This window comes from Engraulis encrasicolus, chromosome 14 (assembly GCF_034702125.1).
Source record: "Engraulis encrasicolus isolate BLACKSEA-1 chromosome 14, IST_EnEncr_1.0, whole genome shotgun sequence".
Classification (NCBI taxonomy): Eukaryota; Metazoa; Chordata; class Actinopteri; order Clupeiformes; family Engraulidae; genus Engraulis; species Engraulis encrasicolus.
Window position 1 is genome coordinate 53,312,938 of NC_085870.1, and position 243,793 is coordinate 53,556,730.

At 41.9% G+C, this 243,793-nt stretch overlaps 8 protein-coding genes and 1 long non-coding RNA gene across 16 annotated transcripts; 1 reads left to right on the top strand and 8 right to left on the bottom strand.

Moving 5' to 3' along the window:
• Nucleotides 1-43,404: 43,404 nt before the first annotated feature.
• slc2a10 (solute carrier family 2 member 10) lies at nucleotides 43,405-51,832 on the top strand. The gene is made up of 6 exons (XM_063216120.1): nucleotides 43,405-43,579; nucleotides 44,367-44,474; nucleotides 44,917-46,176; nucleotides 47,694-47,816; nucleotides 49,646-49,781; nucleotides 50,100-51,832. Exons 2-6 carry the CDS (start codon nucleotides 44,462-44,464, stop codon nucleotides 50,191-50,193), a joined length of 1,626 nt encoding a protein of 541 aa, XP_063072190.1. The 5' UTR covers nucleotides 43,405-43,579; nucleotides 44,367-44,461; the 3' UTR covers nucleotides 50,194-51,832.
• A 114-nt stretch (nucleotides 51,833-51,946) lies between these two features.
• On the bottom strand, nucleotides 51,947-70,363 carry LOC134462884 (casein kinase II subunit alpha). 2 transcript variants are annotated; one of them, XM_063216122.1, is made up of 13 exons: nucleotides 70,255-70,363; nucleotides 68,405-68,658; nucleotides 67,279-67,390; nucleotides 66,764-66,865; nucleotides 66,231-66,281; nucleotides 63,217-63,276; nucleotides 62,415-62,498; nucleotides 62,007-62,117; nucleotides 60,493-60,594; nucleotides 60,213-60,313; nucleotides 59,944-60,092; nucleotides 59,255-59,344; nucleotides 51,947-53,876 (listed from the first exon to the last, which is right to left on the bottom strand). In XM_063216122.1, exons 2-13 carry the CDS (start codon nucleotides 68,503-68,505, stop codon nucleotides 53,761-53,763), a joined length of 1,179 nt encoding a protein of 392 aa, XP_063072192.1. In that variant the 5' UTR covers nucleotides 68,506-68,658; nucleotides 70,255-70,363; the 3' UTR covers nucleotides 51,947-53,760. The 2 variants fall into 2 exon arrangements, with proteins under 2 accessions (XP_063072192.1, XP_063072191.1); XM_063216121.1 differs by having other exon boundaries at nucleotides 68,405-68,661.
• Nucleotides 70,364-88,573: 18,210 nt separating this feature from the next.
• tcf15 (transcription factor 15) lies at nucleotides 88,574-89,739 on the bottom strand. Its single transcript, XM_063216621.1, has 2 exons — nucleotides 89,171-89,739; nucleotides 88,574-88,907 (listed from the first exon to the last, which is right to left on the bottom strand). The coding sequence occupies exons 1-2, from the start codon at nucleotides 89,609-89,611 to the stop codon at nucleotides 88,848-88,850; spliced, it is 501 nt and encodes a 166-aa protein (XP_063072691.1). The 5' UTR covers nucleotides 89,612-89,739; the 3' UTR covers nucleotides 88,574-88,847.
• A 10,676-nt stretch (nucleotides 89,740-100,415) lies between these two features.
• ube2v1 (ubiquitin-conjugating enzyme E2 variant 1) lies at nucleotides 100,416-105,741 on the bottom strand. Its single transcript, XM_063216123.1, has 4 exons — nucleotides 105,674-105,741; nucleotides 104,316-104,464; nucleotides 103,345-103,470; nucleotides 100,416-101,475 (listed from the first exon to the last, which is right to left on the bottom strand). Exons 1-4 carry the CDS (start codon nucleotides 105,693-105,695, stop codon nucleotides 101,329-101,331), a joined length of 444 nt encoding a protein of 147 aa, XP_063072193.1. The 5' UTR covers nucleotides 105,696-105,741; the 3' UTR covers nucleotides 100,416-101,328.
• A 10,213-nt stretch (nucleotides 105,742-115,954) lies between these two features.
• On the bottom strand, nucleotides 115,955-142,438 carry LOC134462886 (proto-oncogene tyrosine-protein kinase Src-like). Of its 2 annotated transcripts, XM_063216124.1 has the most exons (13): nucleotides 141,502-142,438; nucleotides 137,773-138,039; nucleotides 135,890-135,989; nucleotides 133,987-134,004; nucleotides 132,766-132,864; nucleotides 132,387-132,490; nucleotides 129,705-129,854; nucleotides 126,737-126,892; nucleotides 125,249-125,428; nucleotides 121,658-121,734; nucleotides 120,825-120,978; nucleotides 120,313-120,444; nucleotides 115,955-118,231 (listed from the first exon to the last, which is right to left on the bottom strand). In XM_063216124.1, the coding sequence occupies exons 2-13, from the start codon at nucleotides 138,029-138,031 to the stop codon at nucleotides 118,023-118,025; spliced, it is 1,638 nt and encodes a 545-aa protein (XP_063072194.1). In that variant the 5' UTR covers nucleotides 138,032-138,039; nucleotides 141,502-142,438; the 3' UTR covers nucleotides 115,955-118,022. The 2 variants fall into 2 exon arrangements, with proteins under 2 accessions (XP_063072194.1, XP_063072195.1); XM_063216125.1 differs by lacking the exon at nucleotides 133,987-134,004.
• A 3,791-nt stretch (nucleotides 142,439-146,229) lies between these two features.
• LOC134462888 (protein phosphatase 1 regulatory subunit 12B-like) lies at nucleotides 146,230-156,516 on the bottom strand. Of its 3 annotated transcripts, none has more exons than XM_063216126.1 (7): nucleotides 156,047-156,507; nucleotides 149,688-149,704; nucleotides 149,329-149,446; nucleotides 148,279-148,383; nucleotides 148,103-148,153; nucleotides 147,866-147,916; nucleotides 146,230-146,886 (listed from the first exon to the last, which is right to left on the bottom strand). In XM_063216126.1, exons 1-7 carry the CDS (start codon nucleotides 156,149-156,151, stop codon nucleotides 146,800-146,802), a joined length of 534 nt encoding a protein of 177 aa, XP_063072196.1. In that variant the 5' UTR covers nucleotides 156,152-156,507; the 3' UTR covers nucleotides 146,230-146,799. The 3 variants fall into 3 exon arrangements, with proteins under 3 accessions (XP_063072196.1, XP_063072198.1, XP_063072197.1); XM_063216128.1 differs by lacking the exon at nucleotides 156,047-156,507 and adding an exon at nucleotides 152,085-152,181; XM_063216127.1 differs by lacking the exon at nucleotides 147,866-147,916 and having other exon boundaries at nucleotides 156,047-156,516.
• Nucleotides 156,517-158,426: 1,910 nt separating this feature from the next.
• zgc:66479 (uncharacterized protein LOC327541 homolog) lies at nucleotides 158,427-163,451 on the bottom strand. Its single transcript, XM_063216129.1, has 4 exons — nucleotides 163,071-163,451; nucleotides 161,698-162,194; nucleotides 160,582-160,729; nucleotides 158,427-160,365 (listed from the first exon to the last, which is right to left on the bottom strand). The coding sequence occupies exons 1-4, from the start codon at nucleotides 163,344-163,346 to the stop codon at nucleotides 159,505-159,507; spliced, it is 1,782 nt and encodes a 593-aa protein (XP_063072199.1). The 5' UTR covers nucleotides 163,347-163,451; the 3' UTR covers nucleotides 158,427-159,504.
• An 8,123-nt stretch (nucleotides 163,452-171,574) lies between these two features.
• On the bottom strand, nucleotides 171,575-235,224 carry LOC134462890 (immunoglobulin-like and fibronectin type III domain-containing protein 1). Of its 3 annotated transcripts, XM_063216131.1 has the most exons (25): nucleotides 235,106-235,224; nucleotides 219,587-219,659; nucleotides 217,626-217,652; nucleotides 215,280-215,402; nucleotides 214,761-214,900; nucleotides 207,048-207,147; nucleotides 206,810-206,833; nucleotides 206,555-206,603; nucleotides 205,856-206,048; nucleotides 190,336-190,449; nucleotides 189,901-190,063; nucleotides 188,991-189,263; nucleotides 188,211-188,522; nucleotides 181,734-181,858; nucleotides 179,695-179,836; nucleotides 179,220-179,513; nucleotides 178,521-178,817; nucleotides 177,171-177,350; nucleotides 176,048-176,176; nucleotides 175,122-175,430; nucleotides 174,712-174,797; nucleotides 174,085-174,277; nucleotides 173,038-173,334; nucleotides 172,460-172,786; nucleotides 171,575-171,981 (listed from the first exon to the last, which is right to left on the bottom strand). In XM_063216131.1, exons 2-25 carry the CDS (start codon nucleotides 219,633-219,635, stop codon nucleotides 171,977-171,979), a joined length of 3,951 nt encoding a protein of 1,316 aa, XP_063072201.1. In that variant the 5' UTR covers nucleotides 219,636-219,659; nucleotides 235,106-235,224; the 3' UTR covers nucleotides 171,575-171,976. The 3 variants fall into 3 exon arrangements, with proteins under 3 accessions (XP_063072201.1, XP_063072202.1, XP_063072200.1); XM_063216132.1 differs by lacking the exon at nucleotides 217,626-217,652 and having other exon boundaries at nucleotides 235,106-235,223; XM_063216130.1 differs by lacking the exons at nucleotides 217,626-217,652; nucleotides 219,587-219,659; nucleotides 235,106-235,224 and having other exon boundaries at nucleotides 215,280-217,611.
• On the bottom strand, nucleotides 198,241-201,044 carry LOC134462891 (uncharacterized). 2 transcript variants are annotated; one of them, XR_010037600.1, is made up of 4 exons: nucleotides 200,928-201,044; nucleotides 199,635-199,737; nucleotides 198,650-198,730; nucleotides 198,241-198,520 (listed from the first exon to the last, which is right to left on the bottom strand). It is a non-coding gene; the product is annotated as an uncharacterized LOC134462891 (long non-coding RNA). The 2 variants fall into 2 exon arrangements; XR_010037599.1 differs by lacking the exon at nucleotides 200,928-201,044 and having other exon boundaries at nucleotides 199,635-199,953.
• Nucleotides 235,225-243,793: the final 8,569 nt, after the last annotated feature.

The following is a 243,793-nucleotide window of genomic DNA, read 5'->3' on the forward strand; positions in this document are numbered from 1 at the left end:
AATGTCTCTCAAATAAGTACTACACAGTCTTCCTGTGCATAGTAGGCTAAGTCTTGAAGTTACAAAATTAGGCTATGTTATGATCACTTCCACCAAAATCTTTTTAGCACTATTATTACTGTTTTTGTGTGTGCACTTACTCACGTGAACCCCGGACAATTGGTGCCGTACGCTAGCCTCCAGAGTCGGTGTGTGAATGTGTAAAATGTGTATTATATGTGTATTTTGAGTCAGCTCAAAAGTTGTGATGCTGCGCTATATAAATACATGTTGCATTGTATATCATTCCCCCTTCTGAGATCGAGCTGGCACAGCGAGGGGTCATCTGCCATCACATTGTCTCGTCCAGGCCAGGGCATGGTGGATGGTGAACTGGAATAGCTGCATCAAAGAATCTTCTATTAGAGTGAGATACATCAAGGCAATTATTTTCCTGGATCCATATGACGTCAGGTTAACGCCCCTATAAAGGACCACTCTGGGGCATTTGAAACGAAATCCCATTGCTAGTCTCGTTCCGTTTCTGAAATCATGTGAGAGTTTCGTTGCATGAAGAGGAAAATTCACCATTTCAGAGAAGCGCTAATTATAAAGTTGCAGATTGTGCAATTGATCGGATTACAGTTAAATCACGGTGCTTACAATTGCTATGATACTGCATAATAATTGGCATGCAGTAGCCTACTGCTTTCCAGTCGTGTAGTTTGTCTCACATCTAACTCTCATCTGGCTTTGAAGTCACGTCAGCAGTGTTGCCATATTGGGTGGTTTTCCAATATGTCGGTTAAAAAAAGGCATTGATCAAGTTTTTCCTGTAGATTAATGGGCATAGAAATCAATATAACCTGGTTGAAATTTGGCTGGATTTAGATCCTCCAGACAGGTTTTGGGCATTTTGGGGACTGGAAATAATGAATCACACCTGGCAAGCCTGTACGCGAGGAATTTGCTTTCTCTGGTGGCGACAAGACTGCTTCGCCCATTCTATTTACTGTCATTGGCTTCGTAGGCCTATACCGTTTGGCTGATAGTAGATGAGGTGTGTTACAATAAAAGGATGTTAAGTAGGTGTGATACAATCTCGCTGCGTATCGTGCACCAATCACACTGCAACTAGATTTGTCACCAAAAAATCATGGAAAAGTGTGCGTGCCTAAATATGCACGGCATGGGGTGTGGAGTTTACAAGGACGCATAGGGGGTCAAACATACCAAAGCTGGACGGAACGGTCGCGTGACGAACGTGGTCTTTCTGCTTAGTTTCGGCCGGTGTGTTTTTCTTTGCCTTATACACTGACAGCGCCGGCGTGCGCGGCCAGTCCTGTTCAAAAAACCCCCACAGCCAAAGCTAGCATGCTACTTTGCCATCCATTTGAATGAGACACCGCCGGTCGCCGGCGTGAAAAATACGCTCGAGTTCTATTTTCCAAATGCAGCGCGGCGCGGAGCCGGCTTCCGCGCCGCTGACGCCCGACTACCGCCGGTTGGTGTGTAAGGACAGATATGTTTCAATGTATTTTCACCAACGCCGGGAAAAAAAACGCAGCCGTTCCGCGACGCTTTACCGCCCTAGTGTGTAAGACTCCTAAGGGCCAAAACATACCAAGGCGGAACAGAACGGTCGCAGGACGAACGCGTCTTTCTGCTTAGTTTCGGCCGGCGTATTTTTCTCTGCCTTTCACACTGACAGCATCGGCGTGCGCGGCCAGTCCTGTTCAAAACCCTCCCCACAGCCAAAGCTAGCATGCTACTTTGCCATTCATTTGAATGAGACACCGCCGGTCGCCGGCGTGAAAAATACGCTCGAGTTCTATTTTCCAAATGCAGCGCGGCGCGGAGCCGGCTCCCGCGCCGCTGACGCTCTACTACCGCCGGTTGGTGTGTAAGGACAGATATGTTTCAATGTATTTTCACTGACGCCGGTAAAAAACACAGCCGTTCCGCCGGTAAAAAACGCAGCTGCAGCCGCCCTGGTGTGTAAGACCCCTAACACCACAAAAATCGCCAATGGAGACATGTCTAGAGGTGCAGCATCCACTGCTCATATCTCGCTGTCACTGTAGTAATGTGTCGTTCACGAACGAACCGTTCGTTTTGAACGAGTCTTTGAAGTGAACGAAGCGAACTAGTTCCCCGCCTCTCGTTCACTTCGTTCGTTGGTGAATCACCGGTCTGTCACTAGTCAGTCAGACAGTAGCAGAAGTGGTCATCCAATGAGCATTTTAATCTGCGCAAAGGGGCACCACTTTATCTCTTAATGTGATATCTTAATATTACCAGAGTTTTTACACATACTGGGTATTTAGTTCATAATTTAGAAGTTCACATAGTCCACAGTTCACAGCTCTGAACGAGCTGAGCTCTCGTTCCTGAACGAGGAGCCAGTGAACTGCAGCCAATGGTTTCCATGACCACGAATACACAACTTAACGTGGCAGAGACAAAGGCATACTTCTAGTTGGAAATGCCACTTGTAAATGATATTTTATTCTTTTTTTTAATGGGTGATACTGTTCAATACATAAAATTAATCTGCAAAATAGGTTTCAGGTGATATGTTTAGACTCCGGCGGCCACCTTAGATCTACACAGCACAGCGAGAACGAACTGTATTGAGCCCGCGAACGAGAGACCAGCCTGGGCGCATAGCAACAGTCTCCATGACCACGAATAAACAACTTAACGTGGCAGAGACGAAGGCATACTTTTTGGTTAAAAACAGCTTGTAATTGGGCTTTTTTAAATGTGTGCTGCTGTTAAATAAATAATATAACTAGGCAAAATGAGTTAAGTTGATATGTTTGGACATGAGAAGCACACAGGCAAAGTATGAATGCCCCCCTCCTCCTCTCGTTCACTGAACTAGTTCGCTCGTCATTCACCCCTTGCTCTCCTGCATTGTGGCGTGACGTAATCAAAATGAACGACTGAACGAACTGTGAACGAACGAATTCCTCAGCAGAACTGAACGAAGAGAACGAACTGGCGCGAAAGAATCGCCATGCCCTTCACTAACAGAGAGGCATGAGGACAGCCTCTGTAACTTTTCTACATCGTTCTAATGGTCTCCGTTGGAGATCATCTTGGTTGTTTTTGTTTCAGCCTCGCTAAACAGCTGGCAAGGCAAACAGTTGTCACTTCCTGCAACAATGAGCATGTGACTTCAGAGGTAGAATCACAGACACTCTATAGGAAGACTAGATGCGCCATCCGCGTTCCCGTCATGCAAGTCGAACGTCCGCGCATGGCGGCCATGTTAGCACAGCCTGCTGGCTCAAACAGGTGTAGTGAGTTTTTGGTGATCCATACTCTTCAGATGCCCATTATTCCCTCAAATTTACGCCAATTTTCAAAAGGCTTGGTTTGTTATACAGTATAAAAAAATCCGAACGTAAGTATTATGTTGATAGGCCTACTGCATAGTGATTAATATTCACATTATATTATATTATACTACATTACATTATAATGTACATGGGCCTGCCATCATGTATAATATGGTTTAGTAGGCTTATTCAAGTAATTAAATAGATCCCATAAACAAATGCTCAAAGAATTCTTTTATATTTTGAGTAAAATAACAATGAAATGGTCCCATGTGTGCTACATTCTGCTTTGGGTTCGACAGCCCCACCCTGTGTTGAAAACGTTGCTTAGAATTAAATTGTTGCGATGTAATCTCTCTTTCAGTACCTCATCTGTCGCCTTTAATTCGGTGCAAATGCGATTAATATATCCCTTCCATCAACGTAATGCACAACAACGGTTAAAATGTGTAGGCTATTTGCTCTTGGTCCATCTCTATTTTTGGACAAATAAATAAGTGGGAGCATATTACTCTCCTGTGCGTTTTACCTCAGTCTGCACTTAAGTTTTAAGGAGCCCTACTATTTATATACACGTGTCAATATTTCAGCGAAATAACAGCATACATATTTCAGCATATCAACGTTTCAATTCTTCAGTTAAATTCAGGTGTAACGGAGGCTCTGTGGAGAGTTTATGCTGTGCTAATATGGCCGACCTGTGCGGAAATATGCGATAACGTATCTAGTCTTCCTATAGGATGTCTGTGGGTAGAATGCTGTCAATTGATAAACTGCACGACCGGGAAGTACTGCATGCAAATTATTATGCAGTATCATAACAATTGTTAGCATTGTGAATTAATTCTAATCTGATCAATTGCACAATCTGCAACTTTATAATTAGCTCTACTCTGAAATGGGGAATATTCCTCTTCATGCAACGGAACTCTCACGTGAGAACCGGAACGAGACTTGCACTTGTTTTCAAATCAAAGCGCCAGTGTGATATTCTGCAAGGTTAGCATTACTAAATGCTATTACATGGCTAATAATGTTGTTTATAATGTTTTCAATAGTTTACCACGGCTGTTTTAGAGAAGATTATTGCTTCATATACGGGAATATCGTCCATCGACTGTTATGGGCTTTCACAGGCGCGCGCGTACCATTTTTTTTTTTTTTTTTTTTTTTTTACCTTTATTTAACCAGAGATAAAATCACATTGAGAATAAAATTCTCTTTTACAAGTGAGCCCTGGCCAAGGCAGCAGCACACATCACAAATACATTTACAGACAGGACAGACAAAACAGAACAAATCAATATGGAAGAAGAGATAAAATTACACAACAAAAACCTTAAAATAATAAACATAAAACAAGGTTAAAAGGAGATTACAAGATTAAAAGCAAGCGCAGACAGATTTAAAAGTGTCATTAAGATAGGCTTTAAACTCATTTACAGACATAAAAACAGCAAGTTTAAGAGATTTCTGAAGCTCATTCCAGTGAGTTGGGGCACAATGAATAAAAGCAGTTTTACCAAATTCTGTTTTGACTATGGGGACATTTAAAACAATATAGCTACTTGAGCGTAGGTTGTATCCTTGATTGCTAAAAATTAAAAGGCTCTGTATATACAAGTGGTAAGTGAGAGGCTGCTTATGAAGTTGTTTTGTAACGTTCCAATGCCAATAATGTGTGAACTAGGCATATGGTTTTGATGGTAAGGCTTGTGACTTTGTTGTCGGATGGTTTATAAAGCAGTGTCGCGTTTCTGCAGTGTGCAATTTGTTGTTTTACGTGGAAGGTTTAGAAATTGCCCCTTGGGTACCATGTATTTGGCTAGAATGACAGGCAGCGTTAATAGTGCAACCTTCGCACAGAGAGCGCAGAATTGCACCAATTTTTGCCTACGGTCATTATTTGACCACCTCTAGCAATGGGTTTTCGTTTGAAATGCCCCGAAGTGGTCCTTTAAGAGACCTTCGGCAGAGACTGTCTGTATATGAGAAGACAGAAAACTTCAGAAAGCGTCCATAGGAATAAATTTGTTATGTCAATTAGTGCTGGGAGTAGCGGCGTTAGAGTACAACGGCGTTACTAACGGAGCCTCATTTTGAGTAACGGAATACTTACTTAATTACTGTAACGCCGTTACAGTTACTCGGGAGGTAACGTGACGCGTTATAAGTTTATGAATTGCAGCGCCAGTGTGCACTGGCTGCTAACAAAATCAAAGAGCAAATGGCAATGCGCATAAATCTGTACCAAGCCGGCTTTTAGTATGCTCACATTCACCCTTTGCATGCACAAGAGCAAAATAGCAGAATGTGATTTGCTAAAAAAAAGTGTTGTGGGCGGAGTGTCGGAGTCGTTCACAGGGAGCGCATGTAGAGAATAGAACAGACAACGACAGTAAAGCCGCGAGGTTGCATGTTCCAAAGGTAAATACCGGAATCATTTCACGGCAGTTGCAGTCAACTGCAATACTGTTCAGATCCAAAGTATACTGTGCCTTGGAAACAAAGTTATGTCCTTAACAAGCAAGTCTAATTTCACTAAGCACCTCTCAACATCGCATGGTAGCACGCCCCGTGCAGAGTAGGCCTAGTTTCAGCTTTATCGAAGAGGGAGACAGAGGCAAGCCAAACCTGATTTCTTAGGACACGAGTGAGCTCAACAAAATAATCGCCAGGTATGTGGTTTCCCCTATCCACTGTGGGGTCGGAGTTGCTGAGGGCTCTTGTTGCAAAAAATAAAAAATAAAATAAAAAATCCATCTCGTGGAAGAGAAATGAGCACATCCCTAAAAACGAACTGGATTAACATTCACCATTGATAGGTCATGAAGATATTTGATAGCATCTTAAGCAAAACTAACATCACAGGCAAAATAACATCACAGAACAAGGATGAAACCCCCATTTAACTGTTTCTTTGACATTTTAAGCAACAACAAAAAAAATAACGGAAAAAAATACTTTTCCTGGTAACTAGTTACTTTGAACACAATTACTTTTTGGAGAAGTAACTGGTACTTGTAATTAGTTACTTTTTCAAAGTAACTTTCCCAGCACTGATGCCAATATGGCGCAAGCTTACACATATCCCACCTGTCCGGCAACAAGAGTCAATTTCTTGCTGAGGTGTTCTGTCATTTATCCAGTCATCTCGCTGCCTCGACGCGTAAGCTTTTACGACTGCCGAAATCCAATCGGTATGCCCTCAGAATCTGCTTCCACTGGCCAGTTGCTAATGTCATGTGTGTCTCACATTGGGTAGCTACTCACATGAGGTTGCAACAGAGTCTGTGCCCAGGCCGTGCCCAGGCGCCTGCCGTCAAGCCAGATCCTGGGACGATGCGGTGGCGGTTCTGGCCACGGCACTTCCAATCTTGCTGCAGCCTTCTCGCAGATCTCATAGAATTTGTCCGTCTGTGTGTATGAGCCTTCGCGGACAGTGAATGGCTCGGGAGCCGAACGAGACTCGAGAGGCGTGGGATCCCTTTTGTCGATTCCTATGATGTCCACCACTTCTTCCTCCTCCACGTGCTCGACCTACCAGGGGCCTTGACCTCCGGACGTGGGGGATCGTTGAAGGGGGAGGGCGCCAAGGTGCCCGACCCGCTGTCCTCCCTGCCCTCCAGGTTGTCTGGTTCCTCTGTGTCGTCCGGTTCCTCCTGATCCTCTGGTGCCAGTATATTCTCCAAGTCGTAGCAGTTCCTTCTATTAGCGACTATCATGCGGCTAAGAAAGGCTAGGCGGCTATCCAGGGCATTTTTCATCTAGCCGTCGACACTTACTGCATTCTGCGCCAGTGAGAGCTTCACAAGCGTGGTGCAGGCTGAGGCATACGATGCATAAGGTGTGTGGGTTGTCATGGGGGATAGAGAATCTACAGCATAGATCTAGTCGCATAGTCCCTTATCCTTTTTCTTCGGAGGCGAAGTACAAGTAGCCATTGTAGCCCAGGTCAAAAAAATGTGTACTTAAGTGTACTTTAAATATATTTAATTTTCTGAAAGTATATTTTAAGTACACTCTATTTATCAAGTACTGTACTTAAGTATGGTATTTAAAAATATACTTATAGTTTAGTGTATTTTAAATATATTTTAAAATCATTTGTATTATTAAAGTTATGTACTTAAATATAGTTTTATAAAATGTACTGTTAGTGTATTGTATTTTAAATGTATTTTAAGTATATTTGTATTTTAAAAGTAATGTGCTAAGTAGCCTAGAAATCTAGACGCCCCTAGCGACCGCAAATTGAATTTGCTCCCGGGGGCAGTCTAGCGGACCCCGGTCGTTTTGCGAGACTGAAAGTTATCCGATGACAGGGCCAATCAAATCGCGAGGGGGGCCGGGCTACCTAGTAAACAGGAAACTTTCTAAGCATGGTGTCCGTCCGTGCTACGTACAGCACGAAAGTGTTTACTTAATTTAAAAAGCCTGGATGATAATATATTTCGTGGCTGACATGGATTGATGTAATAATACACCATGAACGTATCGGACACAAATAGATCTCAACACATTACCATTTGATCATTCGATGTTTTAAACTAGCTCGGTAAGCTAAGTTGAGCATTTTACAGAACCAGATAGTCACACGCTGTTATCAGACCACTACTGTAGGTGTAGAATGAAATTGCTGCCCCAATTTCTAATAAGACACATGCCATTAAAAACGAGACATTTGGGAGCTTTGAAAGTCTTAGCTTACTAAATAGATGGGATCGATAGTCTGGCTAGTGGGAGCGAGCTGACCGGGGAGCGTCCTGCGTTGGGAGCGACAATCAGGGAAAGTTATGGGTATACAGCTAGCTAGCTAACACCGAACATGCCATGTTGACAACAATCATAAATATAACCATTTAACAAGCCCCAAATTGCTCGACATTTCGCTGATTGATCAAAGAGGGCCATGTGGTTGAAAACGAGGCATTTTTGAACTGTATAAGTGAAAACACGATTTATTAGGAAACTTGTTTGTGGTTGTGGTCATCACACGCTTTCACTGCTACGACGGCTGGAAGTTGCCGCTTCACCTACAAAGAGGCCCTCGCTAGTGGCTAGCTAACCTGTCGTCAATAACAGAGCTAGGTATCCAGCCTTGTATTATATGCCTGCCCCAAATTCTAATAAGATCCATGTCATTAAAAACGAGACATTTGGGAGCTTTGAAAGTCTGTAAGTCGCTTACTAAATAGATGGGAATGACACCTAGTCTACCCAGCTAGCGGCTAGCCATGTATTAGTTATGGGTATACAGCTAGCTAGCTAACACCGAACATGCCATGTTGACAACAATCATAAATATAACCATTTAACAAGCCCCAAATTGCTCGACATTTCGCTGATTGATCAAGGAGGGCCATGTGGTTGAAAACGATGCATTTTTGAACTGTATAAGTGAAAACACGATTTATTAGGAAACTTGTTTGTGGCTGTGGTCATCGCACGAATTCACTGCTACGACGGCTCGAAGTTGCCGCTGCACCTACAAAGGGGCGTGTCGCGTGTGCGTTGTGAAAGACAGCTGTGACGTTACACAGAAGTGTGTGGGGATTGGTTGTTCCACCATCCTATTGCGTGACGTTGAGTGCTGAAGCAACCGTTTATCCCGCCCACACTGCCGCCCAGCCCTCCTAGACCCTGGTACAGCTTTTTGCTGTACGGGTCTGGCTGCGCTAGGCTATGTGCTAAGTGTAATATGGCCAAATATACTATTAGTGTATTATATTGTAAGTGTATTTCAAGTATATTTGTATTTTAAAAGTAATGTGCTAAAGTGTAGCATTATAAAGTATACTATTAGTGTATTATACTTTAAGTGTATTTTAAGTATCTTTGTATTTTAAAAGTTATATACTTAAGTGTAGTATTATAAAATACACTATTAGTGTATTGTATTTAAATGTACTGTAAGTACATTTATATTTTAAAAGTAATGTGCTAAAGTGTAGTAATGTCAAATATACTATTAGTATATTGTATTTTAAGTCTAATTTAAGTACATTTGTATTTTAAAAGTAATGTGCTAAAGTGTAGCATTATACAGTATACTGTTAGTGTATTATATTTTAAGTGTATTTTAAGTATCTTTGTATTTTAAAAGTCATGTACTTAAGTGTAGTATTATAAAATACACTATTAGTGTATTGTATTTAAATGTATTGTAAGTACATTTGTATTTTTAAAGTAATGTGCTAAAGTGTGGTATTGTTAAATATACTATTAGTATATTCTATTTAAAGTCTATTTTAAGTACATTTGTATTTTAAAAGTAATGTCTTAAAGTGTAGTATTATAAAATACACTATTAGTGTATTGTATTTAAATGTATTGTAAGTACATTTGTATTTTTAAAGTAATGTGCTAAAGTGTGGTTTTAGAAAATACACTATTAGTGTTTTGTATTTAAATGTATTTTAAGTATATTTACAAAATAAATAAACTAATTACTGGCCAAAGTACAGTCATTTTCCTAGCAAAAAAATGTCTATATCTGGAAAATCAAAAAGGCGGAACATGGACAAGAACCCCATTTTATGATGATGATGAATGACTCCCCTTTTTCCAGCATGAATTTTGGAAATAAACTACGAAAAATCTTACACAGTACACCATTATAGTAATGTATGGTATTAGAAAATGTACTGCTGGTTTAATGTATTAAACTTTGCTCTTAAAAAATGTACTCAAACATAGTGTTAGAAAATATACATTATCAGTTATATATACCTAAACCATATTTTACGACCTTTACAAATATGCATTTTTTTTGCATACTTACTATATTGCCTTTTTGGCACTAATATTAATTGTCTTTAATGAAATGTACTCACTTATAAAGATTTTATGTTATTTTTCTTGTTGTCTTGAACCACCATATTTATAATAGATTATTTACATGGCGTCAGAATTGTAGCCCAAAGGTTGCCGGTTCGACTCCCAACCTACCAGGTTGATGGGGGTAGTAATTAACCAGTGCTTTCCCCGACTGAGGTACCCTGAGCATGGTACCGTCCCGCCACACTGCTCCCTTGGGGTGCCATTGGGGGCTTCCCCCTTGCACGGATGAGACATAAAATGCAATGTCGTTGTGTGCAGTGAACAGTTGCATGTCACAATGACAAAAGGAGTTGGAGTTTCCCGGGTGGGCTTTCGGCTTTAACTTGGATATATTGCAAATAAATTGCTATCACGCTTTCACATGTCTGCACATCTATTGGAAACTATTTATTCCAATACTTTTAAAGAAGTGACTGAAATGAGAAAAACAGTGGCCTACTCATTAAAATGTCGTGCTCCATGCATCCACTAACTTTTAATGATGTTTTCGTTCTTGTAGAGTACTTCAACGCATTCAAAGTAGCGTCCCTGTGCACAACCACTGTCCTGGTGCTAGTGATGTGCAGTAAAAGTAATCCAAGTAAAGTACTTGGATTTACTTAAGCATATTTCTTATATGTTCACAAACATCCCAGGTCAAAATTTTTAGTACTTAAGTTTATTATAGATATATTTAATTTTCGATAAGTATATTTTAAGTACACTATGATAAGTATATTTTAAGTACACTATATTTAAATACTTAAATATGTTTTTAAAAATATACTTATAGTTGAGTGTATTTTAATCACATTTTAAATACATTTATATTTTCAAAGTAATGTACTTAAATATAGTTTTAGAAAACATACTATTAGTGTATTGTATTTTAAGTGTATTTTAAATGTGTAGGTATTTTTAAAGTAATGTGCTAAAGTGTGGTATTAGAAAATATACTATTAGTGTATTGCATTTTAAGTGTATTTTAAGTTTATTTGTATTCCTAAAGTAATGTGCTAAAGTGTGGTATTAAAAAATATACTATTAGTGTATTGTAATTTAAGTGTAGTTTAAGTGTTTTTGTATTTTTAAAGTAATGTGCTTAAGTGTGGTATTAGAAAATATGCTGTTAGTGTATTGTATTTCAAGTGTATTTTAAGTGTATTTGTATTTTTAAAGTAATGTGCTTAAGTGTGGTATTTGAAAACATACTATTAGTGTAGTATATTTTAAGTGTATTTTAAGTGTATTTGTATTTTAAAAGTAATGTGCTAAAGTTTGGTATTAGAAAGAATATTTGAAACGTACTTAAAGTTAAGTATGATTTTAGTATATTAAGTACACTTGTACAAAGTTTGTTTTTAGTACCAAAAAGTCAACTTAAAATGTGTTAAAGCTCTACTTCATTATATTTCAAGTGTATTTAAGTATACTATAAGTTGTCCCAAAATAACACAACTTAAGTATGTACTTCTGCAGCATGCTATAAAGTGCTTTCTTATGACCTTGAAATAGATTTGTAGCATACTTCAAATAGTTACACTTAACCACATGTTAAAGTACACATTAAACATCTTTTAAAGTGAATTAGTAAGTATATTTAAAATGTACTTACAGTAAGTATGATTTTAGTATATTAAGTACACTTCTGCAAAGATTGATTTTAGTACCAAAAAGTCAGCTTAAAATGTGTTAAACCTCTACTTAATCATACTTCAAGTGTATTTAAGTATACTATAAGTTGTTGTCCCAAAATAACATTCTTTAAATACACACTTTTGAAGTATATTTTAAATACAAAAATACATACTTTTTAAAGGCCAACTTCCGATAAAACACAGTTTTACTCACTCCTTTTGAAGATCGGACGGTCACCCCAAGTTAAACTCACTTGCAAGGCTCTCATAGCGGTGCGTCTCCTCGCCTGGCTGTGTTTCCCGGTGTTTCCCAATTTACATCAATAATGCAGAGAAACGAGCGAATCACGAAAGCCTTTCTGTGTTTCGTCACGTCGAAAGAAGGCGTTGCCCACAAAGGTTTATGTCGACCCATTTTTCTGCTTGTTTTCAATACAAGCAACGTCTGGTGGCCCGAAATCTAGCTTAGCTTAGCTATCAGTTGGTTGCTACTCTCAGGTACACACACAGCACAAAGCCTCATCCATACAGCAAGCCCACTCTGGTTGCTCCGTGCCTGTAGCTCGCCTAGGGGTCGCTGTCGAAAGAGCACAGCCCTGAATGGAGCATGCACGCCTTCGTTGGCGCCCCTATAGTGCAGTACCACCCGGAGAAGTGGCAACTCTGTTTCCCATTACATTCTATCCAAGAACAGGAGGACTGAGCCAATCAGAGACGCATTTCCACGAGAGCAGGAAGAGTGAGCCAATCAGAGACGCTTTTCCACGAGAAACACGGAACACCCTCGTTTCTCCACAAGCCACATTGCTGGCTTGCAAAAACGGCTTGAAACAAAGTAACCAGAACGTTTTTTAAAACAGGACCAACGCGTAACAAATTCAATAACAATGGGGAACACAGCAATATTAATCAAATGACGTTGAGAGGCCATCTTTAAGTATATTAAGTACACTTTTTTCACCTGGGTACTTTTTTTAACCATCATTTTAGTGTATTTTAACCTAGGCGTATTTATTCATTACGCTTTGTAACATTAAATAACCTTCCACCTTCCATTTTGTTAATGTATTTTCATGGTAAAAACACCATATTGAAGAGCACAAACAGATCTTAAAAAGGCATGTAAGGCCTTACCTATTAAACTTTTAAGCACAATACTGAAGTCTGTACTTAAGTTGTGTTATTAGTGTATTAAGTGCACTTTAAGTGTACTTTTTGGTGCACAAATTAAACATGTAAAAGTGTCTTTAATTCCATAAAAGCATACCACCACCAATGATTTCTAAGTATTATCAATAAGTATATAAAAGTATACTTAAAGTGTACTACTCAAGACTATTACTTCAAGAACGTAATTGTGCCTGATGAAGAACAGGTAGTTGTGGTCTGGTTAGAGTGCAGGTCTGTGGTTCAGTGAATTGTGGGTTCAAATTCTGGTTGAGGCAGTGGTTGTTGTCTGAAGTGAAGGTGAAAGGAAGGTTCATGTGAATGGCTGATGGTTGTGAACAAGACAATGTACAATGGAAATGAGTAATTAGAGATTACATTAATGTTTTTTTCATATACTTTTGAAATACATTTAAAGTGTACTTAAAATATATATATTTGAAATGTGCTTAAAGTAAAATCTACTTGTAGTGTACTTAAAATACATTTAGAGTCAGTACACTTAAAATGTACTTAAAGCGATTTTTGTGAATATATTTGAAATGTACTTAAAGTAAAGTATGCTTTAGTACATTAAGTGCACTTGTACAAAGTTTGATTTTAGTACAAAAAAGTAGTCTTAAAATGTGCTTAAGCTCTACTTAATCATACTTCAAGTGTATTTAAGTGCACTATAAGTTGTCCCAAAATAACACAACTTAAGTATATACTTCTGCAGCATGCTATAAAGTACTTTCTTGTGACCTTGAAATAGATTTGTAGTATACTTAAAATACACTAAACTGCATGCTAAAGTACAAATTAAACATATTTTAAAGTGAATTAGTAAGTATGTTTGAAATGTACTTAAAGTAAAGTATGATTTTAGTATATTAAATACACTTGTACAAAGTTTGATTTTAGTACAAAAAAGTCAACTTAAAATGTGATTAAGCTCTACTTAATTATATTTCAAGTGTATTTAAGTACACTATAAGTTGTCCCAAAACAACACAACCTAAGTATGTACTTCTGCAGTATACTATAAAGTACTTTCTCATGACAATAAAGTAGATTTCTAATGTACTTAAAATGCACTTATCCGCATGCTGAAGTTCACATTAAACACATTTTAAAGTGATTTGGTCAGTATACTTATAATGTACTTAAAGTTAAGTATGTTTTTAGTATATTAAATACACTTGTACAAAGTTTGATTTTAGTACAAAAAAGTCCACTTAAAATGTGATTAAGATCTACTTAATTATGTTTCAAGTGTATTTAAGTATACTATAAGTTGTCCCAAAATAACACAACTTAAGTATGTACTTCTGCAGTATACTATAAAGTACTTTCTCATGACATTGAAATAGATTTCTAATGTACTTAAAATGCACTTATCTGCATGCTAAAGTTCCCATTAAACACATTTTAAAGTGACTTGGTTAGTATACTTATAATGTACTTAAAGTTAAATATATTTTTAGTATATTAAGTACACTTGTACAAAGTTTGATTTTAGTACAAAAAAGTCAACTTAAAATGTGATTAAGCTCTACTTTATTATATTTCAAGTGTATTTAAGTATACTATAAGTTGTCCCAAAATAACACAACTTAAGTATGTACTTCTGCAGTATACTATAAAGTACTTTCTCATGACGTTAAAATAGATTTCTAATGTACTTAAAATGCACTTATCTGCATGCTAAAGTACACATTAAACACATTTTAAAGTGACTTGGTTAGTATACTTATAATGTACTTAAAGTTAAATATATTTTTAGTATATTAAGTACACTTTTACAAAGTTTAATTTTAGTACAAAAAAGTCAACTTAAAATGTGTTTAAACTCTACTTAATTATATTTCAAGTACATTTAAGTATACTATAAGTTGTCCCAAAATAACATTCTTTAAATACACACTTTTGAAGTACACTTTAAATACAATAAAACGTACTTATTAAGTATATATTAAGTACACTTTTTTTTTACTTGGGAGAGCTAGGCAGCATGGCAGGCTAGCTACAAGCTAAGGTTACACGCTAGCAAGACTTAGCAGCTAGTCAGTGACTCGGCATTACCTTGATGATTCCAGCCAATTCTTCGATTGTCGTCGAATGAAGCGGATTAAATATACTCTCGTAGAGTAGAATCCTCCTTCTTCGGTTAAAGAGTCCTGTTTTCAGCCGAGACTGGGCGCCCAGTGAAGATGCACGCACAGCACTTCAAGTTGGACAGTTAAACCTGGTCGGTCGAACAAGTGTCAATCAGCCGAAGCAAAAAGTGTAGTGAGCTTTGCGCCCTTGGACCGCTGTTTTAAGTTAAGTGGGCGTCCCCGCCCTCAGCGCAGCTCGTCCTATCAGGAAGGATTTTAGTGAGTCTTCGTCAGGTCGACAGCCAATGAGCGTCTTGCACAGAGATGGTGACCGAGTCTTACGAAAATAAACCCCTATTACTGTGATTGGCAACTGTCTGGATAGGGAAAAAAGTAGCACTGCAGTCGTGCAGAGGTCTCCTGCCCCGGAAAAAAAGTAGTTCTTAGATGCAATTCCCTGCCTTTTGACGAAATTGTGTCCCGTTTCAGCTCAATATTGAACCGTATTTCAAGAGACGATTGGCAACCCAATCTATTTCAGACAACAGCCCTATTAAATGCTGTAATGACAAAAAACTATATTTTGGTATAGCTATCAGCTCAGAACATGCAACTGACCGCACACCAAGAGGTACATTTAACAGGTCTACTATGTTTAACTTTAAAATGAAAAAAAAAGATGAAAGGGTCAGTATGCACAGAGCCACGGTTGGCAGTGCATATCAGGTTCATTTGAAAATATCCACCCTCACAGCGCTTGCAATGGGAGTGCTGTTAACAGCAATAACACCATCAGTTCACCAGGCATGTCATTTTTATCCGGGTGAAAATAAGTTATTTTAACCATAGGCATGACTGCGTGGGTTGGTAATATTGATGCGCCACCCAACACAGCGGTCAGTCTCTCTATACAGCGCATCTACTCCATCGGGCCAAACCCCAACTCCCCGAAGAACCTTTTATACCCTGTTTCATAGGATCCATGGCAATCGACCTTGAGATAGTATGCGGTTCTCCAGGTTCGTGGAAAAACTGCTTGGGATCGAGTGTTTTGTCGCTTTATTTTCCTCCATACAGTGTGACGCATTTGAAAGAATTTTTAGCAACCCCCTTTTGCAAAGTTCACTGTAGCGCCCTGGTTGGTTTGGCATTGCCTCAAGTGCCCTGTTTTCACAACATTTATCTTGTGTGCTGATACTATAGCACATCTTTTAAGGCTCGGTTGAGAGCTCAGACAATTCCTCCAAGATATTGCACATGCATAAGCGCAGGTGAAGATGCACAGCACGCCGGTTGTATGTTTGCTTCGTGGTGCTATCATGACAAGGATCTTCTTTAAAGTGCTTGTGATCTCATCTGCTGTTTAGACATTCTTTGTTGTTGAAAATGAAACACCATTCATTTCCTCCGACAATTACTCTTCCTTTTTAGGTGTGTTTTGTGGGCGAAGCGAAATCTTAATAAATAACATATGAATATTTATATTTAATTTATATTAAGTTTATATTGTACATTTTAAAACGTTTTCCATATAATATATACATATATTTGTATTCAGGGTATTCAGAGGTGCCGGATCAACCCAAATAAGTCCCAGAATACCGGAGGGTCAAAATCAAGAGGTGCCGGATCCTGCTCCAGCGTGTTCTGGCTCAAATTAACCCCTAGTCTTCCACCATGGCTTTCATCTCAATTAGCATCTTCACACACTATCCACATCACCTTTGCCAGCGCAATGGGCTACACCTCACTGTCTAGGCTCCATACCTTGTGGCTGGGTTAAGGTCTGGTCACTGCTTGCATCCAGGAGCGACTTGGTCCATCTGCCATTTTCTTCTGGTCAGTCCTTCCCAATTCTTCCATTGAGGGCTCAGCACAGCTTCGGGTCAGTCTTCTTTGGGTAGACTAGCATAGCCTTCAATGACGACACAGCTAGCAGCATCTTGAGAAAGGAAGCCTGTTGAAGACAAAAAGGGCGGAAAAAACTGTAGGGGAAAAAAGTCTGTGCTGTCTTGCTGCTGCATCCCACTTCTTGACACCACATGTGAGAGACCAAGCGGCAGGCATGAGAGACACAGTGATTTTAAAGTCCAAATAAATATTTATTTTCTACAGAAATCATTAAGAGTCAAGTTAACATAAATAACTGAAATAAAGGTTAAATTAAGGAAAGAGGTCAAGTAAAAAGAACCAAATACAAAAAATTGATCAAAGGAAAAACTGTGGGGAACATATATACTTCTGATCGGGCCACATGGACACACAAGGGAGACAAGAACTACTATTCACAACATCCAGAAGATGTGGACAGAAGGTCAATTCAAAGTAAAAACAAAAGGTAGCAAAATCATATTTAAGTCAAAATAAATATAAATAATATCAGTGCATAATAATTGTAATCATTTTAACATAATTGGACTAATTGGAGTCTTTAGAAATTGTATGGGCAAATTGAAACAAGAACAATTAGAACGACACTCACTGAATAGCACCGACAACAAAGCATTCACACAAATAACAGTGATGATCAATGTCAACAGAACCTATGTGCGCAAATCAGTTTCTGGCTGACCAACATACCAGTGTAGAGTCACTGCACATGGCTAAATTATTTTGCAGATGGCCTCCAATGCATTGTTTGGAATCGGGTGGCAATCAGAATGACTGAAATATTAAGGAATCAATAAGGTAAATGATGTACCCTGAACCCCTTAAGGTAGTCTGATGTAAACAGGTCCAGTGAGTATGGTATGTCAGTGTGGAAAAACGGGATAAAAGAAGACCCAGAGGACCCAGGTTAATGGGCAACGCATCTCATTAAAACTAAAATAGCCAAAACACTGGCCCACAGCCTGGACACAAGCTCTAGACGTAAAAACAAACGTAGCGCTCGGGACACCTGTTTAAAGGGCACCCCATGAGCTTAATCCTCGTGTGAGTGACACTGCCAGTGCATTCCATTCTCGTGATTAATTATTGTTTTTCATCTGATTTGGCCTGTGATAGCCCGTAGCTATGGGCATTGGTGAGGAGAGGGGTGTACTGATGACTTCCACATCTCATTTAGGATGGTGCTTACCCATTGAAGGTTTCCCTCAGAAGATACTTTCACTCAGGATATTGACCTTGACCTTTGGAGACCTTGAAGTTATAGGTTGCTGTATTGTCTATAAAATGAGGCATGTGGCCCTGGCACCTTCACTGCATTACTCACCATATCCATTATTAAATGGTTTTAGTGAACATTTGGGGCACAGTTTTGTATCTCCCTTGTTTGAGTCAGGGCCAGTGCAGAGCAGAGGAACTTGAATGACCACCTACAGAGGAACGCAGGCACAGAAGCGACGATTGGACCTGGTTTGAGAGTTTCAACACTTGCTCAAACTACTGGTTGTGCATGATATTCTCTTTTTTTTGCATTATAATCTCAAACTGTGCATTCTATTGTACTAAAATGTTGATGGAAAATCATCTGGCGAGTCAGAAAAATGTGCATCTACATGGTTGATTGTGACATTTTATTTTGCTAGAATCGTCCTGTTGATGGAAAACCAAGCGGATACATATTATATCGCTAAAAGATGATGGCTTTACCTGTTTATTTGATTCAGAATCTGATGGCAAAAGCGCTACAGAACCCAGAAAATGTACAGTAGGGAACATAGGGTTGACCTTTCTGTGTATCGTGTCTGCTCCCAGAGGTAATGACTTTTGTGTCTTAGTTGATGTTAGTCAGTGACAATGAAATGACCTCAGGAATGCAACACAGGACATCTGCACGAGAGTTGTTTTTGCCCCAAAAACAGCAAAAACATGACAAAACACTAAACTGTTGAACCCGAGGGCTGGCTGGCCGTGGAAAGAAGAGGACTTCAAGAGGTTTGACCAAAATAGATTTTGGTGACCCTGAGCCAAAGGGAGAAAAACTACCATTTATCCCTCGTTTTGTTACTGTTCGTGTGAAATAAATTGAAGATGACTAGACAGATGGTTCCTGTGGAGAGGCCACAAGACACGAGAGCTGCCGCGGCCTCCTTCAGGCCTCTCCCGATTCCTGGGTCCATCCACGCAAGACACCCCCGTAGGAAAACCCGCCTCAAAAGAATGGCATGTTAATGCCTGCTAAACCATTCTTCTGTGTGCGGCAGGGCCTGGAAGGACAAGCGCTCCCTATAAACATCTCCACAGTTATGGAGAGCGACTCTCAGTCTGTCAGAGGAGCACGCACAAACACACACGCACATGCACATGCCCATGGACCATATACCACAACTAATGGAAGAATACTCTCTAGTGTTCTCCTTCTCTCTCTCTCTCTCTCTCTCTCTCTCTCTCTCTCTCTCTCTCTCTCTCTCTCTCTCTCAAACACACACACACACACACACACACACACCATCTTTCCACAAGTTCCCAGTGAGGCACTTGCTGCATGTGTGCGTGCACAACAGCATGAACTCAGACAGCAGATAAGTTCAGTTTGGCCTGCTCGTCATCCCGAAGCCACCCATTAACAGTGTTTAACAGTGTTTGGGTTTTTTCCCTCGCAAACAAAGGCCAGACGTTAGAACCGCCCTGCATTCTCCCGAGCATCACTCGCTATACCACTGTTTACCCCTTTTCTTCTGCGGTCACAACTGCTGCCCGCTGCAACATTTACGATTACCGTAAGGGACTCCTCACAAGCACTTGCGTGGATGACAGTTCAAGAAAAAAAGAAAGAATGGATGAGGAGGGGGGAAAAAGTCACGGAGTGACCGTTAACTGGAGTTGGTCGCCGAGAAGTAAACCTTCCAGAGAATGGCCTTAATGGCTTTCACATGCAAAGCCAATTAGAGTGGCGGTGTCTCCTCCCGTCCCGGGCCCGGCAGGAGTCATGTGGTGCACGTCTCCCGTCCTCAGAAATACTCTACCACGAAAGTGCCCTACACTCAGGGCAGAGAAATGGAAATGAGATTAGCTTCAAGGTGCCTGCACTTCTCAATGGAAATGTACTCTCTGCCCAGCTTACTTACTTACACACACGCTTCAGGACGGTTCAGGAGGAGAAGTTGAAGAGCACTGACTATCGAGTGCTTATGTGATAATAACGTATCGACTTTCTGTTAAGGATAGGAGAGGATAAGGGAGAGAGAGAGAGAGGGGACAGCCGAGTGAGGCCTAAATACCCCATGTGTTGTGTAACACCTGAATGAATTGTGTAGGGTTCTTTTTTTGGTTTGTTTTTGTTTTTGCTGTCATGTCAACCCAGTTTAACGTCAACCTTTTCTTGCTGTTGGACTCAGTACAGTTTCTCATTATGGACAATTAGCATCTAGGCTGTGTGACTTTTATTTCCTTCATTTATATATCTTTTTTTCATGATTACGTGCCTTGTGCGTTTGTTTAGCTGCCGTGCTTGAGTCAGTGTTTTGAGTAGCCTACGCGTGGCGCTTCGCCGTGTCCCCGACGCCCGTTTGTTTGTCTCACGTCATTTGCATTTGTCCCTGTTACATAAACCGGCCCCATCCCCACTTAGTCACCTCGTCTTGTCCAGGGAGCAGCCCTGCTCTGCTCTGCTCTGCTCTGCTCGGCTCGCCTCAGCGGCCTGGCCAGTTATCTAACAACACAGCCCTGAGCTGAGCTCTGTCTGGGTCTCCATAATCACAACGGCTTTGCTGCTATGCCACCTCCTGCTGCATTATGGGTAGGGGTGGGAGGTGGGGTGGGGTGGGGAGTGGTGGTGTGAGTGTTTTGACCCAGTTCCCGCAAGCATTACCCTTCAACATAATCCTCTTGGGAAAAAAATATTGATCAATCAGCTCTATAAACTGAGGTGTTGCATGGGAGATGGTAGGTGTGCTTGAGGGAAATGGACAGATATATATATATATAGAGAGAGAGAGAGAGGAGAAGTAGGAAGTGCTGGGAGTGATTATCAGACATGCATAGACTACGTCACGCCAAAGCCTTAGCGCCACTCTCAGGTGACCCAGTGAGGGCTGCGTGAGTGTCTCGCCTCTCTGCTGAGTCGCTTAACATGCATGTCTATGTGTACCCGTGTGCGCAGGCCCGCGGAGGGGGTTGGGGTGGGGGCCAATAGATATGTTGTTCCAGGCCCAGGGAGAGAGGGGGCCCAGAATTGGGTCTTCACAGCACTGTATGTCTTGAGAGAGGGGGCCCTTTCACATGATTTTGTCCTGGGCCCATTCAAGGGTGTCAGTGGCCCTGCGTGTGTATGTGTGTGTGTGTGTGTGTGTGTGTGCCACTAAAGGCTTTGAATTACGCCAATGACAACAAACAAGGCCCCTCCCACAAGATAACTTACATAAGAACAGGATGATGCATCACTGCAATGCACCTGACTATTCTGACACCCAATGTCATTCCTGCTAATTCAAATGCCCTTTGTAAGAGATAAATATTGAATATACTGCCCCACAAAGCCAAAGTGCAGTGCATATTTTGTCAAACTTGACTTTAAACTGAAAATTGTATTCATTACATATCCTTTATCTAATGACAAAGCTTTATAGTCCAAATGTGTCCCATGTTAGAGATGTTGCTGTGTCAACTGCTGTAACTACATTATCCAACCTAATACCAAGGCGTTGAAGATATTTTTCTCAGTGTCAATATTGGCATTGCTACTGTACTTTGGGCAGTAAACTCCAGCAGACATTGAATTTAAATCATTTTTTATCAGCCAAGTACACTAAATTTAACTGTGGTCTGGTATGTATAGACATTCAACAAATAACATCAGCATAGATATTGTATAACAAACAATAAACAATAAATACCTAACACATGTAGACACATAGTCTTGTAATGGACATACCAAAAAAATGTAATAATCTCAAGCTGATGTGGTCTTTCTTGACAGTCGCAAAATAAAGACAAAGACACCCCTCGACTAATATTTTGCTTAGTAGGCCTACATTTAAAAAAAGTTTTTACGATAACTGTTTGGTTACTTATTTGTCTTAGATTCCAAATGTGTGCTTTTCCCCTCCTTTTATAAAAATGTTTAACAGCCGAAGAGCAAAAAGGCAAGAAATGAGATTTTTATTTTAAGTAACATAGCTGATGATGAGCGCAGAGCTGCCCGTTCGGCCCCATTTCCCTCCGTTTACTGCTGCGTGACCAATTACAGGCCTGCTACTGGAGCCGGGTTGTGGAAACTTGAAGCAGAGGGATCAAGAAACCCTGTGGAGCGCACATAACCGACAGCAGAGAAAGGAATAGTCACCATTTACGGAACAAAAAGAATATTATACACGTATACATAGGCCTACGGACATTTTTGTTTGCCATTCTTAAAAAATATATGATTCAGGTTAGAAATTCATCCATTCTTCTTAAAAGCGGTATGTATTATTACTCAATTAATGTATCATTATTCAAAAAATTCCACAATAACTTTTGCCTATTTTTGGCAAACATCATCAGAAAAGAGGACATTGGGCAACGGTAGCCTAGAATCCGGTAGGGCAGGCATTTTAGATCACATTGTTCGGACCTCTGGCTACATGAACTGCCCATCTTTGAAGTGTGCTGTTCTGTCGGGTTGCTTCTATCTCTCCCCTCTGCCCCATCTATAGACCTGCTCTACTATGTTGATTATCCAACTGAAGTGGACAAGGAAGGCTTATTGCTACTACTCCCCTCATTGATCCAATGCTTGGAGAGTGATTGGAGAAAGGTGTGGAGACAATTTTAGGATTGCAAAACACAGCCCTTGAGCTTCACTTCTTCTCTTTCGCAGGTGGCGAGCCCAATAGTAATCTACTCCATGTTTTGTTTTTTGTCTCCTCTATCCATTACATTGACTTTAAGCTGTTCAAAATTCTGCTCACAGGCTTCACTTGGATCACATCACTGCTACTTTAGCCTCACTGCGCTGGCTCCCAGTAAGCTTTGAGCTTGTTCTGATTAGTTTTAAAGGCCTCCCATTGCTTCTGTCTGTTACATATCTGATCTCTAAGTACCTGTGAGGCATCTGGTCGTGGTTCCTTTTAAAATTCTACTGTCAATCTCAAAAGGCAATGAGGTAAGGATTTTAGTATTAGGCACCCAGGCTCTGGATCTGCCTGATAACATCAGGTCAGCCAAGTCGGTCTTCTCCATAGAGCCCCTCTTTAAAAGTGATCTGGATCAGAAACATTTCTCTCCTTGATCTTGTTGAATAAATGCATGCCATAGACTCGAAGGTCTAATGTATTCATGGTATTACTTCTTATAGGCCTAAAGCCTAACACGCATTTAACACCATTTGTTTCTGGAAAGCAATGTATAAAAAGTTGTTGTAGATGATGATGACAACGATGATGATGTGTATCATTATTGTTATCATTAGCATAAACAGAACATACCGGTAGCTATGAAACAGCATCAAGACTATTGTAATAATGTAACACTGAAGAGAAACAAACGGTATCCTTGACACCACCCCTTACTCAAAGCACTGGACTGGAAAATATCTCCTTATCTCCGTACTAGCGCTCGTTTATTAAGACCTAGCCTGGTAGGGAGCAGCGCTATGGCCAGGGGCCAATGTTGGGCCTGGTTCCCACACCTGTTTACTTAGACGCCCACGGGCCATCCAAAAACAGGCAGTCAAGCACATGCCCTGCTCTGTTGACCATACTTTAATGGGATATTTGATCCATTGTCCACAGTTCAACAACACGGCAACAGGAAACTCCCTGGCACATGGGAGCTGTAGCCCATTGGACAATTGGAGTTTTGCAAACAATTCATGTGAAAGATTAACTCGGCACAAAGGACATGTCCACTGTCTGCCTGCGACAGGAACACAGCCATCGGAAAAAAATGTTGAGAATTTGTCTAGTATTTTTCATTCAGCCTGCATGCCAAACATGCATGGCTTAACTCACAAACGGCTATTCTGACGACTACTATATTGTTGCATTGTTGATATTCTTAGCCGACCTGTGTGTGTGTGTGTGTGTGTGTGTGTGTGTGTGTGTGTGTGTGTGTGTGTGTGTGTGTGTGTGTGTGTGTGTGTGTGTGTGTGTGTGTGTGTGTGTGTGTGTGTGTGTGTGTGTGTGTGTGTGGACACCGTGTGGCTTCTGTCACTGTAATATATGAGCAGCAGTGTGAACATGAGCCCTGTCCGGATGTCTGAATAGGAGACACTTATGATAGACAGTCCTCGGGAGCCTGCAAAAATGGACTTTTACTCATCAGGTGTGTGTTTGCCTCTCTCTCTCTCTCTCTCTCTCTCTCTCTCTCTCTCTCTCTCTCTCTCTCTCTGTATGTGTGTGTGTGTGTGTGTGCATGTGTGTGTGTTTATCTGTCTGTTTTTTGTAAGAGTGTAAGTATATACTGTACGTTTCATTTACAGTGTGTATACTCTACGTGCAAGTTTCTTCTAGTTCTGTGTGTGCGTCGATGTGTGGTGTATGTGTGTTGTTTGAGGGTGTGTGTGCAATGCATGCATGTCCATGTGCGTGTATGTGTGTGCGTGTGGGACACAATTTGCCAAACTTTTTAAAGACAGGGCAGGGCAGGGCAGGGCAGGGTAGGCCAGAGCAGGGAAGGCCAGAGCAGCCCAGGGAAGCAGGGGAAGCAGCTGTTAGGTGAGCCATGTAGAGTGGGGACAATTGCCCAATCAGGCACATACTGTATATGTGCCGATCCTCAAGCCCTCAGTCTCGCTCTCTCTGTCTCCAGCTCTCTGTCTCTCTGTCTCTCTCTCTCTCTCTCCCTCTCTGTCTGTCACCCAATGAGAGACACGTGTGCTGGTCCGCACACTCTCTGTCTCTCTGTCTTTCTGGCTCAGGACAATCACCCGCTGAGGGACACATATGGCGGTCCTCACATTCTCTTTCTCCCTCTGTCTCTCTGTCTGTCTGTCTGTTTGTCTCTCTCTCTCACACACACACACACACACACACAGGACTCTTGCTCCCGGCTGAGTGTCGTGGGAATCCAGGCATAAATGTGGGAATTATGGCACCTCACTGATATAAAACCGCCCTGCTGTGGCTTCAACCAATACATGCAAGCTTTTTAGTGGGAGCCCACACAGTACGCATGTCCAAAAACAGCATGAGAGTCTTTTTACATGTTCCCGAAATAGCTTCCGTGATATTTCAATAAGTTCAACAATTGTTGTTGTACCTTTTGTAGTCTAATGCTGTTTTAATTTTGCAACAAAAAAATAAGTATTGTTATGCTTCATCTTTTCATTGTCTTTACCCTGGAGGAATACAACCTTTTTTGGCATCTTTGGTACAAAATTTTGAAAATTAATATAGTTAAAAGTAATAATAATTAAATTGCGTTTTCATCAGAAAAAAAAGTTCATTGTTTGTTCGCTCCAGTGACCAAGCCTCCATTCGCAGTTTACACAGAAGAAGACATTGAAATGAGCAAACAAACCAATTACATATCTGTGGCCGGATTTTAATTAGAAAAAAAAGGACTTGAAGCAGGCTTCTCCCTAGTATTTGAATTTTATTGTTGTTTACAGAAATGTTGCGGTGAGTAAACTTGTGTCCTGGCAGTTTGTCGTCTAACCCGAAACCAAAAATGTGTAATATGTCTGGGAAAGTGATGAGCCTCAGATGAAGTGAGCTGGCTCGCGTGGCGCGCGGCGCACTGACCGGAGTGGAGCAGACGCACGGCTCTGGCTCTGGCTTTGGCTTGGCCGCCTGCCTGCCCGCCCAGCAGCGGAATAATCTTGTGGGACACTGTTGTTGTTTTCAACGAGACAGTCTGTAGTAAATTCTTTCGGAATATTATTTTAAATATCCCCAATTTTGTTCAGTTTGGAGACAAAAAAACATAATCCTGGGTAGCAGACCATTTCAGGAATACAAATGAATATTGGATAATGGGGAGGAGAAAAACGCATGAAGGTAGACGCCACAGGGAAGTTTGTCAATGTCTTACTATCAGAAAAGGAAAACACTTTCACCTACAGTAATTCCACAAAACCTGAGTGCTTAGTTTACTTTTCATTTCACTCTAGTGCCTGTTATGTCACATAATAAATGTATCGCATTTGACAGATGATTGACAGATTTGAATGAATTCCTACCCTGCCCTTCAGAAAATGCTAGAGGTGCTCCGATTGCTCGGCTGCCGATCATGACCGGCCGATAATGGCCAAAAATAGCCTGATCGGTGATCGGAAAAACATGCCGATCAAAAAACCGATCGAGAGATATTAAATTCCTCACGCAACCATTTGCCTTTACACCTGGCGCTGCATGTAGGCGCTGGCTCTGCACAGCTGCAACTGCACCAAAAGAAGGCATCTTTGCTTGTCTATAACTTTTCGCCATTCCCCCCTTCATTTCCACCATTCATAACCATATCTGCATCAACAATGATCTGATTTTCCGATCCATGCGCCGTTTACCTGACAATGTAATTTGCGATTGAGTACTCGCCAGTGAGCCATGTTACGTTATAACCTGTGTAGTTGCCTTGGTCAGCACGCGACAACTTCACGTTGTCAGCACAAACATGTCAATTATTGTTTTCAAAGTTGTAATTGGCAGTCAGTCGATTAGTTTGATAGTCGCTGAAACACCAAACGGCGACAGATGTGGTTAAAACTTGAGAGAGAGATTCAGAACGGTAGTGGAGCACTGCAACTGTGAACGGTGACAGAGAGGGGAGGGGCTCTCCTCACGAGGCTGCTCATTTAAAGCGACAGGCTGTTTTTTTCTCGTATGTGGAAGACTATTTGATGTAATGTTTCAGTTTCAATTCAATCTTAAATAGTTTAGTTATTCTATGCAATAACTTATACATTGATTAATACTGTAGACTGTATTACCAACACTAGTCTGAAAGATAATAATAATAATAATAATAATAATAATAATAATAGCCTAATAATAGACATGTGCAAATTAAGATTGAATGGTTTATGGGCAGAAATGGTATTCAATAAGGATAATTAATAGGCTATTAAAAAAATAGGAAATCATTTTTGTGATCGGCAATGATCGGTAATCGGCAGATAAAGATTTTTGGTGATCGGTATCGGTGATCGGACCCAAAAAATGGTGATCGGAGCACCTCTAGAAAATGCTATACAGATATTCAGATAGGACAGACATGGAAAGTAAAAGTTGCATCTAAGTTGTAAGCTGGACTTCTTTTAGATAACACAAGATGAGATAAGACAAGACAAGACAAGACAAGACAACAAAACATAACATAGCATAGCATAGCATAGCATAGCATAACACAACACAACACAACACAACACAACACAACACAACACAACACAACACAACACAACACAACATAACATAGCATAACATAATACAACACAAGATACAACTTTAGAAACTGATGACTCCCCCTCTTCATCCAGGCCCTGCATGCCTATTATGGCTAGGATAAATGAGAATCTTCATTGCCTGGTGTCCACTATGTTACCTGCATTTAAAGTTACAAAGTGTATGTACTCCCCATCTGTCCAAATCGCACCACTTTCATGTAGTCATGATTTTTTTTAATTACCACAATTTCTGAATAAAATCCTGTTTTTGCAGTAGATTTGCCATGCTGGAATTTATACAGCAGCCATTTCTCATTTGTCATCATGAGCGCCACATAACAATTATAGGCCTACGAGTAGCGCCAGAGCTGTGCGCTGATGGCCTTAGCAGAATTAAGATTTCAGGGGACTTTTTATGAGGGATAAAACCATATGGGGAAATAAAATTAATAAAGTCAATATTATTATTTATGTTTTTATGTGTCCTATAAAGAAACTAAGACGAAGCAAAAAACATGAGCCAAGAGGTTAGCGAAAGACGTGGGTAATAAGATACTATGATTTCAGGGCTTAAGAGCCAGACCAATACGGTGACTGATTCCACTAATGTAACATTGTAAATAAGCGTATTACTGAACCAAACCTCAGACATTACACCAAGTCTGGAAGAATTTGAAAACAAGGCTTGTGTGGCCACACATATTTTCTGAAAGGCTTACATAGTCAATGATTAGACAACTTACTCCATGCCGATAGTCTGATATAACTGATATGAATGACTGTTTGTTTGGAATGAAGATTTTCAAGGTCTGCTCAAATCTGCCAGTCAGTATAAAGGAGTTGGGGCTGCTAGCTCTTGTAGTGTAGAGAAATAAAGGTAATAAAGCATTTTCACAGAGTACCTCCACCAGCCCTTTGCATGGCCAATCAGTGCCCTGAAGATCTCCCTTCTTCGCCAGAATCCAACAACACGACACTGTTTATGTTGTCACTGTTTATCCTTAGTTCCAATCAGACATGCATGCTTGACAGCACAGTGTTTCATTAACTCATGTAGATAAAATGTACTGTGCAATGTGTAAATTGGTGTAATTACACAGCACAAAGCACACTATGCATTCGGTTTGTGCATGAGTCAGGTAAATTCTTTATTCATTCTGAAAGTGGCTGTGTTTCGGGAATATTCCGGTTGCCGACCGCTGTTTCACACGTGAAGGCCTAAACGGAATATTCCGAAACTTGTTTTAAACCATATGCTAAGAATCTGGCATTTGAAATTGGAATTCACATGCAGGTAGCGTAACTGTATTATACTCTGCTTTATACAGGCAATACTTTAATTTAAGGTTCACCTAGCCACTTCATTCCTTTGGTGATTACATAGTCCAGATTACAGATGGATAAGACAAGGTTTTAGAAGCAGCATTCTACACACTTCCAAACACAGCAGCATTCAAACACACAGAGACTGATGCAGTACAAACATCCAGCGATCCCTGTTCCCCCCAATCAATCAATTAGTCAAGCTTTGGAAACCACAAAGTTCACACTTACAAATTAGACATCTCTAATTTATACGTGTCAGCACTGACGACTCCTCTGACTGGACTGTAGGAGCAAGACTTTCTGGACGGCCTCTTGAACATACCTCCGGGAGACAGTGAGGACACCCTTGTAAATCTCAATATCAGCAGATGCTTATCGCGACTGGAAACATATTTCCAGTGTTTTATATTTCACTCGTGTGAGTGCTTCCAGTGACGTGGCCAGGGCCTCTGACAGCTTTGGCTGGGCCTGGAGCAAAGTCATCTGAAAGGCCTGCCCTCTCAAATCATACAATGTGATGAGGATCCAATTCTGGGCCGCCCCTCTCCCCTCTGCGTTGGACGACTAACCCATTTGTCCCCCCCTGTTAGTTCGCCTGGACATGGCCTGATGGCAGAGGCTTGGCAGCCTTGTTCAGAGTATATTATTATTAGATAATAACTCTGAAACTGAATCATATCTGCTGTTCTAGGAGGCATAGCAGCAAGGCACAATAGTAATAGGAACCAACCTGGCATACATAGCAAGTCACGCACAGATAGTTTTATGATGATGCCAAGACATTTCCATACACACATTCCCAACAAGCTACCATTACCCAACCCCCTCCCCCATCTTTCTCTTTCTCTCTCACACACTCACTCACACACACACACACACACACACACACACACACACACACACACACACACACACACACACACACACACACACACACACACACACTGAATCACTCTGACACGCACATATATACACAGGCATACTGTACAATTTTAGCCACAAACCCGCAAGCACAGAAAGTGCTTCCCAGAGGCTGTCAGTGCATTAATGTAATGTAATGAGTACATTTTGGCAGGCTGGCTGGCCAAATCCTTGTCGCATGTATAGTATTCACATGCACAGTATTCAGTTGCACGCAGCTGCTGAGGCCATGGTCAACTTACGTAATCTATGTAATGTTCCACAACGCATCTCTCCCATCTAGAACAACTATGCACAAGGGAGAACAATAAAATGTGTGTGTGTGTGTGTGTGTGTGTGTGTGTGTGTGTGTGTGTGTGTGTGTGTGTGTGTGTGTGTGTGTGTGTGTGTGTGTGTGTGTGTGTGTGTGTGTGTGTGTGTTGGGGGCAGGTGGTGTCACAGCACAGACAACCTTGGACAGAAGTCACCTGAGTGAGCCAGTGGATTGGCTTGGGTTCGGTCCACTGTTGTTGAGGCGAAGGCAGAGAGCGTATTCAGGGCAAAGACCATGCTGCACGCACGCTGTGGATGCATGTGACTGGAGGATGCTCCACCTGGAAGCTGGAAGCTTGTCATGAACCTCTTTGGTATCCATTAACATTATAGACCAGGGTTTTTTTTTTTTACATTTACATGAACAGTACCTGTGTTGACACACACACATACTAGACTCAAAGGAGTTTCTGCATGCCAGGACATTTAGGGAGATCATTTAAATAACTTCTAACTTGGATGTGTCTCTATTTTTCTTTTAGCTCAGCAAAGGTTAAGATGGAAAAGAATATGCAATGTCATGTCAAGGTGCAGGACCAAGTCTGATTCAAGTTCTGGTTAAAAGGAGTCACACACTTGTCCTTCTATATTCAAAATGTAGTTCTCCCATTTATTACATGTAATTGTGATATGAGGATTACTTATGTAGGCTGCTAGACAGGCTTCTGTTCTTTTATTTGATAGGCCAGTGTGAGATGGTGGCAGGAAATGTGGAGGACAGAGATGGGAGAGGATCGAGAAATGTCATAAGCTAGGACCTGGATGGTTGGGTCTGCATTGTAAAACTATTGTGCCTTTTGAGTCATGCGAGGCCATATCAGGACTTCAAATGTGTAGACTTGTCTTAATTGCAACTAAGCTCCACAAAAAAGCAGGGACTCCAAGTACCTATTGTTTGTACAGGGCATGTATCATCTAATCAAGAACCTGTTGTTGTTGTCCGAACTTGAGCATTTGAAGGTGTTTTTGTCCCATCAAAGTGCTTACACAGCATACCTGACCACACAAAATCAATGAGGTCTGGAGAAGTATTCCGAACAACTTGGAAATAGCGGCCTGGTGGTGAGACATACCTGAGGTTTGGAAGCCACAAACCACAGATACCTCAAACATCAGCACCCCACCCCACACACACGCTTTCACTCTCTCTCTCTCACATATACAAACACAAACACACACGTTTTCACACACACACACACACACACACACACACACACACACACACACACACACACACACACACACACACACACACACACACACACACACACACACACACACCCTCTCTCTCTCTCTCACACACACACACACACACACACACACACACACACACACACACACACACACACACACACACACACACACACACACACACACACACACAAACACGACAGGCCATTTGAGTGTTACAGCGTCAACTCCAAAGTAATTACTCATGTGTGTAGCATATACCACCAATTACATCAAGATGCAGCCCAGCCTCCACCATCAATACTCTAGCGGCCACAGCAGATCATTCATACACATTCCTCAGGGAACTGTTGTCTCTACATGTGTGTATGCCTTTTGCATGTGTGTGTGTGTGTGTGTGCGTGTGTTTGTGTGTGTGTTTGGATGGGGTCTGCACTGTTTTGGCAGTAGGGCAGAGGTGTGGGAAGAGAACAGTTTTCTAGCGGTTTTGCACAGTGATGTTCACATGCCACATAATAGCTGCGGCTCTGGCCCGGGACCATCCTCGGCTATATTTGGGTCCAAACGGCTCCCATCAGGATATATTTAGGCTGCGCGGAGCCATTTTCTCCTGGATGGATGGATCGGTTCGGCTGAATTCTCATAAATGGGTCTTTATCTGGGGAATTCAGGGATGATGCATGGACATGTCTGGTGGACAGAAGGTTTTTTTTTTTTCAGCCCACGGCAGACGACAACAATTACTGGCATGGATATGCCGGCTGCATCCGTAGGCTTATTTCTCACAGGCACAGATTAAGCTCAGTTGGGGGAGAATTTCTTTGAGGGCGGGATGGGCGAGTGGGATGTGTGTGCATCCCAAGCAGTTCACACAAATCTAGCATTGACAGTGAAACTGCATTAAAACCTCCACATCGCACAATAAAGCTCCTGATCTTTGTTTGTGTGGGTTATAAGGAATTTTATGAATTTTGAACAAAAGTAGTACAAATTGGTACACTGTTTATAATTAGAGTGTGTGCTTTTGAATAGATAAAAAAAAACAATGTAACAAAATATTTGGTGCATCCAGTGATATGTTAAAAAAAACTGCAGACATTTCTCATTTTTATTACAATACTGCCCCCTACTGATTGGGAGAAAGTAAGTAATAGTTAGGTAAAGCATGACACCTGGTGGTTAAACGTGGTATGACTTGTAAGAATTCTACAGTGCCCTTTACCATTGGGTTGATACTTGTGTGTTGATATTGTGTGTATAGTGCGTACCAGGGATGGAAATAAGCACCCCTCCACCTGCCAATGACTTGTGAATTTGGCCTTTGGCAGGTGAAATATTTCAACCCACCCATCACCTTGACGGGTGAAATTTTTCTACAGGCGCCCGGGCTAATGGTGAATTATACGCAACAGCCAACATCAAAGGTTTAAGCAAGTCGGTAATGAAAAGAGTTATTGGCATCACAATAACTGAATTTATGACATCTAAAACAAAAGTATTGATCAGAGAATGATCCTGGCATTGCAATGTTTGGAACAGCTGAATGTGAACTGGTAAAAATGGTGACTGGTAAAAATTGTGAGTGACTGGTAAATTTTAGAATCAACTTGCCACAGTGACTGGTGTAGAAAATGTCGAAGTTCCACCCCTGGTGTGTACCTGTGGCTACCCTGTCATCCTTCCAGAACTAATGCAACCTCTATTGATCATAACATTAATGTTATTAATGTAATTGTTTTTCCAATCAACAGTGATATGTGATTGCCCCTTATCAGGACTCTGACATGCCTGTTTATCATGCAGTGCATAATCCTACGTTACAGCTGTGCATGAGTGGGTTTTAGTGGCTTTGTCATCATACTTGGGCTGATGCAGAAACCGCTCATGCATGTATTCATTTATTGGAAAAGTGTATAATTTTGACATTGAAACTTCCTTGAATGCACCATCCCCTCTCTCCCATCACTGACACTTCTACCCACCACACAACCAAGACGTTAGGATCCTGCCTCCCACCTCAGCATGGGACAGACTCTGGCTCAGGAAGAGCTCCTTTCAAACCAACCCCCAGCATCTCAGTGGAACTCATACCTAGGCTGGGCTTTGACTCAGCTAATATGTTTAAGTTTCAGCCACTCCACGACTCGTTGACCTCCATACAGGGATGCATTTGAGTTCTCTTCCTGGAAGCCTTTGTTTGGTTTATGGCAAATATATCCTGCAGTTCTGTCCAAGTACAGTTGTAATTACATTTTACACTAATCAGTCCAAAGATGCCAGAAGTCCTGACCTCTGTCTACATTCTGTCAAATTTCAGACTGGCTATGATCTTTCTAATTCCAGAGGCAAGCACTTTCACATCAACGGTAGCCAGACCCCAAATTTTGGAGACTTCTTTTAGCAATTTGCGGCCGGACTGTGATTGTGTAACATTGCATTTGCAATGGCACTGGTTCATCCCAGACCAGCGCCAAAACCACATAATTCATTAAAGGCCTTGTTGGCCAATTGATCGAAGGCAAGATTTGGCCTGCTCTCCAGTCCAAACCCCTACAGGGCTTTCCAGACCGCCACTCTCAGGCTGTATTTCAGGGCCGCTTCTAGTCAATTTGATGCCGTAGAGCACTCCCCTTTCCTTTTTATGCATCTAGAAATTGTCATCATTAAACCTAACATTGCGCATCTAATCCAGCACAGCTGATCTAGTACTTACATACACTGTTAAAAAATGATACCATGAGATGAGAGGCAATTACTGGCTAATAATGCATTCTTTTCACAGCAATTTACTGTGATCATATCACAGTATTTCACTGTGGGTGCTATTTGGGGCTATCACTTGCATGTGAGGCATTCAATTTAAGTGTATGCAGTGCTGTGTAACAATGTGATGGGAGTATATTCTCTCTACTCTCTCTGGTATTATGCTACAAGCTAGCTCATATATACAGCAAGCAACAAACAATGCCACAAACTGAGCTCTAAATCAATTGATTAGCATCATTAATTATTTATTTTTTTCTTCACCAGCAAAAACTGGCTAGTGGATGTTAATCTTAATGGCCAAACACACCCTCACTAATGGGTTAAAGTGGCTTGTAAGTGTTTTCTACCAGCCAAACTGAAATTTCACCAGCCTTTGGCTGGTTGGCTGATGTTAATTTAGAGCAAGTAATGACATATGCTCAAAGAGCAGAGGACAAGCAATGCAACAAAGCAACCATTCACAAAGAGAAACATGAGAGATATTAAGCAGTTAGCCCCATTGACTCCTATTCATCACTTGCCTGCAATTATTGTAAACATACAGAATTTCAGTTAACCATTGGGGCTGCAAAACACATTTGGTCACATACATTTTTGAAGGAACACATACTTATTCAATATTTCTATTAGGATGTTAGCTATCCGCCTCTAACCACCGTAACACTAATACTACACTACTACAATAGCTAATGTTGGTGTCTATGTGTTGTCAGAGGCGCATCTTGTCACCAGGCTAGGCAGGCAGCCACTTGGAGCCCCCAAGCCCCTGGATAGAGTGCTTTAAATACCTTGGTGTTCAAATCACAAATGACTTAACATGGACAAACAACACACACAATATCATTAAGAAATCCAGGCAGAGACTGTACTTTCTGTGCCTGTTGAAAAAGTTCAAAGTTTCCACACCCATCCTAAAAGCCTTTTACTTCTCAGCAGTGGAGAGCATCTTAACAGGGTCCATCATCACCTGGTACGGAAACGCCACAGTGCGTGAACAGAAAGAAAGAAAGAACTTTCAGAGGGTCCAAAAACAACTGCCACCACTGACCATCGACGGTGATGCTGTGGAGAGAGTGAGCAGCACCAAGTTCCTTGGAGTGCACATCAGCGACGACCTCTCTTGGACCACCAACACTACATCACTGGCGAAGAAGGCCCATCAGCGTCTCTACTTCTTGCGCAAACTAAAGAAGGCAAGTGCTACACCCTCCATCATGACAACATTCTACAGAGGAACCATAGAGAGCGTCGTGTCCAGCTGCATCACAGTGTGGGGAGGAAGCTGCACGGAGAAAAACAGGAAGACACTCCAGCGTGTTGTGAACACAGCGAAGAAGATCATTGGAGTACCACTCCCCTCCCTGCAGGACATTTACACCGCACGCCTCACCCGAAAAGCACTGATGATCATCAAAGACACAAGCCACCCTGCACACAAACTGTTCAGCCTCCTGCCCTCTGGAAAGAGGTACAGGCGCCTCCGTTCCCGTACCACCAGGCTTACAAGCAGCACGATGCATCAAGCAATCAAGATACTGAACACTCAACCCACTCTCCCTTCACTGTCAGCCTCTAGCCAGCCAGGCCACTGACAACGCTCCCCCCCCTCATCCCCACCACCATATCTGCGACTGAACACTCCACCTGCACTACTACATCTGTGACTGGACTTTCAACCTGCACTAACTCAAAACATACACATGCACACACACACACACACACACACACACACACACACACACACACACACACACACACACACACACACACAACACACACACACCACACACACAAGCACACTGCACTTTCTGCACTAAAACCCAAACATACACACACTGACACCACACACTCATACTCACACACATACACACACACACACACACACACACACACACACACATACACAGGTACACACACACAGACGCACACCGCACTTTCTACCTGCACTAAACACACACACACACACACACACACACACACCACACACACACACACACACACACACACACACACACACGCACACAAAACACATACAAACACACACACACACATACTGCTGCTGGTGTATTTAAAAAAAAAAAACCTTTTTTAATTATTTATTTCTTCAAATGCTACTATTACTATGTCAGAACGCTATAAAGGACTTTTAGGAAAAAGAACAACAAAATACCTCCTCTTAATGTATGTTCTCTACAAGTCTTCTGTTGTCCAGTCTTGCACTTTAAATGTCTGTATGAGCAATGTCTACGTCCATACTGTCTATGTCCATGTATGAGTACTGTCTATGTCTATACTGTCTATGTCCTTACCTAGATTAGTCTATGTCTGCATGGGAGAGCAAGAAACGCAATTTCAAATTCTTTGTATGACCAGTGCATGTAAAGAAATTGACAATAAACTTGACTTGACTTGACTTGACTACAAAGGATAGTGCGCTCTGCTGAGCGCTGTATTCGTCAACCTCTGCCTGCCGTGAAAGACATATACACAAAGAGAGTGCTATCTAGGGCCCATAACATTCTCAAAGACCAGTCACACCCAGGATATGGACTACAGTATTTAAAAAACTGAGATCTGGAAGACGACTGTGCTGTCACAGAGCTAGAACTGAGAGACTGAGAAAGAGCTTTTTTCCTCATGCCATTTGCTTACTGAATTCCTCCTAATTACTTTGAAAACACACACACACACACACACACACACACACACACACACACACACCTTTTATTTTTATTTTTACTTTATTTCTTCTTCACCCTTCTTCTGCACACTTGTTTTGCACCGGCCATGCATTTCATTACAAGTGACACGAAAGTGTCTCTATGTACATGACAAATAAATATCCTTGAATCCTTCAATCCTTGAATCCTTCCTTGGATGGTGAATAACAGCTCACACTTTGCTACAGTAGTGGCGTATTTCTTTCAAATGTTCACTCCTTTGACATTTCCCTTGGGGCCCCAGCTGAACCTAGAGTTGCCTCTGTGTGTTGGGCAGCCACTTACCTCTAGCCATGGGCCTTGGGGAGCCGGTGTTGCATTGAGGAACAGCCCTGCATACAGAGCCTTTCTCCCAGTGGGCTCTGCTCCAGGTGTAAAATAGCAGGGAAAACCCTAAAACAACAAACAAAATCTCAAGACACATCCACTATAGGACATAGCAAAAAAAAATCCACAAGGAGCAGAAAGGTCTACAGAGATTTGACTCAACCACTGACGTAGCCTATATACATGGTCAGCGCTCTTTTATTGTATTCCATCCAACGGCTTTGAAGCATCGGCGATTGATCAGCGAGGATTCTTCTGCCCTAAATGTCTGCATTCTTCCCTAGCAATGATGGGATGGTGGTTGCGTTCGTCTCTCAATTAAGATAATTCTAAAACAATTCTAACTGTTAATCAAGTCATTTAACAATGCTCATTGGGCATTTAAACAATTTAAATAGCTCTCTGAAATAAAGGGTCAGCCCAAAAAGAATATTTGGCTTGTTTGAAATGGACGTGAAACTACTGGTTTGCCGAAATAGAGTAGACTCAGCAAGAATTGGCAAGGAGATACAGCAAAGAAGGTGGATCTTACAAGTAGCGAAGGTCAGGTTCTTTATGGGAAACAGTCAATAGGGGGCGTTTTGAGTCAGTTTTGAGTCAAATTCGCCATTCTGGAGTGAACAGGCAGTCACGTGTGCCACTCTGGAATGTACAGTAGCCATAGGAAAGAACGTGGATCTAATGCTAGGCTAGACATAATATGGCTAGCTGCTTTGGCAACTTTAGCCTTATAGATAACTAACTTCAGCACTGATTGTGCCGAAAAAACACGAGATGGTATAAGCATTCATAAATAAAGAATTTCCTATAGCTACATACATTTATTTTTACCATATCATGTAGAAATCCTGTATACATTCCCAATGCATTCCAATGTAATTTGTCCAATGTTTATTCGAGAATGGCGGCCACGTCAGAAAATCATGGGGCTGAATGTTGCTATGGGATGTTGTATTGGCCTTGGCTTCTTGTTAGATCCACCTTCTTTGGATACAGATGAATGGGAATTGACAATTTTCTTCCGGTTTCTGGGTCTAGTCCCACCCGCCAACGTTGCTTCAGTTCAGAATAAAACAGTCAAATACTGTGAAGATTACACAAAATGCACATTTTGCTAAAAAATCAAGTTTATTCTCCGCGCAACCGTCATTCGTTGGAATTCAGCGCGGAAAGATTGGCAAGCTTCTTCACCCACCTGAATCTCATTGTCCGCTCAGCCATCATTTGGTGTAATTTCAGTGCACTGAAATTTGGAACACCCCTTAAATAACTACACAGCATTTACTCCCTGCTCACCTGTCTCCGGTCAGAAATGTGCTTTCTCATTCACACCCACCACCTCCCCGTTCACCTCCCTTCTGTCGCTATTCACTCGATTCATCAGGGGTCCTGCTCTTGCTTCTTCTCCAGTTCACCTTACTCCTTTGCTCTCTGACCATGCATCATCGGCATGACGGTGTCCGGTCAGATCGTGCACATATCTGTGCAGATACTGCCCGAGCTCTCAGTGGCACTCTGTACTCTACCACTACCACGTAGACATTTCTCGACTGTGGCAGTTTCAGCACCATGGACAGCGATCTTGCCCCATACGCCGCATAATTACAGTACACACTATCTCAGCTTCTCGAGTGCAGTGGTCCGCACGCGGCAGTGGACAGCCGCTTTCCTGCGAGAGCCGTATGATCACGGGAAGTCCGTTCTCCAGCGAGAACGAAGATTTATGCATACATGATTCGAAATTTAAGATAGTGAACTAATGAAAATCTGGTTAAGTAATAATATAGGCTGTGGGCCAGAAAGCATACAGTAGCTGCACTGGAAAACGAGCTTCATTGTTGAGTGGCAACTTCATTTTGCTAAAATAAACTCCTGACAGTATGCAAAGCAATATTCTGGCTGTTGCCACCCTCAAAAACTGCTCTTTGATACGAAACAATAAGCAAAAACACCCTGATGATGACGCCCCTCAATGTAAAGTCTATGGGAAATCCTGCCTACCATACACAGTAATTTGCTGTGAGAGTTTAATTAATTGCTGTGAAACCCTGGATATTATTTAACAGTGAAATGTTTGGGGTCACCACATTTACCTTCCATAATATGTTCTTTCTGATAATGTACCTTATTTCAATTCAATTTAGTGTAATCAGAAAAATCTGTTGTTTTGTTGGGGCATTGTTCTATGAAATTAATGCATACAACAAATACGATATTGATATTAAATGTGGAGTGAATTTATAGACAATACATTACAATAAATTACATGTAGTATTATTCAAAGCTATGCACAGAATAAACCTAAAATAGTTTTTGACTAATCAACATGTAGACACCTTTGGTATTTGGCCAGTTGCAATAGATTCACTCTCACTCTCTTGCACTAGATTCCTCCGCCACAACCCAGTGAGAAAAAAAGCAGAAGTCTGCTCCTGCCAATCCACGCTTTGCTAGAGGTTATATATATCATTTGAAAGAGGAAAATATAAGCTTTCCAACAATGTATGGCACTTGCTTGTATACTGGATGAGACATGAATGAGACAATTGATCGTGAATTCATAATAACAGGTCCCATAAGGTTCATTCTGATGGCTAGAAATGCAAGCAGCTAACTTGACTTGAATTTGTAGCTGAGGTGGTAATGTCATACACCTATCACTGGAAAGGACAGAGACAGAGCTTTCCAATGTTTTCATGAATTCTATAATAAACCAAAGAAATGTGCGGAGAAAAAAATATTAAAATATGTATTCCTATGGAATAAATGTGAAACAGGTTGGCTGTTCAGTAAGCTACTTACATTTGCACCATTTCAAGCCATGTTCAATAGATGTCTACAACTTGGATTGCAAAAAATAAAACAATTAGGGTGACCCCAAACATTTGAAAGGCGGTAGTGTGTATATATTAATTGCCCATGAATAACTATTGTCAATGTTAAGTTTAATGTTTTATTTTGCTCGACATTCTAATTCTGGGGCCCTCATGACGCTTGGGGCCCTTGGCGACAGTCTTGACTGCTGGACTTTCTGTATTTTAGTACGTACCTGTAGGAGGAAATGGTTTCCTGCAGCCTTGATCCTCAGTACTTGCCACTCCTGTCTCAGAGTGGAAACACGGAAGCAATGGCGGGAGGATGGAGGAATCAAGGACCAACACAAGCAGCCAGGCTCGTTCCTACAACATCTTACCTCTCTCCCCCACCCACATACACTCACCTTATTTTGTATTGAGATGTTGCTGGCGATGCCATGCTTCGAGGTATGGCTGGAGGACAGAGGAAATGAGATGCAGCCTACCCTCCTCATTCATCACACCACTGGAGCTCCTGTTCAAGATGAGGGTCCCGTCCAGACAGACTGCTGAAGCCCCCTAGCATGGCTCAAGGGCTCCCCCTTCAGGACACCCAGGTAGATGGCTGTAATGTTTTTTCAAGTCAAGTCAAGTCAAGTCAAGTTTATTGTCAATTTCTTTACATGCACTGGTCATACAAAGAATTTGAAATTGCGTTTCTTGCTCTCCCATGCAGACATAGACTAATCTAGGTAAGGACATAGACAGTATAGACATAGACAGTACTCATACATGGACATAGACAGTATGGACGTAGACATTGCTCATACAGACATTTAAAGTGCAAGACTGGACAACAGAAGACTTGTAGAGAACATACATTAAGAGGAGGTATTTTGTTGTTCTTTTTTCTAAAAGTCCTTTATAGCGTTCTGACATAGTAATAGTAGCATTTGAAGAAATAAATAATTAAAAAAAAGGTTTTTATTAAATACACCAGCAGCAGTATGTGTGTGTGTGTGTGTTTGTATGTGTTTTGTGTGCGTGTGTGTGTGTGTGTGTGTGTGTGTGTGTGTGTGTGTGTGTGTGTGTGTGTGTGTGTGTGTGTGTTTTTTCAAGCAGGGAGATTAGGATAAAGTCTCCATTACACAACGGTAAATATAACTGTAAGTGTCAGCTGTACAACCACTTGCAAATCCAATGTCTCATCTGATGACCATGACAGGGAGACAAGGAAAGTACTCAGAAAGAGTGTTTCTTTCAAGTGAATGGGTTAAAACATAGCCTCTGTTATAAGTTTGTTCTCACCAGAATAGCAACGACTAAGTCCTCATGTATTACTTAAGAGTATAATATCGGAATAGGCTAGTACTGTGATTGTTCAAGCCATTTCAGCGAGAATTACAATGTTCCACTTCCATCCACTAATGCGACTGTGTGCATTACAAGGTCACACAGAGTACTAACAGTATTTCTCATTCATGCCTTTTTGTCCTCTTAATGCCTTTCTGACATCTAGCCTATTGATAGAGACACAATGGGATTTTATGGCTCTTTGACGGCATCCCGATCATAGTGGCTCGTTCCTTACAAAGAGCCGTTCAAAAAACTGGCTCTTTTGTCGCTTTTAAAAATTATTTATTCATTGTTTCTAATGCAACATTTTGACTCCATCACCAGGTAATTTTGTCCAAACTACAGCTGATGATCCTCCTGCTTCTAAATGCCATTTTTGCCACAATTGTGTTTTTCCCCAAATTTAAGTACTCACGTCGAGGTCACATGCTTAAAATTAATGAAAAATGAACGAAAAAATGGAAGAGTGACTCCCCCAGCTGTGATCCGGTTCCCATCGTTCACTTCTGGGAGCCGTTCAAAAGAATTGTCTCGTTCGCGAACGTCACAACACTACACACTACATATGAAGACTATACTATATGAACCATTACACTACTATGACATGACACATAGTCCTTTGTAATACCTTACGACTTGGTCCTCGCCATTGTGGTGACAGTAAAACTTATTTTTCATGATGTAAAAAAGTTTCCACTTGGAGCTCCAACCCACAACCTACCAGTCAACGCTTTATCCATGACTGAGGTACCCTGAGCATGGTACCGTCCCGCCGCACTGCTCCCTTGGTCCACCCTTGGGGACTGCCCCTTTGCACGGGTGAGGCAAAATGCAATTTTGTTGTATGCAGTTTGCAGTGAACACCTGTGTTGTGTGTAGTGCTGAGTCGCAATGCACCACTTACTAGAAGAAATGTAGACACTACTACTACTACTACTACAATGACAATGGGAGTTGAGAGTTGGGCAAAGGGGTCAGCTGTCCCAGGCCCATGGAGATGGGGGGCCCATAATTGGGTCCTCATTACATTTGGTGTATTGGGTGGTGGACCCCTTGAGGTGATTTTGTCCTGGGCCCAGCCAAAGCTGTCATTGGCCCTGCTGCCACCACCAGGCTTCACTCTAGATAGGCTATGCTACATGGGTGGCATGCACAGTTGTTTTTTGCGCCAAACATACCTTTTGAAATTATGTCCATAAAGTTCAACCTTGAATGAATTTTGTAAATGGATCTGAAATATCCCAAATGCATGCATGTGAAAAAATATTATATTCTGTTGTGGCGTGCACAGACATTTTGGGGGGCAGGTGCTGAAGATTGGGGGGTGGGGGCATATATCTGCAACTTCCAACTGCCTTACTAGGCTATAGAGACTATATTACCTTGGGGCTTTTTGTCTCGTGCTTTTGATTGTGAAGCATTTTTGGATTATCTTGGCAATATGGACCACATTTTGTGACCAAAAAACATTTGAAAAATAACTGACTGTCTGACAAAACCAGGTTAAACTTTTTGGGATTTTTTTCTCTCAAATAATTTGTGAAAGTATTTGTCATTTGGACAGGGTTGTGTAGACGTTTTGTATCCACGTTTGTGAAGTATTGGGTGTGATGGTCAACCGATGATATGAAATATGGATTTGGTTGGATTTTCCCCACAAGTCTTGGTGTCAGGTTCAAACAATGTTAGTCTCTTTGTGCAGCCTGTGTAGGCTACTTATTGCTGAAAAGTCTCAAATAGGCCTACATCATGACATTGTGACATTACCAAGAACCTTCAGATTTTGGTTATTACAATGTTGCTGACAGTGAGGTTATAATATAGTATCTCTGTGCAAAGGGGTTAAACCATAAACAAACAGCAAGGCTACTATGTGACTTACAAGAGCCAAGGTAAGTAAAGGTAAGTAAAGGTAAAGACGTAGCCTATACATACAACGTGTATTTTATTTCTTATTCTCTTCATATATAAAACTAGGAATGTGTCCTACTGACCTACTGAAGACCAGTGATAAAACAAAAAAGCCAGATAAATTACATTCCTCCTAATAAAGCCAACTATACGCTCTCTTTCATCGGTGCAAAGTCTAATGTGAGAACTGGAGTTCAGCCATAGCTAGTAAATAGTCACATAGAGTAACTCCACAATGTAACATGCCTGTCGGGCGGCCTTGTAACATTATTCAACAGTACCCTACATTACGCGTAGACTTCAACCACGGAAAAATAAAACAAGTCTACAGGCTTCTCTTACAAAGTAAGCATTTGACAAATGAAAGATAAAGAGGAGAGAATGAACCGTTACCGTTAGCTACATTAAGACTGTCAAGTCTGTGACAAAGTTGATGCAATTTGAGAAGACTCTGCCACGTAAGTACTACTTCCTGTTCTCCAGATGCCGTCGCTCCAACCCGGTGTGACCGCTATACATCACAAGGAAAAGTTCATGCTCTGTTTACAACGATGTTTCCAAGAAAAATGCTGCAGTTCTGCCCGTGCATGTCTTCGATTAAGTTCTCTATTCTTTTGGAAAACTTTGGGAAGAAGTAAAGTCTGAGCAGTCGGGGCTATTGTAGCCACGACAAAACGGTAGGTTCTGACTCATTTTCGATCTTTAATTCGCCTAAAGTGTTGTGATAACATTTCAGCTTGCGAGGTCTTGCAGCAATTAATTAAAATATACCCACGGGTTAGTTCTACCGTAGCCTACCGTGTGCTTTTGCGCATCTCGCGACGTGGAACTGGTGCCAGAAAGGCGCACAGGGTTGTATTCATTTAGACATTGCTTGAGGTTCACTTTAGGAATGCAAATTCGATTTCCGTTATCAGATTAAACTTGCATTACATTTCATCTGTAACTTTGTACACGGTTTGTACGTTTTACGCAGAACATTTGGATAGTGTCTGGATAGAATTTCGCCGATAATGAAACGCTAAATTCCATGATCGCAGTGGTTGTTAAAAAACAAAACAAAAAAAACGCATTTACAATATAATCCAGGTCTGATTTGAAACACAACGAACGGAAACGACAAAATAGTCTTCTTAAATCTGCATTTAATGGGGCACACGCACGTGTACACGCATAGATGACAAATGTCTCTTCTTGGCTCACTTATTGCGCGCGACCATGGCCCTCATGAGTGTCTCTCAAGTGGACATGGCTAATGAAATCAGGAGCACAAACAAACGCATGTCGTCATGGATACAGCCCGCCCTATTTCTCATCCTGGCCTCAGATGCTAGGTTGATCAAATGGAGGTTGACATCAAACAGTGTCGGTTCCTAGTTTGTGACATATTATTTTAAATAGATTGTTTGAAATGTTCATCCATTGCTTGTTTTGATTGCTTCACCTATTGGTCCAATTTGTCAGCTTACAAAGAATGAATTGGCAGCACCTGTGGGATACCCAATGAGGGAATGATGATGATCATTTAGAAGACTCAAGAGGACAGCTGTGCAACCTCCATGTCAACAATGGGTAAAGCTCTGCTTGTATTCTTGGGATATTATGATAAAGCATGCATTAATGTGTATGTATGATTGTGAATATTACGGTACGTAGCAATTCATACTGGAATCATAAAAGCAAAGATTTTGAACCTTTAATCTGCTAAGTGACTAATGAGGCTCAGGATTGCTGTATCATCCAAAGTGTATTGCTTAGGCTTCATTAGCCTTTTACACCCTAATTACATACACCTATACTGTAGCCACTTTATGCAGATGGGACCTTTGTAAGGTCTATTCTCTCTTGATGAAAAAAATATAACTACATCATAACAACATTGCTATGGCATTATGCTTACCATTTAGGTGACAATAAGGTTATAATAGAAGCTCTGCACTTAGGGGTGAAAAGTGTCTGTAGTCTGGGGTGCCAACGTCTTCACCCCGTCTGTTTAATCTTACCTTCCCCTTAGGTTGCCCTACTCCATGGCTGGCAGCATCGGTGTCCATGTTGGGCGGCCTGGTGTTTGGCTATGAGCTGGGCATCATCTCAGGGGCACTCCTCCAGCTCCAGGCCCAATTCCAGCTGGGGTGTGTGGGGCAAGAGACCATGGTGAGTGCCCTGCTGGTGGGCGCCCTCTGCGCCTCGCTGGTGGGCGGCTGGCTGATCGACCACCGTGGGCGCAGGAACTCCATCCTCCTGAGCTGTGTTTTGGTGATCGCCGGCACCAGCCTCCAGTCCACCGGTGGCCTCCTCGCCATTCTGGTGGCCGGTCGCGCCGTCACGGGCTTTGCCATTTGCATCTCCTCCATGTCCTGCTGCATCTTCGTGTCCGAGATGGTGGCCCCCAAGCGCAGGGGTCTGATGGTGACCCTGTACGAGATGGGCATCACCGTGGGCATCCTGACGGCGTATGCCTTCAATTACTTCCTGTCGGACACTCGCGAGGGGTGGCGGTACATGTTTGGGTTTGCCATGGTGCCCGCCATGCTGCAGCTCACACTCATCTGGTTCTTGCCCTCCAAAGCGCCGGCGGAGCACGGCACGCAGAGGGAGAGCCAGAGAGGCCTTGTGGATCTAGCAGATGCGGACGGGCCGGCCGAGGACAGCCAGGCGGACGGCAAGCGGCAGTACAGCAGCATGCGCTGTCTGTTCCAGAGCAAGGACAACATGTGGACGCGGACGCTGATTGGCCTGGGGCTGGTGCTGTTCCAGCAGTTCACGGGCCAGCCCAACGTGCTGCTCTACGCCTCCACCATCTTCCGCTCGCTCGGCTTCCACAGCGCCGACTCAGCCGTGTTGGCCTCGCTGGGGCTGGGGGTCGTCAAGGTCATGGCCACCTTGGCCTCCGTGGTCTGTGCGGACCGTGTAGGCCGCCGGCCGCTGTTGATTGGTGGGAGCGCGGTGATGGCGGCGGGCCTGTTGGTGGTCGGGTGTCTGAGTGGCAGCTCGGCTCTGGACACCCAGAGGCCTTGTAGTTCACCCGCCAACAGCTCTCTCCCGACACAGGGTCCCGGCAATCTGAGGGTGAATTCCTCTGCAAATGGAAGTCTTAGTCTGATCAGGTCTCTGCCTGATGCTTCAGGGACCCTCCTACAGCCCTCTGCCCCCTTCCATGGCATCCCACCATTTACAGATGCTCCTGAAAGGACAGACCATGTGGCAGTGAGCTGGGCGATTTTAATCAGCATGATGGCCATAGTAATTGCTTTCTCTCTAAGCTTTGGACCAAGTAAGTGGTCTATCTATTGTTTGTGAATTTGGTGTTATTCTATGATTGTAGGCCTACTATCAATTGCCAATCTACTTCATGTAACATATCAGTGGAAATGAGGGACACCACATGATTTTTCTATTTGGCCTATATTTCTAGGATGTATTTTCCCAACATCATGGTAATCATCATACAGGTGGCAGAATGCACCCAGATGGGTCACGGCATGTGCTGTAGGTTCATAACAAACAAGCCCGTGTAGAATTGAAACTGTGAAGGAGGAGGCAATCATTGCCAGGGGCTGAGGATCTTGTTTTGCACGTGCATCACTGAAACTGACAGCCAAATGGCTCGTGTCTAAGGAAAACATTGGCAAATAGTTATTTTCATGTCATTATTGAAATTGTTGCCAAAATGCTCATATCATGGACTACAGTTGAATGTTCACATTCGCCCATTAGAAGGCGTTCCAGTTACTTGGTGTTCTTCATTGAACAGAAGTGTGAAAATCCACTAAAAAGAGAGCTGGTTTGTTTTTTCTTAAGAAACTAAGGCTCCATTACATTAATTCATTTCACCATTTCTCCATATCAGTGTATTCCAAACTATTTACGTTTACACACAAAGTGTCTGTCCTCTCATTAAAAACCTACTCTGGCTCTCGGCTGATTCGGTAGTGGGTGGGCAATTATTTTCGCTTAAGGGCCGTATTGGGTTTAGAATATTGACCGAAGGGCCAACTTGCCCATGTCAATAATAGGAAATTGTGTACACTAACATAACATGCCAGCTATGCCATTCCTGCACGTTGTAATTAAATGTATTTAAATGTAGTTTATGTAGTACTTCTAGTAAGTCTATGTAATCTTAAGTAGGCAAAATCCCTGTAGGTTGCAATTTAAAGAATGTTGAGTAACTGGATTTAAAAGTTGTCTTTCTTGATAAGGCTCAGCGGGCCGCATGTGGCCCCCAGTCATGAGTTTGCCCACCTCTGCGCTAGTCTATGCTAGCTGCAGTGAAGCAGGCCTGTTTATCTTCCCAGCACTCAAGTCACATGACCAATGATACCAACCCAGCAAATCAGGGAGGAGCACGTCATAGTGATATTGTCCAACCAGGACGAGTAGCTAGAGCTCAGCTCTGCGGATCCTCCTTTTCTCACCGTTTCTCAATGCCAAATCAGAATCGTATTCAAATGTATACGTGGGCTCTGGCATCTTTGAATACTTTCACCTATGAAGTCGTTTTCCAATATTTTAATGTAAATGGACAGTGCATCCGCGATGGAAACGATAGAAGCACATTAATGTCAACTTAGCCTTAAACAGCCCTAAACTTAGTTAAACAGCAAGATCCTTCCATTCATCAGGATGTTGAACACTTCCAGTAGGCCTACTGTGAGTTACCCTAGCTAGGCTAATGAGTATACCCCTTCTGTAAAAACTAACGTGCAAAAACAAGAAATATCAGTTATGTTCTTTTGGAGAACATCGGCACCATGTCAGTGACCTGGGGATGTCTTGTGTCTTGTGCAGTGACTTGGCTGGTGCTGAGTGAGATATTTCCAGCTGGGGTGCGAGGAAGGGCGTTCGCCTTCACAAACTGCTTCAACTGGGCTGCCAACCTCATCGTGACCTTCTCTTTCCTCAACGTCACCGGTGAGCCTACTTGGAGACCTGTGTCTGTATATCAGCTTTGAAAACGGGATAACCCTCTGATGGCATTCAGACTGTACATCCAGGGCCGGATTAAAATAGCACGGGAGTCGGGACCCCTAGGCCAGTGTTTCCCAACCTTTTTTGTCTTGTGTACCCCCAAGCCTTTTCGTTGTGCCATGAGTACCCCCTAAGTCAAGTTCTATATCGCTTTCTCCATCCCAATGTAACTAAGCTACATATATTTGTTAAAATTTCATTTTTCCAAGTACCCCCTGCAGTGTGCTCGCGTACCCCTAGTGGTACACGTACCCCTGGTTGGGAAACACTGCCCTAGGCTATAGATTGCCACTATGGAGGGAAAATTCTGCCACAAAATGACATAGCAACATGATTGAGACAGCTTCATAATTCTGAGCCAGGAAGGAGGAATAATACGTCTGCCAACTGTGAAGAGCAGTATTAAAATGTTGCCAATCAGGGCCCCCTGGCAGGTGTGGGCCCGGAGGCTGCAGCCATATCTAGCCTGTGCGTTAATCCGACCCTGTGTACATTAAATGTTGAAGAGTTCAAAGTGTCAAGCAACCGCCCAGGCTTCCTTTTGTTGTATGAAGATGAATAATGCTGTTGACATTAACTCGTATTTTTAAAGACGCTGATATTATTTTGAACACAACTGTACTTCTGGAGAGTGGACCTGAGACTGCTATTATTTTGTTGAACACAACTGTAGATACATCTGATTCCCACATCAGAATAAGAACAGAAGTTTGACAGAATAGCAGGCGGAATTAAGACAAAGATCAAAGTCCAGTTGCTTAAAGCTGAACTCATTTGACTAAGATGCCTAGGACCCCGACCAAAGCTGCCCTTCATAGGACAACTGTCACATAAACAATAAATACACAGAATGTAGGCCTGATTTTAATTTGTCACTTATGGAAAGTAATTGAAGATCTACTCTATATCAGACAAAACACAAAAATAGCACCCTCGCTCCTTCCATTCCAATTGGGCCCCATGCTTATATTTCGCCTAGGGCCCCAAAATGACTAGATCCGCCCCTGCTAAAATGAATCAGAATGGTCTCAGACAGGTGTTGAAAGGAATTGGGCTTGCTCAACTTTTAAGATGAAAAAATATGTGGGGTGGATTCTAAAGAATGAGACAATACAATCACAATTCATTGAAAATGTATAATGTGTCTTTTGTGACCAAGGGTTCTGTCCAGAAAAAAGAATTCTCTAATCAGTCACTTGGGATAGCTGCAACATGACACCAAGAATGATGTCCCTATAGGTCCAGAGTTGTGGGACATACTGTATACCAGTGTTTCTCAACAGGGGTGCCGGGGCACCCTGGGGTGCCGCGGGCCCCCCTCAGGGGTGCCACGGAAACCTGACTGATAAATAAATTGTGTAATATAATACATATTTGTCTAAATTGATAAGTTAATGCTAGTCAGTGGAATCTTTCATCTGCCATTTATGCACAATAAAGTAAATATTGCTCGCCCCAGTTAGCTGCAACTTCGAACGTAGGTCGTGTGACATCTCCAAATGTGTTACTTTTCTAAACTTGTGTGGTATCGGATGCGATGTCATGTTACGGCTTGTTGGTTTGGGGTGCCTTGAAATGTTTCATGCATTGAAAGGGTGCCTTGCCTAGAAAAAGGTTGAGAAACACTGCTGTATACCCATGCTATCAAAAGATAATATACAGTTGAGTGTACCTTGGTTTGAGGACTGCTGTTTCATATGATGCTATGATGATGATATGATGATATGAACTATTCTGAGTTATTTGTTGTGAAATGTGTTTTTATTTCCCAGATGCAATAGGCATGTCTGGGATATTTCTTCTGTATGGGGTGGTGGCCTTAGTGGCCACAGTCTTCATCTACTTCATGCTTCCTGAGACCAAAGGAAAGTCACTTCAACAGATCGACCGGGAGTTCTCAGACAAAAGGTTAAAAAAACTTAAAATTTCCACTATCAAATCTGACTTAATGATGCATTTGTGTTTGGCAAAAAGTATCATTAATTACTACAGTGTACCTTGCAAATGCTACTTTTGATTTCTAGTGGTCATTATAGTTAGTAACCTACCTAAAGCATGGATTCTACCTTGCTTAAAGGTATCACCTATAATTATTTATATTTATTATATTATTATATATTTCACCTATTTGCAGTATTTCTACGTAGTACACATGGATGTCTGGATTTTTCTTCTCAGTGTTATGTGTTAAGTACTTAGACTCATTATTGTTGCTTCGGCCTCCAGATTCCATGACCAATCCAGCTGCTTTCGTCAGATGTCCAGAGTCTCCTCTCCAGGCTACCAGAGGGTTTGTAGCATCTCCAATACTGGTGTGTAGCTGCTTCTGTCAGATGTGCAAAGTATTCTCATCACTCACAGGGTACCAGATAGTGTGTGTGTAGCATCAGCACTGCTGTATGGCTCTCTGCAAGCTTGCTGGTCCAATGAGACTGTAGCCTTTTGGTGAATCCGACTGACTGCTTACTTAAAAAATAACCTCAACTACAAAACAGAATTGGGTTGACACTATTGAGTTTCAAGTGAACATATTAAGACTCTGTCACTACCCTTTTTTGGTAACAACATGCATGAAAAGGTTGAAGGTCTACAGCAAGGTTACCACAGCAATGTTAAGATGAAGCTGCTAAACTGTTTAAAACCCACCTGACTTTGCATCATGAGGTAATGAATGGTGCTGAAATTCTGGAAATGGTTTTTGCACATAGCACGACTTAATGGTGGGAACATGAAATGACCAATCCATTAATTGAGTCACCTAATGTACTACTTGTAAATAATGAATGAAACAAGAGATGTATGTGGAGACGTGAGCAATCAATTTTCAAGGAATCCGTCTCTGGTTTGGCAAATGACCATTAAGCCAGCCTGATTTCACAGAATTCTGAGAAATGGACACAAACCCTTGGGGCACGAAGTCTGTGGCAGTTTCACAAATATTGCAAAAATTCTGTCAGGTCACGGAAGTGTTTTCCGTGATGGACTCACGGAAGTGCTTTCGAGCACTATGTTAAGTGATGATACCAAATTATATTAGTAAACAAAAGAATGCCAGAGCAATTCAAAATCGGCCCTGACAAAAACAATCCATAACCCTCCCTAACCTGTTAAGACATGTTTTTGAGAAATGCCTTTCCCACTTGGTTGATGGGCAACAAAATCCTTCTACTGTAAATGAAAGAATGCTAGCAGTATAAGCCGTGTCCATACCAAAACATTCCCTAACCCTAACCTGTCAGTAAGAAGTTTGTGTGTTTTTTTGTTTTTTTGTTAGAAAAAATATCTTTAAAATTCACAGAAAGCACATCCATGACCCCATCACAAAATTTTGGAAAAATCTGTTAAATTGCCACAGATTTTGTCACAATGGTCAGTGTTCAGTTCACGGAATTCGGTTAGATCATGTTGCTTAAACATCTCTTTAAAGGTGCACGGTGTACATTTTTTTGCTTATTTCCAGAATTCATATGCTGCCCATTCAGAAATGTTTTTCACAAATAATTACCACCAGTAGCCTATTCATTATGACAGGAAAAATTGCACTTTTCATACATCTTCTCCATGGTCCGCCATTTCCAGAAATATGTTGATGAAAAGACTAAATTTGCCAATGGGCAGCACGTTTTCATTGCAAAACCTACTCTGGCCACCATCCTACACAGTGCACCTTTAAAAACGTTCCAGGTCTGAAATGTGACAAGTCTGATATCCCATGACAAAGCAAGCTTTAACACTACTTGCTGTAATAGTTACTGTCAACTTTGTTACTAGAGAGGAATGTGCCAACCACTGCAATATTGCATTTGTACATTTAAAAAAACCTCATGCTGCAGCAATCAATGTATTAAAGTGTATGATCCATAACGATACTGTCGGTTGGTCTGTCAGACGCTGTTTCACCTTTAAAAGTGTTTGCATGTGACCTAAGGTCTGCTGCCTCAACTGACTGCTCACTCAACTGCCAATCACTTTTCAGCGACACGGACTTATTAGCTTGCTATGAGTTATCATGCAAGTGTATTATATACATTATGGTTAAGTGCAAAGTACACTGTATAGTGAAAAAGAACCAAAATAAATAAAATGGAATGCTTGTTTAATAAACAAAACACTTGTTTATTTACACAATTGTTCTCAAAGACTACTCTACATTGGAACATAAAAATATATACAGTGATGTTAAGGACTCATAATTCGTTATTTGTGTAGATGTATGCATGTATTCTGTAAGTGTAAAGTTTTAAATGAAAACAAAAAGTATGCATATCTATATGTACATTGAGACTTAAGTTACAGTACCCTCTAGGGCACCATAAATGCAAGGACAAATGTTTCATCCCTTCAAGTTCAGTACGTTCTGAAGTATTCAAGTGTGAGCCACCAGAACCAAGCCCTGACTAAATATTACAAAATGATAACACTTTTTCCAGCTCTCAACAGCAGATGCAACACAAACAGCATTTTTCAAGCTATATCCACCACAGCAAACTTCTAGTTTTGATGTCACTCTCTCCATAACCAAAAAAGAAAATGAAAAAAGTTGACCTGTGAGGATGATCATCTTCAGCAGGAAGAACAGAACAACACCAAAACATTGTTTTACTTACCAAGCATTTGAGTAAACTTTGGTTTTTTCATAAACTACTTGAATGAATTCAAGGAAGTGGAAAAGCAGCAGGTTGAAAACATCTTTCAAACGGAACATTGAGCAGATACCTCCTACTCCTGAATGGCCAAGAGGAAAGCACATGCACTTTGTCTCCGGCAACACCAAGACTCCTCCCAGCAACACCGCTCCCTCCCCACCCATCAGCAAGTCCTGGACCTCGTTTCTCGAAAGCGTTGTTGCTAATCCATTAGCAACTTTGTAGATTGCCAATGGGACATTTTATTTCAACCAAGTAAGTTGCTAACTTAGTTAGCAACAATGCTGTCGAGAAACGCACCCCTGAACTGTTGACTCGTGTGATCAGCAATACAGTTCTCAAGTTGACATTACAAAAACAAGGAGTGAAAAAACAACCAAAAACGAAAACAACATATGAGTATGATGTTTGGTATACAGGCTTTACATACGGCACAGGCAGAAGTATTTGTAAGGTCAAGTATATGTGATCGGGGCTGTGCATCCAGCCCTTCCCATTCAGCACGACAGCACCAAATGAACCAAAGCCTAGAACACTGTGGCATCCACTCCCCCCGGACTCCTCATGCTAATTATTATAATACTGAGCTCAGAGAGCTTCTCAACGTGGCCAAAAGCTCCAGGAAATCAGACGCAACCTGGAGCAGTCACACCCGCACCCACCCCCACCCCATCTTGTGTCTTTTGCAAACATGCTACTTTTGGTCCCAACGGCTTCTCCCTCCACCCCCACACTACACACTAAAACTAAATTGTGATTTTTGACACCTGTGAGTCTGTGTTGATTTCTTTTTTCACTTTTCTCTTGAAAGATTAGGGTGGGGGGGATTACAAAAAAAAGTCTTAACAGCTCATCTGTGAGTGTACAACGTCTCACAGAACCAGAGGACGCACGCACACACACACACACACACACACACACACACACACCCCCATCAGAAGGTATACTGTTAGTCAAGCAACTAAGAACTTGTGGATCACACGCACGCACACACACGGTAAGAGAGAATTTGAGCGTTCCGACTCTCATCCGACCCCCCCTTCTCCCAACATCACACATGTAAAGAGGAGAAGTGTCACACACACATACCCAATATACCCACTCCCAAGCCTGTATGGGCCAACAGCTCCAGGGGGGTGGGGCTTGTTAGGGGTTAGGATGGTGGGATGTGGGGTAGAGCAGGGTAGGGTGAGGGTGAGATGGGCTAAGGACGGGCTGGGACGGGACGGGCAGGTTGGCGCTCACTGAGGGGCACCGGCGGCTGCTGGCACTGGGGCATTCAGGCTGTTGGCAGCAGACAGGACAGGAGAGCCGGCCAGGGGACCCAGGGCGGTGGAGGCTGGCAGTGCAGCAATGCCTGCGAGGAGAGGAGCGGGGGGTGGGTGGGAGTTGAGAGAGAGAGAGAGAGAGAGAGAGAGAGAGAGAGAGAGAGAGAGAGAGAGAGAGAGAGAGAGAGAGAAGTGGCTCAGTCTCAGTTAACCGTGAAAAATACATCAGAGCATTCCGCCACGCTGAGCACATAAAAAACACTCTGCAGTGTTTGTGCTCTCCAGAACTTTCCATGCACTGGTGAAATTCCATAGCGGCTTCAAGGAGCACTTAAACATGAAGTTGTGTACACACTACATACATGATCTTCTCCAGCTTTTAGACAACAGCGTTGGCGTTGAATGTTTCTCTTAAAAAATGTGAACACATCATTTATTTTTGGTTGTTAACCACCATGTTATATGAAACTTGCACAACATAGCGTTTCCGATCATTATGGTTATGCATCTCTGATACTGGCTAACCCATGTTTAGTGTGGTGCATGCTTCATGAATACCGTACCCATATCTGGCATGGTGAAGCTTGTGGTGGCCTGGAACAGAGGTTCCCAAACTTAACCCAGGGTTCATACACTTTTTCACCATTTTTTCCAAAACCTTTTAGTGAATTTCCAGAATTACCAAAAAGCAATGACCAATCGACGGCGCGCGGGGGTGGGGGTATATTATATTATATATTACACAGCCTATATTATAAATATCTAAATATATATTTAAACTACAGGCTATGTTTCACTACAGGCTATACGCTGCTATTATACTATGTTGTATTATATCAATTATATTATACACTATTGTATTCATATTATTCACTTCTGGTGTAGGCCTCGAGTCAGAAATAAAAATTAATAGGCCAATAGGAAATTAGGCTGTGAAATCATGAAGACAAATTTGTATTAAATATCAACATGCCCTCTATGGAGGTAGACGCTCATCCTGCTCAAGTAATTTAGAAAACATTGAGTCTACACCTGCCTAAGCACATCAGTCCAAAGCTTCTGTAAGAATGTTCATGTCTTGTCATTTGTTGTGGTCGTTGATGGAGCCAAAAAAGGGGGAAAGAGTGCACTGCTCGTGGCATAGTGTGACGCCCACGCAACGAGATGCGACAGTGAGCCTCATTTTGTGTTGCAACTCTCTGACTGCTTTGAAATAGAGCCATAACTTTTCAAACTCTTTTGGCGCTGCCGCTTATATTTCAAAACAGTCGCGTCATGCCGACATTGGCAATTGATTAGTTCTAACCTTTCAGCGCAACGGACAAATTCACTCGCAGGTGCCCCTTTGCTTCCCAATATCAATATGTCGGGGCTTACCGAAAGCATAAAAGGTTCACTTGGAGGCGGAGCTATATCTGGCAAATTAGTGCACCAAACATCTCTTAGGGTTGCATTCCTTTTGGCATTAGCTAAGTTTTTGTGGAAACACTAAATATTTTACAATACTTATAATTGCTAACCTGTTAATAGCTGAGGAGGCAACAGACTGGTGTATCTTGCCCTTCATGTGGCTAACAAGTGGCACTTCACCCATATCGGACACATCAAAATATTTGTCCTCCTCTTGTTAGCCATTGTTGATAATCTTTTTAGAAAGCCACGCATTGATGAAGTTACACTTCCCGGGATGCCGTACCATCGTTATTAGAAGTTTACAACTCAGCTCTCACCACGCCTCGAATACTGCATCTAGCTTGTGCGTAGCGAGGAGTACAGTTGCCAGATGTGACAGATTTCCAGCACCAAAAATGCATGAAAACCGCCTAGAGCCACTACAACCTGCCTTATTTGAAAAACACTCAATTTGGCAACACAGGGTTAGGCATGTAGTCAAGTTCATTATGTATTGTTGCTGGATTTTTATGGGGATTTGGAAAACTATACATTTTTGAAAAGTAGATAGTATAAGCAATCAGAAAAACAATGTTTCCATTTGCACAGGTGGCGGCCATCTTGGATTTTTCAAAATGGCGTCCGAAAAACCTATATTTTGTCATTTCTCAGCTTCTGAATAAGTTAGAACATTGATTTTAACTGCTTAACCAACATTTTCAGGGTCACTGAATCTAATGGTGTTAGTTGTATTGTTGTCAGACATTTTGTTACCACACCAATTTATTTGAACTATTGATTTATAGTATTTATGAGTAGATGGCCCACCATTTAAAACATCCCAGCTTGAATGTGCAAAACTGGTACAGTTTACATGTCCACCATTTTGCTGTACATTTACAGGCTTGCCTGTGCAAATCTCACAGCTACATTGTATCCAGTATACAGGAGCAGCGCCACATAGTGAATGTTTTGAGTGTCAACAGGTGTTCAATTTTTTCATTTGGGGGAATCCTTCAGCATGCATGCATTTTCGTATGATAATACTGGAAACTGACTGCAAGACAGAGTGACAAATCAATTGATGTTATTAATATTATTAATGCACATACGAGCATGTCATTAACTGCTGTTGGTGAGTGTGCTTTAGTGTAATAGTGAGGGTTCTGTTTGCTGTTTGTTCTGGTTATATTCATGGGTGAAGAACATCGAGGTGAACAAGAGACATGTCAAGCCCATGACCTCATTAACTGGAAGCTGTGTATTCTATGCCAGTCTGATGATGCCAAGACGGTGGTTCTGGTCCAGAATCCAAGATTAGACGCTAATGGACATGTACGAGAAGTAGTTCAAGAGAGGGTCAGTCTGAGTGATTGGGACCATGTTAAATCCAAAGACGACTGCAGAACTGCACAGCTGAGACACCAGGGACACAGAAAGCAGTCTAGCATCTCTCCTGTCACTCAGGTGCAACCAACAAGGTTCAAATACAGCATGCAAGCAACCAACATGCACATCATTTCTACAGGACGGTGCACAGCCAAGAAGCGTGGCAAGAAGAGAGGATGAACAGAAATGGATGACCCAGGCCCCTCAACATCTAATTCTTCTCCACTCCACTCGTCAAGAAACAAAGCTCCATCTGCCAAAAGGCTGATGGTGAACTACTTTATCTGGTCAGAACTGCAAATTCCGGAAAATCTCCAAAGGCTGCTTTGGAACAGTCCCAGAATCTCACACTCAAAACTAGACTGAACACCCGCATCTCAGCAGATGATGCACATGCAATTGATGTATGATATCACAAAGATTGTGGGACAAAACATGTGTCATGTACGGCGAGACTCAGGCCTGACAGAAATACAACTCTCCAAGAAGCCTTGACGTTAACATGTCTGCTTGAGCTGATCAACCGTATTGATGTGGAAACACATAACAAAGCATGGACATCATTGAAAAAAATGTATGTCAACATGCTTGATTCAGAAGCCTTGGAGAATCATGAACTTGCATTCAGTAGAAAGTGGCCGAAAGAGAGACACACCCTTGCTAGTCTGTTCAATTCAGCTGGGACATCATTGATGTTGCTGGATACTTGTATGGCATCTGTTCCCTGGCCTGTCTTGGTGAAGGTTGCAATGTTTGTCCTTGTCACCTGTGCTGCTTTGTAAATTGCTTTCATGTTATCATATTCATCAGTTGTCATTGCAGCATGAACCATGTCTTCTTCACATGCTTCTGGATAGTAGGGACTTTTGACCTCTTTAGGTCATTTAGAACAGACAGATTTCAGTTATGGCAAGACTGTGAGGATTCTCCTTTTCAGCCACTTTCTACTGAATGCAATCTTTGTGATATTGGACAGCAATTGAATGTGCATCATCTGCTGAGATGCTGGTGGTCATTCTTGTTTTCAGGGTGGGATTCTGGGACTTTACAGCCTTTAGAGTTTTACTGCCATTTGCAGTTTTGACCTGATGAAGCAGTTCACTATCGTCCTTTTGGTAGAAGAAGCATGGTTTCTTATCGAGTGGACTCGTACGAAATCTTGTGGATAGTGGAGAAGAATCAGATGCTGAGGTGCCTGGGTCAGTCATTTTTCAGTCATTTTTCGAGACTTGGTCTGACCAAGTCCATAACAATTAACATTTCCCAAACGGCATGGTTGATCTTTCTCCTTAGGTTTGCTACTGGTTGACTGTTGTCCGACCAAGTGAGTGGAGTTCCCTTTTTTTTTAGATCAGAAACAATATTTACATTTCTCTTGGCCTGCCTAGAAGCAGTGCAGAAGGTGCTGCATCACTGGGAGGTTGTGGCTTGTCTAGTGCAGTTCTGCAGTCGTCTTTTGATTTTAACATAGCCCCCATCACTCAGACTGGCCCCCTCTTGAACTACTTCCAGTACATGTCCATCAGCGTCTAATCTTGGATTCTGGACCAGAACCACCTTTTGGCATCGTCAGACTGGCATAAAACACACAGCTTCCAGTTAATGAGCTCATAATGCTTGATAATGCCTCTTGTTCACCTCGATGCTCTTCACCCATGATTATAACCAGAACAAACAGCAAACAGAACCCTCACCGTTACACTCCACCACCATCACCAACACCAGTTAATGACAGTATGTGCATTAGCAATATTAATAACACCAATTTATTACTTGATTTGTAACTGTGTCTTGCAGTCAGTTTCCAGGATCATCATACAGAAAATACATGCATGCTGAAGGAAGGCAAAAGGCAAAAATTTAACGCCTGTTGACATTCAATATATTCACTACATGGCACTGCTCCTGTTTACTGGATACAATGTAGCTGGTATGAGCTTTGCACAAGCAAGCCTGGATATATACAGCACAATGCTGGACACGTAAACTGTTTTGCACATTCTAGCTGGGATGTTTTGTATGGTGGGCTTGACAGACATGCATCTACTTGTAGATACTATACAGTAAATCACCAGTTCAAATGAATTAGCATGGTAACAAACTGTCTGAGAACATTAAAACTACCACCAGTAGATTCAGTGACCCTGAAAATGTAGGTTTAGCAGTTTGAATCAATGTTTTAGCTCAATCAGAAGCTGAGAAATTGCAAAATTATGGTTTTTCGGAAGCCATTTTGAAAAATCCAAGTTGGCCGCCATGCAGACATTTGTGCAAATGGAAACATTGTTTTTCAGATTGCTTATACAATATACTTTTCAAAAATGTATAGTTTTCCAAATCCCCATAAAAATCCAGCGAAAGGTTCAGATCCAAACGTAATGAACCTGACTAATACGCAGACTGCGCTAGACAACATTTCCACGACAACTCGTGGCTATTTACATTTTACTGAGCGGCATCAAGTTCATAAAGATAATTGATAACACACTAGATAGATTTCCATGACTTTTCCAAAACTTCTGACAAAAAAAAAAAACGTTTTCCATAACTTTTCCAGGCCTGGAAATTTGAATTTTGCATTTCCATAACTTTTCCAGGTTTTCCATGACCGTACGAACCCTGTTAACCATGGCAAGACACCACCCAGTTTGAAAACCCCTGATCTGGAGAGGTGAAGCAGACTCACCAGTCATCATGCTGGCACTGTTGACAGTGGTGTTGGCAGCTGGGACGTTGGTGGACCCACCCATGCGAGACTGATCCTTCACAATGGGATCTGGGAAGAGACAAAAACGCACCACGCACGCACACACGCACACACACACACAATTTCAAACGCCTGTGCAGCTAACCCTGTTCCATACATTTTTGGCAATTAAGTACACTTGACTTGACTACAGAGAGGCAGTCTTCCCTCATCTATCAAAACTACTCAGTACAGGGGTTGAGGGTACCTACTACTACTTTACACTGTGAGTCACACAACTCAATACAATAGTACTCAGAGATGGCAACTGGTCCTCTGGACAATGCAACTTGATGCGTGTTTGGCGTACCCTCTGCAGAGTGCCTACATATACCGCAAGCAGACAAACACACAGCCAGCCAGCCAGCCAGCCAGGATCATTGCAATCCCTGGCCCAAGTCCCACCAGGAGGCCAGGTTTGTTTGTTTGTTTACATTTATGGCCAATTATGCATCTGTGGCTTTCATGGACAGTACAGGTAATAAAATTCACTTCAGATTAAAAATCAACAATGATATAAATAATTGAATAAATGAAATACATTAAAGAGGTTTTGTCCCGGGAGGCCAGGTAATAAATATATTGTCTGCCTTCCAGAAGTAGGGTGTGTGAGTGTGGGGTGGACCTACAGAAGTAGGGGTGCTCCATGGCCTCGCGGGCGGTCAGCCGAGCCTGGTGGTCGTAGCGCAGCAGCTTGTCCAGGAAGTCCAGCGCCTCAGTGCTCACCAGGTGCTGGTTCTCACTGTGCACAAAGCGCTCCCACCGCTTCCGGGAGTGCCTAGGGTAACCAATAGCAGAGCACCAGATAGTGAGGAGTGGACAGCGCTCTTCAAACTCTTTCATTTGCTATACCATGTCCAACTCTAAGATGCTTTATCGTGCAGGGTTGCCAACTCACCTTCCCAAAATGTCATTGAACCGGGGTTCCAGTTCTATGTTGTACTTGTCGATGTAATCGTAGAGGTCCTCTGTACCCAAAACCTTTGCTATTCTCACCAGCTGTAGAAGGAGGGCATACTCATGAAATTACAGTCTGACAGCCACACAGTCCATAATACAAGTGAACAATAACAATTTTGGACTGAATCGCATTTCTAGTCAATGTGAGGATATTGGCAACCAAAAACATGGATTCTGATATATAACCAGTCCCTATGTAAAGAAAAGCGTTTTCCAACCTGATCGTAGTTGTCGTGGCCGTGGAAGAAGGGCTCCTTCCTGAAGACCATACTGGCCAGCATGCAGCCCAGACTCCACATATCCAGGCTGTAGTCATACATCTACACACAACACAGCAAGAGTTCACATGCAAAATCCTCTAAAAGCAATTGCAAAAACCTGTACAAACAACCTGGAAGGCATTTCCCAAAGTTATCTCAATCAAAAAGATACTTGTGCGTTATCAATTGCAACAGCTCAAGACCAAACAAGTGAGATTACCTGATTTTTAAGTAAGCTAAATTCATGGAAATACAGTCCATCTTTTGTAAATCCATCACAAATGCACTTTAGAAGTTTTTGCATCTGAACATTCACATATGGCCACCACAGACAGTTCATTATGCCATTTCTTGATTATGTGTTCTCTCACATCAAGGTCAATGGTTTTCCTTCAACGGAGACATGTAAAAGGATGTCCCCATAATCAACACCCCTGCAATCCTCTGAGATAGAAGTTACCCATCAAAACATACATGGTAAAAAAAAAACATGTTACCTTGAAAACATTAAAACCGTAAGGAGTGACCAATCTCCTTTCATTGATATGACACCAACTATACAACACCACAATCATGGTTCTTCCAGGTCAAATAAAGTCTACATTTGAGATAACATCCCAGTGCAAATAGGGAACAGCTTTGGTAAATCACTGAAAATATTGGACTTTTTTTTTCACTGGACATTTTTTTTCATCCAAAAGTATCTGAGATTACGAGCAAGCTTTGGCATACACTTTCAAATCCATCACTCGTATTGGCCACCCAAGAAAGACATTGATTGGCTCAATTAATGTCATTACAAAGCAGGACCATTTGAAGATCTACCATTTTGCCATTTTGTGTTCTTCTGCACAAAATAAATACAACCACAGCCATAAGCAAATATTGACAAAAATATGAAGACGCTGGGATGGGTGCGTGTCTGTATGTGTTTGTGTACAGTGGCAGTGATACGTCAGTGATGATGACTTCTTGAATAACAAGTTGACAGGTTGATTAAGCAAAGTGCTTTGTTACAGGATTTGTGGAACATATTTTTGTGCATTTGTTTTGTTTTATATACTCCGTGGTAGTAACCTGCAGTCCGAGCTGTCCTACACAAAAGACACACTTCAAGCCACAACTTTACAGCACCACATACAATCCTTGGAGTACACTCACTCCCTTCCTCATCACAAAACTGCGTCATCCCAGACCTGAACTCAACACTTTGCAATACCAGCACGTCAAGCTCAGAGAGGATAGAGTAAAACCAGCACCTAGCAACAATAACACCAACAACAGGCTCCACACCAGTAGGATATGCAATCAGGCCAAAGGCATTTACCAACATGTCGAACATCTATCAACTGGACATTACATACTATTAAGATGGATTAAGTAAGTCAATCTAAATTTCTTAACATGGACAGTCAAAAGGGACATTTCAGCCCTTTTTTGGCTTGAAAATTAAAAAATATATATAAACATACTTGGTAGTCCACCAGCAGTTCTGGTCCTTTGAAGTAGCGAGAGGCAACTCGGACATTGTACTCCTGTCCAGGGTGGTAGAACTCAGCCAGCCCCCAGTCAATCAAACGCAGCTGTTGAAAGATATAACAGGTTTGGGACAAATGCACACAGTCATAATTTAAAAAGTGGCCTGCCCTCTTAATTTGTTGTAGTAACTTAATCCCTGCCCTTTACACCTTGGCACACATCTTGTGGAATGCAAAGAGGGCCTCACGTTCCGTAATGGAGGGCTAACTAAACATGGCCATGATCAGCCCTAAATGTCCTTAATGTGGTTGAAAATGTTAGGGACTGGATTAAAAACGGCAGTGTAAATGTAAAGGCATTGGGGATTACAGCCTCCACGGTAGAACAGATGAGCTCCTTACCTTCCTGTGCTCGTGATCAATCATCACATTGTGCGGCTTGACGTCGCGATGCATAATGCCCATGCTGTGGCAGTAATCCAGCGCCTGCAGAGAAGGGGGCCGACAACGGAACATTATTTACAAGCCAAAAATGCCAGCACTACTACACACACTTGGCACATATCTCAGCAACAACATCACTCAAACCCTGGACATGAATTTGACACTGACTACCCCAAGCAAGCTATCCCACTCACTATTACCCTCGTAGTTCACATGATATTTTCATAGAATCGTGCAATGTTTGGCATGACGCCAATCCTTGGGTAACTGAAGCAAGAGGTTCATTGAGTGGACTCGTTTTCCTAAATGTGCAGAGCACATCTGCATATGGTCCACTGTTGCATTAAACGCTTACTCTGGGTACTTTACACTTTATGCAGCACCTGGGTTAGTCCTTGACTTGGCTCTACAGCAGGGGTGGGCAACTGGAGGCCCCGGGGCCATATGCAGCACCATCCCCTCCCCTCACTCAGTGCGGCCCGTAGATAAAACACAATTAAATATAATAATAATAATAATAATAATAATAGGCAGATTTTTTTAAACACTCTTAATTAATCCATTGTAATTGTACTGTTGGCCGATAGAGAACACTCCATTCCTTTGAAGCCATATCAGCAGTCAGTGAGCAACCAACTGCACCTGAACTCTGCAAGCTGATGGAAGCGAGGAAAAAATGTAATCCTCCTCATCATCCTCAAGTTGCCTATGACTCCTCTTAAGAACACCTTCTGCTTTTAATTCTATAATGCAGACTCACCTTAAGAATCTCATACATGTAGAATCGAATGTCATAGTCGGTCAGGGTCTGGTACAGTTGCTGCAAGTAGAAAATATATTGTGTATTATTATAACTATTTAAGATAAGATAAAACGTTATCATCTGTTACACATGAAACAGAAAAATGTCTTTTGACGTGGCTCCAGTTAGTCTCACAAACATTAAACAAGACAAGACAATACATGTATGCTGAGGCTGGATTAGTGTGGTCACGATACCAATATTTTGGTACCGGTATCGGTATCAACCTGTATTTTGGTACTTTTCGGTACTTAAAAAAAAAAAAAAGCAACGTTTCAATGTCCTGTAATGCAATATTTTTCGAGCTCCCGGTACAAATCATGCCAATCCCAATATAACACTGTCATAATAGTCTACTCTGCACTGAAACAGCAGCATTTTTTAATAATCCCATCATTTTGTTAAAATGACACAAAATACAAGAACATGAGTGGATATTCATTTGGATAACACACATCACATCATAGTAAGTTGCTTTCAATTCAAATGTGATATGGATTGTTAGTGAATGTGCAGCAGTGTTAATTTCGTCAACCACGACGATGACGAAAATATTTCGTCAACGCCCCTTTTTCCCTTGACGATGACGAGACGATGACGCAATAAAAAATGCCTCCAGCAAATAAAAATATGACGAAAAAAAAAAAAAATTTCGTCAAGGAGACTAAGACGAGACGAAATTTACAAGCCATGGACGAATGGACATTAAAAAATTTAATTATTTATAATTAATTTGTAATTTGTAATTGTAATATAGGCCTAAGTGTCTTGAACTTCATAGGTGATTGCGCGCTCACGCTGTGTTGCCTGGCATGTCTCTGCTGGCAGCCAGTGCATGGCGCGGCTCAGTCAGTAGTTCTGTAGCCTAGTAGTTCAGTGAGTCCATTAAGTTGAGTTTAGGTCCTAAAACATTCCCAGAGAAAGAGAAAAAATAGCAGACGTTGAGGGAAGTGTTAATTTTGAAACATGTTCAACAACCCTCTTGTCCATGACGAAGACGTGTTTCTGCAGTAATGACAGTCGCGCCAATCCTCCTCTGATACTGTCATTCTAAACCTCCTCGAGCTTCCACTATTCTCCTTTTCACTTAGGCTGTCTTAACCCGGCGTTCGTTGTCTGTTCTTTTTTTGTAATGTTTGCTATATTTGTTGTTTAACCAAATGTGTAGGCAGTTCGCAAGCAAATCATGAAGGTCGGATTTGTGAATTGATTTAAATCAGTCACCGCGGGAGCGCGCGCCAGCAGGGGGAAAGTTGGCCTGTCTAAACAGAGGCACGGCTACTGTAGCCTAGTTTTGAAAAGAATCAATGGATGGGCGATCGCTGAGGAGTTTAAAACTGTTGAGATTTGAAACTTTGAGATTTGAACTTGCTCTCGTCGAGAGCAACGCTAAAAGACCCGAGGAAGTCGACAGCATCTCCATGCGTCTGCAGCGTCTTCCTAAGTTCCAAAAACTCTTTTCAGGGTCATGCTTATCGAGCCTCGACACCCCCGACAAACAAAACAGCATTATATTTGTATGTACATATTTGTATGTGCATGTCCTTTCTATCGTCCAGTCTGCGTACCCCTGCCTAACTATTTTTCCTGGGACTTCTGCATGGCATACGAAGTGTGCTCGCACAATCTATTTAAGCCTATTCCACGCATACCGCACGAGTCATTATCGTTCTCTGCTCGCATTGCCAATTGAAAACAAAAACCGCTAACTTGCATAGTCTAACATCAGCAATATTTTATCTGACTCGTGGTCATCGGGAAGCCACTATCAGGGAGACTTCTTGGACTTCATGCAGACTTGGGATGTCTGGTCTTCCCACTGCCGGCAATCTGCAGGCTTTAAGTCACGCGGTCAGGTGAAGAAGAGTAGCTTCCTCCGTGATCAAACTCAAAATCAAATAGTAGCCTATGCAGCAGCTTCTAATGCACGAGAGAGAGAGAGAGAGAGAGAGAGAGAGACAGAGAGAGAGAGAGAGACAGAGAGAGAGAGAGAGACAGAGAGAGAGAGAGACAGAGAGAGAGAGAGAGACAGAGAGAGAGAGAGAGAGAGAGAGAGAGAGAGAGAGAAGCTTGCACCTGGAAGTGTGTGTGTGTGTGTGTGTGATGCTCTTTTGCTCTATGATGTTGAAATGACTGATTTGGGTTTTGGTGGAAAATGACCAAGTAACAAGGTGAATATTTGCTGCAATAGGCTATATTAGTATTGAAATAACGATAGCCATTGTAGGTTATTAATTTTACACCACAATATTGACTAAAATGACTAAAATTTGAAATGTTGACTAAAATGGCTAAAATGACTAAAATTTGAAATGTTGACTAAAATGACTAAAATGACTAAAATTTGACTATGACTAAAATTGATTTTCGTCATTTTGACTAAGACTAAGACTAAATTGGGAAGCCAATGACTAAAATATGACTAAGACTAAAATTGATTTTCGTCATTGTGACTAAGACTAAGACTAAATCAAAAAAAGCTGACGAAATTAACACTGATGTGCAGTGAATTAACATGCTTGCTTGTTTTCACTGCTGGTAGATTTTAACCAAAACCCCAACTAACTTGCTACAGACAACTTTAGAGGCAACTTTACAGGATGGATTCCCAAAGCAATCAAAAATAACGTCACTTGTGCAAATTCTGCATACAGTACAGCATGATACTATTCCAACTGTAAGTTAAAGTTACAAATAAAAGTGCTAAGCAATCGCTAACGCTAACCGCTATTCAGTTTGGAGTGTTTGTAAGCAGCAGCTGTTGCCGTTTGCCACATTGTTGCATACCGGTACTTTTCAAATGCAGTATAGTACCGTTTTAAATGCCTTTGTACCGAGGTACTTTTTTTATACCGGTATACCGTGCAACCCTAGGCTGGATAGCTGGCAATATTCATAATCTAGATTTTTAAAAGCGTAGACACTATAGTGTTGAAAAATATAACCCATCTTGGGAACAACAGACTTCTTACCTTGAAGTCAGTGTTGTTGACGTGCTCAAAAACCAAAGCCGGGGTTCGAGACTGTAAATCAGAGTTTAAATGATTCGTTAATTTTTAAAATCAATAAAAGACAAACAATACTTTCAGTTTCATGTCATTTTGACCATTTCAAATGAGCCATAAAAGGGGAATGGAAAACAAGAAGAGACAATCAATTGACAAATGTGAGGTTTTTTTCCCGAAAAACAAAAAAATCAACACTACGTAACAAAAGGAATGTTCACCCTCAAAAACACTACTTTTCATCAATTACTACAATATGTACTGTACAAGAGATGTTCATTATAAACACATAATAAATCACACAACATGATGAAGGCAGAGTTTAGTTCTGACATGTATGCCATGCAAGTCCTCCTGTACACCCACTAGGGCTGGGCAATATGACGACAACTGAATGTGTAATTGTTCTGTTTTAAAATGTGTAAATCTTGCAAAATATTATTGTGATGTATAGAACGTGATGTATATTTTTATCCATATTGCCCAGTACTAATACCCACCACAGGGTCTTTGACGATGTCGATAAGGGAGATGATATTCGGACCACCGCGCAGGTTTTCCAGGATCTTGATCTCTCGCTTGATCTTCTTCTTCTTCACCGGCTGCAAGAAAGAGAGCAAAGGAACCCAGTTCACAACAAACATCTGCTTCACAGAGGTAATTCACTAATGGAAGCTGCAGTCATTCCAAGACCAAGTGCAGTCAGTCAACACTTCTGCATCACATGTCTTCAATCTACATCAGGGTTCATGTGAGGAGAGATGTGTGCAGCAAAATAAGATCAGCACCACATTTTAGGGCAAACACATAGCAGCGAGTGCATATTGATGAGAGAGCTAGGAGGTGGCATGTTTTGGCTCAAATCAACACATGCCAAGCCTAACTGGAGTGACACCTAAAATAACTGAAGCAATCTGCCTCTGGACAAGACCAGTCGAGTGCTGGAAATAAACATGCATAGCTTTCATCGCGCATGTATAGCTTTCATCAGATTTTGATACTGTGTGAGACTTGCCTTGAGGATTTTGACGACCACCTTCTCATTGTTGGTGATGTTGATGGCTTCAAACACTTCACTGTATTTCCCCCTTCCCAGTTTCCGCACCAGCTGAAAGTCATCCTGGTTTCTGCAGATACAAGAGCACTTTTTTGAAATCTACACTCCAATCCAAATCAAAAAGATGAAGCCATTATGCCATCACCTTTGCTTTCACTAATTTACACAATCAACAAATAGATTACTCATCAGGTGGTCTTGCTATCATTAGTGTTAAATCATGCTTTGAAGTATGTTTTTAACTTACTACAAACAAAATAAGAATACAGCAATTATCAAACACACACATATTGAAATGAACAAATCCATGCATGAATGTAGGGCTGCACAATTAATAGAAACGAATCGAAAATCGTGATTTTGGGCGCAACAATTAAAAATCATGATCGCACAGGGGGAAATGTAGCGACCTGCCTTCAGGCTTCCTTGAGGCCTGAACATGTTGACAGGCTGGTATTTCTGGCCAAAAATCTGTATGCACAACTAAGCTTCATGCTATTGCCTTTTACATACAGTAATTATTACAACTCATTTTTATAATGTTGATCCCTTAAATAACACAAAATGTAGTTGCTTATTGTTGTTTAATAATCGTGATTTAAATTTTGACCCAAATAATCTTGATGATCTTTTTTCCATAATCGTGCAGCCCTACATGAATGAATGAATGAATGAATGAATGAATGAATGAATGATTTTAAGAGGTCTTGAAAGTAATTTATGGGTTTATGGGGATGGTACGACCCGATTTGACACGTCACACTACCCATGCACAAATTGCCAGGGCAACACGATTCGCTCTTGAGAGCATCGTCACCTCCACCACAGGTGCACATTTCCAATCCACGTTTTTGTCATCTGTAATTCCAGAAAACAAGTCCGTCGTGTCATACAGTGCGAGCACTCTGGTCGCATCCGACCCTCGGGTCGTATAGTGCGAGGGCTTGGGTTTTGGATATTGTATGGATGGCTTTAGTGGAGATGAACAAATGCATGCCTGACTGAATGAATGCCTGACTGAATGAATGCCTGAATGAATGAATGAATGAATGAATGAATGAATGAAAGAAATGAATATGCCTACCCCCACTCCACCACGTGAGACTCATAGTCCCAGTATTCGCGGGGCCGATGGGTGTTAACCTCCGTGTAGACCCGCGCCCGACTCGGAACTGGGCCCGACATGTCCGACAGCTTGGCAAGGTAAGGGGGGAGGTGTGTGCTCTACTACGGCTGGGTAGGACTGCAGCGTGGAGAAGGGACAGGGTTGAGGAGGAGGAGGAGGAGGAGGAGGAGGGCAGGGGCCACAGGACTCCCAGCTGTGGCACCTCAGAACTGCTACTGAATCACAAGAAGCAAACAGAAGGAATGGGCGGAATGATGAAACATGTCATTGACATTTGGTACAGAAAATGTCTAACATGAGATTTACGCAAAAGGTAAGGACAATTACAGAATTATGCATTGACAAAAAACAGATGATCTTGGTGCATGACTCAAAAACAACTCTTTGTGATCTTTATTTAAACATGAAGACTGTCTTTTGAAGCACAAATGGTTATAACAGACAGTGTAAATAAAGTAGGCCTATCTGGCATATTGCGAGATACATAGTGATGAAGAGGCACAGGAACAACACCTTTCCCAACTATACCACATCTGGTCAATTCTTTCAAATCTATGGCTTAGACTTGCCTTAATGGAAAAGGCACACACTACAATGCAAGTGACCCGTCAAATGACAAATTCCTTATCTCAGACCATAACTGCAGTTTATGCAGAAATGTCTGAGCGTACATGTATTATGTTTAATATCTCAATGTTCAATGTTGTTTGATGTCTTGGATGTCTGTCATGTATGCAAATATGTTGGCTGTGACAAATTTTGTGATGGTGGTGAGAACGAATTTCCCTTTCAGGGACAATTAAAGTCTATCTAGCATCTATCTTTCCAGCTCACCCACACATTGAAGAACATCTAAGATCTACCATGATCCAAAAGCTTAGACCTAAACGTTTATAAACTCAATTCCAGTCTTTCCTAGATTACGAATAACTTCAACCTCTTTCGGAGAATAAAAAGAGAGAGTTCAGGTCAATTCGATGACACCTGCCTCTTGAGACGAAAAACCAGAAGGGTCAAAGTTCAGCTTGCCACAAAGAGGACACCCTCTCTGCCCAGCATCATCATGGCATGCTTACATCAGGATGTGGAGATGCACCCAACTCATCGACAGGTGCATGGGCAATTACTAGAATTACATTAGGCTAAGCTTTAAATACAGGGACGGCTGGTAATACCTACTGTCGGCCTTTAAGAGAGACGCGGTTCATGCTATACAGCACGCGCTTGTAAGTCCATGAGTAAGGAAATAGCCGAAAGATTTACAACAGCCAGGTTATCAGAATAGCCACCGGAGGTTACAGGGAGTTTCTCCCACCACTCAGCTAATATTAATAACTAAAGAGTCCGCATGTTAGCTGCTACCTGACAACCAAACCAAACATGAGCGATCAGTCACCACCAGTGCATCACCACCACCATCGCCACTGCTCGTGTGCTAGCCACTGTTACATCCTGACTTCGGGCTATTTGAATCCAACTGGGTGGATCAGATCAATGGCAGTCTTGGATATATCAAAGTCACCAGCTCACCTTACCACTGGCTACTACCTAAGGCCAGATGTGGGTCAACATATCACCGGTAATCCCCCCACTATGTCTGAGAGGGCTTCCCACCTCGCCCATTGCCTGAGGGCAGCCAACAAGCTAGGTAGCCAGCTAGCCAACAAACCAGTATGCAAAGAGCTGCAACTAGCTAACACTAGCAAGCTGCCTGGAGCCGGTTCCTCGCCACCCGCTACGGATGCCGTGGAAGGCGCTGTTGTAGTCAAATATTCACAAGTAACAATTTGACCAATAATTGTTTATACCTCCAATGAAACCGACGAGGTTAGCCACCCTCCCGGAGAATAGTTGTTGATTTCTTCCTCCTTTTCTTCGGCGTAGTAAAAAATATTCTGCTGTCTCAGGCACAATATGGCCGATGCATTGAATCACTCCCTTGCACCTAGCATCCAATCACATTTCACTTTACGCGAGTTCCCGCCTTGAGATTTCTTTGTTTGTGCTAGGATTGGTTTAAACGCCATCCAGTGAATTCCGCCACCAAGATCCGGAAGAATATGGACAGGAATAGCGGCTCTCGGCTCGGCTGCTCGTGTGTCTCCGTTCCTTTCCGTGAGCTGGCATTAATATAATAGCTGTCGTATTTAATGATTATTATAGGTTATAATATTAATCAGACATTTCCTTGTATTCGTATACAAATGACTCAAAGGAATTAATAGTGCATTCATTCGATGGTGTCTGCGGCCGCTGCTTGCCTCCTCTGTTGTGGTTGTGACTGCATGCTCTGCAGTAGGCTAGTTCCGAGTTCCTCTGACAGAACGGTAGTTGGCCTAGGCCCAGGCCCCAGGACCCCAAGCCCCCATGTGGTGAATAACAGCTCACACGCTCTGCTCACTCGCTGGGGCTCCACCTGACCCTAGAATCACCACCTATGCAGGCTGAGAAACTACATAACCAGGAGGAAGATTGAGAAGTCTTACATTTTATCCCGTCATGTAATAAAACCACTGGCCTAATTCGGAGATATAGAGTTCTTCAGTAACGCGGAAGCATGTAGTAGATTGTAGTCTTTCATGTTAGCATTTAAGGACTTCCTGGTTCGTATCGGCTTCCGGCCTCCATTGGGAATGAATAGGGGCCAGTTTCAAATAAGCTCCGAGTGCAAGCAGGCGCTTAGCGAACCCCCGCAAACTGTCGAGGGTGTTAAAAATAGGCTGTAGGTATGACATGGTTGATCATTTTGTGTCAAACTTCGACATAAATACGATGTTGCGTCCATATGCTAAACCCGGAAACTTTTGGCGACTACAGAAGCGGCGCCTGTATCTAACGTCATGTACGTGCGGAGGGTTGTACCCATGGCAACCAAAGGAAAGCATGTAGTTCGGAAGTTTTAATGATCAGAAAGGGGTTAGCAATATTGAATTAAAATCGTCATGATTTAACATGTGAATACACCAACATGATGATATGATCCGTTCCACTAATGAGAAAGGGATGCGGGGACACGCTAATGTTCGTTGTTGGCGTGCAACTTATATTTTTGCCAAACCTGAATCTCTATGGCGTGTTGCAATGTAAAAAAAAATCGCCATAGAACCGGAAGTCCAAACGCCGCATACAAGTTGACGTCAACGCTGAAGAACTCTATAGATATGGACAAGTGGGGTCCGTGTGTATTTTTTCATTTGCCCAATAGATTCCACTGGGATTTGAAGGGGCCAAGCAATTTCAGGAGCTGTTCCCAATGACATTCTCATCTGATGGGACTTCTCAACCTTCCTGCCAACGTAATAATTTCCTGCCAATGTAATAGCCTATGGCAACAGTTAGTACGCTGGAAATTATTACGTTGGCCGGGCTATTTCATCACATTACATGCACATTTTTATTACGTTGGCAGGGTTAGGCCTATTACGTGGTGGGAATTTATTCCGGTGGGTGTTAGCCTACACACAGCACATTGAAATAGAGGACTGTAGATGGCAGCAGAAAACCTAGATACTGTGATAAGATATAGACAAATACCGTATATTTTGAAGGCCTAGATTAATATGAAGAATTATTTTTTATATTTTAATATATTTTTTTCCCAAGCTTGAATATTCGATAAAGTGCTACTGTACTACATGGGGTCAAGAGAGCGTTCCAGTCATCAAGTGCCCTCATGGTTAATTTGAGGGGGTACTGGAGGGTCATTTTGTTCCAAAGCAGTTCTTGAGTCCCTCCTATTCTGTCATTGGTAACATTTTACTACGGTAGGCCTACAATAACTACTGTGTACTTTCTGCGTGAGAACAGGGTAACAGAGAGAAGTTACGTGGTATTCAAGTTTGTCAGAGGGCGTGCTCAACTTCGTATAACGTACCACGCACTGATGATGGCTTAAGAGCCGAAACGCGTCTGCTTGTGGACATGGTGGTCATAATAATGAGACTCAGCTTGTGAGTGCGGATTTTTCCTCTTCTCAAAGTTATGTGGTATCTAACAGGTAAAAAGGGGGTAATTACAAAGTAGGCTAAATACCATGTAATACACATATCTCAAGAATCACTATGAAACTATTGTGTATTTTCTAACCATTTTGTCATCTAACTTCTCTCTGTTAGGCCTACCCCCTTTTTACCCATTAGATGTAACTTCTCCCTGTTACCCTGTTGTAACCCAGAAAGTATAACTTCAAAAGCATACATAGTTTCCAAGATCTGGAACCCCAACATTTCAAGACTCATCACACTTTTCACAAATGCAGTTTTCAATGCTTAATATAGCCACAAATAATCAAGGTATGCTATTTTTAAGTACACCTGATAGACAGGATCATATTTGGGATATGACGATCTTTAGGCCTGTAACGCCCTTCCAACTAAAATGTGTCCACATCTGTTTACAGTTTGTATTCCATTCACAGGCTTGAAAAGTGGGCGTGGCACCCACACTTTGGAGGGCATCTCTACAACCATTAGATGTAGGATGCTTCTTGGGATTCTTTCAGTTGGTATCAAAATGTACCTGAGAGAAATGAGGCAAATCGGAGAGGGTCACCTGAGATTCTAGGGAATTTACATGAAATGACCCAAAAAGATAATGTATGTATGTAGCCTACACTCACCGGCCACTATATTAGGAACACCTGATACAACTGTTCATTGAGGCAAATTTCTGATCAGTCAACCACATGGTGGCAACTCAATGCATTTGTGCACATGGTCAAGATGATCTGATGCAGTTCAAACAGAGCATCATAATGGGGTAGAGAGGGGTCATTTCACGTGAAATCAGACACTTTGGGACCCGACCGACACAGGTTCCAATCATACTTGGTGTGCCTGTTTAGTAGCAAGGTAGCACCCCAGAACTGCATTTGTGTGAATCTGACACCAATATTAAGGGAGAAACAGACTAGCAAAGGTTTACATATGAGGGTAGTAGGGATGCACCGATACCGATACTGGTATCGGTATCGGCTCCCGATACTGCTCATTATACTCGTACTCGTACTCGTCAAGCACTTGCCGATACCAGCTACGAGTACTACTGTTAAGGAGGGTGTAGGTATCAGGTGGGTAGGTGGGTGGACTGTATAGGTGCTGGTTAGATGGTTTAGTGTCTTCCTGGTGCGTCTGTAAGAACGCGCTGAGTCCAAAATGCAGTTTAAGGGGTTTTAATGAAGTTGCAGGCAGCACAGTAATACACAGGGTAAATCAGGTCTTAATTCTGGCAATTCTTCTTAATTGTTACTAATTTGCATAATATTCAAACTAGGTGTGTGTGGTAGATCTTCAATGACGCACACAAGGTAAAGAAAGTGTCTTTAGAAGATGAATTAAGTGTCTTTTTATGGCGAAATGTCGGGCCAACCGTCCGTGGCAAACTGACTGGCGCAGCTCTCTTCCACTGAACGGCTCCACACTGAAGATGCGTAATCACTGAGCTTCCCGCGCAACGTGAAGACGTAAGCGCGAGCTCAGAATCTTCAGCGCAGCCAATGGTCTTTCTAACACAGCCGCCCCCACATTCAGGACCGGAATGTGCGCCCAGAAAGGCCATGAGGTAGTTAGGGTACGCTGGTGTCGTCGTCGGGGATCTGGGGCAAGGCGATGACACGAACGATGGGTCGGGTGTACACCTTGTCCTTGATCTTCACCTCCACAGTTCTCACTCGACCGTCAGGACCGAAGAACACCTTCACCACCTTCCCGATCTGCCAGAGTGACCGCGGCAGCAGAGGATCCACCACCATGACCACTGAGTCGACGGCGATGTCAGGAGCTGGAGTTGTCCATTTCCCTCTCATCTGCAGGCCAGGTAAGTAGTTCCGGATGAAGGCAGTCCAGAACCGGTCTGCTAGAACTTGTGAATGCCTCCACCTGCGACGTCCAAGCAGCTCTGTTTGTGGGTAGACCACCTGAGGCAGAGCGCTGTCGGGCCGCCCCATTAACAAGGAATTTGGGGTCACTGGATCCAGGTCAGCTATGTTAGCCGAGACATAGCCCAGAGGTTTGGAGTTGAGTATGGACTCAATCTCAATGAGCACTGTTTGGAGTACCTCTTCGCTCACTGTCTGGGATCCAATGATGGTGTACAGCGCAGCTTTCACTGAGCGGATTTCTCGTTCCCATGCACCGCCGAAATGGGGTGCTGCTGGCGGGTTGAAGTGGAACAAGATCTGCTGAGTGGCTAGGTGCTGCTGGACTTCAGGGCTTAGCTTGGAGAAGGCTTCCGCTAACTCTTTTTCTCCTCCTCGGAAGTTGGTTCCTTGGTCCGAGTATAACTCGGCTGGCTTGCCCCGCCGGGCTATGAATCTCCGAAGAGCCATCAAGAAGGAGTCGAGGTCGATTGAGGTGAGCAGATCCACATACACTGCTCTCGTGGTTAGACACTTGAAGAGAAGTCCCCACCTCTTCTCTGTCCGTCGGCCCACCTTGACTGTCAGTGGACCAAAGCAGTCCATGCCGCAAGAGTAAAATGCAGGCTTGAACAGCCGTAGCCGTGGTGGGGGTAGGTCTGCCATCTTCTGGACAGCAGGCTTAGATCTCCATCGGCAGCAATCAAAGCATTTGCGTTGGTGACGCTTAACTGCCTCGCGGCCTCTGAGGATCCAGACTCTGCGTCTCAATTCAGCGAATACTCGCTCAGGTCCAGGATGGCAAAGCTTAGAGTCATACTCCTGAATCAGCAGCCTCGTATAGGGGTGAGCTGGGTCCAGTACAATGGGATGTACTGCCTCCGGATCCAGTCCCTCCACTCTACGGAGCCGCCCTCCCACTCTGATGACTTGATGGGTTGAGTCAAACTCGGGTGAGAGGCAAAGGAGATGGCTAGACGATGTCACAGGCTTTCCTTTCTGGAGGAGCTCGTAGTCTTCTGGAAAACTGTCTTTCTGTGCATTCTGGAATGCAATCATTTCTGCGGCTTGGTAAGTACTAGCAGGAATCAGTTCAGACTGGTTGGCCGCCCCGTGAAGTTCCTGAGCGAGAGACTCCACTAGGTCCTTCCAGGTCTCGAAGGTTGGCCTGTCTGAGTTGGTGGCAGTACTCAGTCCACAGAAGGCAGAGCGTTTCAGCTCAGTTGGGTCTTCAGAGACCAGGTCAGTGGGTGAAGGAAGAGTTGGCCACTTATCTGGAGGCAACTTCAGGAACTCCGGTCCATCACACCACCTGTTAGGTGTTGTCAGCTCTTGAAGCGGTTTACCTCTCGTGAGGTCATCTGCTGGGTTCTCGGAGGACTCAATGTACCGCCAGGCCTTGAGGTCAGTGAGGTCTTGAATCTCTGCCACCCTGGTTCCGACAAATACCTTGAAGCGGCACGACTCTGAGTGAAGCCACGTGAGGACTGTTGTAGAATCACTCCAGAGCACGACGTGTCGGATCTCCAAGGTGAGCTCTGATCTCAGGAGATTGGCTAACTGAGCTCCTGTGACTGCTGCACACAGCTCCAATCGAGGCATCGAAAGCTGTTTCCTGGGTGCGACTCGTGAGCGTGCAAGGAGAAAGGCAACATGTACTCTCCCCTGGACATCTTCGGACCTCAGATAAGTAACAGCTCCGTACGCCCTCTCGGAGTCATCACAAAAGACGTGGATGTCTCTCTTGGTGTCCGGATGGTCCATGTCAGCAGGAGTGTAGCATCTTGACAGCTGAACTTCAGGTAAGTACTCTAGCTCACTTTCCCAGGTGTGCCACGCAGCCAGCAGATCTTCAGGGAGATTGGGATCGTCCCAGCCTCTTTGCTGGTCCCACAGGCGCTGAACCAATATCTTCGCCCGTGTAGTGTAGGGAAGTATGAACCCGAGTGGGTCATATTGGCTGGCTAGCACTCGATACACGTTGCGCATTGTGATTTGGTCGTAGGTGGCAAGCCTGCTCTTGTAACTGAAGGCATCCGCATCACAGTGCCAGGTCAGGCCTAGGGTTGACTCGTGTGCCTCTGACTTGTCATGGGCTAGCCACAGATCCAACTTGTCGGACCTAGCCTCGGCAGGTAGGTGGTTGATGACCTCAGGCTGATTGCTGGCCCATTGGCGGATTTCGAACCCTCCAAAGGCAAGGAGGGATCTGAGGGAGTTGACTAGCTGTTTCGCTTCTGGTGCAGACTGTAGGCTCTGCAAGCAGTTGTCGACGTAGAAGCAGCGGTCTACTGAGAAGCGTTCCACACTGTTGACGTCTGTGTAGTTGTGAACGTGCTGCTGTAGCGCAAACGTAGCGCAACATGGACTACAAGTAGTGCCGAATGGCAGCACTCTCCACTCGTAGGTCTGAGGTGTCTCTTCTCGGTTCATGTCGCGCCAGATGAAGCGCAGAAGGGGTCGATCTTCAGGCAGTAGCATCACTTGGTGAAACATGCCTTTGATGTCACCACTTATACCCACGCTGTGCTCCCTGAACCGCAGAAGGACTCCCAGCAGGGACGGACTCAGTGTGGGACCAGGTAGCAGGGATTGGTTTAGGCTGACTCCTTGGTACTGAAAGGAACAGTCAAACACAATGCGGTGCTTGCCGTTGTGCTGCACGACGTGATGAGGGATGAACCAACTCTCACCACCAGATGGCGCTGCCTGTGCAGGTAACTTGACTACAACGCCAGATGTCTCCAACTTCTTCACCTCGGCTATGTAGACGTCTACGCTCTCCGGATCCTTAGACAGGCGCTTCTCCAATCCTCTAAGCCGTGGCATGACTGCCTCCATCGGAGCCTGAAGTACTGGAAAGTTCTTCTTCCGCAGTAGTGGGGTGGCATATCTGAGCACGCCGTCGACTTCTGTCCTGATGGTCTTGGCCTCCAGAAGGTCGATGGCTTGCTGGTCTTCCCGCGAGCGTGTCACCTGCTTCTCACACCTCAGTGGCAAGGTGTCTAGTTGCCAGAGCTTCTCCACATTCCGACGCAGCTCCACTTCTAACGGACTAAGTGAGGTGAACAGACATTCAGTCCCACCAGGATATCGCGGGCATTTTCTCAAAAAATCGCGGTCGGAATTGCCAGATGGTGCATGAGGATTTCCAGAAAATCGTGATAAAAGTTGCGGAGCTTCTTACTGTGTTGTTGCGATTTTGTTGCGGCATGAAGTGAAAGGTGCGATTTTTGTTGCGATTTTTAATGTGTTTCCCCACGCTTGAAAGTAAAGAACACTGCCACATTCCAGTCCTCTGGTGTTTTTATATTATTTCCATTTTTATATTATAATTTTGGTCCTTAAGCAAAGCAGGGAAGCGGCCAGGGCAAGTTTTGAATGCCGTGAAGAGTTCCATCTCTTTCATGCTGCCATTACGACACCCTTCATTACAATGCTGTTTATGGCCGTTTGACTCTGTTTTAAATGTCATCACCGTTTCAAATTGTAAGCATACAAACTTCGTATCATGTCGATATCCATTCCTGACTTAAACAGTGGATACATAATTAACTATAGGCGGGCGGAATTGGGCATGTCCACCCAGTTGAAAAGGGTAGGCTACGTGGTGACAGGAACTCTTGTGACTGAAATCCTGGTTAATGTGAGTCGTCTGCTACACATAGCCTGCCTGTGTCGGCGTTTAATTTTCAAGCTTGTCAAAAGCAACACAAATAAAAGCAGAGGGAGGGGTCGCTTTCGCTGTTCTCCTGCGCCGTCAGCCGGTGTCCTGTCTATATGAGCGACCCATCGAGATGTGATTCTCTTCGCTACTGAGCATGCGCACGCATGCGCACACCCTCGCGGTGGTTTTCGCGGGTTATTGCCCATCGAATTGTGAGACCGCAAGTTACGATAGGATCCCCTGAGACTGTCAACTTTAGTGACTCAAACGGCAGCGCACGTTACGATAGGATCTCCTGAGACTGTCAACTTTAGTGACTCAAACTGTAGCCTATGTCCTCCTGAGGTTACCACCAGTCATCCATAGTAGTTAGCCTACAGCCTGTCCACCGACTGTCATGGACTGAAAGTTGCGATACCGGTATATCCCCTGGGGGGAAACGGGAAATAGGGTATCATCCAGCAGATCATTGGAAAATCTGCGAAATAGCGTGGCCTCGTACATTTGCTACTTTGTTGCCTAACCGTAATCGCTCACACACTCAGCCTCGAACATGTAACATCGATCAGAAAAGACTATTTATGTAGGCTAGAGGAGGCGTTCTCATTGCAAAATGGAAAAAATCGCCACCTCTGATTGAGCTGTCAAAATGCTCCCTCCACCCTTTTCACTCAAGAATTTGAATCGACTGCATTGTAAAATGCCTCAACATGGTAATAAGAAATGCACTGGTGGGGATGTTATGAAAATATGATTCCGGTCATTAAAAGACAGATATCTGCCAAAACAAAGCCACAATACGCTATCTGCTGGGAATATCTAATATGTTTATCCCCATAGCACATGATTTCATGTAGCAATTTGCCTTGCGAGCCCACGTCGCATTGAAACCAAACCAACAGCAAATGATTGCATTAAACAACCCGTAGCCAGGCCCTGATCCCAAACACTTTCTCCAGTATTTGCGCAAACTCAACTCAGTCTCTTTCATATAACTTTTCTTAACTTGCTCAAACGAGAGGCTCACGGTTGTCAGCAGCCGCATGTTCTTATTAAACTCCGCACGAACGATTGCACACCCCTGTCCGTGAAATAAACGTAATGGTTATTAAAACAGTCCTACGTGGATCGATTGAAACGCCTCCCGCGGAAAGTCAAAGTCGCTCATTTAGATGAGGCATCGCAAATCGATAGAACACCACTATCGAATAGAGCGACCGGTCGCTCATCTCGACGAGGCAACACATCTCGACAGAACACCGGCTTTAAATTAACGACTGATGATCATCATTCCATGTACCGAGGATGGAGTTCACATATTTCCTGTTGTGAAGGGTGCTTGCTGAATAATGTTCAGAAATTATACTAATTCTGGTGCTCTTGTGAATATAAAAGACGAGATTGTTATCTAGGCTATAAAACACCACGTCGCCTGCAGAACGGAGGTCTCAGCTGTCAATCAATACCGTCAATCGCACAAGGAAGAGAGAAGGAGAGGGAGAGACAGAAAGCAGGCCTAGTTTTCCAACTTAGTCCCACAGCTTTCCAACATGTCTGCTCTGGTTTTATTCATGTTCAGTGTTCCTTGCCCGTTTGACCGCGCCAGGTTAAACGAAAGTGATTTGACGACACGGTCACCACGGTCACCAAGTGCTCTTATCCAGCCATAGCCCAATTTGCGCGAAAGAGATTACTATATCGGCCAGGCACGCACGCAGCATTCACAATGAAGGATGGAAATAACTCCTTTGTTGTGGACAAGGCATTTGCGCATCTCAATTCGGAGGGAAAATGTTGCCTTCTGTATGCGCACAAGTCAAACACCAGCAGGTGGACCGCTTTAGAAAAAAGAAAACATCTTGTTGTAGGAGCCCTATACTTGGCGTAATGTAGGCCTAGACGACTGTCATGAAGTGTTCATTATATATTGTAGGCCTAGCACATTTTAAAAATGTAGGCCTATTGGTTATGCCAGACTAGTGGTCATACATTTTCCCTCCTGTCACCATGCGAGCAGACGCGCAATGAGAACGTGGCGTTTCCTACATTCGTATTTATTAGTTTTTTCCCCCTCACCGACAACTTTGTACATGCATAGTAAAGTGCTGGGACTGATTGCTAGGTTACTTTTTTATTGTATTTTTTATTGTATTATCCTTTTTGAAAGGAAGTTTGTCGACGTCAGTGAAGTCAGGAGCGCAACATGGATTGGTTCAAAGTGTTCAAAGTTGCGGGAAATCGCGGTGATTGGTTAAAGCTGCGCTCTCGCGCAGAATTCGCGGGAATTCATTGAAGTTGCGAAAAACGACGCGATCGCAACATCGCGATTTCCTGGGGGGACTGGACACTGCTGGGATGATAACTGCAGCTCGGTAAGCCTGGACGGTCCCCGGAGAGTCCAACCAAGTCTTGTCTTGATCGCAGCTGGGCCGCCAGGGGGTCCAAGACGTACAGGCTCGAGCGGAGTTATCAGGTGAGGGTTGTCTGCTCCTATGAGGAGGGTAGGGCTCACTCTGTCGAAGGCTTGCAGCGGGATGTCCTGGAGATGCTTGTACTTGAGCTTCAGGCTGTCCACTGGGTAGGTGTGATCAGCAAGGCTGAGACGCTCTGCAGTGAAGGCGTCCGTGATCACAAAGGCTCTGTGAGGTTGAGTGATGGGTGACACTCGGAAGGTCACTGTCATGCCAGGTAGGGTCTGCACATCATGTCGAATGGTGCGCAGGGCTAATGTCTCTGAGGGTCCGCGTAGACCAAGTTTCTGCGTAGCAGCAGGTAGCAGGATTGTGCGTTCGGAGCCATCATCTAATACTGCTGAAGGAGGACCCGGACTACTTTCAGGAGGACTCGACTGCACTCACCTGGTCTGTTGAGGTACAGCGTTTCAGTCGCAGAGGTAACCGGAGGTGTCCCATCCTTCACAGGCTTGGTGTTGACGTCGTGCAGTATCTGAAGATGTTTACCTTGGCACTTACTGCAGGGCTTCTTAAGGGTACACTCTGCTGCGGTGTGTCCTCTGCCACACCGCCAACAGCGGCGGTTGCTCTTAATCCACTGAGCGATTTGGGCCTTATCAAAGGACTTAAAGGTGTCGCACTGACTTAAGAAGTGCTCACTTGAGTCACAGTAGGGGCAGTAGGGCTGTGGCTTCTTCTTGCTTGTGCCCTCAGGCTTCTTTGGGGGTTCCCGTTGCTTGGCAGTGGTCTCCTCACTCCCATGGAGAACCGTAGCAGGACGAGTGGATTTAGGATTAGGTTTCTGAGACTGCTTAGCACCTGGCTTGGATTCCCAGAGATTAGGTTGGCCTTCACTGTCCTGGCACCATGCCTCATGCTTCAGCCACTCCGAGAAGTCTACCAGGTTGTAGCGCATCCGTGCCTGCAGGAACATACTCCTACGGAACGCTGAACGCAGGTCTGTGGGGAGTTTGCTTAATAGCCTTTCCACGTGAGATCCACATTGGAGTTCCACGGCTCCTTCCGGCCCCAGTGTCTTCAACATCCCAACTAAGGCGCATACATCTAGGGCAAAGCTCTGGAATGCCTTGGCGTCTCCCTGACGCAGGTCTGCAGCATTCATGACTGTAGCTATCTTCTTCAGCGCCAACTTCTGGGGTCTTCCAAACTTCTCTGTCAAAGCCGCCATTGTATCCGTGTAAGGAGTAAGAGAGTGCAAGTAGGCGTCGGCAACCAGACGAGCTTCGTCTAACTTGAGATGATCCAGCAGAACTTGATAGCAGAACAGCTCTGTAGCATCAGGAGGTAGGAGGTTGCCTAAGGCCTGCTTGAGGCGCGTGAACTGGCTAGGATCAGGCTTTGTCAGGTCTGGAATGGTAGGTATGGGTCCTCTGTAGGTTCTCTCGCTGAGAAACGCTAGAGGTTTCCGATCTGGCCTACCATGGGTGGTAGGACGAAGCGCTTGTGTATGCTGAGTATGTGCATATGTGGGCTGAGGGGGGTTGGTTGGCTGTAACGGACCTGAAGACATTGGCGGATACTGACTAGGCACAGCAGGTTGTGGATAACCGTAGGAGTAGGTTTGGCTACTAGCAGCAGGATACTGGGATTGGTTGCTACCATAGGGATGACTTTGAGACTGAGCAGGTGCAGGCTGATAGCTAGGCATTGCTGACCTGCTTGATTCCTTGATGGCTTGCAGCTCACTCATCATCTTGGTGATGTTGTCCATCAGGAACTGCTCTCTCGTGTCGGCAGGTGAAGACTGCAGCACGGCAGGAGTGACTTGTGGGCGGTAGGCTGGCTGGTTATACGGTGGTTGACTGAGTGGCAACGGTGCTGAGTTAGCCCTCGGAACAGGTGCACTAGCCCTTGGAGGTATGGGCTGAAATGCAGAAGCGGCACGTTGTTGCAGATGAGGATTAGGTGCTGAGGCCTGGGCATCGAGGGGGAGCTGGTGATAGGAGGCTATGCTACCACCATAGGGACTCTGAACTAACTGTTCACGATGCACAGCTTCAGTCTGTCTACTGTAGGCATCTACATGTGCTCTTTGCATGTCAAGGCCCACCAGGGGTCTAGCAGGTCTGTGGTCCGGTCCTGGGGGTATCCCTAGACGGGCTTCGGGCTTGACTAGGTGTTGCAAGTTGTCAGCTGCAGGTGCAGCAGGCCACTCATCAATCGTTGCGTAATCCAACTGGCTACTGGGGCTCACTGAGAGAAATGGCTGAGGCGTCATCCTCATGGCTCCATCCTCCCTCATCTCCTGATGCCTGTCTTCCTGACCCTGTGCATACTGTGCTGCATTAGCGACATCTGACTGTGCTGGCGGTCTCCGGCCTACAAGTTGGACTTCATAGTCCTGGAGGTAAGCAGGCTGATGAGACTGACGCGTGGGACGGACTGCCCCAGGTAAAGGGATGTCTGCAATGCTATGCGCACGCTGCATTTTGTTTATTTAGGTGTCCAAAAAGGCACAAATAACCATCCGGCTCGAAGGACCCTTGTTAAGGAGGGTGTAGGTATCAGGTGGGTAGGTGGGTGGACTGTATAGGTGCTGGTTAGATGGTTTAGTGTCTTCCTGGTGCGTCTGTAAGAACACGCTGAGTCCAAAATGCAGTTTAAGGGGTTTTAATGAAGTTGCAGGCAGCACAGTAATACACAGGGTAAATCAGGTCTTAATTCTGGCAATTCTTCTTAATTGTTACTAATTTGCATAATATTCAAACTAAGTGTGTGTGGTAGATCTTCAATGACGCACACAAGGTAAAGAAAGTGTCTTTAGAAGATGAATTAAGTGTCTTTTTATGGCGAAATGTCGGGCCAACCGTCCGTGGCAAACTGACTGGCGCAGCTCTCTTCCACTGAACGGCTCCACACTGAAGATGCGTAATCACTGAGCTTCCCGCGCAACGTGAAGACGTAAGCGCGAGCTCAGAATCTTCAGCTCAGCCAATGGTCTTTCTAACAACTACTATTACTCAAAACAATGCAAAATCTTGTCATGTGCTGTGGACTTGAAATCAGCATGGAAAAAAGTGCCACCTCATACATTTACTAACATTTAAATCTACATGGAAATGGACAATAAAAATATCACAGGTGGAAAAAAACAAGGCCATGCATTTATTTTCATTGTATTTTGGTGGTAAAAGGTATCGGTATCGGTACTCGGTATCGGCAAGTACACAGTACACACATTAATGTACTCGTACTTGTATCGGTTTCCAAAAAAGTGGTATCGGTGCATCCCTAGAGGGTAGGACACTATACATTCAGCCTTGATTATATCAGTCAGTATAAGACGCCAAAAGATGTCTGTGGTGTAATTTGAAAGCTGTTTTCTGGCTCTACAAATTATACAAACAGCATGGAGTACAACAACCCTCAGAATATGAATTATGATAAATTGAAGAAAAAAAATTTGAATATAAAAAAGCCTTATATTTTAAAATGGCCAGTTCCTTGTCTAAACGTAGCCTGCAATGTCATGAACAACACCTGAAATGCTGGTGTTTGGTTCTTTATTCATTTCAGAGATAATGGGACTCAAAAATATGGCATCATACAGAATACCTAATAATATGGTAATCCTATAGTAATATCACATGACAGCATGTCTATTGGAATATGCGAAGGAAGGAGATGGTCCATGAGGATGCAGGAAGTTCACCTCTCAAGTTTCACCTCTCCAGTGCTCGTCATACATTCCTCAACACATGTTAGCCACCAGTTGCCATCATATACAGCTTATATATATATATTAAATCCTTTACTGGGCTTATTTTTTCAACCCTGCCTTCTCTGAATGCTGAAAATGGTCTAGCTTCCACTGAGTCCATTGACAATGGGCAGAAGGTGTGTAGTTTTTCAGTACCTGGAATAGGGACCGGTGAGGGTGCAGGGCCCACCGGGAAAATGCCTGTTATGCCAGATGACCAGTCCAGCCCTGTCCCTGACACTACTCTATTACTACTTTATTAAAACTCATTTCAACCTTTATGTCCCATTATCTCTGAAATGAATAAAGAATCAAACACCCCAGGTGTTGTTTATGACCTTACAGGCTATGTTTAGACAAGAAACCAGCCATTTTAAAATACACTTTTTTTGATATTCAATTTTTAATTTTTTAATGTATCATAGTTCATATTTTGAAGATTGTTGTATAGCATGCTGTCTGTGTAATATGTAGAGCCAGAAAAGAGCTTTCAAACAACACCTCAGACATCTTTTTGTGACCAACACTGACTGATATAATCAAGGCTGAATGTATAGTGTCCTACCCTCATATGTAAACCTTTGCTCGTCTGTTTCTCCCTTAATATTGGTGTCAGATTCACACAAATGCAGTTCTGGGGTGCTACCTTGCTACTAAACAGGCACACAAAGTATGATTGAAATCTTTGTTGGTCGGGTCCCAAAGTGTCTGATTTCACGTGAAATGACCCAAAGGTTATTTAAATGACTTTGAACATGCTTGGTTGTTGGTGCCGAAGGGCTTGATTTGAGTATTTCAGAAAAGACTGATCTACTGGGATATTCACACACAACCATCTCTAGAGTTTACAAAGAATGGTAAGAAAAAGAGAAAAAAAAACGCAGTGAGCAGCGATTCTGTGGGCAAAAATGGCTTGTTGATGGCAGAGGTCAGAGGAGAATGGCCTGACTGATTTGCGCTAATACAAAGGCAACATTAAATCAAATAACCACTCATTACAACCGAGGTATGCATAAGACGAGAATGCCTGATTACACAGCACATCAAATCTTGAGGCAAATGGGCCACAGCAGCAGAAAACCACATTTGTTGCCACTCCTGTCAGCTAAGAACAAGAAAATGAGGCAACAATTTGGACAGGCTCACCAAAAACGACAGTAGAAGATTGGGAAAATATTGCCTGGTCTTATGAGTCTTGATATCTACTGCAACACTCAGGTGGAATGGTCAGAATTTGGCGTCAACAACGTGAAAACATGGGTCAACCCTGCCTTACACCAACATTTCAGGGTGGAGATATAATGGCATAAGGATATTTTCTTAGCACAATTTGGGCCAATTAGTACCAATTTATCTTTGTTTGAATGCCACAGCCTACCCGAGTATTGTTGCAGGCAGTTCTGAAGGCAAAAGGGGGTCCAATCCAGCAATAGAGAGGTGTTCCTAATGAAGTGGCCGGTGAGTGTATATTGTGAGTCTATTTTCAAATTTTAACCATTAATAAAATCAAATCATATGAAAACAAAAAACAGTGTCACAGCTTGTACTCTAACATCAGAAATATTTGGCAAGGAAATGTATGGATCCTATTTGTCCACATATCAAAATCAAGGCCCGGGGGCACACAAGATCATTTCACATTGCAGCGTGTGGTAGTTGGCCTACATTAATTTATATTACTATGACATGAAAACAAATGTTGGTATTTAGTATTTATGAGAGGGCCCAGACCCAAGGCCCAGTACAGTTAATCAGTGATATATCCCATTCATGAATACAGTGTAACAGAGTATGTTAAGAAGACACATTGAACTACCATATTCATATGATGGGAGTGTTTGTGAAATATGTCCAGCTTTAAGCAGGCTCCTGGTACTATAGATGTAGGCCATTTTTTGAGTTAATATTGAGTTTGGCCAATGATTTAAGGCTGTCTTAATCTGTTTGTCAAATTATTGAGTAACTGCATAACAGCAAAAGGGGAGCATCAGAGGTGTAGATGACAGTGATTCAGTGAATACAAGTAAAAGCAGCGGCAAAATTAGCTCAATCATGCTGGAATAAAAGTAAAACCATGTCAATTTGTGTATCTGTTTTCTCTGTGGTGCAGTACACATTATGGAAATAGCATGATAGATAAAACCATTCAAGCTCAATAATTCCTTTATTAAAACATTCCTTTATTAAAGGTTTGTCATCGGTTTACTTGCCTTTGGATCATGTAAAGTAAAGTGACTGTATAAGAAATCACTGTGAAGGATCCCTCTGTCTAATTTGTCTTGGCAATTTCCCTTCAACTCAGTGACCCTTCCACTCCAAACGGAGAACTAGTGACAATGCTCCTGTTTCCGTTTTTTAGGAAGGTAGGCGCTGCTATCTTCCCATGAGACGTGAACTTGCCCCGGGGTATTGTTTTATTATTTGGACAGAATGGGAGGGATCACCGGATCCAAGAATTTTCACCTCTGGCCCAGCACCTTAGCCTCCAGTGGACCCTACGCAACCTCCCATTCTCACGGAGCAGGGAGCGGGGGAAGTCCAAAAGTGCCCTGCAATCAGACCTCACCACCAGCCTGTTGCTGGCACCAGCTGAAGTGTTAAACAATGACAAACAAGATTTTATTCGGTTGCCACAACAGACGCAATGCAATGTTTTTTTTAACTTTAAAACGAGTCATAAAAAGATTAGGATAGTGGCGAACTGTTTCAGGTCCAGCACACATTTGTTTGAAGTGATGTTGTGAAATGCACCTTTAAGTAGCCAAATGACCCCATGAAACATTAGCATTTGTGGAGTGTCGTCAAAGTGAGGCAGCATGCACCATTGCTCAATAATACGCCCATGCATTGTTAAAAACAGTTGGCTTACATTAAAAAAAGTTTGTTGACTCTTGCTCCCTGTCCGCACATTATGAAAGTGATTTTGATGTGTCGGATCTTACTCTGCTCAGCTGTGTTTGGGCCTGTTTACACCAGACCAGACCATTCCCCAAACTACAATCCTTACCCTGCATGTGTATGGTGCAGGCGTGCAGAGGTGGAGCAGGCTGAATGGGAGGGAGCTCCAAATGATGTCAGAGCTGGCTGAGCCCCAGACACCTCGGCAGGCGTCCCCCCCAGGGCTCGTCCACACAAATGCGTTCCTTCCTGCCTCTCTACAACATCCTCCGGTGCCGGGGCCCACGGGAGCAATTTGCTCTGGGCTGGGGGCCAAGGCGATAGGTTGAGACCCCGACCATCTCTGGCAGCTGCAAAGTCAAATGGCCCATGGAAAGGTGACATGACTTATAGAACCCTTTATCACCTGAAGTAATTGAGCTGGAGACAAACTGCATTCATACGTTTGCAGTTGTAGGCCTATATACACACATACTGTACACAATGCCAGTTTACACTGACCGTGCACTGGACACAGATAAATGCTTAAACTGCACATATGGTCATAGGGTGTTACATGTCTGTGTTGGTGTTTTAATTCATCCAGGATATGGCGAGTTACGTAGACTGCTTTCCTTCGTTTTCAGGCAGCATGATGACAGTGCTACTTTATTCACTGGTCAAAATATAGCAAAATTGGTCCATGGACCTACCGCATAAACAGAACACAGCATGCCCATGGGGGTTACTTAGTTGTGTGTGGTCAACATCTCGTCACAGATTAGGTCTGTAAACACGCAACCACACACTTACACATTCACACAAAACTCACATGTTCCTTTTACTCTCTCTCTCTCTCTCTCTCTCTCTCTCTCTCTCTCTCTCTCTCTCTCTCTCTCTCCCTCTCTGTCTCCTGCTCCACATGTTTCCCCTCAGAGTGTTCTGTGACTCACTCCTTTGACACAACAGCAGCTGTGGGTTCAAGCTGAAAAATACAGGTATTATTGGCTGTGACTAATCTAAAGCAGACCTGCATAAATCTGTCTTGTGACTTCATTGTGACCCATTAAAACCGTTCCTCAAGTTTTCTTGCCCTTGACTTCTGAAAAGTGAAGCATATTACTGTTAGCCGATAAACCTCCATCAGACTCCTTGAACCCTGTTCTTGGTCATCGATAGGCTATCAGAATTCACACACACACACACACACACACACACACACACACACACACACACACACACACACACACACACACACACACACACACACACACACACACACACACACACAACACAGCAATATATATTATACAGAGAAACCACCGGAGATGAACTCACTAAAAAGCAAGGCCAATTTTTTTTCTTCCTCAACATGGGACTCACTGATATCTAGGGTGTAACATCAGCTGTGAATGAGTCATCTTTTGGGGTTGTCTGATTTCTTTACCCTTACAATAAATACATGCAGTTAATAACTAATTAAAGAATACAGCTGAGCTATTAGGGACTCTTGATTTCATGTGCTGACTCACAAATATTTTTTTAAGAGTTTAAATAGTGTAAAAATATAGATTTAATGAAAAATTCACAATTCACAAAGACATGCAATGCACAGAAATGTATCACAAATAGTCCATTGATTTGGCGCACGCCGACCGGCACAGTGGGAAGACTATACATCCAGTGAGTTGTATATTTGTTCAACTCTGAAGAGCTGCTTGATTGCATTGGAATCTGTGGCAGCTACAATAAAATCCTCTGTAAAGTCCAAGAGCTGATGCCAGGTTTCATGCGTACAGTAAACCTCGAAATGTCGCCTCATCTTCGGTCTACCGATGGCTCACACGCGCCTTGCAGTGTAGTTTTTGGCAGTCTTTCCCATCTTTTATCTAGAGGAACAGAAACACAAATAAACAAATGAGCGAAAACGTCACTAAAACTGTCCTGACACATGTCCCTTATTTATTTTATTAGGGGAGGTGTTATATCCGAGCAAGTCAGAGTTATGGGTACCGAGTTTATGACCTCTCCAAATTCCTCCCGTTAAGCGCTGTTGCGCTTGGCTTGTATGCGCGCACCAAATCCCGGGGTGTTTGTTCTTTTCCACATGCTTACATGTGCGCAAAGAGCAATTCGGACGTATCTTACTTACCCCTCTGCGTTGGTTCCTCAGGCAAAATGTGCAGATGGTTCGGGGCTGCTTCCCTTCAACCAGGGGCGCGCTGAGGCACGGCTGTCCCTCCAGATGCCCATTCTCGGTAATGAGAACGTTGGCCAAGTGAGAGATGTAGCTTGATGCTAAACGAAGAGTTTCGATTTTGGAGAGTTTTCTGTCCACAGGCTCGGTTGGGATGAGTGTTCGGAGAGCAGTAAAGGCAGTGTTGACGTTTTGTGTCCGTTCACGTTCCCGCGCGTTAGCAGAGTTGCGCTGCCTCACCACCACTATCCCTCCCCGCTTCGCGCCGTTGCTGCATCCGTAGATTTGCTCCGAACTGCTGTCGCTTCCACTGTGGTTTTCTTCATCCTCCGACATTAAACTTAAATCCGTGTAGGAGTACTGGGACGCAAGAGTCCTCAGCATCGTGAAAGCCATGATCTAAGCAACTATTTGCGTTTTTAAAAGAATTTGGATACGCTACTCTTAAACAGTGTGTCTTGGCATAAGCACCGTCCCGGCCAGTGGTTATCCTACCCATATAAAGAACTTGACCTGCTCCACGTGTCTTGGCACCAGATATGACAACAAGCATCGAGGAGCTGGCTTTTTAATTGCGGTCCTCTCGGGGGAGGAGCCGGTCACTTGCAGACCTCTCGCCCCATGAGGTCTCAACGCAGCCCATGCCCATGATAACACGTTCTAAACTTTCTTTCTGTCTTTGCTTGTTTGTTTATTTGCTTGTTTTTTTAGTTTGTCTGTACCTTTCTTTCTTTCTTTCTTTCTTTCTTTCTTTCTTTCTTTCTTTCTTTCTTTCTTTCTTTCTTTCTTTCTTCATCTATCTAACCCCTCCTGGCAGCCGCACTTGTTGTTCTGTATATTTCCTGTGCACTTTGTATTTGCTTGTGATGTTGGCTTGATTATGTCCTCTTTTGAAAGTCGCTTTGGTTATAAAGCGTCTGCCAAATGCAATGTAATGTAATGTAATGTGATGTAATGTAATCTATCTTTCTATCTATCTATCTATCTATCTATCTATCTATCTATCTATCTATCTATCTATCTATCTATCTATCTATCTATCTATCTATCTATCTATGCAATTTGGAAAAGATTGCAAAAACACTTGTCTCTTGCTGTGAGCTCAGGGAGCCATTGTAGAAAACCATGACTGCACAGTAATATTGTTTACTGCATAGCCAACTGTACTATACTGTATCACAACATATGGGTCACATAAAGAGACGTTCCATCTTCTCACGCACACTCTTCCCAACTGTGAGGATGTTTCAGCTTTAATGGCCAATTAGTACGTCAATGATTACCGTGTCCCGTGTGTCCTCAGTGGGCTCCTTAAAACAAATGTTTAGTCTCACATGGGAGTGTGACTAAAATATCCCCCTGCCCATTTCTCTCTCTCTCTCTCTCTCTCTCTCTCTCTCTCTCTCTCTCTCTCTCTCTCTCTCTCTCTCTCTCTCTCTCTCTCTCTCTCAGTAGCAGTAACTGCCAGTGGTCTACTAAAAGTGTGTTCGATGGGCTAATGGGTTTATCTCAAAGTAAACAGCCTGCAGATGCTGGGTGTGATTGAGTGACACTTTCTGTGGGAAAGCCAAATGGCCAGCACGTTTGCAGAGGCTTCCCAGAGCTGGTGCCATCAAAGCGAAGCAGACACTTTCACAAACACCCCCCCTGACACACCTAAACTCTCCTCAGAGGCTCAGCTGCACTAACAATGCTGACCCGACCTACAGCCTCCAATAAAACTTACAACAACACACCAGGCGCAACACAACACGGCAGAACACAACAGAACATGGCACAAAACACACACACGCACTTTGACATTTTGGCAAACTGGTTTCACTAACTCACACATTTGGAGGTGTCAGTCCAAAAAAAGAGAGAAGAATGCAGGCACAGTTGGGTGTAACTGAGAACCAATCCACGGACAGGGTCACCCGTAATGTCAATTAAAATGTTCATTTAAAAGGTTTCACGACCATGAACTGTATTTTTATGTTTCCACAAAATGATTGGAAACAGTAAGAGATAAGCATGCTGTAGTATCCTCTAAATTACAGATAGAGGTTATCTCCTCTCACCCCAATTACCACCATTACCTCTTTGGAAATACTATATATATTCCACTTGATCCCACATTTTCTCTGCACCTCAGACATTATTGTCTGTTTATGTATCGTCAAGTTGTTTGTTTACTTTTACACCTAATGTGTGTACACCCTGTGTATGTTTTGATGGATGTGTGTGTGTGTGTGTGTGTGTGTGGGGGGGGTGTGGGGGGGGGGGCGCATTATACACATTTGGGAAATGTATTTCTGATAGTTTGATGAGTCATTATGAATATTTTTTTGCTTATTTTATTCCTGCTCTTTTGTTGGTGCATGCACTGCAACACCCAGAAAGACACGATTGTGCAGAAGTATGGTAAAGTATTGAAGAACTTCGGTGCAAAATTACTTATATCCATTTTGAAACATTTTGGGATATTGACATTTTTGCAGTGTTGCATTGCATTGTATTGCAAAATGTATTTTATATGAAAGTATCTTCCCAAAATATTTCAATGGCATGTATTGATACATAGGCTACTAGGCTAAACGAAAGGACATCAGACAAGTCGTTTTGCAATGAAACCCTTCTTTTACTGTACCTCAGCACTAACTCACCACTTCACCAGCTGCATAAGCAAGCATCCATTTCCACATGCATGGCTACTTCAGAAGCACGACAGCCTGTTATCACTAGGCCACATGTTTTGACTTTGAAAGCCTAATAAATGAAGAAGATTAAGCACAAACGCATGTCAAGGGAATCAACAACAAAGCTCCGGGCCGGGGGGAAAGTAGTTATTTAAGGCTGAGTGGTAGTAGAGGTGGTGGTGGTGGCTATGGTGGAAGGTGTATTGTTGCTGTGATGCAGTGTGGAGGAGTGTGGTGCGGATCAGACGTGTAAAGGGGCTCTCCTGGGGCCTGAGGGAGGAAGACGGGCTAATCTCGGCCACAGGAACCAATCACCTGGCTGGGTGAGAGCACCGATAGAGGAGTGCAAGAAGAATGGCTTGCGTGTCAGAAGTCTTCCTGTTGTTTGGGGGGTGGAAAAGGGCCTGAATTGTCTGCGGAAGTACAGTGCAATTACGCCCTCCTCTAAGCATGTGGGAAAATTTGACCCGGTTGTCTGTCATCAAAATAGCTCCATTATCTTAGGCTGCAACACTTCACCCGAATTTTACAATTTCACATCTTTACAGCCAGGCCAAATATACCACGGCAGCATTGCAACAGGATGCCAACGGACAAATGGGCAAATCCGGAGTTGTACGTTTTGGTTCATCTGTAGGCTATCACTATTCCGTCAAAGGGTTACTGTTGATATTATTGGCAGGTTATAGTTGGCCCATAGCCTATACAAACATGCATCAGTCTGTGTGTGTGTGTGTTTTAAATTTCAAGATACTGTTTGTGTGTGTGTGTGTGTGTGTGTGTGTGTGTGTGTGTGTGTGTGTGTGTGTGTGTGTGTGTGTGTGCGTGCGTGCGTGTGAGTTTTATAATTTTAAGACAGATTTTGCACCTGATATGTGGACAAACACGTAATATTGTTATCCCTCTATTTCAAATGGATCATGACTTTAACAATGGCTAATCCACCGACTTGACAAAGCTTTATGTTAGAACTGATACTGCCTGCTTAGATAAATAGAACAGCCTGCCATATAGTACACTGTAACAAATAGCTGTTTATTTACGGCAATTCTGAACAGCATTCTACTGTTTTTCGAAAAAACAGACAACTACTGTGAAAATATTACTTTTTAGTCACATATTGAGCATAAACAGTAAGTACTGCACAATAGCAGTATTCACCGTTGTGGAAAAAACTAGAGATGCACCGGATCCTGATTTTTAGGATCCTGCCGGATACCAGATCCACTGAATAAGATCCTGCCGGATCCGGAACCGGATACCGGATCCTACAAAAGGGTTGAAACATATAGTCTACTCGCACACGTGGGCCCTTTTTATTACGTTGGCGCAAACTATTTTTTAGACTCATTGGCTTATTGCCACACTGCCTGCAATAGCCGCTTCCAAAGGGATTTCACTCCATGCAGTGATTGGGGTTGTGAAAGACTGAAAAGCCTAGGCTAGACATGCACCAGACCCTGATTTTTAGGTAACATGCCGGATACCGGATCCACTGCTTAAGATCCTGCCGGACCCGGACCCTGTGAAAAACTCTATTATCCTGACGGATCCGGAACCGGAACCGGATCCGGTGCATCTCTAGAAAATAACAAGTTATTGTAGGCAGCACCATTGAAACCCATTCATCCTCCACTTGTCCGTGATCACCATCAAACTTCAATACCACCTGAAGAACTGAAGTCATTCTGACTGGTTAAAGATTATCTGATACTATCAAGCATGATGAAACAATTTCTAAGGAAACTACAATACTTAAAAAGTGCTTGATGCAGCAAAGTGTGAGTAGCACATGCATTTTGATAGTGATGAAAGTGTGAATGGCTGAAACATTTTAAGAACTTGTAACACTCTTGCAACAAGCTGCCCCATCTAAACCAATCTGCTAATCAGTGCCTGGCCTCACCTGAGTAGGGCTGTTATGCCATTATTCAATTACGGGCGTCACCTGCCAAGGGCCTGATGACTCTGGTCACATGGTACTCTTGCACCTGTATATAAATCTGGACTATCAACACTTCAGTTGCTTGCCTGCCTGCTGGCTGGCCTGCATGGCACAGCATAGCACTTGTTTGCCTACAATCTTGCCTACAAGCTTGCTTACATGCTTGCACACTTTCCTCTTTGTGAAAGCTTGCTGTATGTGGCATCATTGCATATAATGTGCCTGCTGCAAATTAGGCATTGCTTTGAGAGCTAGCTTGTTTGCTGTGCTACTTGGTACAAAATATTTTTTTAAAGACTGAACAATGCTATATTCATCATTGGCTCATCAAGAGATACAGTAAAAAGCCCACCTTGCACACTATCATTGTAACATAGCACTGCGTACTCTGAAATTTTATTCATGCCCACACTTTCAAAGGACCACCGCAAACCATTTTCTCAATACAGCATTGCGCCATAGTATCATGCTCAAGGCACTCCAGTCATGGTGAACGATGGGAAGGTGGGGTGGTAACATGGCCAGGGTACCACAGTTATGGAGAATGATGGGTGGGGTAGGAAGTTGCCATGGCCATATTCATGAATACAACTATGACCCAGCATTTGTCTGTCATCATACAGTACAATTCAACTTTTTAACTGAAATGTACTGTTATTTTTCTGTAGAGTACTGTTATTTAACAGTTCAATTGCTGCTGAAAAAATGTTATATACTGTGATACATTAAACAGCAATGAGCTGTATTTGATTTTTGGTGTGAAATAACAGTAGAATTACAGGTAAATATAATTGCCAGTAACTGCCGTTATTTTGCAGGGAAATTTTCTTACAGTGTACCAGAAGATACATGATGTCTAGCAAAACAATATTGCATTCTACATTACAAACATAAAACTGGTGACGTATTACTAAACAAATACAGCTATAATAAAAAATGGCAGTCAGCGGAGATCAGCCTCTCGTCAGCAGTAGGCCTACTCCTCATGATACTCTATGATTCAGTCAAATGTCCAGTTGTAACTGAGTATAGTAGCCTACCAGTAGACTGCTCCCATCTGGTGTAAATGTGTTTCAACCACAGCCTCAGTGCATTGGCCGCATCATTTGCAAACTGCATTCCATTTGGCTGTACACAAATGTCTTTGGGATTTGGTCACCTCAGAAGGTCAGATGTCAACTACCCCCAACAGGCCAGACATTCTTATGTCACACAGAGCATTTAGGTTCATTTAAAGTTCAAATTAGGAACATACTTCATCGGTGTGCCTATTTGCACAGACTGAACACGAAGGATTCATTAAGAGCCTGAAGCATGTTATCATCAGGCAATAAAGAGTCTTGAACCGTTTGCTGTTCTATACAATAGCTGTGATTCCATTTTTGTCTACAGGGGTAGTAATGCTATAGATTCCTCGATACAGTACAGGAACACTCCCTTACAATGAATGTAGTATCATCAACACCAAGCACCTCAAGATGTTTATAAAAGTGTAATGGGTAAAACTTTACTTTGCTGTGTCTTTAAGAATGTAACTACATTATATCTAAACCAAGTCCTGGGTACAAGTACATCATGCAACATTGTATTAATTACTTTGTTACACTGTACCTGATTAGTGTAACAGGGAGTACGTTTCCCCTTCCACATTCCTCCAGCTCACTAAGGCTATGGAGTGGCAATATGACACCCTTAGGTGTGGTGACTTCAACACATCATGATGAGTTAAAGAAAGAAAGAAAGAAAGAAAGAAAGAAAGAAAGAAAGAAAGAAAGAAAGAAAGAAAGAAAGAAAGAAAGAAAGAAAGAAAGAAAGAAAGACATTTTGATTGAACCGTATGACCCAGATTAGGTAATGTAGGCTGTAGTTTAAGATGCATTGGTACTGATACCGTATTTCTGTAGAAAGTGAAACAGTAAATGTTAGGGGCTCCTACTAGCCTACACTATTACTAGCAGGCCTACTATTGATACTCACACTACGACTGTTACTACTAAGAATGACAATAACAAGATAATAAATGTAAAACTTTCAAATAACCTACTGCAATAGTACAAACAAAATATTTGCATTACATATCATCTATTCTTTAAATGATGGCATTTTAAAATATAATAGTGATAATTGTTACTGTATTGTTTTTGTTGTACTGTTGTCACATCTGGCCTTTGCTATCAGCACAGCAGAGTGATGTTGCCAGATCAGGTCAGATCAATCAGCTCTGCCATCCCCGTGCCTGCTGCTGCAGTCAGTCACTTTCTCTGCCACCGGCCACCGCCAACATCTGTCACCCTTGTCACAGCCTGTTGCTGCCCACACACTCCCAAACTGCCAATCACTGGAAAAAAATGTCCAAGTCCAGTCCAATCAATCTCAACTGGAAGGTATTTAAGAATAATCTTTTTTGTAGTATATCCTATGTATATGTTATGGGCTTTTTGCCTTTGTTGTGGATAAGCCAGAAGATCATGACATGAAGAGACTGGGAGAGTAGACAAGGTAAGGACCTAAGGTTGGGAAATGACCCAGGCCAGACTCACACCATGGCGATGCGCCACTTCACCACCCCTACCCTCCATTTCACATTTTCCTGAAGTCAGGATATCCAGGCTACTGTGTCAGAAGTGGCCAAATAAAATGGTCTAACTCTGTCACTGTTGTGTAGATGAGATGGGTATTTATGTCTCATGGTCTGGAAACTTTATTCTCTCATAGAAACACATAGTAGCCACATTCGCAAACTGAACGACTGCACATGACTGTTCAAAACATGTACTGATGAGACTGTGGCCAGCAACACTCGTGAAAAACAGAAAACAATTCTCCCCTGTCTCCTCCACTGTTGGGGAAGCAGGATGCTTGGTGAAAAGGGCTGTTGTTGGTATGGAGCTAGGCTCCCTTCATAATCAATGGCAATGATCATTCTTGAATTAACGTCATAATACACAGTGCTAGCCTAAACCTCCAAGCCCACGCTCTTTGCTGAGAACTTTTACCAGACAAGAGCATAGCAGTGTTCAGTGGAAGGTGAAGGGTTTTCTAGGAGGCGCTTCGACCTGAGGCCTATCCAGCGGCACTACCAATACAAGGCCCATGCTCAATGTCTTTACCTGTCGCCTCACGACACCGTCAACAAAGATTGATGTTTTTAAGCCAAAATCATGCAAAGACATAACTCAGAAGTTATTCTCTCATTTGCATTCAGGATATTGAGTGGGGGGAAATCCCCCCAAAAAGCTACTGTATTCTCTGTGCTGCTTTGAGAGTGGGGGGAAAGCTTTTGTTTCCTTCACGGAGGAGCGGTGACACAGAGGCAAAAGAGCAGCGGGTGCAGGAAAGGACGGGAGGAGCTACTTGTAGAGCGAGTGTGGCTCATTCAGCCCCATACCAGCTAAGTTGCAGCAGAGCCATGGAAGTAAGAGTTGGCCTAATCCCACTGACCTCCGTGTTGCATTTTACACAAAGATGGCGGCTCACAGAGCCTTTAACACACAGATCTCCATTGACAATATTTCCATCTCCATTGACATAGTTCTAGGAAGTGCGCGTCCAACACAGAAAGTGCAGTAGAGGTCACAGGTTAGTATAGGTCTGTGCTAGAGGTAAATGTTATTCATTTGACTCAGGTCACTAACTAACAGACTTCCTGTACCCCGGTGGTCACAACTCTGAATTGGCTCTGAGTGGCAGTACAGGAGGTGTTCTTACTTTATCCCTGGAAACATTAAAGGGACACTCCACCCATTTTGCATTAGGCTTTCCATTGATAGACACCCAGTCATACTTTTGAATGGTCTTTCAAGAAACTCTCAATTCCCCCTGAGATAGGAGAAATCCGCATTCATCTCTCAACACTTCCTATGTCAATGATGTAAAAATGGTCATTTTGCATCATCGACATAGGAAGTGTAAGAGAGGTGGATTTCTGTTGAGACTACAAGCCTTTTTCCCACCTTTTCAACCCCGCCCATAGGGGGTTGGACCTAATGCTCTAACAGACCTATCACAGATCAGTGTCCCAGTGCTTTTGAAATCACTGGCATTGAGGCTCCAGTAAGCAGTGTTGCCAGATTGGGCTGTTTCCCACCCAATTGGGCTGCTTGGGATGGCCGTCTGCGGGTAAAAATGGCATTTTACAGGAAAACTCGCCCAATCTTTCCCATCGACATCAATAGAATTGGGCGGGATTTAGTGCTTCCAGGCGGATTTTGAGCATTTTTTGGGCTGGAAATCATCACTGGCATAGCTGGAAAGGAGAAGCTGGAGCACACTGCAGCTTAGTTTTCAAGACTTTATTTTGTGCACACACCCGACCAACGTTTTGGTGTTGCTACACCTTCTTCAGAGTCAAATGATAGCAAGAGAGAGACACACATTTCAAGACTCTCACAGGTGATCCCACTTGGTTTGGCTAAATTGGTCTCATCTCATTGCAGGTAATTGACCCCACCCCCCAACACCAGGACAAGATTGCAGACAATTAGACAGACAGGGTTTGTGGAAAGGCATTTTGGATTCATACTCTAAATTCAGTGGAGCCTCAGGGCATAAATGAGGAACACCATATGTCTTGCTCTCTGTAACAAATTGTTCCAGCATTGCGGCTGTGGTCTTCTAATAATTGTAGCTGTGGTTTTATTGACAATGTTCTTTGTGTATTGTTTTTTTTTCACTTTTTTATTTTGTTTTGGGAAGTTGGCAAGCTGTCTAATTGTCTACAATCTTGTCCTGGTGTTGGGGGGGTGGGGTCAATTACCTGCAATGAGATCAGACCAATTTAGCCAAACCAAGTAGGATCACCTGTGAATGTCAAGTCTTGAAATGTGTGTCTCTCTCTTGCTATCATTTGAGTCTGAGGAAGGTGTAGCAACACAGAAATGTTGGTCGCGTGTGTGCACAAAATAAAGTCTTGAAAACTAAGCTGCAGTGTGCTCCAGCTTCTCCTTTCCAGTGATGTCTGTCCCACTGTGATGCACCTGCAAGCAGGGTTGCCAGATGAGGCTGATGATTTCCAGCCCAAAAAATGCTCAAAACCAGCCTAGAAGCTCAAAATCCGACCCAATTCTATTGATTTCTATGGCTAAAATTGGGCGGGTTTTTCTGCTAAAAGCCATTTTTACCCGCACACGACCATCCTAAGCAGCCCAATTGGGCGGGAAACAGCCCAATCTGGCAACACTGCCTGCAAGCTGAGGGAGGGATGATGCATAGAGTCCCAAATAACTGGGTGTGGCCTGTGGAACTTGAGCATTGCAGTGCATTATGGGGATTGTTGTCACAAATCCACAAGCACTAAAAAGTCATTTTCTGCCTTTTCTTGGCCAAGAAGGCACCACATTAGAAATGTATGTTACTATTCTACTATACATATGACCCATTTTCAGTAACATATTCATGTCTCCACCGGTGGAATGCCCCTTTAACAAAAGCTACTTGCTATAAACGCTTTGGATGTAGCAGTTAAATTAGGACATTCATATTATAATACAGAAGACTGTGTGTGTGTGTGTGTGTGTGTGTGTGTGTGTGTGTGTGTGTGTGTGTGTGTGTTAAGTGCTCTGAACAAAAGAAACAAAAAGATAAAATCACCCAGCCAAAATGTAATTTTGATTCAGACTATGTAGTCATATGGCCTCATAATTAAATGGTCCTTAAGCCGGTACTTATGTGTATTTGTGGCATTGCATTGAGCACAAACATAATTGGGTTCAAAAACATAAAAGGAGCAAATCAGGATTGAGTTTGAGAATTCAAATATCAGTATTGTGAAATTCAATTCCAAACTGCATTTGCAGTTTGTTAACTTTGGTTGAAGGTTGTTAAGTGGACACCTGCATGAAAATGGCATATGCAAGACAAAAAAATAAAATAATAATTTCACTACAGGTTGTCCCAAAAACCTAACATTTGCGTCAGTAGTGCATGGGCCAGAATGAATGTCAGTTTCATTGCAGGTGGTGAGTGACAAACCAATGAAAAAATGTGTCAATTCAGTAACACTTTGGAAGTCATGGTACATACATTTTAGTAAACATTTACCTCACAATGCTTTGGTGTTTTAGAGTCCCAAAGGTGTGCATAGATTTTTGGTACACCCTGCATACACAATCTGCACTCTCCTTTGTTAAGGCCTGCAAATGTCAATTTAATAATAATTTGAGAGTGATACAGTACATGGGCATAGGCCGAAAAAAGTGACTTAATGTTTCGTATCGCAACTGCCTTTTGTGATGACTATGAGCAATAGTGAGCAACCCGTCATGACCTTGGCAATGTAAACCGCCTACTGCTGAAGCATCAACTGTGAAGCAGCTGACTGGTGTTGCGATCCAGGTCTGGGGCCCTAGAAGAGCTGCCAGATTAGGCTAAGAATAGCAAGAAAACTATTAATGTCTCAGCAAATTAATACCCACAGCCAGAAGTGACCAAAGAAATGCTTTTCTTTGAGAGTATGCAAATCCTGAATTCAGTCAGCTGAATGTTTTGACGGTGCACAAATCTCATACCCTTTTCAGCTGCATTAGCCTGTTCAATTGGCAAACCACTACAGCGAAAAATACATTCACACACATATAAGCACACTTAAGATTATTTATGTTATTTTCACATCTGCATGTATAACAAAACAAACAAAAAAAACATTAGCAAGATGTACAGTATTTGCTTCTCATTTCTTTTCCCTCCGTCACGTTGCGGTCTGCTCGGCGGGTGTCACCCCACCTAACGCTGCCATCCCTACCATCAGAAACACAGCATGGCCAATCTCAATAACCATTACTCATGTTATTGTCACAATCTGCAAGTTGAAAACAAAACAAAAAAAGACTTAAAAAAAAAAGATTAGTAAGATGAACAGTATTTTGCTTTGCATTTTCTTTCTTCCCATATAACATATGGTCTGGTCTGCTTTTGGGGGGAGCAAGGTGTCACCCACCCGCCTATGCATCCCATCTCTTGTGTCCAGTGTGGCCTCCGGTATGGGAAGAGCCTACTCTGGCTGCTGCTGTAGAAAGGAAGGAAAGGGCATGGCATGGCATAATAGAATAACATACTGAGGAGGAACACTGGACTGGCTACTGGAAGGATGGAAGGATGGATGGATGGATGGATGGTCTGCTTTCATTATTTCAAGAGTCCTGCAAATTAATTGGAAAAGTCTGTGTAGATATCATTTATGTTCGCAGATAGGAAGGGGGGCTGTCGAGTATCCGTTTATGTGCATGTGTGTGTGTGTGTGTGTGTCGTGCACAAGTGAAATCGTGCAACATGTGTGTGCCTGCATGCATGCGTGTGTGTGTGTGTGGGCGTGTGTGTGTGTGTGTGTGTGTGTGTGTGTGTGTGTGTGTGTGTGTGTGGTGTTGAAGCATGAGATGGGGCGTGGGGTGCGGAGTGGGGTGGGACGGGGCTGGGGGCGGCTCAGTTGCAGTAGAGCTGTCCCTGGAGGGGGTGGGGGATGGGGGGGGGGTTGTCGGGTACTGGGTGGGGTGGGCTCAGTTGCTGTAGAGCTGTCCTTCAGGGGGCTGGGGGAGCTTCATGTTCTCCTTGCACATCATGAGTCTCCGCAGTTCCTGTAGGACCACGCGGATGCTGTAGGAGTTCTGCCATTTGGCCAGGGACGACACCGCACGCATGTCCACCTGGGCCAACACAGCACAGACACCAGTGTTGTAACACCTGTATGCACTGACTGACAAGCTGCACATGCATGTCAATGTAGCAGCACAGCTCAGATGGAAAAGCAAAAAAGCCCTTATAAACCCCTCGATTTTATGCTGCTTTCTAATTGGTTAGGTTGCTAGGCATGCATTAAAACCGTTCACCATGCACGGCTCAACAGTAGTGTCAAAAACGTTTTAAAACCTTAGCACCATTCCACACCAAAACCCAATAGAATGCATCTATAGCCACCATCAACTAATATTCATTTGACATTTTGTTCTAGATACATTCTTACATTTTCTAGTGGCATAGCTGGGTCAAAAATGGGGTAACCTCCCCCAATTAATGCATTAAATGCTTCGCTCGCTCCACTTTGCTGACTTAAAACCATTTATTACAATGACTCGACGTCAATCTGTAGAATGCGCCGTTCACTTGAATGGGGCTCGCCAAAGTTCACATTCCTGTTATTTCTGAAAAACAGACGTGTTGGTCTACAGACCGCTGTCAATGGCAACGGACGGAATGTCTGTTACCTAGTGATGTTAGCTGATTTTGATCATTGGAAATCTGCTTTACTGCACAAATGTCTTTAGGCTATATTTTTTGTCACAACTATGATATGAAATACAGGAAGAAGACGTATGTATTTTAAAGTTACAGGAATCATGCACATGAACTACCGAAAGTGAAATAATCATACCGTCAGCATTTGAAACAAAGATTCTATGTGCGTCCAAGTTAGACGCTTGCGAAAGAGAAGCGTCTAACTTGCTCGCTAGAATCTGTTTCAATTGGGGTAGAGTGAATAGGACATACTCAATCTAAGTATAGCCATGTTATAAGCGCAATAAAATTCAGTGAGGTGGTCTCTGTCAGGTAATTAGCGCACTTCAGAGAGATCAAGACCACTCCGCTTTAAGCCCATCACAAGAAACTATGGAAATATGTGTTTGTCTTTTTTTCCCCATATGATATTGTTTTTTTATTTTACTATTTACCTGTCAGATTGGTGGTGGTGTGGTCTGAAATGTATTCCTATCTTAGTTTCATAGACAGTACACACATTGACAAACGTGTTTTTTACAAGGTATAAAATTGTCCACCAGTCAGTCACACTTATCCGTTGGCCAAATGTTGGAGTAATGATAATGAAGGTAGTGAGGAGCCGTCTAAATCGACTGACAAGAAGGAGCCCTTTGAGTGACATGCAAAGCAACCAACCAGCCACAAAAGGGCCTCTATGCTCCATGTGAAAGGAAGGAGTTTATGACTGGCCATTTTGTAGAGCCGCTCAAGGAGGGAAGGGACTAACTGATTCCCACAGCGCAGCCAAGACAGCAAGCGACACAACAGAAAGTGCAAGAGGGCTAACGGTGGGACAAAGGAGAAGAGATGTCAGACTTGTTATTAAAAGGCAAATGTGTGGCAGCCATGTTTGTCCCAGGTAGTTACATTTCAGAAATGTTCCAAAATACACATATTTCCACAGTTACATGTGATGGGCTAAATTGAGTCAAATGGAGAATGCTGTGTAATTAAATGTATAACCCACAACTCCATTGAAGTTGGGACACACATTGTCTCCATCAAATGAATGAATGGGACATTTTGAGAATTATAGTATTTTTATTTTATTCACAATTTACCAAGTGTCCCAACTTCATTGGAGTTATGCATGTCGTTATGTAGTTACATTTCAGAGATGTAAATAATACATATTTCCATAGTTACATGCGATGGGCTAAAAGCAGAGGTCAAATGGAGAATGCTGTGTAATTACAAGTATGCATGTTGTAATATGTATGTAGTAGTGTAGTGTAATGCACAACACAAGGGCGTCTCACCACTCCATTTGAGTTGTGCACGCCGTTCAGATTGATCTTGGTCAGGAACCGGACGAAAGGAGGCACCTCTGGGTATCTCGGCCCACATTCCACCTTCAAACTGTAAATCCTATTCTCATAAATTGTCTGGAAGAGAACAAAGAAGCAAAAAGACAAATTGTTAAAAAGAAAAGTTGACTCCATGGATGAATACATATTATATCGGCAATAGGCAGAGCAGCAATAAAAATCACATGCCCTCACCAGATGGGCCATATTCAACAGCCCCCATCATTTCTGTTCCAGTAGAACGTGATGTGACTGTACCACCATTCTAAGAAGGTGTAGGGAACCAGAGCAGTTTGCATTTACGGTGGGCATGCCAATTTCCAGTCAAAACAAACAGCCTGCACATTATTTTACTGCTTTACAGCAGGGAGACACTACTGAATAAATCAGTTACATACATTTAATAGAACGGGTGAACTGACCAGGGACAACACGTTACAGGCAGAGGATGAACAGAAATGCATGACGAATACTACATTTCAAGATTCGGGTAAGCGGTTTGTCAGTTTCAACTGAAACAATAAAAGCAATTATTGTGATAAACTTGCATTGTCCCTTTTCTACTGACTACACAGCAGCATCATTGATACAATATATTGTATCTGTAAAGGAATCAAGTTACTTGGTGTCCAATTACCCAACCAAATGACAAACCCATATGGCAATATGTCAACATTGGCCCTACAGATTCTGCTATTACAAAACAGCACCTTTAGTAAAGATGTGGGTGAGACTGTAGTTATAGTAAGAAATCCCAGTATCCACTCGTCATAAAGCAGGGCATTTGCCGCTGGGCCCAGGGCCCTCGCGAGTTGGTGGTGAGGGCCTTATTATGACCTTATTATTACAGCCTGTATAACCATTACCCTATCAATGTTTTGTCCTGGGGCCCTGTGTTTGACTGTTCAGTCACTGGGTCTTACCCTTGGGGGTCCTATAATAGTTCCGTTCCAGCGTGTGAGTGTCATGTCCTCGTCATCCTCCAGACCCCAGCTGACAGTCCCATCACCGATGCCCTTCTGCCCCTCCTCCAGCTCCTCCAGCAGCCGGAAGTTGCGTGGAACTTTAACGCCTAGGTAGAGAGGCATGGAAACACTTCCTGGTCAACTCTGCACTGGACATCTCCATGCTGGAAATAAAATGTCACTACAGAGACAAAATCTCCCCGATTCAAAGTGGAGGTGCTACCTGACCCTTTCTAATGGACAAAGAACGCTTTTGCATGTGCATGTGCATGTGGATAACATTGTGTGGTCCAATATTATTGCAAGATAGAACATTGCAAATAAAATTAGGTAGTCTTGGATAGGTTTTAAGGTTGGACACTCTGGAGTCAGTGGACAATGAAAACCACTTAGTGATACAGTGGTTCTATATTTTTGCCACCAAAGGTGTTTTCCCAGCCCATGTGACTGGCTGGTTGGCTACAGGCTACAGCAATGCATTACAACACAATGCATTCTGTTAAGATGCCATTCAACTGGGCTGGAGGAAATAACACATTAAAACTGGTTTTAAATAATCGCACACAGGGCCTATCCATGTGCTACAGCACTGTAATGGTGTTTACGAAGCTGAAGACAACACTCATGTAAAGTGGTTACTTCAGAAGAGCCTCTGTCAAAAGTGACCATGTCTGCACGACAAGAATTTGTGTAGCTCCAATTACTGGTCTAATTACTACACATAGTCTATTCACTGCACCTGTGTGGGTCATCCATCAGAACAGCGTAACAGTAAAAGCAATGGGGGAAATAATTTATCCAAGGCTGTGGAATAATCTTCTGTTAATGCAATCTATGCATGCTAAGAGAATATGAATTCCCAGGCAACTCGTTTTGCAGGTTGAGATCTGTCATGACGCTGCAGTTGAATAAGCTAACTTGTTAGCAGCTAGCTATTTCATACAGCAGAAGGTGACCAGAATATCTTGAATACAGTGTAATTTCTACAACGATCACAGAATGACAAATCACGGTAAACAACATGCATATAACAATTGGGGGTTCCGCACAGATAGGTGCGTTCTTTGCACACAGCCTGCTTGTTGGTGCCGCAAAACACCCGGCAGGCAGCAAGGCAACTTGAATGGCTGTGTAAAACAACCCACCCACATTTCTGTGTAACGAGTGCCACATATTCTTTGCATTCTTGGGCAAACATGCGTGCGTCCCACATCAATGAACTAAAGGCGAGATTAACCCACACCGGGTCAATTGGAATACGCGGTGGTTCCACTGTCACTAAATAAAAATGTAAGATTTATTTAAGCTTAGCCTACCTGATCCGGCGGCGCCCGCCATCTTGTCGCTGTTGAGCGGGGGCGCGCACGCACATTTAATGATTTGCAAGAGTAGGAAAAAAATGTTCTGGGCCCACTGAAATGCAGCTGCTGCTGCTGCTGCTGTAATCAAAACATTTTAGCATAGGCAGTAGAACTGCAGATGCCCTTACATTAGCGCTACCCTTCTGAAAACAAATGCTGGTGATTCAATTAATGTCCTTATAGGCCTACATGAATTATAGCCTAGGGAACTGTCTTGGGCTTACAATGAAGGGAAAAAAAGACCCAGGGAAGACCCTCTGAGGAAGTGATGAATAAAGGCGACTCCGTTTTTAATTGAGGTATAGATGTTGCATAAAAAAGGCTGTTATCAATGTTGTGTGTCCTTATGAATGGGTAGGCCTATTCAGCATCGTCTCACCTAACAGTCTTCTAAAGGCCTGAGCAAACGGCCTGGAATAGGCCTAGCATAGGAATGGGTCTAACTTCCCCCCATTTAAAGGAAAAGTCCACCCATTTTTGATTTTTCGCATATTTGCAGTATTTCCAAGCATTATTCGTGAATGTGCCTATCATTTTCTTCTCAGTGTTTTCAGTACTTAGATTTATAGAATCAGAATTTTTAGCATAGCTTAGCATAATCACTGGAAGTGAATGGGAACAATAGCGGTTACCAGGGCCGGTTCTGGCTTATTTGGTGCCCTAGGCGAGTTTGAGTTCTGCCCCCCCCCCCCCACCCCCTTACCTTTGAAAGAAAAAAAAAATCTTTCTTATACCTCACAGAACACAAGACTAATATCCTTAGTAAGCTTAACTAAATAGCATCAAGAACAATAACCGTTTTTCATCAAATGGATTTGTGGTTCTTTTTGACAGGCGACCAACACATCAGATTGAGTCGCATGAAAGTAGCTTCACTGTGTGGTGTGTTGGATGTGATGGTGGTGGGGCCCCCAACCCCAGATGAGAGGGAGGTTATCAATGTGTTTGAATTGTAACGTGAAATTGAAATGCCAGGAGAGTGATACAGTACATTTGCATGTAAAATGCATGTGTAGACAATAAGCCTACCAAGGAGGTCTGCATTGATCTACACTATCTACAGCATCACAAAGCATGGCAGCATAACAATTTTAATAAGCTACACATTTGTGCTGTCTTCCAAACCAATTTCATTTCTGGACTGGAAATAGTGGTGCATTTGTGAGTAGGAGAATGAGAAGGGGGCTATCTATGTGTTTGGAGGGACAGGGTGAGAGAAAGGGAGAAGAGCTGTCACGCTATTGAATTTCATAATATACAAAATATAGTAAATAGCCTCACTTGTCTGCTGTGCATGGTTCTGTTACATGATTAATGTAGGCTATGTCATTCTGGTCTGGAAATTAATGTTTTTTTTAAGCTTACAACAAGCAGGTAATTCATGTGGATGGAAGGAGATATGGCAGCTAAAGTTGTTTTAAACATTGCACCAGTCTTACTTTATATTGCTTGTCAACCTAAGCAAGTATTATGATATCAGGTGGGTGTTAGTGAGTAGTGAGTAGGCTACTAACAGCTACTTTACTGGATTTCATTGCTTGGCATACTTGGCTAATGTTAGCATGCTAACTAGCGATTTCTCTGATCAAAAACAAAGCTCTTTTTCTCTCTAATTCCAAATAGTAACCTCATAACTATTAGGCTTTCCATAATCACAAACGGTTGTTGATTAAATCACATAGTTCCAAAACACCCTCTGAAACTCCTGCATCATGCAATGAGTGGTTTAATGAGAACATAATAATCTCCATCCAGCAGAGCAGCACTACTGTTTGCGCTTGCCCCCTCTGTCTCTCCAGTGAGTCTCCAAATTCAAAACAGATCGCACTGCTGTCACTCGTCCCGCCCCCTGTCTCAGAACTGTCTGTTTATTGGTTCACAGACTTCCCAGAGACAGTTGGAAGAGATATTACTATTGGCTGAGGGGCGCTTTGCCGTGAGGAGCGCTTTCGCCACTCTTTGTTGATTGCGACTTCATAAAAAAAACTTCATATCGCAAAATTACGCAGAGGAGAGCGCCATTTCGGCGCTCCTTCTTCACATGGCGCTCTAGGCGACCGCCTAGCCGGCCTATGATAAAAACCGGCCCTGGCGGTTACATACCACCATTCAGACATACCGCCATTCCCAGGGAGCGATTTGTAGGGGGGGGGTTGGGGGGGATTGTCCCCCCTTCTGGTCTTATCGCCACTTTTTCTATATGATTCTATCCCAGTTCAGTGTAATTCCATTGATATTGCTTAAAATCTGTAACATATCCCCCCTTCTGGTTTTCCGACAAATCGCACCCTGGCCATTCCGACAAACACCACCATTCAGACAGTTTTTCATACCGCAATACCAAGACCAAGTTGCTTTTAGGGGAGCGAGCATACACCTTCGGCACGTCCGGAGCTGTCCACGCATGTGGTGCTGAAATATGGTAGGCCTAAATCGTGCTCACTTTTTCCTACCGCCAGAGACAAGTTGATTTTAGGGGAGCGAGCATACACCTGCGCTCTCCACGCATGTGGTGCTGAAATATGCGTAAATCGTGCTTCAAGGGAAGGGTGTTGGAATGGCGGAACGTTTCATGGAAAAAAAGATAGGCCTACCGCCATTCCGACAATCGAACGTCAATGGCGGTATGTCGGAATGGCGGAATGGTGGCCCCCCAACAATAGCATCAAGCCCCAAGTGATCACAGGACGGGATTAAATAGCTGTTTTGCTCTCTGGTGAATTTTACATTAATTTTAGAGTAGTTTATAAGTACATTTGAGGATGTTTTGTTTGTGCCTTAAAGTGATACTGTCCCATTTTTGGAAATAAGCTTATTTTATACCTCTCCTTGAGTTAGATGATTGAGTTGTACCTTTCTCCTGTACCTGCAACCATTCTCTGAGTATGGCAGTGCAAATATTACCTCTAAGCTAGCAGTTAACATTGAGTCCTATGAGATCAGTTAACCGCCAGCTGGTCTCATAGGACTCAATGTTAATCATTTAACTCAAGAGGGGTGTAAAATAAGCTTATTTCAAAAAATGGGACAGTATCACTTTAAGTTGACTATACTGTTAAACTAGGCAATGCAAACACAGACAAAAATGATATGCATATTGATGATTATTGCTGGGAAATACTGCAAATATGTGAACATCAAGAAAGGGTGGACTGTTCCTTTAATTTGCGGTCAAACTGTGGTAGGCCTACCTTTCACTGCAGATGACAGAAAAAAATGGCAGGCTATATTTTTGTTGCATTATTAAGTTAGTCTCTGTGAATAGAAAACATGTTTAATAACACATTGATAGTGCTAATGGTTTTCAACTTGACCCCACCCTTCTTATGACAGCAAATATAATCTGGATCAAGTCTGGCCAAGCATACTATCTCTAGTTTTCAGTGCTCACAGGGCCGGATTAAGATGGTATGGGGCCCTTGCAGTGGACAAAGTACAGTGTAATTCCGAGCCAGGGATGTGTAACAAGATTGAAAACTCAAACTGAACATAGTTTCTCAATTCCATATCTTGTCATCACAATTCTACAATTATTTACACCCACCCCCCTTGCAATGACACAACTGAGCAAGCTCCAATTTCAATTTATGCCGTAAGTGTCAATATGCATAAATTATCACATTCAAAAAACGGAATCACGAGGAGAAATCTATTAAGTTAGTCAAATGTTCTGTTTTGCCATCAGTCTGACTGTAGCGGGGAAGAAGCTATTTAGAAAATTTGCTTTTTTTAGTAGAAATACTGTCCACTCTACTGTGTCTTGGGTTATATGTGTAGTGCATATCAGAGATTTACCTGGATGGAATGGGTTAATGATTATCTCTGCTCTCTTCTGGCTGTGCACATACAGTCCATAGAGGGAAGTGTTGTGCCTAATCTTGATTATTCTTTGCAGACTTCCTCTCAGCCTGTGTGGTGTTGCCATATCAGACAGTGAACATGTTTACATTATCACAATAATCATGTTATTGGAATAAAGTGTTACCGTTTATGGTTGTTCAGATGCATTATAAGAAATCAGATAATGCGTCAGACTGGGTGACCTCACATCACATGTGGTCAGCAGCATCGGAGCTCCACAAGGAACAGTACTCTGTCCGGTTTTGTTCACCCTCTACACAGACTTCAACTACAACTCAGATAGCTGCCACCTGCAAAAGATTTCAGACGACACCGTTGTTGGATGCATCAAAGATGGGCAGGAAGGGGAGTACAGGGGACTGGTGGAGAAATTAGTCAGTTAGACAACCAGCTGCAGCTGAACACCAGCAAAACCAAGGAAATGGTGGTAGACTTCAGGCGAACTACCCCACCCCTGCTGCCTGTCTCAATCGAGGGGGAGACAGAGACAGTCTGCACCTACAGCAAGTACTTAGGGGTACATCTGGACAATAAACTGGACTGGTCAGTCAACGCACTCTTCAGGAAGGGCCAGAGCAGGCTTTACTTTCTGAAGAAGCTGAGATCCTTAATGTGTGCAACAGACTCCTGCAGATGTTCTACCAGTCTGTCATGGCCAGCGTGCCTCCCTATGCTATGACATCTTGGGGTGGGAGCATCAGGAAGAGCGATGCTGGACGCCTTGACAGGCTGGTGAGGAAAGCTGGGTCTGTTGTTGGCACAGAACTGGAGGCTCTCACTACCACTGCTGAAAAGAGAACACTGAACAAACTTGACTCTATAATGGACAACAACATTCAGCCCCTGCACCTAGTATTTGACAAGCAGAGAAGCTTGTTCAGCTACAGATTCCGTGCATGCAAGACAGACAGGCTATGGAGGTCCTCTGTCCCCAGGGCCATCCAGCTGTTCAACACCACAGAGAGGGAAAAAGAAATCATAATTGGTGACTGGACTGCATAATCAACCATCCCAAACTTTGCACACTTTTTGCACTCTTTTTTCCTATGTGGAGGTTGCTGATATGCCAACACCATCCCCTCAACACCAGGGAACTCTTTTTGACTGATGTCACCCGTGTGTGTGCGCAAACTGTGGATTCCCAGCTCTTCAATCGATACTTGACCCTGGATTTCTTCCTGGGACTAGTGACTTTGGCACCTGGACACTTTTTCCAGTTTTTGACCGTGTGTGTGTGTGTGTGTGTGTGTGAGTGTGAGTGTGAGTGTGAGTGTGAGTGTCAGTGTGAGTGTGAGTGTGAGTGTGAGAGAGAGAGAGAGAGAGAGAGAGAGAGAGAGAGAGAGAGAGAGAGAGAGAGAGATCTGACCTTGTGAATATAATGGTGAATATACACTGTATGTGCAATGTTGTGTGTACTGTCTTTGTGTCTTCTTCTGTATTTATGCTATTTGACACCTTAATTTCCCTCAGAATCAATAAATGATACTCTACTCTAATGACAAATCCTATTCACACAGGTAGGTTTTTGACTAATAAACTGATTTCTCAAGACAACTTAAGAAACTTGAGGAACTCAAATAAACAACTTTAACAGGTTATTGGGTTATTGACATTCTAATAATAGTCAATAACAAGCTTTGAATTCCAGTTTAGTGTCGCACACTTGAGTGGAACCCATGCAACCAACAAACTCATTGAGCATGTGTATATGCACATCAACAGTTTATAATCAGGTTTTTGGAGTAGGCCTAACCGTTTTTTTCAATGGTTCATTGAAACTGTAACTGAAACAGTTTATAATTACTAATTTATTGCAGTAATTTATGAAATCCAATGCGCACAGGGAGCTTTTTGGCTAATAAACTGATTTCTCAAGATATGTAAACTGTTTTTTCAGTTAGATGAGCACTTGAACAAACCAGTAAGAGTAACAATAATGTAATAATAATAATAGGCCTAATAATAATAATGTGTATAGCAACTGCAGTAAGATCATTCACGCCAATTGAGCAAATTTCCATGCATTTGTGTCTCAAAAAAACTGAAAACATTACTGGGTGTTCCTTCCACAGACACCCAAGAGAAAGGATTGACATCTCCTTTTAAGTGAAGTGGTATCCTTTCCAAGTTACAGACTGTTTTAGGGGATGGGGGTGCCAACTTTGTTCAGCCATTGGTTTTCTTCAAAGGTCATTATAGTGAGATGGTTGTAGGCTACAATATTTAGAAGGCTTACATTTAGCTTGCTGGTACAGGAATAGGTGGCTTTGTCTGCAACAAAAAGTTTGTTCACCCTGATCCCAATTCTTCACTGATGTCTCTCAAGTTTAATCAACCTTTTATTGCAGTATTATATTGCAGAAGGCCTCTCAAAGTAGCCTACTGGAGTCCACTAAAATAAGCATAAAGTCAGAATTTGGAGCAGGTCACTCAGGCCGCCAAGATAAAGGTTTTAATGGTAATCCATTGATGGATTTTCCAATTTGTGCCAAGTATTGTGCTATTTGAGTGAAGTATTCTCTCATTGTTTCAAACGTCAGAAATTACAATGTAGCTTGCTTTAGAGCCTTGCTGGAAGGTCTAAGAAAGTTCTTCTGTCAAATGATTTGAGCTTAGAAAAATGAAGAAGAAAAATAAGTTGTAGTTTACACCCCTCTAGTGGTTGCAGTGATTAATGTTTTTTAAACACCCAAATTCATGAGTGGGTGCAGGTTCCAAAACAGTAAAACAGATGAATATGACAATATGAACGTCAAAGAATACCCATTAAAACCATTTGGTGTTCTCTGAGGAAGGGCCACAATTAGTGTTTCATTAGTGTTTTCAGTTACTCTGACATTTAAGAATATATCAATATACTAATACTCGTGCAAACTAGAGATGCGCCGGATCCTGATTTTTAGGATCCTGCCGGATACCGGATCCACTGCTTAAGATCCTGCCGGATCCGGAACCGGATACCGGATCCTACGAAAGGGTTGAAACACATATCCTACTCACACACGTGGGCCCTTTTAATCACGTTGTCTCAAACTATTTTGACTGAAAAGCCTCGGCTGCCGGATCCTGGATCCTGGAACCGGATCCGGATCCTGTGAAAAACCCTATTATCCTGCCGGATCCGGAACCGGATCTTGGATCCGGTGCATCTCTAGTGCAAACTCATATAGTCCTTTTGCACAAAGGGCCCATCAATTAAACCAGGTATCCTATAAAGGTACAAAATAGACTTAAGGTAGGTCACACTTTCAACTCCCTTCTTAAAACAAGTGACAATGCAATACCCATTGCAATTGTGAGTTTTGACACAGTGACTTAAAAACAACAACAACAACTATATGAGAAGTGTGCTAAGGCCAGGAAGTGTGCTAAGGCGTCTGATGTAGTAGAAAATATGCCAAGGAGGACCCCCTGATAATCAGAAACTGGGGCCTAAAGTATACAGTTGTTTCTTAAATATGGTCCTACTGCTGTAAAATTGACGTGTATCGCATTGTAACAAACTTTTTCACAGATCAAGAGTCTATAGGCCCCATTTTGAAACCCACTGGGACAGCACCTAAAATGCATTCATATATATAGGCCACATACAATAAGTGCAGGATGGGATTTTCGCCTCCACATATTGTGCACACAAAATGTTGTATAAAGAGATCACTCTTCAAATATAATTTATTGCACATTTACAGATAACAGATCTCCACACTAATTCCTACCACTTTGGGTGCACAAAAAAGATTGTTACAAAAGTCATTCTTTTTCGCATGTTTTTGTCCTCCCAGAGGGGCTACAGAAGGGGAAAGAACAGGAACAGCAGGGCAGAAACTGCATAGGTTTAATAAAATGTTGAAGTTGGATTGTAGCGCTGTACAAAACAAATAAAGAAAAAAATAAAAACATAATATAGGTCCTGTTTCATGTAACTGCTGCAAAAAAACCTGAAAAATAGTACCTCTTTAAACACATTTCCCCTCAGTCACCAGATCTGCTGGGTTTTAATAAAAGACATTAGTACTCCAGTCTCCTCAGAAAACCTGTAAAGACTATCAACAACAATTAGCCAGGGTTTAACTACTTTGTCGAGTCCTTTCCTAAAATTTAAGCATCAAAATTTCAATTCCATATTGGTTCTGAGAAGAAAGACCATTTCCACACTGCTACTTGAATAATTATTTGAAAAACAAATCTACAAGAGATCGTGTCATTTTCACAGAAAAAAAACATTATTGAAGGGTGGGCATCAACGATGAGCTCTATATACAGAGGGAAATGAATGCCGAAATGGCTGTGAAAAGCAACAGCTCATTTCGACATACCGGTAGTTTTGCAAGCTTTTTTGGAACAGCTAAGGAAGAATCTTATTTTGCACTTACAGGCGTATTCTTTTATTGCTTTAGTCAGTCCATGCGGCACTGCAAAGGAATTAAGCCAATTGTTCAAGACGTGTAGCCTACAGAAAAAAAATGAATCATGAATGAATTGTGAATGCTTTTGACCACAGAAATGTCCCAAAATTCAACTAAGTCTCTTAAAAACAGGTAGGCACACATTTCAATAATCTCGCTAAAATGGAACAGAACTTCTTTCTTTTGCTAGCATCTTAATTTTGGCCACTGATCCTTTAATTCATACTTTGAAAAGAAGAGATGCACAGTAATTATGCCCCTTCTCCAACACTGATTTGGGACTAACAAAGCTGTCTCCAGAGGACATGATATCAGCTCAGATGTATTAATGTCATACTTTTAGTCACAAAGACATATAAAAATAGTACACAACATACACACTCCTGACCACTATATATATACCCACATTGAGGCTTACATACAAAGTTCATATAATTTTAATTTGAAGGCATTTAAATTTCCTGATTGTATAATTGGAAAAGCTTTACTAAATTCATGCAGAAAATCCCTTTCATTACTTTGCCAAATCAGTAATGTTCCTGCAATTGATTTACATGCAAAATACAAGACGAATGTATTAAACACAGATATTCTTTTACGCCATCAGAAAAAAGGCACAAATGAGATTTGTGTGCTGGCTGGAATCAGCGTTTCTATGGAGACAGCTGGAGAATTACTTGATAGAAAGGGAAATAATTTTGGTATACCCTTGATTTTAAATACTCCCATGTAGAAAAAAAACACATTTTGTTGGCCATTTAAGATGCTGTGTATGATCTGCATTTGGCACTAGTCTTTTAATCCGTCTTCTCATTTTGATTTAGTATCAGCACATTTGCATCCGCAATCTTTTCAAAATCCTTCTACTCATATTCTGTGAATGTGTGAGGCAAGAGCCCGAGAATTCTAAGGAAGCAAAACATGGCGACCACCTCGCAGATGTTGAGACATGTGGCCGAGGACAGCTAGATGGCACCTGTAACGGGACAAGATTTTCTATTTTGCACCTTTCATGGGAACAGCAGGCACAAGTTGTTCTCAGAAAAAGGCAACGGATTTGGTACCATAAAGAACAGACACTGAAAAGGTCTAAATTATCTGGTTTTGGCATTCGGGAACTCACAGAAAACCTTCCAACCTGTGTAATGCTTAGTCAACAGGGCTTAAAACCAGCAGAAGCAATCATACGCCAATGCCTTGCCTCCTGTCTAGAGATGCCAAAAATGGAAGTATAGAGTGATGATCAGAACATACAGAAATAAATGTAGATTGTACTGAAAAAAAGAGAAATGGGTAAAAGAAAAATGTTACAATGGTAAAAAAACAAAACAAAAGCAAGACACAATTCAGCATCAGACCCAAACACAAAGAGGTAAACCCGACACTTAATCCACAACCCAGGACTATGAAGGACATTAGGCCATGCTTTCCATTATATCTGATCCGAAGTTGAGGGACCCTGACACAATACAGTGGACTCACAACACGTTTAACCACCACAACGTCACCAGAGTGCACTGCTCTCATCATGAAATAATGTGCCATACCAAGGCCGAGGTACAGGTGTACTGAACTCTACATGCGAGGATTGGAGTTAAGCACAAGTAAAAACCAGCAGAGGACTCACTGTGTGTGAGACCACAGCTGGAGTGGACATAGTGGAGACGCCAACAACATTGCAGTAGTGTTCAGTCTTATGCGAGATGAAAACGGTCCAAAGCAATATGCAATTTTATAAGCAAAAAAGGTAGACGGGAGTATACAATATGGATGGCCTTGATTGGCACACTATGGTGCAGGCATTCTTGACTTCTTGGTTTCTTAGGAGGTTAAAACTGGGCCATCGTTTCTCATTTCAATTTCACAGGTGAAATTTGAAGGTAGAGACTGGTGACTTGGCCACAGAGGGGGGCTCTTTGCCAGTGACAAACGACAACACCTGCTGGCTTTTATCTTGTGATCTGCCATGGAGCTGCCACAGCAGATGAAACACTTTACATGCCGACATGGTCTTTATGCTTTTTAACACTATAGCTGGTGAGGGCTGTAGAAAAGGCAAATTATTTTAGCTATAGTCAAATGAATCAGGAGGCACCCCATTGGCCAACAAGGGGTAAAGTACAAAATACCACAAGCCTTCAGCAAACAAGAAAATCTTCATAAGCATCTTGTTTCCTAAACTTCATCTCATGTCTCTGCTTCGATATATGAATAAATGGCACCTTTAAAAAGTCACTGATGACTCAAAATACAGCAGGTTTGGAAAAACACCATATCAAGAGAAGACCAGCTTATTTTGTTACCCCTCTTGTTCCTCTAATGTAAAATTCCAGACAGGTGAATGGGCAGTGAAGGCAAGGAGCAAGGCAGTGAACAGACTTTGGCAGTTCAGCCATTTTGTCTCAGCAACCTTGAGGTAATTGCTAAATGTCCCACTGCTAAGGAGGAGGGGAAAATCAGAGCCTACAAAAACAATGAAATCAGAAACAAACAAAAAAAGAACCAAAAGCTCAATATTTTGGACATATGATCCTTTTCCATTAGTCTTCATATCCAACCCATCATGTGTACATCAATATTTTTCTCTTCCAAGACACTTCAATTCGTTATTCTGTTCCTTCTGAAGACCACATGACACATCTCTTTTAGCTCCCTTAAAGAGACCAAATGTCAAAAAAGAAAAAAAAACACACAACAATGCAATGGCAGCACTAAGCATCCATACATGGTGCTTCAAGTTTTCGTAAAAGTACAAAATACATCCTACAAAAGTTGAAAAGAGGACAGACCACTCCATACCACTCACTCTTTTTTTATGGAGGTGGGAGAACGTGCAAGAAATTGCTGCCCACAGACAGCAAACGGTTGCCGACCATGTCTGTAGGACAGTCAGTCAGCTGCTAGCACAGCCCCTTCATGAAAGAGGTGTATGCCAGGCAACACTTCTCTGGAGGTGACTGCCTGCCCTGCGTATGTGCGATGACCATGTGTAGCCCATGGCACAGCCAGGCAGACAACAGTGAAAAGGGAGAGACAAAGAAGAGGCAAAAAAGAAAGAAAGGAAACGTAACGGCAGCAGCAGCTACGTTGAAGTAAAGATGAAGGAAGCCCCCCCCCCCAAACAAAGACACACACCTTAGGTCAATGTCCACTGTCCATGAAAAAACAAAACAAAAAAGATAAATAAGGTTTAGAGAGAGTCACTCAGTTTGAGTCAAATTGCTGCCTGCTTCTGCAGAGACCCCTGTAGACCCTCAGAGGGGAGAGGAAAGGGGAGAGGAGAGAAAAGGAGAGGTGGAGAGGAAGGGAAAGGAGGAGTGTAGATGAGAGGTAAAGAGAGGTGGAGAGACGTATGGTGGTGTCCAGCGTCAGTACTCCTCAGTCTATTAGCACATCCAGGTGCTGTGTTTTGAGGTGGGTTCCTGCTCCACTCCACAGGGGGGATGATGAGAAGGGGGCGGGGCATGTCATCCGTTCCCCTCTCCTCCCAAACCAATCTGGAGTTGACCACCAAACCAATCCAAACTCCAGGCTTGGTTATTCTCCCCAAGGGTCAGGGGGGGGGGCAAGCTCACTGATTCTCTCACTTGGACACACACACACACCAACGTGCACACAAAACACACCATTCCTTTCAATGGAAGTGCCTTTCTTGTTCTCTGTCCAACTCTCCACATGGTACCATCTGTGTGCAAGCATGTGTGTGTGTGTGTGTCGGTACACAAACACACAGTCCTGCATACATACATAGAATCCCGTCCGCACCCACACCCACACAAGGCCCTACCCTGCCCTGGAGAGGAGAGTGCCCTAGAGCAATGATTCTCAAACTGTGGGCTGGGGCAAACTGGTGGGCCCTGAAGGTATTCCAAGTGGGCCTTGAAATAATTTGTCTAAAAATCGAAATTATTTTTGTTTGTGTTTTCTTGTTCACTGTCTATCTGAGTTGTATTGTTAATTGGGTCAGAGGTGGGCCCAGAACATTAGTGAACGCTTCAAGTGGGGCCCCAAATTGGAAAAGTTGGGGAACCTCTGCCCTAGAGATTGTCTCCCGGCTGGTACTGGGGTTCTGTGGAGGTGAAGTAGTCCTCCAGGAAGCCCTGCAGGTACTCGAAGGTGGGCCGCTCCTCGGGCTCCCGGCGCCAGCAGTTCAGCATGAGGTCGTGCAGGGAGCTGGGGCAGTCCATGGGGCACGGCATGCGGTAGCCACGCTCCACCTGGTCCAGCACCTCCCGATTCACCATGCCTACATAGAAACAGGACACCACAGGATAGGAATGGTCAGGGCAGCTCAGAGGTCCTGGACTAGGGCTGCACAATTCATCGAAATGTATTGCCCTTTACATAATTATTAAAATTCACTTTTATTTTGTTCATCCCTTATATACATATTCTTGGTTACATATCATTGAGTGATTTTAAATATCATTGTGCACAAAATTCAGTTGTTTGCTATTGTTAAACAATAATTGACCCAAATAACCGTGATTATCATTTTTTCTATAATTATGCCGCCCTAATCAGGACCCTTAAAGCTTACGCGTTAACAGCTTAGTATGTTTCTAATGAGAAACTGAATTGCAAACAGGGTCATTTCACGTGAAATCAGACACTTTGGGACCCGACCGGCACAGATTTCAATCATACTTGCTGTGCCTGTTTAGTAGCAAGGTAGCACCCCAGAACTGCATTTGTGTGAATCTGACACCAATATTAAGGGAGAAACAGACTAGCAAAGGTTTACACATGAGGGTAGTACACTATGCATTCAGCCTTGATTATATCAGTCAGTGTAAGTCACAAAAACATGCCTGTGGTGTTATTTGAAAGCTCTTTTCTGGCTTTACAAATTACACAACAGCATAGAATACAACAACCCTCAGATTATGAATTCTCATAAATTGAAAAATTAAAAAATTGAATATCAAAAAAACTTATATTTTACAATGGCCAGTTCCTTGTCTACACATAGCCTGCAATGTCATTAACAACACCTGAAATGCTGGTGTTTGGTTCTTTATTCATTTCAGAGACAATGGGACTCAAAAATATGGCATCATACAAATCACCTAGTAATAATATGGTAATACCATAGTAATATCACATGACAGCATGTCTATCGGAATATGTGAAGGATGGAGATGGTCCATGAGGATGCAGGAAGTTCGGTCTCACCTCTCCAGTGCTCAGCATACAGTCCTCAACACATGCTAGCCACTAGTTGCCATCATATACAGCTACAACATACCCTTTGATGCTTGAACATTTAGAAAATTCCTTTACTGAGCTTATTCTTTCAACCCTGCCTTCTCTGAATGCTGAAAATGGTCTAGCTTCCACTGTGTCCATTGACAATGGGCAGAAGCTGTGTAGTTTTTGAGTACCTGGAATAGGGACCGACGAGGGTGCAGGGCCCACCGGGAAAATGCCTGTTATGCCAGATGGCCAGTGCAGTCCTGTCCCTGACACTACTCTATTACTACTTCATTACAACTCATTTCAACCTTTATGTCCCATTATCTCTGAAATGAATAAAGAACCAAACACCCCATTTTCAGGTGTTGTTTATGAACTTACAGGCCATGTTCAGACAAGAAACCGGCCATTTTAAAATAAGGTTGGTTTTTTTTTATATTTATATTTTTAATTTTTCAATGTATCATAATTCATATTCTGAAGGTTGTTGTATTCCATGCTGTGTGTGTAATGTGTAGAGCTAGAACGGAGCTTCCAAACAAAACCTCAGACATCTTTTTGTGACTTACACTGACTGATAATCAAGGCTGAATGCATAGTGTCCTACCCTCATATGTAAACCTTTGCTAGTCTGTTTCTCCCTTAATATTGGTGTCAGATTCACACAAATGCAGTTCTGGGGTGCTACCTTGCTACTAAACAGGCACAGCAAGTATGATTGAAATCTGTGTCGGTCGGGTCCCAAAGTGTCTGATTTCACGTGAAATAACCCAACAAGTAATGGTGCTAACTGCATATCTGTAAGCCATTTAGTAGCAAGAGAACTCAATCCAGCTACATGTGAAGGCTAGGGCTGTAACGATACACTCAACTCACAATTTGGTTCGTATCACGATTATTGAAAATCGACCGAAAACATGAATATGGTCAATAGAAAATGGGCAGGACAGGGGGCGCCGCTTTCATGCCCATGGGGGAGCGGGTTTGAATCTGGCCTGGGTCATTTCCCAAATCACCCCATATCTCTATACCACTGTTTTGCTGTCTCCATCTTCAACTTTCCTGTCTAAATGAAAGTCTAAAAATGCCCCCCAAAAATGAAAATGGGCAGGAAACGTAAGAACGCTGTACCTGGATATGGGACTCTGCCTTTGGTGGCCAGTTCTGTGAGAAGTATCCCAAATGACCAGACGTCTGACTTGATGGTAAAGCGTCCATAAAGTGCTGCTTCCGGTGCGGTCCACTTGATTGGAAACTTGGCCCCTGAGGGATTGGATGTCATGATGGGTAAATTGAAATTACAATACAAAGTCAAATTGCAGTCCTTATCTTTTGTATCAATGTAGAATGTGAATGTTTCCATTGATTGGATGTGTGCAACCACTACTGAAAACAAAGTCTTTTTTGCAGGTGCCAGAGAAAACAGGTAGGTCTGCACACTGCAACTGTACTCCAAAAATCCAACCTGAACATGTATGATGAAGATCTAGAATGATGAAAACATTGCCTTTTAATTTGTTATAAGTTTATTCCTGGAGCACAATTGCAGTGACCAGACGTTCCCCTTTCTGTTGGCTGTCCAATCATCTCTGAACATAGTGAATGTATTGATTGCATAAAACACAAGCACAGGTGTTTCTCACCTTGTCTGGCTGTGTACTCGTTGTCTTCAATGAGTCGGGCCAGGCCAAAGTCAGCCACTTTACACACCAGGCTGTCCCCAACCAGGATGTTGGCGGCTCGAAGGTCTCTGTGCACGTAGTTCATCCTTTCCACATATGCCATTCCAGCGGCAATCTACCAAACAAAACGTGATCAAAAGACTTCAGTGTAAAAGGATATAAACAACAACAACAACAACTGGGGCATAGCTGCAAATTCAGGGTCTTATTTAAAGGGACACTGTGCAGGAAATGGTCAAAAAAGGTACTGCAACTATGGTGCTCATTGAAACTGGGCTGCCCATTGGCAAAATTGATGTTTACATGAAAGTTTACTGAGTAATAAACAAATATTTTCTAGTATGGTCCAAGCACAGTCATTTTTGCAGCTAAAAATGGCAATTTTTGGAAATTCAAAATGGCATACCATGGAGAAGATCCCCCTTTTCATGTATGAAAAGTGCCATTTTTCCAGTCATAATGAATACTTAGAATTTGATGCTGGTGGTAAGTATTCATGAAAAAGGTAACATTAGTGAATGGGCAGCATGAATTCTGGAAATAAACAACTAAAAATCTCACACAGTGTCCCTTTAAAACCAGCTCCAATGGAATCCACGCCCATCTACATTTATCTGACTCCGTGCACCTAAAACGCTTCCCCGGACCAACTTGGTCCCACCTGGTCCCACTTCGCTCACCCTGGTCCCACTTCATCCCCTCATTATGTCACCACTGGTAACATCACACATCTTTTCCCTTAGCGACTTAGTGCAGATATTTTTCTTGGACAATAGTAGTCATGACGTCCATACCTGTGCTGCCATGTCCACCAGCTGTGGCAAGCGCAGGAGTTTCCCTGCATCACCTTTCAGGAAGTCCAGGAGGCTTCCTGTGAATGGTGAGGGAAGACAAACAGTCCAAACAAAGGACACGAAGAAAGGGAAAAAAGGCAGATTGTTAGTTCAACAGACTAGCATGTTTAAATTAAAATCCATCTATTTGCTACACATTTGTATGCATCGATCCATCTAATCTCTCAATATACAAACCCCAACTCCATAGAAGTTGGGACGCAAGGTTAATTGTGAATAATAACAAAATACTGCCATTTTCAGAAGTCTGGTTCTGACATTAGTTGGAGAACGGTACAAAGAAAACATATCAGCCATCAAAACTGACCAAAATTATTGTTTTGGGGGATATTCATGAATATGTAAATCCAACGTGTCTCAAAAGATTTGAGACGGGTACAACAAAAGGCAGCAAATCTCGAGGAAGACTAAAAACAAAACAAAAGACAACACTTAACAGTTAATAGCATTAACCGATGAGATGATGTACAGCTCCAGGCCACTTTATTAGAATAGCGTGAAAAAGTTTATTTATCTCCATAAGTCCATCAATAATGTTAAACTGTCATGGATTATAGATGATTCATGGCCCAGTTTGTTAACTATTCCAATCATTAAATTGTTTGTTTTTACATATTTTGGTCTTCGAGCTCAAAAAACCCATGAATTGGGGAATTCACATCATTAGAATATTGTAATAAAATCACAATTTTCTTCATCAAAATTTGTTTCACATCAGTGCACATCAAATCAGTTGAAATGTGGTACTTTCTACACAACATGCAATGTTCAATACTTGGTTAGGACTCTCTCGGTCTTAATATTATTAATAATAACGGCCATGATGCGTTTAACATTGAAGTCAATGGCAGAAACAGTGCATGGGAGTAATGGAAGGCCAGATATCCTTGATGCTTTGCCGTCAGCTGTTCTTGTATAGCTGACCTGGTGTCCCACACTTCACTCTTCAATATACCCTGTAGATTTCCATGCCATGTTTTGTCGCTAACTCACCGGTTTAATTCTAAATCACCAGAAATGAAACCCCATTGAAAATGAATGGGGTTTTATTTCTGGTGAGTTAGAATTAAACTGGTGAGTTAACACCAAAACGTAGCATGGGTATCTACGGGTATATTGAAGAGTGAAGTGTGGGTCACCAGGTCAACAAACAAGAACAGCTGACGGCAAAGCATCAAGGATATATGGCCTTCCATTACTCCCATGCACTGTTTTTGCCATTGACTTCAATGTTAAACACATCATGGCCGTTATTAAGACAGAGAATGTCCTAACCAAGTATTGACCATTGCATGTTATGTAGAAAGTACCAAATTTCAACTGATTTAATGTGACCCAAATTTTGATGAAGAAAAAAGTGATTTTATAACAATATTCTAATAATGCGAATTCCCCAATTCATGGGTTTTTTGAGCTGGAAGGCCAACGTATATAAAAAGAAAAAAATAATGATTGGAATAGTTAAAAAACTGGGCCATGAATCTACAATCCATGACAGTTTAACATTATTGATGGAATTATGGAAATAAATCAACTTTTTCATGGTATTCTAATAAAAAGGCCTGGAGCTGTATATAAAAACCTATCTTGGACATGATTTCAACAGCTTAAATGGTAGGTGTATTCCTTGTCATGTTTTGCAATGTTTTCCTTTCTGTAGTGCTTACAATGTGACATGTCTTGACCAAAAGCCTGCCATTTAATGTCCTGCTGGTCCTTATGTTTGAGTTAAACTGTTAAAACATAGTAGAGAATACAATTTGTCCTACTATGTGGCAGTAATCGAAGATCTCCCTTCAAAATATATTGCACGAGTGGCTTTTCATGCTGTTTAAACCCCATTTATTTCATTCAGTACTGTATTCAAGTCAAGTCAAGTCAAGTTGGTTTTATTCTCAATTTCTTTACATGCACTGGTCATACAAAGAATTTGAAATGACGTTTCTTGCTTTCCCATGCAGACATAGACTAATCTAGGTAAGGACATAGACAGTATAGACATAGACAGTACTCATACATGGACATAAGACAGTATGGACATAGACAGTGCTCATACAGACATTTAAAGTGCAAGACTGGACAACAGAAGACTTGTAGAGAACATACATTAAGAGGAGGTATTTTGTTGTGCTTTTTCTAAAAGTCCTTTGTAGCGTTCTGACATAGTAATAGTAGCATTTGAAGAAAAATTAAAATATATTAAAAAAAATAATAATAATCATTCAATTCTACAGGTGAGTTAGAACAGCTTAACCAATGTACTACTGCACCCCCATGCTATCATGGAGGCTGACTTTTGAAGTTAGCACTAACACAAGTTGCATGGTCAATTTTCACTGTAGCACAGGATGTGCAACATTGTATTATTTTCAAAAATAATTGACTTCTGCAACTGCTGCTGACTCCTGTAAGCAAAGGACAGTTTTCCATGTCTTCTGGGTCTATTTCAAGTGAGCTCGGGTGGATAGGGGAATGTTAAACCCCTCTATCATTTGCACACTTGAAGCGTCCTTAATATGGTCAAGTTTTCACCAGCTGTAATTCTCAGAGTGCTAGAGTGAGACTACAGCCAATATATATTTCATGACGTCATGAACCTATACAATGATTTTAATGACAAAAATGTCATATGTCTTATATACACTCAAACACAGTAAATCAAGGGAATTCAAAACTGTATGTAATAACTATGGTAATTGTTCGCTCTGCATCTTTAATTCTGAGTGACTCAGCCTCTCTGTGATTGTCTTATACCTGGACATTCAAATTGTTCATCAGTACAATTCATTTTGAAATGTTCTTCCTTTTTGTTTTATCTTATTTGGATGTTTATAACATTTATCAAATTTATCAAATTAGAAATTAGTACATATTTCCCCTAAAACAATATTTTTTTCTCGGTTTTAACACTTCATATGTTGTCTTTTCACTATTCTCCATCTAAGGAATGTATTGAATGTTTTGAAAATGATAGCATTTTGATTTTATTCTCAGTTTACTAAACGTCCCAACTTCACCGGAGTTGGGGTTTGTAGTAGTAGTAATAGTCGACCAAAGTCTGACAACGGTCAACGGGTAGTGCAGCCCAGGTTAATTGATTATTCCACAATTCCTCTGCATTTCTTGGTTTTACCTCATGAACAGCATTTTTTATGTTAGCCCACAAGTTTTCGATGGGATGAAGGTCTGGGACTGGGTGCTGGCCACTCCATTAGTTGGATGCAGTTTGTCTGGAACCATGACTCTGCTTGCTTGTTGGCGTGTTTGGGGTCATTGTCTTGTTGAAACATCCACTTCAAGGGTATTTTTGCTCATTAAAGTACAATTTAGTTGAAGAATTTTGACATTAACTCATCTTTCTAAAGGCACTGCTATTATTATGAGCACAACTGTGCGTTCTCAAAATATTTGAATCGCAAGAATTCACACAATGATGAAAGGACGTCTGAACAGTCATTTCCAATGATAAAATGCAAAAGTCAAAAGTTTAAAACAAAACCCTTCACATGAACACATGTGCAGTATTCTGACCTTGGCTCATGTACTCTGTGACGATGTAGATGGGTTCCTCTGAGACCACGGCATACAGCATGACCAGCTTCTCGTGCCGCAGCTTCTTCATGACCTGGGCCTCCTCCAGGAAGGCTTCGGGAGACATGGTGCCCGGCTTCAGCGTCTTAATGGCCACCCGCGTCGTGCCATTCCACGTGCCTACAAAAACATAACAGCAATTCCTTTCAGATATCAGTTCTGCCCTACAAAGCAAAAAAGGCAGTAACGGCACTGTGGTTGAAAAGCAGTTATTATACATTTAATTATGTATATATCAAATTATAAAGTTAAATAAAATTATTGATCTGCAAAGAATGTGGTAATGCAGTAACCAAAATGGCTACCTAAATAATTTACCTAAAAATACTTGTAGATAAGGCTGGAAAACAGAATAATTTTTAAGTTTTTAAGTAGGGCAGAGTTCTACTCTACTCTGGTTCTACACTAGGGTGGCTGCATACAGGGTCTTAACGGCCACCTGTGTGGTGTCGTTCCATGTGCCTGGAGGTGGGGATCAAAGGTCAAGTGTGAATGTCACACAGATCATCATAGCCACAAGCAAACAGTCTGAGTCATGTGGAGTACTCATATTGGAAAGGGGCCGAACAAGCATGGAACAAGCACGCATTGCTGTGGCTGGGAAACTAAAAAAAAAGAGTTTATCCCGAAAATAAAATGCTCTGTTGACAATATTAGGGGTTGACTAGGGATTACATTTGAAAAAGCTGGGTTTTCAATGCATCTAGTGGTTAGGAGTTTGACTAGTGGCCTTCTCAATTAAAATCAAGCTTAAATTAATGTCTCTGTCAAAACAATCATTTACAGTCAATACCAAAATGCCATGTACTATATAATCTTCATATATAACGAAAAATACTGTCATACAACACAGGGTAGAGTCTGAATAAAGTCTGCATAAATCTGGTATATATATCCCTTGCAGACTGCCTAAAAGACGCCCTCAGACAAAGACTTACACAGCTTTCCCAGAAAGCTAATCACATTTTAATGAATTGGTTTTGCAAATGAAATTAGCCCTTGACTCTGATGTCCCTGGAAGCAAATTGTTTTAATTAATCCAAAGATAGACAGGTCACAATGAACAGGTCCCAGAACACATAAACACAAGCCATGTAAAACATCTCACTTGAGGGAGCAATCTTTTATGGATTTATTTGGGTAACAGCTCAAATCAGCTTAACTAATTAGATTCCCCATTCATGTCGCTAATTCAGAGAGAAATTGGTCACGCGAGATCAGGTTTTGAAAAGCGTTGCGCTAGCATCAATTCATCTCGCTTACCACAGAGAAAAAGACTTATTAAATCGAACATGTAGATTTTGCAACACTGCAGCAAAACAGCATGTACTTCAATTTTGATTGTGTGGTATACAAGTCACACTCCAATGACATGAGAGGGAAAGTGTGTACAGTACCCCCTGTGTAACCAGATGCTCTGGCACTCACCCATCCAGACTTCACCGAAGCAGCCCTGGCCCAGCTTGACGTCGAGGCGTAGTGACTGTCTGGGGATCTCCCAAGCGTCTCGTGCCAGGCTTTGCGTCTGAGGCTTCATGGTCGGACACACGTCTGTCAGGATGTGGCACAAGCCATCCGCATGCTCTGCAAGCAAGAGAAGTGTTTGGGCGTGTGAGAAATCTCTCATATTCCAATGCCATTATTATCACCTCAGCCAATGATATTTGCAGTTTTTGCAGCAATAAATGCTGTTACTATGTTTGTTTGTTAGCTAGTTGGATTACGGTAAAAGTAAAATATGGATGTGGTTATGAAATGTTCAGGACTGGATCAGATTTGATATATACAGTGCCCTCCATAATTATTGGCACCCCTGGTTGAGATGTGTTTTTTAGCTTCCAATTATTATTTTTTTTTTCTAAATAATATGGGACCTTAATGGAAAAAAAGAGAAAAATCCAACCTTCAATACAAGTGCATTTATTCAGTGGGGAAAAAATCCCACATAAAGAAATAATTATTTGACATCAAATAATGTGTGTCACAATTATTAGCACCCCTGGTGTTAATATTTTGTACAACCCCCTTTTGCCAACAAAACAGCACCTAATCTTCTCCTATAATGTTTCACAAGATGGGAAAAGACAGAAAGAGGGATCTTCAGCCATTCCTCTTTGCAGAATCTCTCTAAATCATCCAGAGACCTGGGTCCTCTCCTCTGTACTCTCCTCTTCAGCTCACCCCACAGGTTCTCAATGGGGTTGAGGTCAGGGGACTGAGATGGCCATGGGAGGAGCTTGATTTTGTGTCTGGTGAACCATTTCTGTGTAGATTTGGCCATATGTTTAGGGTCATTGTCTTGCTGAAAGACCCAGTGACGACCCAGCTTCAGCTTTCGGGCAGAGGGCAACAGATTTTGATTTAAAATGTCCTGGTATGTCAAAGCATTCATGATGCCATGCACCCTAACAAGGTTCCCAGGGCCTTTGGAAGCGAAACAGCCCCACAGCATCACTGACCCACCCCCATACTTCACAGTGGGTATGAGGTGCTTTTCAGCATGCGCATCTTTCGTGGTACGCCAGACCCACTTAGAGTGTTTGTTGCCAAAAAGCTCAATCTTGGTCTCATCTGACCAAAGCACATGGTCCCAGTTGAAGCCCCAATACCGCTTGGCGAACTCCAGACGCTTGCGTTTATGATTGTGAGTGAGGAAAGGTTTTCTCCGTGCATGCCTCCCAAACAGCTTGTTGGCGTGTAGACAGTGCCTGATGGTTGATTTGGAGACTTTGTGACCCCAGGATGCTACCATTTGTTGTAATTCTGTAACAGTGAGCTTTGGAGATCTTTTGATTTCTCTTACCATCCTCCTCACTGTGCGTGGTGGCAAAATAAACTTGGGTCCTCGTCCAGGCTTGTTTACCACTGTTCCAGTTGTTTTGAACTTCTTAATTATTCCTCTCACAGTGGATATGGGCAGCTGCAGTTGAGTGGCAATCTTCTTGTAGCCTCTGCCTGACCTGTGAAGGTTGACGCACATCTGCCTCACTTCTATGCTGTGTTCCTTTGTCTTTCCCATGTTTAAGAGTGGATAAGACAAATGGCCTCGGTGTCACGTCATATTTATACCCCAGGGAAACAGGAAATGATGAATTACTAATTAAATGTTCCTACATACTCTGGTAAACTTTGTAAACTACTGTAGAAATGACAGAAATGCTTCAATTATATTTATTTCCTGGGAATTGTTAAGGGTGCCAATAATTGTGGAACAGGTGATTTAATAAAAAATAATTATTTTTTAGTCAGGGATTTTTTTTATTTTCTTACAATTCATTTGAGTTGAAGGCTACATTTTCCTACAATTTTCAGTGTGACAGTATTCTTCTGCAATAAACACTGAATTTATTTTAAGGCTTTTAACACATCTCAACCAGGGGTGCCAATAATTATGGAGGGCACTGTATATACTGATCAGATTTTGAGACTGATTTAGGACACCTGACTCCAGGGGGCTGATCTATCATGCGTTCCTAAGCACAGAGGTGCTCAGTCCAGCTCAGTACTCTTTTGCTCAGAGATGAGAGAACAAGGTTTTGAATATTGACAATGGTAGTGACCTTGCATTTCTTTGAGGCCAAGGCTCCATCTGAAAGTCCTCACCTCCACCAAGCCATTAACTTTGTGGAACCGGTCGACCTCGAAGGCCGTTATCACGCTTATCTGCCACTAGTGTAGGGTACTTTTTTTAATCGATTACTGTCTGTTAAGTTGTAGGAAACATGCTAACTCCACCAGAATCTGGTGAGCAAGATAGACCCGTTGCGTCAAACATGCGATTAACGTCTAGAATCTTTGTTTATTAATTATTTAGTATTATTAGGTAACACTTTACATTAATGTCTGTCTATAAAGACTTAGTGATCAATTAACTAATGATGAACAAAACATTAACACGTTTTTATTATCAGCTACATTTTGTTCATACTTTAATAATACTGAAAGATTTGTGAAATCGTGAACATACTATTTGTAGATATTTTATAGTCATTTCCAAACGAAGATTCTATGCGCGTTTAACTTAGTCGCACGCTTGACGCCTGACCGGAATTAATGGTCACCCCATTAGCCAATCAGAAAAGAGAATTCCAATGTTAAGGCAGATAACCAGTTATATTTGCAGTAGGCAATGGTGACGTTCGTTGCTGTCCCAGAAGTCCACGGGAGGTCGACAACTGTACTGTCATTGGTCATTAGTGCCATCTGGGGCAGCCCCCCAGCAACAGATCTGGTTCAAAGGGTATGTATACGTGAATGGCGGTGTTAAAGTACATTTGAATTTTGCTTATTGTTGGATGGTTTTCTACATAGAAGCTACTGGTCAGGACACCGAGTGCTAGCTACCGGTAAGGAGGCAGTGCCTACTACAGCATTGGAATAGTCTGCTGGGACTTACTGCGATAGTGCATGACCAGCTGCTGCAGGCTGGTGAACTGCGTGCGGGAGGTGATGTAGAAGCCTCCACTGTCTAGTTTACGGATCTTGTAGTGCTTCACGTTCAGGCCTTTGGTGTTGTCATAGTCCAGGACAGACAGGCAATAAGCCCCTGCAAAAATAAGGAAGGGAGAAAAGTGATAAATAAGCAATCATTATATTAGCAGTGCTATTGGTCTGAGGTCTTGGAAAATAAAGCAAGTGGTCTAAATCACTTTTGTGTCACTTATTTTAGGCACGTTTCAGGTTTCTGCTCTTCTTTAATATGAGAAAGAGGTAACATGTGAATGCAGATATCGGGGGTGATAAAAAGACAAGACACAAAATTTGAATTTTCTTAATTAAGTTTTCAGAAAGGACACATTGGACATGGACACATTGATCAGAAAATGACTGATGGCAGAAAATGACTGGCTAGTGCCTTACGGTCATTGTATTATGTATGATCAAACAAACAACTGCAATGCTCCCATTTAATCATTCTTACACCAATGGAGGCGCAGGACATTTAAAGGAATGTTTGGTATTGGACTGGAGGATTACGTCGACCAGCATTCCAGCTGTCAAGAGAGCAAATGACAGATGGGGACAATAACAGACAAGTTCCTCTTGTTGCCGTGGTATTCGCCAGTTGCTGTGTGGCTGTTCACGGTGGCTGTGGCAGGGCATGCTTGTGCCCAAGAGAAGGAGCCAAAGACAGCCGCCAGATACTATCGTGAGATCCTCTGATGGCAGCGTCACTGCCATTGACCTGTTTGTGAATGGCCCCCCTGTATGCTTGACACACAGTGCGGAAAGTCCCCACACCCCCTCCACCACTCAAACCCTCTCTGGTTATCTGAGCTCCCCTCCCCATCTTGCAGGGCCAAGAGGAGCATGCTCTTACACAATAATGCATTCAAAGAAATCAGCTGTCGATTCATACGCTGGCAGGCTGTTCCAAAAGAGACCCTTCCAACAAGCTGCAAAAAGGCGTTTGCTTTTTACAGTGCTGTACGGCTACCACGGCTGCAAGTGTTTTGGACGGGGAGTACTTCTAAAGGGGCACACATTTCAAGTCAGCCAAGCACCAGAAACGGCAGGAGGGCTGTGGGTGTCCAAAACCCTTGGCCACAACACGTCATCACAGCCCAGCTCCCTCAATCAGAGGCTCGTCGCTGTCTTTGGAGCATAAACCTCAAAAATAAACTCCCTCCAGCGAGAATCAATCTTCTCCTCACGCCATTACAGCTGGCACCATCTGAGAAGCGTTTAAGGAAGCCCTTCCCCTTACATACCAAGGCCGACGAGGGAGAGGGAGGGAGAGAGGGAGGGAGAGAGGGAGAATGTAGGAGAAAGATGGAAAAAAGACAGAAGGGGGGGGAAAGGAGGAGGTGGGGGTGAGGGAGAGCGGAAAAAGAGAAGGAGAGAAAGAAAGAGAGAAAGAAAGAGAGAAGGGGAGATTTATAGCCAGGGGGTAATCCAGCACCCTCATGCTGTGACCTACTTCTTCTGGCGGATGATTCATCCACGCACATATTCACTGGGGGTCTTGCAAGTGATCATAGTCTGTCCGATAAGCACACACCAAACCTACTCCCTGCCCTCCGTTTCACTTCACACCTTCGCAGAGGGTACTTTGGGGTGCCATCACTGTACTCTGTCAACCCCCCTTCCCTCCCCAGGCTCTGCCTGCCTGGGCAGGATGTAATCCAAGTTGTCACTGAACATGCCTTAATTACTTCCTTCTGAATGATTGAAATATGCCTTGCCACCATGGCAGGATGGCCGAAAGGGCACAGCTGCAAAGGCAGGCATGTAAATTCCCACCGCCCAAAGACAGACTTTCAAAGGAGGCTTCAGAGGAAGGCATTACATGGTACATATAGTCGCCTATATTGGGGGCAGAGAGGGGACCAAGTCACTAACTTGCAAGTCACAACAAGTAGGTCTCAAGTTCTTCCAATCAAGTCTGAGTCAAGTCACAAGTTAAAGCACATTTGACCAAGTCAATTTCAAATCCAAGCTGTACCCAAGCCAAGTCAATTCCAAGTCAAAGTATCATCCCCCCCCCCCCCCCCCCCCGTTCGTTGGTGGCTATTAGACTAGATGAGGAGCGGAGCCTTAATCATCTATTCATCAGCACAGACCTCTGGAAATTTAAAAATACAATGAGGTGGAACCCAAGTGGAAAATTGATTTTAAAGAAATAATGATTTTAGAAAAATGACTCTGAAATATACTTTGAATAGAACTGCTAAAATTAAGGCACCGTCATGACACAAGGTGATGGTAGTACAAAATTATTTTGTAGGGCTTCATGGCGCTTCAGTCACCCAAATATGTGGTTTCTTTCATTTTTAATTTGGTCGGTGCATTGCTAAGCAAAACACCTCTCCATCATCCACCTATCATTAAGAGGTATCATTAAAATAAAGAATATTCTAAGAAAGATCTTTAAAAATGCTCTATAAAGGAGGTAAAAAATATTCCAAATATATAGTTTCCAACATGCTGTTCAAGTCAGGGGCTTCATCTTTCATATAGCTCCTTAAACAAAAACAACCCCAAATATTTCAGTGAAATTACTCTCGCGGCTTCCCCTTGACATTCCCCAAACCAAGGCAAGTCTGAAGGCAGAAACCCGTCGCCACAGACGGCTTACCCTTGGTGGTTTCGCTCTCTCTAACCAAGAATGTTCCTTGCCGGTTCTGAACGCTGAGCAGCAGTCTTTCTGAGTCCCGACGAGTGATCTTCCCAAAGAACCACCTGCTTGGAGGGAAGTAGAGAGAGAGAGAGAGAGAGAGAGAGAGAGAGAGAGAGAGAGAGAGAGAGAGAGAGAGAGAGAGAGAGAGAGAGAGAGAGAGAGAGAGAGAGAAAGAAAGAAAGAAAGAAAGAAAGAAAGAAAGAAAGAAAGAAAGAAAGAAACAGAAAGACTGAGGACTGCTCGCAAGAAGCACTGCTGGGTCCATGTCAAAGTAATCATGCCTATGTGCTAGGAGTGTGTGACTGTAGAAGACACGTGACAGCATGGAGAGACTTACTCTTCTGCCTGGATGGAGTCGGAGGGCGCAACATAGTTACTGGGGATGTAGCCGCTCTTCCCCGTCGTCAGAGACCGCGCCAGCCACCAGTCACCCTCCCTGAAAAGCACAACCAACCATGCATATCCACAAATGCACAAGCACACACACACACACACACACACACACACACACACACACACACACACACACACACACACACACACACACACACACACACACACACACACACACACACACACACACACACACACACACACACACACACACACACACACACACACACACACACAAGTGGAACATGTGAAACATTTCTCACACAAGTCTGTAGCAGCCTTCAGACAACAGACCACCTTCAACATGATCTATTCTACGATGACTAGACCACAAATATTAAAGCTTTTAAAAAGCATGGTGACGTTATCTCCCGCCAGGCAGAACAGGCAGGCTATTGGCTCAGCATCACACGACATTTGTATGTTTGTTTGTTTTTCCAGTGTGGTCAGTAGGAAATGGTTTATCAAACTTGAGACCACAATCACAACAGCACATCATCCCAATCCTTGTTGCGGCCTGTCTTTTTGGCACGATGGATGATGATGGAGAAAAGATCTGGCATGAATTGGACACTATAATTGCACCTCCATACAAGTGAGACGCAAGTTTTCAACCAACAACAAAAACTACTGAAAAGTAATTTCTGTTACATAATATAAACACACAGTTGCATACCACCAATTTAACACCCGGACCAATATTCTGCAAGAGTGCAATAAATAGTAAATTGGAAGTGCAACAAATAAGCCAGTGCATGTGTGCTTGTGGTGGGGAAGAGGTGTCTTATTTCACACACGCGAGAAAGGATGGGGAAGCACAGAGCAACGAACTCACATCAGCAGAAGATGAAGACCATGATGGTGCTACATGATAATGTCCCCTTACCACCCTGAATTGTGACAGACTTCACAAGGCTAAGAGAGAGTGGGAGTGAAAGAAAGAAAGAAAGAAAGAAAGAAAGAAAGAAAGAAAGAAAGAAAGAAAGAAAGAGAGAGAAAGAGAGAAAGAAAGAAAGAAAGAGAGAGAAAGAGAGAGAGAGAGAGAGAGAGAGAGAGAGAGAGAGAGAGAGAGAGAGAGAGAGAGAGAGAGAGAGAGAGAGAGAGAGAGAGAGAGAGAGAGAGAGAGAGAGAATATACATGAGGAGGATAGGGGAGTGTTACTGACCTGAAGTTGTACTTTCTCCTAATTTTAAGAAGCAAGAAGCATGAAAGGAAAGAAGCGACACAGAGAACAAGACGGGAGTCAGGAAGGCACTGAGCAGAATTACAGTAGAGTGGCCACACTTTTAGCAGAACAGGGGTGTCTTTAGTGAGGCTTTTAGGGGGGTTGGGGGGATATTGGGATTGGGATATTGGGGTGGAGAGAGGGAAGTAGAGAGTAGGTCAGGAAAGGTATGCATGTACTGTACAGATCTTCTGGAGATGCTTTGGAACGCTGAGTACCAAGTGGAATACTCTGTGAACCATCCAAATCGCCGTTAATCTATACATGTAATGCTGACCATATGCCTTGCGAAATACAGTACTTGAGGTCTTAGGGTGCTCTGATGAACACAGTGTCTTGGGGGGAAGAGGAACAGCTTTTTCTCCAGCAGAAAGATAAAAGCCATGAATCCTTTTAAGTGGGCTTGGTTGCAGCAGTTTCCCCATAGGAATAAAAGTGGTAGTGTCCATGTATAAGCATGGATGATAGGCCTACTCATTAACAGTCATCATCCTAAAACTGTTCGTGCAGTTTCATGTTTCAAGTGTGTAGTTTCATATTTTAAAATTGACACTCTAGTCAAACCTTAACTTAAAAAGACTGAAATAATGGTGGGGCTGATATACAGCTCCAGGCATTTTTATTAGAATACCATGAAAAAGTTGATTTATTTCCATAATTCCATCAATAATGTTAAACTGTCATGGATTGTAGATTCATGGCCCAGTTTTTTAACTATTCCAATCATTAAATTGTTTATTTTTACACATTTTGGTCTTCCAGCTCAAAAAAACCATGAATTGGGGAATTCACATCATTAGAATATTGTAATAAAATCACAATTTTCTTTATCAAAATTTGTTTCACATCAGTGCACATCAAATCAGTTGAACTTTGGTACTTTCTACACAACATGCAATGTTCAATACTTGGTTAGGACTCTCTCTGTCTTAATATTATTAATAATAACGGCCATGATGCGTTTAACATTGAAGTCAATAGCAGAAACACTGCATAGGAGTAATGGAAGGCCAGATATCCTTGATGCTTTGCCGTCAGCTGTTTTTGTATAGCTGACCTGGTGTCCCACACTTCCCTCTTCAATATACCCGAAGATTTCCATGCCACGTTTTGGTGTTAACTCACCAGTTTAATTCTAACTCAACAGAAATTAAACCCCATTCATTTTCAATGGGGATTCATTTCTGGTTATTTAGAATTAAACTGGTGAGTTAGCGCCAAAACGTGGCATGGAAATCTACAGGGTATATTGAAGAGTGAAGTGTGGGGTACCAGGTCAACAAACAAGAACAGCTGACAGCAAAGCATCAAGGATATCTGGGCTTCCATAACTGCCATGCACTGTTTTTCCATTGACTTCAATGTTAAACGCATCATGGCCATTATGAAGACAGAGAATGTCCTAACCAAGTATTGACCATTGCATGTTATGTAGAAAGTACCAAATTTCAACTGATATAATGTGACCTGAATTTTGATGAAGAAAAATGTGATTTTATAACAATATTCTAATAATGCGAATTCCCCAATTCATGGGTTTTTTGAGCTGGAAGGCCAACGTATATAAAAAGAAAAAAAATAATGATTGGAATAGTTAAAAAAACTGGGCCATGAATCTACAATCCATGACAGTTTAACATTATTGATGGAATTATGGAAATAAATCAACTTTTTCATGGTATTCTAATAAAAAGGCCTGGAGCTGTATAGGCTACATTTATTCATCCATCCATGGATCCGTCTGGATATGTACAGATTAATTATTGATTGTTGCATGCAGAGGACACAACAAGATGATGTTAGGTCTGTACTGTGTGGTGATGGTGAGGCATGTTCCCCTTACGTGTTATTGACTATTTGAAGTCTCTCCCCCTTCTGGAAACTCAGGTCAGAGGCTGTGCGCGATTCGTAGTCATATAGCGCCACAAACGTTGTGACACCACCTGCAAGACAAAAGAGAGAGAGAGAGAGAGAGAGAGAGAGAGAGAGAGAGAGAGAGAGAGAGAGAGAGAGAGAGAGGGAGGGAGAGACAGAACGATGGAGAGTGTCCTCAGTGCACCTGGAGAAATGCCAGAGTCCCAGCATTCAAATTCATTAGAGTACAGGCGGCCCGGCCGGCAGCCTCTGGTAGTCCAGTCTTGCTAGGGAGAGCAGCTGGGTATGATCAGACAGCTGGGCAGCAAGAAGACAGCTGACGGGTCCTCTACCCTCCGTGTCCCTCACACATAGGCTGCTAAGACATCTGAAATGACTTCCATATTGAAGAGCTGAGCTGACAGTCTGACTTTCTAACGATAGGAATGATAGGTGTCCTGTCCAGAGCACTAACTGTTGGTGTGTGTATGTGAGTCTTTGTTTGGCAAATTACAATGACCCCCCCCCCCCTCTCCACTATAACCTGTTAATCCTTGATTGCATTAGCTCAGAACAATAACAATCACCCACGTCTGTGCAGTAAAACAGTCTAGCACAGAAGGACACTAATCCTTTAAAAAGAAATGCTACACCACAAACCCTGTCATCGTCTCAGCATAGGTTAATCTCCAGCATGGAGTACATTTCATGGCACTTCCATAATGTTTCCAAATGGCCAGTGTCAGCATACAAAGGGGCTATTAAAAGATTTGAGTTTCCTCTGCCTGAAAAAATGATTAAAGTGAACTGGATTTCACCAAGGAAGTGTTGAAGTATGCAGTGATGGACTCGTTAAGCTAAACTTAATGAAATATTGTGCATGAAGGTAGAGAAAATTGCAGGGCGAGACAAAGTTCACCTCAAGCAACAGAAGGCACTGAGTGGTTTGGACGTTTGAAATGTCTATAGTAGACCAATCCACTTAGCCAACCTAAAGCTATCTAGCTGATAAATTACCTGAATTCACAAAAGTACAACTGGAAAACAGACTTTTAATCCAAAGCCATTTACAATAGTGGAAAACAATTAAGCCCAGGTAAGTGCAGGAAGACAAATTATGGAGGATGTCAGTTAGTTGGCTGATGAGCTTTTGAGTTTTTAGGATAAGGACTGTGTGAACTCTTTATAGGCCTAGTCTACCCAGAGAGACATGACATACGATAACTTTCAGTTTATTACTTATGAGTTCATCACCACAAACAAAACCACCCAATTCATAACCTTGGCAACATAGAGAGTTCCAACAGATTAAGATTTCTTCACAAAATCTGCCGAGAGACAATTGGGCTTTACAAATTAGGAGTGACCAAGACTTGTGTTCTTGAAAGAGAATGTCTTCCAAGGGCCTCTTGTAATGTAATGTAAGGGCTTCTTGCTATGAAATGTAAGGGCTTCTTGCAAAACACACCGAGGGGCATCTCCACCATCCTACTTGCCTGGTTATCATCGCCTTTCAAATGTCATTCTGAGATGTAGGTCTGACCAAGAAGATAACGAATTAAGTTTCCCAAATGGCTTGACCAGCCCGCCTCCCGTCGGCTTGCTACTGGTCGAGGCAAGAAAAGGTTGTGCTGAAGTTTAAACCAAATATTTTCTTAGTCCCACTAGAACGTCTCTGCTTTACTCATCACTGCCTTGAACATGCCTCTACCCAGGGCCGTTGGAGCTGCTCAAAGTTGATTGCTTCCTGATAAAGTGTGTGGAATTCCCGATTTCTCCGGAGCTCAGAAACGATATTTGTATTGCCCCTGACTAGAAACAATGCTGAAGGTGTTGCATCACTTAGAGGGTGTAGCCTGGCTACCATCCTACCTGCCAAGGGTCCCCTATGCGGAGAGGTGATGGTGCTGGAATGGTCCACCCCTCCGAACAGGGCCAGCTCTGCGCAGTTGGCCTGGGGCTGGGTGCCCCGTCGGTGGGTGCCTACAGCTGGGCTGCGGTTGGGTGTCTGGGTCTGCGGGCCAGCCATCAAATGGTGCCCGTGCCCGCTCCCGCCACCCATCCCGATGGTGCCATCCAAGCTCAGAGACCTCTGGCCTGGGTCTTTGGGCTTGCTCTTCGTCGCACCCATCTGCGAACCTAAATGAGTAGAAGAGGGTGTGATTAAGTCCATGAGCAGGCAATCAACGTTTACCGATTACTTCCAGCACAGAGTATGTTAGTAAAACTCTGAGCCATTCAGACAAATCACTTCCAACTGGTGACAGACTAACACAATAATCAGGTGTGAACACTTACACACTCATGCATGATTCACAAATAATCACCATTCAAAGCCTGAATCTCAAGAATCCTATTTTGAAGGGCCCTTTTAACATGCAGGAAGTATGTCACAAACGAGATGCAAGAATGGACTTTGAGACTATAATTAAAGTAACACACAACAAATTCAAAAGGATAATATGTGTCAATCTAGAACTAATGGCAAATGTAGATTTCCCTGCAAAGGCATGGTAACAACAGCCTCAAATGAGCAGCCCAAGCTAGCAGGCGTTTTTCAGGCAGGCTGATGCTAAACAGCTGCTTGGATTCCCTGCAGACTGACATCACTCCTTGAGGACCCTGGCTCATATTCAACTCCATTTTGAAATGTTAGACATGCAAGAGAGACACGCATTGTTGAACAGAACAAGACACCCTTCCTTCCATTCACATCCATCTCACATGAACAGGCCAGCAAACTGGTTCTTCGAGATGTCAGTGGCTGTAGTTTGCTATGAAAGGAAGGAACGTCCTTTTGTTTAATTGTGAAATCACTCACAGAGATATCCACTTTCATGGTAGTGATGGCGGTAGTTTCAAAGATCATTGTACTACATGGTGGAAAGTCTATGCAAACTGGCATAGTACTGCTATGTCATAGGATGCTACTTGGCCTGTGTTTCGTGTGGGGGTGTTCAGCACAAGTTTTTTTGAATGAGTAACTGCACGTGCAGCTGTTGCATCCCCCTATAAACCCCAGGCACAGTGGCAAACATTTGATAGCCTTCTGCAAGATGATCAGGAAAATCCCACAAATGTCCTGTCGAACTGTTTACTTTGACGTGCGCGCACGCACACACACACACACACTTAGAGGTTCCTGCACATCTGCAACATTCTCTGGGAGCCAGCGTGCAGCCCTGCTCCTAAGTGTGTGTGTGTGTGTGTCTGTGTGTGTGTGTGTGTGTACTGTACATGAACAGGCAGTTGCTGAGAGATTTGGGAGGCGCAGGGTCCCCTTCTCAAGTTTGGGGTGGCTGTAGAACCCCACTGCCACTCTTACTGATGTTTGCGTACAATAAGGAACCAGGACCCCATTGGAGAGGCTGTCTGTCTCTTTTTTTATTTCCATCTGAGTAGGTCCCACGTCTCTCTGAGCATGCTCAGTTCTGGAAAAAAATAAGACCTTGAGTCGAGTGCCATTTTTTTTTCATCATATTTACAATGTGTAAACAATCAGGCACAACAAAGTTGTGCAGGTGTGCAAACTGATATGTTTGGTGACTGTTTCAGCTAGAACAGCTCTCACCACCATAGCGGTTAGGTTTTACATTCTCTGACCAATTCTTCCATCTCAAGACACACAGCACAGCACAGCACACGTCTGCGTCTGCACCTAGCCCCACCCGTGTGTTATAACAGCTTCTGACAAAATCACCGTCAGTACATTTACAACTGCATGGCCCACAACAAACTGTGTTTCATCGTTGTCTACGACGATGGAGCAGCCCTGATGACTCTGCTGGGTGTCAGCAGCCCGGGACAGCTGAGGAACAAATCCAAACAACTCTGATAGCCTGCGTTAGTCAAAGAGCAACCCAGCCTAATATGGTGATTAGGTGCTAAGGAACTAGGATCTACGGTCACATGACCCAACTCAAACACCAACAAAGGGGAGAAGGAGGCAAGATCCACTCCAGTTAAATAGAAAGGAACTAAAACTTTGAAGCAGCGAGACAGAGTGATGTGCAAAAAGCCATCCTGGAGCTTGAATGGCACAACTTCCATCAGGTCTTTCAACAGCTACTTAATAAGTAATTAGAGAGAGGAACATAAGACCCCCGTCTTCTGTCAAAGTACAATACCATTCACCAATCCATCCAGTATCAGACACCAAAACGCCCCTAATTTGCAGCAACACCACATCAGAATTGCCCAAATTAAAGGCACACCGTACCTTTAAATTGCTGCCTTGGATGGGCCGATCAATGCACAGAAAGGAAAGTTGACCAAGGGAAAATGTTGAAAGATAGGTTAGAGAATTAGACACTGACTAGACAGTTGTAGCATCTTCTAAATTCATGCATACTGCACACAGACAAACGCATTTCTGTAGACCTCTACAATAATAGCTTATAGAGGTATGCACTGTGTGTGAGGTAAAGGTAAAACGTAAACCTACAGACTTCTTTTCTAATAGAACAATAGGCTAATTGTAGCCCTTTGGATTTCAAATGTGATTTGAGGTTGAAAAGGCTGGTTGCTTAAAACACAGTAGACTCCCAAGTTAACGATGAACATGTGCCATAGAATGCTTTCACAGCATGCATCCTTTGATTACGCACGCAAAATCACCACATGGAACACCAAACAATAAACTACTACCGGCTGGAAATGAAACCAGCTGAGCAAGTCTTCACTCAGGTAGATGTTTTTATGTTCATATTGTGCTAAACTTCAACGGTGTCTTTGTCACCCAGTTGAGGGGATACTATCTGGCCATTGTCAAAAGGCATAAAAGACTTTGCATAGGCCTATGGCTTATTAAAATAACGTCAATGGTCATCGATGAATAAACAATACAGGGATGGCTGGCGGGTGAAACGGTGTGATTTGAAAAGGCAGTCGGCTTCACTGAAACGAAGAGTGGACCCTAAAATATTTGATACGATTAGACTACAACATGGGAGGTGTTACCTTTCCCACGGCAGGTAAGCTATGGGCTGCGTCTGAATCCACGATTGTCTCGTGGTGGTGGTAACCCCGTTAGCGACGGAAAGGGGGCACGCCATATTTAGCTCGCGTCATTTTTAGCCCATCCATAGACTACTACACACATTACCCACACAGTAGCCTATGCAAAACAATCGCTTAGCCTACCTCACAATTCTGATAACATGTTAACTTGTGGTAGCAGACATTTAGGCCAGCCGTATTACTAAATAGGCCTCGCTGCCTCTCATACGATTTGGTTCTTTTTGTTTTACCCCGGTGCTCTGGGTAGACTATATTCCCCATGTTGAGAACGTCGTTGAATGGCCTATCCTTAAAGATGACTGCAGTAAATGGCAAAGGCCTGTTTGCATTGATCTGGTTGCGCAGGATGGGACAGAAATCAGGTAGCTTGGTACCGACAGAGGTTACGTTTCGTCCATGCGGTTAGCCCTGTTTAACGAACATCTGTTCTTTACGCGCAACAATGTTTATCACCTCCCCACACGAATACAATGTTGCAGCGTAAGCTGAAAGTAACAATATTTTTCAGACCGACAGGCTAGCAAAAACATTGGGCAAACAACTCCACATCGACGAGTCGTTTGATAAAATCACAGCACTCACCTTAGGAAGCGCCTTGGCTTAACCTTATATCAGATATGGAGCCAGGAACCAATTCAAGCCTTCTCGCGCTTGGTCATGAAGATGGATGAGAATTGTCTCAACGACTCGTAGATCCGCGTAAATGAGACAACTATCGATGATTCCCATTCAGTGAATTAGAGCGTTGAGAGGTCATGACTAACTGAGTTCCGTGGAGCGCGGAGGGCACTAGTCAGACTGCGGTGATCCTGTTCAAAAACACAGACGGAACCGTGGAGGAAAGCATCCATCCGGTGAACTCATTGGGTGTAATGTACGGGAGACACAAATGAGCTATTCGATCATATCTCAATACCACAGTGAAATGAAAAATCGTCGTGCAGGCCTATGTATCCAGGCATGAAAACATGGCTAACAAAATGAAAATCAATACCAACGCAATAAAAACGGCCAGTTGTGATGGGGGAGTAGGCGACTTTTGCGTATCTATGTCCAGTCGGGAATACGCTTTGGCGTAGCTGATACTGATCGTGGATTCATTGATTACACCAAGAAATGGCGTTGGTAGGCTCCCTGGTGGATTTTTTTGAGTAGTGCAACTATATTTTCCTGGAGCGTAATGCACAAATCCACCGAATAGGTCCTTCATAATGCCATATCTACATCTTGAGTGTGTAGGCCTACTCACCCATATCAGATCTCTAGGAGGCTTTGGCCACATTCCTAGGCACTCAATTCAAAATCTGCGGTGCATGTTTTAGTTGAGGGTGAAGACAGTTGTAGCAGTTAGAGCCCCCGTTTTGCACCTTTGAGGCCTAGTTTTGAAGCTGGGCGGGATACCTCTTCTCCCCTTCACTAAATGGTGTCAGAGGTAGGATGGCTCGCTCAGGGCCATCAGAGGTGCACCCACTTTGTGAACCTACGAGGCCTCCAAGGAAAGTGTGTGGGACCTCAGTGATGGGCGAAATACTGTGATTTTGATAGTTCTGGTATATGGTTGCGTGAACTGTGAGCGACACCCTCAGCTTGTGAAACAACATAAAGGTCTGCTTCCCAAAGCCAAAGAGAAGGCAATATGACCCAGTGATCCCTAGGGGTTTTTGACTTGTCAAGGAGCAAGTTTAGTAGGACAAGTTCAGTACCTCAGAGACTGCAATTTAATCTGAAAACCTTGGGATTGAAATTGGGTGGAGCAAGTGATGGGCACCCTGGTTAAATAATCCCCTGGTTGAATTGGACTTGTAAAAACAGGCCATTTGTGTGATTATGCGGCGCTGGACTGTAAATGAATCCAGGTTGCCCATCACTGGGCGGAGCTAGCTGACATCTGTTTCACTCAGAAACCTTCACTCTGGTCACGGCACCACTGTGAACAAGTCATGGGTTGGGCAGTCATGGGTGAGCGGTTAGGGCGTCAGACTTGCATCCCAGAGGTTGCCGGTTCGACTCCCGACCCGCCAGGTTGGTGGGGGGAGTAATCAACCAGTGCTCTCCCCCATCCTCCTCCATGACTGAGGTACCCTGAGCATGGTACCGTCCCACCACACTGCTCCCCATGGGGCGCCACTGAGGGCTGCCCCCTTGCACGGGTGAAGCATAAATGCAATTTCGTTATGTGCAGTGTTCACTTGTGTGCTGTGGAGTGCTGTGTCACAATGACAATGGTAAGAAAGAAAAAAAAAAAAGAAAAAAGAACAAGGTCAGCCTGTGCAGTCCAATCTTAGTCTTGGACCTCTAACCTGTCTGCATTGTTAATAGGGGTGGGCTAGGCTATATGGTAAAAATGTCACGAAAAAAAATTCACATATCACATATCAATATTTTATCATGATCTGAAATAAAAACACAAAAACGGGCATTTTATATACTTGCTATTTGTAATGAGCAATTAATTAAATGTAAACACACTGATGACTCTCTCATTAAGTGCAGGATTGAAATACAATGTGAAGAATAAAGTGAAGACAACACTAAGTACGAAGCCTACATCACTACATTTGTAAACACTACACTACATTTGTAAACACTACACTACATTTGTAAACATCCTCACTGCAAGACGATCTATACGATTTCTCCACAAGATTCGAGACGATCTTTTACTCAATTTCACAATACACGGTTTCATATCATCATATCGCTCACCCCTAATAATTAAGTAGGCCTATGAGGCAGATGTTCTACCAAGGGAGCTGACTGCCAGGCTGCTTGCTAGTCTATTTTTTATTAGAGATGGGATGTCTGGCTCCTTGATGGGATCTGGATCATAGTAGCTCGTTCCTTTGAAAGAGCCTTCAATTAGGCCTATTTTTTCTCTGTTAAGAAGATCTCGAAACAACAACTGATTGTCCTCCTCCTTCTAAAGACTTTTTCTGCCACTCTCTGAGGCAGACACGTATGTTTTTCCCCAAATTAAAATAGGTGAAGGTCACATGCTTAAAACGAATGAAGAATGTACCAATGAAAACATGAACTTCACTGCCATTCTGCTCCTAACTCTTAGAGTTCAATATGATGTTGGTCTACCCTTTGCAGCTACTATTACAGTTTCAACTGATCTGGGAAGGCTGCAGGTTGAGGAGTGTGTTTGTAGGAATTTTTGACCTTTTTTCCAAAAGCGCTTTGGTGAGGTCACGCACTGATGTTGGTCAAGAAGGCCCTGGCTCCCAGTCTCCGCGCCAATTCATCCCAAAGGTGTTCTATCGAGTTCAGACCAGTCAAGTTCATCCATACCGTACTCTGTCATCCACGTTTTTATGGACCTTGCTTTGTGCATCACTGCACTGTCATGTTGGAAGAGGAAGAGTCACTCTCCAAAGTCTTCTTACACGGTTGGGAGCATGGAATCGTCCAAAATGTTTTGGTACCCATTGTTGCAAGTCAGAGGCATGCTCAGTCCCTTTAGAAACATGTGTAAAAAAAGTATGTTCTGGTATTGTTTTAAATTGTAAAAACCTATGTTCTGGTATTGTAGTACCCCTTTTAAAAATAGTTTTAGTTTAGTTTTAGCTATTGCATTAGCCAATGGGCAAAAACAACCATCATTTGAAGATATTTACACAACTATGACCCCCCCCCCTTTTTTTTTTCTTTTGTAAAATTAGACAGGAACCTTGTCGTTATGATCATCAAAAAAGAAGACCAGCACAAAGGAAAAAGGAAAATATCAGCGAAAGGTCCAGGATGTTTCAGGCAATGAAATCTCCATTTTGCTTTGTATGTTGAAGTTATGGCGATGTACCCAGCACATACACTCTTTTAGGACTGTCAATTACTCTAGGCAGTTAGAACTAAACTATAATCTGCACAGTTTAACATGGAAACCTATCGATATGGTGACATGATCTTTTACATTCAGTGAAAATGTGCATTTTAACACGAGGGCCTGTTCACATTGACACTGGTGAGAATGGTTTTATTTATGCAAAGAAAATGCAGTATGTAGTCTAAAGAGATAAGGTAAGCGTACCCATTAAGCACCAAAATCTAAATATTTTTATTTTTCAATCATCTTCACACATTTTTTTTGTGAAATGATTTCTTAAATAGTAAGATTTACCTCTCTTCTCAATTTTTATCACTGAATTGATGAATATTTCAAAGTACAATATGAAGATTTTTTACGAGAAAAGTGAAAAGTCTGAATGGGCTTAAATGGTACCTTTGGTACCATTTAAGCCCACTTGTTATTTCTCTATCAAAATACCTGGTGAGGTGTGTGAGTTGAGTTTAAACAGTGTAGCCTACATGGCATAAATGGTTTCGGATCAAAATATTTTTCCAAAATGTAAGATTTGCTAAAAAAAATAATGCATAAAACCTAATTAAACATTACAGCATCTCTTACTTCATATACTTCATAAAATTCTTCATCCAAACAGAGAAATGTATTTTTTCTTATTGATTATTGTTAGTTCATTACATTACGCCTTTTTGACCTACTACTTCAGATTGTACAGCACTTTTTATGTCCCTCAAAGGCATTTTTCATTAGCATGCATGCCAACTTGCATGCATTTCAATGGGGTGTACCATTTAAGCCCACCTTGTACCCATTAAGCCCGCCTATACAAAAAGCTATTTTATGGAAATAATCAACTCCACAAAAACATTTCATGATGCATTTCTTAAAAGATCAATGCCAAACAAACTGGAATATGCTTAGAATTCATACCTAACCACCTTAAGTCTTACGGTAGAGTAAGATAAAGATGGTGTGTGGTTGTATCAAGAGAATATCGGCGTTTGCTCGCTCATAAAACACATCTTTCCATTTGAAGGGAAATGCTATAATTTAGTAAAACACTGCATGTATATATATATAAAAATCATTACATTTACCTCTTAGTTCACTAAATATGAAAGTATTTTCAAAATATTTTACTTAAACTAGCTGAAATTCTATGATTTCTGACATGTCCCAAAACAGCAAAGTTTTGAGGCAACTTCTTGTCAGTAGTCCTGAGACTGGGTTCACTTGGACGGGGATAACTCGACGATAAAAAATGTGATTTGTTTGCAATAAAAAACATTTTGTCAGTTACTAAACCCTTTAATTGGATAGGGTGATGAACAACAAAATTCACCTTTTCCCTTTCTTTAAATTGACCTCAAAGTTGAAAGTGGGCTTAAAGGGTACATGGGCTTAATGGGTACGCTTACCTTAGTCAAAACCATGATCTCCAGATCTAGTGCTTCCATATAGAATTGACAGCTTGTACATTTTGCAATAAAGAGGGGACACAAAAGGTCATTTCATTGGTGTAATAAATAAATATTTCTCAGACAAAAACTTTTATATTATTAAGACGGAGAGCTCAAACCAGTGGGAATGTGTTCATCATTAGCATTGAAAAACCACACAGTATCCATGTACAGAGTATGTTTTCAATACTTCTTAAATAGTATTAAAGGAAAAAAGTGATATTAAGAGAGCAAAACAGTAAGCTTATAACCTGCAAATTTTGGGCCATTGTGATCAGACTTGCATGATGTGCCAATATAACGCTGCCTTAAATCAGACAACCAGTGAAGGCATAATGCCACTACTTCAAGTTATAACAGGTGAATATCTAAATATGTCAAGACAATGTCATTATCCAATAATTTGAAGCAAAACATCATTGTGATTGAAAGTGCCATTTTACATGCATTGAAGCAAACACTATTATTTGAATTTCAACAGTAGATGGCAGTAGAGTTAGGCAGCTGTAGCCTCATGCTTAAATCTGTTCTGTGCTTTAACAACCAACAGTCACTGTGGACATTTGCATTTCTGTTTGTCTATCAAATAAGACAGAAGTTTCACTTCTTTTGTTCTCATTTTGATAACTTGCTAATGACACGTATCAGTGCTCCGTTCTCATCCTTCAGACGCTGGTTCTCATTTTTTACTTCCGTCCTCACCTGAGAGAGAGAGAGAGAAAGCGAGAGCGCGAGAGGGAATGCTAGAAACATGAGTACACACTTGAAACAACAGAAGTGAAATTTGAAAGAGGGAACAGAGATATGATTTAGACAGTACTATGAAAAGTTATGTTCAGTTGTATTTTCGAGGCTGAGACAGAAATCTCAAGGGCCCTATACTAGCGGGTCTGCTGTAGGCCCACTCCATATGTGCATTCTATGACGACTTTGCATGTGCTGTCACACTTGCACAAGTAGTCATTCAATCTTCTTCAGTGTTGGCCGTATAGGCTTGTCTGCCAGCAGTTTCCACTGTACTCCCCCCCCCATATACAGTGTGTATAGATATGCGTGTGTGTGTCTTCCTCTCATGTTCTACACACAATGGAGTGGGTCCCCCACCCCCCAGACCCCTGCACTAGACAGTTATGCTTTTGTACTTTCAGAATCTGGCACTTCTTGTCACGGATTGGAAGGATGGGGGTGGGGGGCTCAGTGGTTTATGTTCAGTCATTACAAATCTGTGTGTGATTCAGACAGTGTCATTGTCTACCACATTGTCAGCCAGTTATCACTCAATGAAGTATCAGCGGGTGGATTATTATTGAAAATGGCATTATCCACTTTCTGTACACAAAAAACTGATAGATACAGACATTACACAGTCTTTAATCTTCAACATTTTACATTAGCATGGTATTTTGTGACAAAAGACAAATCATTACTTTCCATGGTTAAATGTTGTCCCCCTTTTCTTCATTCAAAATGTTATGAGCTTCATGGTTGCCCTTTGAAAATCCCACCCCTTGCAGTGAAATGAAGCATGTACGCTTTGAAATGAATACACTGCTGTGCACAGGGCCATTCAGTGGTAGACAATGCACTCTAATTGGGTAAACACTAGTCATGGTGAACTACTGTGAAGATCTACATGGTGAACAGATTGAGAAACACTGTTACATAACCAGAAAAATCATACCTTCAGCTCATCCTCCATCTCTGATATCTTTTTCTCCAGCATTTGCTTTTCCTAAAGACATGAATGGATCTGTGTCACTTATCCTCAGCATGTGACTGAAGATAATTATTAGACAGGCATTCGTTGACACAGAGGTCAGACCAGTGGAGGGAGTTGAAGTATGATGGTGCACATGGCTACGTGAGGTCTACATGAACATAAACGCAAGACAAATCTAAATACAACAGAAATGCCTACCCTTTTCTCCGTGTCCGCCACGTTCGACCGGTCCGACATTTTACCCTGTTTCTGAAAGGTAGATGTCATAGCAGCTTTAACATGGTATTCATTGTAATGGCTAAAAGAATATAAGTAATGTAAACTGATAAAAGAAGAGAGAGGAAATGGAACATGGGGATTGGGGAAGTATGTACCTGTGTGGCTCTCTCCAAGCGAGCTTGGATCCGGGCCAGCTCTCGCCTACTCTCCTCCAGCCTCGTCTTCAGCTTCTCATTGGTCTGTAGTGCCTGCTCGTACATCTGCAAACAAACCAAATTAAAAACTCATAACAGATCACAACACAGGTGCAGTCTGGCCTGGAGGACCAAGGCAAAACATAGTAAGCTATCCTAAGCTATGCCCCCAATTGCTTTCTGTGCACTGCTTACCAACTGCATGGCAATAATTCCATTAAATAATTAAATCAAAGACTTGATGATGAGTTTGGAATTTAACGGCTGAGGGAACTTTACATGGCAGAAAATATATGTAGCCATTTGCATTAGTTACAATCAAAGTGGGTGTGCCAATACCAACAAAGCCATTGGTTGAATTCCATACCCATTAGTTGATGCAAGATAACAGAAGTTCAAATTAAGTCATCAGTTTTACTTGATGTTTATTTAATGCATTTTAATCTGATTAATTTATTATAATTAATATAATTCCAACCCATAGCAGAGTATGTGGAAGCCAAGCGCAACACCAAGCACAACACGCTACTGAGATTTGACATTGAAAGTGTAGTGGAATAAGAAGATATGCCAAGTGGTGCCAGCAGTCTTACTGTATGAATCTTGCTATTCCTGCTTTCAACAAAACAGAAAACCATAAAAGTATTAACTATGGAAAAGTCATGGGGGTGAGTCACTGGGAAAGGTCCCAGGTTTCCAAAGCAATGTCCCATTATGCTGAATTTATGAAGCCAGATGACAATCGTTTTCTCCAGAGGAGCAGTCCGCATGGCTAAATGTGGAGGAGCAGATGGTTGAGTGGTCAAGTTCACTTGGCCTCTGCGAAAAAAAATGACTGAAATGTCCGCTTTAGGAAGTGTCTGACTGAGGTGATGCAGTAGATTGTGGTACAAAGACCTTTTTTTTGCAGTATTCATTCAACACTAAAAAAAGAGAGTTGAACGTAATACTTGGGTGTTGGTCCAACTCTCTCACTGTTGAATTAACACTGCCACATTTTCTGCACAGTACCTTCTTGTAGTCTTTGGGTCCCCCGTCATCTGTAGTCTGGCGCTCTGCTCGTATGGGGTTCTCCCTTCGAGAGGAGAGCGGAGTGGGGCGTCCAGCTCCACTAGCAGAGGAGTCCAACCTGTCACACAGCACAACCCAGATGCCCTTTTATGGCTCTCGCGGTCAAATCTTTACTGTACATGCGACAGACCAGCAGAATGACAATGACATTTCATTGCCTGCGGTTTTCACCAAGCAGTCCATAAGGGAACTTGTCTAATGAAGTAGTCAGTTCAGTATTACATATTCTACTCCAAGGTATCAAAAAAGTGACATTTTGTTACAATATATTTAATGGGAACAAAACTGCATTGACCTACCTGGATTCTCGATCATGCTGGAAAGAAAAAAAACCCCAAAAGAATAGATAAGTGTTTGCTTCGAGTGGTGCATGAAAAAACTTGGATGCCAAATCTATGAACTAGGCTATATTAAACTGTTGAAGCTCTTTGATACATCCTTTTTTTTGCAACACATTGACTATTATATCAATATCATCAACATCATAATCATCAACACCATCAGAGAACAATTAAATCTTGCCTTACAGCTGTAATAGAGTAATTCCAGGGTATCTATGAGTCTTATGGCGGGGCATTGACTTAGTGTTGATCCCAACGGCTGGATTAAGCCATAAATTACAATCAGTGATCACAGGCCCAATTCTTTTCCTTTCAAATCCCAAAATGTTATTTGAATATGATCTACAACCAGGATTTCCTATATAGAGAATCTCAGATGTGCAAATTTTTACACGTTATCCTACTGTGTGAATCTGAGGCATATGTGGTGATAGTACGCTAGGGGCGGTCAGTAAAAATGTGAAGATTCCTTAAAGGACCTTCAGTTGGATTGTGGTGAACCTTAAAGTTATCTGAGGAACCTAAAAAGTCTGTGAAGTACCCCAATAATCCCTAAAGAACCTTTAAGGGTTCTTCCACAGTGGCAATCAAAGGTTTCTCAAAGACCTTTTGGGTTCTCTGAGGAACCTTCACGAAAACACTAGGGTTTTTTTCCCAAGAACCATTTTGTCACATAACGTTCAGGGGTTCCTCCTGTAAATTTAGCACGAGGGCCACTAATAGGGATGGAGATTAAGATCGGCAGGGTCCAAGGGTAAGCAATATCAGGTGATACCACATCAGCCAAGTCAGCTGTTCAATTGCTTTATATTGATCAGTATTTGATAATGCATGTTGCTCAAGGTCCAATTCTCTATCAGTAACAGAAGACTTTCAGATCATAGCATTGCTATCCTACGCACGCACACATGCACGTAGCCTGCACACGCCTCTTACTTTCATTGTGAGTTAGTACAAACCATCTCTGGCAACAAGCAACACATTTAGCCAATTCAAGTTAAGTAATTTCAAGTCAAGTCATTTGATGAATCGTAGTGTGCATTTTATACGTTTTCATTCAAAACCTCTATTTCGCTGCATAGACGCTGCATTTCAGAAGCCATATTATTATGTAAAACTAAATGCGGGCCTCTGGTCATTGACTAAGATAACAGTAACAGCGATGTGTATGTCTAAGCGTCCTCTGGACAGAGACACAGCTTTGCTTACCTTGCAGACTAAAATGCTGCATGCCAGGGAGCAACAGGATTTGTATTCTTTGCCCTATGCCACTTGTGTTTACAGACAAGAGCCTTAGGCTACTGGCTTTGTATTAATCCTTAAGGTCTCTTTACCCACTCTCTCCCTGCCTCCCTCCCTCCCTCTCTGTGCAAGTACCAGAGGCCCTGAAGATAGCCAAATACATCCAAAAAAGGTAACAACTTCTGGAGTTGGCAGTTGGTCATGCCGTTGCCTGCTTAGATTAGAGGTGTTTCAAGGGCCCCGCTCAACACAGTCCCATGGGGGGAGACACAAAAGGGCTTGAAAGAGCAATGGGTTTTGTTTTTTTAATACAATTATTCTTACATGGTTACTTAAACCACAGACTATTCAATATCTATTTAAAGTGGCGTTTTAATAAGGTAGGCTATGCACACACACATAGGCTACACACACTTTGACTGTGTTACAATTACGGTGATGCCATAGCGTGAGGAAGATGGGGTATATTGAAGTTTTGAAATGATATTACAAAAAACATCCTTTTGTTGGTCTTTCATTTGATGATCATCCCAGGCCTTGCTGCACTAATGCAGCTAAATCTACTGGAACCTACGGTGTCTCATATCATGCACTTGTGCACTTCGGGCACTATGTTTCAGTGCATACGGCGCTCAGGCTGAACATTTTAGTAAATTCAGTGCACTGAAAGTGCCCGGATGATGCCCTAACAATGGCCAAAAACGCAGTGCTTAAACGATGGACACTGCACGCACTAAACAGCCGCTGTGTTGTTAATGACATGTTGCGTTCAGTTCAGTAGAAAAGTAAGGTCAACAGTCTCCTAATTCTGTACGTAATGTTGCTGAGACACCAATCTTTTCATGCCAAGCCAAGTATTGTATGTGAGATGTTGGGGTGCCAGTTGGGGTGAAGGAAATGTAAATACAAGCATAAGACAGCCAACCGATATTTTAGTGAGCTATTGCTATGCTCACCCGTCACTTCACAGCACATAGTGGCAGTGCTCAAACTTTTCCACAACACTAAGCACTAAAGCCCCAGTGCATTGTGAACACTATGCACTAACCGTCAGTGCACTGACACAAGTGCACGATATGAGACACAGAATAGACTTTCTATTAAGATACTCACAAAACCACAAGCTCTTGGAATAGTTATCTCCAACATAGCTGTCTGTGCTCCAGTTCAGTTGGGGTGTTCATTTAACCACCTGACACTTGTAATTAAGGAGGGGCTGAGATGCACCTCTGATGGCTACAAACCAGGTGACTCTCATTAGGGCAGAACACTCAGGAGCTGTTTCGTAGCAGGACATTTATAAATGTGGATATTTTTAAATGCGGACTGGTTACATTGGTTTTGGCCTTCCATTTCCACGTAAACAGATTTTTAGAACCCACATATCAAAAATCCTACTTTAAAAATATCCCAGTTAGGGGGCTAAAATGCACCCGCTACAATGGAGTTTTTACTTTTATCCCCATGTTGTGTTTACATCCAAACAGGAGAAAAATATAGCCAGATAAAAATATCCTGCTACGTGGAAACAGCATCTCACTTGTCTCTGATAAGTCTGTGAAAATAATGGCTCGTTCCAGACCAGTAAAATCAAGTAGGACATGGGACTCCTACTACTTGCATTTTTCAAGCTCTCACCTCGAGGTGTCCCAGGCAGTTGAAGTGAGTTCTACAACCCCAACTCCCACGATTAACCTGACTTCAGTGAGGTTTTTGAGACAAAAGAGCCAAAATAAAGATTATTTCTAGTGTGTCACTTTCATATTGACACAATCTCAAGTTACAACTTGCCAGTTAAAATGCCTGTCTACCGCACACAGAGAGTAATACGATTTAGCACATTTATTCACGTTTTAAAAAGTGGCTCCATGTGCACCGCCATTATTCTGAGAGTTTGCTAATGGGAGGTACCACTTCGACTGGCATTCTAGTTTATTTTTCGTAGAAGGAGGAAGTAGAAGTCCCATCTCCCACTAGTTTGGGTTGGGGCAGGAATGCTCCATTAGTCATTCTTTTCTACAGGCTGGCCAAAAATGCAGTAATATGTTGTTGGTAACGGCATATAGCCTATATTAAATCGATATCTACAGGATTTACTCATCTAAAGAACTAGAGAGTAGCTCTGGCAGCAGCTAGGGTTGCAAAGTTCTCTGAACAGGGCATGAACACAGGTGGGTCCTCAGTATTTTATGTGCAGAGCTTTAAGCCAGCTAGTCAGTCTGACAGTCATTTCAAACTAGCCCACGTTTTAGTCAGTCATGACATGACTAATAAAACTACAAATTATTTTTTAACAGTGTGAGGGTCTGGCTCCCCGGTTGTTTTTAAGACAGTATGACTGCCTGATTGAGTTATTTCTGGCAAAAATGGATTGGCAGAGGTCCACACATGATGCTTGCAGTGTGTCATCAGGATCTCAAGGTTACTGTAAAGGAAATGGATGAGGTAGCTTGAGGCATCTGATGAAGTGACCCAAAGAGTCTGGCCTTTGGTTAAGGTGAATGTTTCGTACCCAATACTGTAAAAAGGTGTCACAATAGGCTCGTTCGTGACGAAGCAGTAAGATTTTTGCTTGGCAGTGGACATGTGCACTTTGCCAGTTTGATGCATTCTGGTTAGAATTTTCTAACCACAATGCATCAAACTGGCAAAGTGCGCATGCCCACTGCCTAGCAAAAATCTTACTGCGTCGTCACGACCGAGCCCAATATACTGTAGGCTATAGCCCTAGTGGACAGTCAAAATTAGATATTTTTACAGAACTGAGAGGATAGCATTACATCCGTGCACTGACTTTGGCCAGCTAGGCAAAACTGGAAAAAAAACACCTAATACTGAAACTCCATCATAATCATTTGGAGATGTTCCTGATGACTGTACTGTAGAAGAAGAATCTGGTGAAATCCTTATATGCACACAGCAGTGCATGTAGGTATAAACACAGCCATTGTGACAGTCAGTCCCAGTAGAACATCTGCCACTGACAGTTTTAATGTTTAGTTGAGGGGGAACAGTATGTCAGTTTAAAAAGATGGAAAATGCATGCAGCAGATTTTGTTTTACGCAAGACCACCTGCTGGCTCTCTCTGGGCTGAGGCCAGCAGACCTGAATGCCTAATTAGGCTCTCCACAACCAAGTATGGCCGTCATATGGCCTGGCACATGTCCCTGGAGAGTGAATAACAGCTTATCTTTGGCTGAAAAAACACATATACTGTATGTGCGGTGAGCACTCCCACCTCTATGCCCAGCTCTCCTCCTCCTTTTATTTCTCTCTCTCTCTCTCTCTCTCTCTCTCTCTCTCTCTCTCTCTCTCTCTCTCTCTCTCTCTCTCTCTCTCTCTCTCTCGTGAACTCGTGAATAACATGAAGTTTGTTGGATGTCAACCCTTCATCATGTTGACAGCCCTTAACACTAAACCTGTTACAATTTTAGCAGACTGTGTCACAGCACGTTCGCCCAACAATACCACTCTTGTGGGTTTTCCCCCTTTTCCCTCCTTGACTAAATCCATCCCCCTTATTCGGCTGTCTTCTTTGAAAGTTGGTCAGCTGGGTTTGGCCTCTTCTTTAAAAGCCTTGTTCCCCTCCAGGCTGGGCTGCGAACTGTACTGGATGAGATGAGATGAGATGTGTTTGGGGCTGTCATGCCGGGCCTGGCTCGTGCTTCCCCAGTGGAAAAAGTGAGTATGTCCCAGCGGAGCACGGCAGGAATACAGCACTGTAAACACTCGGACGGCTAGCTAGCGTTCCCATGCACATGCTCTCGCTCTCGCTCTCGCTCTCTCTCTCTCTCGCTCTCTCTCTCTCTCTCTCTCTCTCTCACACACACACACACACACACACACTTTCTCTCTGTCTTAGCTTTGCTCGTCTTCTCTGTTTTGAGGTCCCTTCTCATTCCTCTGTCACAGCTTGTACTGTACATCGTAGAAGCCCTTTGGTGAAACATACTGTAGCTTGGGAATATAGCAGTGTACTCTCCATGGTTCAAGGAACTAGAGTTCCCCCCCCTAAATTTGCGTTTGATGTGAACAGAGGAAGAGGCTGTTTATTTTTGTTTTGAAGAGCTTTACGGATGTTTTGGTGTCTGCTGTTGAGATTCCTGAAGAGACTGATGAGGGTTTTTTCCCCTTTTTGGTGAAGTGACCTGTTGTGAAGTTCTGGTTTGAGCACTGTCCTATCAGTTTTATCAGTTGCTTTAATCTGGACAACCCCCCCCCCCACCCCCCCATCTCTCACTCTCTCTGACACACACACACACACACACACACACACACACACACACACACACACACACACACACACACACACACACACACACACACACACACACACACACACACACACACACACACACACACACACACACACACACACACACATCCCTTAATTCTCTACGGTGCTGTATGTGTGGAAAAAGGAACTGTGAAATGGGCTAAAATATATACAGTATTGTTCCAGTTATTTGTATGCCTGACTTGTGAGAAGTGCATCATGAATGAAGCGAACTAGACTCATGGGTATTAATCATCATTCTAGAATTTAGACACAGATATATCACAATGCTATGTGTCGTTCATCCAAAGTTGTGAAGACTAAGGCCTGTCTTTGTCTGACCATGATAAAAATAGCTCTTCATTAAGATGGCTTACTTTCAGCACATACATAAACATACTTTCCCATGGCTCAGATAGTACTCACAATAACACATACAGTATCAGACACCCCGGTGAATTTTACAGAGTTAATTAAACAATTAGAGAGTAGCAAAATCACACTTGAGGGTAAAACTTACTGTGCAGCTCAGAATACAGCTCATAGCTCCAAACTGAGTAAACTGAGTAAAATTACTCTGTTGTCCAGCCTATGTAGATTATTGACATGTGGCTGTTTTGTTACTCTATATAACCACATTCTTTGAAGATGGATAATTTCCTATTTTTTCTTATATATGTCATATGTCATTAAAATCATAATAAGTCATGTTAAAACAACAGCAACACAGTTCTGCCTTTTTGCTTTGTAGGGCAGAGCTACTATGCTGAACTTTGCAAAAAAAACAACACTTCTTACCCTGCTGGCTCTGGTGCTGCTGCTGCTGGAGGAGGAAGTCAAGAGGTCGGAGGGGGTCCTTCGCGAGCGGGTCGGATCCCGGCCGCTGCTGGGCAGAGTGGACATGTCTACGGCGCTGTGCTGTGCTGTGCTGTGCTGTGCTGCGCTGTGCTGTGTGACTGTCAGGCTGTCAGGAGGAGCTGTCCATCTCTAGCATGGCCTGGAGAACATCTGATGAACTTCTGGAGCTTCTTAAATGCTGCTGCTGCTGTTGCTGCTTTCGGGTTAGGAGGAGGAAAGCTGTGGAGGTCCGGAGTGTGATGCAGCAGCAATGCAGCTACAGAGCAGCAGCAGTGGAAGCTAGAGCCAGAGCTGCGGTGGAGCCGAGAAGAGGAGAGGAGAGAGGAGAGAGAGGAGAGGAGAGAGGAGAGAGATGGAGGCCCTACTGCCTGGCTCTGCAGGGGGACTGCTGCTTGTCACATCTCTAAAAGTCTGTCCCTGCGCTGGCTTGGCTTGGCTGCCTCCCACCTTTCAGCCCCTCTTACAATATCTTCCAGCCCCCTTTTTTCCTCTTCTCTTCCTCCTTCCCCTTTAGCAGCCTCTGTCCCCCCCCCTCTCTCTCTCTCGCTCTTCCTTTCTTGTGCACGCCACTCTTTTTCAGTCTATTTGCTGTGCTGTGCAACCATCCCCCCTCGAAGTCACTAAGTTACACACACAAACACACACACACACACACACACACACACACACACACACACACACACACACACACACACACACACACACACACACACACACACACACACACACACACACACACACACACACACACTCACTCACTGACTCTCATCCACACAGGATTACATAAAACGTCCTCTGTGCTGGAAATTCTCACTTTCCCTATCTCCTGACAATCAGCCAGGCAAGACAGCGTTTATGAAACTATGCTGTTCGAGTGGATATGATTGCTGTTGCTCAATTTTGTTCAGTTTCATTTATCCAAACACTTTTTTTAGTTTCAATTATCTTAACTGTTTTAGTCGCATCACAGACAACTGGTTATAAGTGTCTAGCGGTTAAAGGCAAGCTTTCCCAAAGGAAGTAAAATAAAACTCCAGAGGAATACATTTTGTATTGTCCACTGGAGCATATTTTACAAGCCTAAGAGGGTATTTTTAGCCTGTGCCGTAGTCCCTATGGATGAGTCATGGCTGTAATGTTTACTTATGGCTGTTCAGGGTATCCTCTGTCTGATACACGCTTCTTATTATACATTGATGGTTCCCCTGTAGCGCAATGTATGCAAGATATTAGCCTGTTCACTTATCTGGAGAGGAGAGTTTACTTAATGATAGTGAATGACTCTGAGTGCAAAGGCTGCACTATCTCTCTGGAGGCCTGGACGCAGGCACTACGCAGAGCACAGGATAAATGGTCTGTTTACGTCTTGGGCCCACATAGCAAACGATCTGTGTGGCAGTGCTGCCCTCATCTTGTGAGGATTGGTAACACAAGTGTATGTGTCTACTTCATACACATTTCCCCTAAGGGAAGAGTATAGCATGCACGTACTTCAAGCACACGTAAGTTAATACAGTGTATGAGCCACCCACTGGCTATATATCGTTTGGCCTCATTGCAGTAGATGTATGGTCTGCTCAAAAGGTCATCTGATGGCAAGCTGTTCATTATATATTCCATGGTACCAATGCAGATTGCCTCCTCACCATGTCACACATTGTGAAATAATAAACAACAAGCCATTTGCCTTTTTTCAAAAGTAAAAGAAGAAATTATTTGTCTAGCTGTTAAAAGATGAAAAGTGGGGACAAACAATTTGAAGCCACTTCGACTAACCAATTTACAGTATCCTTTCTCAGTCAGTATCTCATACTGTATGTATGTAGGTGCTGATCTTTCAGCTGCATTACCAGTGCTGGTCATATGGCAGGGACATGTGAACAGCTGTGACTGGCAGTCGACTGAGGAACAGTGTTGCCATAAATAAATCGAGTGGAAGACAGGCTTGAGTTTCACTCTGAGGGGACAACTGCACGTGGTGAACGGGGACAGACGAATGGAGGAAGGCCTGTCCGAGGCTGCCACTGTGCCTTGCTGTTCCTTCCAGAGTTTGTCCAACATGGACACAGTGAAGAGAATTCTGTGTCTAGTTTTACGATTTGTTATGAATAGGAACATAAATCTCTACACACACACGCACGCTCACAACACAGTCTGAGTGTTGGCTGCCTCACAGTAGTATTCATAGATGCAGCCAGAAATGGCAGCATGGAGGGCCACATTACATGAGTACCAGACAGTGGGGGAGGGGACGGACCAGTGGGGGCAACAAGGCAAGATGAGAAGGTGGAGAAGAAATCTCAGCTTACCAAAATTGTACAAAACATACACATTGGCTTTATTTTCAAACTTAAGTGTAATTAAATGTACAGTGTCATTCTAGTTCTGCTCATTGGCATTCGTCATTAACTACATCTTAGCTATAGCTAGGTCTATACAGTATTATAGACAAGATGTGTAATTTAAAAAATAGCATTGCCGAATATTCAAAACAATAGCATTTAGAGTTAAGTCAGTTTCAACATGTTGACTCTAAGATACAATAAATCAATCCATTTGTTCTGAATCAAAACATTAACAGAAGAGAAAGTGAAATAGACATCCCAATAACCAGTTAGTGTTGTAGAAACAATGACTGCAGACCGTACTACACCACAACAATGTAATTAATTACATTAATAAAAGTACAAAGCAAAAGCAATGAATAAATTAATAAAAAAAATTAAAATACAAAATAAATTAAAAAGTTAATGTCAAAGATGGTGAAAAAAACAGTAGGTAAATCCTCGTTTGAGCCAGATGATCATGTTTAAAGACCAAACTGTTATGCCCTTCAATCTTGAGTGACAATTTAAAGTAGGAATAAATTGAATTAACAGTATTTAAGTTTTATGAGTGGACAAACAAACATATGCACACATCCAATTGCTCTTACTCTCCCACATGTGTAAGTGCACATGTTTATCCAGACACACAAGTATACACACCCAACACCTTACCCCCACTTGCTTGGGGTAAGGACAAAAATATTTCTCTTTTGCTTTGCATAATTCCCAAAGAAATTATGATGAGCTTGTTACAAAAATAGACTGGCTGTCATCAGACCTGTGTAGTTCCTGTCTTCCTGTAATTTAGAATCTGCCACATATTGATTATTTTTAAGGAATAGAAAACAGAGAACGAAAGTATTGGTGGCAAGGACATAAAGCTATGCCCTCTGAAAGCGAATCCAATGTGCGCTCTCCCAGACCTATTGAATGGAGCTAAGTCCTTTACTCTGGTGGAGCTTATGAAGCTGCATGAAGGCTACACATGTCTGTCGAGAGCTAGGCTCACAAAATGACTGATTCAGCCATTTAGATGGTATTATGATAATGCCAGATGAAATTTCTTGTAAACTACTCAAACTCTGCAAAATCATCCTCATCATATTCTTCATCCTCTAATGTTTCCTCTGCAGGCTCCTCCTCCTCCTCCTCCTCAAAGTCCTCTACATACTCATCATCATCTAAATGTTCTGATGCTGCAGTGTCTTCCTCAGCATCTCCTTCGGCTATTGTTTCTTCTTCATCCTCTTCGTCTGCTTCTGTTGTGCTGTCTGCAGTGTCATCAGTGTCTTCTGAAACGTCTTCTGGGGCTTCACCAGTGGACTCTTCTAGTTCAGCTTCCTCTTCCATCTCCTCCTCTGTCTCTTCTTCAACAGCATCTTCATCTTCCTCATCTTCTGCATCTGCATCCTCAGTGTCATCCTCTTCTTGTTCAGTTTCTTCAGTTACATCTTCATCTTCTGCCTCCTCCTCCGCCTCTTCTTCGTCCTCTGCTTCTGTTTCTTCCTCTACCTCATCCTCAGTTTCTTCATCTTCCTCCACATATTCATCTTCTTCCTCTTCATCAGCTTGCTCTTCTTCATAATTTTCGGCCACTGCATCCTCCCCCTCCTCTTCCTCAGTGTCAGCTGCGTCCTCAAGTTCTTCCTCCTCCTCCGTTTCTGGTTCCTCAACATCGTCTTCTGTCGCTTCATCCACGACATCCACAGCTTCTTCTTCCTCTTCCTCAGCCACCTCCTCTTCTGCTTCATCATCATCCTCTTCTTCAGCTTCCACAGTGGATTCAGGTTCCTCTTCAGCAGTCTCCTCCTCCTCCTCCTCTTCAGCCTCCTCATCTACCTCATTGCCAGGTACCTCCTCCTCCTGGGCCTCCGTTTCTGAAGCTGAGGCAGCGACCTGTTCCTCAGTGGTTGACACTTTACCAGGGAGCAGCTATGAAATAAAACACATTTTGCTGTTACAAAATACAGGACTATGTACAAAATACAAATCACCTCGACCAAATACTGAAAAGTATAGATACAAACAAACTTCTAACTGAAAAGTTTTTTTTTCAAATCTTCTTTGACTGTGTGTGTGTGTGTGTGTGTGTGTGTGTGTGTGTGTGTGTGTGTGTGTGTGTGTGTGTGTGTGTGTGCTTGTAGCCACCTGGCTGTGCACAGCAAGCAGTGGTGCCTCCAGGTCGGCATGGATGCCCTGGGCTTCAGTCAGCTGCTCGGCCAAGCTGTCCTGCACCGCCTTCAGTTGCTTGTTCAGGGACTGCCTCCTCTTCATGCGCTGCATCACCAGCAGGCTCCTGATGGACACATCATGGTTTATATGGGCATACGGTTAACAAGCGCAAGTTCTCTTTTATGTCAAAGCAATAGTTACATCTTAAGACACTGTTGCTACACAAGTTAAAAGATGTGTTATTACTAAGAGAGGATAATAATGTAATTATATAGAGAGTAAAATAGCAATGTTGTACTGTACTTCAATAGTAGTGTGCTGTGTAACAACATCAGAGTGCATTTCATAAGGCTTTACAAGCCAGCAATGGTTTCACTTTGCCTAGTCTCACTGGACATTGAGAATTCCACAGCTTTAATGAGGTAAGAGGAAGCATGAGCAACAAACAGGAAATAGTTGTTGCAGAGTTGTGGATACGTTGGAAGGTGGTAATGTGTGGGGATTATTGGAGATTGACCAGACCTTGGAAGGAGCAATAGTGATTCAGTCCAAAAAAAAAAAAAAACAGTACCAAATCAGTGGTTCTTATAGTATAAGTCATAGTCATCTGATAACTAATATACATGTACATAAACTGCTGATTGTATAACATAAATATATTATGTTCCCAAACATTTCCACTGCAGTTGCACCTATTCATCTAAACACACCATTGAAAAAGTATGATACATCTCTGGTATAGAATTAATAATAAAAAAACAGTGTATAGCTTAACTTGCCTGAGCCCTTCTAGGAAAAAAAGTTGCCACTGTAAAAAACAAAACTGCTTCTCATTTTGTCACAGATGTGCACCTTCATTAAGTCGTCCTAATATGCAGAAATTGGATGATGCCAATATGCATAAAAGCAGCAAATATTGGCCATATAGATTTATCAGGCAACTGATGTATCAGTATATAATGACTCTTGCTCAGATAGTATGATGGGAGTCAGGACAATCTCAGTTTTGTTTGTAATGGGTAGGGAACTGTAGGGCTATAACGGCAGGCTAGTGCGTTGCCTATTTTTAGAGGTCTCCCTGTCTTGACATACTTCAGTTCCATCACTTCCTGGTTGCTGGATTCCAGTGTCGCCTGCTGATTGGACAGAAACTCCCGGAGGCTGTGGATCTCATTGGCCTGCTCCTGAAGCTGCGAACTTAGGTCATCCACGGCGATACCCTGCTGGTCAAGCATGGACTCCGCGTCAGAGATGCTGTTGGACAGTCCGGAGATGCTGAGGGCAAGCTTGGCGTTGGAGCTCACGATTTCGCTGACACTCTGCTTCACAGCCTCCAGCTCCTTGGTTTGGTTGGCAAGCAGCGCGCTCAGGGAAGCCACCGATACTCCCATCTCCTGCAGCTGAGCCACCTTGGTGTTGATCTCCAAAGACATCTCACTCTGCAGGGTGTGGAGGTCCGTCACGGCATGGAGGTCCGAGTCCTTAAGTTGTTGGGCCGTGGTGATGGCCATGTCTGCCTTTTCCTGGGCTGTGGTCTGAGACTCCTCCAGAGCCAAGATCCTATCCTGCATCTCGCCGATGCTTTGAAACTGCAAAAGCACAACACATAACTTGATGAACACATCACGCCATATTACACTTAGTTGATGTTTTTCTTTGAAGCCACTTATCACAGGGTGGTTAGTCACTGCAGTAATAGAAGGTTACACGCATCGCTTAGGCACTTCACTTGAGCCATGGGTGAAGGTGGGAAGAGTGGGGAAGGGTTAGAACCTGCACCCTTTGATTTAAAGACCAACTCCTTAGGTCATAGCTACCCTACAATACACATATTCAATCTTGAAGCATAGACAAACGTTGCCTTCCACAAACAGGGGAGGCCATGAAGTATAGGCTACTACATGTCTTGCATGCTTGGTGGTAGGCCCCAGGGGTGTGGTTCAGGGGGGGTAAAGTGGGACTGAGTCACCAGGGCCCTATGTATATAGATGGCACACACAGATTTATTTATGTAGATATATGGCTGGGGGAGGGGGGTGTCATTGGCGCTGATTATACATAGGGTCAACAACTGGTTGCTGGAATATGGCAGCTACAGTATTGTACATTCTAAGAGGGCTGACATTTCAAGTCCTTGCAGTGTGTTGAGTAGCTGTGCAGAAAGAAGATCCTTGCTGAGGACAAGACCACTATTAATAGCAAGAAACCTCACACCATTCTACACACTACACGTGAAGTCAAACTCTAGGAAATACGCCACATGGTTCTTCTGTGCCGTGTCCAGTGATTACAATTGTTATTGTACACATTTTGTGGTTTTAGAGTGCTTTTAACCATCTTTAACACAAACCTATAAGCTGGTGATATGTATATCTAATTACTATAGTGAGGTCCTTTGAGGTGGCAAGGGCTGTATGAATCAAATCTTATTATAATTGCTCCATAAGATTGACTGTAGGACCTACCTTAGCGTTCCCAAAGCCTTCTTGTTGCTGGAACTTCACAAATTTCATCTGCATGGTGGAAAAGGTGTCTGCCAAGTCGTCAATGGACTGTTGTTGCTGATAACAGAGCCAACTGAGAAGAGGTCCTCCAACGACAATAATGAGCAGCAAGAAGCACATGAGGACATAGTGATTGCGGGTTGAGGGTTTACTCTTTGGTACCGGTGGTGGCTCCAAGATGAGGGGTTCATGATCCTCCACTTGCTTGACGGCGTTCTTGTTTTTACGCTTGCCCATGGTTGCTGTCCAGCAGGGAACGCTCCAAAGCGCAGCTTGGTGTGTGGTGTGAATGCGCGCACACACACGCACGCTCCTCTCGAGTTAACAACCTTTTGTAAGGCTCCGGTCATTCATTGGTGTTCAACAATCAGAGGGTGAACCCGGCGTTTCAGGAGGTGTGGCTCGGGTGACGGATTTGGGCACATGTTATAGCACATGTGTGGACATACGTGCGTATTTCTGCCCAAGTGCGTATTGCCGGTTGATTTGTTAATAGAATAACTAATAACTGTTAATACTATAACTCTAAGTAACCTTAGAGGTCACTTTGAATAAATACACCCAAAAAGATAACCTCATATCTTGCCTGGTATTTTAAATGAATAATATGTCAACATCAAATAGAAAATATGAATCAAGAAAAATATGCTCTTAAGGATTACCCGTATTTAATTTGGCTTAGGCACACATGGTTTGAACGCATCCTGAGAAGTAGAATTGATTAAGAGACATAAGTAATTTAATGTCCTTGAAACTGATTCGTCTTTACTGATTGATTTCATTTGTAGGCCTATGACTTTTCTCACGAGGCCACACTGCTAATCTACATACAGTAGCCCACACGTTAATAAGCGCATACGACTTTGTTGCGAGCGTCGACGTTGCGCAAGGCACGTCAGCGAGAACTCGTTGTCACGATGTGGGTGTTATTAAATACAGAGCATTTGCAGTCGGCCACAAATATGAACGAGACGATGAGCTCGCACCGGTTTGCTCTACTAACACACCACGTGTGAGGAGTGGGGGGACAGGCAGTGAGGAGGAGCTGAAGTGGGGACCTGCGCAAACTTGTGTAGAGGTGTGAGACAAGACCCATATACACACGTGAGTGAGTTGTTGACCAACCAGTTCATGGGCGCGTGACCTCGGAGGCAGTCCGTCCACGAGCGTTGAAGGGGATAAGCAACTGCAGAGGTTGCAAGATCTGACTGCAGCCGCATTCATCCCGCGATAGTTTTACACCATGTGACATGTCACCTCGTCAACGCAACGTCGACGAAATTTCGAAGTTTGACAGGAAATCTAACCGTCATGCAGTATTTTCATCCAGGGTGCATTGCTGTCTAAATGCGCATATATGCGTTGATGTCATGTCGAATGCACTTAGTGTAGCCTACGTATAGGACCCGTGTCGTCACGACGTCTCCATCTGCTGGTTGATTCTATTCCTTCCCATGGGTGACTTTTCCAGGCATAATTCTTGAATACAGTGTAGTTTGCTGACAGACAACACAGACAACTGCTTGTGATCACTGAACTCCAGAGGGTCTCAGAGGGCTGACAAACTGGTAGAATAGTGGTAAAATAATTATCATATAAAACTATGTATTCGTAAAAGTAACAATTGTTTCAGCCAAGTCATTTTTTTCTGAAAAAGTGCCTGTAGAATCAGAACTTGTCTTCTTTGGCAGTCATATTCAAAGTTTTTATTTTTTTTAAACGGAATTGTGTGGCAACGTACCTTTATATTATATTTACAATGTGCGTCAATGAAAAATCCAAACCAACTAAGTTGTCATTAATAAAGCTGAGAGTAAATAACATTGGCCATCTGTTTAGCTGTTGTAGCAGGTGTAATTGCTCAAGTTGCGAGAATGGCTAGGGGCACCCCTCAGATTGGCGGAGCGGGCCGTCACTCCATGATTTAAGGGCAGGTGAGCGCGCGTAATTTCCGCTCTTCGCCCGGGGTGCCTGTAGCAACCATAGAGGTAGAAAATAACACTAGAGAGGACACAGCAATTTGCGACAGCACTGGGAAATGGCAGCTGGAGCTTCCTAACTTCCGTAGGTAGTGTAGGTACCTTCGGGCAATGCAAGTCAATGGAGAACACGCCCACCCCTGTCAAAAAATTGACTAAAACTGTGTGAATATGAAGTAACACATTAATCAAACACTAGATTTGAAATGGCAGGCTAAATATCTACTAAAATGATATGAGTCGATAAAATACATTTAAAAATCAAATAATGTCTTTTATGAACATAGTTAGCAACACACTTCAACTATTGTCCTTGTATAGTGTGTTGGTGGACATTTTCACATGATTAAGCCATTTTTGACAGAGGTGAGCCTCGTTCTCCGTTAATTTCCAGTTCTCTGATCTACCTACAGATAATGGCCGCTACAGATTGCCATAAAAAGGGGGGCGGGGTCCTCTCTAGTGTTATTTTCTACCTCTATGGTAGCAACCCAATGTAAGTAGGCTGCCGGATGTCAGTGCCCGGATATCCGCCCGAGTATCTGCGTGCATTTGCATTCATTTCCACTGTAGCAACCCAATGTAAGTAGGCTGCCGGATGTGAGTGCCCGGATATCCGCCCGAGTATTTACGTCTATTTTACCTCAGCTACTCGATTTCGGTCGTGTATTTACGACAGTTTAACCTCAGCTACTTGATTTCGGTCCGATTTGAGTCTGACTGAAGATGGAAGGGACATAGGTGCCGTGCGTAAAGAGCCCACAGCACATCGCCGTTTCGGCGACACCAGAGAGTTCCTTGATCTCCCAATCAAAATAATAGGCCCGGTGACCAATAACATCAAAATAATAAAACAAAAAATAGTAAAATGAAATTATAACTTAAAACCGAATTGATTTGGGTGTGAAAATTAAACTGTCTCAACCGGGCACCAAAAGGGAATCCATCAAAAGATAACGGCATTACTTTCTCGTCGACATTATTTTGTTTTTATTATCCAGGAGGACTGAGCTGAAAACTGCAGCAGTCACCTTGCACCGTTCTAGCTGCTCTGAAGCACGTGCGTGTCTCATCCTGCCCATTCGCAATGTTAAATAAAAAGTTTTGCACAAGACTAAAGCCTAAAATAGATGCACTGTCACAGACACTGGCCCGTGTCGGAAGGCATTAAAGTCACGAGTTTACCTAGAGTAAATGTAGCTAGCACTCGGGAAGTTTCTGAATTTTACTCCTTACATTAGTGAAACATAACATCAGGATATCCTACAAGTTAAAAGAATATCTGGGCATAGCCTTCTCTCTGAGTTAGAAAACAGCAGGTATGCCGCATATTGTGTATTATTTGGTGGTGCAATAACAACACCCGAAACCATGCCGCATATTGTGCCATATTATTGGTGATGCCGAAACAACAAAGCCAGATTGGTGACTAGAGCCTGCCTAGTATAGTACATTTAGACATAGCCTACTCATTTGATTGTGCCATGTACATTTAAAACTGTCAGTGCAGAATTAAACTGGGCGCTGAATATAAATATTGGAGCCATTCTCCCTCCGTGTCTAGATACAGTCAGAGGCGCGCGCGTACGCTCTTATTTCTGTAGCCTATTATATGAAAATATCCTAAAACGGTGACAACATCAGAGGACCTTCGTGGTGGAGGATACTTACGGGACACTCTTAATATTATTGAAGGGACAGACCATGCTCGATAGGCTACTTTACCCGGTCTAAATGTAGCACTCGAAAAGTTATGCATATTGTGCAGATTATTTGGTGATGCCAACCACACGTGAAACTAGGCACATTGGAGACTACAGCATTAGACTACATTTTAGACATAGCCTATTCATTTGATTGTGCTACGTAAACTTAAAAGTGTCAGTAGCCTACAGGATATTGTGCAGATGTGTGTGCGCGCGCACAACTAATTTCTCTCCCACCTCTTTGCTCATCAAGCCTCCCATCTCCAAAAAGACACGGGCACTCAGGATAACTGTTTACACGAGATGTCTAAATAATGTGATGCACGTTCTTCATGACATGGCATGGTTTGGCCACCCTAAATTCAACATGACTGCATTCGCACATATGGTTTAAACATCCATGATTGTGACTCTTAATGTGCAAGTATTGGATATGAAAAAAGATCCTAAAACGGTCACAACGCCAGAGGACCCGTGGTGGTGTGATGGATATTTGCGGCGGGGGCCGAGGCCGAGTTGTTACGGTAGGCTACAATCATATTACAGAAGGGACAGTCAGGCGACACAGCGCGACTCACATCGGGTAGCTGTGGTACCGCAAAGCATTCCTGATGGTGGAAATGAATGCAAATGCCTGCAAATACTCGGGCGGATATCCGGGCACTCACATCCGGCAGCCTACTTACATTGGGTTGCTACATCTACCATCAGGAATGCTTTGCGGCTTTGCGGCACCACAGCTACCCTATGTGAGTCGCGTTGTGTCGCCTGACTGTCCCTTCTATATAGGCCTGGGCAAAAAATCGATGTGATTTTAAAATCGAGTTTGAACGTCAAATCGATTTGTTTTTTGAGAAATCGCGTTATACGATTTTTTTTTTTTTTAATCATCTGTCAGTTTATGTACCCAAGCGCACAGCGCATTGCATTACGTTCGCCACTTGGCGAAGACGTAGGTCTAGCCTACCTAGTGCATTCTCTGTGTCTCCTCCCCCATTACATGCACAAACAAACGTTGTGAGTGAAATGGTTTGACAGAAATATAGTGAAACGGGTGAGGAATACGGGCTCCTGTTCAAATAAGGTGACACTACCTCAAATCGTTTTGCCAATGATGAATTAAACAACCTACCACTTTGTAAATTGTGAATGACAGTGTTGTCGTAGCTGTAGGTCGTAGCAGCCGGACAACATGCATGTTTCAATATTTGAAACGAAAACATCTCGCGGAGAAAATGCTAAACAAACTACTCTACCCCTACCACAAGAGTGACGCAAGGTGGAAAGCAATCACGGATGCAATTAGCCTAGAACTGCCTACTACGATATGCTTCCAATTTATTCGGCAGAGAAGAGAGGTTTTCAACATATGCTTAAAGTTTTGGATGCGCTGCTTCCTCGCCTGTATGATCTTAACCAACATATGTGAGTTGAAAGGAATCTCTCTCCCTCCCTCTCTCGCTCACACACACACACACACACACCCAAGCAACCGGACGGAGCACTCTCGCGCGCTCTCTCTCCCCCTCTCTCTAAAGCCCTACTCGGACGGGATTAGTTAGGAGACTTGTGGTAAAGTAACCGCGTCTGAACGCGCCATGTCAGTAGGGTAGACTGAGTACAGTTGGGTACACTTTTATTTCTGTCCCCTTCCACGCAGAAATTAGACCATTAAAAGGTCCTAAAAAGAAAGTTGTTTTGGACAGAACATATTTTCAGGATGTGGGCAAATATATAATCAAGGAATTATATCTCTAGGATGTTTAATGTTTATGTAATTAATCAAACAAAAAAGGTGCACTTTTGTCCCGACTGTACCCTAGCTAAAAAACGGTGGGGTACAGTTGAGACATAGCAGAGTACAGTTGAGACACCATTCTAATCAATGGGAGGTAATAGCCATGGGAGCAAATAGCATGGCCGATAGCAAAATACTGTACTCAACTGTACCCGTTAGCATCTTTACATTGGTTTTACATAGTGAAATTAGCACTACAGGCTAGCGTCTAAACTGTCCCCTTCTGGCCAGATCACACATTGATAAAGATATTAAAATGGTTTTAACTGTTATGATGTCAGGAAATATATCTGCTTTTAGAGCACGTATCATGGATTGCAATCATGTAACTTATATCAAGAGGATAACTAATGGTCATTAGATATTCATTTTTGAAGGAACCTGGTGAGGTAAATCTGACTTGTCGAAAACAGCATTTTCCCAGTATCTTTGGATCTGCGTTCTGTGCTGGTTTCAAATTTCCCATGATCAAGGAGGATATCGATGCGCATGTCCACAGCAAAAATTAGATCAGAGTTACGTTGTTATCCAGAGATATTTGGTTTGTCTAAACTGTACCCTGTACTCAACTGTACTCAGTCTACCCTAAATATAGCGGCGATATCGGTAAACTTCGCCGACAGTTTTACCACCTGTTGCAGTCTGGAGAAATTACCAGCTGTAAAACTAGTTCTGATCCTGTGCGAATGCGCTGATGTCTGATTAAATGCATGAAACGCGATATCTAATCTACTCAGGCTTGCAAACGTTACCGTCTTGAAGTAAGCATTGTTTTAGGGTGTTGCTCCAAAATGTTTTCGCTGTGTTGACGCAGCAGTGTTCAGATGCATCGACATGTATTCAGACGCATTACTATGGGCTCTGATGGGAAAAAAGCAGGCAATTGCTACATTTGTTCATCTGGGACAAGAGCCTCCATACATACATCTGTACTATAATGCATCATTAATATATTGTGGGGATGGATGGCACGTGACGACAAATCTCAACAGTGCCTGAGGGTTTACCCCTCACATTTTTTGTTCTTTCTCTGAGATGTTTCAATGTAATCCCAATTGGTCATTTCTATTAGCAATGTTCTGAGACAAATTACATTAGGCTATTTTGGCCTGGAGTTCCCAAACTTTACTATGAGCCCTCCACATACAGGTAGATACAGCCAAGCCCCCCCCCCTGACATGGGACGTGCCACACTATTTTGTTCTGTGCACCCAGTCTCACACCTTGATAAAGTTTGTGTATTCCTAAGACCATTCAGGCACTACAGAAAGCACAATACATAAATATTGTAAAGAAAAAAAATATTCCTTTGGGATTTAAGCCTATTTTTAGTTTATTTTGGCTTCTTAGGTCATTCAATTAATTTTGCTATTTTCCCTGCCAATCTGCCACGGCCCTCCTGGCATCCTCTCACGCCCCTCCCAGGCGTCCCCAGGCCCCACTTTGAAAACCCCTGCTATAGGCTACCCCATGTCCATATAAGCTGGTCCAGTCCGAGTAGGCTTCACACACACCAGAGGCACCGCCACACAAACAGAGCCTACTTGTCAATCTCTCTGTCAATCTCTCTCTCTCTCTCTCTCTCTCTCACACACACACACACACACCCACACCACGTTGGGGCCTAGAGAGCTCAACAAGTTTTTTTTTTTTTTTTTTGGGGGGGGGGTATTGAATCGAATCGTGAATCGTGAATCGAGTTTGGTAATGAAAAAATCTAGATTTTTTTTTCAGGGTGAATCGCCCAGCCCTACTTCTATAATATGATTGTAGCCTACCGTAACAACTCACCTCGGCCCCCGCCGCAAATATCCACCACACCACCACGGGTCCTCTGGTGTTAGCTGCGTTTCTTGAATGCCATTCAACTGGTGACGTGGTCCTGCCAGGCCGCGCGCCCGTGCCATAGGTCCTAGGCTGCTGTTTTGTTTAATGTGTGCTACTACTGGAACATCTCGAGGTCGCTTCAGTCGTCCTCACGCCAGAGCAGCTTTCAGCAAATTGCTGCTTCACGAACTGAACGAGTGTGCATGTTTGAGGATCACCTACCTGTTCCACTTGTGACCCAATTTATCCCACCTGCATTGCGCGTGTATTAAGGCATAGGCCTATACCAAATGACTTTGTTTATTTTTATTTGTTTGTTGAACCATTTACCCTGCATGGAATGGGTTTGAATTGCATGGAGTGTTCCTCTTTATAACTCGAGTGCTGAGTATTTTGGTTGCAGTGTCATTGCATGCTTTTGTCTTTTTAGTTCTATTTTTATTTTCGTATTGGAATTGCCTGACTGCACAGCATTTCACATATGTATGGGACAAGAGGACAGGGTGTGAATATGGTCAAATGCATTATTTTAATTGAATCCTTTTGAAAATATTGTGATACGAGAAAATAAATCATATTTGTAACTTACGTTTCCTGCCTTCTGAGTGTACGGACCTGTGTTGCCCTAGTTACTAAGTTCTCAATATTCTGGAGGTGCAATTCCCCAGTGGCGTAGTCGTGCAGCTACAACTAAAGTCTGGTGTTTATGAAGTTTGATTAGTAAACATCTTAACTTCCACTCTGCTACACTGTGAACATCCAGCTGTTGTGAATTGGATGGACATCTCTAGATGCATTTTCAGGTTTAACACAATAGCCTTTAGGCATATGCAAGAAGAATCATTCCTCACTAGCTGACTGCAACAGGGCAACAATATTTGTGTTGAAAGAATTTTCACAGGACACTTTGTTGTCATTTGTACTATGCTTAACTATTGTACTATGCCTATGTACTAACTTCCTATCCTATGAAATAAACACACTGCCTGCAGGCACTGAAATGACATTTCAACCACCGTTCTGATTACTTGGTGCATGCATATGTTTTGCCTTATGCTTTAAGGAAAATCTCATAACACAGGAATGCTATTTTGTCATGACATCAAAGACTTGCTGTATTACAAATGGACAAAGGAGCAGGGACCAGACTTGTTGTATACTGTCCAGATTTATTTCTGACACAAAATCATTCATTCAAACCAACATCCATAACTTCATGTTTTTTTTTTGGTAAATGATATATAATTTAATGACAATAGACTGTAGTTTTAAGCTTTATGTAAATGCTAATATTTAAATTTTAAAGTGCTTAGCATGCACTACTAAAGCCATGAAGACATAAAAGAAACAATCTCTTCACTAACACAGCCAGGACATCATGCTGCCTTCCAGTGTATTTCCATCCAACTTATCATTTTCTACAGCTACCTAGGACATTCAGCATACAATTGGTGTCTTAAAAATACATTTATGACTTATTATCAGTTTACTATTGATGTATTAACTCTCTGATGTGTAACATTTCCATTGCTGCTCATCTTCAGGGAGAAGCACCGTCTACTCTGTAAAAAAAAGAGAAACAAATAATTCACAAAAATTGCTCGATAGTACAACTGTAAAAAGTATACAAAAACATAAGATGTAAACAAATCCAGGAGTACTATGAGGAAAACATGATGCCTAGAGACCTAACGATATCCCAGAATGGGGCTGTAAAATTTAACTTTGTACCCCATACAGTTCCCCGTCAGCCCCATGGACCCTACTACAATCAACCCCCTGGGTTTACCCCTCTGCTTCAGTACCCCAACCATTCAGGAACAATTCCATAGACATGTATACATTTTGATGAAGTATATACATGTCTATGGACAATCCTACCATCCGTCTCAGATGTGGCCATTTCGACGTGGTCACCTCCCAAAGTGAGCTGCCGCGTGGGGCACTCTGCGTCCCCCAGTGGGTCGTCCGCCCCCAGCATGGCGTCCCCACCATCCTGCCCACCACCCGGGGTCGGGGTGTGGTGGTAGTAGTAGTTACCTCGCACGGTGAGCTGCGTGGCACACTCCGCCTCCCCCAGCGGGTTGTCGGCCACCACCTTGTACTCGCCCACGTTGTTGGGCCCCACCCGCAGGATGAGCATGGAGCACACGCCGCAGGTGTTGGAGAGGAAGTAGTTGGAGTCTTCGTTCAGGCTCACGTCGTTGTGGAACCAGGTGACGTGAGGCCGAGGGTTGCCCTTGATGGCGCAGCTCATGTAGCACTCGTAGCCCTGCGGTGCCACGTGGATCCTCAGCGGAACCAGGAACTTGGGAGCGCAATTCAGGTCCAGCGGCTTTGACTCGGGGTGATTGAGAATAAATTTCTCTGAAAAAACATTCATAGAAATCAGAACTGTTCAGTTAAGTGACAAGGTATTTACAGCAGCAGAGTGGTCCTGTAAAGTTACTCCCTCTATCAAAGACCTCTATCAAAGAATACTAATTGACTAAATGAATTGAATTCCCCACCAAATTTGTATACAATGTAGGGCATTGGGAGCATTACTAGAGAATCATTTGTGTAACTGAGCCCTTGCACATTTTCTATAACAGAGGCCACTGTTTCTCCGCTTGAACCTTTTTTAGTGATGGTGCCCCACGTTGGGGACAGTGTTGGCGCCGACATGCCCACGTCATTCTTGGCGAAGACCCGGAAGTTGTATTCCCTGCCGGCCAGGATGTTGGCGGCGGTGAACTTGTTGTTGAAGAGGCGGTCGGCCACGATGCGCCAAGTGCGCTTGATGGAGTCTCTCTTCATCACCATGTAGTGCAGCCGGTCGTCCCTCTTCTCGTCAGGAGAGGGCGACCAGGAGAGGGTCACCGTGCCCTTCACGTTCTCCTCCAGCTCCACCGGGCCGGGAGGCTTGGGGTCATCTGAGCACACGGCAGGAAAGAAATGAATGAATGAATTAATGACTGAATGAATGAAAACTTTATTATCCACAAGTGTTGAAACCACCGTAAAAAGGCACGCAACATGTGAGACATTGTATCATAAGGCACTGACAGTGACAGGACATTGACATACATTCCATTTCAAGTACAAAGAACAGAGTATGAAAATGACACCGCTGAAAATGTGGTCCCATGAAAGCGTGCCAATTTTGAAACCTTACAGTTAATGCTAGTTGTGGCCATTATAAACACTCAGGTTCTAACCACGATGGTTTGCAAAATTACCTCCCTTATTCCATTGAGTGGTAATGCTTTAAACCTAACTGCCACTATAAGCCACTAAATATATATGAAGTGCTTCATTGGAAGGTGATGTACTGTACATACATTTTTGTATTGGGCATTGCACTGCATTTCATTGGAAAATGCATTTTATTTCAGTTAAAAGTGTGTTCTCAAAATATTTGAATGCCAAGAATTCCCACGTACTGTAGATGATAGGACATCTGAACAGTAATTTCCAATAATAAAATGCGAATGTTGAAAATTTGCGCTTACATCAATGAAACTGCATTCTGAACCGTTTTCTTTAATGGCATGCAAGGGAAAGGAGCACACACACAACAGCTATCTGTCACAGGTGTCAGGGTTACAGTAAACATACCTTGTATAACTCATGTTTTCAAATGGGACATGACTGGACCATATAACTGAGACCTACATACGTACCTGTGACTCTGATCTCTACGTTGAACGACTCGTGGCCGACCATGTTCTTGACCAAGATGGTGTAGATGCCGGTGTCTGGCCGCTCGGCGGTGGGGATGAGCAGCTGCGAGCCCATGTGAGTGTTGGTGATGGTTACGTGGTGGGCCACCGGATGCCCGTCCTTCAGCCAGGTGATGTCGGGCATCGGCGATGCCTGTTGATCATCACAACACACAACACGGAAGTGCAGTCAGTGATGGCAACCTGGCATTCCTGGGCAACACTGTGGGCATTCATGTTCATGTGACACACACATTGCAGGGGTCTTTAATACATTGCATGTTGGGGGGGGAGGGGGGGGGTGACTTTGTCATGTCAAAAGCTGTCAGTGGACCTGCACTGGAGTGATGTGGGGTTTTGATGGCACCCATTTAAGCCATGGATGAGGAAATCTACTGCAACACCAATTCCCTAACTATTAGGCCACAGCTGGCCCATACGTGCAATGAATGAATTGCCTCTTAGTGTGAAAGCTACACTAAGTAAGAGGTAAGTTTACACTCAATACATACCTTTTTAATTTTCTCACTCAAATTCTCAAATCAAATCAAATTCTACAACAACAGCAACAATAAAAATATATATTACCTCAAATTTGATGTGAACCCTCACTGTATTTCCAGAGCGTATAACGAGGAAGGTCTTCATGGTCTTGTCTGTGAAGCGAGGTCTCACTGAGGGGACAGACACAAGGCATTTTAGAGGCCGGAAGAGGTAATGGTGCACACGTGCAAAACACAGGTGCAGGACAAACAGAATCATACAAATATAAAATGCTATGAATTTAAATTAAATATGAACTAAGTAAATTAAATATGCTAAAACATATTTAGTCTGACAACATATCAAACCAAAACGTATATCAAAATGAATTGAAATAACACGTTTCTGTTTAAGAATTGTTTGTAATCAACATCTGCATGGAAATTCAGATGTATAAAAAAGCTGCGTGTGATGAATTCATATAGTGTATGATTTGTTGTGCGTCAGGTCCTGACCAGGAGGAGGCATGGCTATGAAGTAATTGTCAAAGCCCTGTGGCTCTCCCTCTCCGCCGTCATTGGTCGCAATCACTCGGACCCAGTACATGGCCATGGACTTCAGACCAATGGCAGTGAAGGATGTCTGGATGACGGCTGTGGCGTTGCATCTGCTCCAGTCGAGACTTTCGATTGGTCGGAGCTCCACATAGTAGCCCTTGGCCTCGTCCTCCACCCCTGGCACGTCCTTTGGTTTGGTCCACGACAGACTCAGGCTGTTGTATGTCGAGCCAGTCAGTTTCAGGTCAATGACTTTGCCTGGCCGTTCTGGACAGATACACACTGTTGTATGACTTTCCCATGCCGCAACACATGCCTACATCATTTAGCATGGTATAATTAAATCCACAGCTCACAATATTATTTACTTTTTCATTTAAAAAATTCTCCAGTTGTTTCTTACATCATCAATACTTCTGGAATACACTTGTTATGTCTGGGAGTTCAGGATCTTTATTTTGTAGTCCAAATGACCATATATACAGTCGTTGATTTGGTTACTCAAGCATGTATTGTAGTATTTAGTCCTATATTTTGCTCCTGATACAGCTTGTTTGGCTTGTATATACTGTGTTTTTGTAGTTTTACTGTTACTGTCACAGCTCTTTCATCAGTTTGACCATGGCTGTCACAAGTTTTATAGAGGAGCTAACTATCAATGGCCACGTTTATATGATGTTTTTAATTCTGAATTAATAATAATAATTCAGAATGAAATAGCTCTGTCAAGTTTACATTGTACTTTCATTTAATCTCAAATTATAAAGTGTTTACATGATGCTTTCAAAGCGGAATTGAGCTTTATTCAGTTAAATTGAGTTAAGCCTATTAAATTGAGTTCATTCTGAATTAAATGTCTCATGTACAAAAGGGCAGTATCTTACTCTTGGGATCTCTGGCAAACACCATTTCAGATGGAGTGCTGGGCTCTCCCGGGCCAGAGAGGTTGATGGCCGTCACTCTGAACTCATAAGGAGCACCCTCAATAACATCTTTTACAGCACACGTCTTAGCTGTGGATGAAAATAAAATAAAACACACACAATAAGCAAATCAAATGGTAGAATTTCTTAACATACTTAGCATGTCTTTAAATGAGAATGTACAGAATCTATTATTTTCAATGATTGAATTCAAAAACAAAAAGTGTCATATTCTGGAAAAATCTCTATCCCAGAGTCACTCATCTCTCGGAGCGAAACTGAGAAAAGCACCAATATATTTTTTTACATGTTGCCCTGAGGTTCATCACCAACTGTAGGGCTCTAACCCATCACTGTGAGCTACTGTATATTCCAGAGTTCAATGGCCTGTACTAGCTACCAAGATATTGACTCACTGGTATACAATATACAAGGCAACACTTGGACTGCTGCCACCCTACAGCTGCAGCCTAATCACAGTAAGGAATGTTGAGTCTTATGGTCTGTGCACCAATGAACACTCCTTACTGTCTGTCCCCTGTTTTGTACAGAAGAGGGGGGAAAGGCCTTTGCGTTCTCTGCTCCTACCTCATGGAACAAATTACAAAAGGACTTGAAATGAACAGAACTGATTCCATTGAGTGATTTTAATTCCAGGATGAGAACAATTGAGACCGAGTCCCTCATTTTTTTTGTAATGTTTTAATTGATTTGTTATTGTTTTACTTGATATGTTATTTTAATGCAACTGATAGTTTCATTTTGTAACTTGTGCTGCCAGGAGTGTAAAAGAGATTGCTAATCTCAACAGGTCCATTTTCCTGGTAAAATAAAGGTAAAATAAATTTCAAAAGTAATGTTGAGATGAACAACCTCTTCATGTCAAGCCAAGTATTGTATGCAACATAGTAACCATTTGGGGTGAAGGAAATGCAAATACAAGCATGAGAAACTGTGTAATATAATAGTAGCCAACCGATATTTTGTATACTTTGTGCAGTGTGTGCACTACGCACTACACGCCAGTGCACTGACACAAGTGCGCCATTTGAGACACACCAAGTGTTCTGCATCCACGCTTCACCTTTGATGGGCTCATTGGCTGGGTTCACCAGAGTCCACAGGTTGCTCCCTTTCTTGCGTTTCTCCAGGTTGTAACCAACGATGTTGGAACCACCCGTGTTGGAAGGGGGAAGCCAAGTCAAGTTAATGCAGTCCTTAAATGCACTGACTACCTTTGGAGGAGCAGGTGGGCCCGGGAAGGCTGGATAAAAGCAAGAACAGTATACAGTAGGTTGTTAAAAGGAACAGTTAGTCCATTTTTGATTTTCACATATTTGCAGTATTTCCAAGCATTATTCATGAATGTGCGTATCATTTTTGTTGATGTATTTTCATTGCCTAGTTTAACAGCATAGCCAAATCAAGTGTAGAAATGCAAGTCTATGATAACAAACAAAACGTTCTCAAATGTACTTATAAACTACTTTAAAATCAATGTAAAATTCACCAAAGTGCAAAACAGCTATTTAATCCCGTCCTGTGATCACTTGTGACTTGATGCTAATGTTCCCATTTACTTCCAGTGATTATGCTAAGCTATGCCAATAGTTCTGATCCAATAAATCCAAGTAGGCCTACTGTAAACACGGAGAAGAAAATGCATGAGCTACACATTAACATGTTGCAGAAAGAGCCTAAAGGCACGTCCAGACTGACAGAGAACTATGCCGGTCCGCGTTTCCGCACCTAATCTCGAACCGGATGGCGTGCTCACGCCGCAATTCTGTCTGTTTGGGAATCAGGAAGTTGTTCAGAGGTAAACACTTAGATTCCGAACTTAACTAATGCGGGCACCGACACTGTTGTGTTTGGCCTGAAAACAGTATTAGTTAGGACAAGTACACTATTTGCAACATTAAGCCCCTTTCCTGAATTCTCTGCAATGAGCCCCCCTCACTGTTTTTTAATGTTTGCTGCTGTATTAGTTATTTGTAAAGACAGCATGAAATAAATGGTGAGGGGGACCCTAAAACATTGTAAACCACTCAGAAAAGGGCCTTAATGTTGAAAATTATTTAAAATCTACTAAATATCAATTAGCCCTGAAGAAGGTTGCACGCGACCGAAACGCGTCGGCTATTTATGGTGTCCATGTATTAATTAAGGACTTTTAAGACAGAATTCAGAGTGCCTCCGATCCTCTCTCTCTCTCTACAAGTTTGCAACTTTGGATACCGATGAGCACCTGAAGGTTTTCACACTATTACCCCACAGACGCAACTTATCCTTTCTCTCTTTATCCTGTTCTGTATTTTAGTTTTTTTTAAGAAGCAAAAAGGAGTTCAAAACCAATCTCAACAATGTTTATAGGCAAAGGTCATGGGGTCAAGGTAATGAGGATAAATTAGGCCACAAAGAAACTTTGTGTCACCTAGTATGCCGGCAGCAATGTCAGTCGTCACCAACATGTCACTGTTGCCCTCAGCGTTCTTGGCCCTGATGCGGTATGTGTACTTCCTGCCCCGGTCGATGTTGGTGTCCCTGTATTTGGGCTCGGCCGGGATCTCTCCTAGCTTCACCCAGGTGTTGCGGCCCAGCTGCTGGCGATCCACAGTGTAGTTGGTGATGGGGCATCCGCCATCGTCCTTCGGGGGGCGCCATTTGAACTCGATAGCGTTAAGGGAACCCTCCACAACCTCAATTGGCGGCTGCGGGACGGTGGGCTTGTCTGTGGGCAGATAGCGTTTTAAAAAAAAAAATTAAGGTCTATTTTTTTTAGACATCATGTAAATACAAACTAATTTATTTAATTAACAACTAATTAAACAATGACAAATACACTATTTTCCCCTGAGGTCCTCTAATCTGTAAAACTAGAGGTAAAGTACCTAGAGGGGAAAATATAATATCTGTATCCCGTTAAATTACACTTACAGTTATTGGTTATGCAGTATTGACTACATAGTCCCTGGAGCAATGTGAGGTAAGGTGCCTTGCTCAAGGGAACTTCAGCCATGGCTGGTATGGAATTCGAGCTGGCAACATTCCAATCCCATGACCGATTCCCTAACCATCAGTCCACGGCCAAGGATGCAGTGCACATGTTCCGCAGAAACATTGGCTAACTCACCCAGCACGATGAGTTTGGTAGCTGCCTCGATGGCTCCGTCATCATTTTTGATCTTGAGCCGGATCTCTCCGGTGTCCTTCCGCACGCACTTGCTGAGGGCCAGAGAACTTATGGAGTCGGAGGAGTGCAGCTTGGCGTTGAGTCCAGGCAGCACCTCCTCGTCCTGCTTGAACCACTGCACCTTCATGGGCTCCTTGCCCTTGAACACCAGCTCAAACGAGGCCGTCTCACCCGCCCTCACAATCACAGGCTCCTGGAACTTTTTCAATGAGTCCAAGTCGAGCGTTGGTGGGTCTGTGATGAGTGAGGAGAGGAAAAAGAAGACAGCTTGGAATCTCACTGAGATACTGTAATGGTTAGATATGACCAGCAGGGGGCTGGGTGTAGCCATGTATATAAGATGGATTGCATGTATAGGATACTACTACATATCCCATAAGGCACTGGAGTATGGATACTGTGTTGAGTTTATAACCTTCGATGGTGAGCATGGCCTCGGATTTCCGTCCGCCGGCCTCGAATCGGTATTTGCCTGCGTCGTCCTCCGAGCACTTGTTGATGATCAGTTTATGGGTGGCCCCATCTTTTATAACACTAATATCATCTGTTGAGGTTAGCTTAAAGAACCATAGGAATCACAAGTTAGGACATGTCTCAAATTGAATGAATGAATGAATGAATGAATGAATGAATGAATGAATGAATGAATTCATATTTTTTCATCCTATTTTTACAATGAGTCAGGTAAAGTTGTGCTGATAATGCCCCCCCCCCCCCCCAAGAAACCTAGATGAATCCTACAAGAAGGGGCGCATAGTACACAATTCTGTAATAATATGCAAAGCACTGCAGTAATTAACCTGCATTCATCACTGTACAAACATACATATCACAGATTCTTGAAAGTTTGGCAAAAACAACAAAAAAAGCAGTGTTGTAGGCCTATAATAGTATTGTATTAGATTAATGTTAATTATTATATGCTTTTTGAGAGGAAGTATGAGTACAGTACCTAAAAACAGACAGAAAACAAAATGAACAAAATATGCATATTATGTAAAAGAGTAGTTTTTTTCTGACCACCGTCAGATGCCACCACCACCAGGTTTTTTTTCCATAGCTTGTCAGCTTGTTCTATATTTGTCTGAATTGTGTAGGCTAATAAAACATTATAAGCCATTTAGACGGTGGGCTAGATTTCGTAGCTCCTTTAGAAAATGAGTTTCGTTCTCACTCTCGAGTGGCAACTTGATTTTTCTAATATGACCTCCTGACAATATGTAAAGCAATATTCTGGCTGTTGCCACGCTGAAAAGTTGCACGTTGATCTAAAAAAATAACGAAAATAAAAAAGACTGGGGGTGACGTCACATAATGCACAGTCAATGGGAAGTCTCCGCCCCTCAAAGTTGAAAAGGGAATATTTATCCGCATATCGGGCTTTTTTCATAGGCAGATAATTCACCTAATCATTGAAACAACGTAGGCATTTCATTCCTGACCATTTTCCTGTTACTGGAAAAAATAACACAGCTTGCATTTCTTTACTGACACGTAGTTTTTTGGCGAATTGATCTACCCCCGTCACCTAATTGCTCTATTGCTTTGAGGGAACAGACCTGTCATCTTTTTGACATTTATCTCTCGTTGCCCAACGATGGTCAGACAGTCGAACACTAACAGCGAAAAAGAGCACTCCTGAAAGTTTGAGAAAAATATTTTTTTTTGCATGTACACAACAAGTGAGCCCACTTACCCCCCAACTTGTCACTTTTTGCCATGAAATCTGACGGTTCCGGGTAGCATGCACGCGCTAGCTGTATTCTGCCTCGTTGGCTTTGCATTGACGTGACGTCACTCGGCCGGCTAGTTTTTGTTGTCATTTTTATAAATCAATGTGCAAGTTTTGAGGATGGCAACAGCCAAAATATTGATTAATGGGTTGTCAGGGGGTTATATAAGCAAAAATAAAGTTGCCACTCGTTAACACCAACGAACTGACAAGATATAAGACTGGGCCCACCACCTAATTATAGTAATCATTGTGATCCAATTGCACTCTAGCCTCCAATGATGCACATTTGGACAAAGACGTTTTTTGGAAGGAGTTTTACGTGTTTTTGACATGTTTTAAGTGTATGCTTACAATATGTACAGTATTTAAAATTCTGTTAAATTTGTAAAATAATTCTTCACTTTAATGCAAAAACAAGTATTAGCCTATTTTATGAAAGAGGTAAAAAATGGGGAGGTTGACCCGATACATTGCTGCACAGCCAAGACCTTTAATTATGATAATATACCTCTATATTTTGGATTTGAACAACTTTTCTTTTCAAAAACAACTTTTCTTTCAAGAATCAGTGCTATACCAAATATATATCATGTATTTTTTTGTAATAATGAAGATTGTAGTGTCAGACTGTGATGTCTTTAATGTTATTTCTTATGAGGGATGAATGCGTGGAGGGAAAAGCCAAGGTCTTTGACTGCGTGTATGGTATTGAATGCTACCTTATTTCCATCCTTGAACCAGACACCTTCACAGCTGTCACTGCTGAGGACGCAGGAGAACTCCGTGGACTCTCCCTTGTTGGCCGTGGTGTCTGACAGCCCACCGACAAAATAGATTCCTGGATCTGATGCAAGAAAAGGCGGATGATCAATGGTTTGGATTGCACTCAGTTGAAGCAGAAAAACAGACCAACGTGACCGAAAACACAACCTCCTTAGCGGAGGTAAAAATGTGATCAATAAAGACAATATAAATAGCAGGGCAATACAGTAGAAGGGATTATGTGAGGTTGAATCCACTGGGGTGCATCTCCCGTTAACGATGGTTCGTAGCCTTATGTGTATCGTTAACTAGTGATTCTACGAATGTTCTTGGATTTTCTACGCCTGTTTCCCAAAGACCACCATACGTGAGTGCGCGTACACAGCCTCTACAATCGCTCATAGAGTTGCTCTTAAAGGCCACTGTCCTTTGTGGTGCTGATCTACTGATATTTGCCTCGGAGTGAAGCGCTCAGTGATTATCTCCAAAACTACTAACAAAATAGGCCTACAAGGCATGTGTTGTCAAGGGCTGCATTTTTTGGTAGGCCTACTATAGTGTTGCAGCAGTTTGACAGGAGTTGTTGTTGGTGAATTAAATACAATGACTGCACACAAACATTGAAATTCTGCCAGACTTTAAACTGGAGCAAACAGCAAACTGGCTGACAACTGACTGCAGGGCACCCCACGCTCCCTGACCCACATAAAGTTCGTCAGACTGAGTGACTTAACATCAGAGATTGTGATCAGTAGCACTGGAGCTCCACAAGGAACGGTGCTCTCCCCGGTTTTGTTCACCTTGTACACCACTGACTACCTACAATTCCATGCCCTGCCACATACAGAAATTCTCAGATGACACTGCCATTGTGGGATGTATTCAAGATGGGCAGGAGGGGGAGTACAGGGGACTGGTGGAGAACTTTGTTAGATGGTGTAGGCCCAATCAGTTGCAACTGAACACCACCAAAACAAAGGAAATGGTGGTTGATTTCTGGCAAACAACCCCACCCCACCCCCAGTGGAGACAGTCTGCACCTACAAATACCTGGGGGTACATCTGGATAGTAAACTGGACTGGTCAGTTAATTCACATGCAGTCTACAAGAAAGGACAGAGCAGGCTTTATTTTCTGAAGAAGCTAAGATCATTTAATGTCTGCAACAGACTCCTCCAGATGTTTTACCAGTCTGTCATGGCTAGCGTGCTTTCATATGCTGTGGCATGCTGGGGTGGGAGCATTAGGAAGAGAGATGCTGGACGTCTGGACAAGCTGGTGAGGAGAGCAGGATCTGTTGTTGGTACAGAACTGGAGGCTCTTAGTACCACAGCTGAAAAGAGGACATTGGGCATATTGGACTCTATAATGGACAATGACCATCACCCCTTACACTCAGTCTTTGCCTACCAGCGAAGTCTGTTCAGCCACAGATTCCTCGCCATTCCCTGCAAGACAGACAGGCTGCGTAAGTCCTTTGTCCCCAGGGCCATCCAGCTATTTAACTCAACAACTGAAAATATTTTGGCATACATTTTGTAAATTGACATTGAGAATGTTTAATAAGGGTCATGATCATATGCTGTATATTTTGCGAAGGTTTTATCAGCCACACCCAACCCACTTCCTCAGTGTGATCAAGGAACACTCAGGAGGTCTGGCAAATGGTGCTGGGGCCACCGATTCACCTGGGAACAATGGCACCCCCACAGCTTGGAGATAGACGGGGGATGGTCAGTTTCAACTACAAAAGGCAGATACACTAGGGAAAGACAGGATTTTCTTGGCTGTTGCTGTTAAAGGAGAACAGAATTCAAAAATGCTTTAATTATTTGTAACTTCATGCCAGATGTTTTGGATAAATAAACCCGCTAAAATCAAGAATTGGACACCATGCTCTCTGACTATTTAAAAAGAACATGCTGGATTCTAGCCAACACGTAGTAAGTTTTGGAAAATGAATTTTAAACAGGTTTACAAATTTTGGTATAAAATGGCTACAATCCAACACAACTCAGAAGAACACACTGAAGGAGATTGTTATAGGTGACTGGACCGCATAAATCCCCCCGCCCCTCTCCCTGCCCCCCTTCCATCCCCCATCCATCCCTCCTCCAACAATCAGTAACAACTATTGCAATGAGAGACTTTTTCATATCTGAATGTTTAATGTGAAATAATCTATTTTGTTTGTATGTATGCTAGTAGACACCTAAATTTCCTTCGGGATTAATACATGTTACTCTACTCTACTCTACTCTACTCTACTTTACTCTACTCTACTCTGAAGCATGTTAAGTAGTGTGTTCAGCTCTTGACATTAACACATGCCTTGCATTTTGTTAGTGATTTTGGAGATAATATGCTATGTGGGTGACTGATCGCTTCACTCCGACGCAAACATTAGTAGGCTACTTCAGCACCACAAATGAGGACAGCGGCCCTTAAGAGCAACTGTACGAACGATCGTAGAGGCTGTGCACGCACATTCACATACGAAAGTCTTTGGGAAAAAGGCATAGAAAATCTAAGAAAAGTTGTAGAATCACTCGTCAACGATACGCGTAAGGCTACGAACCATTGTTAAAGGGAAACACACCCCAGATTCCCCAAGAACTGATATTCTTGAAGAAAATCATTACGTTGCTAATTTCCATTTATAGTTATACTGTAGTAAAATCAAAATGGCAATGTTATTTATTGAACAGAGGTATTCATATGTTTGCACATACAGTACAGTGTGTTAGCATTGTGTTAGGGCAGGACATAAACAAAATAGAGCACAACCACAAAATGGAAACAATAATTAAAGCACTTACGTGCATACTACGTTGCAAACAAACAACATTTAAAGCAAGACATGATGTAACTGCACAATCTAAGAGAACCCAGGATGACTTAGTAGAAAACCTAGAGCAAGAGGTATAGACAGCGCCAGAGCTTGTCCTGGAAATGACTTAGGGGACATTTCCTTCATAAATTAGTGTTTGTCCTATTAGCTGTCCTATGGCCAGGTTCCTGTGTCAACTCACTCCCAGCGCTGGTCTCTGTGTACTTTCCTCCACCTAGTCATACAGTAGTGTAAAAATGCCGTTCTCCAGTGTTACAACCCTTTAGGGAGTATGACCACATATGCAGGCTTAAACCCAACTCCTATGTGTTGAATTGGCAAAATTTGATATGAACAAATATGAACTATAAAGTGCTTGTTGACTTTTGTAATTGGTCAGTTTAAATTTTAAATCAGTTTTGACACCAAATGTCACCATAGCACAAAAGGGAGACCATTAGTTGCTTCATATACAGTAAGATGCAATACGAAGTTTAGGACTGTCCCAAACTGTACTTAGACACAATACATTATAAATAGTGCGCACACAAATACACTAACCTTTACAGAAAACAAACTATACTGAGTAAAATAAATGAAAAGGTAATAACTTAAAACTAAATAAAAAAATGACATGCACATTTCAATATTTCAGGGATATATCACTGAGCATACATAACTGAGGATACAGTCTCCTGAAAAGTGAATAGCACCGCGTATCTAATGGAAATTACTGCACAATGTACAGTATGTGTTGGCAATGTGGTAGCACCCATACTATGCTAAGAAAAACATTATATCTCATGTGAATGAACAAAACATATTGACTCCATAGAGTCAAGGGCATTCAGTTGTCACAGATCCAACTGATCAAGAAAACAAGGACCCTTTGATCTGTTAGAGCAAAGTAAAAAGTAGAGTATGTCATTTCAATGTTGTTTATTTTCAAAATGTCTGCTGTTCATTTACAAATTCAATCTTTTCCAGAATATTTATTAAGTAGTGCAGTTCAGTAGTAGCACTGTAGAGTTGTGCAGCCAAATCTGCCGTACAAAACAAGAACGCAGTAACTCAGATTCTGGCAAACTGAGAAAAAAGGCTTCAAAGTTTCCTATCTGGACCGTCAACTGTGTTGACAGCAAAGTGGTGGTGACACTTCCTTGTTGTACTTTTTTAGGATAGAAATTCAATGCACAAAAACCCACCGAAAATACAACATTTATGTGTCTTTTCGCCACAAAAACGGAGTTAGGCCTACTGAGTTCTTAGCGGGTATTACAGCCACAAAATGGAGTTACTGCAGGAGTTACTGCGTTCTTGTCTAGTATTACTGTTTTCTCCCAAACCATTCCCATTGGAAAGTGCAGCAGTAACTCAGCGACTTACTGCGTTTTTGTTTTGTACGACGTAACCTTTAACCAAACACCGCAGTAACTTCTTTTTGCAATTTTTGCACTTTCAACAGGATTTTTCTCTAAAACGGGACGATGTTGGGCCACAGTTTTTTGACACAAGACAAATGAGGTAGTTTAAAGCCTGTTTCCGATCTAAACTCAATTTCGACCATTTTCGAGTTACTGCGTTCTTGTTTTGTAGGGCAGCAATATGTCTATGGGTGGATTCCAGTATGCAGACTCCTGTCCTTGGTCTGTGCTTGTGGCCTCACGTTTTGATGACGGCCCGCCTCCATGGAGAAAACAAAATTTCCCTGCTGTTAGCCTAGCCACAATTACTTTTGAGGGACTGTTCTTCATTCACCATCCCATTTGGAAATGAGAAAATGACATTAGAATTGAGATATGGCGAGATTTGAAATAGAATTCTACTGTCTGTAACGTCATCACAAGGCCACAAGGAGGCAAGGGAGGACGGGAGTCCCCATGTTGGAATCCACCCAAAGACTTGTAATAGAAAATGGCAGATGTGGAGAAACTCCACCTATTCATGTATGAAAAGGGTACATTTCCAAGTCATAATGAATACTGGTGGTGACAAATATGCATGGAAAAGATAGTGGATTAGTGGAAGGGCAGCATACATTCTGGAAACTACTACTAAAAACTTCATACCCTACCTTTCAATGGGACAGCCCTAAAAATCTACTTTTGCATCATGTAGATCGTCTTACGGAGACATGCGAATGACAACCTCTCGGATCACTTACCAAAGCAGGTTAATTGATAGTCAAGAAGTGCCACAGACTCCCTGCATAGTTTGGAGTGATGCACAGAATGAAATGAAAGAATATCATTTTAAAAGACATTTTGCAGCTATCAAAATTGACCTGGATCAGCTGCCGTGAAAGAAGATACATTTTATTTCTTTCATGAGCCATTTCAATTTTACATAGCTGATAGTAACACTCATGACATAATTACTAAAGGGTCATGTTTTTTTCTAAAGACAATGAAAGGTTTGGCAATGACGTGTCTCATAATGCAGCCGTGGCCTAATGGTTATAGATATGGGCGTTAGATCAGAGGGTTACAGGTTTGAATCCCACCCTTCCACTCCCTATCTCACTCCATGGCTGAAGTGTCCTTGAGCAAGGCACCTATCCCCACATTGCTCCAGAGACTGTAACAATACCCTGTAAATAACTTGAAGGCTCTTTGGATTAAAGCGTTAGCTAAGTGTAATGTAATAATGTAATAAGGTCATCAGTTTTGTTTTGTTTCAACAGTATTTTTTGACAATTCAATTGTATTGTTTGTATAGATGATACATATAGGGCAGTATAATCATCTCCATCATAGTATTGTGTGGGTTGTGTAGTCCCTCTCATAGCCTGTTTAAAATGTTTAGTAGGCTGCAGTTACCTAATGGTTTGGTCTTTTGTTCAGAGGGTTGCAGGTTTGAATCCCACCCTTACCTGCACTAGTTACATTTCATTACACATTTGAAGTGACCTTGAGTAAAGCAGGGCAGTGGCTACTCTATACATCAAACATGTTCACCTTGCACTTGCACTTTAACGCAACCTTAACCTTAAAGGAACAGACCACCCTTTTTTGATTTTCACATATTTGCAGTATTTCCCAGCATTATTCAGGAATGTGCATATCATTTTCTTCTCAGTGTTTTCAGTACTTAGATTTATTGGATCAGAATTATTAGCATAGCTTAGCATAATCACTGGAAGTAACTGGTAACTTTAGCATCAAGCCAAAAATGATCAGTGGACGGAATTAAATTGCTGTTTTACACTCTGGTGAATTTTATATTCATTTAAAGGTGGTTTATAAGTACATTTGATGATGTTTTATTTTGTACCCTAGACTTGCATTACTATGCCTAATTTGGCTATACTGTTAAACGGGGAAATGCAAACACATAGACGAAAATGATATGCACATTCAGGAATAATGCTTGGAAAAACTGCAACTATGTGAAAATCAAAAAAGGGTGGTCTGTTCCTTTAACATTAAAAAGAGCTACAACTCGTTGGCCACAAGAGGGCACACATGATCTTGGCACGCACAGAACACAGATCAACACATGGGGGCATTAGTTCACTGCTGCTGCTGTGTTGTTGTTAATTTGACAAAAATAGATGGCATGCAAAAGTTATCATGATCATCGGAGGTGCATCAGCATGCCTCACCTATGACAGTGTCGGGCACCAAAGGACCCGTTCTGTTGCGCTTTTTGTTCTTCCCATCTCCATCTCCATCTTTCCCAGATCCATCTCCCGATCCATCTCCTGATCCGTCTCCCAGTCCAGATCCATCGCCCAAACCAGATCCATCTCCTCCAGATCCATCTCCGGCTCTTGCGGCTGCGTCTCTCTCGGCCTGAGCCCTTCTCTGGGCCTCCAGGTCGTCCTTCTCCTTCTGCAGCCTTGCCCTCTCTGCCGCCAGTCTTGCTGCCTCATCATCATCACCACTCCCTTTGCCCTTGCGTCTGTTTGGATCCTCTGAAACAATACGGGACGGGAAGATTTTACGCACGCACGCACGCACGCACGCACGCACGCACGCACGCACATGCACATAAAAAGTTATGAGCCAGATTGAAGCGTAAAAAACATTGCATGGAATTTCTGAGTAAATGATGAGAATTTTTGTTTCTAATTCAAAGTAGGCCTATTGCACAGCTATGTGCTCCTTACATGTTGTGCATTTACAATAAGCAGAGGAAAGACTTTGTGAGAATATCTGTCAGACATTTTATATACTTACTGTAGGCCTACATGTATATTGTCTACAGTGTACACCAACGAACCTGTTATGTCATAACGAAATATTTTCATGTCTCTCGTGTTCAGAGCACTGAAATTTTGCTTCAAGTTTGAAATTAAAAAGTATATTAGGAGGAAAGATATCTGTTTAAACAAAATCAATTCAACCGTTGGGAGTGACTGATATGTAGAAAAAGATCTCACCTTCAACCTCCAGTATGGCTTTGCTTGGCACTAGGCCCGCGATGGCAGTGATGGTACCTTGGTCTGCCAGTTCCAGGTCTTTTATCACGAGTTTGTGAGACTTCTTGTCTTCAGACACAACGATATCGCATTTACCTCCTTCTTCCTGTGCAACATCATTCTTGTACCACATGACCTTACTGACTGGAGCAGACAGAACACACTCAAACGCAGCATCCTCGCCCTCCTTGGCTTTGCAGTCTTTGAGAGCTGAGGAAAACTCAACATCATGGACTGAGAAATAAAACAGAAGAAAACAAAATCAATGCTGCTGCATTTGCAGAAAAAAAAAATCAGACTTCAAGTCTAAACACACACACACACACACACACACACATGCACACACACATACTGTACATGAACGCACACACACAGGGAAGCCAACAGGGGGGTCAGTTGTCCCTGGCCCGGGGGGAGGCAGTCTTCATAACATCGAATTCATCTTCACAATGAAATTCTCCATCCTGACTGGTTGATGGGAGAACCATTAATTTTATTGAACCAGTCAAACATCTAACTTGGATGTGCATAGAACCCTCATTTGGATTGCCGACGGTATTTGAGGGATAACGCTGTAGGAATCACGCGTATGATCTATACTACCAATTATTAAATAATCACATCAACGGCATTCCAAATGAAGAATCCACACATGTCCAGTCCACGACCAGTCACCTCATCGGCCGTTATCCATTACATATTGGGTGGGAGGCCCTTTCAGATGACTTTTGGGCACAGCCAAACCTGTCAGCAGCCCTAGACACACACAGACACACACACGCACAGACGCACGCACGCACATTAAGCATCTGTTGTGTGTGGTAGATCACAAAGAGTATGAATTTGAGTGCATATAGCCTATGGTACATACCTTTGAAATTAGTTGACATTATATTGGAATCTTCCACATCCACCTGGTATATACCCGCATCATTCGGCCCAAGGTCTTTTATGCTGAACTTATAATTGTCGCCACTTTGGTCGAGGTTATATTTACCCTGACCGTCAGTGCTATAGTCAAGCATGACACCATCCTGTATTAAAAACAGAAGTCAAACAGAAATCAATCAGAGACGGCAACCTGGCCCCTGTGTTGAATGCATGTGATGTTGTGTATTTTGTGCCACCCGCAGGCGATCTAAGACACTGCGAGCAGACACACAGACAAAAAAGACGGACTGATAGGCAGGCAGATAGACAAGGCCATTGTAAAATATTAAATACAACATATAAATAACATATTTAGAGGCCCAATACAGGTCATTGCCCCACAGTGAGCCTCTAGCACTGCCCCATTGTACCTCACCTTATACAAGAGCACTTCGCTGTCAGGATCCTTCAGCTTCATGTTCAGTCCAAACTCAGCAGTTCCATTAGTTCTCACTTCGATCTGTTTCATCTTGTCAACTTGCTCAACAACCTAAGTGGCAAGACAGTATGCACCAAAATGTTTTATGTTATGAGATACCAATGAGACTGAATTTTCTCCCCATATCTAATTTCTCTGGTAGCTGAGCCGAAGGCGTTGCGTCACCAGTAGGGCGGAGCCCGGCTACAGACTTGACTACATTGGCCCCACCCCTATCCTGTAAGATGGAGAGACCGTAACAAACAAATGGTGTGGAAAAGCTTGGGCAAAAGGGATTAAAAAAACTTGCTTAGATAGCCTAATGTGTTCACATAAGGTGTTGTAGCATCCTCCATCACCTCAGTTGAAGGTAGCAGTGGAGAGGGTCGAGGACAACAACAACTTCTGCATAGGCTATTGGAAGTGAAGGAGCACGCAAGAAGAGAGCAGGTGGAAGCGGCAGCCTCTATGAGCCCTGACAGGTATGACCTTGGGTAGAACTATGACTTTTCAAACTTTAGGCTAGGCCTACTCCATGATTCTAGTCCCCAACTCTCACTTCAGCATTAGGCTAAACATTAACATTAAATCGTCCATTAATTTCCACCACCATGATAAGTGTTCTTGAGTGCTTTCTGATCTCTGTCGCATGACTCGCGGACATTCCAGACACCAACGAAACCACTGACTGCACTGCCCCTGACCACCTGAATAATATTGAAGCCTATTATACCTAGGGTGACCAGATTTTTGTAGTCAGAAACCGGGACACTTCGTGCATGACTGAAGGACAATATTTGGCGGGCGGGTCTGGGGGTCCTCCCCCAGGAAAATTTTTATTTTTTAGATGCAATTTCCTGCATTCTGATCAATTTTAGAGGGAGGAATGACAAAGCGCAACTGACTCCTTCAGACTTTCTATACAAGCGCTGGCTGCCATTAACTGTGGCAGGTAAACATGTAATCTTTTCCATATATTTACCCTGATAGACATAGCGCAATGTAGTGGGTGGCCAAAACCGGGACATATTTGTGTCCCGAGAGGGTTTGCTCGGGACCTGGGACACACAACTCCAAACCGGGACTGTCCCGGTCAAACCGGGACGTCTGGTCACCCTAATTATACCGTACATTATTGTAGCCACGTCAGTGTGCCAAATTCATTGCATGGAACACCAGCGGTGTTGTTCTACAACCTGTTTATTAAAAACTTGCCTGTAGAGCTCTATGTGCTAGGCTAGAGCATTCCGTGATGCGTTTCGAAGACCGTCAAACTCGTGCCGACTCTCGCTAAACATTTATTTCAAATACCACGCAGTGAGTGAAAATGTCCATACCTATGTCGGGTATAGGTTCTCGCGACTCGCGTGTGGAAAATGTTTGGCAAACGGAATTAGGCAAATTTTGTTGTTGTTGTTACTTTTCTCGGAGCACAATCCCATTAGATATTCTGTAGTAGTCTAATAGCTGCAAAATATAAAGGAATCGTTCAGTTTGTGATACAAGCATGAAAATTGGTAGGCTACACATGTAGCCAAAGGCATTCCAAAAAGAACTGGATATGGAGCCATCGTGAATTTTCAACATGGCGGCCATGGCAGCCATTTTTCAAAATGGCCGCCAGCAACAATAGTTTTCTTGGATATAGGCCTAACATATTTTAGACATAGGCCTATTTACCATTCATACCACTTGGTTAATGTAATATGGATAGTTGAAAAGTTGTCATGAATATTCAAGATGGCTGCCATTTTCAAGATGGCCGCTGTCACTTCATGATTTATCTGATATAGGTGTCAAATCAGTCATTTTTCATGATGCAGAATTCTAATTTGGAACTTTGGAATTAACCAGAAGCTTCCTTTTATCTAATTCTATGCTTGATATACAGTAGGCTATAGCAGTGTTTCTCAACAGGGGTGCCGGGGCACCCTGGGGTGCCGCGGGGCCCCCTCAGGGGTGTCGCGGAAACGTGGCTGAGAAATAAATTATGTAATGTGATACATATTTGTCTAAATTGATAAGTTAATGCTAGTCAGTGGAATCTTTCATCTGCTATTTACGCACAATAAAGTAAATATAGGTCGGCCCAGTCAGCTGCAACTTTGAATGTAGGTCGTGTGACATCTCCAAATGTGTTACTTTTCTAAGCTTTTGTGGTATCGGATGCGATGCCATGTTATGGCTTGTTGGTTTGGGGTGCCTTGAAATTTTCAATGAATTGAAAGGGTGCCTCGCCTAAATAAAGATTGAGAAACACTGGGCTATAGTATCGTTGTTTCTTTAAAAATGGCAGCCCATGTCAGATAGTCATAAAATAGTGGAGTCTGCTAAGGGTTTTTATCATTACGGAACTGACAAAAGCACTTTGCATGGTGTTTCCTTAGGGTATATGCTGTAATTCTAGCCTAGGAGGCCTGCGAAAAAAAAACTTTCTACTATGTCATATTGTTATTACATGACATTATACTTAGCTTACAATGTTAATATAGTCCCGAACTCAACAGAGATGAAAGGGCAGTGGTAGTCTGCTTGACCAGATTGATGAAAAGTACAAAAATGTACATAGTAGTGGTGTGCATTGGCACTGCCCTCACGATTCGATTACGATTTGGGAGGTAGCGATTCGATTCGATTCAATTCCATTCTACAATGCATTGCAATGTATTTCTATTGAAAGCAAAGTAAATGTTTCATCAGTCATGATGAGGCAATACAAGTAGTCAGATACTGAGCAACATTTTTGGCTGTTTTCTGTATCAGTCTTGCAGTTTTCAATACTTTGAAGTGCTTTTATTTAATTTAACATTCATTTGCTCCTGAAATATCCACGGAAGTAATTTAAACTTAAAAAAATTCTGCATCAATTATGGAACTTGCTGCATTGAATTGAATTGCATTACCGAATCGATTATTGTAGTACATAGTGTGAAAGTATAAGTCTATGCTGACATGCTTGACAGCAAATGTACCATTGTGAATGATTTGAGGAGATTCTTAGTCTGAATTCCAATGAACATTTTCCACACTACAACTATGAGGAGAATAGACGACTTCTGCTAATGCTTGCTCAGCATCTGAATGGGGAAGTGTCAGTGCAGGATGATGTCCAAGGTAGCAGGTTCTCCATCCTCTATTTTCCATAACAGATATTTTTATTTGTATGAGAGAGGGTAAAAGACAGGACCTCTCCATATGAAGAACCCATAAGATCACCTAATTCTACATTCTCACAAGTAGCATTGTGCATATATTGAGTGAATTTCAGCCATCTTTAGAATGGCATTACAGAGAGATTACTCAATATACATGTAGGCTACAGTATGTCTTCAGTTCAAATTAAATGGAAATGTTTTCTAAGTAGGTGTTGAGTAAGTAGGCAGATGTCAATTGTTTTTTCCTGAATTTGCTAACAAGTCCTCACCTAAAATGTGTCACAAGTTGCATTACAGTTGAGTACTTCAATTGCTTCTTCAAAACTGACAGCTGATGGACAACATGTGTCACCCTTACTCACAGGGGTCATTTCACGTGAAATCAGACGCTTTGGGACCCGACCGATCTGGATTTCAATCATACTTGGTGTGCCTTTTTAGTAGCAAGGTAGCACCCCAGAACTGCATTGGTTTGAATCTGACACTAATATTAAGGGAGAAACAGACTAGGAAAGGTTCACATTTTAGGGTAGGACACTATACATTCAGCCTTGAATATATCAGTCAGTGTCAGTCACAAAAAGATGCCTGTGGTATTGTTTGAAAGCTCTTTTCTGGCTCTACATATTACACAATCAGCTTGGAATACAACAACTCTCAGAATATGAATTATGATAAATTGAAAAATTAAAAATTGAATATCTAAAAAAAACATATTTTAAAATGGCCAGTTCCTTGTCCAAACGTAGCCGGCAATGTCATTAGCAACACCTCAAATGCTGGTGTTCGGTTCTTTATTCATTTCAGAGAGAATTTGACTCACAAATATGGCATCATACAGACCACTTACTAATAATATGGTAATACCATAGTAGCATCACATGACAAAACAAAAACAAAACAAAAATGGTCAGTTTCCATGGTCCCAGGTTTCAGAAACTAAGGCAGATGTCCATTTATACACACCAAATGATGATATGTGAATGTTTGAACATTCCTTCTCTGTGTACCTGTGTCATCTTCCCTTTACCGTACTTTAAAGAGATAATCAATGGCTACACTCTCATTTTGTACTCTACCAGTGCATTTGAAGCAGCAGCTGTGTCTTTTGTAGATAATATATAAGTACGTCCCGTTGCAGTTACAGGTTCCACTACCAGAAGCACATCCTGATGATCCATGACAAGTCTATCTGGTCTGAAGGGAAAAGTGAAGGATGGAGATGGTCCATGAGGATGCAGGAAGTTCAGTTTCACCTCTCCAGTGCTCAGCATACATTCCTCAACACATGCTAGCCACCAGTTGCCATCATATACAGCTACAACATACCCTTTGATGCTTGAAAATGTAACACATTCCTTTACTGAGCTCACTCTTTCAACTCCTTCTCTGAATGCGGAAAATGGCCTAATGTCCATTGACAATGGGCAGAAGCTGTGTAGTTTTTGAGTACCTGGAATAGTTCTTGCAGATTCAAACCTCTTCAACAGGTTCTCAGCTTCATGATGGTGCATCTCTCTCAAGAACATCCATTGCCAGTTTGCCACAACAGAGATGTACCATCATGAAGCTGAGAACCTGTTGAAAAGGTTGGAATCTGCAAGAACTATTCCAGGTACTCAAAAACTACACAGCTTCTGCCCATTGTCAATGGACACAGTGGAAGTTAGGCCATTTTCAGCATTCAGAGAAGGCAGAGTTGAAAGAGTGAGCTCAGTAAAGGAATGTGTTACATTTTCAAGCATCAAAGGGTATGTTGTAGCTGTATATGATGGCAACTGGTGGCTAGCATGTGTTGAGGAATGTATGCCGAGCACTGGAGAGGTGAAACTGAACTTCCTGCATCCTCATGGACCATCTCCATCCTTCACTTTTCCCTTCAGACCAGATAGACTTGTCATGGATCATCAGGATGTGCTTCTGGTAGTGGAACCTGTAACTGCAACAGGACGTACTTATACATTATCTACAAAAGACACAGCTGCTGCTTCAAATGCACTGGTAGAGTACAAAATGAGAGTGTAGCCATTGATTATCTCTTTAAAGTACGGTAAAGGGAAGATGACACAGGTACACAGAGAAGGAATGTTCAAACATTCACATATCATCATTTGGTGTGTATAAATGGACATCTGCCTTAGATTCTGAAACCTGGGACCATGGAAACTGACAATTTTTGTTTTGTTTTTGTTTTGTCATGTGATGCTACTATGGTATTACCATATTATTAGTAAGTGGTCTGTATGATGCCATATTTGTGAGTCAAATTCTCTCTGAAATGAATAAAGAACCGAACACCAGCATTTGAGGTGTTGCTAATGACATTGCCGGCTACGTTTGGACAAGGAACTGGCCATTTTAAAATATAGTTTTTTTAGATATTAAATTTTTAATTTTTCAATTTATCATAATTCATATTCTGAGAGTTGTTGTATTCCAAGCTGATTGTGTAATATGTAGAGCCAGAAAAGAGCTTTCAAATAACACCACAGGCATCTTTTTGTGACTAACACTGACTGATATATTCAAGGCTGAATGTATAGTGTCCTTGCCTGGTTAACACCAGACCTAATCACAAGTGAGATTAGGTCTGGGGAGTTGCCTATTGTAAATTCCGTATGGGGCCGGAATACTTGGCTATTATGACACACTGCCCTGCTCTCTGATTGGGCAGAGAAACTGTTAAGGTCGGAATGCTTGGCCATTATGACACAGATCCCATGATCTTGTACGTTATGAGTCATCCTCGCCATACTGTCTTTCAGATCGAAACGATTGTGTAGAACTAAAGGCGGTATGGGAGTTCCCAGGCTAATAGTGTCCTACCCTCACATGTGAACCTTTCCTAGTCTGTTTCTCCCTTAAAGTTCCCATGGCATGAAATTTCCATGGTCTTTTGGGGCTTTGTATGTGTTTGCGGGGGTGTCAGGATGCTATATCCGCAATCTTTCTCAAAATAAAGCTGAAACGCGCCATTTAGGCCTCTTTGTTGAAAAGTCTCCTCTCCCTGTGCGTCGATCTGTTAATTATATGCAACAGGAGGAGGAGGGGGGCAGGAGGGGGAGTGTCGTTGATGAGCAGGGGCGGAGCCGCGGGCTAACGCTGTGTTGTGGTGGTGGTACGGCAGGCTAGCTGTTACCTAGAGTTAGCAATTTGCCCTAGTTAGCAATGGGACGTCCAGCACCTGATGGAACTTACTCTCGCTTGTTTTGACCGAAAGATGACACAATCTATTGCCTACCTGCTCATGGGCTTCAGTGCAGGACGCATCAGAAGGGTGAGTTTGAAATGTTATGTCTGCAATTTTCGTTGAATGGGCAGTTATGAAGCACTGTTACTTGCCAGTAACTTTGTAATTACAGCAGCAATCATTCACCATGCAAGGACCTGGCAAGCACCGTCATAAATTACAATATTCTTTTTTTACATATGAGCAAACAACCCCATTTGATGTGTGTGATGCACGTTACTGGCATCGCAACTGTCTCTAAACCCAGCAACTTTCTCCGTGTGGTTAGCATGCAATTGCAAGTCCTTCCCCTTTGTAATGTTATGCCATGCAACACAAACGTGGTAAAAATGTTATAAATGAACGAGGGGGTAAGTTAGTTGTCAGGTTATAGTAGACTTTTACACCTTTGTTTACAGCATTGTTCTGTTTCACCACTGCAATGCTTATCATGCATCACAAGTCTGTTTGAGGAGGGCGGTGATGACATGACAAAAGGCTACTCTATACTAGTTATGATGTACGCACTTCCTCACCGGCTCATCATAAAATGTGTCTACATACAACACTGCCACTACATACAACAACTGTGCACTGTCTGTGCTGGAGAATAGCCAGCGTTCCTTTGTCCAATACATGGCATTAAATGCATCTATGTCTTGTATTCCAGTGATTCCCAACCTTTTTTGCCCTGTGTACCCCCTAATTAATTTTGTCACATCATGAGTACCCCCTCCTTCATGCTCTGTATGATCCTCTATACCAATATGAGTACACTCCATATATTTGTTAGCATCACATTTTCCACGTACCCCTACTGGTACACAACGTACCCCTGGTTGGGAGACACTGTTGTAGGCCTACAGTGTAGTCTTGTCTATGTAGAACGCGGGTATACCCACTTCTAAATTTCAGTATACCCACTTAAAATTGATTGATCCATTGTTTGAATAGCACAAATATATACAGTATGCCCACTTCAAAAAATGCTCAAATATACAGTATACCCACCATAAAAAAGTAGACTACACCACTGGTTGTATACAATGGTGAAATATTCCATGCTCTGTTGACATCACATTTATCCATAGTTGCCAGTTAAGTTTCCATTGCGAAAATAGCATCATCTCATGTTTACCTGAGAGTAACCTGGCTAACAGTATCAGAAAACTGCCTTTTTTGTAATAAGGTTAGCTGCTAGTGTGGAAACTGAGACAATGCCCACAGAAAGAGATAACATTATGCTGCCTACCTCAGGTAGCATTACTTTCATTTGACGCCATCTGTGCATATAAGAGCAAACTTGCCATGTCTTATCTTTATCTGATCACTAAAACTTGGAGAGAAGGCAGGAGAGCCACAACGCATGCTGGAACTTTTTGTACAGAGTTCAAGATCACTATAAGCGGCTAATTCAATTATGCAGACAGTGTGAAGACAGTGTACACATTTATTTACAACAGCATCAAGAATATTCAATTGGAACATGGGAATATTTTATGGAAGGCAAATATTGTATTGAAAGAAGAACAGCAATAACAGTCTCTGTAACCATCTTTTCTATTTTTCCAGCCGTTTCAGGCATTTGTCCAACAGTGATTCGAGTGTTGTCTTGCATATCCATGCCGAGTTCCCCGATGAAGGACGTTGGGACCTCGATACAAGGCTGGCGGTGACCTCCTCTGGCTGGCTCGTCTGAACTGCGCTGACTTGTCTTCTAGGGCACCAACATTGCATTAGTCACGGGGTTTCCGAAGACCTTTCCACACAAAGCACACAGGAAAAGAAAAATATTGTTTAGAATGCTATGTCATTTTTGAATTATTGAAGTAACACTATTAAAATGTTATGTCAGAATTAGTTGAACTGAATTCTTTTCAAATCTTACCAAAGGTTGGATTAGCTTTTGATGTTTGCCGGTGGTTGGTGTGCATTTTCATTCTAGAGGACAGCCATCTGTAAGAAGTGTCTGCAGGTACAAAAGACAATGTGTGAACAGAGTGTCCCTCTTATTTTTCATTTGGTCAAGAGGGTGAGGGTTAGCCAGTTTCAAAGACAAACCTTGTTATTGTCATTGGAAAGGATATGAAGGGTTCCTTCCTAAAACACTGCAAGAGCCATTTTATACTAATGCCATGAATTGTATTGTGTAGTTATAATTACTTACATCAAGTCAAGTATCACCTGAAACCGTGTGTGTGTGTGTGTGTGTGTGTGTGTGTGTGTTGCATTGCCTTGTAAATCAAATATAGACATCTCAACAGAAGAGTGTTTTCAGGGGGCATAGTGCATTATCCCAGCTCATGTCTTCTACTTGCGCTTGTGGCCCAACAACCTAGCATCCATGGAGAAAATAAGTTTCCCTGCTATGCACAACAACTAATAAAAAAAAGACATTTGAATTTATCTTCTACGAGTTGTTGAATTGCCCATCTATCAGCATACCACATCATATTTTGCAAGGTCATCACAAGGCCACAAGCACAAAGGAGGATGAGAGTTTGGATAGTGGAAAGGAAACAAGGTAGGCCTACATGTTTTGCACTTTAGTGTAATCCTGCTTTTAAAAAGAAAAACAAAAACAAAAAAAATCAGGCGCTAGAACAAGATCCATCTTCTCACCTGCACAGCATATAAGGAAAGACAACATTCTTTGGAGCAACTTGTTCCAGTTAGACAGATGCATTTTTTTAAACTTTTTTATTTGGCTACAATGCTTACGCTTTTCGGCCCTTATGGCCTTCTTCAGGGCGTATAAATTGCAACCTTTAGTGCCTCTGCATCTGTCTACCTGGACCAAGTTTGAGAGCCCCTACACTGATGAGCACCACGGAAAAAAGGTGAAGACACAGAAGCACTCAAATTACTGGTACCTGCTTGTGTTTGGAGCAAATTGGATGATGACTGAATGGGAAGACTCCAACGTAGTGGTGAGGGTGGAGTTTTGCTTCATCATGTTGCTTTCTTCGGGAACTTCTGTAGATGAGAATTGCGGACATTAGGAAGAAATACAGAATATATCTTTCAATGATCTACAATAAGCCTCTCGAATTCTATACAAGAAAATGGTCTGAGTCAGAACAGAGACAGAAATGTCAAGGAAACATAAACCTAATATTCGACTGCATCTGGCTTTCCAAGCTATTCACGGATATGAATGAAAATGTGACAGACAGTGGGAGCAGGTTGCATAGCAACTCGTAATTCCACAGCTGCCTGCCCTGGAGCAATGCAAGATGGACAAGTGATCCGACTGCTGTATTCTGTGTACCTACCAGAGGTTATGCCAAATGTGTTATATGATGAAAACAAAAACGCAATCAAATGCCGTCACAACCACTAAATAGCAGCCTGTAACAACTGCTTGATGTCTGTGTTGTATGTGTCAGCTGAGCTCGTGCATTCACGCACATCTCGCTGAGTAATTACTGCAGCCAGCTACGTTTCAATGCAGTGGCCAGTAGCTCTACACTCGGTATAGTTAGGTGACCACATCTAGTCAAAGGCTTGCCTGGTCAAATGCCAATTCATGAGTTCGGTGTGTATCGCTAGTCACAACTGATCTTTCCGAACATACGGTTAGTTCTAACACCTGTTAGCTCAAGTTATAACATCCCTAGGTGAAACTACGAACACAAGTCTCCATAGGAATGAATATGTACAGCACCATGCACCACAGCCAACAAAAAGGGTTTCCTAAATAAATCGTGTTTTCACCAGCAACATTTTAAAATGCCTTGTTTTCAACCACAGGACCCTCCTTGGTCAACCAACGAAATGTTGAGAAATGTTGGTCTTGTTGAATCGGTGTTTAATAGAATAATTGTCAACATCACATTCCTTGTTAGCTAGCTAGCTGGATGCCCGTGTTATTTGACAGGGCAGGTGGGCTAACATAGCCGCTAGCCCGGTCGTCAAGGTTTCATTTCCATCGAAACTATTTAGTTAATTGTGCTCATGCTTGATGTACATGTAAGTTCAAAAGACCATGGTCATATTTTACAGTCGATTTCCCAAGAAAAACAAGACAGAGTATGGCTATTGATTTAAATTTTGTAGCAGTGTAGCTTTCATGGCTAATGTATGGGGGTTTCCCCCCACAGCTAATACTGCGGGCTAGTTAGCCATGACACTGTTATACAGACTGGAAGCTTTTCATGACTTACTTGTTCAGGAGGCTTGGTGGTATTGATCCAGACTTCAGCGTCAGGTGTTGGCCATAACTTGCTCTGTATTGTCCCAGATTGTGAAAGCATTAATCCGGAAAAATTTCCCTCAGACATTGAACAGGCACGTATGTGGTGTTCTGCTGGTATTTATAGAGTTTTCAAATGAATGGGCGTGCTAGTGGGTGGAGAGAGGGCGTGGACGAGTTGAGAGCGAACAAGGGCATGACGTCATCTCGGGCACACACGAGCTTTGCGTCAATTGGATGCTGTGTCAGAGTTTGTTTACAAACTGGGAGGAACCTCCAGCACAGCTCGGTGTACACAGTAACACATTGCAAACCACTGGGATGGCTTCAGGAGGTCAGAGTAACTCATTTTAAGGCCCCAAAACATCTTAAGGTCAAAATTTTACGCCATGGGCACTTAAATATTAGTGTCAGATTCAAACCAATGCAGTTCTGGGGTGCTACCTTGCTACTAAAAAGGCACACCAAGTATGATTGAAATCCGGGTCGGTCGGGTCCCAAAGTGTCTGATTTCACGTGAAATGACCCACAAGAGAAATATCTATATAAAACAACAATTCTCATATGGTATATACTATAAAAGTAAATCATTACCGGTACTCATTTTCTTGATATGCAAGGCACAAAAATAGTCTGGGAGGAAGGATAGTAAACGAAATGCCACATGACTTAACATAAACTTGACATGAGTGCCACATGACATAACCTTCAAGATTTTGAGTGGCAACAGTAACATAACTCATTCCTACTACACTTTTTTGCTTTCTATTGTACATGACCTCAGAATGCTCTACATGTTTCAGTTCTATAATTGTACTGTACAGTACACTGCAGTACAGTAAAGTGCAGTGCAGTGCAGTACAGTAGCATACAGTACGGTGCAGTATAGAAAAGTACAGTACAGTACAGTAAAGTAGCATACAGTACGGTGCAGTATAGAAAAGTAAAGTAGAGTATAGTACAGTACAGTAGCATACAGTACGGTGCAGTACAGTATAGTACAGTAGTATACAGTATGGTGCAGTATAGAAAAGTACAGTAGAGTATAGTACAGTACAGTACAGTAGCATACAGTACGGTGCAGTATAGTACAGTACAGTAGCATACAGTACAGTACAGTAGCATACAGTACAGTATAGTAAAGTACAGTACAGTATTTCACATTACAGTACAGTACAGTATAATAGAGTATAGTACAGTACAGTACAGTAGCATGCAGTATAGTATAGTATAGTACAGTACAGTACAGTACGGTATTTCACATCACAGTACAGTATTAGAGTATAGTACAGTACAGTATAGTACTGGGTCGTAAGGAAGCAACATTCTAAATTTCACGCTGTTTTCAGCTCCGTAACGGTAATGGCCTTTTTCTTGAAAATGGCGGCCATCTTGAATATTCATGACAACTTTTAAATTATCCATAAGACATTTACCAAGTAGTATGAATGGTAAATATGTCTAAAATGTCATATTATATCCATTACTCGTAAGAAAACTGTTGTTGCTGGCGGCCATTTTGAAAAATGGCTGATATGGCCACCATGTTGAAAATTCACGATGGCTCCATATCCAGTTCTTTTTAGACTGCCTTTGGCTACATGTGTATGTGTATGAACGATTGTTTTGGTTAGCCGTTGCACTATAGGTAAGACCCAGCATATCAGCTTCTCTCTCTCTCTCTCTCTCTCTCTCTCTCTCTCTCTCTCTCTCTCTCTCATTCAGCAGTTATTTTATCCAAGACAATTAGAAATGATAAATGGTTGAAGAATTTATTTTGAAAATATCATTCCTCGTGTTATTTTTAGAATGAACTAATACAACATGTTTTGGCCCTGTCCCAAATTTTTTGAGATTTGATGCATGGGTCGAATTTTATATAATATTTCCCTCAAAACAATAATTTTGCCCCATTTTAACTAGTGTTGCACCGATACCGATACCAGTATCAGCCGGGACCCCGATAGGCCTACTGCACTAAAATGGTGGTATCGGTATCGGCGAGTACCAACAAATAGGGCACCGATACCATTAACAGATGCTCGTATGACACTAGGACGCTGCATTGATCTTAGTTCTTTTATATCAGTGGTATCTAAAAAGTATAAAATATTCTACTGAATTCACTTTGTACAGTATTAGTCTTTTTCCTGTTTCACAAAGGTAGGCAACAGCCTGACAAAGCCATAATGGCACTAAACCAGTTAACCGTTTCAAACAGCATTTTGATTTAATTCTACAGATAACACAGACCTAGCCTAGACAACGTTTAAATAACTCCCGGAAAAAACACAACCTGACAAAGAACTTCACTCATCATGATTTTTTATTTATCTTGACATTATTTTTCTGCCTCACTGTCATGTTGAACAATCGCGTGTCGTGGCTGCCTTCCTTCCCTCATCAGTCGACGGGGAAACATCACATCTGCGCTCCGATCTGAAAAGGCAACAGGTGTAGAGCTAAACTTAGGGCTTTCATTTAAATTTTGTAGGATGACAATCAGACATTGCATTGCATATGGAATGGACAACGCTCTTTCACATCTCTATCCCGTGACAGTAATGATGTTGAATATTATAAGATGTACAATGGCCTACTTACTCTTGGTCCGTAAAAGCCGGGAGGCTGGCGGGCATCACCGTAGCAAGGTGGGTAACAGCTGGCTAGCCCTGTCCGACCCAGAGGTAATTCCACCTGTGTACTGTTGCACAAGATTAAGAACAAATTCAGATATTTGTAGCCCAACCACGGACATCTGTATCAAACTATGAGCCCAGCTACTTCATTCATTCACCAATAATGGACAGCATATGGGACGAGGGCGCAGTTCATGGCCATCCATTAGTTAGTAATAAATAATTAGCCTGGATTTCGTTAACGTGAGGAGAACATGATGTCACCGCTTGTGGATTTGTGCCGTTAAAAACACAGTTGGTGCCAAACCTGTTGAGAGCATCACCAATCCGTGTAAAAGTGTACCACGAGCCAAATTCAGACCAATATAGCCGTTTCATAAGAGTATTTGAACACTTAGACCTACGTTTAACTTTACACAAGTTTGCTTCAGCCAACCGGTTTGCTAGTAGCTGGCTAACAAGGCTGTTAATATGGGCACAACGTAGATAATTTTTATTCAACGGCACTTCCTCCATGTATCGGATGGCATCATATTTTAACAGCATTTAGGAAATACTACAATAGCCAATGTAAGCTTAGTTCTCCATGTCTTTGAATGAATGAATTGGCTGTCTCGTTTTGAAAACAACTAGGGTTAACATACACGTTTTAAAGTCATAAAACAAAATCCTACGAAATATCAATAAGCATTGATAGTATAGAAGCTTCAGATATACTTTTTGTACCTTTGTGTATCACCTAATATAAATAAATCAATACTTACTGGAGAGCGCTGTTCGGTCGTGTCTGTCCCAACAAAAACTGTACCAACGTCCGTTAGATTTTACTGCGCGTCCGCGTTTGTGAATCAGATATGGATCCGGTTATGGTCCGCATTTTGACAGTAGAATTTGGGGCGGCGCACAGTGGTGACCCTGATCCGCCAAGCGGACAGCGGACAATGACACGGATGTGGTGACTTGAACGCGGATCCGCATCGGAGTCCTCTGCTGTGTGGGTGATGTTACATCCAAGTAGTATTCTATGCAGCTCTTCACATATATACTGTATATAGATTTCAAACAGAGTAGTATTGGTATGGTATCGGTATCGGCCGATACTGCACAGTCAGGTATCGGGGATCGTATCGGGGCCAAAAAATGGTATCGGTGCAACACTAATTTTAACTGTTGACATTGTGCCATTGTGCATCTTAAACATGGATTGAATGTTTTGAAAATGGCAGCATTTTGCTTTTATTCACAAAATACCAAGTGTCCCAACTTTTTTGGAATCCACTTATATACACCACCCACTACTCCCATATTTTTTTAAATCATGAGTTGAAATATTCATACTAGATGTGATGGAGTGACCATCGCTAGGGTTGTGGGTGTGTTCTGACTAACATGCCAATGAACCTGGCTCTTTGGTGTAGCGGTCAGAGCCCCGGTTTACTACCCCAGAAGGTCTGGGTTCGAGTCCCAGCTGGGCAACTCTACTCCCCTTCGCTACAAATGGTGTCAGAAGTGGGATGGTACAGTGAGGCCATCGGAAGCGTACCCATTGTGTGTAAGCCGTAATTCCATGTGAGGGACCCCCAGGATTGGTGACCCCGGTGTGAGGGACCCCAGTGATGGGTGAAGCATTGATGACGGGGCACACTGGATGGGAGAAGCATGATGGGCAGTTGCGTGAGGGACACCATGAGTGTGTGAAGCACATGGGTGCGCTTCCCGAAGGGGAAGGCAGTGTGATGGAGTGACCATCACTAGGGTTGTGGGTGTGTTCTGACTAACATACCAACGAGCCTGGCTCTTTGGTGTAGCGGTCAGAGCCCCGGTTTACTACCCCAGAAGGTCTGGGTTCGAGTCCCAGCTGGGCAACTCTACTCCCCTTCGCTACACTAGACTATTATCATAATATTAGTAAGCTTCGCAACAGTCAGTACATGAGTCATGGATATATACATTGCAAGTAAAAGTGTTCTCATCAAACATTCCAGAGCACATCCTCAAGGCAGTGATTAATGAAAAGAATTTGACTGAAGAGTTTGAAGCATTCCTAATGTACAGTATGCAGTACAGTGCACAGTACTCGATCTCGATATTTGAAAATGTCTCGTTACGGCTAAGAGCCCATTTTGTAAAGTTTTACCACATTTTGATAATTATGCTTCAATTGTTACCTCCTGATATCACGATAGCAACAGTTAAAAAGCTTTACAACTCCAAAGTGACATTTGAAAGGCGTTAAAGCAAATCACAGTTATGCACTTACCTTTGCGTGCTCCTTGTCTCTTTCCTCCTTCATCACTTTCAATTTCTTTAATATGAAACGGAAGTCTGTCACTCCAAATTCAAAACAAATGCGTTCCCATTCTTTTCTGGGAGAAGACAGCAAAATTTCCCACATAGCCGGGTCCAGCTCTCCATCGATTAGGACTTTTTTTGGCTTCTTCTTTGGTCTTATCCTGATTCAATAAATAGGCATTGCATTCATGGTTTACATACAGTATACTATGTGTTGTATGCATGTATGTGTGCATGTACCAGAGGTGTCAAAAGTAAATTCATGGATTTACACTAGCACATGCTATTACATAGCACTATTTACTCCATTGTACCTAATGAGGTAGGTAGACTGAAAAACACTAAAATCCTAACAAGAACTCATCATAAACTTGATCCAATCAGCACAGAGTCAGCTTATCGTAAGAGAAGTTCACTTTTTAGTCGGATAAGTTACCTGTGTTGGAAGGAAACTGTTTATTTTCTTTACTTTTACTTTTGACACCTGTGTGTGTGTGTGTGTGTGTGTGTGTGTGTGTGTGTGTGTGTGTGTGTGTGTGTGTGTGTGTGTGTGAACAGTATGTGTACAGTATGTGTACAGTATGTGTACAGTATGTGTATGAGTGTCTCATGCAGGGGTAGATATTCAATGAGAAATAAATGTCTGGATATGGGACAATGTAGTTACTTTGTCTTTTTTAGCATTTTCCTGAAATCCTCTGGATCAGCTACAGGGCCTGAAAGCAAAATAATTAAATTTAGCTGTGCTGTCTTTTCTGGGAATTTTTTAAAATCATGTTTTTTTGTAAATATTTTTCTTTTTTTATGGGGACAGCTTATTTGACTTAGTTAGATATTTTATAGACAGTGGGTAAGTAGGTTAGGTCAGTAGTTATACAGTGGTAGTATAATAGGATTGTATTAAATATTAGTAAAAACATACCAGCTTTCTGAGTCATAGATCGAACTAAAAGAGGACAAAGTTAACAAAGTCATTCAAGTTAAGTGAAGTCAAGGAAAAGATGAATTCATAATTAGATTACATGAAAAAGATTAAGTAAACTTTTTAACAGTATTAAATTCAACAACATGCCAGTGAAGATAATTAATAAAGAATGAAATTGAAGATTATTAATAAATGCATGGATGTCAAATTATAGAACGATTTTGTATATACTCACCATCAGTCACCTTTAATACGGAGGTGCACAGAGCCTTTCCATACTCATTTGTAGCATAAAACTTGTATGTATCAGCATGGTCACCAACAACGCCATGTACCTGCCATTGAATAATAATAATAATAATAATAAAAACTAAACGATACCAAGCATTGCAAACAAGTACAGCGATGAGGTGGTCAAAATAGGTTGGGCTCAATATTGTTAGACAATATGAGCATGGTGCAAATAACAAAACTAGCAAGAAACCACTTATCTGAATAAAAATATGTATACTGTAACTTATATAAATGTATATATTGTAAATCACGCTTTAAATTGTGAGTCGAATTTCCCAGCATTCAACGCATAATTTGAGGGTCTAGAAAACGAGTTCTATATATTAAATTAACGGTGGGGATGAGCTCTAACTAACTGTGCCAAAAAGAAATCAACTTACATTAAATAAAAGAACAAAACAGAACAAAGACCTAACTCAAAAGTAGGCATCAGTGTGGGAGCCAAAAGGCAGTCTCTGCTGTGTTGACCTGCTCTAAATGTCTCACCAGTTTGGTAATAATCTTCTGTAAAGAGGACACTGTTCAGAAAAGAGACATTTGTTGTAAGTTGTAAGCTTTATTTAGCCATTTGTTTTCATACCAGGTCAAATTCTTTTGTGCCAACATATTTAGTATTTTTTGCTATCTGTCCCCCCTTATATGTTATATGTCATTATGGCAGGTGTCAGTGTCTAACACTACTTGTTTTCAATTAAAAAGACAAACCGTTCCCGCCCCTAATTTCAAGTCAAATCAAGTGCACTTTATTGTCAAAAATCTATGTAACAGGGAAGTTTCAAATTGCGTTTGACCAGTTTGTGCAGTTTAACTAAAACATTTAAATGAGACATTAACAATAGTATCTCTCTCTCTCTCTCTCTCTCTCTCTCTCTCTCTCTCTCTCTCTCTCTCTCTCTCTCTCTCTCTCTCTCTCTCTCTCTCTCTCTCTCTCTCTCTCTCTCTCTCTCTCTCACACACACACAGAGTCATAGTCATATTCAAGATTTTTATTTGTCACATGCTTTCTTGTGCTGGCACAATTGGCAGGGAAATTAAGGTTGCAACTGCTCTCTGCTGTGTAGGATAATAAATATATATATATATTTTAAAGAAAGAAATATGAAAAAGAAGGTGAAGAATAATAATAGTAAAAGAAAAAAGTTGTCTTAGGAATTTAAAAGGCGAATGGCAGTCATTTCCCTAAGGGCAACCTTTCAAACATGGAATGACTGGAATGGAAAGTGTCTCTCCTAATCCTTTTTGCTCGTGTCTTTGCCCTTCTAGAGTATCTTGCAGCCCTGGAAGGATGGTCCCAGTGTTATTTTTCTGCAGCGTGCACTACTCAACACTAGCCTGGTTCACACCAGACAGTGTATGTGTAGCTTCGGCGCCCCCTGGCGGAGCAGAGCTTCACACACTACCGTCTGGTACACAGCCATAGAGCACGCTCCGTCTCTAACCAGAAAATAGGCTGAAAATGTATTGCTTCTGCACGGCCTCCTCACCAACAAATTCCTTCAAAAACCTTCCTGTTAATCTTTAAAGAGTCAATATAGTCTCTAATCTGTCTTGTGACTCCTCAATGTGAGTTACCGTTTATATTGAAGAAATAAATGCTCCGTCTATTTTCTGGTTGGAGACGGAGCGTGCTCTATGGCTGTGTACCAGACGGTAGTGTGTGAAGCTCTGCTCCGCCAGGGGGCGCCGAAGCTACACATACACCGTCTGGTGTGAACCAGGCTAACTCAACACAGCCTACAATGTCATTACCTCTTTGGATGGTAATGTGAAGACCTTTTGGTAAGTTTTGGGTTCATCTCTTCAATATTTTAATCCATCATTTTTGATGGTCTTACAGAGGGAAAATTGAACCTCAACTGTGTTTTCAACATATTCCTTAAAATCTGATTTAGAAATGATGTTCATAAGCATACAGATAAAGCCCATAACATTGATTAAGGTCTTGTGGTGAAAGCTCTGAGGTCTGCATTTGGCACAATACTCTAAAAATGGCAGAAATGTTAAACGGTGTTACCGGCAACTGTGTCAAACATTAGCTGTGATAGTTGTTACAGTGAGTCCAATATGTATTTGATCCCTTGCTGATTTTGCCGGTTTGCCCACTAATAAAGACATGATCAGTCTATAAATTTATGATAATATGTATTCAAACATGGAGAGACAAAATATCAAAAAGAAATTCCAGAAAATAACTTTAAATAATATATTTTCATTTATTTGTATTTAATTTAGGCAAATAAGTATTTGACCCCTCAAACTAAAGAAGATAAAGTGCTTTGTGGCAAAGCCCTAGTTGTCTAGCACTGAGGTCAGACGCTTCTTTTAGTTGATGACAATGTTTGTGCATATAGTAGAAAAGATTTTTGCCCATTTTTCTTTGCAGATTATCTCTAAAACATTGATAGTTTGTGGATGTAGCTTGGCAAATGGGAGGTTCAGTTCCCTCCATAGAATTACTATACGGTTAATATTTGGAGACTGTCTAGACCACTTCACGACTTTAATATGCTTCTTATTGAGCCACTCCTTCATTGCTTTGACTGTATGTTGTGTATTATTGTCATGTTGGGAGATCCAAAAATGGCCCACCTTCAGTGTAGTGGTGGAGGGAAGGACGTTTGCACTCAGGATTGCACATTACATGTGGTTGTGGTGAGTTGGGTCATTGGAAGAGAATGTGCCCCAAAGTGCAGTGGAGAGGGATCCCAAACATCCCAAATCAATATAGAAGGGGTTATGGGTATGCCCCACAGCAAGCGTACCTATTACCACAACCCTCGCCACACCATGGATCAGGGTTTCAGAATTTGGGTGTGGGCATGCCTTGGGGGGGCGTCGACACCCTGGGGTCCTTTGACACCCTGGGGAATTGGCCGTATTCATTAGAGGTGGAGCAGAAACCTGACTGACACTGGGGTGATAAAAGAATTGTATGAAATGGGCAAGGTTTTCAAATTTTGGATATATCAATATAGATTAGTTTTTAGCAATAATTTTAATTCATTCAGGTTTGGAAAAATCATACAATTTGTTTTGAAAAAGGACCTGGTTTCGTGTGATTTAATTAAGTGAAGATTAACTAATTGTCCATTTTTTTCTTCTTAGGAGACGATAACAGGATACGGTTGCCTGTTGTGCAAAGCTCGTTGTTGACCTAATGCCTTCAGGATGTCTGGAGACAATGAGATTGGGAGTCGACACCTAGAGAGGAATATACTGTGAATTGCCTTAATCATTTAGTCCTTTCAGGAACATGACCATGGAGTGAAACCAGGGGACCGAGACACATTGGGGAATGTGAACATATCTCTTGTTTTGTATGCTATATGTGAATTTGATTTAATCTACAGGTTAACGATATGAAGGAACCAGTGTGTCATAACAGGTTATCATCAAGAAGTAACCATGGTTGATTAACTTCAGGTTTCATTTCCTTTTTTCCCCAAGAACAGGAGACTAACATATATGTATTCCTTGTGTGTCTGTCATTGTATGTCAATGGGCCCTATGTCTGTCTCTGTGTTATGTGTGTTCATGTAAAAAATTGAGAGTGCACGTGCAAAGGTTGAATTAAAAAAAATGAGAAGAACATGGTTAATATTGCAATTTAACAGAGGCCTACTTACAGTGACGTCATGACATTTATCTTACAATTTTTTTGGGTTGTTTCATTTATTGATTTGAGTTTATTCATTCGGTTTCTTCAAGTTGGTTTTGATAATGCTTTCATTTTACGTCTTGATTTGGTTTTCAAATGAATCAATTTGAACCTCTTTGTGAGCATTTTTCTTTTAATAAGCGGTGTTTTCCTTTCTCAAAAAAAACCAGATGGGTCTTTCTTTCTCTTTTTGGTCAACAAAGAGTTTGGTTTTGAAGTAAGAAACATTTTTATTTACTATTTGGGTTTCAAATGGATATTTTTCAACATTTTATTTACTATTTGGGTTACAAATGAATCATTTTCAGCTTTTTAGAGAGGTGGCTTTCTTGTTACAACGTGTTCTTCTTTCAGGAAAATATGACTTTATTTGGTTATGTTCCATCAAAATGCAGGAGTTAGAGATACTATATTAAAATAAGCTTCATAGGATTTCTAGTTTATAGTTTCCATGACTATATTTTCATCGTTTTGGGTTACTTTAAACAGTGCTTTATTTCTTTAGTTGACTTCACCAAGTTTCCCTTTATACATTTTGTTTTTATTAAACAAGAAAACTCACTTTGGTTAGGTTAGGTATGATATGGGTAATTGATATGGGATTTTAAGAAAACTAAAAAGTTATAAAAAGTAATATTCAGCGATAAGTCATAAACAATGCCATTTTAACATGAAACTTTAATTAAACAGCTATTGTACAGACTTTGCCGTCTTCCAAGTTCATCCCCCAGTTCTAATTTTATTTCCAAAATTTGGGCTCAAAACCCAGAGGCGGTGAGGTGCCATAGTTTAAATTGATACAGAATCTCAACAGAGTGCAACCATGTGATCAATCAGCGGTCAACTTGGAGGAAACCAGGTGTCATGAAGTAAAGTACGTGCTCTCTATTGTCTGGCAGTTGCAAACGTTGAGAAATCCAAGGAGATTTATACGGAGTCAGATGGGAGAACTGTGGTTCTGTGCCAGGGCATTGAGCAAAGTACTGTAGGGTGTCCATGACGGGACACAAAGAACTACGCTGGTTCGATCTATGATATGGGACGACAAAGTCCTAGAGTTGGAAACAAGGGGGTGCACTCTGCTTGTTGAAGGGATAACTTACATAAACTTTGGCACACACCTCCACTATTTTAAAGATTAATCTGTTTGGCTGTGCCATACAGATTAAAGAGAGGGAGAGTTTATTTTCATTGTCAATGGTGGATGAATAAGGGACATGTCATTGACTGTATCTTTAGCTTTCTAAGAGAAGTATCCCCCCCCCTTCTTCTTTCAAAGAGAAGTAATATTCCCCCTTCTAAGAATTCAGATTTTTTCCTTACTATAATTTTGGAAGTTGAAAGTTGATTTATGAATTTAGATTAGTAAAGAGGCAAAGGGCTGAAATTGAATTTTTTGCTGTTGTTTCAGAAATGCATATGTTTTTTTTTATGGTTTATGGTTTTTACGTTTTTATGGTTTATCAACCCATGGAAAGTGTGACATAAAAGTTGGGCAGGGTCTGACATGATAAATGGTGCGCAAACATTTTCTTTTATTCCAGGTTTTTGTTGTGGATTTTCTTTATAGCTCTCTGGGTGATGCGATGAAAATGCAATTTTGGAACAATTTTGAATTTTTCTTTTATTCTTCTTTCTTTCTTTCTTTCTTTCTTTCTTTGGGCTTATCATTCCTATTAAAGAGTTTAACATACTATTGAGAAGCACTTCACCATAGCTGACACTCTGGGGGCCAAAAAGAACATTTCTATTTTTATGATGTTGCCACGATATTTTTTCAGTTGAAGAGAGGGACTCCAGAGAAAAGGGGTGACAATATATTGACTGCATTTTTAGTTCTTGTTTTGTATTCCTCTTTTAGGTTTGGTTGTTTATTTTTGAACTGTTGTTTTGGGTTGAACAGAATTTTTGCATTTCAATACCTATAGGCTACTATGGGTAGGCCTATGAATCTCCAACCATAACCCAAGTGATAGCCGTTCGATTGCATTTCAGATAAAGACATGGCAGATGGACATGCTAAGATATTTTTTTTGTGATTCGATGTTGAATCGAATCAAGAGAGGGAATTGAAAATATATTGGCATACATTTTTGTAAATTGACATTGAGAATGTTTAATAAGGGTCATGATCATATGCTGTATATTTTGCGAAAGGTTTTAACTTGCCACACCCAACCCATTTTCTCTGTGTGATCAAGAAACACCTCAGGAGGTCTGGCCAAAGGGGCTAGATCTACCTGGAGACAATGGAAGCCCCCACAGCTTGGAGACAGACGGGGGATGGTTACTCGCTACTACAAAAAAAGGCAGAGACACTAGGGAAAGACAGAATTTTCCTAGGCTGTTGCTGTTAGGGTGAGGTCACAGAAGAACAGAATTCAAAAATGCTTTAATTATTTGTAACTTCATGCCAGATGCTTTGGATAAATAAACCCGCTAAAATCAAGAATTGGACACCATGCTCTCTGACTCTTTAAAAAGAACACGCTGGATTCTAGCCAACACATAGTAAGTTTGGAAAATGATTTTGAAATGGGTTTACAACGTTTGGAACACAATGGCTAAAATCCAACACCCTCCATCCATTCGTTGACGATGTGAAGTTGTCCTGTGCCTTGGCCAGACAAACACCCTCAAACCATAATGATACCACTTTCATGCATGATGGTGAGGAGGGTGTTCCTGGGATCATAGACAGCAGTTCTCTTTCTCAAAACACAATGAATTGTGTTAATGCCAAACAGCTTGAATTTGGTTTCATCTGACTACAGCACCTCCTCTTCATATCCTAAACCAGTCTGATGTCCATTGGCAAACCTCAGATGGGACTGCACAGATTCCTTCTGAAGTAGAGGTACCATGTGTGCACTACAGGATTTTAAACCTCTGTGGCATTACGTGCCACCAGTAGTTTTCTCAGTGATTTTGGTCCCAGTAGCTTTGATATCATTGCCTAGTTAATCCCGTACAGGTCTAGGGTGCTTTATTTCTGTTCTCATGATTATCAAATCCCTACAAAAGGTCAAATCTTGTATAGAGCCCCAGACAGGCTGATGGATAGTCATTTTGTATTCCTCACATTTTGGAACAAATGCATCAACAGTTGGGTCATTAATACCCAGTCTCTTTCTTGTGGCTTTGCAGCCCATTTAATCTTTGTTCAGGTCTAAAATCTTGTCCCTGATATCATTTGACAGCTCTTTGGTCTTTCCCATGCTGGTGAGGTTGGAGTGTGACTGATTCACTCATACTATGGACTGATTCTGCTGATTCAATGTGTCTTTTATGCACGTTAGTGTGTACAGATGTCTTTAATTCAGATGACAAGTTGATCGGAAGTGCCCATCTGGTCTGTGGGCCCGGAACTGTTATCATTTGGCAGGGGATCAAATACTTATTTTGCTTGATGAAATGGAAATAAATTAATATATATTCTCTTAAATTAATTTCTGGATTTTCTTTTTGATATTCTGTCTCTCCATATTAGAATACATATTATCATAACGTTTATTGACTGATCATGTTTTTGTTAGTAGGCAAAGCAACAAAATCAGCAAGGGATCAAATACTTATTGGACTCACTGTATGACAGAGTTCTTATATGACACAGTTGTTATGGCAGAGTATGGTTTTGTCTCTTTAAATGCTTGTTAATAGACTTAAGCACTTAAAATGTGTATAATTATTTTTATATAGGCCTATGCTTAAGATAATATACCATTTGTCTGTAACATTATTTAATGAATAAACAAGAATAAACAGCATTCTGGGTATGCCACAACAGTGCCTGCTTTGCTCGGTTGGGGCTGGTTTTCGAGCTGTGGCGTGCCATAATTGGCCAATCGAAAAGCAATAAACCGCAGCCAAGTCATGCCGTGTCGAGCTGTACTGGGTAGAAAACAAGCATTGCATAAGGGTCTTTAGGTTCATATATGAGTCAAGGCAAGTTGGTGAATACTGTATGTTTGGTGTATATATTCACAAATTTCTTACCTCAAAAATATATTCCCGGTTCTTTTCATCATACCGCCCCTTAAATTTTTCTGGATCAGCGCAGTCTCCATTATGACGACCCCATGTCACATTTGGAGTCGGGTCTCCTCCCACTATAGCCCTGAAGATGGCATTTTTACCTGAAAAACAGCATTTATTTCTTACATGAAAATGTGTCTATACACCACAAAACACAAAGAAAGAACATTATTCATGTCCATCAGATGCAATGAGACACAATCTGTATGTTAAAATGTGTATTGAGATGTTTTGCTTTGCAGCATGCAAAACTATTAGCTAACCATGGAAGTCTGTATGAAAAGCTTGATGATTCTATTTTAGAATATTTGCGATTTAAGGAGGGGGCTTTATTTTAACACATTTTAAGTGTACAACACCAAGAATGTTCTTGATTACAGTTGTTTAGAATAAAATAGGCCACTCAAACGTCTCACAAGTGGGTGGTATTTTATGAAATGCTTGTGTGAAGTGTTGATGCACTGAGTGAATTTTCTGCACCTTCTGCGACCGTGACTGTAAACGGTTTGCGGATGAAGTCTGGAGTGGAGAAGCCCTTTGGCACCGTCTTCACATACTGAGTGATGAGCACACCAGGGACCCTGGACCGTCTTTTGATTTCCTCTGTCCAAAGAAAGAGAAGGAAATTGGTCAACAGCTTAGTACAGGTCCAGTGTGTCATTTTTAAGTAATCTATTTTCAAAATGTATGCTGCCCGTTCACTTTTCATCAGTACCATAGGTAGTGCATGGACGCGCGAAGAGTCTGCGTTTGGAATCCTGATAACATTGGAAGGGATAACGTTGTTGGAATCATGCACATGATTTTCCGAAAAATAATCAATCCTGCATTCCAAAGGAACATTCTACGCTTATCCAAAGGAGAAACGTTTAACTTGGTTGCTACATTCTGGTGCATGTTGACATGATTCCTACAACATAACAGTTCCACATAAAATGCCCTACCCTAACAGGAGATAAGCGGGATGGCAGCCTTTAAGGTTGACCGGTTTGATGAAGTTAATGTCTTGGTGGAGGCTGCATACGTTTCCTGTTGTGAGTTGTAAGTCTCCACCTCACCATTAATTACATAAAATTTGTCACCTGATTGGCTGTTATCCTTTACATGGTGGACATGGAGAAGACCTGCCTGTTATGTAAGAGATAACGGCTGACAAGATGACCAGTTCAATGAGGTGAATGGTGAGGTGGAGGCTTAGAACTTAAGCAAAGTGTGCAGCACAGTAAAGTGTGCTTCCTTTTCTGTCGAACACATCTAACTTGGATGCCAATAGAATCTTCATTTGGAATTAAAAATTCTCTGAAGGTCTTTCAGTTTGTCACTGAGTTGTGTCAAGAGTTTAGTAAAGGTCCATAGTACAGTCCAGGTGTGTCCTTTTAATAGCCTATTTTCAAAATGTATTTTCATGAATACCATAGGTTGTACTTGGACGCATAGGTGGTACTTGGACACACTACCGTACTTGGACTTGTACTTAGAATCTTTGTTTGAAATGGCAATTGTATGTAAGGGATGACGTGGATGTACGAATCATGCGTATGACCTACCAAAACGTAAATTATCACACCATCTGCATTCCAAACAAAGGTTCTACGCTCGTCAAACCGAGAAGCATCTAACTTGGTCGCTAGATTCTGGTTGGCATGATTCCCACAACTTTACAGACAGTCATAGCAGAGAGAGTATAGCAGGGGTGTCAAACTCAAATTGACTGAGGGCCAAAATCAAAATATGGAACCAAGTCGCGGGCCGAACTCAACAATTACTTTTTTAAATGGACTAAAATTGTGCATGCATGCACTTCATACTCATAGTTAAATTTCACATTATATTTGTCTGTTCAAATGTGTCTGCACATCCTGTGATGCAGCAAATTTCATGTTCAAGTTGTGTTACGCTGTACATTAATGGTGTATGTGGGCCAACTGTAATACACATTTGAAATTATCTGAGTTTGACATCCCTGGAGTAGAGAGATATACTTAAAGAATCTCTGGTCATAGATTCATAAGAAATTTACACCCCGATGGGATGCGGGATGATAACCTTTGAGGCCTCCTCTCAACTTCATCTAACTGGTTGACCTTGAAAGTCTTTAACCTGCTTTTTTCCTGTTTGCAATTGTCTCCTGAGTATAAATATAGGGTATTTTTTCACATATGAGAAATCATGCCAAGTCAGGCGCTTCTCTGTCGGACACTTCTAACTTGGATGCAGGTAGAATCTTTGTTTGGATTGCTGATGGTGTAAGTATTTAATTTTCGGTAGGTCATATGCAAGATTCCTACAATGTTATTCCTTAGATACTGTCGGCAAATGAGGAAAAAAATAACTGCAGATGCATCTGAAGGCTTTATTTGCAAAACGGTGTATCTCCATTTTTTGAATTTTGCATTTTATTATTGAAAATTACTGTTCAGAGGGCCTACCACCTATGTGTGAATTCTTACCATTCAAATATTTTGAGAACATAGTCTTTTAACCTATATAAAATGCATTTTGCAATGCAATTCAATGGAATGCCCAATACAAAAATGTAAATTTCCCAACATTCTACAAAATGGAGATACACCGTTTTGCAAATACACCGTTTTGCAAATAAACCCTTCATTTAATCTACAAAAAACACATCAAATAAATCTGCTTATGTGTGTTTACAGTGTATATCACCACAGTATAAGAGAAAGGGCTGAATGTTGTAGGCGACTCAGTATGAACAAAAACATGTCCATCTCACAAATCATGTGGATGGGAGAAAATACCCACCCACTGCTCTGTAAAAATGATAAGTTTGCAGTTTGCAGTTTGCTGTTCTCAGCCACCTACCTGCACCAGGAGGTAGTGCCTCCTCATCTGGTAAAGCACACACAGACACACAAAAGGAGATGAGACAAAACATTCATGAAACAAATAGCTGGGGTGACACCACATTGTCTCTAAAGGGAAATATCCACAACAGGAAGCATGAACATGAACATAAATCTGACAACTTCGTCTATAAGACAAGAAGGAGCTAAATTAGCCTGGTCCTGCCATACCCTTGTGTGAATTTCATTCATATAGACTAGGGTCAGAAATGTCAGCATTGAAAAGTTTTTACTGCAGAAGGTGGTGCATTCTATTTAAATTTGAAAGGTACGTCTTAAAGTGATTCTATGCTATTTTTGGAAATAAGATCATATTACAGATCCCTTTGAGTTAAATGATTGCACTCAATGCACTCAAGAGCACTCAAATGCACTCAAGAGTGAATCTCGCTGCCCTGGTAATTAGTGCCTTTTTGTGCATGGGTGTGAATTGAAGTGTCAAATCAGGTCGTAGTACTGCTTGTGAGACTCACTCACAAGGGGCGACCAGGATTTTAAAAAGTTTTGATTTTCTTGCGCCCATGCAATTGCTGATTGCAAGCTGGTCATGAGGTGAAATCGCTGCGACAAGACTCACAATTGACCTCCAATTGAACCTAAAATCGGGCCAAAAATTGCACAGTGTATGGCCGGCTTTACATGATATTGCAAACCGATCACTGGTGGAGGGGTTAACTCTGTGGAAGTTTTTAAATGTGTGACCTCCCTCCCGCATTCACTGATTGTCCGGTTGTCTGCTAATTGTCCCGGCTTTAGAGGAAGGAAAGGTTTTTGAATATAGATTTTGTATGGCAAGGCCAGACTAAAGCTAAAATGACGTCAACATACTACCAAAATATAGCTACACAAACTAAATCATAGGCCTAAACACAATGAGACCAGAAAGGGAATGATCCGTGGAGTTTGCTACGGCGGTCTCAGATGATAGTTGTCACTCAAACCCATCAGTTTAGCTCTTGTGATCTTGAACACGCACGGACATGTTCAAGAAAATATTCTAAGCAAGACATCCATTTGATAACACAAATAAGCACATCACTGATGATCCGTTGATGTGGTCTTGATCTTGGTCTTGAAGTGTTTATGGACACTTGGTATTCAGTCACTCACTGACATCTGTGTGTCATTAATGTAGATCATGTTGAAACAGGCATGGAATGTGACAGCAAATAGCACAATAGTCATTTTCCCAAAATGATCTTCATGATTATAGCAGCAACAGGCACATCCAGGTTGAAGTTTGAGGAGAGGGATAATATCATAGCTCTCTTGGGAGATTATGTAGCTTGGGGTCTTCATAAATGTGATACTCTGCCTTTGAAGCTTGCATTCAAATGCTGGTGAGCCACAAACTCTTTTCTTCTTCTGACATAACGTGCAAAAATATTAATGCTGCTATATCTGAGGAAAAGCAAATTTTTATTTTGTTCAACATGGTAGTAATAGACATTGCATTATTTATGCTGGAGATGTTTTAGATTGGAGTATGAGGTAATTGAAATAGACCTAGATGTCGTCATTCAGTGTAGCTAGAAGCCAGGAGGGTAGTGCAGGGGTTCTCAAATGTGTTTGTTTTGGGGACCCCTAACAGAATTTTGCAAAAAATGTGCCGCAATGTAAAGTTACTACAATTGTTTGAAATATATATCTGAATGTAAAAGTTGGGCCTAAGTAGGAACAGTTTTTTTTTCCTTAAATCTGGGCCTACTGTGTAACTGTGTTTTCCCTCACAGCAGTACATGGTGCTGTACCATATTGTACCAAACTTCTACAGACCCCCAGGGGCCCCGGAACCCCGATTTGAGAACCACTGGGCTAGTGGGAATATTGTGAAAAAGATGAAAAATAGAAACTTTGCTGCTTCTCTTCATGTACAATCTCATTTCATAAAAATATTCCCATTGGTATTTGTGTACTTACCCGGCCCTGCCGGGGTTGGGTCTGGAAGGTTGAGCGGAACTTGTTGCATAATGTGTCTCAACAGAATTCGACCCTACACATAACACAACAAAAAAATCAAAGAAAAAGCAAAAAATGAGCTCCTTGTATGCACCTTCTCACCAAGTAAGGTTATCTAAAAACAGGAGGGAACAATCATTTATGTTTTGCCTGCTTATAGCCAGGTTATAGTGCCACTGCTGAATTTAATTACACTCCAGCTTGTATTTGGGCTTAAGTATAGAATACTAGATTTTGAGTCTACAATCCACCCCTGTCTGTTGGAACGAATTAAATGGCTCAATTTGATCACTGCCATCTTTGTTTGGTGATAAAGCCACTTCAATGAACATCAATTGACGATGCAGCAATATGCAAATTATCCTGCAGATGGCAGCAAAACAACCTCTCTGTGAAAACATACCAAGGCGGCAGCAGCTTAGGCTGACAATGCCAGAACACAACATCTGTCTTCTACTGTGTTTCTATGGTAATTGGTAGAATGGTAGAAAATCACAGAGGTTGCTCAAGAAACACATTATACGGTAGATTCACTTTGTCACTTTTTATTTCACTTTATTTCACTTAAATATCTTTTGTCTTTGTCTTTTTTTTAACGGATCGGCTCAGAGGGCCGGCACAAGAGTTCCAATGTGTCTGGACTAGCCTACTAGTTGTACACAAATAAAGAACCCCTCCGTTGCTTTAGGTTTTGAAGGTTTAGGTTTTAGGTGCTTTAGAAAGCAATAGCGTTTCGATTTAATGTAGAGGTACATTGAGGGGGACGTAAAATTCCAATAATTTGGGGTGCTTCTTAGCAGTCCCATGTAGTCAAGCCATGCTGCAATGTTTGGGATCCCTAGGTCAATTAATATGAAAGCAATACATGGGTTCTTATGTTTGGATTCTACCTGAATGCACGCACAGCCAGAAATCCCAAAATGCTTCGTGGCTAGGTGTTTAAGATCGGAAATTCCATTGGACCAGTGTAGTGCGTGGTTAGAACCTGTTTCCTAGTCGGCTGGATGTTGTAGCGGTTTCTGTGGTTTCTGTACTCCCACGACTCCATTCTGGGATAACATTTCATAACATGAGTACATCAGAATCGATTCTTATGCTTTGAAAATTAAGTTATATTGTATCACACCAATCACAGATGAGGACAACGTTTGAGTGACGGCAGCTTCCAAACAATCAGAGGCTGACTCGAAACCCCGCCTTGTCAGCAGTGGCTAACACTTTGCAATAGCATTATTTAGGGAGCATATCAAAGCATTACCAGCGACATGATAGTATTTTCTTCCCGACTGTACAGCGTACGAGCAAGTGGATAAAACTGCCAGCCGACATGACAAGAGGTTCTTGTCATACACTGCGCAGGGCTCCAATGGGACTTCCAATGATAAAAACCTAGCCGCTTAGCATTTTGGAATCCCTGGCTGCGTGCGCACTCACCTGTGTATAAACAGCCAGAACCCATGTATTGAAATAGGGAGTTTTCTTGAAAAACCGCCAAATGTATTTCAATTTGATGGCACACAATCCCGATAATCTGGGCTGTGTTTTTCAGTAGCTCAATGTAATGACCGGCATGGTGCAAGGATTAGGCCTACATGTTACAGGCTACAAACAGTGTAAGGCATTTGAATAACAATGTATACGTCTTACAACAAGGGTGTAACCGTGCATCATCAGTGTAACAGTGGCATGGAAAGCCGTGACAGATAACATGGCCCGGTGGTGTACATGGCAAATAGGAGGCCCAGCATTAACCCTTGGGGCACCCCTGTGGAGAGGATATGAGTTGAGGACACTTAATCTTTCCATGATGCCAAGAACTGAGAAGTGATATTACCATACTCAAAGAATGTCTGGAAGAACTTGAGAAACATAAAACTCAAATATTCAAATCGAAGAGAGGTGTACAATAAGCAATTCCGCCAGCTGGCCTATATGCACAAAGACGCCACGGGTGATGGCAGTATTTTTAGATTTGCTACGAAACAAAAAAATATATCCATAATCTCTTTTGAAGGTATCCTTTGGCTCACTTTATAAACAAAACTAAAAAAGAATTTTGAGCCTGGCAACTGCTGCAACAATATTTCACGACTTGCTGCAACAAACTTGCTGCTCTCATCAACAGCTTCAAGGACAATGCTCTCCGGTTACCAGCAGTTCCGAATTTCGCATCATGGAGTCAGCTCCTCCGGTTATCAGCTGATTGCTCCAACCTGCTCATCCCCACTCACCTGGGTTTTTTAAACTTTGCGCACTATGGCGCAAACCAATTACACACTAGTTGGTCCTTACTCTCGAACCAATAAGTACACTCGAGTCTTAACAAAACGAAATCATAATCTAAGATGATACAGAACATCATAACCTTACAGAAAATCAAAATAACAAACACTTACATAAATACAATTTGGCACAGCACGTCACCCACACAAAATAGACAAAAATCCCAACCAATTTATTTCAATACTATTTATGTCTACTAAACAAAATATGGGGACGCAGCTTTCACAGCGTGTATGCGACCAAGCTCGTGAATCAACCTTCTGCGAGACCATTTGCCAAATATCTAATCATGCCGTTAGGCCAATGAACTGCCTTGTTGGGATAGCTCTAGAGCAGGGGTGTCGAACTCAAACTGACTGAGGGCCAAAATCAAAATCTGGAACGAAGTTGTGGGCCAAACTCAATATTTCTTATTTTAAAAGGACTGAAATTGTGCATGCATGCACTTATTAATCGTAGTTACATTTCATATACACTATCTCCCATCATATATGATAGTTCAAATGTCCTGGCACATCCTGTGCTTCATCAGATTTCATATTCATGTCTTGTTACGTTGTCCATTAATGGTATATGTAGGCCAAATGTACAATACACAATACAATACACATTTGAAATGATCTTGTGGGTCAAATAAAATGACTCTGTGTTCCAGATTTGGCGCCCAGGCCTTAGTTTGACACCCCTGCAGTAGAGCGTAGGCTACCGAGTCTACTGCCATCTATCAAGGAATGTGGATCTAGCAAGTAGACTGTGGGGTAGATATCGTTAGCCTGGCTCTCACGCAGACCCTTCGTGCATTTCCGCTCAACTTCGTGAGCTGGCACGAGGGTCTGGAAATCTTAAGATGAGCCCGAATTGAATCAGAAAATTCACAGCCTGTCCAACCAGAATCGCGGGATCGTGGGGCGGGGTATATACAGTCAGTATAAAGTCAGTGGTTGACGTGATTTTAAAAAAGCCAAGTGAATTCTCCAATCAGGTTCGAGCTGTTTTGAACACACCCACGCCTGACTGAGATCTGGAAGGCGGCTGTGCTGTCACAGAGCTAGAACTGAGAGAATGAGAAAGAACATTTTTCCTCATGCCATTTGCTTACTGAATTCCTCCTAATTACTTTGATTGAACACACACACAGATACACACACAGATACACACACACACACACACACACACACACACACACACACACACACACACACACACACACACACACACACACAGTCACACATACACACACACACACACACCTCTTATTTTATTTTTATTTCTTCTTCACCCTTCTTCTGCACACTTGTTTTGCACCGGTCATGCATTTCATTACAAGTGACACGAAAGTGTCTCTATGTTCATGACAAATAAATATCCTTGAATTCTTGAATCCTTGAATCCTTTCCAGTGCTAAGTGATTGACAATGTTCCAGATGGCATCACGTGAGAACCAGGTTACGATATTGTACCTCCTCTAGAAAACGAGGTTCGTTCTCACTCTTGACTGTTAACTTGATATTACTAATATAACTTCCTGACAGTATGTAAAGCAATATTCTGGCTGTTGCCACCCTGTAAAGTTGCACGTTGATATAAAAAATAATGAAAATAAAAAAGACTGGGGATGACGTCACATAATGCACAGTCAATGGGATGTCTCCGCCAGTGTTGCCAGATTTGTCTGATCAAAACCCGCCCAAAAGGGTGTCAAAATGCGTCAAATTCTGCCCAATTTCAACAAATTGCAATAGTTTCTATGGGCACAAAACTGCTTAGAAAAACGCCAAATGGCCATTTTGTCCTGTTTTTACCCGCACACGTCCATCTGAAGTAGCCCAATTGGGCAGGCAACCGCCCAATCTGGCAACACTGGCCTCCGCCCATCAAAGTTGAAAAGGGAATATTTATCTGCATATCAGGCTTTTTTCATAGGCAGATAACTCTCCTATCCTATTCACCATCATTGAAACAACGTATGCATGTCATTCCTAACCATTTTGCTGTTACTGGAAAGAATAACACAGCCCCCACCTCATTGCTCTATTGATTTGAGGGAACAGACCAGTATTCTTTTTGACATTCCTTTCTCGTCGCCTAATAAAGGACGGACAACCGAACACTAACAGCGAAAAAGAGCACATGTGAAAGTTTGAGGGAAAATATTTTTTTGCATGTACTCAACAAGTGAGCCCACTTACCCCCCAACTTGAAACTTTTTGCCATCAAATCTGACAGCTCCTGGTAGCATGTGAATGCTAGCTGCATTCTGCCCCGTTGAATTTGCATTGACGTGACGTTACTCGGTCGGCTAGTTTTTGGTGTAATTTTTATAAATCAATGTGCAAGTTTCGAGGATGGCAGCAGCCAAAATATTGATTAATGGGTTCTCAGGGGGTTAAATAAAGTTGTCACCCGTTAACACTAAAGAACTGACAAGATATGAGGCTGGGCCCAGCACCTAAAGTAGCGAAGGCCATAGAACGTCCCATAGCAAGAGTTGGCTCCATGATTTTATGGCGTGGCCACCATTATGGAATTAATCGGTCAAAATACGGCAGAATGTACTGAATGGTAAAAATATTTATTTGGAACTCATTTACGAACGTTTTTATACTATATCATGTATTTTTTGCCGCACAATCAGTGCAGAAGTTAGTTATCTAGATGGCTAAATCAGCCATATTAGGTAGCCATATTACGGTATATGCATAGCAAAAGGCTAAGGCCTAGCCTACTGCAATGAATGAAATGTATAGCAGTACATGACTGTCACTGATTCTTGAGAAAGTGGCTAAAACAGGTTGTAATGTTGACAGAAAAAAACAAAGTGAATTACAAAATTATATGGTATATCCTCGTAGACTAAGGTCTTGGCTTTTCAGAAATGCACAAGGCCAATCTCCACATTATGTATTTTTTTCAGAAATCAGGCTTTTCTCCGATCATACCTTGTTTTTTGTCAACACCGTCAGACACAATTAAAAGTTATTAAAATTGTATTGATTTGGTTGCATATGTATCTGGAGTTTTTAAGTGATTATGTGTATTTTTTGGTTCACACATATGCCTTTAAATGTTGAAAATTCACTTTTGTTCTATTTTAATACTGTTTCATGTGTTCTCATTTTAAAATATGTACCGTCATACGATGCTTACTTAAAGGGGTATGCCACTATTTTGGGGCTTAATACAGTTAAAATCGTTGGCTGGGGTTTATAAAGGTGGTAAAGTGTCTTATTTTTCATGTTAAGCGTTGTCTTGCTTTAAGACAAGTTAAAAGAGGGAATATGTCGCTAAGCTAGTGAAAGTCAATGTATCCGTGTAGCATGCTACAATGCTACACGGATACATTGACTTTCACTAGCTTAGCGACATATTCTCTCTTTTAACTTGTCTTACAGCAAGACAACGCTTAACATGAAAAATAAGACACTTTACCACCTTTATAAACCCCAGCCAACGATTTTAACTGTATTAAGCCCCAAAATAGTGGCATACCCCTTTAACGGCTAAATACAACAAACATTTTTTTGTAATATCACAAATATTCGTGTAGGCTTAAATTGGCTATTACTTTGATATTTCAACAACTCCTAAGGAAAATGTTGTAAGCACATTCCTTTAAAATGTCCAAAACTCCTTCTTACGGTGGTGACTTAATAACTGACGGTGGTGACAGTAATCTGAAAGTGGTGAAAGTGGCCTAATTAGTACCTGCATTTAGCAAAATAAATAGCCCTCTCAAGTCAATGGCATCTTGCATAAACATTTGCAAAAAAAAATTGTGTGTGCACAGTATGAGCATGTGTTTTTACTTCATTAGTTAGATTATCTAGGAAGGAAGCCACTGGTTGTTGAAAATGTGGTAAAAACAGCTTTTAAGTTGTTCAAATCCAAAATATAGAGGTGTATTATCATAGATGTAGGTCTTGGCTGTGCAGTGAATGCATTGGCCAAGCTCCCCATGTTTAACATTTTCATAAAATGGGCTCTTTCTTGTTTTGTCAACAGCGGCAGACAGAATTAGAAGTCAAAACACATGTTTACTGTATTAAAGTGAATTACTTTAACAATTCAACATAACTGTAGATACTTATTGTATGCATATTCTTAAAACATGTCAAAAACACGTAAAACATGTGTTTTTTGGTGAACTCCATCAGATGTCACCACCGTCAGGTTTTCTGACAAAAAAACCTCCAAATGCACCTCAGTGGTGGCTAGAGTATCATTTTGGATCACAATTATTACTAACATGCCTAGTAATGTTTCATTAACCAGCACAATTTAGTAAAATATGGAACAACATGATGAGCAGAACAAAATCTGACGGTGGTGACATCTGCCGGTGTGAGACAAAAAAACACTCTTTTAAATATTATGCATTGTTTGTTCACATTAGCCATTTCATTTTCTCTCTGTTTCTTGGGTGCTTCATACCTTTTCTGAAAAAAAATATATTTATTAACATTAATGTAATACAATACTATTAAAACCCCAGACGGTGTTGACAGTTTATGGTTGGGACAGTACCAGTGTCCAAACAAATTAACAAATTGAGGACAAAATAATAAACTTACAGGAGCTTCAGTGATGGTGAAGTAGGCAGTAGAGCTAAAGGTTTGAAAAGGGGTCCTCAGTAATGAAAATTACCTTGTGCATACCTGATTTTATTGTCTTTTAGAAAAAATCTGACGGTGGTGACCAATATGCTGGACACATTTTGAGCAATCAGTAAATAATAGTAAATATTGTTTTACATCCACTATGTGCACATCTGTAGAACCACTTTAATATGGTCTTCCACATCATGGTGATATTGTTCAATTCTGTTAGTGATTTTTGTATTTTAAGTCAATTGAAATGATGATGCCAGTCCTTGGGACAGGCCTTTTTACAGGGTGTGGACAGGTTTATAGCCATGAAAAGTAATAAAATTACACTTAAATATTTCAAACAACTGTGTATTCGTGTGACAGACCCCTTGGCCATTACCTGGGTTCATTTTGTTTGTGAAAGTTTAGTTGATTTTCAACAGAATTAATATTTTACTGCAGGGACATGTTTTTGCCAAACTTTCAAGAATCAGTGCTGTATATATNTGAACAAAGACTAATAATAATAAATAAATAAATAATAATTATAACTACCTGATGGCCTTGATTTGCTAATGTGTATCTCTAGGAGTATGTCAAGGATAGATTCTCTCCTGGAGGGCTGTTATATCCTAGCCTATAGCCTAATAAAAATCCTATCGGCTAATGTCCCCTTGAGAAAAAATGTAATTATGTGATTTAGATTGTTAAAAGGGTGGTCTCATAGTACCTTAATTCGGATTCCTTTACTGTTATGTGTAAGTGCGATGAATGGGGCGCAGGGTAATAGAGCTCACAAGTGGGTGACAGCTACTTGTATGGCATGGCGTTAAATGCTAACAAGAAAGACTATATGCTTTCGGGTGACTTGCAAACTGTATTGACCCGTTCAGAATCGACGTCCTCACTGAATGCGTGCGCATCGTTGACTCAAACACACCAGAGATGTACTGCACTCTAGGGGCGCCAACGGAGGAGTGCAGACTCCATTCAGAGTGCATGAGCTGCGCTCTCTTGACAGCGGCCCCTAGACTGTAGGCATGGATAAAATAGGGAGTGGGGAGGCTGTATGTAAAACTGGCTGTGAACACACTCACACATGAACAGACAGTCCAGACCCAATAAAGAGAGAAAACCTGCTGACCTGAAGCGTGTACGTTGATAAAAAAAATAGGGATTCCGAAAAGTACACTTGTTATGCTATTTTGAGAGGGAAGAGGCTATTCCAGAAGCATATGAGATGTTTGTTGTTACAAGACATGAAACTAGAGACTGGACTGAGGACATCATCAGGAATGCCTGTGTCTATGGTACCCACTGCATATCTGAAGTTATCTTGACCATCCGTTTTCTTATTTTGGAAAAAACACCTGGCTAGTTTCTATACAAATAAATAGTGCATGGTCGATTCTGCTCCACCGATGTGCACGCAGCCAAATTACTTCATATCTGTTCACAAACAGTAAACGTGTCAATAAGGTTCATTCCATAATGACGGGCGTGACTCAAAACGCCACCTATTGACTGTTTCCCATAAACGACCAGACCTTCGTCTCTGCTAGATCCATGTTCTTTGCAGCTATGCGGGCTCTGAGTTGCATTCTGAGAGGCAAACCAGAGTCTAACCTAGGCGAGAGGGGCAACGTGGTGACATGTCTCGTTTAGGGATGTTAAAGGGGTATGTCACTATTTTGGGGCTGAATACGGTTAAAGTCGTTGACTCACACTAGCTTAGATACTTACTCCCTCCTTAAAACAAGACAACGCCTAACATGAAAAATAAGACACTTTACCACCTTTATAAACCCAGGGCAACATTTTTGACCGTATATTGAGCCCCAAAATAGTGGCATACCCCTTTAACCGCTGAGCGTTTGATCGATGGTTGACCTAAGCAGCGTTGTAAATGTTCTCCCGTCGGTTCAAAATGTTTTTAAAAGTTCCCGAATGGCAGCCAGCGTCTGGTGTTATTCCACTGCATACGCACTCCATTGTATTTAGAGGGGGTGTTGTGAGCTATCCATATCTTTAAATATGATAAATGTGAGCATATGCCATTTTTCTGAACTTCGAAACAAGGGCGCGTGCGCCCTCATACATTTGCAGATTGAACATCAAGTCACATTTTAACACAATTTCTCCACAGCATTCTAATCATACATTGTAGAGCAGTTTGATTGCTGCTGTACAACACCACACATTACAGTTGCTCAGCTATTCATTATTCTATTCTGTACTGAGCAAATGTTATAGTTTCTAAACCAAAAGAGCGCATGGGGTCTTATTATGCATTGATGCCTGTAGAATTCAACTTCTGCTCCTCATTTATTCCCACATTAGACTAGTACCAAAATCCAGGATTGTGACACTTAAAGGCATTTGTAAGACAAAGTCGGCAAACAGTCTAATTTTGTCAATTTGGGAGTGAATTGAATTGAAATATGCCGAGCTCAATCTGACCTCTGTTGACCTCTAGTGTGTCATTGTGAAGGTGAACCAACCAAACCCAGTATATCAGTTTTTTTAAGCAATTAAATGTACTTAAGTGATGAAATAAATGGACAAATTGATTTGTTTGGTTAATATTGGAATGCTGAAGTAACTTTTAATTTGCAAAACAAGACCTCCGATTATTACTTCAAGGTCATTAAACATGACCTATTGTCCTATGCACTTTGCTTCATTTTTTTTAGGTTATTTTATGTTATTGTCTTAAATAAAATATGAAATGGGTTTGTTTCTGACTGTATATCATTTAGGTGTTCTCAGTTTGACCTCAGGTCATTGATGATCATCTATAGGATTACATGCATGGAAAACAAACATAGAGTGTATATTAGGATCCAAGTGTCATTCAAATGTACAGAGTTTGTTCTAAATAGTATTTGGTTCAGTGTGAAGGTGTTCTTTGTTTGACTTTGGAGATCAACTGGAAGTCACTGAGGTCACCAAATAGATATTCCCTTGCATAGAAGCTAAAATGAATCTAGTTTGTGACTTAAATGTAATGGAAATATAAAGAAAGCATACGATCAATGCTTTCTTGTCATTAAATCAATATCACCATATGGAAATAAAGAAAGAAAAAAATGAGGTGAAATATGCTTTCTGTGCATAATTATGCACAAGACTGTAAAATCATTTGAGCTTGGAGGCAAACTGATGTCATCAGATCTCCATACATGAAAGTCAAAGTGATTGTATTTTAGCATTTTACGGTACGGTACGGTACGGTAATGAAAATTTACAATAAGCTGGAATATCGATGTTCCTAGGAATTTGTACAGCAATTATTGTGTTAGGGACACAAATTGAGTGTTAGGAACAAAATTGAGGCTGTGATTACCCATATTTCCTTTGATGTTGAGTAAAATTTCATGAATAAGTTGGTATGGTGAAGCTTGCTGTCTCTCCAATTTGAAATCATCTCTCCAATTTAGCACAAGTGAAAATAGAGTATTGATGGATCAGGTTTAAAAGCCCACAAGTTAAGTCATTTGCCTTTTTTGTGGAAAAGTACAGATTAAATACACAGTTTAGGAACCGGCACTGTTTTAAAATTATCGATTTGGCACCAGTATCGAATGAAACCCTTTCAATACCCGACCCGTAGGCCTTACCCACTTGAGCCCAGAACCCTGCGCACCTGAGCAGTGCTTGACACTAACTTTTTCGCTTACCAGCCATTTTGGCTAGTGGTTTTCCTGACTCACTAGCCATTGGACCTTTTCACTAGCCATAATTTTCTTAACCATCATAGCAGCTTTAATGAATTATTTAATAGGCTGTAATAATGTAATGTAGGCTAATATAATATAATATAATATAATATAATATAATATAATATAATATAATATAATATAATATAATATAAAGGCTACTACTGCGCGTTGTTTAAGCCCGGTTTGACAGTCGGGAACAACAGCACAAGAAACGTGGAGGAATATTAAGGTATGAAGACATACAAGCAAATCAGAAAATAATTTAAACCGAACATTATTAATGGCGCATGTGTCCTTGTCTTATCACTGCGCTAATTAGTCTCGAGACTTTCACTAGACAAACTGACGTGTTTTCCTCTCGCCTTGATCATTTTAATGTCCACTACTATTAAGTATTGTAGCCTACTAATGACAGATCGCAAAACAAGTCAGTTGAGATGAAAGTCGCTACTTTATTTTCACGTGAAGGTTTTTAGTGACATTTCCAAATGCACGCTGATGTGCCGGTAGCTCGCTGCCTCTCCTCTTCGCAAGATAGCTCTATGAGATTCTTGGCGTGCGTGAGACACAGGTGACACGTGACACAGGTGCCTCATGGGTATTGTAGGCTCGCGAAATCGCATTGTATTGCTTTTGTAGCAAAGACGGTCCGAGGGAAAAAACTTCAAAATGCGGTGCCTCATCATTCAGAATAGTAACGGACCGGCCAGAATGGCTAGTGAACCTTCGGTATCTACTAGTCAACGCCGAAATTCACCCGCATTTGGCTAACCTGCGGGTGTTAGTGTCAAGCCCTGCACCTGAGACTCATAAGCCAGGGTGATGGCCTGAACCAGCCATCGAGTCAATCGCTGTTTAGACAGTGCCAAGCCCTTGGAGGGGATGCCAAAACAGACGAACAGTTGTTCTGTCCTTCTGAACACACTTGTCCTGATCAGTGCGTAATGTATGGACAGGGCACAGGTGGTTTTGGCGCCGCTGCTCCGGGGCAGAGAAAGGAGACACATGGTAGGCGTGCAGCATAGGGCAGGGCTATTTAATAGAGAGAGAGAGAGAGAGAGAGAGAGAGAGAGAGAGAGAGAGGGAGAGAGAGAGAGAGAGAGAGAGAGAGAGAGAGAGAGAGAGAGAGAGAGAGAGAGAGAGAGAGAGAGAGAGAGAGAGAGAGAGAGAGGTCATATAGTTTAATCACCTCTTTCTCTTTGTGTCACAGTATGGATGCTTGACGTTCTTTTTCTGGACCCAGGATAGTAAACTTTGCTTTTTGGACTATGTTGGTTACGTGGCACCTTCCATATTCATATTCAGTCGCTGCTGCTGCTGCTGGTGTGTGTGTGTGTGTGTGTGTGTGTGTGTACGTGTGCGGCACCAATCTACCTTCGTGAGACCACTGCTATTGGAGCACCAACAAGGTGGGGCCCTCGCTCCATGTCTGGGCCCAAATCGTGGACCCTTCATGTTTTGACCCCTTTTGCTGGGGTTATTTTTGTAGTTACTGGTACTAGCATACTTCAGCTATTGTTAGGGTAAATATGAATGGAAGTCAATGAGTGGGCCCCACAAAGATCAAGGTGTGTGTGTGTGTGTGTGTGTGTGTGTGTGTGTGTGTGTGTGTGTGTGTGTGTGTGTGTGTGTGTGTGTGTGTGTGTGTGTGTGTGTGTGTGTGTGTGTGTGTGTGTAAATGTGTGTAAATGTGTGTGTGTGTGTGTGTGTGTAAATAATACGTTTTTTGGACATCTATTGTGTAACCTGACCGACACCTTAATTTCCTTTGGGATTAATACAAGTGCTCTACTTAGAGTTGCTAGTAAGCAACAGCATCTGTGTTGTTTAATTTTTTGGTGAAACGAGCCACAAGATCTGCAGACACAGATCTGCTACATTAAAAAAACATTACAATGCAAATAGCTGATAATTAAATCCAAAGGTATTTTCAGAATGGTTATTACAGGTGATTGGTTACAGTCTCTGGAGAAATAAGGTCCCTAGTGCCACTAGTGTCATGGCTGCACTCTTATTTACATTTCTCTTTAGACATTTGTCGTCTGTAATATATATTGACCTTGATGATTACCACACTTTCTCACAGGATATACTGTCTGTGCCTCTGTGATTTTGGCAATGTGTCCCAAACACACAACTAACTACTGATGTAAATGACTGTGAACCTGAGAGACATTTGGCGCCTGGAATATTCACTCTATATACAGACCTTAATGATCCATACTTTTTTTCACAGGATGCATTGTCTGTGCCTCTGTAATATTGCTAATGTGTCCCAAACCCACAAATACTGATATAAATGACTGTGAAGCAACCAGTCCTTTCCAGTGCAGTATGCATTAGCCATGTACACACGTCCACGGGGGATTAGTCTCCTATGTCTTCAGCCTTGTTGGAGGTGTCAGGACATGCTAATGTTACTCACAGCCGCTTTAAATGAGTCACATTTACACGGTTTCAAAAATTGCCCATGGCGTGGGCCCTGCAAGCGGACACCAATCGGGCCGACCGGGGTGTGAGGAAGAGTGTGATCATGGGCCATGGAACGTGACATGGCAAGGATTAACGTTGTTATTTATACTAGGAGTCACCATGGCCCAGACATGGCTGGGCCAGATCACTGGCTGAGATGGAGGACATGTTAAGGTTGAGGAGGTATCTGTCTTGCAGAGCATGTGTCTGTGAGTCTGTGTTAGTCTCTGCTATGTCAGATCATTGCAGATTTGTCCGTTGACAGCCCACGGTACTACACCCTGAGTGTTTGCTCAGCCTCTTTGGCTTCAACCAGTCACTCAGTCACTCTATTTCAGGAAAGTTGTAAAGCGTTCCTCTTTGCAGATGGGTTGGACATAATCAAAGGAATTAATCAACTGTCTTGTCATCAATGACCTCATGCCAAGACTCATGCCTAGTCTTTGAAGTAATCAATACCAACGTGGATTGTGCTCAAGAATAGTTGAGTGCATAATGTTGTTGGTAGGCCATGTTAAGTCTAGTGCATCACCCAGCTAGGTAGGCCTTGTGTGTGTAAACAAGGAATGTGAAACTCAATCTCAGTGGTGATATTTTTCTAAGTACTCTGTGGAGCTGACTTCAGTGTGCTAGTTCACAGCCTGGCTCCAATACCAGTTGTAAGACTGCAGCAGTACATCTTCCTCAAGAATCTGATGCTGACATGCTGAAAGTAAATCACATGCTGTTCCGTCTTTCCTTGAAAGGTCCTACGGAAGAGTGTCAGGAAAAAATAAACTGTTGGAAATTTGAGTATACAAGTACTCAGAGTCTGCACCTGATTTTTTACTGTATTTTTGACTCATTTTAGGGTGAAGTATTTGTTTACTTAAAACAAATAAGATTGAAGGGAAAGGGATAATGGATGTCAATTTAAAGATTTTTCATCATGTTGTAATGCTCCAGTTCTCCCGTTCAATGTCCGTTTTTTGTTAGTGCTTAGTATCTGGTTGACCTTAAAACACAGCTCTTTGACCAATAAAAGATATATAAAGATGTTGATCTGATCCCTACAGCATCTGAGGTAATGCTAAACCGATAGTAAACACATTTACTGTGTTCGAGGCTTCACAAGATCCTTAGCAGTCCTCTCCCAAATGGTGGAGGAAGGGGGGTGCGTTCTCCCTCTCTTGCTCCCTCCTGTGGTGCTTGATAGGTCACATGCCTCATGAAACTAGACATCATATCGACCACGTCACCCTGTCAATCAGTTTTCCTTTTTGGATGTTACCTCAATAAAATTCTAATGGGATTGGAACATTGAGCACATGCTTTTTATATATAGAGTTGTGAGTATGGCGACTACAGAATCTAATGAGCAGGGACGCAGAAGTGTTAAGTCTCGTTAATTAACATGGCTGCTATTGTTGGAATGACAGCCGACACAGGGGTTGCTTTGATAGGCGCTAATGTTTACTACAACAACCACTGATCTGTGTCTTTAAGTTGGCTGACGGAGGTGGTGGGATATGTTTGGCGGAGATTGTGTTTTTAACATCTCCTTTTGATACATCATTGGCACTGATGTACTCGTGGAACCGAGTGACCAATTAACAATTGGTCATGCCAGTTATGTAGAGTGGTATGGCAGTTTGCTGAGTTTTAATCCAGAAGTAAGGCATCTAATTTTCCTAACTATTGTGTTTGACAGGTTTTTGGCTACTACGTTGGATGCATTGCGCAAGACTACCTACAAAATGAGTGAGGGTGAGTAGTGTCAGTTCATGATAAAAGGGACTGGAATGATTTAGTGTCGGATTAGTGTAGATTTCCACCTCTCACAATATGCCTCTTAATTCTAACAACTTGAAATAATGACAGCTGCTTGGCAACAGTTCGAGGAAGAACTCTTATCTGTTTGCAAGTACTCAGCAATTACTGTACATGTTTAGAGTTACCCAGATCTGTTGCTGGATACCCAATAATGACTGTATTTTGTTTATAAACACTCAGCTTTTAGATGTCTTACTACACAATTGCTTCTTTGCATCTGTTCTATCTATCAATCTATCACACATACACAAAACACATGCTGTAGATAGATTTAAAAAAAAATGAAACACTAAGGCAATATAGCAGGTAAGGCAACAGACATATTTTCTCACATATATATCATATACTACCAAACACATTTTGGGTTATTTCAAGTTTCTTGCTTTTAAGTTCAAGTGGTTGTATTTACCTTGGTGGTCTTTTAAAGTGCCATCTTTTCTCAAAGCAGGTGCAATTTTTTTGTAATATTGTATTCCATTAAAATGCATCATCTCCATCAAAATATCATCTCTGATATGACAGTTATCCATCATTCTAGATATTCCAGATCATGACTGTCTGTTCATACGGTGGTACAAAAGACATCATAAGTCAAAGTCACTCACCTCTGAGTCGCTAGGCTCTCGCTTCTTCCGTTCTTTCTTCTTCAGTGCTGGGGTCGCTATCTCCAGGATTGTGATACTGCCTGCCCCCTTTTGTTAAGCAATAAAACATTTTGCACCGAAAGGAAACCCTACCTTCGTGCACTTCGCATCCATCAGCTGTCACATCGTGACTTTTATTTAAGTGTGGCAGACAGACGGGGTGGGTGTGAGGCCCAGCCCACAGACTGAAGCGCACAGACGACAGATCTGTAGCAAATCAGTAGTGCACTATGTATCATGGTGTTTCGTCCTCCTTTGTCTGCTTTGTTTTGTTTTTTCTCTGTACATTGGTGTGTTTCGTTTACGGCTCCCCCCCCCTCAATTAAGCATTGAACAACAGTGCATCAACATTATACATAAAGTTTCAGAATGAAGTCCAGTTGGAGTGCTTCCTACAACTGTCTAGGTTTTTAAGATGGTGCTCTTTGGTGACAGGCTTGGTTGATTTAAAAAAAAAGTTGTAGAAATATCAAGGCACTCATCTTCTTTGTAATTAAAATGCCTTTATTTTGTTGGGCATAGCATGATTAAAATACTTTTCGGCATGAAGCCTCCTGACGAAGTGTTAAAAATAGATCAGGTTTTGTCTTTACACAATTCTACCATATTCTTTCATGAAAGCCTTAAAATGTTTTTCATATTTTCCCCCCACAGTAAGCACTAGGAGCAGAGGTTGCTACTGTGTTGGCTTTGAGAAGGACATTTCCAAATAAATTTAGGAACTCTGGCAATATGATCATACCAATGTAAAATTTATTGGATAATTAATCTGAAGGACGCCTTCAGAGTGGCATTTACTGCGAGTCTGCGGTGTTGGCTGGTTAGCTGTAATGCCTCTCACTGGCAGCCTGTTCTCAGCCAGCTCACGCACAGCTGTGTTTGAAGCTTATGGGGATGGTATGTTAATAGTGGTTAAAATCTTTGGTTTGTATCAGGTTCTCTCTCATCCTTATGTGCAAGTAGGCTGATGTATATTGCACAGCCTTAACTTCTAACATGAATCTAAATGTTGTGTTTTAGGTACAACAATGTCAACTTAACAGTTTGTAAGTAGTGTTTGCCTTCCAAAAGCAATTCCATTGACATGGCAAAATGCTTTGCAAGGCAATTTAGCATATTGTAGCGAGTTCAGAAAGCCCAGTGTACACTTCTCTATTCTTTTTAAAATTTAAATGCCCAAGCAACATAGTTGGAGGAGAGGCCAACGAGGACTGGCCGCCACATTTCTGGTTTTGCAAAGTGGGTTGATGAGTGCCAGTGGTAGGGAGAGTGGCACGGGAACTGGACAAACAAAAACTCGACCCTTGACCTAGGCCCTAAGTGGGAAGGTCTTACCACCCCAGGGCCGCTGTCCAGTAAATCTGCATTTGTCATTTGTGGTATGCCAAGAACTTCTATAAAGCAGCAATTAAACTGGACACAGCCAGGGTGGCAAAGGGAAAGTGCAGAGTGAAAGTATGCAATTACAATGCTGAGGAATGCGACGAGGGTTTATTGTTCTGCCCACAGTAAGTATTGGGCTAGTCAGAGTCTTTGATGTCTCGTTTTGGATCATGTATTTTAAGCTCATTTCCAGAGCTTAAGCACAACACCTTTTTGTCTAATGATAGGATTGATTATTAGCTGTTGGTAACTTAAGCCACTCGAATGCTGTTGGGTGATATTTAGATGTTGCAAGCATGACATGATCATTGAAATGGTATGATGTTTAAGATGGCTTTCCCTCCTAAGGCGGTGTACCTAAAAAGTTTAGGTTATGTTGATGTTTTTGGTATTATTGTGTTAATTTGGAAAAGTGGCATTGAATATTAGTGGCATTAAAAAAAGCATTGATAGTCCTACACAAACCGAAATAGTTCCAATAAGGTGCAAGGAGTGCTCATTATATTTAAAAATGAAGTCAGAAATCCCATGTTTAAAGGCACAATACATGAATTGGTTGTCATTCTGAAGTTTTGAGGAGGAAATGGTCAGAGTTTGTACTTTTTATTGTAGAAATGAATTGGTTCGGCAATTTTCTATTATTCCAGCATTTACATTAGGTCAGGGATTCTTGAGAGATGGGACAAAACACGTTTTGAAAATGCAGAATATGTTGTTGATGGTTATATATTCATGTAGATAAAGATGTGTAGTTTTCAGGCATGTAAAAATACAGGCTCCAGGTAAAATGGCATTTTAAACAAATTAACATGCGTACCTTCACACCTAGATTTTCGGCAACTCCGTCAGACACAAGAAAAGTACATAATTAAATTATTATATAGTCCAACAAGGATCTTTAGCTCTGATTTGTATTGTAATGATACTTACTTACTTTGATATACAATAATATGTAATATATATATTTAAATTTTAATTTTAGACTGTTATTAACACACAGAGTTCGACAAATTAGCATTTTCTTTTTCTTTTATTCTGCAACCATGAGGAAACACCTAAAGTGGTTAAGATACATGGTGGTATAGATCTAATGACCCTTTATTGCCTAAACAAAAAAAAGATTAAAGAATGAGCTTTTTGTGCTGAGAAAAATCTTACGGAGTTGACAGAAAAACTGACGGAGTTGACAATGTGGTCTGATTTTTGGAGCCTATTTAGTGCAAGATGTTTTTTCTCAGTTTATTTTGTAGTTTTGTTACATTCTTAAGCGTCTCTTTTATAAAAGTTTATTTGTTTTGAATTAAACTTAAGTTTTAACTTCTTTGTCCATATATCGAAAAATTATGTAGTTATATGCGTTATATGCACATTAATATACCTATAATATCCTAAAATAACCTTTCCTCCTGTTTCTACGTTTGAAAAGAATATCATATTAGCATATTGAGCAGTTTTTGGTGAATTTGTTAACTCCATAAGATTTTGCATGTCAACTCCATAAGAAAATCTTATGGAGTTGACTCTTTCGGAGTTGACAAATCAACCTACTTTTCATAATAACACATGATTTTCTAACAGAAATCATCTGGTACATCAGCAGTTGCTTCAGGACTTGCCAATACAGTTATTCTAAGCTTTTATTATACAAAATACTGAAATAACATTTTTTTTCATGCATTATGGTGTTGACACATTATGGTTGTGACATAGGTGGTCTTCCAAAAGATGCATTGATAAAATCAAATATTAAATGTGACCTTAACAGATCAATGTCTCCATGGCATGTATACCAAACAGGAAGTAGTATCAGGCTGCTTGGAGTGTGAGCTGACCACCTTAATGTTATTTTTTTTTTGTTTTTAAAAAAATCTTACGATGTTGACTAAAAGTTCGGACACATGTTCAACAGTTTAAAAAGTATATAAAAAGGTTTATAAAACATTGTAGGCTACATACATGGGTAGATGACAGTTAGGCAGAAAAAAACGTTTTTTTTTTTACAAAACATTGTTTATGAAGTAAAAAAGTACATGTCTACATAGTGCAGCAATTCATCTTTCAAAAAATCCAAGTGGTCACAATGTTGGTCTATTAATTGATTATTTATTTACGTTGACAAAGCAATTTGCTGAAAATATGCCCTTTGGTGTGACATTAAGAAATAAATATATTAAGTAATGTAGAAATGGCTTGATGGAGTTTTATGAACATTGTTACACTCTTCATATTTATTGCATTTTTTAAAAGTCTTAATTTAATGAGAAATAACCATTTAAGGATTTTTTTTCCCCATTAGAGGTGAGCTTATTAGAAACCTTCGAGGAAATATAGGGATATCTTTCTTTTTAAATGTTCAAAATTGTCCGAATTTATACTAACATTTCAGAGATGATAATGTGTTCTTCCCTAATGCAATATTCAGTGTTTATCAAATGTATTGTTAAGCTCAAACAAATATTTGAGCGTTTTAAAAATGTCACACTAAAGGGCAGAAATGCAAAACTGAGCCAGAAACAAATGTATCAACATGATTATTATGTCTTTTGATCATAATGTAATGTTGTAGTCAATATAAAATGGTACACATTTACCTCTTGATATGCTGATTAATATTTGAAATGGAGGAATAGCAAATAAAACCCGAATTTTCAAGATGGCCGCCAAATCAAATGTAGCCAACCCATATACATTAATCCTCCAGGCACATTGTGGGATATACAGTACCTCTAGCAGTTAGTGACGACTTCATCGGCCTTGTGTTTAATATTACATGACCACAAATTCAAAAGGGTCAAGATTTCAAGGTTGCTAGACAGAAAGTTCAATTGATTTGTCAATTCATGGACATGGTTAAAACATGGTTAAGAAAAGAAAACAATAATGAATTACTACTTCTAGCTGTACTTCAAGGTTTTCAAACGAACTGCAATCCTGTCCCATGCATGTTGTATGGGTATGTCTTGCCTGGCTAACACCAGTTGATCTCACAAGTGAGATTCTCTGAAGGTTACATATGCAATTTCTGAGGGATGGAATCCATGCTGTCTTTCAGATCAGAAAGTGTGCAAAGCAGCATTCCCCAGGTTGTAATATATCCTATAGCCAACATCAATCAAACTGCCAACAATGCCTAATTAAAAGATACACACAAACTTTCAATAAATGGTGAATGGTATAGTTGGTGCAAAGTCAACTCTGGGTATGTAAATTTGAGTAACCTTGAGTGAAGGTTTACTTGTACAGTATTAGGATTCATTTTTTTGGCTATAATAATGGTGTGCAAGATTTGGCTTATGGTGAACCCCCATATCTGTATTTGTAGTTCAATGTATGCAAACTATGCAACATATGCAAGGTGAAGTTGATAAGATTTGATTTAACCCCCATGTTGAGGGGGGACAAGATTTTGTTTTGTTACCTACAGTACTTGAATGAAGGTTGTGCACATTTATTTCAATGACAAATGGCTCAAATCCATTGAAAATGTGACTAAAATATTTATTGACTCATCAAAGACTACAAATATGTTTCTACTACAAGTACAGAGAAATTTATACTGAGATAAATATAGGATATTTTATGGCCATTTATACATCTATGGGTTGGCCATATTTGAAGTGGGGCCATCTTCAAAATTCTTTAGATTTTTTGATGATGTTGATACAATAAAAAGATACATGTGTTTTTATGCTTTTGCGGCAAATTGTGCCCTGGTTTCACTAATGTACTGTAACACAATATGTAACACTACATATCTATATATAACATTAGTAGGGTAGGGTTTGATGTTTCGAAATTAGGCTACACTGTAAAAAGAGATCTATAGGATTTACTCAATTTAATTGGTGTAAGGATTTCCACAGTCCTAAATAGAGTATTACGTACCCCTACATATTCAGTTAAGATTAACCAATTCCAGAAGTTCTGTTATACTGACCACATCAAAGTAAAAAATACTGGTAAAAATGGGGTAACATTTACTCATTTCAGGTAGCTTTTTATCACCACTTGTTACTGTTAAAAATTGGTTAAAATTTACTCATTTCATGTTGCTTTTTATTAACACCTATTACTGATAAAAATGGGTTAACGTTTACTCATTTCAGGTAGCTTTTTATTACCACTTGTTACTGTTAAAAATTGGTTAAAATGTACTCATTTCATGTAGCTTTTTATTAACACCTATTACTGATAAAAATGGGTTAACATTTACTCATTTCATGGAGCCTTTTAGTATTACTGCTTATTTATCAACTGTTAATTATTCTGATTACTTTATTGCTGTGTTATTCTTATTCCTATTAACCAGAGGTGAAAAGGAGTACTAAAAACTCTGATGATAAATATTTTAGTACTCTTTTCACCTCTGGTTAATAGGAATAAGAAAAACACAACAATAAAGTAATCAGAATAATTACTCTGTTGAAATTGTACTCAATCACAAGTAAATGTACCATTGAAAGAATCTACTTAGGTAAAAATAAAAAGTATATCATTTAAAATTAAAATAAACTTTAAGAAAAACTAAAAAGTTACTTTTTAACAATCAGTGTTTTCTGCCTCTACTGTGTTGTGCAAACGTCCACCAGGGAAATTACAATTACAACAAACCTGTGCATATCAACCAAGATGTTTTATTTAAAGGGATATCGCCAACAGGAGAATGTGAAAAATGAGCAGATACACAATGTTTCAGTTTATCTCACAAAAAGTAAACAAATATAAACAACAGGACCATTTAATTCACGAGTTTGCCCTGGAGTATGGTAACCATAGTCAATAGGCATAATTCGATGTTAGCTGGCCTCTGTCCTGGGACCCTGCGGAGATCATGCGGCACGAGATCCGCTTCCACTCCATAAGTGTAGGGGACATGTAGCTGGGTGATCCAGTGAGATGAGGGAGTAGGGGGAGGTGCTGGGACAATTAGGATAGCCTTTGCGCATGACAGGGGGAGGAGGGAAGGAGGGATTTTAAATTTACGCGAAGGCGGAAGCTAGACATGGCAACTGTCAATAACTCTCAGACTTCCTCCAGAACTAGGTTCATATAAACAATATGTAGAATTTGTAGCAGTTTTTGACAGAAATAGTCAAATTTTGTCCCGTTTTCACTTTGTTACTGATAAAGGCACATCAGTGTATACTCTTCTACCATTAAACTGCACACTAAAAAAGGATACCAGTTTCTTTTAAAAAAGGATATCAGTTCCAGTCTATTTGGTGTCCAGGACAACAGTTTCAAACAAACGGGCTGCTCTACTTTTCAAAGACTAAATCCAAGAATACTCAGAATTCGGTTTACTCTTTGAGGAAGACATACAGCAGTGAAACATCAGAGTCCAACCATACTGATAACATTGCAAAGATCTCCTACTTATTACAAAATCACTTGTTTAGTGGTAAATAGTTGGGATACGGGACAATTAACCGGTCTGGCCACTCAGAGAAACCATTAGCAATTACAGCATACTGTATACTGGAGAGGCCAGTAGAGCTGCAAACTGGCTCACAGAGACCGGAGGTGCTGTGGACGTTGAAGGCACGGTGGATGGTGGCAGGGATGACCCAGGTGCTGCAGGCACAGTGATGGCTGGCAGCATGGTGGGGAGTGGCACGGATGACCCAGGCGCTGCAGGCGGCACAGATGACCCAAAAGGTGGATGGTGGCAGGGACAACCCAGAGCATGGCAGTATGGTGGAAAGAGCTGCTGCAACGAGTGGAGGGACTTCAGGGCACAGTGAAGTCCTCAACCTTTTCATGATTGTCCTCCACTGTGATGACCCTTTAACAATAACACGTACTGATTACTACATATGCGAGTGAAATACAGTATGCCAAAAAGAGTAAAAGATAATGGACAGAAAAACAACGTACAGTGCCTGTATTTATATGGCCAGTATCTCCTCTCGTTCCTCTTCAGGACCATCATCTCAGGTGTGACCACAGAACACTGTCGCCTTCTTCCATCAGGCTGCCCTTCTCCCGCTCCTGGGTCTTCTCAATGTTGTCAGTTGTCACGCACCTGAACACAACCCTGTGACAAGATACACTATTAAGAATACTCATTGGTTAAACTTTTTTCTTTAAAGGTACATTCTATGGTCTGTTTTGGTCATCTGTCTAGAGCTGAAAAAGTAAAGGGGTTGAGTTATTAGTAACAGTTGTGACCAATCCACAGTGTATTTGCCCTCTACACAGCTCTTGACAGCTTCACATAGAAGTTAAGTCATCAGACTGCTCACGCATTGTTGACTCAAACACACACAGAGACAGTGCAGACCCTAAAGACAGAAGACCTGCCGTCCTTTTTTTAAATAGAGACCCTAAAAAGAACACTTGTTACGCTATTCTACGGGAATAGGCTGTTTCAGAACATAGGAGTTTGTTTCAAGAAATTTAAGAACGACCGGACTGAGGCCACCATAAGGAATGAGCGGTGCCCACTTCATATCTGAAGTTAACGTGACCATCCATTTGCTTATTTCAGAAATAACACCTAGTTTCTTTACAAATGTGCATACATGGTCCATTGTGCTCCAACAATGAGAGCGCAGATGTCACATCTGTATGCAAACAGTAAAGGGATCTATTGACCTCAAAGGTGCACTGTGAAATGTACAGTATTTGGCAGTCTCGTTCCATAATTCATGCGGCCCAGTCATAAATCTTTTTCACTGATTCTTACCACAACCATCAAATTCAAAATATTCTCTATGACTGTGCAAATTGCAATATTAGTTATAATAGTACTAACTGTAAATATGAGTTTATTATTTAGTTGCAAAATCTACTCTGCCACCATCCTACACAGTGCACAGTGCAACAAGGACAGCAAGCCTGAGTGAGTGAAAATGGCTATTCATAAACAAATAACATGACAGTGTTATGGCCTTTAAGTCTGTTTATTTTTCTTCAGTCGGCGACTTACCCTGTTCCAGAATGACTTCAGGACAACCATGCATATAAAAGATGCAACACCACTGCCTGAAACATATTAAAAGCACATAACAATTAAGTTACAAGTCATTCTTGGTCATTAATATGACTTGCCACACACCACATAGGCTGTAGCTTACATGAGAGGTAAGCAGTTACCGCCTTTTCTCAACTCCTGCAGTAGGCAGAAGCAGAACACCTTCATTATGCACAAAACATTGTGAATAATTTGACATGGATAAAGTTTAAGAAGTTGTACTTTTACACTCGATTATTATGTAAACATTTCTACTCCTTGCAATTGCTATCCGTTTTTGAAGCATTTGT

What these genes read in the sequence shown, in the direction of transcription:
- ube2v1 (XM_063216123.1), bottom strand. Translation starts at nt 105,695, where the DNA reads ATGGCGGGCGCCGCCGGATCAG. An exon ending in GGCGGGCGCCGCCGGATCAG is followed by an intron (nt 104,465 to 105,673) that starts GTAGGCTAAGCT and finishes CTCTCTACCTAG; the next exon opens with GCGTTAAAGTTCCACGCAAC. An exon ending in TGCACAACTCAAATGGAGTG is followed by an intron (nt 101,476 to 103,344) that starts GTGAGACGCCCT and finishes GTGTTGGCCCAG; the next exon opens with GTGGACATGCGTGCGGTGTC.
- LOC134462884 (XM_063216122.1), bottom strand. Translation starts at nt 68,505, where the DNA reads ATGTCGGGCCCAGTTCCGAGTCGGGCGCGGGTCTACACGGAGGTTAAC. An exon ending in TTGATCACGAGCACAGGAAG is followed by an intron (nt 62,118 to 62,414) that starts GTAAGGAGCTCA and finishes ATCTTTCAACAG; the next exon opens with CTGCGTTTGATTGACTGGGG. An exon ending in TTCAATGACATTTTGGGAAG is followed by an intron (nt 60,093 to 60,212) that starts GTGAGTTGGCAA and finishes TGGTTACCCTAG; the next exon opens with GCACTCCCGGAAGCGGTGGG.
- LOC134462888 (XM_063216126.1), bottom strand. Translation starts at nt 156,151, where the DNA reads ATGTCCACTCTGCCCAGCAGCGGCCGGGATCCGACCCGCTCGCGAAGG. An exon ending in GACCCAAAGACTACAAGAAG is followed by an intron (nt 148,384 to 149,328) that starts GTACTGTGCAGA and finishes GTTTGTTTGCAG; the next exon opens with ATGTACGAGCAGGCACTACA. An exon ending in TGGCGGACACGGAGAAAAGG is followed by an intron (nt 147,917 to 148,102) that starts GTAGGCATTTCT and finishes TCATGTCTTTAG; the next exon opens with GAAAAGCAAATGCTGGAGAA.
- LOC134462890 (XM_063216130.1), bottom strand. Translation starts at nt 215,517, where the DNA reads ATGGTACTGATGAAAAGTGAACGGGCAGCATACATTTTGAAAATAGAT. An exon ending in AAAATGCTAAAAAAGACAAA is followed by an intron (nt 206,049 to 206,554) that starts GTAACTACATTG and finishes TTATTGAATCAG; the next exon opens with GATAAGACCAAAGAAGAAGC. An exon ending in AGCCAATGAGCCCATCAAAG is followed by an intron (nt 176,177 to 177,170) that starts GTGAAGCGTGGA and finishes TTTCATCCACAG; the next exon opens with CTAAGACGTGTGCTGTAAAA.
- LOC134462886 (XM_063216124.1), bottom strand. Translation starts at nt 138,031, where the DNA reads ATGGGTGCGACGAAGAGCAAGCCCAAAGACCCAGGCCAGAGGTCTCTG. An exon ending in AGAGAGCGAAACCACCAAGG is followed by an intron (nt 129,855 to 132,386) that starts GTAAGCCGTCTG and finishes TTATTTTTGCAG; the next exon opens with GGGCTTATTGCCTGTCTGTC. An exon ending in CTTCGGTGAAGTCTGGATGG is followed by an intron (nt 125,429 to 126,736) that starts GTGAGTGCCAGA and finishes ATGTTTTTGTAG; the next exon opens with GCACGTGGAATGGCACGACG.
- tcf15 (XM_063216621.1), bottom strand. Translation starts at nt 89,611, where the DNA reads ATGGCTTTCACGATGCTGAGGACTCTTGCGTCCCAGTACTCCTACACG. An exon ending in TGAGGAACCAACGCAGAGGG is followed by an intron (nt 88,908 to 89,170) that starts GTAAGTAAGATA and finishes CTGTTCCTCTAG; the next exon opens with ATAAAAGATGGGAAAGACTG.
- slc2a10 (XM_063216120.1), top strand. An exon ending in CTCTCTAAGCTTTGGACCAA is followed by an intron (nt 46,177 to 47,693) that starts GTAAGTGGTCTA and finishes TGTCTTGTGCAG; the next exon opens with TGACTTGGCTGGTGCTGAGT. An exon ending in CTCTTTCCTCAACGTCACCG is followed by an intron (nt 47,817 to 49,645) that starts GTGAGCCTACTT and finishes TTTATTTCCCAG; the next exon opens with ATGCAATAGGCATGTCTGGG.
- zgc:66479 (XM_063216129.1), bottom strand. Translation starts at nt 163,346, where the DNA reads ATGGGCAAGCGTAAAAACAAGAACGCCGTCAAGCAAGTGGAGGATCAT. An exon ending in CAGGAAGTGATGGAACTGAA is followed by an intron (nt 160,730 to 161,697) that starts GTATGTCAAGAC and finishes TGTGTCCATCAG; the next exon opens with GAGCCTGCTGGTGATGCAGC. An exon ending in TGCTTGCTGTGCACAGCCAG is followed by an intron (nt 160,366 to 160,581) that starts GTGGCTACAAGC and finishes TTTATTTCATAG; the next exon opens with CTGCTCCCTGGTAAAGTGTC.